Source organism: Patagioenas fasciata, chromosome 1 (assembly GCF_037038585.1).
Source record: "Patagioenas fasciata isolate bPatFas1 chromosome 1, bPatFas1.hap1, whole genome shotgun sequence".
In the NCBI taxonomy this organism is placed as follows: domain Eukaryota; kingdom Metazoa; phylum Chordata; class Aves; order Columbiformes; family Columbidae; genus Patagioenas; species Patagioenas fasciata.
The window spans coordinates 115,215,455-115,482,500 of NC_092520.1; the positions used below are offsets into that span (position 1 = coordinate 115,215,455).

The following is a 267,046-nucleotide window of genomic DNA, read 5'->3' on the forward strand; positions in this document are numbered from 1 at the left end:
ATGATGCGGGGCCCAAAACTGAATGCAATATTCAAGGTGCGACCTCATCAGTGCCGAGTCCAGTGGCACAATCAGTTCTCTAGTTCTGCTGACCACACTATTCCTGATGCAAGCCAGGATGCTGTTGGCCTTTTTGGCCACCTGGGCACAATGCTGGCTCCTATTCAGCTGGTTGAAGGGAAATGGAAAACCTCTTTTTCCCCTGAAAAAAAAGGGGTATGCGGAAACCCTTCACGTTCTGTTTTCCTTTCCAGCAACTGAAGACTGAAATTCCTTGGCCGAGAATGTCTGAAATCCAAACCACAGAATCAGGTAGGTCGGGTGAGACCAGTCACCAAGCACCTTCCTTGATTGCCATGATAACCAACCTAATCAACAATGAAAGATGGCAGCTTTCCAATGTCATCATCCAGACCACTCAGCACCTTGAGTGTCCCACTTCTGAACACATTAACCAGTATATGGCTTATGGCTTGTGATGTATGCTTTGTAATTGCTTAAGGACATCTTACGCATGTCTTACTCCACAATGGATTGTTATATTTTTATTTGTTTCTTTAAAGTCTTACATCTACATATACAGGGTGTTCCAAAGAGATAGACCCAATTCTAAAGCAGTATACAGGGTGTTTCAAAAAGATGGATCTAATTTGAAATCACTGTATCTCTGCAACCACAAACTGCCCATGAAAGGGTGGGGCATAGAATTTAAAATTATTACTGTCAGATGCCTCATTAAACCATTTTTAAAGTTTTGTAACATGTTGGCATCATGAAATATACTGGTTTGAAATTAGGTCCATCTTTCTGAAACACCCTCTACAGATATAGTTCATGTATGCATATAGGAGGAAACAAATTTCCAACTGACTGCAACTCATTTTTTTCAGTGTCATGTTTGCTGAATCAGGTACCCTTAACTCTTTTTGATTAAACAGAGAGAAGAAGATTGAACATTCTTAATAAGCGGGTATGCTAAAACATTTGATAGAAGATCATTAATCTTTGGGTTTGCTTTGTCCAACTGTGAAATGGCTATAACCAAGGTATAACAATGCAAATAACAAAGGTATACTATCCTAAAAGAAAGGCATCCAATATTAGAGAATGAGCACCTGTCATTTTATATATAGTATACCTTTGTTATTAAATCTTAATATATCAGCTACCCTTATATTCAGCAGGTTTTGAGCCTTTAAAAAAAAATACTGTTTCACACTATTAGCTTATTTATTAATGTAATAAATGTAGTAAATTAAATAAATGGAAAATGCCAAAATACATTTCAGCATAATTAAACTGATTTGTTTCTATTACTGTGTTTATTTTTGGGAAAATAACAGTGGGTTTGGTCACATTTTCAGTTTAGAAAATCAGAGGATTTAGCTGCTTATAGACAAAGTGGTTTAGACTTTCAATTATGAAATTGAAAGTAGTTCTTATTTGCTAAAAGATATTTTTATTAATTAACCATGTCCAGTAATTAACGATTAGTCTCTAAAGGGCTAACCTTCGAGAATATTCATTATTCATTTCTACCAATCTTTGCTTTCAGCTGTCTAGCTTTTGCAATCACATTCTTCAACTTTAGCTTCGCTATATATGCCTCCATATATTTCTCTATATTTTACCCTTTCTGTAGTTATGTGTAGTTAGGTGTTCCTTTTATTCAACTTTTTATGTCACCTAGCATCTATCCTTTACTTTGGTTAATTTAGGAAATGATGGCTCTATAGCTAAGTGCTGGATTATCTGGAAAACTAGTTACACTGCTGTTTCTTTCTAAATACACAGTGTAAAAAAGGTGTGAAGATTTTGTGGTTTTGTTGTTGTTGTTGTTTTTTGGGGGAGGTATTTTTTTCGGGGGGGTGAGGGGATTGGTGGTTTTTTTTGTTGTTGTTTTCTTTTTTCTTTGTTTTCCCTCAGAACTAAGCCTGTATTGGATTTTCTGGGTTTTCGTGTTTGCTTTTTTTTTTCAGAAAAAATGTTCTTTCACTGTGTCTCTAACACCAGTACCATCTCCATTTGTTTGCAGCGTGTTTTTTTAATGTTTACTAACCAGGAAATGAACCTCAAATACATTACTATGAAACTGTTTCAATTGCTTTTGAATCTATTTGTGCTTACTGTACTTTTTTTCTCTTGTCCTTGGTTATTACTCACAGATTTATTGTTTGACTGGGCTTTGAAATAATTTGCTTTGGAAGATGACATTTTACTTTTCCTTTATGTGGTTTACCACACACATGATTTATACTTCACTTGCTCTGATGATAGAAAGAAAGCCTTCATATTACCAATATTGCATTATTTTTCTTGGAAAAAGGGATGTCATGACCGCCTATCAGCACACCCCCAGGAAACAGACTAACTTTTATGCCTCTCTTAAGGTCAGCAATACCGTGGATCTGCAAGTATTATTAATAAACTGTCAATTGGCTTTAAAACTGTGAAGTGCTGTATATATCACAGATCACCATTACTGTACCCATGGGAACAGGTTGATGATCTGGAGAAAATGGCTACCCATCTCAGAAAATAATGAATGGGGAAAAAAAAAGCCTTGAAGTTGAAATTCATGAAGTTACTATTTTCTGAAACAAATTTATTTTGACTAATGTGTATTTCTTTAACAAGTGTTTATTTAAATTCTGAAAAGAACAAGCCAAGTTTTGGAGATAATGATTTGCAAATAGTATGAATTTGTTTTTCACTCTTCCAGCTATCAGATCATTTTGGGTGACTTGAACTGAAGCTGGGTGATGTACACTGATTGTGGACCAGGAAATCACTGTCTGCAAAGGACCTGAGTCGGGGACACATTTTTATTTAGAAAAACACGGGGATCCATGCTTAAGAATTTATGCTGTGCTAAACTGAAATACCTAAGAATTTGCCCAGTGTTTTCACTAATGTGTGTTCCAGTAAATTTCACTTTCCAAATGCTAATAAACTGCAGCCTCGTGGTATTGCATATTAGTTCAGGTGATAAGGTGCCTTGGTGTGAAAGACTCTATGCGGACAGATCATTAGTCTGCTCATGTTCAGGAAATAAGTATCAGCGTGCAACTCTCTAGATTCATATCTGACCATGTCTTGCATGACACAGCCTAAATATTCCATTCAACAAGAACAAAATAAGAAAAAAAGAAATTAAACAAAACAAAACAAAACAAAACAAAACAAAACCAACCACCTTCCACCCTTCAAAAAATAAGATTTAGAATTGTTGCTGATATCTAACTCTTCATACAGTGTGAAGTTATCTAAAGCAATTAGCATACTCTTTTTTCATTTCACCACCATAAAATGTTGGACAACGCTATCAACTGTTTTACAAGCTCCTAGAAGATAATTTTGTGGTTTTCTCCCATAATATATATAAAAGAATAAAGCAATTGAAATACAACCTTCCACAGTTGTATCCTGACAGAGCTGTTTTGTGAAGATCAATATGTTACTCTTCCTTGATGGTTTTGAAACAGGAGAGATTCAGACTTGAAATAAAGTGAAGATTTTTAAAAATGACAGCTATTAACCATGACAAGTATACATTGCCAGTCTTGTGTTATCAGATTTTGCGGTGCATCCTCCGTAAAATCCTCTGGTAAATTTAATGTCATGAATAAATATTTTTCTGACATATTCACACTGAAGAGAGATTTAATTCAGGGAAATCTTTTTGTCTCTGTTATATACATCGGATAGTCACACTAAACGTGGATAAATTACATATCAATAGCAAAGAAAATGCATGCAGTTTTCTCTCACAATACACTGCACATTCCATTGTCAGACTTCATGAAAGGCTTGTTCCAAGATATATACATTAAACAGAATTGGTTTTTTTTAAGGTGGTTTTCATAGAATCATAGAATGGTTTGGGTTAAAAGAGACCTTAAAGATCATCTAGTTCCAACCCTCCTGTCATGGGTAAGGACACCTACCACTTGACCAGCTTGCTCAAAGCCCTATCCAAACTGGTGTTGGACACGTCCAGGAATGGTGCATTCACAACTTCTCTGGACAACATGTTCCAGTGCCTCACAACCCTTGTGGTGAAGGATTTCTTCTTTATATCTAATCTAAATCTACCCTGGTTCTATTTAAAGCCATTACTCCTTGTCCTATCATTAGATGCCCTTGTAAAAATCCCTCTCCAGCTTTCTTTTAGGCCTCCCTGAGGTGCTAGAAGGCTGCTATAAGATCTCCCTGAAGCCTTCTTTACTCCAAGCTTAACAACTCAAACTCTCTAAGCCTGTCCTCACAGGAGAGCTTCTCCAGTCCTCTGATCATCTTTGTTGTCCTCCTCTGGACGTGCTCCAACAGGTCCATGACCCTGTTATGTTGGGGGATCACAGATCTGAATGCAGTACTCCAGGTGGTGTCTCATAAGAGCAGAATAGAGGGGGGAAGATCACCTACTTTGACTTGCTGATCACACTTCTTTTGATGCAGCCCAGGAGAAAGTTGGCTTTCTGAGCTGCAAGTACACATTGCCCGCTCACATTGAGCTTCTCCTCTACCAACATTCCCAAGTCCTTCTCATCAGGGCTGCACTCAATCCATTCTCTGTCCAGCCTGTATTTGTACTTGGAATTGTACTGACCCATGTGCAAGACCTTGCACTTTGCCTTGTTGAACTTCACGAGTCTGCATAGGCCCACCTCTCAAGCCTGTCAAGGTCCATCTGGATGGCTTCCCTTCACTCTAGCATGTCAACTGCACCACACAGTTTGTCATTGGCAAACTGTCTGAGGGTGCAACTCAGTCTCACTGTCCACATCACTGGAAAAGATACTGTACAGCTCTGCTACAAATACTGAACCCTGAGGAGTGCCATTCACCACTGGTCTCCACTTGGACATGGAACTGTTGATCGCAACACTTTGAGTGCAACCATCCATCCAATTTCTCATCTACTGAGCGGTTTATCCATCTAATCCATGTCTCTCCAATTTAGAGTCAAGGATGTCATGTGGCACAGTGCAAAATGCTCTATGCAAGTCCAGGTAGATGACATCGGTTGATCTTTACTTACCTTCCAACGCTGTAACCCTGTCATACAAGGTCACTAAGTTTGTCAGGCACAATTTGCCCATAGTGAAACCATGTTGGCTTTCATGAATTACCTCTTTATTTTCCATGTGCTTTAGCATAGTTTCCAGGAGGATCTGATCTATGACCTTGACAGGCATAGAGAGGAGACTGACTGGCCTTTATTAGCCCAGGTCTTCTTTTTTTCTTTTTTTTTTAGAAATGGGGGTTAAGTCTCCTCTTTCCCAGCCAGTTCAAACTTCAGCAGACTCCCATGACTTCTCAAATATGATGGATCGTGACTTAGCAACTTCATCCACTGGTTCCCGCAGGACCTGCAGATGCATCTCATCAGGTCTCGTGGACTTGTGCAACTTCTGTTTCCTTAGATGGTCTCAAACCTGACCTTCTCCTACAGTTCTTTGCCTCAGTTCCTGCCTTTACCTTCTGCAACTTGGATGATGCAGCTGGAGTGAAGACTAAGGAAAAAAAGTCATTGAGTACCTCAACCTTCTCCATATCCCAGGTAACCAGGTCTCCCGTTTCCTTCTAGAGAGAGCCCACATTTTCTCTAGTCTTCTTTTGATGATCGATGTACCTATAGACATACCTACAGAAGTTTTTCTTGTTGTCCTAGACAACCCTGGCTTTAATTCTATGAGGGTTTTCTTAACTTGATCCCTGGCAGCCTGGACAATTTCTCTGTATTCATCCCAGGCTACCTGTCCTTGCTTCCACCCTTTGTAGTCTTCCTTTTTTGGTTTCAGTTTTTTTCCAGGAGCTCCTTGTTCATCTATGCAGGCTTCCTGGTATTTTTGCCTTACTTCCCCTTTGTTGGAATGCATCACTCCTAGAGGGGGTAATCCTTGAATATTAATAAGCTTGCTTGAGGCCCTCTTCCCTCCCTGGCTTTATCCCATGGTACCCTATCAAGCAGACTGCTGAAAAGTGCAAAGTCTGCTCTCCTGGAGTCCAGAGTAGAGAGCTTACTGTGTGCTCTCCTCACTGCCCTAAGCAGAACGTCACCATTTCATGGTCATGGCAGCCAAGGCTGCCCTTGAGGTTCACATTCCCCATTAGCCTCTCCTTGTTAGTGAGAATAAAGTCCAGCATAGCACCTCTCCCCATTGGCTCCTCTATCTCTTGGAGGAGTTATTATCAACACATTTCAGGAACCTCCTGGGTTGCTTATGCCCTGGTGTGTTGTCCCTCCAACAGACACTGGAGTGGTCCAAGTATCCCATTGTTAGCTGCAATTATCACACTGATTTAGGCATGTCACAGAATCACAGAATGATTAAGATTGGAAGGGACCTCTGGAGATCATCTAGTCCAACCTACCTGCTAACATACATTCACCCAGAGCAGGTTGCACAGGAATGCATCCAGGAAGGTTTTTAATGTCTTCAGAGGAGACTCCACAACCTCTTTGGGCAACCTGTTCCAGTGTTCTGTCACCCTTAAATTAAAAAAGTTTCTCCTCATATTCAGATGGAACTTCCTGTGTTTCAGTCGGTGCCCATTGCTTCTCACCCTTGAGCATCACTGAAAAGAGTCTGGTCCCATCCTCTTGAGACCCACTCTTGAGATATTTGTAAGCATTGGTAAGATCTTCTTTCAGCTTTCTCTTTTCCTGAGTGAACAGACCCAGCTCATTCATCCCTTCCTCATAAGAAAGATACTCCAGTCCCTTAATCATCTTTGTAGCCTTCTGTGTTATTTGAGTCCTTGTTTTCCTCTTTTAAATGCAAGCAATCAATGATATTCACCACTTTTCAGAACTCTTCAAAGAATTAATTTTATAAGTGACCTCTGACAAAGAGGTTAAGGTAAAAACTTATTACTTGCCACAGTTCACTGGTGGATATTCTGCTGCCAATTGATAATCTAAAAATACAAAGAGAAATTATAGGGAAGGTTTTTATAAGACCTAGTGGTAGTAGCCAGCTCCCACTTGTGCATTTGAAAAAATTCTTTCAATCCATTGTCCACTTATGTCATTGATGCATCTATATTTTTATTATTTCTGATACTAAGGATAAAATTTCATGTGAGACAGATGTGTACCCTAATGGCCCTAATCACACAACCTCTCATCAGTGACTGATGTAAGGACCCATCACACTGTTGTGTCCTATTCAGACTTAGAGGCCAGAAAGGTCACAGAACAGATGAGAGGGCTTTTTTTTATGTGTTGGGCCAAAAAGTTTTGTGAATACTGCTTACGTGTTTGGGGTCTGTATAATTATCTACAAGACCTGGCTAATGAGGTGTTATCACTTGAAAGCGAAATTCAACTCTGAGCATTACGAATATATATCATAAGCTCCAATTCCAAATTCTGCTCCAATTGGTGGAAGATTTTCAGTTTATTACAGACAGCCTTGGATGAGGCCTTCTCCTGTACTGATAGTCCTACTATAGAAAGCAATGGAACTTGGAATCTTCAAAAACTCTTCTAAACTAAAATAGTTTTTGGAAGCATGGCCTGAGATCTGTTGTCACAAACTAATCTCATTTTTATTATTTTCTGTTGCCTGAGAAGGTTTCTACCTCCTTTTCCACTTATCTGTTAAATATCACCTTTGTCCTCTGAGGTTTGGGTTGTATTTCTTGTATTTCTGTTCTCTTGCCTTACACAGTAAGTTGGTCCCACTCTGTACAATATATAAAATACTAGTTAGGATACAAAATAAACAAGACATCTCTAACTGGGTGTGAGCAGAATCTGTATCTTCTTTATCTCTATGGGGAACAGTATATGAGCAGTAAGGAGACACATTTTTAATGGATTTTTTACAGGTTTTTCACAAGTACCCCAAATTCTACCAGCTTGGGTGGGCAAGACAGTTGGACATGTAAATCAAATCAAATCAAATCAAATCAAATCAAATCAAATCAAATCAAATCAATATATACTGTAGCGTGGTATGGTATGGTATGGTATGGTATGGTATGGTATGGTATGGTATGGTATGGTATGGTATGGTATGGTATTGTATGGTATGGTATGGTATGGTACAGTGTTATTTGTACAAATCCTGACTGTCACTAGACTCCAAAACTCTAAAAGCCTTTGATAGTTTGAAACAGGTCAAGGAGAAAACAAGTAAATTTGAGATGATGAGGAAAACTAAAGACCAAATGTGACACAGCTGACTGGAATTTAATCTCAGCTTGGTCCAGAACTAAGCCTGGTTCAGACAGAGTTATCCTCTAACAATATAGTTCTTGAAATATGACCAGCATAACTCTGATCTAGAATTGAAGTGTCCTATACACACAGCTAAATTTATCAACTCCAAATACTTGTGCACTGATCTAAAATCAGTACCTCAGATCGTTAAAAACTATCTACCTGCTTCTTGGAGACAATTGTACAAACCTGAGTTGATCTTCTTGGAAAATAGCCTCCAAATACCATTCTGTGAAGAATGTCTTAGATTTTCCAAGACAAAAGACCATTAAAGTGACAAGAGCAACAGAAACTGTGTGTTGTTCAGAAATACATTCATTATGGTTAGTAGAAGAAATATGTGACATATCTGACTTTTTTCAAAAGAAACTGTGAAAGCGTTTTTTAGAATAGCATGTAGTAAATTGAAAACCACTTAACAAACTGTCTAGGGCCTTTAAAACTAGTGAATATCCAACCATTGTGGTGGTTTTGGTTGATTGGTTGGTTTTTAATAGAAAGTAATAGCTAAGCTGTTTTTCTTCCTTCCCTCATATACTATGCAGCACCTAAAAAAGCTGCTGTTTATGTCAGAGGAAATAAAGAATATTGGTAACACTGGATAATGATCTCATTTAAATGACCAATGGGAAGAGGACATTAGCATTTCTGAAGTAGTCAGCAGTCATCAGTATCACAAAGTATTTCACAGAAGTGGCTGTTTAATTAATGTGTTGAATGAATATCTAGCGTGGTTACTACTTAAGCAGTGACAGTAGGGAAGAGTTACTTCCTCTCCAGTGTAATTTCTTCTCCTTACAGTGAAGACTCTTCAGTTTCTGTTGTAACATACTCTCTTCAGAAGAAAGTGACAGTCCCTAGGTTGTTCTGTAGCCAGGATATCACTACCAGCTCTTAATCTTTGTTGGAGGCTGAAGTCTACAAACCAAAGACAAGCCATGAGAAAGTTTTAATCCGAAGAAGGGTATAACAGAGATTGATTCTTTTGGTACAACAAACCATGACATCTGTTGTTAACGACTAATCTGCAGCACTTTTTGAGGAATACTGGTGATCAAAGAGAGTTTCTGAAGTTCTCTGCTTTTGGACAGTATGGGATATCAAAATTACCTTCTTTCACTGGTGTTTGCTGGAAACACTATTAATAATTTTGTTGTTTAAGGACTGCATGTCTGCTTCTTAATGATTTCTCTGCTGAGCCATTGTAAGCTTTGCACCCTATGTATGAGTACAAAGTTACTTAAAAGTCTCTGTTGATTAATAGTCATGATCTGCTTCAAGTGTTGCGTTTTACCAAAGTGAAAAATTTAACTGTAACATTTAAGTGAAAATAGGACAAGTCCCAGGTGTCATGATCATAGAACATAATCTAAAATATACTTATTTATTCTTCCTGGAATACAACAACAGCAGCAAGAGGAGAAGCTCAAATCAGAAATACACCCTAAATTTAAAAAAAAAAAAAAGATGCACCTTAACATTTTAGAGAGCAAGTATAAATACATTTCACTTGTTCAGCCATATCTTAGATTAAAGTTCCTTTTTATAAGGCATTCAAATATTGTAGTAATGTTCACTTGAATAGAACTCATGCAGACAAATCTGAACTTTTCTTGAAGTGGAAATGATTGATGATGTCTGCTGTTACATGAAAGATGGGTAAGTAGCTGTGAATGCCATTTTATTGACAGTGCTTGAACCTTGACTGATCTCAGAGGAAAAACAATGGATACATAATGTCATTTCATCACACAAAGAGCTTTCAAGACACTTCATAAAATACTTGTAACAATATTTTGCCACATGAATTTCAGATGTTACTTTACTGTTATTTATTTCTTATATTAAAATGCAGAAAAATGTAATTAAGCATTGATTAACTATTAGTTTTTACTGCTTAGAAAACTAATGTCTTTTGAGAACAAATACCGCATGGTGTCATTTTAATATGTACTTCAGAGACTGAACTTCTGACGTATGCTTTGCAGCAATGACTACTACCAAGACTACACAAAAGTCCTTTGGTATAATTCTGACAACATAAAAAATGGATTAAAGTGAAAATTACTCTAACTTCTTCTTAGATTAAGATATTGCCTCACCGGTAGTACAGATGTTACTGCCATCAAAAAGAAGACAATTGTTTTATTAAGGCAGCCATGCTGTTTTTTTCCAGTACTATTGCAGCTATTAGTCATGATTGAAAAAACTGATTAGAAAGTTACAGGAACTCTTTTTAGGTGAAAACTAGACTGTACAAAATTAAGTAGCAATTCCCACTAATTTCAGGTATCTGGTGGACTTTTTTTATTGAGTGAGAGGCTTTACTTCAATTTTAAATATATTTTTTCAGAATATTTTAATCTTTTGATGTCGCTAGGATTTAATCTGCAGACCAAAATGCTTCCATTTAATTTCATTTAACATTTGATAAAGCTGTAGATAAAGATCCCCACCTCACTCCTCCACATCTAACCTCTGACTCAGTTTTGGCTCATGCCAGTGATGTCTCTTTGGATGCTACCTGGGCATAGCTTGGAGGTTATTATGAGCCAAATGCTGTTCTTACTAGGTAGTACAGATGGCACCAACTCTTTTTTTCTCTCTTTAGGAAGTACAGTGAGAGGGAGAATGTAGTGCATTTTACGAAAACAGGTGACTCTGACTCATTTCTAGTAATGTAGATGTAACCTGTTAGAGAAATTAGAAACTTAACATTGAGGAATTTAGATAAAACATTCTTAAACTAATTTTGACCTTGAAATGAGACTGATTTTTACTGTGCATGAGAATGCAGGTTTCTTCCCTGACTGTCACTCAGCCTTTTCTAGACAAGTTTGGTCACTAGCAAAGTGATCAGGTTTTAGGAGTTTCTTTTGGTTTTGGTTTTTTCCTTCTTGTCTGACCTATGAATTCAATCTGAGTTTAGAAAACTGGTCTATTCTGTCTCCTTTTTATCTGGACTCCCATCATCTCTGATAAGGATTAGAATCAAATACAATATCAACAAAAATAAAATCTAAATGAAATGATGTAAAGTTCAATGTATTTTATAGCTGAACTAGTACTCTAGTGTTAGCTATTGTAAAAGCTTACTTTTCACAGGAAAATAGTAATGATTTACACAAAGAATAGCCAATATGTTAAATAACAAACTCCACATCATCAGCCTCTTTTCTGACTATAACGGTAGTCTTCAGCAGTCCATTCAAACCTTTCTGACAGAAAAATCACCTAACAGATTGAATTAAATAAGGCAAGAACATTCACCTCATTCTGAAAAAAATCACTTGCAGTACCATCAGCGTTCATGTTAAAGTGATAACAGAATTCTGCCTCCGATAGCATTTCACTGTATTTCGTAGTACATAAAATATCAGCGACAGGAAAGATTCTGCATGGTTCACAGATGTAGGTGTAGATGATAAACAAAAATCAACATATTCATGAACACCTGTATGAAAAGGACATAGGCGTTTCCTTTGTACTTTCCTATCCCTGCTGTAGTCCCTTGATAGTGCTAGTACCTGAGACAAAAGTAGGTGTGCAGCTATTCTCAGTGACCCAGAAAGGGTGATGAGAAAGAAATTGGATGGCTAACTAATGTACAGAAGTTTTGGGTTAAAACCCCTTTGCTATTACATGACAGGGATAGGACCTGACACAGCCTTTCCCCCCTAGAATGAATGATCCTAAAGTGACACAGTTCTGGTATCCTTGATCTATTAACCCAAATTTATACTGAAGAGAATGGAAGAAGTGCAAGACCATATAATATATTTTGAGGCAGGGTACACAGTTGTTGCAAAGGCTGGATTGTCCAACAGACAATTTCTGTACCCAAAAGACAGTGAGAATCACAGCTTCTCCGTTGTGCCCTATATTGTGTGAAAACTGTTTATTTTTCAGCTTGAATACCTGCTGAGGGTTAGCAGAATGCTTTTTAAAATTCATTGTATGCTAAGAAGTTTTCCATGCTTTCAGCTTTTTAAAACAACACAGCTTTGAAAGCAAATAATTCAGTGTCATAAGTAGTTTCATGCCTCATTTTGTGTATGCAGAGTGCTGCTGGAGTGCTCACCTGAAATACAGGTGCTTTTTTAAAGTGTCTCTTTTATAGTGTCTTATTGTGTGAGTCCTGATACATAGTACTGAAAAACTACTTTTTTTTTTGGAATGTCAACCTCAAATTAAATAAAAGGAGAAATGTTTATAATGCTGATTTTAACTGAACAGCTTTCAAGTCCCAATTTATAATCTTATAATCTGTATCCCAAGTGCAAGGGAGATTTATAAAACAAAACTTTGCATTTAGGATTTATTAACATGATTTAAAATTGTGTGGTCAAAAGTACATTTTACTGAATTATGGAGCTAAGTTTCAACTAGACTTTATGCTTAAATTATAATATCTAAATTAAATTCTGTGGGTTTTAGCACAATTTTTTTATAAATCCTAGGGAAAATATATTATTCAGATTTTCAAAAGTGTCCATTTGGAGTACAGAAGGAAAAAAATCAATAGGAAGAAAATGCAAGTGTCCATAATGTCCATGCTCCCCTTAATCTGGCCAATTTCTGGGAACTTTTTTCCATATTATTTAAAATCTTTTGTAGAAGAACTAATTAGTACTGCAAGCATTGGCCAAGTTATGACTATCTTAATCAGGGTATTTAAGGGCAATCTTACAAAAGCTGTATTTTAAAGATATCCATGCAGTGACTAGTTTTACTTCTCAGCAACCTAACTAACTAAAAAAAATGAAGAATTCTGTTTCAAAATGGTATACATTTCTATCCTAATTAAGTAATCAAGTTAACAAAGTATTCAGAAGCTGCTATCTTAATTAGTTTTCAGTTGAATTTAATTGAGAAATACAAGGATGTTACACTTCTCTTATGCTTTCTGATACCAATGACAAAGGACTGATGAAACTACATTTTCTAACAGTATGCAGCAACTTGAATTGCACATCAGGAATTCACATTTTCCAAATACATAGAGCAAAACTCCCACATATAACAAAAAACAGAATAAAGCCATGTTCTGCTGAAACCTCCCTCTATTTTAATGTATTTTCATAGGACTAATACAATTATACAGTTGTTAAATCTCAGTAGTATCGGAATGAATTTATGAAATCTATATTGTCTCTTTAAAAAAAAAAAAAAATAGTGTTGCAGTCAATTAATAGATATTCCCAGATCAAACCAGTAGTCCTTGCCTTCAGTATACTATCTAAATACCAGCCTTAAAAGAGGTTTTTGTTTTTTTTTTTTTCTGACTGTAGTACTGTGTCTAGTATATAGTTAAACCTGGGACATAGCAAAAGAGGTTTTCAACTACTTCAACATTTGTTTGTTCTGAGGATTTCCTGCCTATCTTGCACGGCTATTTTGTATCTCTACAAAGTTTTCTGAATTAGTATAAGTAAAAGGCTAACTTCTATTTATTCTAAATAGTAAGTCATATTGTCATAGAATCATAAAATGGTTTGGGTTGGAAGGGACCTTCAAAGATCATCTAGTCCAACCCCCATGCTGTGGTCAAAGGCATTTTTCACTAGATCAGGTTGTTCAAAACCCTGTCCAACATGACTTTGGACATTCTGAGGGATGGGGCATTCACAGCTTCTCTGGGCAACATGTTCCACTGTCTCATGACACTCATCATAAACAATTTATTCTTTCTATCCAGTCTAAATCTATTCTCTTTCAGTTTTAAAGCATTACCCCTTGTCCTGTCATTAGAGGCCCTGGTAAAAAAATCTCTCTCCACCTTCTCTATAAGCTACATTTAAGTTGTGAAATGGCACAATAAGGTCTCTTTGGAGCCTTCTTTTCCCCAGGCTGACAACCACAACTCTCTCAGCGTTTCTTAAGAGAAGTGTTCTATCCTTGTGATCATTTTTGTGACCCTTTGCTGGATCTGATCAGGAAATGGTCGGCTTTCTGATACACAGATGCACATTGCTGTCTTATCCAATTTCTCATCCACCAGGACAGTGGATAACAAGTCCTTCCCTGCAGGGCTGTTCTCAATACATTCATACCCCAATCTGTAATAATACTGGAGATTGCCCTGGGGCAGGACCTTGCACTTGACCTTGCTGAACATCATGAGGTTCACATGGTTTCACTCCTCAAGCCTGTCAAGGCTCCTCTGGATGGTATCCCTTCTCCATAGTGTACTGACTGTACTATTCATTTTGGTATAATCCACATTTTTGCTGAGGATGCACTCAGTCCCTCTGTCTGTGTCATTTATGAAGTATGGACCCCTGAGGGACATCACTGATTACTGGTTTCCACTTGGACATGGACTAATTGACTGCAACTCTTTTCACGTGGCCACCCAGTCAGTTCCTTATCCATCCAATAGCCCATCCACGAAACCCACATCTCTCTACTTTAACAGCAAGAATATTATGGGGCACCATGTCAAAATCCTTAAAAACATACAGGTAGATAACATCAGTTGCTCTTTCCTTGTCTACTGATGCAGTCACTTCATCATAGAAGGCCTCCAGATTAATCAAGTGTCATTTACCTTTGGTGAAGCCATGCTTCTGTCTCTAACACCCCTCTGTGGGAGATTTGAGGGATTTTCTTGAGGCTGAGTTGTGGAGGGGTTGCTGTTAGATGGAGATTTGTTACTGAACCAGCCAGGAATTTCAAGGCTGGGAACAGGACCTGCCGTGGGAGAGAAGTAACTCCGAAATAACAAGGCCCCAGTGTGGTGTAAATCAACGGACCTATTAGCAGTGTGACTAGGGCGCATGGACAACCTGTGAACATGGACGATATCCAATCAGCTAATACATGCTTGGAGCGTGGACGCGTGATCAGGAAATAACTGCATATATAAGGAGGTTTGTCTCTGTAATAAATGGCTTCGCTTGAATTCATACCGAAATATGTGGAGTCCATGAGTTTTCGCCCTTGAAGCCCTTCTTATGCTTCAACACAACTTCCATGAGGATGTGTTACACAATATTGCCAGGCATTGAGGTGAAGCTGTCTGGTCAGTACTTCTTAGGGTTCTTCTTTTTACCCTTTTCAGAAATTGATGTGATATTCCCTTTTCTGCAGTTACAGGTGATTTTGTCTGACTGCCAGGACTTTTCAAACTCCATCAGCAAATTCCCCTAGGACCCTGGGATGCACGTTATCAGGTGCCATGGACTCGTGTTGTGTTAAGGCTTCTCAGGTAGTCTTGAACCTGACCTTCTCCTAGTCCCAGAAAGGTCCCTCTATCCTTGCTGTCCATATAAGTACTTGCAGTATTCCATGCATTCAGTCATCTCTTTTTTAATTTTTTTTTTTTTCATATTTCCACTACTGGCAAAGCTGACATTAAAAAATGAAACATGGTTAATTTCTAATTGTATTTATCACATTAACTAGATCCTAAATACCAACAATGAATGAATACACACTGTGACAGAAACTGTACAAATACTCCAGTATTTTCAAAGAGGGGTCATATTGAATAGGCAGAACAGATTGAAATATGGGAGAGGTATAATACGCAAGTAGAAAATGATAGTAGCAATATTGTGATTAGGTCATTTAGTTTTGTTTCATTATTTATGGGGTGTAGAGAATTAGTTCGGAGGGGAGTAGTCGTATAGAAAGGAAAGGGAAGGAAAAGGACATTCTGGGGTAGAGGAACGTGTCAAGGAATTACACCTTTGCATGATGCAAAAATTCTGTCAGAAATACGACATTAGGAAGGCACAGGGTTGAAAGCAAAACTGGAATTCTCAAACTTCTGTGTTTCCACTAACTGGAATACCTTTTTGACACTTTTAAATCTCCTTCAAAGACTATGTGATATGAGGAGGAGAAGTTGTTATTTTTTGAGTTCTAGAGTTAAAAAAGTCTTGGTAGGGAAAGCAATACAAAAAGTAATACTAGTTTGTTTTTAAGGTCTACTGTGAATATAGACAACTCTGGCCATTTAACTAGAAAATAATATTGAATTTAATTTACTCATGTAATAATAACCAGAGATGCAATTAAAGGCAGAATTCCATTTCAGTTCCCATGTACAGTATCCATAAATATCAAGAGCAGACAAGGTGTGGTCAGTTTTATGTCACAGTGGAAAGAATAGGCGTAAAAGTGAGCCAAGAAAATTTATTTAGTTTTACTTTAGTTCCAATAGAAATACTAGAACGATAACCACTTGATTTGTAAGCATAGAAATACAACCAGTGAAAGCTGACATGGATTTATTATGATCGTTAGCAAACCTTTTTGAATAAAGGAGAAAAGTAAATCTAGAGTTCATCTGACAAAGCAGAGCTGATTCTAGGTTCCTTACCCAGTCAGTGTAGAAAATGAAGACTCCGGGGGGCAAAGTTTACATCTTAAGTGTCCAGTTCTGGGCATCAAACTTCACGAAAGCTAAAGATGGTACTGATTTGTAGTCCAGAGTACATAAGAGAGAATTATCATAGATTTATAAATGATTGCCTGTGAAAAGAAAATGAAAGACTCATGTCTCTTTAGTTTGCAGATGGACATGGAGAGAAAAAAATGAGACAACTAAGTAAACATAAAAAAAGCTGCTATCAAAGGAAGGGAATAATCAAAGGTAATGAGAACAAAGACTGAGAGATTTAAGTCACAGTCAGGGAAATTGGTTTAATTTGAGACAATCTTTCTAGTAAGAAGAACAGTTAATTATCAGAGTGGATTGCCTGAAGAAGTTATGGAAAGGATCTCATCATTTACAAAGAGGTCGTATAAACTTTTGTCATGTGTCACATGGATATGTTAGTCATGGTAAGAAGCAGAAGACCAAAGTGGATGATCTTTTGATGCCAGCCCATGTTTGTATGTTTCTCTATTACTTAATAATGAAGTCAACCATTCTGATAATATTATATATTGAATTGACTATATTCCAATACATATTGAATTAGGCATTGTGAGAGTTGGTCCAAAGATGGAGCAGTATTTGCCTGAACATCACCATCAAGAACTTAGAGAACTGTAGCCCTGACAGAAAGAACACACGGACAATGACTTGGAGAGAAGCCTGAGGAGAAGCATTGTGTTGCACTGTTTCTCCGATTCGGGGGGGCTGCTACTAACAATGGCTGCTGCGTGGACATTGCCTGCTGCTTCAGCCAAACAAGCCCCAACCTCCTGAAACCTATTGTAATGAGGGTCTCTTCAGCCTAGGGACAATAGCTGCCATCCAGAAGAATGTGTTCTCACCTGCAGCCTCAGTTACACGTGTCCCTCACCTGCTCCCCCAAACAATGGCCCACAAAAAGAACCATGCCCAGAAGCTCGTCAAGGGTCCTGAGGTCACCCAATGGACCAGAGAAAGACCCCTGAATGCTGGACATGTAAGCGCTGGCAAAAGAAAGAGTGAATCTTTTGAACCTGTGCAGTACGAGCCTGGGTTCGAAATCAAGGTAGAGACTGACCTAAAACAATGGGAGCAAGCCTGGGTTGCGAAATCAAGGTAGAGACTGACCTAAAACAATGGGAGCAAGGCGGAGTGAAGAAGCATAAAGGATGACTCCAGAATGAACACCTTTGAAGATCTTCCCACCAGAGGATCCTGAACCATGATGGAGGATCAGCTGCACTCCACGGGACCGGAGACCAGAGGCATGCTTCTGGAACCTGACTGGTGATAAACGCAACCTCATTTCTCATCTTTACTCTTATTTTTCCCCATTTCTTTTCCCTTTTCTTTTTCTTACTCTCTCTCTCTGTGCATGCCACTATGGGCAAATTAATATAGTAACACTGCTTGATTGACTTATAACCCCTTGGCATTTTGGTCACCTTAATTTTGTGCTCCGAGATCAAGGTAAAAGAACCCTCATGAGTCCATCGCCAAATGAACTGTGACAGGTATGTATGTCTACAGAATGCTTCCAGTAGTGAAACAGTGAGTTATTTACATAAAGCTAGGCAAACTGGAATGTTTACGTATATCTGAGCCAAACTGAACTTATTTATGTATATCTGAGCCAAATCTCTTATTTCCGATACTGATCTGGTTTAAAAGTCTGCATTTTTCTCTGCCCTCAAGCTCTTTTGATTCTGACTATCAGTTAAACTTTCAGGGAAGGAAAACGCTCCTGATTAAATTTATATGAGAGAAGTTTTGATTTAGACTAATCCATACTTCCTTTTAAAAAATCTTATGTTGGAAAATTCTTAGTTGTTTCTGTCTGCAGGTTAATGTAATCAGCTTCTGCTGTCTGATTTTTGTAGGAACATTATTATACACTTTACTGAGGGAAAAATACTTGAAGAGGAAAGAAAAATATCATGTCTATGATAACTGTCTATAAAACATTTTTCATCTTTAAAGACCTCTGAATTATTTAAAAAATGTGTCTCTAGTCTTGAAATTATTAATGTATTTCCTAAGCTTTATACTCTTTGTGTTTATTGAGGCTAACCATATATGTAATGCTAAAGCTGTGGAAAGATTTATGGAACTGAGATCTACCTGTACAGTTTAGTGCTAAAACACTGAAGGTTGCTTAAGATTCCTTACTTATATGACACTGTAATTTCAGTGGAGAGTTTAGATTTCTTACTATAGCTTCTTCCAGGGTTTTCTTTAAGTCTGTTTGGAGAACAAAATGTAGACTTGTAGACTACAAACAGGCATCAGACACTTCTTACCAATTTTTTTTCCTCTTACAAAGTATCCCACATAATTTAATACACGTAGTGCCAATAATGCAGATCATAATATGTTTAAGACACTGCAAATGTTAAAAAGGCAAATATTCCATCTTAAAAATGGTCAATGGAAAATTATAGTCATGTAGTCTGCATGGAGTAAGATGTTTCCATGAAGAAATGCAATGAGTGTCAGATTTCTGCCTTTAATTATCTGTAAATAAGATGCTTTTTGTTACAGCTGTGATATCTGTTCACTTAAAAAACCAAAAATAACAAACCAAACCAAACGAACAAAACCCCAAACCTTCAAGATCTCTAAGTCTGTTTGGCAAATATAAAAAATTATTTCTAATTTGTGAAAATAAACACAAATTTAAATGCATTTTGTATCAGGACTTGTTATAATTTTATAGGCAAATGCCAGTACTTGCAGTTACAAAAACAGTGTGAACCAATTATAGCTGCAACATCATTCCCCTTTGAAAACTGCTTACTAGGTCTATTCTGATATTTTCACACATTTTATACCACTGCCAAAGTAGAGTGACTAGTTGCTCTTTCCATGCAGATATTTTTAGTATGTTTTTAAAGTTTCCCTTTGCAATACATTATCTACCCAGAAGGCGATAAGAAAACAGTTTTCTCCTATCGATCTGCAAACCGAATGTTTTTAATTAAGTTACATGTTTATGAGAAAAACCCCACAACTTATACCTACCCACATAGGTCTTGGATATTGGAAGGATGAACTGTAGAACAATAAGCGTTTATAAAATTTTAAGTTTCTTAAAAACCTTTAACTTCTCAACAATGACCTAAGAAAATTTTATTACTTTAAGACAAAAGATACTAACCTTTCAAAAACCAAATAGTATTATTTTAATTTTCTCTGTAGAGAATAAGTTTAGCCATTAATAATACTTTCCTGAAAGGAAAATATTTTAACAGTGAAAAGTCTTTCGATTCTAACTGATAGGAATTAGTTTTGAAGACAAAAAATATTATTTTGTTAATAACTAAAAATCTTATTAATCAATACCAACCTCCAGGTGGAAGAATTGCAATTAATTTATATTTACAATTATAATAATTACATATGCAAATTAATTTATCATTTCAATTAACGAAGTAGGGCAGTTCACAAACTGGTATTGCATTTACATCTCATTATGTTAAAGATTACATATTATTTTAGGAAACTCAGTTTAAGCAGCAATTCTAAAATATTCAGGAGTCTAATAACTTACATAGAACCAATTTAGTTTCCTTTTTTCAACTGTAGTGGTAATTCAATAATACTTTTCTTTCAAAAAAAGCAGATGTATCTACCATTCATCATAATTTCCCCAAAACAGATAACACTTGCCACAGTGTTCACCTTGTAATTGCAGGAAGCTTGATTACTGTTCATACAAACTGAATCTTGATCATACACTTCTTAGAGGGAGTGGGGGGAAGTGAGGAGAAAGTAGTTAAATAACCTTACATCCAGCTGACACAGCACAAAGTCAGGAAGGTTTTATTCCAAACATTGCAAAAGTCATCTAGCACAATTTTAGGTGTTTGCACCTATCCATAAATACAAGACCATGGTGGAAGCAGGCCAGCCAGTAGTTTCCCCAATCAAAGATATCACATAGTATGTTCAGAAACTAAAAAGTAAAAGCCCATCTCAAAACACCCATTGACTAGAAGTGTACCTTTAACCAAAATGAATGTGGCCAGGCTTTTCACAAAATCTATCTCTCTGAAACATAGAAGTGTCTCTATTAATAACTGTATTTTAAGATTAAAAAACAGGGGCATAGAAAGTTCAAAAGACTTGTCCCAAATTACTTCACAATTCTCTGTTATATCCAGGAATTAAATCAGAACCTGCCATTAAAGTTTACTTCCATAACTGCAAATCTAATCTACTATTTTTGCTTTTAAGAAGATATTTCTCCTTTATCCTATCTCTATCTTCTACAAATCCCTTGTCAATTTTTCCATAGAGATTTTTTTTAATATATATATTTTTATATCCTATTCTTTTGTATCTAGGAGAAGACTTCTGCCATGACCCTAAGGGCCATTTTTTTATTTAGCAATCACAGGTGGAACTGGTTCTCTCACTCCTCTTGCTGGTGAATATTTTAGTTGTTGGTGAATTTTCTGTTTCTTCTCTGCTAGAAGCAGCATATCCTTATGAAGGCATCCTTGAAACAATTTTCTGTAGCTAATAAATGCATCTCTTTGGAAATAATCTAACAGCACAATAAAAATGCTTAATTTTAATGGCTACCCATCTGTAGGTATCTGATTACCCTCTGTAAAGTATATGGTAAAACAAACACACCACATGACGGTTACAAGCTCTCAGTAATTTCTGCAAATGAATTTGTTCTATTTTAAGGCTTAGGAATTTTATTAAATATGGCTTAGATAAGCCTCAGCAAATTATTTATTGGGCAATAATGCTTAAAACGAATTTACTTCTGCTGGTGGTTGACCAGCTATAGCTGTTTAACAAACCATTCATAATATAATAAGTACAGGAATAAATGCTGCATAAACATCAACCAAGCCATTTTAAATTAACGTAATCATCTGTTTATACTACTTGGTTTGATTCAGTGATTATAGCAGCCCTTTACAAGAAAAGCCAACCAGAGTTATTTTGATTTTATTTTGTATCTCTACTTCTTGTAAGTGAGGAGAAAACACTGAGATAATAATAGGTTATGCAACTGATTTGTAAGTCATGGATTAGATGGGTGAATATTTTTGCCCAAGATAGGTATATGTTACAGCTGTTATTGGCTAGTCTTCTGAAAAAGTTCTTTGCAAGGAGAACCTTTTCTTGAGTTTCAAGAGTTAGCTCATCTCCACTTTCACATGATCACTGTAGACAGTGAACCCCTGGCAACTGTGGTGATTCATTTACCTGATACAAATCTTACAAGGTAGAGTATTACTATATTGACTCTTTTTAGTTACAGACCATCAGATTATCTGCTAAATTTTCAATTTGTGTTAGAGAATGTCAGATGATGAAATGGTCTTCCACAATGCTCTTTGGAATCCTGAATTTTAATCACTTTCATGAATGTTTTCAATGTCAAACCTCTGTTTCATGTTGAAATTTTCTTTTGAAAAGTTCTGCTAGTTTGTGGATCTGTTGCTGGTGTTGTTTTCTCTACCTTGCCCTTGAATTTTGGAGCAGGGATCTGGATTTTTTCAATTGATTTTTACCTTTCAAAATTGCTATGTTTTTTCTATTAATATCTATCACAATAAAATTTTCTTCGTGCTTTCTCACATAACTAGCTTTTGTGTTCAGGAAAAAATGACTGGAATCACTGAATTCCAGATGAGAGCACAATAGAAGGGAGAAACAAAGCTTTGATATAAGGAATGTTGATCCTGACTGAAAGATGGAATTAAATTACAAGTTTTAACTTCTCCATTGTTTCATGTTCCTTCGATTTTCTTCTTACTCGTTGCGCAAGACAAGCAGGTATCATTCATTCAATTTTACAAACAGAACTAAAAGATTACAAAAGTACTTTTGATTTTAAAAACAAACTAACTAACAAAAAAAAAAAATCACGTTCTTCTAACGTGATAACTTCTGAATGAAGCTGAAGTTACGTGTTCTTTTCTGCAAAGACTACCTCACGCTTTCTCAAGGACAAGGTGCACTGGCATACAACAAATACTTTTGGTTTGAACAAGGACAAGGTCCTCTTGACATACAAGAAACACTTTAAGAATCACTAACTACATCAGTAAGGGTCTAATGGAAAATAATAGTTCAGTTAGTCTTCTACAGTATATAGAAGATATTAATTTTGTAATGGTAAGCTGCCAAAACATGTTTTTCCTCTGATCCTTTAGTTTTCTCTAAGTCTTGCCACTACATGTTCAATAAAGTTATTCTCCTATAGATACCAAAGTTCATTTAATGCATAAAATTTTAATGCAGAGACAAAAACACAGTTTAAAGTCTTCTGTCTTTCAAACTGAATAAAAGTAAATAGTAATAAGTTCTTCAGCCATTTAGATAAAAAGAAGGATGAGCACAGCATCATGAAATGAGAAAGATAATCTAGGTATAATTCCAAAATAAAACTCAGGACACAAGCACTGTGGATAATGTGAAAAAAATGCAGATTAAAAAAAAAAGATTGATGATTACAGGTGAAGTAGACTGAAAAGAATGCCATATGCTCAAATTATATTAAATGGACAACATCCTGTCAGGATTTTGAAAGAGCTGGTATTTGAATACTTAAGTTACTCTGAGCTTGATACCATGACTGACTTTAGAATGTTTTTTTTCAGAAAGAACTGCAGATATAAATGGACACATTCAAGTATTTTACTCATCCAATTACTTTACTAATGGTAAATCACATTGCTGTAACATGGTTTTCTAGATGAAGTTAACACAGAGGCATTAATCCTGAGCCTAGACTTCAGGATATAGAGGCACAGAGAATTTTCTAGTTAACCTTGAGAAAAGTAGTTGATTATGTAGTACGAATTTTTTATTCATGCATTAATTGACAAGAGGAGAAGATTCAAGAGGTTTTGATAAAGAGAGTGTTTAGAGTGATAAAGGTTTGTGATTAATCTTGTGTTGGAAAGAGGTTCCTTGAAGATCACTTTAGAGTCGATCATGTTTAATTTTTTTACCTAATACAATAGTTAGGAGCATGTTGATGAAATTTAGTAATGGCACACAACTGGTCAGGATTCTAAAGGTATTATAATCTAGATATCTGTGAAGGAAGAAGAAATCTGCATTGTGAGAGTAAACAAGTTTGGTTTCTGTAATAAAATGGCACCTGAAATAGAATATATTTGTTTACTGTTGTGACAGTGAATCAGGAAACTTTGATGGTGGAATGCATGAGTTCAGATGGGGACAGGTCAGAGCTCCACTTTATTATTGCTGATTTATAAAGATATTGGAAAGCTGGGAGCAAAAAATAGGGAATTATCAAAGAAGTTACCAGAGATTTTCCTTTTTGGTTACAGCACCATCCCTAACACTTAACCCCTTGTCTGCCGTAAAAAGTATTGCTTAGTCTTGTCTTATTTATTCTTATGAGTTATTACTCTGGAATTCACAAGAGCTTTCCAACACCTTTAGTTTTGTCTCACACACCATAGGTGATGTTAGGTCAGGCTGTGCACACTTAGAAAGGAACCGAAATCAGGGTGTATGGGCACAATTGTCAGTGGTGGCTGCTCTCCTAGCAGGCGTAGCAGCCACACCACATCTCATTACAAGATGCATTCCATTGAAACATCTTGTCTGTGCCTCCTCTTTACCTCCTAACACTCCCCATTTGAGAGTATAAGTCTCTGTAATTTCTAAATACATGGCCATTTATGAATCAGCATATATTATTAAACTGCAGGAATCACACATCTGTGGATTGATGTTACATCAGTTATAATAAGATTGCTTGCACCTTCTGGCACATGTCAGGGAATATTTCTAGTTTGGTCCTGTGATTCTGTCCCTGTCATAATAGTTGTTCCACTGGCTTCCAAAAGACATTTTTGCGACTCTTTTTACAACACGTGTTTTCAGTCTCAAAATAACCTAGTATTTTTCATTTTACAGCTTGCATTTACAGTAAATATAAACGTAAATACAGACCACAAGTTAAAAACTACATAATCACATAATTCATATTCAGAGGGATTTCTTATAATCTTTCATATATATTTCAATACTTTCTGCATCAGAATTCTTTAGGATGATTGTCCAGTAATGATTAGATCACTCTTCGGTTTCAAAAGCAATGTTTTAGGGAGTTTGGTCATCTGGGAGTTATTTAAAAAAAAATAAACATCAAGAAAAAGAAATATACTTTGAAGGCAGAAGTGGGGCACTTTATTTTGTTATTGGAGGAAGTAAAAGGTATTAGAACTTGACAAAGTTAACCTGGCATCTCTAACACGAAAATGAATGGAAACATTTTCACTTCAATACCAAGTGGCTCTTCAAAGAGGTAACTTAGGCAAAATCTTAAAAACCAAACAACATCACATTAAGTGAATTTATGCAATTTTTTGGGGGGAATAGTCAGTTCTCTCTTACAGATCTAACTTGTGGTTAAAATGACATTACTGAAGCACTGTGAGGGATCGCTGTATTCACTGCTTTCTTATGTTTATCGCAAAACTTTTTCAGTGTTTCCACACTGGTTTAAATGCTCATGATCACATTGTGTATTGTTTTTTTCCTGGAAAGCTGTCCAGAGAGAAAACATATGATTCCTCTTTGGCTTATATCTTAGGTCATCTTTTATTCCTTTAGTAAAGTGATGAAATATAGGGAGATTTTAAAATATCTGCTGTTATAAGCTTTGCAATGTTTTCTGTGCATGTGTTTATTTTAAAGCAAGTAATTATGTCTTTTTATGAGTATAATTTGACAATATACTATTAGGAAAAACCTTGGAATGTTGTAGAATTAAATATCTAAATCTTATAGCTAATTTCATATAATTAATTTATTTACATAAATTATCAGAGTTTTTAGCCAGTCTTTTAAGATTTTATCTGGGATCTTGCAGTCCTTTTCAAAGTGAGAAAAATGGCTAAAGCAAGCAGGAGATGACCAGACTCCTAGAACTGGAAAAGACTCTTGCAGTGAAGGATTCTGCATCCCATTTCATTTATTTCTACCAACAGTTTGGAAACATCTGTAAGGAAGTCAACAGAGTTTCTCTAATTTAAGTCAGAGAACAACTGGGTGTAAGTTAGTTGTTCTAGTTATGAGCACTCTGTGTCAAGTGGAGAGTACAGTATAGTGTTTTGTCTCACTGTCAGGTGAGTAGTCCATGAAGCATACAGAAATCCTGGAGTGAAGTGTGATCTCTAGCAGAGCCATCTTTAGTGCAACAATCAAGAAGACTCCCATCCATCCATTTTGACCCCATTTTCTTATTCTTATCAAACTGAACTTCTTGGCAGAGCATACTTCCCACTTACACATCTTCTGGGCCCAAGGAAGGAAAACTTTAGTTCTTTATCTTTATGATAGTCTTTGAAGTTAAAACTGAAGCTGTTGAAGTAATGTAAAATTATATTATAATGTCTTCACTTCAAAAAACCAAACCAAAACAACAACAACAACAAAAACTAAAAATGAACATGGTGAATTTGTTTTGATACTGGATTACTATAATTTATATTTATATTCTATTTATCAATTTATATTGACACTGTATGCATAAAATTTGTTTCATAATACATTTTAAGCTAAAGGAGTTGCCATGAGAATCAGTATCAAAAGACAGGATTTGAAGTTGAATTTCCTAAATTAATACTATAATTCTTCTGACACTAATGAATATGCTCTGTTACTTACATGGAATCTTCAGAAATCTTCTGGCCTGCCTACTCTGTTAATGGAAAGTTACCAAAATCTCATGCTCCTTCTAGAACTACAAGATGGGAAGATGATGCAGACATCAGAGCTGGCTCTGTGTTAGGTCTGGAAACAGAATTGGTGTATTCAAACAGCACTTGACATGACCTAATAAATACTACCTAGGGAGACTATGAAAAGGCTTATAATAAATAAGTGGAATTATGGGTATATTGTATTAGGTCAGTAAAGCTAATGGACACTTGCAAGCATGGTCCAAAGTGTGAACAATTTCTTATGTATATGTGTAAGTGCATATTCAGTACTAAACAAAACCGCATCAGATTAATGAAGTAATACTAGATGTTCGTTCAGTTTATAAAGTTATAAGAACAATCCTGCTGTCACCAGATGTAATGAATTTTTTAATTGAATCAAAGACAATCATCTTTAGAAACTTCTCACAAAAAATGCATGCAAGCTAACTTAAATGCTCAACATTAACAGACCATAAAATTTAAGAGTGTGGGGGAAGCCCAGTGGGAAAGCAGAATAAGATTAAATTTCCTGTGGTATGAAACTAGATGAATGTAAATAATTTAGAAGAAATATTGCTATTTCAAGAGGAAAAAATGAAGAAATGTCCTAAGTTTTTATAAATGTAAGTAATTTTAATGGCTTTACTCTGGATATGCTTCGAACACTAATCAGAGACTGAAGGTGTGTAAATATAGCAAAAGTCTTCCTTGACTGAATTCCAGTGGTTACCACCCAGAGGAAATATTTGATGAAATGATAAAACAGTTACACAATTGGAGTTTTACAATGTTTTATTAAATATGGATAATTCAGAGGCCTATATGTTAGTGTGCAACATTAATAATAGAATGTTAGATCAGTCTTTAGAGAAAATTACAGTGAACAATTACTGTTATGCAGATTTCTTGTAAATTCCTCACAGCAGGGAGTTATTTTCTGAAAGAATACTGAAATGGGTAATGGAGTCAAGACTGTGGAGAAAGAACTGCATTGTATAGTTTTACCGTTATGTCTTTTTACTTTGGCTTTTTTTTCCAGTAGCTAACTAAATATAGACAGGCTTAGCTTGAAACAACTTTTTCCTTACAGTGACTGCTCTCATGGATCACAATATTCCGTTTTCTTTCCTGATGACAAATTTGTCATCAGAAGCAAGAATGTTAACATGAAATGAATCTTGCTATAGAAATGTCTTTTCTACATTTCTGTTTGGCATGTAACATCCTCACTGTAGGTAACTGTGAAATCCATCCATCCTTCACTGCAGTTAGTATACCCCTCTTCTGTCCACTAAAAGTTTTCCCTGATGTTGATGGTTTCAACTTGTGTTCATTCTCCCGGTGATGAGCAAAGATAGACCTCCATTTCTGTTGTTTTCACAGCGTAATTAAACTGTCCTAATTGAAAGGAAAAATAAAAATATATTGGTCTCTTCACTATAAATTGTCCCCATGAAGTCAGAAGATCAGGAACATGTTCTTAAAATTTGAAGGAGTAGAGGGGGGGGAATAGATGGGGAGAATCCTTCAATTTACTTATGATTTACAGGCAAATCCTATTTTATCTACAGGGTCACATTCTGGAAGTTAGAAAGGGCTTAGGAAAATATACAGATATTGTTTTTTGTTTTCCTATACAAGCCATCAGCCTCTGCTACCTAATATACTGAAGAAAAGTACTAAAAACTAATTGCATCATTCCTAGTGTTTCTTCAAATCCTGTCAAAAACTCTAGGATTGTTTTTACAGTTTCTACCAGCGCTATTCACACACCCTTCAAAATTTGTGGGTTGGTATTTTATTTCCTGGAAGAGTAAGTTTTAAATAAGATTAAGAACCTCTAAGAAGAGTTTTTGAAAGCTTTTGTTATGAGGACAAAATTCTGTTCACTTGTGATCTGTGACTGTGTCACTCACATTTTGCTTTTCTGGCTACAGTTTCTCAGGAAGGTGACTATAGGTGATGTACAGACATTGGCTTCCCTCCTTCTGTATCATATAGTAATTTTGGTATGCATATAAACGTACATTAAAAAACACAAAAAAAATATTATACTAATGTACACTTCTCTATTTTCTTGCTATACACACAACTATAAAAACAAAGAAGATATAAGGTTATCCACTTTTATGACATATTTGTTTATCTTGGTTCTCTCCCATGGTTTAATTACATTATTGATTTAACATCCCAAGAGAAAATATTCCCTAGTTGCTTGACCTCAAATTTGCCTTTGCATAACATTTTAATTAAGGTTACTGTTTAAGCACATGAGATCTGCATATTTTAGAATAAAAAATACAACATTGAGCCTGTTTTGAACACTTTGCATGAGAAAAGAGGGTATGTACTTCGAGTTAATATCCACAAGGTATACAAAGTATAAGACATACTAAAATGACCCTTTTGGTCTGCATGAAAAAAACAGTTTTCTTTAAAGTGCAGTAACCACAAGCATGTCTCCAAATCTTTTAAAGATCTCTTGAAGAATACAGACATGAAGAAATTGTACTTATATTACATGTTCAAAGTTATCTTTGCTAAAGAGGCAATTGCAAATGGGTGAGGTTTTTAATTTTTAAGTTGAAGGTGTAATTTTAGCTCCTTTTATGTATTGACACAAACGGAGATAAAACCAAATAAAAATAGCGGTGGCTAACACACATAGCTTTGCACTTCCCAGCCAGGTCTGATCAAAAGAGGAATTGTGAGGGCTGTGAATTCTGCTTTTTGCAAAAAAATAGGAGTCTGGAGCTGCTTGGTAAGCTGGATGAAGAAGATGTGAAGCAGAACTGTTTAGGTGCAGAATATTCTGGACAGATAGACTCAAGAGTACAAATGGGGGAAGTGTCTGATTTTGGTAATTGTTTATCTAGGGAGACAGGGTTTATGTGTATGGTTTTTGCATGAGGTACTTTATCAGTTTCCCCATTAGAACAGTCCTACTAGACATGAAATGCGACTGATCATTAGAAACAAAGGAACAGTCATGTGCAAAGGGTAAGTTTAAAAGGGCATTGATGGTGGATGCCTTTTACTGCCCACTTTGCCATGCTTGCAGTGACATTACCCTAGTAACAATAACAAACATGATACATTTGTATTGTAATCTGCCATTAGACAGACATTAATTTCCTTATCTCTTTATGCATATAGCTTCTAGCAAAAGAGAATCCTTACAAACACTAGTAAGCACCTCTGTGAAAAGAATTACTACTGTCAGTCTGTAGTTGACCTGAACGGTTGTTCATCAATTTCATCCACAGCTTGTGTAGGTGGAGGCCACCAGCTTCTCCTGTATCCATGTGATTAAGGAATTCAAGGTTCTTCATGTATTCCGTCTTCAATACAGGTAACAGTTTGATCTTCTCAGATGTTGCTTTTGTGTATAATTCAGGAAAAAAAAAATAAAAGGAAAGTATTTAAAATGTTGTAAGTATATTTTAGATTGCATATGTTGACAAACATGCATATTTAAAGCCTCCTGAGTATGCTTAGGGGCATAGTTGGAGTTGTTCTCCTTTTGGGAGCCTTTAAAACTAAGGCTGCTGACACATTGTAAGATATTCATTCAGAGAAAATTCTTTTTATGTGTGACTGACCAAGAATATACTAGATGGCATTAATAATAAGCCCGTGTAGGAAAAGTTAAGAAAAAATAAATTGTGACTTTCTTTAAGCACAGTTTTCGTCTGAGACGTAGGTCTGATGAACCAGCTGATTTTGTTGAAGAAAATCTCTCTGTTTATTTCCTCTTTCTTCAAGGATTTTATTTATATGATTTAATATATCTCCTTGGAAAAAGCGAAACTTGTATGCTGTATCACAGACTGACAAATTCTTTGAGCAATACTTAGTAAATTACCAAATGCTTCATAATAAGTTATAAAACTCATCCAAAAATAGTTATAGAGAAAGAATTAATAACTCTCTGCTTATCTCAATTGTCAGTGAAAAAGAACAAAAAAGATTGCAAGTCACTGCAGAACGTTTAATGTGTGTGGCATTTTTAGGAAGTTTTCTGTTAGCTCCACACTATAGAAACATAAAAATGTCCATAATTTGTGGGGTGGGGGGGGAATGGAGTGAAACTGTAGAGCAAATATCCACAAAAAAACATGAGTGGTAATGAAATTTCAGAATGAGAATGAACTTTAAGAAGAATCTGACTTCTATGCAGACTTCTCTTTGGCAGCATTTACATATGAGCATTGAAGAGGAAGACAAAATCAATCTGATTCCCAAAGAAAGCCCTACATAAAAAATTATCGTTTGCTCGAAAAAGAAAAGGGAGACAGTGAAGGGAAGGGGTGAGGAGGGAAGCACTCTGCTCTTTGTATCAGTATCTCAAAAATAGGCTTTTATTTCTTGATTGTACCTCACACTGACATGGATAAAGGAAGCAAAAATCATCAAGGCAAAGATTTCAAGAAACAGTCTACATCATTCAGCCTTCCTGTGAACAGGAACATGGACAGAATATTAAAAAGAAAAAATGCTGTCATTAATAAGCTACAAGGAAGTACATGCATACAGAGTACTTCCACATTCACTCTCCGACCATGAGGATGTAAAGGCTTAAGTTACAATATCAAGGACCAAAGAATCTGCCCATAGATGTTGCTCAGGAAGCGTGACGCTGAATGGGGGGAGGGAAGAGAAGGGAGCGTTATTTCTTCTGGACCTGGGGGATAGTAATGGGGCTGATATCGAGTGTAAATTTTCAAAGCTGTTACAGCCAAATAACTCTGCTCAGTGCTTCAAAACATACCTGCTATAATAATAACGTAGTGTAATGCTCAGTTGGATTTGTGGAGTCCCTAAGCTAACTGGTATGAAAAATAATATGCATTTTGAGCCTAGAAGAATGAAGAAGTAGGGAAATGGCATAAATCATGGCACAGCAAGCCATCAAAATCATCTACCGTGATCACACTTGGCAGTTTATAAACTTGAATGTGACTTCCATTTGGTTTCTGTGTCAGACTCCAAACATTAAGGAAAAAGGGTCTTAAAAAGAAAAAAAAAAAAACCACAAACAAACAAAAACAACAACAAAAAAAGGTGAACAGCTTTTGGGCAAAGTTTGCCTGGAAGTACTTGGTTTGACAGGCTTAGTACGAGGTGACAACAGAGGAGATACCTTGTAGCCATATGAACACCTAAGTAAAGTTTAATGTAGCATGGCCCTCACAGGAAGAAAACAGAGTTGTCTTTGTTTTTCCTGATTTTTTTTTCTTTTTTGCTGCATCTAACTAAAAGAGTTAATAGGAGTAGGTTTAATATACCAATCAGTGCAGTTTTAACAACAGAGTTGTCTTGAGAAAGACCTTCTAAGATGTTTTCTGGTGAATAATCAGAAATTAGTTCTCTTTTACTTTCTGAAGAAATAACACCAGTGTTAGAGAGTCCTGAGCACTTTGCATTTTGGTGTAAAAACTACGTGAACTTAAATGTGTTCCCTCACTGTATGAAAAATTATACAACCGGGTTCTCCAGGGGAACCCCTGTTCATTCACATGCAATTGCTTTTTAACTTGTTTAATTTACAAACTTAAAATGGTCACCATAAAATCTGTATCAGTCAGGAAATCACTCTGGATTCATTGAACGGATACTAGTTATCCCACACTGCTTATAGCATTTTCATATCTGGCCAAATATATTGCAGCTGGAAAGATCAATGAATAGCACTTAGGCCAGACATAACTTAATGCCTTTTAAAGTAATAAATGGCTATTGTGTTTTCTAGCAGAGAAATTCAGGTCTGTTGTTAAAGAAAAATCTGACATATTTCTTATGTTTCTTCAATAGAGAAATTGGTCTATGTATTTCCAAGCACTGTTCCCTACCCTGTTGTGGTATGTCACTTAATTTTCTTCACACTCTCTTGCTTCTGTGTTCAATAACAAGTTCAGTAGCAGAAGAGAAAAAGCAGGAATAGAATGGAACATAATTTTCTAATAGCCTGTATAAGTGGAAGAAACATTAGCAAATATATGAGATCCCTGTAACTAGTGTCCTCAGTTCTCATAAGAGACAATTCTAAAAGAGCTAAATGAGCTGCCTTGGTATGGCTCCCTGCTGATATAGATACTTCAATAGCCTAAAAAAATGCTCTCCTCACACCACCACAGCTGGTGACAGCTCAGGGACTTGCCTTGCTTGCTGCTGCTTTCAACAGAAGTCTAAGGCTGTCTTCAACCTGTCTTTTCCATTTTGCAGTAAGAATGTGATTCACTCAATTATTTCTTTATTTATTTTGCCATGAGCATCAAGAACTTCACCTAGTGCAGAATGAATCTTTCATTTTATGTTTGTACAGGTGAATAGGAGGGGAGACAAAAGGAGCGTTCTGTGTGCAAAGAAAAATGTTTGGACTTGAAGATCTGTTTCACACTTCTCTCATGAGCACTCTTTGAATGAAGAGCAATAGAGCCACAAAACATTAACGGCCATTCTGGGGGCTTTGTCTCATCCCAGCCAATCTGGCATGGAAAGTTTTGAAGTGTAAATAACTCAGAGTTGTTATTTAGATGTATTTATTTGGCTCTCATATATAAGGGAAATTAAAGGAGACACTACAGTAGGACCTTAATGATAGTTCATATATCTGTTGACAAATACAACTCTCACGGGAAAATATTTTGTCCTCTCCCTGGTGGAAAAAAAAAAAAAAAATCATGTTTCATGGCTTCTAAAAAGGATGTTTAGATGGACCCTTTTGCATTAAAAGGAGACAAGCATTATAAAATGTTGCCTTTATATTTTTAAACTTCATTTTCTCAGTCTAAGCAAGAGTAGGAAGGCAAAAAAATGCAGTAAATAATACTTTTGTTATTCATTTACACATGTAGGGGATAATCTTTCCTTGAAACTAAGTAAGATGTAGAATATAGTAAAAACTGCATAGACCTGTTTTTTTGGTACTACCATATTGACATCCAATGTGTCTGTTTAAATAGCCAAGCTCATTGTACCTGTACATTTGCTGTAAAGAAATTCAATAATGGAATCAGGGTTTAGCATGTCTTACGAAACAAAACGTATCTTAACGCAAATTAATTCTACACTCAGCATAATGAGTTTCAAAGATATTAAGTCATTAAAATGGTCAAAGGACTTCAGTGAGATTTACTTGTCAGTTAGATTTTTCTGAATATTATTTACCATGGTATTGACCAGTTCTGGAAACAGTTCAAAAAACCCTGCCTGGATAATATTAGGTTGTTTCTGAATTTTCTTTCTATTAACAGTCTGTGATAGGAAACATAACTGTAAAATCAAACAAAATAGTCGCTTTTAGAGCATCCGTTGTCAGTAATAAATTAAGGGTCTAGCCCTGGGTTGTAGGAAAGATATGGATTTGAACAACATATTAGTCATAAAAACGTACTTTCCAGATGTTTATTCTCATCCCAGGACTATGAAATGAAGTAGCAGAGGCTCTGTAAAGGCTCGCCTTGTGCCCATTTAGATGAGGAAGCTGATGGTCTTGATTAAGAGGTGGAGTTAGTTCATTTTGATAACTATGAGCTATGTAGCAAAGTCAAATTAGTATAAACCTAGAAGGAATAAGGAAGGAAAAAAGAATGCATATCAGAGATAGGTTTTGTTATTTATATATGGAAAATATCTCCATGGACATAACTGATATTTATACTGCGATTTGTCTCTTAACTTCTGCAGATAAGAGTAGAGAGGTGACATTGAACATAAGGAATCCTCCAAAACTTTTTTTTTTCTTCAATTGTATTTAAAAATTTAATTTCAAAATCCTAGATGAGGTGTAACAGTAAGGAGTATCTTCTTTCTTCATTCTGCAAATAACAATTAAAATAGTGTGTTAAGCATGGCTTCACCATTTTAGAACCAAACATGCAAAATAAACTATTGTGTATATAAAGGTAACATTAAAAAAACTAAAGATAATTGTACTGAAAATTGTTTAAAAGAAGGAAGAACAAGTCATGAATGGTTTAATGCAGAAAGTGTGTCACTTAGACTAAAAGAAATAAAAAAGAAACTCCTGCTTCCCAAAACAACCAAACTCAAATTGACACATCTTTTATTTTGCTGTGCCTAAAATTGCTGATCAGGAGGCAGTGTGGTGACCTCTGCTCCCAGCCATGATCATGGCATTGAAAAGTGTCATTGTGAGAAATTGGGAAAACACAGAAATTCCATCAATGACTGAGTGGACACACACAATAGAGGATATGCTTGTTACAGAAAAAAATTGACGCAACAACAAGGCTGCCACCTGATGCCCTGCTTTTGTAGTTTCTTAATTTTTTTTTCTTCTTTTTCTCTTTTTTCTTTTTTCTTCTTTTCAGATGTTGTATGCTTTCTAGTCACTAAAAATTGAACAGTTTTCAACACCAAAAAGAATATATATGTATCTAAGCTGACACATAAGAGGAAGCTAGCTATATGGCCACTGCTGAAACAGTGACTTATGGGTTGCACTGGAGTCATCTAACACTGTTTTTTCATTTATTGCTGGATGGTGTGCTGTTTAAAACAACTTAATTTACCAAGAATAACACATCTGGGACAGACAGTGGTGCACAAAGATTTCATTTACAACATTAAGATACACTATAAATTGTTTGTGTATTCCAGGAAAAGGGTTGGACATATTCTTGTTTAGAATAACTTAAGAAAACCCAAGGGTTTTGAAATGGCATTTTTAAGTACACATTACGCTGACATTTGTCTTTTACTTGTGTTATACAACTGCATTTTTAGATGTTACCTAATATCCTATTCCTTTCATCATTCATGTCCTGAATATTCTCCCTCAATAAAATGATAAATATATTTGTGGTAGCGGTCTTCAATTATAATTACACAAGACGGATTTAAAGTTTTTGAAACAGGATTATAAAATATGGTTTTCTGAAGAATGGAAATGTAACACTGCCACTTCCTATTAGAAGTAATTTTCACTGCATCTCTACCTCTTATGGTCTGACACTACTTTGTTCCGTAACCTTGTCAGAAGTATAGGCTGACTTATGTTTTTATTGCTATTGCATCTGAGGCATGTAAGTACATTAAATACATGTACATCTCAGAAGAGTGCTAGATGAGCTCATTTGCCACTCATTGGTGAAACTCTTGTTCTGCAGTTTAGACCAGTGCTTAAGTAGCATTGCCATGACTCGGTAGACTGGAATTCTCAGTCACAAATCATAAAGGAGGAGGAAATACTGAGGTCTACTTTTTTTGTAGATCTATCTCAGGCCACTGTCGTTCTGGTTACTAGTTAAACCAAAGTTGTTACAGCAGAGTGAATAACAAACTCAAAGTTATTTAAAACATTTTCCAGTTCATGAAAAATGTATGAAAAGACATTTCCCAGTGTATTAAAGTCCTTAAAGAAAGCATTAGAGGTGTTGATATCATGAATAATCTTTTTCTGCCTTATTTTATAGAACTGTATTACATGGCAATACTTGGAGAGCAGCATACCACACCATGCACATGAGAGAGATTTGTGTCTTTAGTCATACTTGCAGGTCATCACAACACATGCGTGACTCATGTGTGGCATAGAAATGGCTTTGATTGACACACTGGTGTGACTACACTCACTGTGCTTGGTTTTTAGATGGAAGATTAATTGAACAAGATTTGTTATTATTTCACATGTTTAGTAGTATGAAAGAAGTAGGAAATTAATCAAGGGGACACCGTTCAGTCTATGTATTGTAACGTATCCTTTGGATTTAGAATCAGCATATCCTGTCTATAATAACTTTAAATATCAGCTTAATGTCCCTATTCAATTTACTTCTACTTTTTATTGCCCTACACATATAGAAGGGCCATGAAATTCTCTTGGTGGAGAAGATACAGTTTAAGTTGTCAGATTTCTGACACAACATTAGTTGGAGGGATATCTCCGAGGCATTATCCGATCTTGTTAACTTTGTTCTTGCAGAAATATTATTCCATCTAAGGAGAGAAAAAGGTTCCAACTGACTTGTCTTGACTGATATTTTATTTCCAAATTGTTCCATTCAAGAGAATATGATTACTAAAGATTATTTTCAGAGTAAAATATTACTCATTGTACATTACAGCAAGGGAATTTGGCCTATGTTCTTAATGTTTCTCCCAGTTGATGAGAGGGAGGGAAAGGCCATAAAAACGGCAAACCTGATCACACCACTGTGATATTTCTCATGGCAAATACTTTCTACAGATATTAATGTCTAAATGATGGATCTAAAAAAATTCATTTTTCCTTCCCAAACTTTTCAGCATTTGAGTGAGATATGATGTTATTTGTCATATTTTTGTGTATAATATGACTTATTACACTCTTAAAAAGCTACATAGTCTACCGTCAGGGCTGTATTTCACTCATATCAGGTGTTATGTCAGGTGATTCCAGAAGCAGTGAAATAAAAAGTACTAGAAAAAAGCAGAAAGCTAGTCTGTTCCTCTGTGTTTTTTATAATCATGCATTAAATCTTTTCTGTAGTCAGATATACAAGAGTTATTGCTTTCACAAAAAAACAGTGAAAGCTGAAGTACACAATGGGAGAAGTGAGTACTAGTTATCCCCTCTTATCACTCACTTGCTCTGTGACCTGAGGAACCCTCGTTCTGTACTTTTAATCTGCTGAATGAAAACCCTTTAACAGCTGATGACAGATGTTTTGTGTCTCACGCTTACACTTAAACAGTGAGAAATGCAACACTTCTGTTGTGGTTGTATCTTCTGGACACGAGTGTACTAAATAAAATAAAGAAAAAAAAAAAAAAACAAATATTTAAAAAGCCTCTGAGCGAACCAGCAAGAACTGACTATACCATAAACCTGAAGTTTTCCTGCAAATCAAATGTAACTCTACTGGGAACTTCCATCAGAAGATTAAGGCATCCCTGAAAAGATAAAACTAGAATTAATCTGGGGTTAGCTACTCAGATGCTTAGGCAGCAGCTTATTAGAATTGTCAAATGACTACAGATCAACATGTTGTCATGTCACGCTGCAAAATACAGCAGGGCATGCCGCACTGGAAGCAACAATTTATTCAAAAATTTGTTGATATTTGCCTTTAAAGAACATTGGTTTTGAAGTAACATAGCAATTTCAGAACAGTCACAAATTATCATTTCCCATACAGCTCCATATGCAAATCTGCACTGATAAATACTACCCTACATGCCAGCCCAAATGGAGGTTCATTTTTTAATAACACTGGTTTCTTGCAAATGCAAGTTTCTGGAGTGATTTCCATTGAATCTTCACAATATTGGGCACAAGAATATTCCCATTAATGAGCAAAGAAATTCTGGTATTAAAGTTTCTGGACTATTGATGTTGACACTTTTAGCATTGCCAGCGTAAACAGCTTGCTAAGCATTATCTTGTGTTACAGGTGTGTCAAATATCTGACTAACAGATGTTAGTAGCAAATGAAGTAGGAAGTTTCTAAACAGGAAAGTACAGGCATCTGAGATAGCACAGATCACCAGCATTCTTGTAAGTGTGCAACTGCAATTCTCAGCCTTTTCAAACTATGATTAGTCATCTAATTGTGCGTCCAAATTTAGTTGGTGCATTTTACATGCATAATTAATTGATTTCCTAAAGATCTCTCCTGGTTTTTAATTACTGCTGAAGCTAGCGTTAAATATGGACTGAGCCAGTCTGCACACCAATTTCCTTTAGAAACTGGATGCAGACAGCTTGTGACAAGCGTGAGTATTCATACAATACAGAAACTGGCTGCTGTCTAGGCTGGGATATGTGTACTTCACCATGGGTTCAGTTTAATTCATTTATTGTCTGACTGAAGTGAAGTCATTTGGTCTTAATTGGTTACTGAGGCATTGCTTAAATATTGGCATAGGAGGAAAACATTTTACATTTAAAGAGACTCTTCTGAATTTCTTGTCATTTACACCTGTAATTATATGAAAATGCGAAAGCATAATAAAGAGTGACAGAAACTCTTGTCTAACGTGATTTCCAGTGCTGCAATCAGCAACTGGATGACAGTGTATCTGCCTTTTTCTGGTGTATATTTCCATACTTTGTTAATCAGAGCAGCAATACCATTGACACAAACAGAAGCTTTGCCCAAGTAAGGAGTTAATGATTTGACCCACCTCTTTCCTCTAATCCATGCTGGTTTGTGAATATAAGGGATGTTTCCTTGAGGTGTACATCCCAAAGCTCCACAGTTCAGTCACCATATACTGAAAACTGTAGTAGCATTAAACTGATGCTCTTTGTGAAAGACCTGTGTATTTTGTCAAAAGGTCACAAATTTGCTGAATATGTTCCCATTAACAACACCCTATTTCATTCCCCTTTCTCCAACATCTAACAACAAATGGCTTTAATAATAACCTTGCTGCTGTGTTCTAATTTTCACCTCAATCTCTGCTCAGTCCTAGCTCCATTTTCCATTTGTTCTTTCTTGCCTTGTTAAGTTAAACTCTTGATATGTATATAAACTTGAATATGTCCCATTAGCCTTTTCCAAAGCAAGAGGGTAGCGTTGGTCACAGGAAATAATATTTTTCACTTATATGGCTTCTTCTTCCTTGAAAACCCAGAGCACGTCACAAAGTTTGACTGCCTACATTGTAGGGGATGAATGTTCAAATACCAAGGAAGTGAAAATATGGAGAAGGAATAACTGATCCCATAGTCTGCAGGAGAGCTGCAGGTAAGGTTTAATTTGTATAATTACCAAATGTTTTACATAATATTGTATGTTCCCAGGATTTTTGTACAGGGATGTATTCAAAACAGAGGTTTTGATAATACATTTTCTCACTATAATGAAGCATGCATTATATTTGGTCAACACTGTGGTGGTAGAAGTTATAGTAGGGTCATAAAGGGCCTAGAGAAATTTGCGTGCAACAGATCAATAAACGGACACCAAAAGAACCAGTTGAGGTGTCCTGTCTAGCTTTCCTAGTATAACAGGTACAGATATTGGGTGAGTACAAAGGGAACGAAACACAGGAAGTGACGAAGCTCATGTGTTCAAATAGGGTTTTCCTATTACTACTACCAGACACAAATATTTGCCCACAGAAACTGTTGAGCTAACCCAGTAAGGCATTTCCTCTATTTTTATGTAGAGTTTCTTGCTGCTGATGTATCCAGAACCAATCCTTCTGTTCTAAGTAAAAAATCTCACTTAACTATTACAAAAAATATTAACAGAATTTTCTTTCCTTCTCCTTTCATGAATGTACCACATATGCTATTCACTTGAACTTATCAAATATTCTAATTTGAATTTTGTTTTTAAAGAAAGTGTGAGACATGTTCAAATAAAAGGTTCACTAAAGGCCCACAGGTTTTGTTTTGTTGTGGGTGTTTTTTTGTTTGGTTTGGTTTATGTTTTTGTTTTGTTTTGTTTTGTTTTAAACTACATCATGTTTTGACTGAAGTAAAATCCCAAGCTTTAATCTGAAAACTGGTTCTGTTTTCATATGAATGCCTCATCACTGCTCAAAATGATTTTTTGTTCATACAGATGTGGCTAGTAAGTCTTTGCTTCCACTTATCTCTTGTGCTAATCTACATTCTTTTAACTCTGCACCTCACTTGTACACTCTCCTGTCTTTAAATAACATCATATCCATTCACAGTTAACTATATTCTTCTAAGAGAAGCCAACCATTAAAAGAAATTGAGTCCTCCTTTAAGCAATTTTTAACTTTTTCTTCAAACTATAAAATCTCCTTTGTCTTCCCATGGAGTTTCAAAATTGCAGTAACAATTATTGATTATTAGCGTACTCTTTCATAGTTCAACTCTTACTCATCTGCATATTCTTATGCCTTTCTTTTTAGTCTTTATTTTGCTGATTATTTACTGTATTTAGCTATCATATTTATGCATTGGTTTATAATTTAGCAGAAAACATGTGCAGGGTGTTATGTGTCCTCATACCTCTAGTGATGGAAAGTATACCATATAAAAAAAGCAGTATCTTGTACTGATATTCCTCAACCTTCCAGTATGATCAAGAATATTTACTGTTACTAAAACCTGCAGTGTAGGTTCTAACTGACATGAGAGTAATGCTGTTAATATATCCAGAGGATATTGCCATAGGAGAACCATCAGAAGTTCTGTTAGGTAGCTCTGTTTATTTAACAAATGCCTTCATTAACAAAAAAAGTTCAAAAAATCAGCTTTCTTGTGGCAAAAAAATACTAGTATGGCATGATTTTAGTTGGATTTTCCAAATATTGTAGTAGAAATAACTTTGGAAAAGTTAATACTCAAAGTCAGACTTTGCCTGCAAGAGTATAAGCTTTCCACATGTAAGTAGATATAGATAAACTAATTTAATAATTTGCTTTAGATATTTGACTTTAACTGTGTAAGAACAGAGACTTGTCCAGGTGCTTTATGTGACTTGTGAGGTTTTGGGCTACAGACAATAAAGTTTGTCTTGCTTCTTGTCTGACTTGTTCTCTTAAATTCCAGACAAATTCTAGTGCCATTTTTCACACAAAATACAGTTTTACGCCCAGTAGCATGTGGAATTTAAGATGATGGGTCCATCTAAGCTTCCACTCAGTGCAATTATGAGGTTCGGTATGTAGTTCTTTACAGTGACCAATGAAGGGATTCCGCATAAGAAACACCATTCTTGTGAATAACTATCTTTGCTACATTTTTCAAATACACAACCCTTGTTTTGAGTTTGCAGAGAATCTTTCTGGAATGAGATCATGTCTGACTGATGCTTCTGCTGCAATAAATACCATGCAATGTAAAAAATTATAGAAATGTGATCTTTTTTAAAGGCTTGTAGAGACTTTAGCAATGTTCTCACTTCTAGTTTTTCTTTGTCGTGTCTTCTAATTTCTGTTTCTAACATATTAATCCATTAGTGTAGCATCATAGAAATGTTACTAAACGGAAGTTTTAAAAACTAATTGCAAGATTTTCTTGATACAGAGAATTAACAATTAACTAATTAACACTTAAAGAACTAACACTTAAAGACACTTAGAGAACTAACCCTTGCCCCACATCACTAGACTTAAGGAGCCAACAGAGAGCTTTGTAATTGTATGAGAAGCAGGAGTTCGCTGATGACTTGCAAAGATAATAACCCTTGGGTGCATCCTTAGTGCATCCTTGGGTGAACTAGACAACAGAAACTTGGGCACAGGACAGGAGATATGGCAGTTTTAACCAACTCAGCAGTCTGAGTCCTAACCAACTTATCACACTGGACCAAAAGTAACCCTGCACAGAGAAGAGGACCCAGGTTCACGATCACTGTGCAGCTGCAACCAGGAGGAGCCAGAGGTGGAGGCTATGGAAATGGTCTCCCAGAACTCATTGTAATAAGAACCACCTTCTTGGGGACAGGTTACGAATATGTATAGGTGTTCCTAAAACTTTCATGAATATGTAACACTTTACTGTATTTAACCAAGCTCACAGTTACTGTAAATTTACACACGACTTGGGCGGAGCTATCCTCTGTGTGTCTGCTGCCGTAAATACATACCTTCTTTATAATCTCAAGGGCTGTAAGGTCATTTCCACACCTCATTCTTAACAGCTGCTGCTGATTACACAACTCTGATTCTGCTAAATTAGGAGAGGACTATATGTCCTGCTAATAATGTATCCCCAGCCATCACCTTCCACATAGATTGGAGCACCAGTTACCCACTGTGGTTGTGATAGGTTAAGGCATGAGGAGAGATTTATTTATATACATTCCATATTGTACAAGAATCTATAATATATTTCAAATATTTCTGAAGTCAGACTCTGAAATCCTTCTTGAAGTTTCTTAAATCAGATTACTCTTCCCCTTCAATTAAACACATCTATAAACAGAGGTCTCACGTTCTTAAGAAAAAAATACTGTATAGTGCAACTGAGATGGCACATTTTCTACCCCCTGGAATTCCTTACTAGATATAAAACATGATTTCAGAATGAAAAACCAATAGGCATAATGTGCAAAATTAGTATTCAAAATAAAAGATACTTAAGTGAACAATCGCAAACATATACCCACCGGTCAGGGTGAAAATATTAGTCTACCTCCTAGACTCTGTCTCTTCTCAGCCAATAAGCATTAATTGGATTTTTGTCTGGTTGATCTTCTACAGCTATTTCTTACATTTGAACACAAGGTAATCAAATTAAGTGCAACAGATACAACACTGTAGGAACTGATTCAGAATGGGTAGATTATCTTACATTCAAAAATTAAAAGAAAATTGGATGTGATTGTGACTTTGTGTATGTGTTCACACACACTCTTGCATATCCGCAACATGTGTATAATTGCTTTTAATTATACAAAAATATGTCACAAAGAAAACTTTAAAATAGTATTTTCATTTGAATTTTCTACCTTAATATTGCTAAAATGTTAGAACTTTCTTTGCATGAGCTAGAACAGTAAGAACAGGGACCACAAGTGTCCATAATATTATTGACACATAAGATAACATCAACAAGTATATGTGTGTATGTGAGTAAACATGCATATTTGTCTACATTTCTGCTTGTTCAGTTTGGTAATAGAACAACTTTATGGGCAGAATCTGCTTGTTCTTAACCTAGTGTGTTAAGGAACTCATTTTTGATCTGGAAGCTCCTTGTGATATTGTAATAGAACTAGGTTTAGTCTTGAATAAGGATTTTATTTTTAATATAGTGTAAATATTTTTACACATACACAATTGTATAACCATATATGATGCTGGATGATCATACACTAAGAGTGAAACATTTTATTTTTATGAAGAAATATAGTAAAACTCTCTGATAATGAGCAGGCAGAATAACTGGAATTTTATATTATCTTAGTGTTTTGCTGACATGCACAATGCTTTAATCTGGGAATGTCAGGAGTACTACATAGATCGAAACTGTCAATATCTACTCATCTAAAGAGGTCATTTGTATTTGCTTCAAGACTAGGATTAGATGATGAAATATGTTTCTTTGTTAAGTATGAACTCCAGGACCATTTAGAGAAGGACATCACAAAATTTCCCATGGGTGTATTTTGGCAATGAAAACCTGCAGTATTGGAAATGTATGTTGCATACTAGTAAAAAACATGAATCTTTCCCTATGGGGGTTCTGGTCAATGACAAGTTGAACATGAGCCAACAGTGCCCTGGCAGCCAAGAGGGCCAGCTGTGTCCTGAGGTACATCAAGTGCAGCATTGCCAGCCGGGTGAGGGAGGTGATTGTCCCGCTCTGCTCTGCACTGGTGCAGCCTCACCTGGAGCACTATGTGCAGTTCTAGGCACCACAGTATAAAAAATATATTAAGCTACTGGACAGTGTCCAGAAGAGGGCTACAAAGACGGTGAAGAGTTTGGAGAGGAAGCCGTATGAGGAGTGGCTAAAGTCACTTGGTTTGTTCAAGCTGGAGGAGACTAAGAGGAGACCTCATCATGGTCTACAGCTTCCTCAGAAGGGGAGGAGGAAGGGTAGGTGCCTAAATTATTCTCCTTAGTGACCAATGACAGAACCCGAGGGAATGGCAGGAAGATGTGCCAGGAGAGGTTTAGATTGGACACTAGGAAAAGGTTCTTCCCCCAGAGGGTAGTGGAGCACTGGAACAGGCTCCCCAGGGAGGCAGTAATGGCTCCAAGCCTGGCAGTGTTCAAGAAGAGACTGGACAACACCCTCAGACACATGGTGTGAACTGTGGGGTTGTCCTTTTCAGGAACAGGAGTTGGACTTGATGATCCTTGTGGGTCCCTTCCAGCTCAGGACATTCTATGATTCTATCATTTCCTCAGTTTTATGAGTGATGGCCAATTAGCAGATACCAATGGCCGAAATTAAAGAAATGGAAGATTAAAAACAAAAAAGGATGTTTCTATAGCACAAGTCAGTGAAAGATGGTACTTTATGATTTTTTGTGTTCAGTTCTTGAAAATCATTAGCCACAGATGAGACCTACTGAATGGATATGACCATGCTACTGTTTGTTTTTCTTTGCCAATATGACCTTATGGAATCTTCTCAGAAAGCAAAAGAGTATAGTTGATAGCTACAAGGCTAAACTGGCTTTCACGAGTAATAATTATAGAATCACTTTAGACTGGTTATGTGAATATCCTAGAGCAAAGACCTATGGGCCTGGGGACATATTTAGTTTCAGTATCACTGAATCCCTGTCATGAATATTCGTTGATCATTATTGCTTTTAATTATTATAAAGTGGGTGATTTCTGTAATAAAACTTTTATTTTATTTTATTTTATTTTATTTTATTTTATTTTATTTCATTTCATTTCATTTCATTTCATTTCATTTCATTTCATTTCATTTCATTTCATTTTATTTTATTTTATTTTTTTTCTAAAGGTATGAAAACATGTCTGGTGGAAAATATCCAGAATGAATGATAGTGTGTTATAGACACTAATTTCTATATTTTCTCTCATTTTTTTTTTCTTTGGTGTAATGAACTATTATACTTTTTGACAGTCACAACAAAAGAACGAGTGACAATATTTGAAGTGCTATAATTATTCATGACTTGGAAGGAAGAAAGCCCTCTTTCTCTCTCCATGTTAGTAGGCCCTCCAAACCACACACAGTTAAATGATCAAACATTCAAGTCATACTTAGGGAACAATTTAATGTATACTAAAGTCAATGGGAACCTTCCCACTACCCTTTGCACTAGCTTGTTAGATCATAGAATTTTCAGGATAGAGATTGTCTTTTCATTAGGCACAAACCATGCAAAGTAAATATGATCTCAGTCTTGATTACTTAGTACAGATACAATTATCATAGAAAATAGTAGTGGGTTTTCAGTTCGATGTGTCAATGTGTGGCCTATGTAAGAAAAAAATAGTAACCCTTTAAAATATTGCCCTTGTTTCTTCAGCTTTCAGTGCTAGGTGAAGTCCCAGTCTCATTTACAATGACTTTCCTTTGGCACTACCTTTGACAGTGTCAAGACTTTTCTCAAAATAACACCTTTACATATAATCCTGCATCGTTTTAGTTAACATAATTTATATTATATTATCCTTTATTCTTTGCTAATTAATTCCCATTGGCTACTTTCTAACAAATATTTGACTAAAATTCGATAAAATAAATGTTAAATATTGAAAGGTAAATGAAGTATTTTACAATACTTCAGACTTGCAAATAATTCATAGGATTCCTATAGGTTAGAACTTGTTTACCAACTAACACCAAATGTTTACCATAAGGTCTACCAATAGTGTTTGTGGGGTTTGTTTGATTGGTTGGTTGGTTTTGCTGTTGTTGTTGTTTTTCCATACTCAGAAGTATAACTTCTTTTTCCTGGAAGTCTAGATATTTTTAGGTCAATTGATTTATATCTATTGCTTACTGTGTGTTATTAGGTTAGTCATTTACTGACAAATGTTACACAGATTCTGAATAAGATTATTTTTATATCACTGTTTATAAATCTGAGTTCTCAACTGGGATTAGGGAGATCAGAAAGCACAAACCATTAAACAAAAAACAAAAAACAAAACAAAAAAAAAAAAAAAACAACAAAAAAAACCAAAAAAGAAGATGTGTTAGCTTGTGGCAAGCCAGTAAATCTGTTATCATCTTTGGTTATCTTGTCCATGTTTTGAACAGAAAAGTTGCCTATGGCTGAAATCACTCAGTAGAGACAACAAGTAGGCACACATGGCACATCCATACCATGCACAATTTTCAACATGCAAATTGGAATTTGGGCGCTAGCTGGATCCAGCTGGCCTCCAGCACAGCCTTGAGGCTCATGTCATCTGCACTGACACATAGAAATGCCCCAGGAGCTTCTCTGACAGAAAGAATCACTCAATGCCCACTGCTCAAGCCCCTTCCACCTCTGACATACCATCACAATGTCTGGAGCTGGCAAAAAGTCGATGTTTGCTTGCATCAAGATACTCCTGCCTAAAGATATCATTCAATTCCTTTACATTGCCAGACTGACACAAGATGTATGTGTGAGGGGCAAAGACTGGATTCCAAAATATTAAAAACATGTCTATAATAAGAATGTAGTACTCCAACAGCTAACAAAGTCCAAAGGGATCCATAAATGGGAGATTTTTGCCTCATTAATTCACAGCCCATTGTATAAAAGTAAACAGTTGTTATAATAAAATTTGCCACTTATAATAGTGAATGCTGGTCTCAACAGAAAAAAGTTATTATCTGAAAACTGAGCAGCAGACATTCTACTCATTCTGTTGGCCTTGCTATGATATGGCAGCACCTAACAGAGCAGCAGGACAAACATCTGTATGTTACAACCTCCTGAATAATCAGATCTTGTATGCCAGAAAACTTAGATATCACATTCTGAGTAGACCTAAGCAGCTGCTTGTATTATTCAAAAGCATTGGCTGCTATTTGAAAACTTGTTTTCTCCAAACCAAACTTGCAAGTGAGCAGACGTTCTTTTTAATTTTCTCTGACTTTATTAAGTCACACCTCACTTCATGTGACTTCAGGGCTTCAACTTGATTGGTTTTATTTATTCATCTATTTATTTATTTATTTATTTTTAACCACCACCTTCACCTCGCTCTCTCGTGAGTCCAGCGAGAGTGATCAAGGGGTACTGAAAGACAAGAATTGCATTTGATCATTGTGGATTGTTTTCACTCACCCTGCCAGCTGCACTGAATGACTGACAGCCATATGAGGAAACAGTAAGTGCTGAAAGGGGCAATGATATGTTGGGAGAAAGGAAAAGAGAGAGTCATAAATCACTCTTTTGTTAAAAATAAATTTGTAGGTTGTGTTTGTGATAGTTGCTTACCACTTTTAAAAAGTGGTTTTTATAATATTATGCAACTCCACTTTTGCTTGCTGTACCCAACTGTTGCCTCCCATGTTAAGTGCATGCAATAAGGGTTTCAGGGTAGACACTGCTTTTTTGTGTGTGTGTGTGATTGTACTAAACCCCATGAGATGAAACTGCAATAAATATAATTGTTAATGCAAATAAGATATCAATTAATATTACAATTTTATTTATTATGAGGTCAGGAAGGGCAGATGATGACCAGTTAAGCCTGTCATCAGGGATAGCATTTTTGTGCAGTCACCTTTTTTAGCAGGATAATACAATGCATCTTTTTTACAGTCCTGTAGAGCGCATTGTCTGTGTTGCTGTTTGACACAGAATTAGGAGGCTTTTTCAGATTATCTGTTCTTAGATGTATCCACCTCCTACCATTTCCCAGTCTGTCACACGTGTTGACATTTAAGACACAGAAACTGTGCACATGTAAGACAAAGAAACTACGCAAGCTTGAATTTTAATTACTTGGCATGAATTTAACAAAGCTTTTAAGTCAAAGTAAGCAGTAGAGTTGTAATACTAATGCAATGTACAGTTAAATAAGTGCATTTAGTTACATTTATTGTATGTATAGCCATATAAGTTTTAAACGTGTACTGTGATGGTGTCCAAAGACCCCTATCAAAATCAGGACCTCAGTGGAGACAGCTAAGAAAATATCTCTCCTAGAGACTTCACATTCTAAATGTCACACAAGTAGATGAAGGCTGAGAAGGATATGACCTATAAATAAATGAACATGATGATGACTGACACAGTTTTATTTATTAAATATGTTTGTAGTCGCTGCTTTTCCCTAGATAACTAATCCTGAGGAATTATCTTATAAACTTGCTGAAAATAATTATCAGAAAAAAAATCCACAGCAGATGAGGCTTTGAAAGCTTTTGATAGATCCTGTCTAGGTCAGTGGAATATTTTGCCAATGAGGACTCTGATAGCACTAATGGAAGTCCACCTGAGCCCCTGCTGATGATAATACTACCAGCAGACACACTGATAAATTATAATGGGTACAGCAGCAGCAGCAGCTACTCCAGAAACATCCTTAAAGTGAATTTCCTTTAATGGCTAGGAAGACAAATGGCTCACATTTTATCATTGGATTCCTCCTCTTTCAGAAAATTGCCAATAAACTTCTTGTCCTTAGCCGAAGACTTGGCAGTGACTTGGACACAACAAATTTAACCCATTCAATGGCTTTCATCTGTTTATTTATGTCAGTTATTTTTTCAAACTGTTCTTCTTAAGCCAACCGATCTCATGCCTTTTCATATCTGAAATTAGGATAATTTCTTTTTTAGATGGCTCATAAACTGAAACAGTATTTCTGGGGAGGTCAGACTGCTGTGTAGTTGTTATTCAGAAGTAACTGCCCATACTATAAGTACCTAAATTCACAAGGTACTTCCTATTGAGATTTGGGAGTTTCTTTGTGGTGTTCCGAGACTCACTCAGCATGAACAGCTTTTGCCTAAATCTTCCTAAACCCATCCAGAATCCCAGAGCATTAACTGTGGGCATATAAACAAATGCCGTCAAATTCATGTGGCTTAACGAGTTACCTTGCATTGGCTAAAGCTTGTGTACTCTGTTAGCACTCCAATTTTCTTTTATTTAGCAAAGAGTTGCAATTGCCGCAGCTTGAGAGTTCATTCCCCCAACCCAATTTCTTTGCTCTTGTTCTGCTGCTGAAGACCATCCTTGCAGCCAGTGTGGCAGAACTAATGTTCCTTTTCTCTTACAGGTTAGTTTAAACTCCTGTTCACTGCTCATTTATTTTAGACTGTTGCCTTATACTAAGTGGTTAACGCATATGCAAACCTTTCTTCTGCTGATTTAATTTCAGGGAATGATGATCTCTGGAAGAGATATTGTGTTAAGCTCAAGCTAGTTTCACTAGTGCTTGTCTATAAATACCTTTAGCTCTTTTAATTACAAAGTAAAAACACATTACTTGAAATCTATGTGAAGGAAATTGCCCCGCATTTGGAATGGGCTAACAACATGCTGATGAATAGATAGCTCAGCTGACAGGTAAAAATTGTCAGTGTTCTCATAGCTTGGGGATCTCACATCCAGGTCCAGTAAGCGGCTTCATACAATAGACATTTTCAAAGAAAATCTATGCATACCAAGATCTTCTTATGAAAGTCACTGTCAGAGACATTAATGCTTCCAAAATTGCCTGGTCACTGTACAATAGCTATTCTGGCTCAGACATTTAGTGAGAGAAGTTAGGAGACTTGGATTCAATATCTTAATCAGTCTGTGGACTTTCAAAAACATATTCTCAAAAGACTGCAGTGTAACAGAGGTTAGTTTAGGTGGAAAGTACTCTCTACATTCAAGTTGAAATTGTGCTTTGGGTAGCAAAGACTGCAGTGTAACAGAGGTTAGTTTAGGTGGAAAGTACTCTCTACATTCAAGTTGAAACTGTACTTTGGGTAGCAAAAGAAACAGGATTATTTTGGCCAGGAAAAGCATGAATGATATAATCCAGTGAGAAGGGCATTTAGAAATACATATCACTACCTACTACTGAGACCATCTTTTATGTAATTATTTTGCAAAGAGGAAAATAATTCCAACACTTCTGATCTTCTAATTGTCTCTCTTTGTAGTCCAAAAGCAGGAGATTTTCTAACAACTTCCAAGAATTATTTTTGCAGAAAACTAACTTACTGTTTGAAGCTTGCAGCTATAGTATTCTTTTGAAGTCCACAGGTCTGTGAGCAGTGTCTTACAGACCACCAGTTGTCAAAGGAGTTAACCTGCAAAGCTATTATGTTTGGTTTTGAACATCCAGATCCTTAACACCGTGACTGTAGATGAAAACTAAATTGCTGAAGGGAGCTAACTTGTGAATGAATGCGAGCTGTGACATCAGCATTAGGTATTTAGGGACTGCATTTCATTTATCTTTGCTTTCATTTGATGATATTTCTGCTCTCCTTCCTGTGCTATTCAAGTGCAGTTAAAGTTTAAGGTGCACATACAGACTGGTAAATTGGTTTTAGTTTCTTATATGGGGTTAAGCATATGCTTTTCTGTAATTCTTTAATTATGCTACAACAATTCTTTATAATATTAATAACTTATCAATCTGCATAGCATTTTAAAATGAAAAGGTTACACAGAGCTTGTAAGGTCTGACTCCAAGGCACTTTGCATCTGTTTCTAATGTAAAAGAGAATGGAAGTAGAGGTGGATAACTAGATTCTGGTTAGCCCAATCTTTCTTATCAATGAATGTTACAGACAACATTTGTCAAGATCAAATCAAGATTTCTATAAGTGTGTGGAGCAAATTGCACTCACAGTATTTATGTGAATCGTACATGGAATTCCTACAAAAGTATTAATCTGAATCAAAATCTAACCATATGAATCCTTAAAAATGGGCTAATCATATAACACAGGGAATAATTCAGCTTATTATTGGAGACATGGTTTTGTCTATTTGTCTGTGATAGGAGTTTTTTTAATGCTATTAATCATATTAACTACCATAGCACTCAAGGAGCCTGATTGCACTGTACCTGTAGAGTGCCTAATACAGAAGATAAAACTGTCTGTCCTCCAAAGATGCAGACCTAAATGGCAACAGGGACATAGACTGTGAGTATGCACAGGGATTGTCTTCAGTCACTATAGCTATAAATATCCCCTTAGGTCTTCTGCTTTGTTGATTAGACACTGTGGTTTCTGGGCAAACACAATGGGTAAAGCAAGTTTTCAGCTGTCCAAAAAGTATTGCAAAGAAGTATGCCGTATATCCTTTTTGCATGTTTCCAAACATGCAAAATGAAAATAACCGGTAAATTAATCTAATTATTAATTTGTGACTTAGTGATATTTTGAATATTAAATACATCATACTACAGAAATGCTGCCGTTGTAGTATTGTCAGATATTGATTAGGAGTTAGACTCTTTAATTAGGTATGGTTTCAGATAAAATGAAAAACCTCGTTTTGGATGGTCACGAACGCAAAGAGAGTGTGTACAGGAACAGGAGTCAGTTCCCAGTTTAGACAAGCACATTGCTAACTGAAGGAGAGTCTTCACACAACAAGAATTAGCTTTTTTCTATTATTATCCTGTTTTTCTTTTGGAAAAAAAAATCAGCAAAGGTTAAGCATGTAAGATCTTAGTAAGGATTTCAATGAACACATCCAATAAGTGCAGGAAAAATTTGCAAATGCTATCTGTAGTGAAAAATAACACTAACAACCAAATAGTTTTCCACAGATACTAGAAAACCTCTATGCATTGTAAATTGGTCTCTTTATAGCATGATATATGTATTAAAACTCGGAACATAGGTCACACTTACAGACAAGAGCATGCATTTTTGTAAATTGTGGAAAAAATGTTGAAATTGTGATTAGCAACCAGGAGCACGAGTTTCCAGCTCACACGGAGGCCAAGACGAAATGTGATGCTTGTATACTATAAAAAGGAAAGTTCAAAGTAAAATAGTGTATTAATATGACTCCAATAACAATTCCACACCCTATTCCAGAGTTTACAGTTTTAAAAGGATATTGATAAATGGTGAAGGCTGAGAAAAGCCTTGCAAGGATGAATCATAGCCTGAAAAGACTGCCTTGTAGTAAAAGACTAACAAAACAATCTGTCTCAATAATAAGAAAGCTAGAGGGGTGGCTGATCATGATCTGTAAAGTAAGTAAGTTGAAAAAATAAGGTAATACTAAAAAACACTTTAACATACAAAGCCAAAGTAAAGTTTGATTTTGTAAGACCGCAAGTCAGGAACAATATTTTTACAGCGAGATTAATTATATACTGGTAAAATTTACACAGATTATGTAGAATTTTCACCATGTGAATTTTTTTTTTTTTTTTTTTTTTAAGGGAAAACTAACATACTCTAGTACAACAGTAATTAGATGACTTTATTGAAAATAACCACAAACAAACAAAGTAAAGCAAAGAAAGAAAGAACATCTGGTGAAGTAGTTTAGTTAAATGATATGGAAGATCTCTGTAGATAATGATAACGTTATTTTTTAGCTTTGAATTTACACAGGTAAGTCTAGAGCCCAGCATCTGCTTCCATTCTTCCAAGACTGAAACACTGGTTCTATTAAAGTCTGTACCCTTGCCACGAACTTTAAGATTGCATCTCAGAAGTCATGTAACTACAAATTATTGTGCTCTAAAAAAGACCTAAATGGGTGATCTGTCTGTACAATGATCTATGTCTACAATATTTTGGGTTTGAACCTTTTTCAGAAGGTGAAAACAACACTAAATTTTTAGTAAAAAGTGCTAAGGAGAATGCAATTAGGATGTAATTAAAAAGGTAGGCACATATCATGACAAACACTGTATCTTTGGGAAGCTCTAATGAGTACTAGTTCTTACAATACACTACTCTGAAATGATCATACTGGCCACACAGGTGGGACTCTACAGTATATTTCTGTTTTATGTGGCATGTAACATACACAGCAGTACAGTGAGCACTTCATTTTACTATAAATCAAAAATTTTGAATTTGAAAATATGTGTGTGTTTTCTGGTTAGTATTTTTGTTAATCTTTGTAATTTTCTGTAAAAACAGTTACAGATCAACCTTTTTAATTTTTATCAGCAAACTGTAAGAAGATAAGACACATAGGAAAAAATTTCTTTCTTGAAATTTAGTAAACACAATTAAGCTACTGAAACATCCGGTTCCAACAGCACAAAGTGTATTAGGACCATACTGGCTCACCCTTGCTTAAAAAGTAATGGAAGTCCATTTGCTTTATGAATATTTGAGGGAAAAGCCCAAGCAGACAACAGGGAGGGACAAAGAGTCAATTGCTGTTTATGCAATTGTAGAAAGCCTCTCTTGTCCTGCTTCAAGTTTGTATTTTGAATAGGAATTGTTTGGAATGAATAACTAACCAAAAAAAACCCCACCAAAATTTGAGAGGTACTTCTTATTTTATTTTTTTCAAACAGTTATACTTTCTTGATATTAATTTGAGCATCAGTATGCAATACACTATATCTGAATTAGAAATGAACTTGTGGAAATTTTACAGTGATCGGACATGGGAGATCAAATCATGCCTCAGTTTGAGTGACACAAAAAAAGGTTCCATGGGGTGGAACCCAGCAGAGTTTGGCCTGTCTTCAGTCAGACTGCCATGTACTGTGATTTCTTTAGATTTCACTGTTTACAAGTAGAGTCAAGTTGGGTTAATACTAGAATACAATGCCTCCTTGTAAGAAGCAATGGTGTTACTTAGTAAGTGGCATTCTTCTCTCTGAATGATTGCTCCTGGACTCTTTCTTGCTGTCATAAATATGCAGTGGATTGCTGCAGATGCCCTCCCAAATAAGTCATAGCTTCAAATTGTACATTTAGCTTTTTGAAAGTTGTAAGATGAGAAAAGTACATTTCACTGTTCTGACCAAATGCCTTTTACTTAAATCCCTTGATCATATACTTATGTAGAGTCTGTGAAAAGTTCAACTTTATTGCTGTGTTTGAGAATATTCAGGTCATAGTTGTAAACATTAGACATGATCCATTAGTAACCTGAAATAAATTGCCTCCTGATATCACAACAGGTGGGAGATCATTATTCAGATTATTCAGATTCAGATTAACTAGTGCATACTTTAATGTCCCACAAATGTATCTTGTAAAACGCATGACACACTCATCAAAATAAAGACTGCCCTGCAAAATTTGGGACAGATGGCAGTGCAAGATGACATCTTTTCTAAATGTGTCAAAATGTTTCTCAGTCAAGCAATATGATTGGTTGCACATTCTGGGTGCATTATTAAAATAACAAAAGCAGTAAAATTCACTTGCATGAACACCTGCTGCTAAAGTCACTTAAAATAAGAAGGCGAAACATTTAATTAAGTAATATAAAAATAATGATTTCACTGACAAATAAGTTAACTGTTTAATCTATCTATTGCATTGCTTCAAACATTTAAAGTCAGTGAATTTCACCTGTGCTTAGATGTATAGCATTCAAAACCAAAGCATATCTTCATAAGAAATGCTAAAGGAAGTGTCCTTCTCACCACATAAAAAACCACTTTATAAGAACAGACAGACAGCAGGCCTACTGTTGTCTGCTAGACAGTATATTGAAATCAGAGAGTATGTATTCCTTTACCACTTGAAACAGCAGAGCATAGAAGTGGTTGATAAGCCCGATATCACAGCCAGAACTCAGATTTGAGAAGACAAAGCACTATCGGATCTCTTCTGAGGATCTGACATGAAGGTAGAAACAAGGCATCTAGAAAAGAAGAGCTTCTGTGTTTATATATTTATTTATTTATTTTTCAGTATTTGAAAATGTCAAAGACTCAGCTTGGGAAGTCTAATCTAAGTCTTGTGACAGGAAGTCTCACCAAGGCATGAATATGATTTTTGTTTCAAATTATGAAGACATCTTCAAGACCTCTTTGTTTTGTTCTCTGCTTTGTTCTCAGAGAATCTGGCCAGTACTCACCTAGTCCAGTTCAGGGTCTAGTACTCTGGGTAATATTAAGTGCTGTTATTAAACTGATCAAAGGAACGTGCTGTGGAGGGAAGCAATACCCGTTGGAGACCTGAGCACATATTTGCTACACCACTCTCAATCTGAAATTATACACAGGAAGTGAACCATAGACCCAGTGTCATAGTACTTAGCAATAACCACAGGGTCCCGTCTTCAGCCCTTAAACTTGATCGTCACAACAGTGGTTAGCTAACTAAAATATGGATATTAAATAACTGGTCTGCTTATGAAAAAAAAAAAATCTGTTTAAAATGGTTGGACATCTGGCAAATGTCTACTTTTCTATTTTTTATAGGAGAAATTTTTTACAGAGGCAAAATGCTTCAGCGGTTGGTATCCAATTATACCATTAGCTCTATGTAAATGCGTACAGGTGAATGTGGTAACAAAAGGCTGGTACTGTAGAAACTGCAGCTCTAAAGGGTTAACAAAGAACTGCACTTGCTGTAAACGAGTAGGGAGCAGGGAGAGCGACAGTCTCAGTTGTGCGATGACCCCCGACACACACACAGACACGCGCACACACGTTTGCTTCCCCGTGTGCCAATGCCCACCTGTTCAGCACCACAGGCCCCGGGCCGGGCTCTGCCACCGCCGCTGCGCTTCGCGCGGAGATGCGACGCTCCTCGCAGGAGGCTGGGGATGGAGATACGGTTTCTGTAGTGATGGGGCTGACTGCGGAGAGCTATTGGCTGCCGGCTTTGGAAATTTCATTCAGTTTGGTCCAATAGCAAGAGGAGAGAGCCTGGTACAGCCTGGACCTCTCCCCCCCCACCCCGCCTCCCCCCCGCCGCTCTCTTCCCCCCCTCTCCCTCTCTCTCCCAGCTCGCCTTGCCTTGCAGATCAGTCTCTCCCCGGCTCGGTCTCTCTGCATAGGCAATCACAGCTCCTACTCGCAGACCTAACTCTCCCTCTCGCACTGATTGCAATGAATTTTCTGCCTGAATGTAGGTCGCTGACAAACGAGAACACGAGTTTCCTTCAAATCCAGTGTTGTTGTCTTTCTTGTCGTTATTTTTAATTTCTCCCCCCCCCCCCGCCTCTTTTGTGGCCGTTGCATTCCTTTGGAGAAGCGAATCGCGTTGGATTCCCAAAAGGAGAGCAGGAACCGTGTGTGAATAACCCCGGCTGCGTGATAGCCCGAGTGGATTTCCTGAAAGAATCCGGCTGTGTAAAAAAGAGCCCTATGCTTCTGCAGCTATTCCAGTGTTAAGGTAGGAGTACTGGATTTGCCGTTTGACCGTTCATTTTTTCTGTTGCTCTCCCTTTTTTTTTTTTTTTTTGTTGTTTTTCCATGAGGGTGGGGGAGAGAGACAGAGGTGTTGCAGTTGGTACTCTGGCAAAGGGCGAGCAGTTTGCTGCAGTCGTCTGTGCTTTTACTTTTCCCATCATGATAAAGCGATACTTTCTTTCTGCCGTCTCCACCATCATACGCGATCTCATTGTCACATATGCATATTTATGCAAATTTATTTCTTTTTTATCCGCTTCGGTCTCGTCCCCTATATCCCTCTTGCACCATAATTTGTTTGGAGGCATTTTGCTGCAATCAGCTATTTGGAAAGGCTCTGGGGTTCTATGTGAGATGTTTACAAAGTAGCTCTGCCTTACAGCCAAATAAACAGAAGAGTGTGGAGGAGAGGAGGGAAAAATATCTGCAGTACAGGCAGAGAGAGAAAGAGCGAAGCCACAGTTTCCTGCAAGCGCGGAGAGGGGCAGAAGAGGTACCTCATGCTCTGTGTGCGCCTGTGGTTTTCAGGGAAACACGAAACCAACACGTAGGTTTTTGGTTAACCACTTCCCTCGCCACCACCACAACCATAAAATAGCAAAAGGGGACGGGGGTGGAGGGGAGATCAAGGGAGGCGGCTGTTCAGAGGAAATCTTGGTTCTTCTTGGATTAAGCGGTTCACCCGCTTTGGCTTTAGCTGTTCCTTGGCTGGTTTTTCTTTTTATTTTTTTTTTCTCTTTTATTTTTTTTTCTTATTTCTGTCTTGCTTTCTTTCCTTTCCTGGGCTCGGGTAAAATGCCCGCTTTTGTGATGGGCAGTGGTTTCTGCACGTGATAGAGCAGGGACTGGCACTGGGGAGAGTCATCGTGCGCGGAGCGGTAGCTGGGGGTGTGGGAAGAAGAGAAAGAAAAAAAAAAGGCACACACCACCATCACTTCCCCCCACCCCCAGCTCGACAGTAAATCGGCTTCTCTGCAAAGCTGGGGCGGGGGCGGGCGAGGCGGGGGCTGGCGGCGTGAAGAGCCACCGCGGCCGCCGCGGTTTTGCCCCTTCCCCGGGGGAAAGGCCTTTGCCAGCCCCCCACCGCCCCGGGGAGCGGGGGCGGCCCCGCTGCAGCGGTTTTGATGGACGGCCGTCAGACAGCGGCGGGGAGGGGGGGAGCGGGGACGCCGGCAGCCGCCGTTCAACCCGCCCACCCCACACACATTTCCGCGGGCGCTCAGGGTCGGGGCAGGCAGGGCGCGCCCCCGCGCAGGCGCTGCGGTGGGGTGCGGGGGCGCGGGGGTGGGTGTCCCGCCGTCGTACCTTGTGCGGGGCTAAGAATAGATGGTGGCGCGGCCGGGAAACTTGACCGGTTTGGGTGCTCTGCGGGGCGGGGGGGAGCGAAGTTTGCGGGGGACGCGGGCGCGGCAGTGTCGGGGCGCGGCCGCCAGGTGGCGGTGCGGGTCCTTCCAGCCGCGCCGCAGCGCCGAGCGCCCCGCCGCGGGGCCGTCCCGCGCCCGCCGGCGCCCGGTGATCGTGCGGAACCCGCCGACGCGAAGCGCGGCCGCGGTGGCCGCGCTGCGAGAGCCCCGAGAGCCAGCAGCGGGGTTTTAAAATGTTTATGTTTTTAATCCGGATTGGGGATGGGAGCGGGGAGGTGGGAAGAGGTGCGGGATCGGAGGTAGGGGCGCAAAACTCCCGTCAAAGGTAGGCTGGGATGCGAAGGAGCGCCTCGGTGCGTGGCTGGGTGGTGGAGTGCACCAGTCTGGACAGCAATAGCCTCGGTCATGGCCTGAGCAGAGGCGGATGATGGGTATTTAAACTGTGGCACAAGGTGCCTGTGTTCAGCTTTTTCAATCTGTAGGCTCTGTGGAGGTACTGCTTGTCATAAGGATGGCAGCAATACACATGTAAGTTTGGGTGTTTTGTATTTAAAAACAAACCACCATCACAAAAAAACCCAACCGACCAACCAACCAAAAACCCCAAACCAGCTCATTAGGCATATTTGATCATTGTTGAAAGCAAATGCCTATAAAATTCTAGACTGATTTTTGTTTTTACATTATTAATAATGTTAAGGGCATACGTGTATATGTTTAGAAGCAGGTGATCAGTAAGCAAAGCTTAGTTGGGTGAATTTACAAGCAGTTACACCAAAATGGAAATCACTGATCTTTTTCTCCTCCGAAAACAAAAATATAATTGCTAATTTACATATCTCATAAATGGAAGGGCAACAGTCCACCTCCTATGGGGCACAAATTAAGTTTATTAATTATTAGATGTATAAATCTTCTGTTACCTCTAAAGAAATAAGCAATGTTTCTGGCACTCTAAGAAGCAATTATTTCCACTAATTTTAATTCCTGGATAAGAACACAACTTGGCTTTGTAAAAGTGAGCTGATTTTATATGTCAAATGAACCCTGCATTTTATTTTCATTTTACTTACAAAAATGCATTTGATCTTAGATCTGTAAATATCACCTATGTAAGCTTCTATATAGGTAGCATCTATATAGATGTGCATTAAGGCAGGACATTGCAAATATTTTTTGCTTATACTAGTGAGTAGGTTGTGCCCATTGTCTTATGAAGCATATTCCAGTAAATCATTAAAGACTGAGAACATGAAAACATACTATGCAGTTTCTAGTTCAAACCAGCAAGATCTATGATGGCATGCAGTTCTCTAAGAATAATATAAGATTAAATTTAATTTTGACTTACTCAGTTTTATCATCTTGAAATTATTACTCCTTTGTGTTTAAACACAGCTGTTGTTCTCTGCCTCTGTTCATACATCTGTGTATCATATAGACGCAAGCATTGTTGGTATGCTGTGTGCAAAGACAACCTATTAAGTTCTACCAGGTATTAAAACAAAAATTCAACTTGGCATCCAAAACACCTTGTTTGTGAAGAGAAGCTAATTTTTTTTTTTTTTTTTTCATTGAATTTAATGGCCCTTAGGTTTGGTCTCTACTGGAAAACATTTGTATAGACAAGAAAATACATTTTCCTCCTTCTGCATTTCTGTAAGGAGTATTTACTTGCCCAGTTTTGTTTTAAAATGCTGTGCTGTATCACAAATATGTAGACTGCAAATTCAAAAATTTCTGATGTTTCTTCTTGATCAGCAAAGTGCAGTGGTCAGTGATGAAGTGTCATGTCTTTTAAAGACATCACAATTCAAGGAAACAAAATCAAGCCTTGTAGCATGAATGAAACAGGCCAGCTCGATTAAATTAGGACAAGTGAAAAAAACAGGAGGTTTACTGGAGACACTGTGCTATCCTGTATTTATTTTTTTTTATTTATTCTTACGAAGACTTTTATCTTTTTAGCTGATCCCATGTTCTTGGGTAAATCATTCACCTGACAAATTTTACATTTGATAAAAATGTCAGTCTTAATAAGCAGCCATCAGCTGAAGAGCTGTCATGTAGAAATGAAGGCAAGAGGCAGAAAGAAAAGCTGTTTAACTGAAGCTTTGTATTAAAGATACCAGATAGAAACAAGGAATTGTTTGGCTTTTTTTTTTTTTTTAATCAAAAGTGTGATTCAAGGAATATTTACTGACTGTTGCTTAGAGGTTTGCACATTTGTTTTTGACAGGTTCTCAATAGAGTCTCCTCTTGGCCTTTCAAACACTCATGCTGCTATTTGATGGCTGAATCACATAGTGTCAAGAACAGCTCCACCTGGGTAGGACAGGAATAAACATCATACTATAACCAGCATATAATTTAGTCATTCTGTCACTTGAAGACTTGTCATCGAGATTCAGGATCTCTTCTGCATGAGTAAGATTGGTTAGTAATGTGCACTGAATTATAAGGCTGTGAGTCTTCTTTTTTAAAAAAGAAATCTAATAAAACCAAAACATAAGCGTGAGCTGCAAAAATCAATATAAGACTCTCAGGTCCAACTGCAGCCATCCTCTGTCAACAGTTCAAGTCAGGTGCTCTCAAGCAATGTTTGTAAAGCATTTATGCTGTGAGCCATTTCGATCCTCACACCTCACAGGGTTATGTACTCAACTCTGTCACCTTTTAATAGTTCTCTTATTCTCATTGTGTTTGTTTTAGTAGTCCCCAGATTGGATTTGGAAAAAAAAAAAGAAGAAAGCACTGATAAAAAACCTCCAACTACCAAACAAAAAAAAAATTACCTTGATATCTAGTGAAGGAAAAACAAGTTATATCGATAATACTGTTGAAAAATTATTTGCAATGAGATAGATCACAATGCTAATCAACTTTTCACGACCCGAAGATGGTTTTAAGAGTATAGAAGAGAAAATGGAAAAATACGGTTTACAGACAGTTTGGACAGTTTGCAGTGGTTAAATCAAAAAGGTAGGAAATCGTTCTGCAGATGTTATGTGCAAGCTCATCTCTCTTTAACCGATGTAAACTAATGAGGATTGTTTTCTGAATTCTGACATTAAAAATAAGCTGTATATGAAATGGAGTAACTTCATGGTTTGCATGCACAGCTCGTATGAGTATCTGAATAGAAGCAGCCCTCACAGAACGCAAGCTTTTCCTGTGAGATCTCCGGCGGGGCTTTACCAGTGGCACAGCTAATTCAAACTGAATGCATGACCACATGCTGGAATGATCCCCAGCTAGGAATGCTCAGATTTGTGCTGTAATAATCTAAAAATAAATTGTAATCACTGATGTCACAATGTATGATTCTTTCTTTCGGTTGTCTTCTGTGCCGAGCCCACACACCACTTAGTGTTGTAGGACGTATTTCAGTAAAAGAGTGCCACTGACTAGCTTCAGTAGAGGGTTAGAATTTTCCATGCTTGTCTTTCTGCTGTTATTTATGTGCTCACTGAGATTTGCAGCTTCATGGGGAGGCTGAGACTTTCAAGAGAAGTAAGCTTTGAAAATGAATGGGACTCTTACGAGAACAAATATTTGAGACAGTATCACAGTGGACAGATTCAGTTCACCGTGAAAACTAGAGGAATACATAGCTGTCATAATTTACTGTTTTTCAAAGATTTCCCTTTAAAAGAATTCTTCTTCATTGCTTATAGAGAGACTACTTTTAAATATTGCACAGATTGAGATAGAATTATACTAAAGAAGGTTTCCTTTATTAGATGTAACAATGGAACTATATAAGAGATTTGTAGAATAAAATGTTTGGTTTTCTTCCTAGTTTAGCCAGCAGTCAATTATAGCTAATTCTGCAGTGGCTGATAGGATTTCTTATATAGAATGGATTAGCTCATTTTATTGTATATGAATTTATTTCATAATAAATAAATAATATTGAAATGTAGTTGCACAAATCATTGAGACTAAGCCAGTTCGATATTTCACCATAATAGATGACAGATGAAATAGTTGTGACATGTTTTGATGGTAGCAAACTTCCATCTAACAGTACCTTTCAGATTTGCAGCTATTGATTTCAGTAGGCAAAAATATATAGTCTACTGCTTCTCAGTGCAAATAAGCCCTGAGGTAAGACCTTTCCTTTGCTCTCCAAGTGGTGGTAATCACTGTCATTTAGGAGAGGTCTAGTACAGACAGAAATGGAAGAGGACAGTCGGGAACAGGCATTTGTGTCCCGAAATGCTGCTTGAAGTGGTCTAATGCTTTATGATTTTGAAAATGCTTATTGCTGTAGTGTCTAGGTTGGTTACAGGCCCAGTACAGACCTGGAAGGAACAGGTTTTCAAGCTTTTGGGATTGTGCGCTGTAGTGTTGCTGTCAAGTCAATGGTCTTTCCAAGTCAGGTTGACCAACCATGTTGATCAGTGCCATCATGTGGTAATCTTGTGATACTGTTGCCAGATGTCTCTGGGTTGGCAAGCAAGCTTGTGAAAAAGTGAAAAAATAACCGGTTTAATGGCAGCGACTGTTCTTTCCAAAAAATGTTCAGAAATACTACAGAGGGGGCTCAGATAAATTAGTTGTATTATCTGTAACAGGTTTGGGTTTTTTTTTGTGCTTTGGAATGCAGGTGGAAAGTAAGTAGCTGAGCTTCGATAACTCTTCTGTTTGGTGTTTTTAATTCCAGAAAGAGACTCTGCAGTAATCAGCTCCAAACACTTATTTGTTCTATTCCAATGAACAAAAGCTACCTTATATGTCATACTTTTGACTTCTGCTGTATAAAAGTTGTACTTTCTCTCCATCCAAATGTAATAAAACAGGGACAAAAGTGATAGCCTCATTTCGAAATAAAGAATTTGGGATGGAATCAGATTCTTCGTGTTTATTTCTATATCTTCATTTCATGATGACTTTTGTAGTCCTGGTATTAGTTAATTTTTAAGATTTCCATAAATCTTAAGCTTGCAAAATAGATATGCTAACTAGCTTTTCATCTGTTAAATAAAGTTGTTCGCACATAGTGTGCAGAGATCTGTTATTAAAAAGGGCAGGGAATTACTCAAAATTTATCAGTAGTATAATTATTCATTAGATTTTTTTTTTCTGAAAATAAATAAATTGTTTTTTCCTTTCTTTTTACTGCTTTACTCGACCACTTTATATTACTTATCTATGAAATACCTCTTAAGTATTTGGGCATATATAGAACATGTTGCAAATGACCTGAAATTTATATAAGGAATATACTTATGTTTTGAGATAAGATTCTACCTTTTCTGGTCTGCTGTGAAAGAGTCCAGATCTGTTTTTTTCAATTATATATTATTCATGTGAGAACATATAAGATATAAACCATATGCTGTCTAACACACAGTAAATTTTTACTCATTTTCTTATTGAAAGCAGCATAGACCATTAATATTAACAGATTTTTGGAACAGGACCAAGATTAACAGACCATTGACAGATTAGTGTCATGGGTTCATGTCTTGTTGGATTTAGTGCAAAGTTTCCTGTTAATTACAAAAGGCTTTTGGTCAGGTCCTATAAGTAAGTGGTATTGGGACAGAATTATATGGAGTATTTGCATATAATTGAAAATGTCATGCAACTTAAAAGTTTTCTGTCAACTTCACATTCAGCTCTGCTAATGAAAATGCTTTCAAATCTTTGAAAAATAAAAAAAGAAACCAGTAGACTCTGAAGAGTAATGCATCTCCATCTCTTCCTTGTTATAGGTATGGATGATAATACGTTCTAGAAAAGTATCCTAGATGCTGTAGGAGCATGTACTGTCTCAACTCATCTGTCGGTTACTGCGTTTATAGAGACAAATGGTTGCACAGACTTGTTACTATCGGTGATTTCTTCCTGAAGTTTCTTGGATTTGCTTTTCAACAGAAGCTGGGTTTAAGTTGGTAGCCAAACTGATGGAGTACACATGTCTAGTTTGTACATCTTTTACGCAGTCGTCTTGTTAGCTGTGGCTGTGCTGAAGAGACAGTTTTTACCTTATCTCCATACTAGCTTTGTAATACTGCTCCATTATGCTGTCTCCCTGTATTTTCAGTTGTACTGTTTCTGAAGCGTAGGTTTCAATATTATTTTACTGTGACAATATTATTTTATTGTGTCAAAAAGGGCAAAAATTCTCTCCTGGGTTCCAGAAGAATCATGGAAGAACTGAAACCCATGTGAATCTTTAGCACATCTGCCATTACCAAAACTCTCTGAAGTCTGTAAAGTAATAGGACTGTATCTGGATTTCATGGGATGTCTCAGGCAAGTTAAGAAGAGTATTCCAGCAACAAGAGGAAGCAGCTAGTGAGTTATTGCTGTTTGAAATGTTCTTTTCATCCAAATTTTAGAGTAGATGGTTCAATGCAGTACTTCAGGAGAACTTTAATCAGAGTGTTTCTTCTCAGTCAACTAAATAGTTGCTGATTTGTTGGTTTAAGTGTCCCAAGACAAATACATCTCTATCACTAATGTAATTATTATAATGTTTTCCTACTGCACTTTACATCATCTACATGAAAGCGAACGATAAGTTCTTAGTACACAATAGCATGAGAGGAAGTAGAACTTTCTGCAAATTATGCACAGCTGGACAGATGAGCTGTGGTGCCTGTGGCTGTGAATTCATATTAACACAGTCAGTAGTATTTCTGCTGCTTGGATTAGAAATGCTCAGTGTGTGTAGTTTCCAACATGCAGGTGGTGAATTGGACAGATGATACAGATCCACTGGTTTTGACAGATTAAATAATAGCAATTGGCGTAACTGGATATTAATCCTGGAGTTGGAGATGATCTTCTTAGGGAAGAGCTAGCATATTAGTTTTATGCTTGTGATAATATTTTGTCTTAGTTCAGGTGTACAAGTTATAGTGCAGGATAGGAGGGCTTATTGCTTCAATCTGAACAGGTTAACAGTTATTAAGAAAATACATTACCTTGTTTAATCTTGCATTTGTTATGTCTTTTTCTCAAGATCCTGTAGCTGAACAGTGTTTGAATTACGGCTTTTGAAGATAAACTCTTACTATTTGTATTGGTTTGATGTCATCTTTACGTATAGATAATGTTTCAGATACAGTGCTTTAGGACTTTGATATTGCAGGCAGCTGGCACTTATATTTAAGGAACAGAGCAAATTAGAAGGGCCAGTGAGATATTTTATACTATTGGACTGTGAAGGGCATGCTGCATTGAATTGCTTGCCCTGATCTGCTTGCCATAGAAGTGAGATGTTACTGAAATGCAGTGGGTTAATGGTGCAGTTAGCATGTACCATTATCTTGCATTGAGTTGTTATGATCATTGAGTGACATGCAAGCACAAGCAAAGAGCCCTGTAAGAGCAGGCCCATGTTCTTTGCACTATAGTGTAGCAAATAAATGCTTCTCCTTGGAATTGTCAGTCTGTATTTTCATTTCACTGTTTGCTTTGGAAAGAAGATTTCTAGTGAACAGTCCTCCAGCAGAAATCTATCTTATCTAAGAATTTTGGCTTCAGAAATTACAACATATAGTTAGAAACTTTCATTTTATTGATTTCTGCTTTTCCTGCAAGTTTGGTTTTTGTTTGTTTGTTTGTTTGTCTGTCTGTTTTTTCCTGTAGTTTTTGTCTTAACATCCAAGGTCATGTGAAGTGCTTTCTTCCATTCCCAACTTATTAAAGTTGTCATACTGGTCAATATGATGATGATGCCTTCAGTAGCTGAAGCAAAAACCCCATTATCTCTTGAGTGATTTGCATTAGCAGTTCTGTTATGCTGAATTTGAGTGCCATTTTGTGAAGAATTTCTTGTTGACAATAGGAGTTATATTAGTAATATAAAAGTTAGATTAGCAATGCTGGAGAAAGGACAGGAGATGGGAGCAGTTGTAATACTGGTAGTGTGTTGAATTCTTTTGGCTATTAGCTAGATATGAATGGAAAGCTAAATAAATCTTGCATTTTGTGTATGAGTAAATGATCACTGGACCGTAGCACTTCACAGAAACATCCTCTGTGGTAGATTTTAGTTTTTATTTGCCCCTCGAGGTTGGCCGTTTGGTTAGGCTTGATACTTCACTGTTTTCTGAAACCAGTTACAGCTGATTTATTCAAGAGAAACTGAAACCGGTGAAGTTGGAGAAGGCACTGTCTTGAGCCAGGGTTGTCAATACGGATATCAGAGAGATGGTCCAGTTCCATTTTGGAAGAAAATTAATGGGTTTCTTAACAGCAATGATAACATTTGTAACACCACTTTCACCTCTTAACACCTGAAAGCTAAGCGCTAAGCAACATTTTGTCTAAAATGAGGAGACTACATATTCCTGTTCTTAGCTTTTCTTCTGTGCAAGATGAGGATACTGCTTATATGACACAACCACCTTTCTCTAATTCACCATCCCTAACTTGGTGTGGTGTTTTCCTTCGCTTACTTCTCATCACTCCAAGGTACACACCCCAGTCAGAGACTGTAAATAGGCAATTAGTGGCAGACAGATTACCAGCTTCAAAGGAAGGTTAACATGATTAACTTTCACAGAAAAAAAAAAAAATGCAGAAGAGCAAGTGGGATGAGGTAAGAAGTCAGTTGCAGTTGGGGTAGAGTCTCAAAACAAATAAACACAGGGTGCTCACTAAAGAAACAATATGAGAATGTGAGAAAAGGATAAGAATGCAGAGATGACACACAGGGAGAGTAGACATACTAGAATATAAAGAGTAGAGTAGTAATAGGACTAACAATTAAAATCCTGGATTCTGGAGAGCTTATAATAACGGGATATGAGTCAAGGCAAACTTACAAGTGTAGGTCGTGCTTTTGGACATGAGACTTTGGTTTAGTCTGAAGGGGTGCAATATATTAGAAGTTCACTATATGGATCAGAATAAAAATAGATTTCTTAGTATCATCAGCACTCTGTAGAGATCTAGATTGAAATTGAATCTGTTTTCTTCTGAATAATCTTTTAAAATATATTTTGTCCAAATAAAACATTTATTAAAATATCACCAATGCTTTTTGAGGAAACCAAATCCAGTGGTATCATCAGTGAATATAATTTTGTTTAGGACTGATTGTTTGTTTGTTTCTTTTTATCCCATTTTCCCAAAGAATTATAGTAAGTTATCTTTCCTGTTTAGTTTCAAATACATGGGGGGTTTGAGTGGTGTTTGGTGTTGTTTGTTTGTTTGTTTGTTTGTTTGTTTTTTTCCCAGTATGACAAATTTTGCTATTAACCTGCAGTTCCTGAGAGAAATTCATCTTGCAATGAAGTACATGCAGAATGTAGAAAAATTTACCTGGGATTATATAAGGACAGGCTTAACAACTCTGTGGGTTTTGACGGTTCTGTCACTAGTATATGGGGGGGGAAAAAAAGAAAATTAGAGTAAAATGTATCTTCATCCTACTCATATACATCACTCAAAGATGATAATGTAGTAGTTGAAGAGTTTGCGCAGGGCCTCTGTAGCATTGCCTTATATCTAAATTAAATTCCATAGTTACAAACCTTTTATTTGATCACTTTTTAAAATAAAATAGAATTGATGTACCTCTGTCTAGCCCAAAATGTCATGTTTTAAAATACCAGTGAGATATAAAGCACCCAGAAGAAATGAGTTTTTTCCTCAGCATATACAGAGTACTAGCTTTCCTTTCAAGTCCTTCATAAACAAGCTTCCCCAATACACGCGAATGGACATGTTTACATCAACACTTTCAAGAGCCATTTTTCTTCACTTGCTGTGAACGATTTATTTAAAAGATTACAAGCATGACTAAGATGTCAGCAACACTGTTTTTTGCATTGGTTTATAGCATTGTCTTCAGTGGCGCTGTGCCTAATATATGAGTGTCTAGAACTATTGATTTAGTGCTTGAAAAATGATAGTCAGGTTCCAGGATTTTTCTCCTCCTCTTGCAGCTAACATCTCATCATTTAATGTATTAATTTGGCAGGAGTCTCTTCTCAGCTGAGAAGAACTTGTTCTCTAAGGAGTAAATTGTTTACCAGCTAGTCCCTTATGTTTGCCCTAGTGAACGTGAGTGAAATGGTCCATCACAAATTCATGTAACTGCATTAACCTCCTTGACACTGTGACTCTGTTAAGACGAGGATAGAGGTGAATGACAGGAGGTGGTGAAAATTAGATTCTTGAACATGAAGTACATTTTACTGTGTGTAAATAGGCTTAGTACTTAAGCGAATGATTTTTAGAGATAAAATTATCTTTTAAATTTATTTATCCTCTTTAGATGATTCTTGTTAAACAGGAGGATTTTGTCTTATCAGAATTTAAAGTCAGGTGGAAATGTTTTGAATTCCAAATCCATGTTAACGTTCAGTATGTGCTCAGATTTTCTGTTTAGATAGGTAGAAATTTCATGTACAGGAAGATTAAAAATGAAATGGAAGAGGAAAAAAATCTGTTGCACCTTACTTTATTGCCTTATACCAACTTCTTTTTCTGCTCTGACATGCACCAGGATTGATCATTTATAGTACATACTTTCTATGAATAAATAAGCACTGAATTTTATGTGAGGAGATATCTCAGCCCACAAGCAGTTTTCTAGAGAAGATTGATAAAAAGTTTGGCTGAAGAAATCAATTTTTTGTAGAAAATATTTTGTCTTTATTTGCAAAAGCATGGATATTTCCCCCTTCCCCCCCAAAAAAAAAAAAAAAAAAGAGTAAAAAAAAAGTAATAGATTAGAAAAAAGATAACTAATCTAGATTTGTCTACACTATTACGTGCTTTCCAAAGTCTTTCATATATCTTTGAGACTAAGGTAAGTTTTTTTGTTTTGTGAGGGGAGGAACAGAGAAATAATTTATTCTTTTTTTATTCTTTTCTTTTTCCCTCTTTACTCTTTATTTTTCTCTTTTTCTTTTCTTTTTATTTTTCCTTTTTTTTTTTTTTTCCTTTTCTTTCTTTTCTTGTTTGTTTAGTTTTGATTTGGCTTATATTCTGTAGGAGAAGAAGTGGTTTTCAGGTATCTAGACTGAGAAAACCCCAAACCTGCAACACCACTCAGTCCTGCTTCAGAAATGCACAAGGTGGTCATTTTGGTAAGGAGAGGAGAAGGTGAAAATATGAGCCTTGCCCAAATACAGAATCAGGATATAGCTCCAGCACTCAGACTGGGAAATGTTTCTGGGTTTTCTGATCTGGTTGTAACTAAAGTCACACCAGGAGTCACTTTGGTCTATCCACAACCATTTTGAAGGTAGTAAAGTGACTTTGGCTCTTTTCATTTTCTTTGTCCAGCAACCTAGAGACAAAGGAAAGAATTCTCATTCTAGATTTTGATAAGTATTGTCACACAAAGGGTGTTGGGACAGGCTTACATACAGTGTGTTATTAGTGTGGTCTAATGATGAAGATCACTTCAAGCAGAAAATACAAGAAAAATAGGAACCAAATGGGAGAGAAGAAAGGAAAGGGCAGACTCTCCCCATTGGCAGGCCAGGAATGGCAGTGGCACCAGTAGGAAGTCCCAGGCGAGCAGGTGAAAACAATGAAGATGATGAGGTTGATGGGGGTTTTTCTGCCGTGCTTCTCCCATCATACTGTACACTCAAGACCATGTAAAAATTCCCACTGCTTGTTTGGATTCCTTGTTTTGATGCTATTAGTGCTAATTGTAGTGCAGTAATTTTTAGGTTCAGATGTTGCGTGTTAGTTACTAGAATTTATTATTGGACAGCATTTACTAAGTATTTAAAAGGCTATAATCTATTTTGCTGTGCACTATATTTAGGTTTTCTCTATTATAAACTAAAGTCTAAAAAGGAAACAAACAAACAAACACAAAAAACCAAACCAGAACAAAACAGAAAGGGAAGGAAAGCAAGTATGGGAAGGTGGGCACTGTAGGGCTAGTTGTTGCCACAGGTGCCTACCGTAACAAAACTGTTGAGATTTACAGTTGCAAGATTCTGAGAATAACAACACAAGACCTAATCTTTTAGAATATCAAGGGAGAAAGAAAAATACTGCTATGGAGGCACTGGAAAACACTGACACTAAGGCTTCGGGGGAAGCTTACAGAGGTGCAAGTTGTAGACCCTTGGGATTACTAAGGCTGACGTGGTAGCATACTCAAGGCAAAACATGCACTAACAACACTCAGGAATCAAAAATTGTTATTAGATCACTTAAAATTAGAGATATGAAAATTAGGATCATGTAGATGTAGGTTAGGATTATGAATATTGTCTTTTTCTCAAAAATGGAAGAATAAAGAGAAATTCAAGGGTCATTTTGTTTGTTTAGCTTGCTCTAGGCAAAGGCATAGCATATAGGTGTAATACCTTTATTTTTAAAATATGTAGTGATCTTTTAAGACAAAAACATTAAATTACTTATGTTTTGCTATATTCATAGAACTAGACCCGGTTCTTGTTTGTACACTGTTTCAAAGTATGAGGTGACGTTGTATGCCCTTACAACTTCAAGTATTTCATTATGTATCCTTTGGAAAAAAGGGTGTCCTCGTTTCCTAAGGCTACATCATTTATCAAGCAATGATTGCCATGGTACATTTCGATGCACTATGACTTTGTAAATCACTACAAGACTTGCCCAATATCTACATTACCCAATGCCTCGAGGTATTCCAAAATACAAAATCTAGCCACAGGCATTAACAACACATACAGTGATTGCTGTCATATCTTGGTGCTATTCCCAGAAATGCTACATTCAGAAGACTGTGCTTTGAGGAGTGATGTTGCAGGATCAGATGGCTAAATTCATGGGAAGCTGAGGTACCACAACAGGGAGTACAGTTATCCTTGATGATTTTGGCTTTTGTAGAGGCAAACAGCGATGCCCACAGAATTTCTTGAGCTGGATACCAGCTGATTCAGTCTTCTAAACTAATGTGAACAGTGGCACATTTATTTTTATCACATCTTTAAGCCTTTCTTTTCTGAAAAAAATATGCATTGAAGGAATGCAAAAGTTTCTTAATAGTCCATAATATCAGTTGTTGAGTGTCTGGATGTCTCAGACTATCTATTCCTAGATGTTGGCTGATGTAAAATGACGAAGATGTAACTGTGTAGATTCTGGACTGTTCCAAGAACTGGAACTGATGATCGCTCGCCCAGCTTCCCACTTGCACAAGAAAACACCAAAAAACCCAAACCAACAACTCCCTACCCCACAAAAAAAACAAATGAACAAACAAACAAAACACAAAAACACCCCTTTATTTTACTGTACGCCTCATTCATTAGTGGTTGATGAAAGATCCTTACAGGGCTGCTGCATGGTTTCCCACTGTGAACTGTGTATGTGTTCATTAAGTCTGTGTTTAAAAACTTTTCTGAAATACCTATTGAATATTTTACACAAACTAGGAGAGTTAGGAAGGAATATATTTTGGTTTTAGGTCCACACGTTTTTGATAATCAATTAATTCTCAGATATGCTGAGCTGAATGACAAAAATTTAACACTGACTTCTTTTTTCTATACTTGGTTCAGTGAAGAAGATTATAAGATTATAAGAAACAGCTTATGGATTTCAGTGATTTCCCTCCTGGTGAATGAGCATCACTCTCTCAAAGATAGCTCTATCAGATCAGTAAGAGCTCTATCTGTCTGCCAGTGTCCTTGACTTCCTAGATCAGTCTTTTATGCTGACTAGTTAAGCACAGATGCCACTGAAAACCAGTACCATGGTTATGAATCTCTTTGAAATGCAGTAGGTTTTGCTTATATATAAGAAAAATTATAACTGAGCTTAACGTTTGTTACTATTCAGTCTAGATGCTACCAAATGCTGACCAGATTAACTGTCTAGTAGGATCATTAAAAATACAGGTAGATGCTTGGTAAAATTTTCTAAAGTTTTTTAAGGAAAGATCTTGCTTGAACCCCCTCTGAGGTGGTTCATCCAGCATACCATGAAGGTTTGCTTGTAGACAGTTGTGTGCAAACTAGTTATTCTAGGCTCTCATTGCAATTTCTGTGAAGAAATAAGATCTGTGGGATGTGATTTAACTTTTTTAAGGTCTTCTTTAGAATGAGGTTAAGCACTTGTGATTAATGTGATTAATAAGTAATAAATTCATTTGATCAGGTGAAAACTGGTCAATGAAAGCAAGAGTGATCTTGGTCAGGTTATGTTATTCCACAGAATGTGTGCTGTTGGCTTTCCTGTTCTAAGGCCTTGTCTGAGATACCAGTGTTATTTCTGGAGCAAAGGTCCTGTACAATTTTGATTTATTGTTATTTCTGTTATACAAAGATATGGATGTCCTTTTAAAATAAAGGACTTCTCTTTTCATGGTGATCGAGTTCTTGACATTTGACCATTTGTGTCATTTTCAAATACATTCTCCTTATGAAGGTGCAAAATTGTTAGATGTCTGATATGCTTGAGAGTCCAGGCTTCAGCCTTAATTTGAGGTTATTACTGCACATATCAGAGGCTTGAATGATCAGACTTATCCTTTTAGAACTTCTGCATGGTAGCAGGTTTTTCACCGTTTTTTGTGGGTTATTCGTGCTAAGAAACTTCATTCTTCCATCCAACGTTGTCATTCAGTAGCTTCAGTCATACGTGAAAAATAGAAGCTACTCAGTTATGATGTGTGTTGATCATTATGGGTAAAAGAAAGTATTGTTTATGTTGGTTATTTACAAGTATATTCTCAGTGATATATACTCCTGAAAAAAGTGTGAAGATGTTTCATAAGGTTTTCAATTATTCTGAATTTAAAAGGAGTGAAAAAAAATATGGTAGGATTAACATCTATTGGAAATAATTATAATGGATATGTTTTCCTGTGGCTGAGGTTTAAGGACTCAGACCACCATCACTTATTCCTTTGGGAGTTTTACTAAGCAGAAAACAGTGGATATGATGGATGAATTTTTTGGGGGTGGCAAAGTGCAATGCAGAAAACATACATTGGACTAAGCTTACAATAATGTCACTGGAAATTTCATAGGTTTGTCAGAAAGAAAATCTCTACGAGTTGCCTGCCTAAATGTATTTCATTCAAGACATAAAATTTAAACTTCCAAAAGCAACAATAAACATCACAGTTTCCATTTCTAGCTAATCATGAACATTCTAAATCGTACAGTTGTGGGTTTGTGGGGTAGGTTTTCTTTGTTTTTGTTTTTGTTTTTTTTTGTTTTTGTTTTTGTTTTTGTTTTTGTTTTTGTTTTTGTTTTTGTTTTTTGTTTTTGTTTTTGTTTTGGGGGGGGACGGGCTACGGGGATATTGTGAGTTAATTGCAAAATGAACATTTGGAAGCAAAAGACGAGCTTCATTACGTGTAACCATAGTTTAGCCTGCTATATAACTCCAATTACTAAGAAATACTTCAACTCTATTTCAAAATTTTACAAAATAGTACCAACCATGGGAAGAATTAATAGAATGGCTGTTGCAGCGCAGGTCTCTCAACTGAGCAGTAACAGTTAATATTTCTCAAATGAAAAGGGCTAAAGGATTAGACATATTTGGATTTTTTTTTTAATTGAAACTCATGTTAAAAAATATTTTTCAAATTAAAAAAAAAATCAAGTTCTAGTAAAAAATAACGTATATGCATTCTTCAGCTCATTTAAATGTTTGCTATATTTTATTACCAAATGAAAGATTGCATGTATCCACTTGATGATCTTGAATGGCTTTTATGAATTGCCTATTTTTTCAAGTGAGTGATTAAAAAAAAAAACACAAAAAAACACACAACAAACCCAAGAAACAAACAAACAAAAAAACCCGCATAACCAAATGCAAACTCAAATTCTAAAAAAAAATGACCATCTGTAGTAGTTCATTTACTGTGAACATCTGTCTCTTGAAGAGCAGCTGGGGAGGTTTGTTTTTGTGAAGGCATATATTCCAGTAGGATTCTTGAGTGAAACAGCAGCATTTCTTCGTGCATAGATAATCAGATAGTTACAATTCCTGTGTATATGTTTGGAAGTGATTACATAACAAGAATCTCTTTTCAAAGGAATTAGATCTGTGTTTTCTACAGAAGGGATTTTTTTATCGCTATCTCAAGTTCAGTTTGAACTTCTGATAATATTATTAAAAAAAAAATAAGGCCTCCTCTGACAATGCAAAGTTAAGAGCTCTATTGAAAAACAACAACAAGCTTTTGCCATAATATCCTATTCTTTACTGAGGGGGTTTAATAATTTAATAATTAACGAAAACCAACTGATGACTACAACAAAAGCATTTATCACTTGTCCATCTATGAGTCTCAATTGCATCTTAAACAGATTAACAGAAAAAAAAAAGTGAAAAAGTGCTGTAAACTGCAATGCTTTTATGTGTTTGTAAGATAGACTATGTGTTAGTGGAAGAGTAGTGTATTTGTAGAAACTTCAAATGCTTACTTGCATGCGGAACATCTTTGTTAGCGTAGTTGCCTATGGTGAAAAAAATTTTCTACAAATAGGCAATTAATTTTTGAAAAATACACATACACAGGCTTTTGAGTTTGCAGTGCCCAAGAAAGACAAGGAATTTATTGCTGCAGTGGTTTGACACCAGAGGGGACTTATGAGTTTTCCAAAGCTTTTGGAAATCAGACCACTTAGTTACCTGATGTGAGCTTACACTTTATCATTATCCTCCCTGTAAATACTGACCGCACGTGCATTTTTCTGTAATCTGTGTGTACTCAGAGTAGTACATCTACAAATATTTTCCGTCACTGTGCAATGTGTAACTCCAAGTTACTTGGAAAGCTGGACCCTACACATGGGAGCACAATGACATGGCAATCCTGTTCAGCCCTCCAGATGCTGAGTGCTTTGCACAGGCAGGAAATCCTCAGACATTCAACTTCTGAGGGCTGAATTGTTGTCATTGCACAGTGCTACAATGTATTAATAGTATGTGATATATATTGGCATGGTCAGAGTTTGCTTTTTTCTCTATAGAACTCACGGTATATCATCAGTTTCTTGAGGTAAAATTGGTCTTGTGGTTTGCAAAATAGCAACAGTTTTGCTTTTGTGCAAGAGGCTTCTAAAATATGTTTCTCTTTAGTGCTGTACTTGAGATAGTTATTGCTGTCACAAACATGCTCTTGGGTGTGATTTATAATTTTCCATTAGCAGCTACCGCTGAGTATAGTTACCTATGTCCTGTCAGAATTTCCTCCCAAAATTATGTGGTCAGTAGGCTGCAGCCAAGCATGAGACAGCACCTATTAGACATGGATACTTAGACCAACTTCTGCACTCTACTGATCTCATGAGGACTTTTATTGACTTCAAAAGGCTCTGGATCAATCTTTTAGTTTCTGCTCAAAGCAACTGTAGCCTTTCTTTGATTTTTGGAACTAAAACAGTAAAAGGCCGATATATTCGTAACTCATTCACTCCTGAATATTTCTATTCTTCCAAGTAACAGCAGGGCAGAGAAAAACAATTGGTTTCTCAACCAGATAAGTGGAAAAAGAGTAGAGATATTGGACTCATGACAATCATAAATTTGTTTTTGTTATGACCTGTAATCAACAGCATATGATACAACCTATTGCTATTGCAGGCAGGAGATCTAAAGATGACTGACAGCCTTGGGGAAGGAAGATCTGGTTGAAAATGATGTTCTAAATACTGGACAATGACTTTATATATTGCCCTACAGTGAGAGAAATCTTTTCATTTCTTGCTCTGATGGGAGAAACAAAATGATTTATTAGACTTTTGGGAAGCTTTAGAATCTCCAGCAAATATTCCAAAACACTGGAAACATTGTAGGCAATTTACTCAATTCATGTAATGGAGTTTAAATAAATTTACAAAATATTGATTTTGTGCCCTGGGGAAATTCAAGTGCTTTTATTATTACTATGTTTGGTATTAGCTTGTTCAATTAATTGTTCTATACTGTCTGATTCTAATTCTGGAGAATTCTAAATCTAATAGATTCAGTTACTACAAGGAGTGGTTAAGTATCTGAGGATTGAGATAATCCAACATCAGGGGCTCATGCTTGTCTTGTGGATGTTACAGGAATCTATCATCACTCTTAACCTTTGTCTTACATTTGCTACATGGTTCATGCAACATAATAAAATGATAATGAATTATTAAGTTATAATTAATGAATTGAACTTTCTGCATTTGACTTAATCATAGAATAGTTTGAAATGGAAGGGACCTTCAAAGGTCATCTAGTCTAACCCCCTGCAATAAGCAGGGCCATCTTCAACTAGATCAGGTCGCTCAGAGCTCCATCCAACCCCGCCTTGAATGTTTCCAGGGATGAGGCATCTACCACCTCTCTGGACCACCTGGTCAGTGTTTCACCACTCCCATTGTAAAAAATTTCTTCATCATATCTAGCCTGAATCTCTCCTCTTTTAGCCTAAACTCATTATCCCTTGTTCTATCGTAACAGGCCCTGCTAAAAAGTCTGTCCCCATCTTTCTTATGGGCCCCTTTTAAGTACTGAAAGGCTGCAGTAAGGTCTCCCCGGCGTATTCTCCAGGCTGAACAACCCTAAACCTTTCTTCTTGGGAGAGGTCTTACATCCATCTGATAATTTTTGAAGCCCACTGGACCCTCTCCATTTCTTAGTATTTCCTCTCCAAAATTCTTCGTAGAAACATTAAACCAAATGCATTTATTGTACAAATAAACTGTCAGATTTATCAAAAGGATTTAGACCCACATTCTCACGTGTTATATATGGTTTGAAGACAACCTCAAGTCATCAGGTGTGAAGAAGGCATATGGAGTTCTCTACTAAATTCTTGCTTCAGTGGCTACTCGTCTAAGGAGTTCAAGAAACTTATGATCTGTTTGCTACAATAAGAATAGATAAGTGGATATACTTTAAGTATAGATAGGGAAACACTAGATTTAAAAGAAAAAATAACATTTAAAAACAGGAGAGGGGTGAAAAGAAAGCTATTACACCATAGCACACGTTACGAAGGTTGACAATCATATAGTAAAACTTTATTTTTTTTCCTCTAGCACATCCAACAATACAGAAGATGAGGTGAGAGAGAAATAATAAAAATAATTTGCACTGTAGAAGATGTATAGCAAATTACAATAATGAGTTGAATGGTGATATGGTTTGTTATTCATGTTATATTAGTTTGTAAGTATAATTCAGATGAAAAAAATAAAACACTCAGAAGTTAAAAAGAAACTTATTTATAGCAGCTTAGGAAAATCACAAAATCTTCCAGTTTGACCATCCACAACGTTCTTCACAGAATATTGTAAGTGACAGGAAAAGAAAAGAAAACCAAAACCAATCCGATGTTAAAGTGCAATGTTCACCACACTTTCTGCAAAGCAGCTTAAAGTCAAACTTTCAAGACTGAACATGATCTGTTGCCACTTGATCTACAGGACTTCACATTGTTCAGCTGACAGGAGAGTAATCTGGTAGTGAATGGGGAGGTTGGGCTGCAGGTTCCAAATTCCATTTGTAGAGGGAACCTAATTTAGTTTTCTGTCAAAAAAACCCTATCTCATCTGCTATCCCAGTCTCATTTGCTTCTTGAGATCAGGAAATGGGGTTGGTCATCAGGTTCCCATCAAGACAGGATCCTGTCTCTTTTGGTCTCCTCATGCACTCCCAACATAATGTTATAGTAATGCTGGTAGCAGCTGCCATCATTGCTGTTATGTCACATTTTGGCTGTAAAAAAGGATACACATTTTTAAATATTTGCTTTTTATATACCATGATTTTGGTAAACTGCCAAAACATTCCTGAAAACAGATAGTGAGAGAAGGGAAAACTGATAGTTTCAAGTATAGCCCAGATAAGCCTGAATGAAATTCAATTAGAGAATGAAAGGTTTACAGCAAAAGACTTTTCTCCTCATTGAATTTGAGGGAAGAGAAATGGAAAACTTAGATGTAAATTCTCTGTAATTTTCTATGTTGCTCCTTGTTACCAAAGTAAATTCTGACTGTATTAAGATTGCAAGTTGGGGTAGGATTTGTAATAGTTGGGGCAGACTAGGCTATGGGAAGGTGGAGCCATGAACTTGAACTTCTCTGTAGTGCATTTTACTTCTCTCTTCCTGTTTACTCCTACTTGCAGTTATTCTATCTGTTGGAAGGTAAAAAATAAAGGAATTGTGATTTAGTAGGAGGCCTTGTGATGTAGACATAGGAATGAGGCCTATGGGAATGTAGTAGAGACAGAGCCACTAAGCTACAAACTTAGAAGCAGTCCCATACAGTCACGTGAAACAGAGTCTTGTGGATTTCAAATGTGTTTGTGTTTGCTCACAAGGCTGTGGTTGCCAGATAAAGACCTAAGTGCTTTTTTCTTCTTGGCAGAGAGGCTTAAAGAGATGTAAGGGTACCTGTGTCCCATTTCATGTCATGGAGTTCTTTCTGGTGCTGGAAGAAGATGGATCTGTTTCTTTCCCCTTGTTCTGACTCTGTGCCTTACCATTGATAGGCAGGTGATTCTGTATCATGAGAGAGTTAGAATATTTCTTTCCTTGTTTCTTTTTAGAATGGAACAGCTCCCAGAGATGAAGACTCTAGCAATCCCTGTTCTACTTGACTTGAATCAGGCTTTTGCTCAGTTTTGCACAAAGATATTCACTTGAGATAAGGGAAATTATAGTTCAAGCTGGTCTTCAGTTGCTAAGATCAGATGACACTGCTCCATAAGGAGAAATAATGATATGAGTAATTGATGAAGTGATTCACTGGCATGAATTAGACATAACCAAACAGTGAACATCTGCTATAACCTTTGCAACAGGAGTCTGGCTTGTTTGAGTCAGGCAAGACTCTCATTTTGATGACATATTCTGCCTTTCTCAAAAAACATACATACATTTATAGATTACAGAAGCACAGAATGACCAAGTGGTTGAGGTTGAAAGGAACTTCTGGAGGCCAACTGCTCCACCTCCCTGCTCAAGTAGTAATACCTACACCTGGTTGCCCAGGACTAAGTCCAGAAATCACTTGAATATCTACAAGGTTGGAAGGCTACAACCTTTCAGATTAACCTGTGCTAGTGTCCAGTCACCCTGACAGTAGAATGTGTTTCCTGATGTTCAGAGGGAACCTACTATGTTTCAATTTGTTCCCACTGCCTTTGGTCCTGTCACTGGGCAAAAGAGCCTGAGCTCATTGTTTTGGAAGGTGAATGGGCAAGTGATAGGGAAGGAGAAAAAACGTCAAGGTAAATGAAAGAAAATTATGTATAAAGAGTCTGAGGTTGCAGTCCAGCAATGACCACCTCTATATATTCATTGCAGTTTGAGACATTTATTTAATGAAAAATGCAGAGAGGTGGAACCAGTAACTTCATTGCCCCTTCTTTATATAATGCTTTCTACTGGGGTGAAAGCTATACTTATTTTATTAAATTTTTGATTGTTCGATTTTAAGACAAGTTCTCATGTTAAAATTTTGGTTAGGTAATCTCGAAGTTTAGCAAGGTTTGCAGAGAGTTAATATCAGTCATTTTAGCAACAAATATATTTTGAAAAAATATGAGGTTTTGGATGCAGGAGACCATCTCCTAAAGGGCTGGAACCAAAGTAGCAAAGTTTACACTGAACACTTGCTGACAAAAAAGTTTTTCCTAAGGAAATGTAGATACAACCCTTTTCACAATATACTTAATCTATCAATTAGACAATTTGAGAGGCAGCACCACTGCAACAGGTATAGTTGCCAAGTAGGTGGCTCAGTTGTGTAAAAAAAAACCCCTGAAGATAGGCTATCACAAAAAACTATGGCTTCTCTAGAGAAGAGACATAGGGACAATGGGAAGATTCATGTCTCTGTAATGTCTATCATTTTGAGTACTCATTGAAGTTAAGAAATTTAGTGCTTAGGTTTATCTTGGAGATGTTAGTTGGGTGGAGAAACAGAAATGTTTCATTAATAGAGGAATGTTACTTTCCATTCTTGACTGATTGTGTGAGCTTATTCTGCTGCGGTGTTTGGTGTGGGTTATTGTTTGCATTTGCTTGCTTTTAATCCAAATAGTTTCCATGAAAGTAGCTGGGGAAAAATTATATCACAGGCTTAGGAGATGTGGATTTTGGTGATTCTGTTATGGGTGAAATGGTGACTGCTGCAAGAAGGATGACCTTCACATTTGTCTCTCAACATGAGTCTGGTTAAAGCTGGATTTTTTTTTGCTGGATGAACGGTTCACATGCAGCTCTGCACTCGGTAAAGTGTCATGGCACCATAGGGGCTAGAAGCTTTAAGGGCTCCCCGTGGTGGGTGATGGCAGGGCCTGGTAGCCGAGCCCCATCCCACTCCCAACCAGGACCACAGAAGCTGAGGGGCACCAGGGCAGCCCCAGACCCTGGCATCGGGCACCTCCCTGGGGACGAGGATAGACCGAGGCAAGGACATGGCCCCTGCAGGACCTGCAGGCTGGGTAGGGCTGTGGGGACCTAGAGACCAGCCCTGCTGTGGTGTTGCTGGGGCAGAGGCTGGTGGTCCCAGGGGGCTGGGATGTGGTCTTGCGCAGGGTGGAGGGAGTCCCAGGGGGCTGGGCAGGGACAGTCAGGGCTAGTGATGCCCTCAGGGACATGCTGCGTTGAAAGGTTTTCTGCAGATATTTGTTTTGGAGACACAATATAGGTGGGTTGCATTCTATTATTTGGTTTACTAACATTTTAATGTCATTCTGGAGAACTGGAAAACACCATGAAGGTGAAAATGAATAAGAATTCAGTTTTCTAGAGAAGGAATTCTAAGAACTTCTGGTGATGTTGCTGTCAGTCAAGTCCCACTGCCTTGCATCCCTGGCAATTTCTCAGTTATATCAACACAACTGCAATAGCCTCCATGTGCACATCCTATCCATTGGAAAGAAGTTTGGATAGTATAGGAGGGGAAATTTACGCAGCTAGATAAGCAAAGACCTAAGTGCAGACAGAATTTAATGCACTGATGTCAGTTTGATGACTGGGATTGCAGTTCTCTCACACTGCATTTTTGGGGGGGAGAGTGTGTGAAAAACAGCTCAGTGGCTTATGTTTTGGCTGCGCATTAACCAACAATGATAGTATCTGACACCTCATTTGTGTAAAGATAAAAACTTTTTCACTCGTGAGAGGGCTTTCATGTATGAATTTTCACTGAATGAATTTTCAGTCATTCGAGTCTTTCTGACTATGAAAATTTTAAGATAATTTCTTCTTGAACTACCTAGGCTCTTAAAAAAATTATGTGGGGAAGAAGACAGATATATATATCAGAGCTTGCTTGTGCACAGAGAGGCATATATGATTTCATCAAGGGTAATTGGTTTACTAGTAATAACTTAAAAGTGATACAGATAGCCAACATTCAACATTACCTCAAGCATGCTGAGAGCGTTGTTGTAATAGCTATTTAAGTGCCTTTTGTCACATTTCTTGCTGTTAATTTCGGAAACACAGAAATAATATGAAAAGGCCCAAGGAGACTTAACTATATACTTGAAGTGAGGACTGCATAGATGATCTGAACTTTGTGCCACTAGGGATATTATTCTGTCTTCCATTCATCTGATCACCTATCTACAATCTCTGAAAGCTGTACTTTTACAGGCTTGAGGGTTATTACATGGAGCTCTTGCTGTTCCAGCTGATCTTTAATTTCAGTATATCTCAGCATGGTCTTGAAGCTTTCTTTGGATTCTGTTTCTTTGACTTTGGGTTTGACCTTAATCTTTTTTTTTTCTTCTTTTTTTTCTTTTTTTTCTGAGATTGGTCTTTTCCCCTCTCTGCTGTCTTTCTCCTTTAGCTGTATCCTGTCCTCCTTTTCCTCCTCCTCCTTAATATCAGACTTGGCCTTTCTTTTATCCCTGACTTGAAGATCAACCTTTTATTTTGACACAGTACTGGCACTCTGTTCCCTTCTCTTTGACCTTAGACTTACTTAGCCTTTCTTATGACCTTTGTTTTTACTATGTCTTATTCTACGTGCTTTCTTGGCATCGCTACTTTCTGGCCTTGAGTTGCCCTAAGGGGATTTAGCATTTCATTTATATTCAGAATTTCTTAACATGGCAAATAACTCTTTTTTACATCATCAGTATTTCTCTTGTATGTGTTGCTGTTTTGGGCTCAGGCTTCATGAGTTTAATTCTTCCTGACTTATGATAGCAGTTTGCAAATTCTTCAGAAGATTTGTTTTGTTTTGCTTTGTTTTTGTTTTGATTCAAACTGAGTCTAACATCTTTGTTTCCAGCCTGCTTGTTGTGTTTTTGGTTTGTTTTGGTTTGCTTTTCCCCGAGCATATTTTTTTTCTGGAGCTTCTCAGTTTTTTGACCTGTGGTAGTAATTATTAGGTTTCTTTGAACCTCATTGTGCTGATGTCATCCTCCTTTAATCCTTTATATTTCCATTTGTTGGTGTTGCAAAAATCTTCAAGTTTTCTAACAAAACGTGTGTTATATACTGTTCAAACATTTACCCTTATTTGTTATTCTGATGAGGAGATTTTATTTGTCTTATCTGATATCTTAATTTTGATAAGTAGTTCATGGTAATTCTGATGTACCCCACATGAGAAATAAACCTGTGTTTTGCCAGTCTTCTTAACGAATATTCATGTCTAAATAATTTTGAAGGGAAGAGGAGTTTTCAAGAAATGTTAGTACTTTTGGAAAAAAAATTAGGGATCTCTGCAAATCAGCATCACTTGTTCCTAGCTGCCATCATGTTTTATAAAGAGGTTCATTCCTCCTCCCCAACCTCCATCCTGTGGACATGGCTGGAGCCATTCTTTTCTTGTGTTACCGTTCCTCTGCTGCTGCAATTGTGCATTTGGTAGCAGTCCATTTTCTCTGAAGAGCAGTCTCTGGTTGCTGATTGTGTTGGGCTGTTCTGCCTACTTTCTCTGTTCATCTCTTGTTTCTGCTCGGGTTTTTCCTGACCTTGTAGACCTTGCCACAGATGCATACATTCCTGTTCTTTCTTGTAGTTTCTTTCTGAAGCCACCCACCTGTTCTGTGGGATATTCGAGGTGCCTGTGGCTGAGGATACAGTCCCTCACCTCTGACTTCAGAAGACTGTCAGTCTCTTTTTCCTGCTTTCTCTGAGTATACTGCCACAAGGGGATTTTTATAGGACAGGCAGGAATCAAGACCAGAGGCACAAGTAGGTTCATAGGTTTAATTACTTAAAGCAGAAAGAGATGAGCAGAGAATCAGGAGGAAACTACCATGTCAGAGGGAGAAAGAAGCAACACAGGTTACAATGCATCTATCTGATCTGCTTGAAGACAAGGAATACAATGTGGAATATTTTCATTTAGGGGAGTGTGTGCATGAGAGGCATCCTGTCTTCCTCTGGTGTGCTGCTTTTGATTAAAATTGAAAAATGGGAGATTTCTTGTTGGTGAATTTCCTCTCTATATACAACAAGAGGGTTACTACACATTTAGCAAAGAGAATGTGCATTTTACTGCCTGTGCATTGTTTGATACTCAGATATTTTTTTAAGTAAAGAAAATAAGATGCCACCACTCATTTATTAGATTTCTGTAAGTCAAATTACCTCAGTACATGTGGAGAGTAGGTTGTTTGTTTTCTTACTTAAAGCCCACACTCTTTGATTCATAGACATATATAAGTCATACCATTTGGGATGCCTATTTTTTCACACTAAATACAAAGGAAACCTAAGGTCAGATTTAGTTATTTGGCTTTCAAATACCTAAATTAAGGAAAAAGTTAGCTTCATTTGCATGTCTCTGGTACTCCTCTAGCTCTTCTGTGTCCATTTCCTGCTGTGAGGTCTAAATAACTGACTTTCCTCTTCTGAAAACATCCCTTCTCTCAAGCTTTCCAGGCAATAAACAGTTGAAATAGTGTCATCTGCTTCTCTGATATTCTGACTTTGGGGCTATTGATGCTGAGAGAATATCACAGAACTGCCCAGATTCATTTACCCATTGTTTAGTCAGTGTTTTTCTGTTTATAGTTCAAAAAATTTTTAATTTTAATTGTTATGGAATGTGTTGCTATGTATGAAATTCTTGAAATTAGCAGTGGGGAGAGCTTATTACTCAAATGTACAAAATAAAAAACTTTACATGAAACTGAATCAATGGGGAAAAGTATGTAAACACTGTAAAATGGATATGTTTAAAGATGTATTTAAAGAATGTAAGGCTGCTTTTAAAACAGTACTTTTTCTCAGAGACACTTCATGAACCTGTCTACTCAAACCAAAGTTAATTACCATAGTCCAGTCATTGTGATGGATAAGATTGAACATCAAAGAATAATCAAATATTTTTAGCATATAACTGGGTGTTGTCAAGACCTGACAGAGGTTTTTGGGATAGCTGGAGAGAGTGGGTCTTGTTCAAAATAAAACAAACCAAAATTTTATGAGACAGATTTTGTTTCTCAGGTAAAGACTAAGATAACTGTGTAAATATAATGACAGAACATCAGTCTTAGTTGATTGTTGTTGTATCATCTATGAAATCAGAGACTGTTGTGATAATTCTGATAAATGAACCAATTAAGTAAGCTTAAGCAGAGTAACAGTAAAACTAGGGTTATTATAGCACCATCAGATTTAATTTTTCTGTGAGTCTGTGGACTGGTGAGAAAACCTGGTTTAGACTTCAGGAAAATACACTTAGAAGGACTGCCAGATTCCCTTAACATTTTTATTAATATTATATAGTTATGAGGAAATCAGTTGTCACAAATATGGAGATAAAATGACACTTTAAAAAAATAAAAATATATGGAGACTACTTCTATATTTTGTTTTAGAATTTAACATGTGTCTTTTAATATGTATGTCCGTGCTTGCCCCAAAAGCATACTGATACAAAGGAAGTGCAGTATTTGCAGTTGTGTTTTTGAGAACAATTGCCTATTACAGGGTTGATGTCTAAACATGACCTGTAAATGGACAACAGCGAACAGTGTGGTTTACTAGAAAGTATAAAGTCTAAAATATAATCTAGTCATCTACAATTACAATCAATCTGGAAAGGTGAAATAGAATATCTGTCAGCCACACTGAAGGTGAAAAGGATAAATGCAGTACAAAGATAAACCTGGAAAACCTAGATCACGAGTAGCAATTCATTCATTTTTAAGCTTCAAAGCTGGAGAATATTTAGGTTGTATGGAGACACAGTAAATGCAATCCCCACATCTACCAGCAAAGCTCAGGTGAGTTTTGTTCTCTTCCTGTAGTGGGAATTGAGCTATAAAGGCTGCTAAAAGAAAGAAATGAAAGTTTAAAAGAACAGAGAAGGGAAACTATATTAGCCTCAGTAGATTTTCACTGTCCAGCCATTCCTTAAATCCTTCCTTATTTCTTATATCCTAGGTTTAATCACCTACTACTGCTGGAGAATGGGAATGGCTGTCAAAGTCCATGTGTGCAGTGAAATCTCTAGTAAAAGTGCCACTGTCATGTGGAGATATTTAAGACATTACCATAGTCTGGAATAACGATTGCCCTAAACTTCAGTATCCAATTCCTCAACGGGTTGCAGTGTTGCCAGGCTTCCCCCATAGCAAGTGTCCAGATGGACACTGTCACAGTTTAGCTGGAGTGTTTCATAGGTTGCTTATTCATAAGGAATTCTGCTTTGCATCCAGGTTCCTAAATTCCTCCCTTTCAGGTATATATTCAGATATCTGTCCACTGGTATTTATGTCCCATTGGAAAAGATAATCACCTTCTTTACATGGAATTGAGGCCTATGTTTGCAGCTGTTACAATGAATTGCACTTACAGGAAGTGGTTTGGCTGTAGTGAGTCAAAATTAGTAATGAGAAAAAGTTATTCAGTGTGATTAAAATTGTGGAACCTGGCAGTAGCAAGTGAGTGTTAAAGCCAATTTAATTTATAGCATTGGTTTTGGTCAAAAGTGAAGTCTAAAATCTGGGTTTTTTTAATTTAAATGTTGTAAGAAAAATTTCTAAAAAACAAGTTGGAAACTCAGTACCATGCTCCTTAGGATCTTTATTGCTAAAATCTAATTTATTGCTTAAAATATGGTATACATACATATCAATACATATACTTAAATATAACATGTGTGTATGCATGTGTGTGTATATAGATATATTGTCTGTGATGACTGTCCATTCTTTATCAGTTATCTGGAAGTCTTGTCTCTTTCTACTGATCAATAGCACACAGATGGACCCAGAAAGCCATTTAAGTCTGTGGAACATATTTGTGAGTTCATTGTAGAAGTTTCTGCAGTGTTAACAGGCACTATACTGCAGCCAAATGCCTTGTGTCATTTTTCAGAAATGAAGTTTGCTTGACATATTAGCAAGCTAATAGAAATACTTGATGACCTCACCCTGCTTCTGTAATTTGTTTTGAAATGGTCTTTTTCACACAAAGTGCTTCTCTGTATTGGTCAGCTTAATTAAAATAAGAATAAATGATATGAAGTGCTTTGGTACTCTAACAGAGATAGAGAAAAAGAAAAATAAGGTAGTGCATGAATTTCCCCTGCAAAACATGTGTAGTTATAAATGTCATAAAATCAACTTCACTGGCCTTTGGGGCAAAGAATTCTTGAAACATACACACATTACCTGAAATAACTTTCTTAACACTATAAAAGTATGAGTTTTAAATTGCACAGTCTTAAGATAGTCCTGACAGAAGAAACTGATGGTAAATATTGGTCTTCAAAATAGTCTATCTAAAATGGATAAACTATTTGTAAATAGTCCATTGAAATGTCATTTTAAGTAAAAGCAATAGTATGGAATTACCCATAAGAAAGATTAAATAACAGTGAAATGGCTTTCAAAAATACTTAAAATATTTTATTTTAATACATTTGAATATTCATTTTAGTATTTTATATTTGAATATTTATAACATATATTTAAAGAAAAACATATATTTAAAGAAAAATTTTATAACATATATTTAAAGAAAAATTTTGCATAAGAATAAGGTAGAACCCAAGGGGTTTGTGATGATCTTTTTTTCTTCTTTTATTTTGAAGTACTTACCTTAGATTTTTTTCAACAAATTACATATTTCTGTGGTATATAGGTATAAAGACATTTCAATTTTTGTAGCAGTGACAAATTTGCAAAGAATAAATATCGCTAATAATTTTTATGACAGAAGTCATGACACTGTGATCAATGTATTTATCCTCTGGGTATCAGTATTATGTTTTTTTTTTTTTAATCTTGAACAGCATTGCAGGTGATTTAATAAGTATTTTCTAACCATTTGTGACTCATAAACATGCATTTTTTTCTTCATTTACTGAAGAGCCCTATAATTTCTTTCTAACAGGAAAAACTTCAGCTGTAACTAAAATGACATCATGCTGCCTCCTATGGGGGAATTCTGAAGCCTTTTCAATAATCCGACATTGTGGTAAGTACTAAAAGTATATTCAGAATAATTCTATTTTCTCGAAAAATATTTAAAAGAAATGAAATCAAGTGTCTGTTGCTGGTGTTCTTAAATGTGTTTGGGATAAATATTCACCATGTGTACATCCAGTTAAAATGTTCGTTTGCCATGTGTTCATACAATGAGACATAAAATATGATCCATTCTAAACCTATGTATGCTATTTATAAAACACCTGAGACTAATCTAATTACTATTCTTTCATACTGTGCCTGACACATTGATTCATGAGAAGGGAAAGACATACACAAATGACCAGAAAAGTTTCTCTGATGCATATTTCTTCCTTCTCACTTTATATGCTCTATGAGCTTTGAAGCACATGTCACTTTTTCTGTAATCATTGCGCTAGCTGCAGTACAATGACATTTCAATTTAGTGTTATCATTGGGTCTTAAATTCAAGGAGAAGGAATAGTAATATATCTGATGTGATAATAAAGCAGTGCATAAGCAATAATTCAAAGTATGACAGATTAGTTATGAGATCCAAGGGTACCATTATATGAAGTGTAAAAACCAGACAAAGAAAATAACAGCTTTGAAAACTCCTATGATATTTGCATGACTGAACCATGTTTATTCCAATTTGTAGCAATTGAAATGCAATTGAATAAAAAAAAAATCTATGAACAGGAGCCTGTTTAATAGTTTAGCATCTATGCTGATCATAGCTGAACTCTTTCTGGTTACTATAATGAACAGTACACGTATGCATGAACACCATATGTGGGACTCAATTACTCTCCTTAAAGAACTCATGACAATTTTTTTAATTTAAATGTTGTAAGAAAAATTTCTAAAAAAACAAGTTGGAAAAAGGCAAGTTGGAAAAAACAAGGAAAAAACAAGTTGGAAAAAGGCAAGTAACTAGTATAAAGAATAGAAGGCTGATATAAAGAATACAAAGCTGAAGTCAAAGCCAAAATAATCACTTAATTTCTTCAGCAGTAACAATCTGTGGCAGGTTTACATTGTCTTGCACTAGAATTAGCCACAACCATGTTCCAGGAAGGGAGAGAAAATTTAATCTCAAAATCTGTCACAGTACACTGATGTAAACCAGCAAAGCTGGGGAGAGGAGTCTGAAGGGAAAACTGAGGGATGGTGTGATTTCAGTTTTCACTGTTTTCTCAGCATTTTGGTTGTTCTTTTTCATAATGCATAGAGAAGAAGTCAGGGAGAAGGAGGAAAAAAGGGAAGCAAACAACACTAAAATAGAAAAGAGAGAGAGAGCGCCTATTGATGTCTGTTTTTTAACTCTGACTGCAAGTTAGTGGACTTCAGAAGCCAGCTGTGCCTTTTGAAAACTTCCTCCTTCATGTGAAGTGATAATTGGGCTATGCATAAAAAGAAAAAAAAACAAACAAACAAACAAAAAAAAACCAAACAAAAAAAACCAAAAAACCAAAAAAAACCCAGGATAGTAGAAAATGAAGTTGTAAATGTGTGTCAAATTTATTTCAGCTTCTTTGCTTGTTAATTGCCTCAAGTATACGTAGCCACAAACTTATATGCTCAACTGCCATCCCCAAGGTACTCAAAACATACACAACAGAAATATGGCAATATATGTTAAGGATTTTGTTATTTTGTCTGAAAGAAAGTTAGGAGAAGCTTTTCAAGAGAGAAATTGAAATGAATCTGAAGGCTTTCACAAAAGTGTAAGACTTAAGCCAAACTATCTTTGAAGAGTTATTTATAGCAGACAATAGGGATCCATTTGGAAGAACAGAAGAACTCTGTGAGTGATGTGCATTGCTATCAGTGTTGGTTCCAAAAATAACCAGATATGGTAATCCAGGCAGATTTTAAATGTGGCTCTTGCTATATGTACTCCTACATTTAACAGAAATACAGAAAGAAATCCCCATGACTTGACCACTTTTACATTTTCCTTCCCATGATTCTCATCCAGAACTCCATCTAGAAGTCTTCAACATAAACTGATTATCAGAATTATCTCCCTCAACAAGAGAAAACTACAGTTTATGTTTAAAATATACAAAATGTGCTTCCTGACAATGAACAGATAGTAATAAAAATGAAAGCAAAAAAAATGGCCCATGCTCTGTCCTCACATTTTAGCCTCACATCACAAGTACAAGTTAGTTTAAATAGTGGGATTTCGTTCTAAAAACCCAACCTGACAGCTGAGTGTGCAGATGGAGCCCTGTGGTAGTCTGTGAGGTGCTGTGTAGTACCTCTGATGTAGCCACATACTGTCAGATTCTTGATCATGTTCTCAAACTCTGATCAAGCTTTTTGTCTTGTATTATTTGTGATAACAAAAGTGAAGAAATATAAAAAGCCTTCATATTAGAAGCCAGGAATAAATTGTTCCAGCTCTAGTCTTGGGAGTTTTAGGAAATGGATCAGCTCTTAATTCTCTGAGGAAAATCAGGGCACAATATAAATCTTATTCTTAGAGAGTCAGGTCTCCTCAACCTAATTTTCAGCTCTCAGGGTTTAGTGCCATTGATCAGAAACCTTGCCTTGCCTTCTCTTGTCAGGGTTTATGGCTGTAAATGGAAGTATGCTTAGCTAGGCAGTCTAATCTCTGGTTAAGAAGTGCCTTCAAATCTTATTTCTAGTTGGCTTTCTAGTTCTCATTGTATTTTACACTCTTAGATAGAAGAAAAACACTCCCCATATTTTTTCTCTCTTGAGGAAGTATTATCATAATTTTAGTACAGACTGAAATCCATCAATTAAGTCAGCTCCTAAGACTTGTACCATGATAAAGGAGGTTGTTCTGACATTGTCTATAGGGTACACTCTCCCACTGGTTCTCTTAATTTTGAAACAGAAAGAAGGAAATAACTCAGTTTTAAGTTGTTTCTTTTCTAAAGATAGCTGGAGTGTTTTCCATGAACATATTTGATAAGCAGGAACAACTAATGAAGTTATCAGCTGAATATCCCAGAACCAATGGTCTGGTCATGTTGATTGATTGAGGTTGATACTCAACATTTCAGTAGCTTTCCAAATTGGAAACTGCATCCTCTTCAAGAAGTTCAGATAGTGTAAATTAAGCTGATCACTTACTGTCTAACCTGTTTAACCAGGATTTCACCAGATTCTGCCTACATGTGGTTTCAGGATGTTCCACATCTTTCTATGCATCTATAAATATGTGTTCAGGGAGAGTATACTGAAATCCTAAATCCAATGTAGTTAACTGTGAATCAATAGATCTAGAAAAAAATAAATTAAGTTCAATCAACTGTTACACTCTGAGATGTTAAAGGTAAATCTGATATCTACAAATTTATTACATCACTGATATTGTGATACAATTGCCATTGAAGGTAGAGACACTCAGTGTTAGACCTTCTGTGAATACTGGAATTAAAATGTTCAGATTCTTTAATGAATACAAAGAATTCCTTACCTCCATTTGAATTTGTAGTGGAGTATCCATTCATTTTTTATTGCTACATTTAGTTATGTGTTTCAGCATGACTGACTTAAAGTACTTAAATTTGGGTAAACTCCAATGATCTCCAACAATACGTGGATTTCTGAAGAGCTCAAGTGAGAAATGGGAATATGAAGTATTTCCAATATTATTCAAATATGAAATAACAAACATCAAAACCTTCTAGGCCATTTAATTCACTTTCAGGTAGCAATGAAATTGAATAATTTTAACACTTCTACCTAAAATCATTAGCTCTACTACAAATTTTCAGGACATAGTTTAGCAGTTTTTTAGTGATTTAGGTCCACTGGAAAATAAGTGTGAGTCATGACTGCCTTAAATCTTCAAAAAGCGTAAACTAGTCTTATCTAAGTAACAATTCCATAAATACAATTTGGACATTAGATTACATAAAACATTTTGGGACAATAATGAAAACTATTAAAATTGTGTGATTTCGACATTATGCAGACTGGATGGCTAACAGGAGTTCACTGAGTCATAACATCATGAGTAAGCAAGTGAAAGTGAAACAGAAAATAATCACACAGTGTGTTTTGTATAGACAGCTCATTTGATTGATTACAGGTTTTTTTAAAATTGAGTCATCTTCAGTTCAAGGAGTTGGAGTGCAAATTTTGCTACTATCTGCAATGTTAGAACTTAAAAATGTTTTATCACTGTGACTCATGTGATTTAAATCTACTCTACTGAACAAGAAGTGGTGCTATATCAATTTCTACAGGGAACTTTTAACTCAAAAAAAGCATTCAAATACCTCAATATTGTTTCTTTCTAAGAACATTAAAGCTTTTGAACATATGGTCCCAGCATAAATGAATTACATGTAAGAAGTTGTCCTCATGCTATCAAGGTTCAAAACCCACTGCATATTCATTAACTATAAGAGAGTGACGTGTTATGTTTGTTTTGTTCGGACAACTCAGTAGTACAGCAAGGGAAGACCATTTATACCTTTTATTAAATAACTTTTCACCTTCCATTAGCTGTTGAGCTGCTACCTTCCTCAGTATTTATATAAAAGGAATAGCTCTGTGTAACAGCAAAATTTGATGCCCTTCTGGAGCCTACTTGACTTAATTTGAGTGCTGCACACTGTAGTTTAAGTTGTTTTTAGAAACAACTGACAGGAGGTGATCTCTGGGATCATCCAGTCCAGTTTCTAGAACAGGAGACAACCATAGAATGTAATTCTTTTTATGCATGTTTTAACGTAGGTTATGAAACCAAGGGCCACATTGGTTACGGGTGTAAACCCAAAATTAGTGGTGTCTCTCAAGGGTCCATGCTGAGACAATACTTTAGGATATCTTAATCAATGACATGGACAGTGGGCATGAGTAAACCCTCAGCAAGTCTGTGATTGATATCAAGATCGTGGTACAATTGATTCATTTGAGGGAAGGGATGCCATCCAGGGGGACCTTGACAGGCTTGAGAAGTGGGCCCATGAGAATCTCATGAAGTTCAGCAAGGCCAAGTGCAAGGTCCTGCACGTGCGTTGGGGCAATCCCCAGTATCAGTAGAAGCCGGAAGATTAAGGGATTGAGAGTAACCTTGCATAGAACGACTTACGGATACTGGTGGATGTAAAATTGAATATGAGCCAGCAATGTGCACTTGCAGCCCAGAAAGCAAATTGTTTCCTGGACTGTATGATGGAAGTGTGGCCAGCAGGTCGAGGGAGGTAATTTTCCCCTTCTACTTCACTCTGGTGAGACCCCACCTGGAGTACTGCATCCAGCTCTGGGGACATGGACTTGTCTGAGTGGGTCCAGAGGAGGGCTATGGACATGATCAGGGGGCTGGAGCCCCTCCCCTGTGAGGACAGGATGAGAGAGTGGGAGTTGTTCAACCTGCAGAAGAGAAGGCTCTGGATAGACCTTATTGCAGCCTTTCAGTATATAAAAGGAGCTTATAAGAAAAGTGGAGAGAGACTTTTTACCAGGGCAAGGGACAATGGTTTTAAACTGAAAAAAAAAAAGTAGATTTAAACAAGATATGAGGAAGATTATTTTTATTTTTTTTTTTACTTTGAGGGGTGGTGAGACACTGGACTAGGTTACCCAGAGAAGCTGTGGATGCCCCATCCCTGCAAACATTCGGGGCCAGTTTGGATGGCACTTTGAGCAACCTGATCTAGTGGAAAGTGTCCCTGTCCAGAGTAGGAGGGTTGGAACTAGGTGATCTTTAAGGTCCCTTCCAACCCAAATCATTCTCTGATTCTGTGATTTGTCTACCTAATATCATATAGTGATTATCTATACATGCTTATGTACATGCAAGGATATTAAAGTAAATGGCCTAGTACATTAATACAATAACTGATTAGTTTTAACACACATACAGCACTCATAGGTAACACTATAGACAGCTCAGCATGGAACTGGGATTTGGGGATAAAACAGGTGGAAAATCAGTAATGATCGCAAAGTGTTTTTGTTTGCTTGTTTGTTTTTAAGAAATTGTATAAAGCTGAGACCCTTTTGAATAATACTCTCATGGCTATTTTCAGCTAATTTAACAGATGTGTGTACTAGCCATGGCGCAACATTGGTTATCAAACAAATTCAGGATAATTAAGGTTTTTGGTTCTTTGAGAGAGATTTTGGTTCTTAAAAACAGACTTCTAGTACAGTTTTCAAAGTAAAATTTCCAGCACCACTGCAGAGGGTCCGGATGTCCTGTAGGTCCCATGTCATATCTGCTAGCTGTATGTAGAAGGGTTGCATACACAAACTCATAGACCTATATGTTCTCAGTATGTTTCTAGATTGCATTAACTAAAATTCCTAGTTCCCTATTGACCTCAGAAAGCTCTGGACCCCAGAGAGTATTACAATACAAAAGAGGGGGTATATGTGATTTTTATGTACTTTTAAGGTTAACTAGTGTATCACGTGAAGAATATCTGGATCCCATTCTGAATATAAATCTTTTGTTTGATACCCAGGATTTTTTGGATTTAACCTCTTGGGAAGCAAACGACTGAAGAGGTCTTCAGATGTCTTCTTATTCTTATAAGTGGAGTAAATGCTGAGAAAATGAGGCACTGTTTGTACCGTACTGCAAGGAATTAATTTGGGAATGTGGATATTGCAGAGAAGGCTGGAGGAGAGCAAAATAGTCTGAGTTTTGTTTTTGAGAAGCTGACTGGATACTTCATTTGATTAAGAATCTTTAAAAAAAACTAGGATTGCATAGCTTGAGGAAACAATGTAGCATAGTTCTTCAATGGTGAAAAATAACAAAGGATTTCTATTCTGTGCCAAATGCCAGTAATCCACCACAATTATGCTAATCACTGTCCTGAAAACAAATTGATACAGCTGTTGAGTGACTGGGGAAGATGATGACATATTTCTTTCTTTTTCAAAAGAAAAAAAAATAAAATGCTTTTGCCAGCAGGAAGCCAAACAGCTTGTAGAAATGTCTTAGAACTGTAAATCACTGTTTGATTCTGAAGGTAAATGTGTTTGTTTGTATATGTGAATATAAAATACATTTATCTTGAATTGCATGCCAATTTAGACCCAGATATCTGGTATTCTACATTTTACAGCAGTATTTTGTTTTTATTTTCTATTGACATTATGCACAAAATACATACATACAACATTTTTCTATTAAATCTTATAATATAGAAGGTGAAAGTATCTAAAATACTCTTTCTACAAGGTTCATTATCAAAAAAAGATATTTTATTTCAGCTCTACTGCTTTGCATTCTGTTGTTCTTTTTGAAGGAAAAAGACAAAGAAAGGGAACACAACACATATGTGGCAATTATCCACTACTTGAATAAGAGTTCAGAATTATTTGTGTGTAGGTAAAACTAGTCAGGTCAAGTAAAATTCAGATTCGGTCTGTTCTCAGGCATTATAGTCACCACTTTTCCTGCACAGGTATGAACTTACACTATTTTCTTTTCCACCTCGTTGCAGCTGCATTGATAGTGATAGAGATTTGCCCATTTGTGCACACAGCGTGAACATGGATTTAAACCTTACACAACTATTCACAGAATCCTAGCAAAACCAGCTTCAATTTTTATATTTTAATATGAATGTAGCACATAACTGACAAAATTTGGTGCTTAGTTGTAATCTTAAAAATCTGTTATTTTTTGTTAGTGTAAGAAATTAGTAATGTACAACCAAATGTCTATTCAAATTGTGTTTCAGCTTTCCATCGTGGAAACAAAGCTCTTTTATCTGGAACTAAGTAATGCATTTAATTCAAATGTAATTTGCAGTCAGTAGAGTTAATTGTCCTGAAAGATTGTGTTGCTTCTACCAGTTGAGGCTTTGTGCTTTGCTTTAGAGGTATGTAGGTGATATTTCTTACGCTGTGTCATATTACTGGCGTTACTTTTGTGGGTAGTCATATGTCATGAATTTGGTTTATAAAGATGAGACAAAAGTCTTTGTAAATTACCTATGAATAATGAGCAATCTGTTACTCTGAATTACAGCCTACTCTTTCTTAAAAATAATGTCACCAAATAGGATATTAGATTAGAAGACAAGTATTTGCACTGGTTTTTAGACAGCTTTTGAAATTAATATCTTTTGCATGTAAAGCTATGTTGCCAGAGTCCTTGCAAAGAGAAAAACTTTGTCTTGATTATAAAATATTACTGAAGTGCTTCAATAATTCTCTTATTTCATTGTAGCTATTTCTAGTTTAATATTTTTCCATAAAAATACACAAAGTTTTATGCAAAACTCTAAAAACTAACTTTTTTTGTCATGCATCCCTCTAAAAAAGATACACACATACATAGAATGGCTGGACATGTAAATCAAAGGAAACAATGGAAAGAGCTTCTGCTTATAGCACATTAGTTGGCAAATGAAGCACACCTATTTTGTAATGAGAGGTGTAACAGTAAATAACTATTACCATAGTTAATTTCCAAGTAAAGTTATCTGTTAATTTGTACTGTGTAGAAAACACTTGCACCATATTTATAGATTATTAACTCAAGTAATAAAAGAGGGCTTTTTTAAAAGCAGAAGTTATTTCCATGCCCAAATTTGCTTTTAAGAAGCCGATCTGAATGCTGTCTCAACTCATGTAATGGCATTCCTGGCCTTTATTTGGGGAAATTAAGTTATTCGTACTTATGAAATTCATGTTATACTGATCCAAGTACTGTAACCCTGTTGATTTTAGAGAAATGAAAAAAACCCAAAACCCTCAAATTCAAGACTTTTGACAGAATTATCAAGTTCTGTTAGCATAATTTTTAAAATTGGGAAACCTATAAATATAAAAAAAAAGTTCTAAATAAGGTTTTCTATTCTCAAGTGCATGCTAATTAAAATCACATCACAGCATAAACAGATAATAAAACATCTTTAATATAGCTACAATTCAGTTTTCAAAATATTTATTTCAAATGCTATATTTCTATGTCACTTTAGCTTTGAAAATGAAAGCTATATTTGGGTAATCATAATTCTTTTATTTTTCATTTGAATGATAGTTGATTGGCTTGTTTCAATGACATTTTATTGTAAGAAGTGTCTGATACTGAATTCTTGTAAGAAAATAAAAAAGACAACACATAAATTGGAAGGCTATTGTTTGTTAGCAAAAGTATTAATGTGAATATTGTTTCTAGTGATTATGATATGGCAGTTGTGAGTGAAAAATACTTCTTACTGCACATGCCCCAGTCTTTTCAATACATTTACTTTTAAATAAAATAGTAGTTTATCTGGGTGACAGTGTTACATATTGTTTTTGTTTTGTTTTGTTTTCTGTTTGTATAACAGGTGTTACTTTTGTACTATGAGGGTGACTGAACACTGACATAGGTTGCCCAGAGATGTTGTAGAGTCTCTCTTCTTGGAGATACTCACCAGGCATCTGGACATGGTCCAGGGCAACAACATTTAGACATCCTTGCTTAAGCAGAGGGGTTTGACAAGATGATCTCCAGAGATCCCTTCCAAACAAATTAAGATCCTGTGATCTTCTTTTAAGAGCAATTCAACTTTTCTTCCTATGGATTTAAAATAACAGTATGTTCCTTTCGTATTCATTACCTGGAAATATTAGAAAGGAGGGTAAACAAAGAAACAAACCAACAAAAATTTCTATTACAAGCTTGTATAATGATGAATTGAAAAGTTAAAGGATGGATGATAGAAACTGAGCATCTGTTGTTACTACAGTTCTGTTTAAAGAAGGGTGGTTGCAAGAAATACACTTTATTTGTCCAAATGAAGTGGAAGTAAATATTTTAAAGGATACTGATATAATCATTGTTTCAAATTTTTCATTAAGTATTAGTGAAACACAACTAATTGAGTAAAATGATGTGAGACTATAATACAAAGTTCAACCAATGGTAGAACTAGAATTGATTTTCAGCAAACTAGGGAGCCATCACAACTGAAAACAAAAGTATAAACAGTGAGGTAATAAGCTACATAAGGGCACAAGGAATTCAGATCTGTTATTCTCAGGATAAACTGCAAATTAATTTGAAGGTAGAATTAATTGAAGAAGGCATATCTGAAAGACAAAGCTTTGATGGTAGTGTAGAAACTAAGTAACCTGAGTTTATTAATTTACAAAGCAAGAGTTTTCAATAGATGAACTTGAGACAGAAAATGAATGTGTTAGAATTTCCCCTATGGAAATTGGAGCTGTGACAGAGCAATCACAGCCATAACACTAAAAAAATAACTGTCTTGACAGCTACATTGTCTTTTAGAGCGGTGACATTTCAGTGCTTTTAAATACTAGCACAGTATGAGAGCAACAGGGTTCTGAGCTTGTTAACTTTGAAATATTACTACAGTGTAAGTTAATTTTTAAAAATAAGTTAAAGAGTTATCATAACTTTTATGCTTGTTGTGATCATGATATTCTGGATTGAAATATTAGACTTTTTTTCTTCTCTCCAAATGACCTGTAGTTTAAAAAAAAAATGGGTTAATTTGATGCTGATTTTTTTAATTAAAAATTTTCTCATGGACAATTTGATTTAAATCTTTAGCTGTTTTTTTTCTTTTTTTTTTCTTTTTTTTTCTTTTTTTTTTTTTTTCCCCCTGTGGCTGTTTATGGTTTAGCATTTGAAATGTTTATACAGGAAATAAACAAAATCAGAAAAGAAAATTAAATAACTCAGAGTTACTGGTAGCTTAAACCTTCATGTTGAAATACAAAAAATGTCATCATTATTGCCAGAATATGATAACAGTACTTACAGTTTTTAGTACTACCAGTGTAGATCTGATGTATAGAAATACAACTATTTTGGTACAAAATTTAGCAAAGATAACTTGGATGGTTGTCTTGTGCATATAGGAAACAATATTAAACTCCAAAAAGAAAATAGTTAGCAACTTGCCAAGGTGGTGGTTCTGTCATCCCTTTTGGGGGCAGAATTCAAGGATAGTAGCAACTGTCTAAACAAAGGCAAAAAGAATATTTGATTTTCTTGTTCTAGGAATCAGTAAAAATACTGCTGATAAAACATAGGTGCACTTTCTCAACACTTTAAAAATACATAATTATATACAGCAGCAAGCAAGACCTTTAGATGATGGATCTTTCTTTATCAGGCCAAAGAAGGCATTATGAAAGGAATGATTTTGAAGAATAAAAGTATAAGTCAGATCAGACGGGAATTACTGACATAACTCCAATATGAAGTAGAATAATCTTGTCCTCTGTGAAAAGGATTTAATTGTCTGCCCTGACCTCCATCTGTTCTATTAATTGACTGCTTTACTTTGTGGTAGATACTTTTGGTTGGTTTTATGCTTTATTAGTGGGATTTCTTAAGATGATATAGTAGTAGCACACAGGAAGCTGTAACTCCTGCCATGTGACAAGGTATATTTTTTCCAATCCTGACCTAAATCAGTTGACTGAGGGCAGAAAAAAATAGATCAGTTCTTCCTAGTTAATTGAGAAGCTACACATTGTCTACTATTCTATTGTTTCTGCAATATCATCCCATATGGATATGACAAAAAACAAAACAAAACAAAACAGAAATCCTTTCCAAAAATAAATGAAATAAATTCCCTTTACAAAATTTAAATCAATTTGACACTGATTGAATTGATGGCATATATTTTATGCATATATTTTACATATATGTATAAAGAGAAAAAGAAACTTGAAACAAATGACCAGGGAGAAGAACAGATCTGCGGGAAAGAATTATGATTTGGAGAAAAGAAGAAACAAGTGATATACACTCTGTGAGAAAGATTTGAGAATTAGACGAGGGACCATCTAAAGTGCAGGCCATGTGCAAAATAGGAAAACGATGGAAGATATTTTTATAAGAGGCCAGGTTTTTAAGCAGAGGAGTACAATAAGATGGGTTTTGGAAAGGTAACGGAACATAGTGTTTTCTCATGAAATCATGTTGTTAAAAACTATTTGTCCTCATTATGAAAGGTTCTAGTGTATTTGCTTGCCTTCCTCTGTTCACTTTTTTCAACTGTGATCAGATATTTATACCATGTATGAATCTACAGTGCAGTTAGTGTGAGTACTGTTGTATGTATCTGTTAAATGGTCAAAGAAATCTGTGAAAAATCGTATGATTCATTTCTTTATCCCTTAGAAATATTGAAAGTAACCATGTAGTTTTGCAGTCCTATGAAAACAGGTGGAAAGTGCTAAATATTATGATAATGATAGTGTTACATGGGTCCTGTTAGCCATTCATAAATAGTACTTATTGCATCAAAAATGTCAGGGGAAACATGTTTTCTGTCAAGCTGAAAGACAGAAGCAATATAAACATACATTTCTAAAATTATACTGTTTTCCCACAAACCTATTGGTTCTGTCAGTACATACTGATGTTAGGTGTAGATGGTCAAAATGAATGGATAACAGTGTTCACAGAGCTGTGATTTTGCTTTGAGGAAAATACCATGCAGCCGAGTTTTCAAGATAACACAGAGATGGCTGTGCTGGTAATAACAATAATAAATAGGAGGAAGATGAAAAGAACTGAATGGTAGGTGACAAAATAGCTGGAAGTTTATTATAAAGTCTGTATAATCAATTTCTTACCAATGGATGCTGGATCATCTTTAATCAACCAACAGCAGAATTAATCAGAGAACAGACAAAAGCTATTAAAAACTCAGAGCAGTATATATTCTTCTTGATCTTAGTCATGAGAACTTGGTTTGAAACAGGAAAATGATGAGTTTTTAAACTTTGTGTATCATGGTTATAGAGTTAATTCTGTTTGTAAAAGGTGAGAGAAGGAATCATCTTCCTGTACTTCAGCTATCGGACAGTTAGATGGCTAATCTAGGCTAATGACTTGGACTCCCTAAGCATAATCTTCAGGATGTTGTCATGGTGATTGGCTTCAACTAATTTTGAATGTCAAATACCTATGTTACAGTAGGAAAAACTGCTGCCTGAAGTGTATGCTTCCAGAGTAGATAGAATATCTAACTTTTTCACACAGTTAGTGACATGAACATGAACTATAGAGTTGTGTCCAAAGTCAAGGAGGTACCTTTTTGTTGTGCTAGGCAAAGATGGAAACTTCAATAATGGGAGTGGTAGGGTGAACAGGAAGAGAAATTACAATTTCTGCATTTGTTGTTGGCTTTCCTTTCCTACTCAGATACCAGTTTTACATACTACAAAGCAAATACAATATTGTGGTGGGTTGACCCTGGTTGGATGCCATGTACCCACTGAAGCTGCTTTACCAACAAACCTGCTCCAGCTTGGGCCCCTCTCTCCACAGATCCACAAGTCCTGTCAGGAGCATTTTCTCACTCCTCTCTCCACCTGCAGTTGCACAGCACTTTTTCCCCTTCTTAATTCTGTTATCTCAGAGGTGCTACCACCATCGCTGGTGGGCTCGGCCTTAGCCAGTGGTGGGTCCATCATGCAGCTGGCTGGTATTGACTCTGTTGGACATGAGAGAAGCTTCTAGCAGCTTCTTATAGAACCCATTCCTGTCACCCCCCAGCTACCAAAACCCTGTCACACAAATCCAACAGAGATATGTTACATTAGAGTTCTGAAAAGCCTTTGATGCAAGAAAATATAATTAACTAAGTGTGAGATGACTTTGAAGTGATGTGTGTAGTAGAATGATAAGGGCTATCATGCAGACAATTTTGAGAAATTTAGTTTATTTTTCTCACCTAAGAGAAAATCATTCACTTAGTAATTCTGAGATTTCTTTTGGAGTTTTTAAAAGAGCATTAAAAATGATCTGATTTTTATCACTTGGGAAGGGTGGGGTTGGAAACAGAGGACTTTTTTAACTGAAAAGAAAATTCCCTACAAAGCACTTGATTTTTCTACATTTCTCTTTTCCCATCCGAGCCTAGCTTTCTGTTCTTTTCCTGCTGCCGTTTTGGCAACAAACAGTTAAAATTGAAAAAATAGTGATTAAAAAAAAACAACCCAAACCCCAAGTAACTGAAATCAAGACATCTTTTTCAAGCTTGAATGGGTATGGAATTATTCTTTGTATTGTATCTTCTTTCTACTTCATGTAACAATTTTAGAACTTGTATTTCCAAAAGGATGGAATTTCAGAAATCTGTTTCTTAGGCTTCTAGATTTTGTTGTTGGATTTTGTTTAATAATTATTCAGCTTTTAGTGTTGTTTTACAAATTAATCCCAATTTTGCTGTTATTCTTGTTGTGTATTTCCTCTTATATCACAGGTTTGTCAACATATCTGATGTCAGATGGCAGCCATATTACATTTATTTTCTGGGGGAATATAAACTTTATTTTATTCCCCATTTTCTATATTTAAGCAAAAAATGTACACTACATAAAAACAGGTATAGTAAACATTGGACTGCAGACATCCATTGAGGAAAGCTAGGCGTGGTTCTGACCCTGAGACTGTCTCTTAATAAATAAAATGGTTCAGTCCTGTTCTCTGCCCCTGAGACCACACAGCATGGCACAACTTTCATCTCTGTAGTGAAGATCTGGTTTACCTGAAAAAAAACGAAGGAGATCTACCTTTTCTGTACTGTCTGTTGAGAACTTCCAGCCTGTCCTTCTCCCTGATTTGCCTCTGCAATGTCTGGAAGGTGATGTAGCTACAAAGTACGAGTCCTGTGGCAGGACAATGCTAGAGCCCATGCTCTAGTCCTGTTTAGTTTACTGCTTAGACCTAGATTCCAGTGCTTACTTCACTGGTGTAAAAACAGAGATCAGGATCCATAACAGAATTTCCTTATGTTAATATTCTGCTTAGCTTTTAGGGGTCCACAGTACATGATTCACAATTCCCAGGACTTATGTCAACTAGAAAGTTAGGAATTTCACACTTCATTATTAACTGAGCATAGACAGGATATTAAGCAGAGTATATGAGACAGACCCTTTCTAGATGGGATTTTTAGCTCAACGGTTGGTAGGTAAAGCAAAAGGCAGCAGGTAACAGGAATGATTTCCTTGTTACTGTCTTCTAAAATCTATTGAGTGATTTTGGTGATCCTATTCTTTATAATGTTTTATGGAGATTTGTCTTGCTGAGATAAGTTCTCTATCTTCTTAAATATAAGGGTCTCATGACAGCATTTAGCTGGAGAAAGCCCGCTAAGATAAGAGGAAAGCAACACAGGGACAGAAGTTAGGGGATGTTCTTCCCCTCTGCTGGTGAAGTTGTACACTTTCTAGCAAAGAAAGAAAATATAAGAAGAAGAGTAAGTTGGAAAAGGTTTAATGATGTGATAGCATAATAAAGATAATTCTCAGTCCCAATTTGTATTTAATTAAATGACTGTCCTATAAACTGCATAAGGCTTGCTTGAAAGTAGAGACTACCTATCTGGGAGAGTTTTTGCTTTATGAGTCTGCAAAGTTACAGTTTTCTCACAGTCCAAGGGTGAGAATCTCAGAGCAAAAGTCTTTCAGTTTAGAAATGACAATGTGAAAGCAGTGCTCATAGCCATTCCGATCTTCGAAATTTAATGTTTGTAACCTGAAAGAGGGGAGGTGTGGGTGTAGACTTCTTCAGTTTAATGAGGGTAGTGACTCAACTCTCCCTTTTCCAGGATGAGTGCATAATTGTGACATTATCATATGAATGAAGGCACTACCAGCACCTTGGAGCTGAACTAGGTAATGCAATGAAAACATCATGCTTGTTTCTCCCATGTAATTCAGTTCTAGGAATCTGTATAATAGAGCAGCAACTGTGGTTGGTTTGTTTTTTTTTTTTTTTTACCATATAATGGGATGGGAGTGCTAAATGCCCAGTTGGTTTAAGTTGCTTTTCCCACCCTGCTTTTGGTTATGGTAACATTTGTAATGCTTCCTTCTCTTAGACTGGAAAAACAACAGGAAGATATCAAATTCTAAACATTAAAAAGCCTCAAGAGATCAAATTGCCTAACAGTCAGTCCCTCAGACAGTTTCTCAGTTGGTTCAGACAAGAGTTTTCTTCCATCACTGAGGAAGGCATACCATAGGGTTAATGGCAAAGACGGGGAAATGAGGACTGTAAATTTCCCAGTTTAATATTTAGACAGAGCCTTATAGATTCCCTTAAGAATTTCCTTTTTAGTCATTTGACCTTAATTAATTAAAAGAAGTTAAGTCCATTCCATGTTAGAAAGGTTTATTTTATATGTGTTGCAGCAGTGATGAGTAAGAAGCTTTGATATTTTTTAAGGTTTATTCACATTATAAAGGTCTACTGTACAAACCTAAAATAATATCTATAAAATAGTGATTTTTATATGTATGTTTTGATTTTTATATATCCATAAATTATTTTTTTACTCCAGACATAACAAATTTTGCTCTACAGGAACTCAAGGCTGAACATCTTCTTTGAGATCATAATTTTTGCTTTTGGAGTAACATATCTGAATTTAAGAAAACAGAGGTGCAGAAAAGAAAAAAGAGAGACCCAAAGAGTGTTACATTTCTTTTACAAGGTCATATCAGAAGTAAAAGCTGGAAATTAAATCAGCAGTTTTACTAGACTGTACTGAAGAAAATTTTTTGTACATTTCCCTAAAATATGTACTTGGAAGAGTAGTGTTTTCTTAAGACTTTGGAGTCACAATTAGACAATGACTATCAAATAAATAAATGTATCTTCTGATCACTGTCCATGGTCATATTTTAGGCATTGGACTCTTTCTGAACAAGAAAGACTTAGTACCTTCTCAGACCACTTTGCAATCAAAGTTAATTGCTACCTTATTATTTGAGAGTGTGTCATGAACTCGCTTGAACTCAAACTAAAGACATTTGAATGGCTGTGGTGTCCATTCAGCCATAAGAATCTAAAATTCATACCATGAATGGTCAAATTTTGTTCTGAGTAGAGCACACTTCTAATTTGGGGATAGTTAGTAATTTAAAGTTTATTTTTTAAACAGTTTATGCCAAGTTTCTTACTTCCTAATATTCATAGCTCATGTTTATTTGCAATCTTCATCAATTTATATCAAGAAGTAGAAAGTATAATGAAAACTATCTTACCACTGAAAGTTGTCCATGCTTCTTATGTACAATGCCAATTGAAATAAGTGTTCAAAAGTCAGTGAGATAAGTGCAACCATCTTAACTGAGCATTTCCAGTAAGTCTTGGGTCCTCCTCGCCATAATGTGGTGTGGGGGTTTTTTGGATGGTTGGTTTTCTTTGTTTGTTTGTTTATCATACAGGAAAAAAAAACAGGGAAACTGTATCTATGATTGTTCAATAACAGCTTTTTATAATTAGATGTAAACACCTGTTTTTTTTACAGAATGCTTAAGGAGTGAGGTGTTCGTTTGATCATCACATGTTTTCTTTCACTCCACTTGCTTTTCAAATTGTTTTCATTATTGAGAGAGCTGCAGCTTTGAAAAACAACTTAGGGACAACACAGGCTTTTCTTACGATCCCATTGTCATTTTTGATAGTGTATGGGAACTGATAAATTCATAATAACAGAGGTAGCTGGAGCCAAGAAGCAATGATAATGTGTGTAAATGTGTGTCCATTTCCTGAGAAGTAGATGGTGATTGTATTTTCTAACCTGAGAGTTTTACTGACCTTGTCCAAAGAGAGACTTATTAGAGAAATTCATAGGAGGATAAACGCAACATATTGTTAAAAAAAAAAAAAAAAAAAAAAAAAGTTAATTTAACATTTGTATATTATTTGTATTGTTTTTCAGGATTTATTTCCATCATTTACAAAAATAATATAAATGATTCACCTTTGTCTTCAGTTATTTCTAAACATAAACATTGGACGAGCTTCAAGGTTCATAATGATGTTTTTAAAGTTGACATTTGTTTTCATTTTAAGAAAGGACACATCATAGTTCATAAATTTGTATTACTGATATTTTAGTTTCTTTTCATTTCTAATTTTTAAATCTTCAAGAGTTAATTAATAAGAGATACGTTAGAATGTGGTGTAAAAGACAAATGACGGTATTCTGATTCACTAAAAGTCCCTCTTACCTGCTGAATTGCTGTGACTGAACAGCAAGGTACTACCGCAGAAATCATACTGCCATGTAACTTGGTTAACCTATTAATAATGTTAATATGTGGTTCAGATACTCATCCCTACTGAAGTTTACAATGTTAAATTAGGGTTATTATGAGTCCATTTTTAAAATAATGATTTAATAATATGCTGTTGAAATTATTCTTTATGGTAAAACGCTTACAACAAACCCCAACAAAATAAACATATAACTTCAATTAGGAAAGATAATTTTTCACTAGATTCTGCTTCATGTTATTTGTTATTTTTGTTCTGATGACTAGTTAATGTGTTAATGCACTTATCACTATCTACTATTTCTGTCTTTGCACTGGTTGGCAAAGACTGCAGGTCTGTTATAGGTCAGACAGCGGGGCTGAAAGAGCTAGCAGTATTCTGGGTGTTAGCCAAGAGGATGTTTCTTTATAGATCCAAGATTCTTAAAATCTAAATGGCTATGTGTGCATGAGTCAGAAATGCAAACTTTGTATATGATCCTGATAAGGCAGGGAAATTAAAGCAGATTTTCTGAGTAGATATAATACCCACAAAGCTAACTTTTGTTGGTCTTATTTCCTAGATAAGGAATCAGATAGCAAATTCAGTTCCAGGTCAATAATGAATGTTTCCCTTTTGCTGTCCTTTCACACCATTCAAAATGATGGCATATAACTAGATATTTGATCCAAAGACACCCTGTAATTAGTATGGATAAATATTATTTACTAAATCACATTTTTGACAGTTATATATTATCTCTAGTATGTTTATCAACTGAGGATTTCCACGTTTCTTCATGCTGCCATTTTTTATTCTCTCCATGTTGGTAATGTCTTGACTCTTGTCTGTCATTCCTCTTTTCTTTCTTGTTTTGTCTCCTCTTTTCCTTTTGTGTTTGCCCACACATTTTTTTTTTCTTTCTTTATCCATTTTTCATCATCTAGATCACTGTCCTTCCTTCAATTTTGTCATTTTTCTCAGTGCTTGATTCCACATTTCCTTTTCCTGTAATGTTATTACAAACTTCTGCAGTGTGGGTGCCAAGACATTAGGATCTGCTGCTCCTCCCTGAGCACAGATTAAATCCTCAGTCTGGTACAACTGGAAAATCTGCTTTGTTTTGCATGGTCAGAAATGTATACCAAAGCCAGGATGGGAGAGAGCATGACAAAACACTACTCAAAATCAATTGTCTGCTACTGACTTCTGTTGTTAAAGGAGTTAGCAGTAATCAGAAGGGAAGGTGATGCTTGAGGAGGAATTTTGCTTGACTGATATCTGGCTGACCACTTTGAGTGTCAGGGAGCAGCTGGAGTGGGGCTGCCCACAGTGTAGGACAGGACATCCTCCTAAAACACCCTGTCGAGGTGGGGCTGGGGACAGGGACAGGACCCTGCCACTGACCAATGTTCATCAGGCCAGTCAGGGTGAGGACTCAGGTCTGAGTTTGACTGGACCAAGATCTGGACTGGACCTGGGTCTGAGCATAGGACTCCCTGGAGCATAGCTTGGGCAGAGACCAGTGACCCTGATCTGGATTGAAATTGGGTCCTTTGGCCCTGAGCAGGGTGGGAAGAGGTCCCAGATAGGACTTGGCAGGGCCTGCGAGAGCTGGTGGTGCCTTCAGGGACATGGCACTTAGAGCTGTTACTGATTTGTCCTACAGAAATTATGCTTAAGTTGCAAGTATTTTGGAGGCAGCATCTGAGCCTCTTATTTACCAGTGAAAATGTCAATAGAGATTTGGTTCACCATAAATGAAATGTATCTGGCCTCTGGTGTTCAGCTCTTTCAAAAATTTTGCAGTATGAGTGCTAAAATAAAGTCATTGAAGAATTTCAGGAGTTTTCTATCTTTATTTCAGATTCTTTTCCTTGCCTAAAAGAATCAGCATAGATGTCTCCTGTGATTATTTTTGGGTTGTCTGTGGTTGTTGTTATTTGTTTGTTTGTTTTTATTTGGAATCACCATCAATAGCTACTTACCTTGTATTTTTTCTGCTCTTGAAAACTGATTCTATATCTTCACAATACAGAGTCCTGACTGAAAACAAGACCTGGTAGACCACTTGTATATGTTTTATATATAAATGTGTGTTCATCCTATCAAATGTAAAGTATCAGTATCAGTTTCCTATAATAAGGATTTTTTAGTTGTGGAATTACTTTCTGATTTTTGTTTAGGTAGAAGAATGTAAGTATTAACAAGTGCTGTGTGTTTGTTTTTACTGCTTGCACTGGTTAGCATATATAAATATATAAGTGACTTGTATTTCATTACAAATTAACAGAATTGTTATATGACTTCTCTTCTGTCTAAAAATTAAAAGTAGAAGCATACAAGAAGATAGCATTACATAGTTGTAACACTACGTAGGCCAAATCTGAATTTTGAGAGATTGTATCACATTTTTTTTTCTTTTCAGTTTCCATTGTTCCTTTTTGTCACACATAGAAGAAAGAAAACAGATATGAAAACCAGTAACTTTATATTGAATTTTGGCTGTTCTCATACTTGCTTTGAACTAATGTAGTGCTAATACATTAGCTGGAATTTCTGAATTAGATGGAGGTAAATTAAACTGTCATAAAGAAGAGTATAGCTGTGAAAAATATTTTTATATATAATTCATATCATAACAAAGAGAAATTGTCCAATACAGCAAAACATTTAATGGGTGTTTTCTGTGGGAGTGCAAATATATTTAAAAGGGAGATGCTGTTTATTTAGAGCAGAAAATACCCTGGAGATAACTCTTAAATGTGATACCCTTCCTGAAAGCAGCAATGTTTGGGCTGTGGTTTGGTTTGGAAGCATTCACAGGAGCAGAAATGTTTGGCTTGCAGTATAAACTCTGACAAGTCTGTGGCTTCAATTTTCAGTTTTCTTATCTTACATATCTTTGGAAACACATAGTTAACCATGGTGCCTAAAGTTCATAAAACATTTGTGGGCCCTGGCATGGAAGTAGTGTGTGCATTTAATTGTTTTGTTTGGGTTTTCTTTTTAGATTTATGACAATATTAATGTGTCCATTGATTTGAATTTCTTGTTTTTTCTTGGCCGCAGGCTGACTGAGTGGTCTGAACTTCACTGGAAGGAACCATTTCACTGGGGAAGTGGAAGAACTGTGGATATCTCACTGCGCTACTTGCTGTAAAGTGCCATGTGTTGCCAGGATTAAGCCATTGCTGAAGTCTGGGATGGACCTTATGGGCAAACACTCCCTTGTTTCTTCTGGCATCGGGATTCGTCTATGACCAGGCAGCTGTGGTGCCTACCACACATCGGGTTTGGTTTTTTGCTTCCTTAAAAAGGTTACGACTTCCATCACTTCATCTCCTTTGACTACATTTTATTGTATTAGTTTTCATTTTCCTTGACTGATTAATTTTCTCCTGGCTGTGGAAAAAGGAGCCCTGCTGATGTTGATTTAAATAATGTCGAAACCAATGGGACTCCTATGGCTGCCTTTGATCTTCACTCCAGTGTGTGTCATGTTGAATTCTAACTTCCTCCTGTGGATAACTGCACTGGCTATAAGATTTACTCTCATCGATGGCCAAGCACAATATCCAGTGGTTACCACAAATTATGGCAAAATACGTGGTTTAAGAACACCTTTGCCCAATGAAATCCTTGGTCCAGTGGAGCAGTACCTGGGTGTTCCTTATGCCTCTCCTCCAACTGGGGAAAGGCGATTTCAACCCCCAGAGCCACCATCATCTTGGACAGGTGTCCGCAACGCCACACAGTTTGCCGCTGTCTGCCCTCAGTACCTGGATGAGAGGTCACTACTCAACGACATGCTGCCGGTCTGGTTTACAGCCAATCTGGATACTGTGGTGACATATGTTCAAGATCAAAATGAAGACTGCCTGTATTTGAACATCTATGTGCCCACAGAGGATGGTAAGTACACTTAAGGACCACTGTGCAGCGCACTCACCAGTTCTGCACCTGAACAGTAGCCAGGTCTTTAAAGCATCTTGCTAAGTTTCCTCCATGTTTTATCTGTGGAAACGGATCATGCCTCTGAACATTCATTATAAGTAATACTTTGTAGATTGAACATGCTTGCATGAATTCTCTTCCATGTTTCAGTGTAACACCAAACTGCAGTTTCATTTGGAAACAGTGGCTAGGGAGCATAAACCAGCCTTAAGTTTACATCTGAACTACAGCTGAGCATCATTCAGAAGAGAGGAAAGGGGAAATAAACATTAGTAACATATTTATTTTCCCATGTATGAATGGTGGAAATACTGCCACATACTCATTTTTAAAGAGGAATTTCCCTAATCTTATTTTCTTTAGAATAGAAAGTTGTTATAGTAGTTTAGTGTGCAGTTTTTTTCCAGGTTTTTTACCAATGTTTCAGTCCAACTGTTTTCTTCTTCATTCACTAAATTTAAAATGAATTAAACATAATTTTATTACTCAGAGCTGAACTGATGACATTAAATTTTCATGTTTTCTGCAATCTTCTCTCAAGAGGGCTGCTTTAAACTGCCTTACGTAGACAAAAAGGATGAACACAATTGGTAACACACAACTCTTTGAATGTTTTCATGATCTCGATCTTAAACATTCTAGCTTTATGGCATACTGAATATGGCTTTTATGGTTCTGAAAGATTTTGCTTCCTACAGACAAGAAGACCTATTTTCATCACGTCCTGCATGACTAAAGTTTATTCTATATCACAAGCAAATAAAAAAATATACTGGCAATTATATTCAATATTGTGCTAAAAGCCAGTTCTTTCAGCCACCTAGAATGTAGTTACCAATGCATAATGTGACAGATTTCTTGCAGATATGCAAATCCCTTCATGTTAGCTGGGGGTTTGATTTGCATAACCAAGGCATTATTGTTTGTCAGTAACCATACTCTAAATATGCAAATTTTGTACTTTGATTATTATAATCCTTCTGCCTTGATTGGCTTCTTTACTGAGAATTTCTAAGCTGTTTGCCAGTAATAAGCAAACCACCTTCTCTTCCTGTTCTCATCAGCTGAAGCAAAAACCTGAAAGCTAAAAATAAAGGAGAAGGTTTGGGAGTACTGGGAGCTCTGGAAACATAAATACTGCCAAGCTGCTTAAATGAAAAGTGCTCTGAAAGAAAAGCTGTATGTATGTGGCTCTGTGTGTGCATGTGTGAGTGTGTGGGGACAAAGGAGCAGATCTTTCCACTGAGTTCTTCTCCTCTTCCAGTCTCGCTGCACTGCGTCTCACTCCTTGGATAATAACACAGATAATTCTTTCCCAAATTTCCTTGTGGTCTGGATTTTATCCTGCAGCTTTTAATTAGTCAATAGGACAAGTCTGCCCTAAAAAGCATTTCATGTTAAGATCTGATTTGTTCTCATGGAAGGAATATCAGATCTGCTAACTCAGTTTTATTTTAAAGTCCACTGTTAATAAATTAATATATTTCTCCAATTTAGTAAGAAGAAGTTCCATCCATTAATTATGGAAGAGAGGAAATTAGACATGGAAAAATACATACAAATGTCTAGGAAAAGTATATTTGATATTAAATGGAGAATAATAAAGTACTGTGTGCTGAATGACTAACAACCTATAAAATTCCTCATCTTGCTTGTAATAGCTAATGATATTTGCTTTTAGATTAAAAATAGAAAGGACTGATAAATTTAATTTTACCTATTGTAGACCTTTTTTTCCACTTAATTCCACAAAAGAAGTGTGTGTTTTACTCTTCCTCCTGGTTTTAGATTTTTTTTTTTTTTACACTAAATAGAATATAAATTGAGCCTATTTTCTTTTATATATCCTCTTCAAAAAATAAACCCATGCATTACAAAGTATATAGCTGAATAATGAGAGACAAGATTTTGTGTTACTGATGAGGTTAAAGCAAAATTGTTCCAGTACAATATGACAAACATTTTTAGCAGGTTCCAATGGGGAACAAGAAACTTAAAAATGAATAGACGGAATACATGATGTTTTAATTGTATGCTGTATATCTTATCACTAGTTAAATATAACTTAATGTGGCTCTTTTGGTGAGGAAAATATGCAAGCTTCTGCTCATAAGGATGATTAAGAACTGACCTACAAATCACATCTCCTAAGTTAGTGTGTCTCCAAATCATGCTAAATATAAATGGCCTTAAATTGTAGTCTGTACAATCTGATTAAACACATTATACTTCATTATATGAGTCTTAGTTGGCAAAAATAAGCTACGTTGTTATGGAGACAGACCGTGAAATTAGGTTTTGAAGCAAGATCTCAAAGTGAGTGACTTTGAGTTAAATTCACATTTTAAATTATTTCACAATTAGAGATGTATTTAAAAGAGCTTTGAAACTCTTTTGTGTCTGGAAGAAAAGGTGGGTAGAATCATCCAAACCTAATTAATGTTCTGACTATAAAACTTAATCTGAATCATTTTGTGCTTTTTTTAAAGAAAACTTTGGTGAAAAGAAATGATGAACAACCCTAATGAATTAACTGGGTTCATAGGCAGTGCTGAATTCAAACTAATTCTGGTGATAACTTCTTAAAATGCAGCTGAGTGTTGGTGTTTTGTTTTGTTTTGTTTTGTTATCTATATAGCATGACCTGTTTGTTATTACTTGTTTGGTTTGATCAAAGAGAACCAAATTTTGACCATATACTTTGAATAAAGAATTGAAGAATAAATGCACACATGCATTTATCTGATTTCAGTATTGCTTCACTGGAATTCTGCCAGTATAAACTAATGGAAATAAGAGATGAATACAGTTGCTTTAACTAGGTAGATAAAATTAGTTTTTTATAATAAAATAGTTTGAAATGTTGCTGCTTCTGGCTGAAGAAGTACACTGAAATTAAATGACATAAAATTTTATAGTTTCTTAACCTAGTTGGCATCTCTGGGTAAATAAATTAAACAACTCTGTTACACAGTTTATATGCGTATTAATCAAAACCTTTCTTTTGACTCATAAGATTCTGGATTTGAAATGTGAAACAGTAGCAGAATCCTGTCAAATGTTAAATTGTTCCTGTGAAGCAGAAGATATCTTTGTTTAAGGAGCTTTTTTTAAAATTTAGGTGAAAATATTATTAATAATAGAAACCAAAACATTTACCTTCAACTCTGTGTATGTGGATTTTTATTATTTTGCTGTTGTTCATTAACAAATGGTTTATATTGAGAGTTTCCTTAGAGTAACACTTATATTTCAGAGAATCTAGAGTCCCAAGAGAATTTCAGTGTTTGTTTCCTTTGGCTTTGGAAGGGAAAAAATTGCAACCACTATAATCTATCAAGACCTTTTTTTTTTTTGGTCATAATAAGTATAAATAATGATGTAGTTATTTTAAAGATACACAATGCAAGCAATAAAGATAAAACTTAGCAAACTGCTTTCATTTTATGTGTCAAATTTACAATAAATTACTCAAGAAATGAAGCAAATAAAATATTTATAGAACAATTACTATTTTATCCTAATTGCTTTCTAAACATTTGGCTTGATCTTCAGAATCATTAGTGTGCCTATATGCTGTCTTGTCAGCTTTTCCAGTTACTGTGAACTGTAATTTTCCCCAAGAATACTTGAATGTCTGTTTTGAGGAGGTCATCTAGGGAAATGATATTGAGGACAGTCTGTTTATGATAACGTTAGTCTGAATATGGGTTTATCTACAGTGGAAATGCTAGATTGAAGAGGACACAGACTGTTAATCGGCTGTGCTTAATCCCTGGCCTTTATCATTTGAATCTGTGGATGCTGAAGGAGATTGCTAACTCTTATCATAACTGGGGAAAAAAATATAACTAAAAACAAACAGAAAAGACCTTAAATTTTAATTTCTTCTATAATAAAATTTGAAACTGTGTTAAAAGGAGGGCAAAGTAAAAATAAAACAAAACAAAACAAAAACTTATGAAACCCAAAAACCATGAAAATCTTTTTGTTTCTTTGTTTAAAACCTGCTCTGTTCAGATCTAAATAGAAAATAAAATGAAAAGGCGACTTTTCATTGTCTTTGCATGGTCAATAGTTAGCATATATACTTTACTTACTTTGGTATAGAAATAGAGGGTACATTCTACATGAGTGAGTAGCTATCCAACCACTATATATCTGTTAGGGATTAACTAATGAAGTATTTAGCATCTTTGGAGGTTTGCTTACTAAAAATGCACTGTAAGCTCTTGTCTCATTTGCATCACAATAAATACAGCTGAAGTGACAACAAAAGGTGGTAGGCCATGATGCTTATTAAGGTAGAATGAGTTGGTCATGATTTTTTCATTAGATTAGGGAAACTGAGAGCATTGTCCAGGATTAGTATTATATTTAACTGTGGGCTACCAGGAAGAAAAAAAAGTCTTGAGCAAGAACAAAGAGATCAACAGTGTTCCTTCTCTGAGCAGTGATGTGAAGGAAAGGTCCATGCAACTTTAGATTCTATGTCTATTTGACTAAGAAATAAAGAAATTAACCATTTGACCAAAACTGATAAAGAAGGTGTGCATTAGGTTATTTGCATAGCTTGCATACTCTGACACCTTTTCCTATTAGTCAATTGTCTGTTTAGTATATAACTGTTTGCAGCCTTCTCCTTGTCGGTGCTGTTGAACTGCAGTGTCTAACTTGGAAAGAGTCTTTTAATCAAAATTATACTGATAAAACCTGATTGACAAAAAAAATAACTTTTTGGCTTTTTTTAATTGGGGTGAAGGAGAAAAAAGTAGTAGAAAGATGAGTCCTATGTTTACAATTATTTGATGACAGGGAATAAAGAAATCTAAACTATTAAATGGCTTCTTTATTAACATGAAGAGTAAGGGTCCATATGTAAAGATAGTAACACAGCATACAAGATAGGTACAATATTGTACAACATTTTTGTTGAATTATTAGCAGGTGATAGTAGTAATACTAACTCCTATTTTACAAATAAACCTGAATTTCTATAGAGTAGTTTCTCCTAAACTGTATATAATTGCAAGTTTCAGTAGATGCATACCTGTCATTTATCAAGTAATATCAAAATTGCAATTGTTCTATTATTTTTTCACTACTTTTGTAAATTTAAGTAGCTACTTAACAAGTCAAATTCATGATTTATGCATATACCTTCAAGAAATTAAGAATCCAATATCTCTTGTTTACAGGTTTACAGTTTTGATTCTTCTTCAATGTCTTTATTATCTGTTTTAAAATTAGTTATAATTTGGTATAGGTATGCAGAGTCTTACTTTTGTTTTCTGAAGTATTTTTAAAAGCAAATTCATTAAATAGTTATATTTAAAAATATTTTAAATCTGTTTTAAAACATATTTAGGATTTTTTTTTAATAGATTACGATGTTTGAATAGCTACGTATTACAAATAATGTTTCTTCTGAGATAGAATATAACAAGTTTGTTCTCAGTTTCAAGATTGTCACAGTTTTTGTCAATAACTGGTCTACTTTTAACATCCACCCTTTCAGTCAATTCTTTGTCTTCTTCAGAAAAATGCAAATTCCTTACTGAAATTCTCTTGTTATTTAAGTGCATTTCAGCTTATACTGTTCAAAAAATATACACAATAAGACATATCATTTTATAAAATGCTTGTATCACTTTGCAAAGTGAGAGGGATTAATAATAGATAACAGTTACAATATGAAACGATAAGGTTGGAATTACTGTGTATAATCCCAGTTGAACATAAACTTTTTCATGACGGAGAGAAAATTGCTCTCCCTTGTGAAAGATAAACTCCCCATTGTGTCAGAGAGCCTCAAGCCAATTCTTTCACAGTTAGGGTCCAATATATCCCCTTCTCCTAATCCAGAAATATTGCAGCATCTGTGAGAAAGAAGAAGGCATATGTCTGACTATCCTCTGCCTAGCAGGATAAAGCTGTGGGTAATCCAGGCCCTTATTTTACATTCTTGGTTTTGACAGTCACAAATACCTTCTGACACCAAAGAACAGAACTCTAATCTAGATGAAATAAAGTTCTTAAATCCTTAGAGCTAAACTCAGATTTAGTTGCTGATTTCAAAATGCTGCCCTTCCCTCCAGGAGTTGCCCATTCCACAGGCACTTTACAGGATTGCATCCAAATGGCCTTTTCAGGAACTGAGATGCAGAGAAGACTAGTGAGAAGATTCAGCATTCAGTATCACATTATCTAATCTGAACAGGATTTTTGGCACAGTTTCCTAGAGTCTCATCATTGCCTCATAATGAAAAACCTGCTAAAATGGGGCAAATGTTCTTTAAAACACAATGACTTAATGTTTCTTCTGCAAAGACAAATTAATGTTATCATTCTCTTAGTCAAAGAATTGTAGAGATGTAGATGCTGTGCCATTTGTGACGCAAAAGAAACAGTCTTTAGTTGTGTGGGTCATGAGACAGATCAGACAGGCAATTCTATTTCATTCTGCCCTTTGGCTCCTACTTATCTCTGCAGGGTGTTTTAGGGTTTCTTTTGGTAGTGTTTGTTGTTGTTTTCTTTGTTGTTGTTGTTGTTTTGTTTGTTTGTTTTGTTTTTAATGTAGTTTTTCCCTATGTGTCTTCTTGCTTTTTGACAAAATGCAAATCAACACAATGCCTACGAGCAGCGAGGCTGTGCCTCTGTCCTAGGGCAGTACAGTGGATGCTCAGCAGACTTCTGAGTAGTGAATAGTGTGGAATATGTGTGGGTCTTAGCAGTGTCATGGCTACACCATCTGTGTTTGTTTTAATTTCCTATTAAGACTTTATAAGCTCATTGATCTTCCGTTGGATGTTTTTTGCATAGGTCAGAAAGTTTTGAAAGTTATTTATTGTGCGGTCTTTTTAAATTTTATTTTATTTTTTTATTCCATTAAAATTAAGTTCAGTTTGCCTTACTTAGCATATTAGTTACAGCTTCAGACAAAACCGATACCTTCTGAGTAGTTCAACTTCCTCGTAAGACTCAAAAATCAATTCACATCTGTGAAAATACTTAAAGGAAATGTTCCCACATCAAAGTGATAGTCATAGGTAGCATGGAATCAGGCATATTTGCAATTCTGTTCCAGAAATGTTTAAGTATTTACAAAATAAATTAATGCAAAACCAAAATAAAGCAAATGCTCATCATTTGCTCCTCCAAATTCCTGAAAAAACTGGTGACAACTGAAATAAAGACAAAAAATTTCTCCAGAACATAATGGCTTTTTGCATAGTAGTTTGGTTTGTCATACTTTTTAAAATTAAATAATATCTCCAGCATTCAGTTCTATACATTGGTGCTTCTTGCTTATGACTCCACATAAAATTCTCAGAATTGCATATAATCAATTACATATGCTGAAATATTGTGATAGTACTGGTTGAATGTATTGGTTGTTATCCAAATAGAAAAAAAAGGAAAAAAAAATAATTTTAAAGATAGCGTATTTCATTTGTGCTTGAGATATTATCATCATCTGAGGGAATATGAATGGATTTCTATTCTTATGGTTTAGGGCTTTTTTAATCTGGACGTTGCTCCTGGTACCCAATGTGACAAACAATAAGAAATAATTACTATAAAACCATGAAAATGAACTAATGCTTGCAGCAATCTGGTGCTGATGTGTTAAAAATCCATTACAGAAATGTTATAATAAAAGAAAAATTTGTCTTTTACAGTTCTTGCTGTAGGCAAACTTCTAGCAAATAATAAATTTACTTGCAATGCTAAGTCAAATTCCTGTGCTACATATAGGGAATTTTAGTCACAAATAGAATTCCTGGTGCCTTGTTCCAACATGCTTATTATTCCTGGGTTGGTGTTAAATGGATTTTTAATTGACAGGGTGTGACATATTTAATCTAATGGAGAGAAATTACTTTGTGCTGACTCAAATTACTATCCGATTAATCACTGGTAATGTTTACAAGCCATCATAGCTGGAAATCATGGATACATTGTCTGATTAAGTAAATATGCAGTAGGGTAAATGAAAACCCAATCCAAATATGTACATTTCCTCTTCTTACAAATAAATTAGAATGAAATTATCTTTTATGTGGTATTTTTAGTGTGGCTAGGAAATTTGAAACAATTCTGCATTTGTAATATTACCCCAATAGTTACGCTTTTCCTTGCTCTTCATGTTTTATTCAGTCAGCAGAGGGAGCACAAGTTACCAGCAAACTCATTTTTTCTATCTGTTGACATCACTGAGAGTGCCAAAAATGTTGCTGGTGAACACACCAGTAAAACATGCTAATTTTTAGATGCTGGTTTATGCCCTTGAAGCAGATAGGAAGATATCCCATCCCTTTCCCAAGCTGAAAATTAATTAAGTTGCTAGTGTTCGTCCTGTTTTTGTGGACTGAGTAATTTATATACGGAATAAAGTCTATTCAAGGAAAACATGCACTCGTACTGACAAACTTGCACAAAATTAATTTATTCTTAAATAATAGAAGTTTAGATGAGAAGCAAACTAAGAATACACCAGTTTGCAACTGAATAACAAATGATAATACTTGCTTTGAAATTCTTACAAGGCATTTGATGGCAGAATTGATTCCAAAATACAAAATTTGATCTATTCAGTTATGGTGAGTTAGTAGAGACATTCCTACACAAAAAGGAATAATTCTGTCCTTCCAATTTATAAAATTAACTTACACAGAGGCAGACCTTTTTCTCAATGATGCCATTGACTCTCCATCTTCTGTATTATAGTTATACAGCTGAATCGTGCAAAGTGGCAGATGCATTTTACATCCTCTTATGTCACCGAGACAAAAATGCTTATCATGCCGAAGTTTCATCTTCACTGACAGTACACCGTGTTTAAGATTTTGTTATTGTGGTATTTGAATTAACAGTATAAATAGGCCATATAAAGTCAGAGTACCAAATTACGCAAATTATTGAGGGCTTCCACGTGTAATGTATCTGATTCAAAGGACTGGTATGTTTATGTTTTGCTCATTTGAAATGCTTTTATCATCAGGACTCTCTCTACCTAAACAATAGATCTTGTGCTGTCTCCAGGGAATAGATGCATTAGGCTGAGTTGCAACTGATGACTAGGGTGTGCCCTTGGGAGTTGGATCAAATCAGATGTTTACTGTGACGATGTATAAAAACGTCCATAACAAACCATTGCTATGGTTTGTTACTAAAAATTACCTTAAAGTGTGCTTTAGTCTAAGAAAATAGCACAAATATTGTACAGAAGAGAGCAGCTTAGTATGACAGTCTCGCGGCGGGAATATTTTAATGAAAACAGATTGAAGAAAGAACAAAATATAAATAAATGCAGTAATGTAAACTTAAAAATGAGAAAAATTTCTAAAAATCATGCAGCATGGTCTATTCTTTATTTTCATTTATCATAATATTTTGTCTTATTGTCAGAACCAAACGATGTAGACAGATTGAATAGGTAAACTTTTATTCCTAATTGTAGCCATTTTCACAAAAAGGTACTGAGGGATGTTCAAGCCATATTTTTTTTCTCTTTATTCAGTTTCACTATTCCTCGCAAACACTTGTTGTTACCGACTTTTGCCGTTTTCTCTTTGCTCATGTTATAAGTGAATAACTCTGCTCACTTTAAAAGTTAATACCATAAAATAGACAAACCATAGGATCACAGAATGGTTTGGGTTTGAAGGGACCTTAAAGATCAGTTAGTACCAACTCCACTGCCATGGGCATGGACAACTTCTACTAGGTCAGGTTGATCAAAGGCCCATCCAACCTGGCCTTGAACACTTCCACGGATGAGGTATCCATAGCTTTTCTGGGTAATCTGGTCCAGTGTCTCACCACCCTCATGGTGAAGAATTTCTTTCTTATATCTAATCTAAGTCTACCCTCTTTCAATTTAAAGACATTAACCCTTGCCCTGCCACTGCATGCCCTTGTAAGGAGTCCACCTCCAGGTTTCTTGTAGATCCCCTGTAGGTACTGGAAGGCTGCTATAAGGTGTCCCCAAGAGCCTTTTCCAGGCTGAACAACCCAGACTCTCTCATCCTGTCTTCATAGGATATGTGCTCCATCTTTGTGGCCCTCCTCTGGACTCACTCCAACAGGTCTATGTTCCTTTCACGTTGCAGGCCCCAGAGCTGAATGCAGTGCTGCAGGTGGGGTCTCATGATAGCAAAGTAGAGGGGGAGAGTCACCTCCCTCAACCTACTGACCATGCTAGATGTAGTCTCAGTTTCCATTTCCACAAATGGTGTTCTGCAGATATTCTTAATTATCTTTTTTTTTTTTTTTTTCCCCAAAGTTACACACAAGAAGCAACAAAAGGTGAGGAAACATCATCTACAGTTCTTAAATAAGTTTTGGAAGGGAGGCAGCTATCAAATAGGTGTACCACAAAATTAGCCATGCAGTGGGTGTGAATGGATCAGGTGGAGAAAGCCTGATTCTCTCTCACACCTTAGTCCTTGTGTACCGGATTAATTCAGTGGGTCACTCAGCTATGCTTGGCAAGCTGCATTTGGGCTGTGGGGTAGTTCATGAAGAACCTAATATACCCTGTGGTGGTACATTAGGGTTTTCATTAATGTAGTTGTTATTGTTTGTTGTTGTTTTCATAATTCATTTTTAGCTGAACAGTTCTTGTTTGTATTTGCTTGTCATCATGAAATTCTCATCCCACACCCCCTTGTGAAAATATGGCCAGCAAGTATTTGGGATAATGCAAGACTCAAGAGTGGGATAATGTTTAGATACTGAAAGTGTCAGTTTTCTAAATGGGTACAGTGACCTATAAAAATTCCTGAGCATCTAAGAAGCCAGTGAAAGACCTTCACTGTATAACATCTGTCTTGCTTTAGTTCAACCATTCATTTTCAGCTTTTAGCACCATTGAAAATGTGGCCTGTAATACTTAAGATCATTTGAGGTTATTTCTAAATAACTGAAGAATTTATTAAGTAATTATAAGTTTAGAAAATAACAGCCTGTATCAGATTTTAAAAATATTATATTAATATTTTATGCCATTTGTAAGTGGTGTTTCCAAATGTGTTATGACTTAATATAGTATCAAATTTCTAAATGCATGCTATTTAACATGCTTGTTTTGCATATCTAATACAGTAAATCAGGATGCCTTAGTGTTGGGATTACCGACTTATTTCAAAATCCAAATAAATAGCTTTTAGGTTTGCTCATCTAGATAATTTTTTTCCTTTTGTGATCTTTTTCCTGCTTTACCTCAACAGAAATGATAAGGTAGTTGCCATTAGTGCCTGAAAACAGATGATAAAATATTTTTTTCTGCATTAAAACTGGAGGTAGTTTAAAGTGTGTTTTTTTCAAGAGGTACTTAATGAATGTGTCAGTATACTACAAGTAACTTTTCTGTTGGTGGTGGTTTGCAACTTTTCTATTTCTTTAGTAAGCATTAATTGCAACCATAAACACCTACTAATTTATCTTCCAATTTCTCCATTTCTTGTACAGATTTATTACAGATTTCTTGTTTAATACAGAGATGTGAGGCAAAATTGCCTATTTTTCTTTTTTTTTTTTTTTTAATCTACCTAAAGAATTGTATAGCTAAGGTACATTGGGACTGAGGTGGTCTGAGGGTATTTCTGACAGAGAGAGATATAAAACAGACTATCTACTGCCTTTGTGTCTTAGTTGTCCATTTAGATAACCAAGATCATGCTGGTTTCCTCTGATTAGGGTTAGAAACAACTGCAAGAAGGAAACACCTGTACATCAGTTACTTCCTATATATTGACAACTTATAAGACAACATTCTTACTTTTATTCATGTGTGTAGTTTTTTTCTAGGCTCTACGGTATTCCTCTCTGAACCCATTTACTGGCAGCACTTTGCATATCATTGCATTATATTGTAACCTCTAAGCAAAACTCTGAAAGTTCCAAAGGGCAATAGATTTGGGAGCCATTGTACCATGACAATTGTATAGAATTCAGTAAAGAGGTTTAAAACTTGGGCATCTAAAAAGTGATTTGACTCATTTACTGACAGAAGAGTGAAACCTTACTATCAAAGTTTACATTTAATTTACTTTAATTTAATTTAGTTTACTTACTTTCAGTCTTCACAAAGTAGAGTCAGAAATGAGTTGGCATATAATTTTTTTTCCAAGAGATAAAAGACATCTAGACAATAAGAGTTATGCCAGAAGAGTTATACCATTTGAATATTGAAAAACGGGAAAAACTTTGTGGTTGGATAAGGCATATAAGCTGCCAGTGTAATCTATTTAAACTCAGAATGGATCAGATAAATTACTGGCGAATGAAAAAAAAACCCACTCTTACTAATTTGTGATGTGTAGTTACTAAGTTTCCCTCATAAGGCTTACCAGAAACATGAGGTCACTAATGGATCCTGGAAGAAAGTATGCTGTTTGCAGATGCAACATAATGGTTTGGAATGTTTCTGTGAGTCCTTTAATTTTCTTCATTATCTCTTGACTAATAAAGAAATTACTCCTGAGTACAATATGAAGTGCTTGCTCTAGTAGCTCTGCCAGCTGGCCTAGTTGGCATATCCCTTGTAGATCATTCTGAAATGAATAACTCGCATGACCTATAAACACCCTCCTGGGACTGACTGGACCTAGTGGGATATGTACTTGTACACTGGGTCTGGCACTTTGGGACCATCAGATACCTTCTTTATGGATGGAAATTGTTTAATGCCCTTTTCAGTCAGCTTAGACTGTCTAAACAAACACCCTAATCTGTGCTGTTTTCGCTTTCTTGTGGCTGTTAAACAACCCTTACAGGGAGAAACTGACTACCTTTGTTTTCAGAGCTTAATTCTTCGAAGACACATTATTCTTTTTGCATGCAGCACATTTACTTTGTGTAGAACTAGAAAATGTTGTTTTCTACATAACCCAAGAGGTGGTTATTACTAGAAAATATCACATATTTCCCGGATTCCCATGTACAGTACAGTATTTGGTTGGGTATTCCCCAGTTTGTTTTCTCTGATCAGTTAGCTGTAACCTTGTGTGCAAGCTTGATTTGATTTCAAAGTCTAAATGGTTCCTTGGAGGCCGTGTCCTCTCTCTACCAGCAGATGCATCACTCTGTCTTCACCACAACTAAGAATGACTGAAAAAAATTCAGACACAATTTGTCTGTTGCAGTAAAAGAGGTAGCTACATGAGCTGAGTATGTGCACATTCTTAGTCTGTTATAAATGCCCTGACATGTAACCTAGATGTAAAAGTGTTAATGGAGGATGCTTAAGCTAATGCATTTTTATCCTGTGTTTATTGTGAGTTTAAAGTACACAAACTGTGAAAAGCCACAGCTAATCTAATGTATTGTAATGGTAATGATTCATGCCCTGAGAATTTAAGCAAGTGTCAGTTTCAGTAATCAGTATCTGATGGTAAAGTGAACTTCAGCTGAAACAGAATAAAGTAGCAAGAGCTAGCACCTTGTATATTCATCAGCATAAAACAAGGGTGATTCCTCCAACCCCCACATGACATATTGATCAAGAGAATTAGCAAAGTTTTCTGTTTTCTTTGCAATATAAATTTGGTAATTTGGAAATCACAGATAGATAATACCTGTGATTTTCTGTGTTCTTTGTGGAAATTCTGAGACCAACATTAATTGGAACTGTTTTTAGCAGCACAGAGAGTGACATAATGCTGGAGGCTTGGTGCTGCTCATATACAGCCTACAATACTTCCTGGAGATTATGAAGAAGTAGTTTTAAGAGCCTTATGTATTGTTTTCCAAATATATGTTGGCTTGCCTGTAGCCTTGACAGTACATAGAATCTTGTGAATTTTTCATGAACAATTAAAAAGCACTAATCTACTATATTTGTCTGAAAATTACTTTGAAAATTACTTTCATATTTGATTGATATTTCCTGCAAAGTTACCTATATACTCTGATAGTTTGCATTACACTTTGGTACTCTTTACTGTGTGATACAGTAGCATAGATAAGCTCTCAGGAAGAACAGCTAAAGACAAACTTTACCCTTTTGCTGAAAAGTTACATTTCATAGGAAAAGTCGCTGGCCACAGAAATGAGAAAAGAAAAATAGTGTTCTTTCATTCTCTGAAGAGGGCTGTCAGTGCTGTAGCTTGGAGGAAATTAATTTAAGGAAGCTGGTAGACCTCTCAATTATCCCCTGAAATAAAAACTTATGTTAATTACAGGCCTTATGATTTTAGGGGGGCAGTTGTATGCTTTCTTAGATAAAGTATAGGCACTGTATTTGTTTTCCAAAGTTCAGCAGATGGTAGGTTGGATCTTGCCCAGTCTGCTGTCAGGACACCCATTAAAGGAGGATCTGATAGCAGCCAAGTCACTCACCATGCCCAGGTTGAATACTTGGGCTTAACGATGGAGAAAACTGAGTACCTTTGGGGAACAATCCAAAGCTCTACCAAACTGGGGAACTTTTAACAACTCATGGCCATGACAATATATATCTCTAATTTGGACCTCACCAAGCAGGACTGACTTATTGGACAAGGTTGCTGAAGGAGGAAGAAGCAGTGACTGCCAAAAAAGTCAGTAATTTCTATAGTCACTGGGAAGGCCTGACCCAAATTCCTACCAGCCCAAAAGGTGTGCATAGCCCACCCTTCATCCTCTCTGGTGACACTGGCCCATGGCAAAGTAGATCTAAGCTGGTAAAGAAAACATTATTCCAGAAGTAGCAGTACAGATACCAAAAGATAAATAGTTTAAAAAAAAATAAAATTATAGGATTCAGACATTCCATTATGAACTTTTCTGCCTTTCTTTTCTTTTCTCTTTTCTTTTCTTTTCTTTTCTTTTCTTTTCTTTTCTTTTCTTTTCTTTTCTTTTCTTTTCTTTTCTTTTCTTTTCTTTTCTTTTCTTTTCTTTTCTTTTCTTTTCTTTTCTTTTCTTTTCTTTTCTTTTCTTTTCTCTTTTCTTTTCTCTTTTCTTTTCTTCTCTTTTTTTTCTCTTTTCTTCTCTTTTCTCTTTTCTTCTCTTTTCTTCTCTTTTCTTCTCTTTTCTTCTCTTTTCTTCCCTTTTCTTCCCTTCCCTTCCCTTCCCTTCCCTTCCCTTTTCCCTTCCCTTCCCTTCCCTTCCCTTCCCTTCCCTTCCCTTCCCTTCCCTTCCCTTCCCTTCCCTTCCCTTTTCTCTTCTTTTCCCTGGATAGCACAGCATCTTCACTATTCCTTAGTTATGCTCCCTTTAGTACATCTGTCTTACGCCTTCTTTGCAAATAAGGTACTTTTCTATATTAATCTGTAGCTATTAATTTTCTACTTTTGGACTTTTATTCACAGGTATGTATAGACATATTTGGTAGTTCTTTTCTTCTTTGTTTAGTGTAGGCCAAAACCAGTCCTATGTTTTAATGCATTTCTATTTTCTAGAAAAGCCCTAAACCATACTATGATTATGTTGAGATCTCTTCTCAGGGTTTTACCTGCATAGAGACTAGTTTGGAGTAAGCTGTATGATAGGACAACATCAACTTGTAAATAATTTACATCTTACTTATAAAGTTCAGATATACTGATTTCAAAGTTATTTCGTTTTTTTTGTCTACTCCATGCTTTACCACTTGGTGATGTAATCTATCAGGTCATGTTTTCTTTAAGTTATAGGCTGAAGATTAGAAACTGTGTTTACAGGAGAATTGTAGATGCAGGTTTTAGAACTAAACTGCTTAGTGAGGTTTCAAAAATCCTGCCTATGACTGGTAGCATACATTATTTCCTGAAGAGGCTTCCTCCCTCTAGTGTCTGCTAAGGTTCATTTTTTTTTCCTTTTTTTAGTCACCTAATTGACTAAGTCAAAATTTTTACAACCTCTAGGTATATGTGGGTAACTAGAGTATAGTTCTCTTATCCCTAGTTCTCTTTTCTAGTATTGCACAGTAAGTATTTACTTCCGTGAGTAATTACATTGATTTCAAGTTATTCCTAATAATTTAACACGTAGTATATGGAAAGAGAGCAGAAATTTAAGTTTAATTAGGGATTAAACCATATTCACAAAGACAGGGCAATTGATGTGTGTAGGAAAGAGTCAAGGATGTGAAATCTAGAGCCTGGACTTGCAGCTACTCCTAGTTGTCACATTTGTTACATTAACTATAAACTGGAGAAAGCAAACATAACTTCCTTAACTAAGGACTGATGTGTCACAGGATCTACAAGGTCTAACAATATGCAGTTTACTTTTTCTGAGTAAATTTAAACCTTATTTCTGGATTTTGATCAGAAACTGTATAGCTGTTCAGGATACTTTGAAAAAAAATAATGTCAGGCATGCTCTGATTGTTATTTTAATTGGTGTATTTCTTTTCTTTACTGATATTCTTAATTTTTTTCTCAAGAAATTAATGTTTTTCAGGTTTCCAGTTCATTCGAATGAGTAGTTTATGTACCTCTGTGTGGGTTTCTGATTTTTGCTGCTCTCTGACTCCTTCTGATGCCTTTGGACTTAATATAAAGCATGAAAATATTCCGCTATGACCATTTGTTCTAAAGTTCACTTGAATGATTACTTTTATTGTTCCTCTAGTGTTTCTGATAAGTTATTGGTTTCCTGTTCAATCCCTGCCCCTCAGGCAATACAACTACTTTATGACATTGGATGTAGCCAGATTATTCAATCATATGTGCCATGTATCAACTTAAAATTGTCCTGGATTTTCAAAAGTAAATTTGACAGCAGCTTTTGGCCCATAGTGGTCACACTGTTTCTAAAGTGAATTTCCAAGGGAACAGAATGGAAGCTGGTGTCTTGTACTGTGGTCTGAGGCAACTGGGCAATAAAGGAAGGCAGTCAAGAAGAACAAGCATTTTCTTCTTTGTACACCACATCAGGGAGCAATAAAGATCCCATCAGAGGTTTCACATAAACACAGTCCATTTTTTTATTACCCAAACTGTAACTGCACTCCTGTTGGTAGGACTTGCTATCTTTCCACACATTCTCTTCCAGTCATATATAGCAACTTTGGACAGGGACTTTAATGATGGAACTGTTAAGGGTAATTTATATGAGCAATAGGGTGTAGCTTGTCACAGATATTTGGGAACATGTTCTGCTGTTAAAACAGCTTCTTCATAATTCAGTCCTTAGAAAACAATGTCTTTTTATCTATAGATATCGCATTTATTTGGATGGACTACCAGAAGTAATGAGTTAGCAGCACAAGATGTGCAGTTTCTTCTTGTAGAAACTTAATATTTTCATTTCTCTTTTAAATTGCAGGTGGACTTGAGATTATAGTTCTCTCTTACACTCTTGCCTCCATTTGTACCCCTTCCAGGTTTCCATTTGCAATAAGCAATGGAACAAGCAGTACTTGGGTGTACACTTATGCTTTGTCATTCTAACAATATTGTTAGAATAAATGTGGCAGTCACCTTAACAGGCCGTATTGCAAAGCTCACATTATGCTTGGCTGTAATGAATGTAAAGCAAGGACAAAAAATTAAGCTCTTTGCCTCTCTGCTACCTGTTGACCCTTTTAGGGCTTTTAGAAGCCAGAAGCACACACTCATGTGCACATACAATAGAATCCATTTCAGGAAAGAGAAAATGCTAAATTTAATGAAGGCAGAGGAAGCAGGTTTTTAATGTACTAACTTTGCTCTTTTCTAGTTCATTTTTCTTAAGCTGCTGAAGGCCTACTTTTTCCCTTCTGTTGTCTCATTACAGAAAATGAATACCATAAAATAGTCTTCATCTTACTCCATCTACACAGAATAATGTTATTTTCTGTGGAAGCAGTCATATTGTTTCATGATGTCAATGAATGGAACCTGTGCCTACCCTAAAGTCAATAGTTGTTTTTGCCTATTATATAAAGATGCATTTTTACAAGTGCAATAAACAGTAAGACTGTCATGTTTAAAATGGGGATTAGGACTTCAGTATTGCAGCAATGAAAACACTGACAATGTAATGATTTAAGATTAAAAAAAAAAATCAGTGTTCTATTCAGAGTGTATGAGGTGAAGAGAGGATACTTACTGCATTCAAGATAGTAAATTGTTAAATCAGTAATTTTTGGTGGGATCAAAACCCCACTAGAGTGGAACTTTTAAAGGCATTATTAGGTTTCACACGGCCCTACTGTATCTCAACTAGCAATGTACTTCAGTTTAAATTTCAAAGAAATTTGACATTGTGGTTAGTTTGTAAACATGTGAATGCAACTATAAACAAATATCTGTGAGGCTGTACATCTTTACAAAAAAGAACACACTTCTCTACTCAACTGATTTTTGTACAAGAGGGTGCATTTTTGCCACTTTGGCATCATACAGTCTACTATCAGACTGCATATTCCACCTGTTTTTTCCATTGTAAATCTGTAATAGGATGCCACAAACTTTATAAGCCAATGACTTCTTTTGTGGGTGACAAACTGCTGAAGTTTTCATTCTGTTAGACCCTACTTCTTCCTCATTAGCAGAAGTCTGATTATTATAACACAGCTTGTCAAGTCATGAATCCTTGCTGCTTGGCTGCAGGCAGGATGTAACACTTTTCACTAAGGTGGTAGAAGATTCCAGAGTAAATCGTCCAACTAATTATAAGGAAATGTAGATGTTTTAGTGTAAGCCTTAGAACAAGATCATCCATAAACCCAAATTTTTCCTTTAAAGACTTTACATAATATACAATGGAAGACTTTTCAGCTTACTTACTGCTTATGGGATTCTGACTTGATTCATAGTTTAACATTTTTGTTTTAGAAAAGAATCAGTCTTTGCTGGAGTCAATGATATGAATAATTACTTATGGCTAGATTATGCCTTTAGGCAAAGCCTTGAGTGAAAGCCGACAGGAGCTTTAGAAGGTGTAGTGCCATAAGGACAACCTTCAAGCTCTGTCCCCTTTTTGTTCCCTTCTTGCTTCAGGGTTTCAGCTGAGTTAAAAACTGATTGCCGCTCAAACACAGCACTGAAAGATTCTACATGTAAACCTACCCATATTAATACAATTACTCTGCCTAAATCACTGTATTTACATTACTTTTTTTTTTTTTTTCCCTTTAGAATGGATCATTTAACATGTAACACTGTACTCTTATTCTGCTTTCAGGAAAACTGACTCAAAAATTAACCTGATTTCAGAGGGGCTATATGCCTGATATACATATAGATTTTCCTGAAGTATCAGAATCAAGACCCAATTCCGGAAGTGTTTTTGTCTCTGTTTTGTGAACCATAGTCACTTTGATTGTGTTGTGATTCAATTCCAGGCATTTCATTAGCATTTTTTTAAGACAGGGGTATTTGATTTATGTATAACATGCCTTGTCATTAAATGAGAAGGACTAGGAAGAATATGAACAGAAATCAGATGAAATACTTCTTTTGCAAATTGGAGCCACATATTTTTTGAGAATCAGCTGTACTGAGTGTCTTGAGGGTTGTCATTCATTGGTATCTACTCTTTTATCAATTGTAGCTCTGGCTTCCTGTTGACATAATACCATTCTGCTTCCATCTGTATTCTTAGAGACTGAATTAGTGTTTAACTCTCTCCAGCAAATTCTTAATCCTTTCTTCTCTGCTAAAGACTTCTCACCTGCTTAAATATTTCAGAGAAGTGGATACATGTCTTTCCTACTGCAGCTGTAACAGCAAAGTCACTGCTTTTCACCCTCCAAGATAAAAATTCCTGCCTCTGCTAGTGAAGCTACTGAGATGACTGTCTCCTAACCCATTTCAGTCAGAGTATTTTAGCTTAATCAGTTTAAAGAGTCGTTCTTTGCTAACATGACACATTTTTGTCTGAGACAAGCTCTAGAGAAGTCACATGTGCAGCTGAATTAGCTTCTAGCAAGAAGACAGTTATAAGCAGATGACAGAAGGAGGAGGAAGGGTAGTATTTAGTCATGAAATGGTAAATGCTTTCATGATTATAACTTCCAATGGAAGAGAATGCATATTCACATCTAAATTGAAGAGTAACCTTAAAAAATGTTCTGTTTACAATCAGTTCTTGAAGAGAAAGTGATATTATCTGTTTGTAAGTGTGCATTCGTGCAAGCTATGAACAAAGTGTGCAAGATAGAAAGCAGAGCAGAAAATCAGCAAGACTCTATACACCTCTGTATATACTTCTTGCAAAGACAGGCAAACTGGGAGAAAAATTAACTCAACATAAACAAAAACAACAGTGAAAATTCAGTGTGTTCAGTAGGTTAGATACAATTTATGGTCAAATTGAGCAGCAGAAAAAGCAAGAACATACTGGCACACAATGTCAGACTCTCCTTGGCAGTTTTTTTGCATCCTGTGCTGATGCCTTTTCTCCATCTAAACCTAAACCTGAGTATTAATGAGTATGGGATTAATGAAAAAGTTAATGGTTTTGTGAATATGTTGTTCATCTCTCCTATGTTTAAACATTTAGAAAAAAGAGTGCTTCCCAAGGCATAGTATGAAAACAAAAAAAAAATAAAAAGGGAAATAGCAAACTTACTGTTGTCTATGACAGGGAAAACCTACAACCATGCATTCAAATATCTATCATATTTTCAGATAGAAGCTATCTGGAAAAATTGCCCATAGCCAAATCCAAATGCTTCTACTCAAGCACTAGGGACTGGCATCAAGGCTAGACTAAGAAAAGAAAAGAAGAGGCAAGGTGAGAAAAAGATTAGGCTTTTTTTTTTTTTTTTTCTGTTTAGTCTTATCAATCAGAAAAATTATTATTCTTGCTGTGCAATATTTGGCTCTACTCACAGTTGCTTCTGCTGCCCCAGCTATTTGAATACCCCACTGGACATCAGTTCCACCATCAACCACAGTTTAGCTGCTACAGACTCCGGCATGTGCATTGGGGGCGCTGGCAATGGGGCTGCTTTAATGCCTTCAGCAGTCTGCTGTTCCATGGAAATAATTTCTTCACCCAGAGCTGAAGCCTGGTTTGGTAGTATAAGAGCATTACATCCATGACATATAGGAAGAGCTTACCGTAAAACTTTATCTTAAAGTCCATTTGGGTGGCTTTTCATATCACCGTCAGACCAATCCTATCTGTGTGTTCTATACATTTGTTTTATATATTTAGAATATATTTTAGTTCTATTCTCTTTTTCTTAAAACAAGCAAATTTATGCTCATGAACAACCAGAAATACCATAGAAATACAATAATTTTAATTAACAGAACCAAACCTCTCTTGGCCACGGTGATCATGTGTAAAGTGCTGACTGAATGCGATGTGTGCATTGCATTGCGACGGGTTACATCACTAGTCGTAACATGATGTAACCCAACGCAGCATGATGTAAGCGTCGTGTTACAATGGAGATTTAAAGAAACATCAGCATTCGCCTGTGTCCCTCTGCCCCTTTCCAGGAATGTTCTGTCATTCTTTGTCTAGTAATTAATTCATTCACATTGCAAGTTCGTGAATGCTCGTCTTACTCTTGTTCTTACTTTATACTTGTAGTCTCCCTTCTGATTATGGGCAATGCAGTCTCAGTCCTTGAAATACAGATGTTTATTTTTTCTATGTACATGTAGGTATAGTTGCTGTCAGTTATTATAGATTTCTGATGTTTAAATTTTTTTTCATGGATTTGAAGGATACAGAATATTTATTCCAATTTTTTAATTGTGTATCTAAATCCAGAGTTTAAATACATTTGATTTGCATTTCCAGTTGCATGTGGAAAGGAGTGCCAGGCTCACAGTATTTCGTTTTTTAATTACATCTTGATGCTTCTTTTATAACACCATGGCAGCTCTGAATCAGTTCAGCCAGTCTTCTGCATGGATGTTAAGGGTGATTTGCCTTGTGCTACTTCTTGCCATTGCTTCTTTTGGGACAGATCTTGATGTATTCCTTTTATGGCTGTGTTCATGCTCAAAGTAAGTTAGCAGGCACATACTTACATTGCAAATTTGAATTAACTTTAGAAACTAAGATGCACTTCTTTTGTGTACTTATGTACAAGTAGTTGCGCGCTTGCCTTTTATGTTTTGAGAAAGTCCATTTTAAGATAACTGTGAAGCACATGTAAATTTCTGAAGATGAATGCAGGTTCATATTCATCCTGTAATAAAATGGTATTTCCTTTCTGATGCTAAAGTTGGAAGAGAATATAGTCAGAGTACAGTAAGTTTTTAAGGCAGAATAAAACCCAAACAACAACAACAAAAATCAGAAAACTTTATCATTCTATGATTCCAAGCAAGGACTAGGGACAGTAATGAGTCCTGTCTCCGATCTAATATCACTCCAGCACTTGCTTTTAATTTCACTGCTGTCACATCATGAATAACTACATTGTTATAAAAGTCTATTTACCCCATGACACTGTTAAAGCTGAAGTTGAAATTTTTGTATGAGACCACACCAAAAATCCTTTTCCTTTCTCTCAAATTTGCAGCTCTCTCCTGCATCAGGGTGAGGAATCCTGGTGGTGCAAGAGACTCTGCCTCCACTAAACTTCACTGAAATTTTCTTCCCAGATAGTTTGATGGCCTACCTATACTGTGAAACACACAATTCATGTTCTCTGCCCCATAAATTTAATTTTGAGCATAGAGCAGTCTCACTTATCTCAATAAAATTAGACATAACTCTATGTTTTGTCTTTGGTTGAGTTTTTGGTGTCAGTTACATGGTGTAACATGCTTAAAAATTAATACAAAATGCTAATGATTGTTTGGTATTTCTGTGCATTATGACTTCATTTTTTTAAGTACCTACCATTGTTCTTGAGCAGTTGAAGATTAATATCTTTTAAACATATTCAGTTATTTAGAGGAATTCAACACTCCTTGTATTCACAGGGAAGTTAGGTCTCACTTCAAGCGTGCTATAAATGAACAATACAATAATGATATCCCTTATATTCTTCTGTTCTCTAAATGTAATTGAGGTTTCTAATTGAATCTCTTTTAATACAACACCATTTTTGTCTTCTGGCATTATAGAGTGCTGATGGAAGACCTTCTATTTTTGCTATATTCTGTATGAAAATGTATGTGAATCTATCATTCCTGATGAGACCTGTCAGACCTGGTTATTATACATTAATGTCCAAAATTACTGTATTTTCAGAATTACTTCATGTTATGTTTTGACATTCTGAGTGTTGTGTTTGGCTATTTTTTAAGATTCTCACTGCTATGACTGGAATAATGTCCAAGCCTTTTTCTTTGGAAATTATGGCTAATTGGGAATCTAAAAATTGTGTATATCTGGCTCAAGTTATTGTTTCCCTTGTGCATGACTATTCGTTTTTAAACATACTACTGTATAGGAACCTCTGTCTCTGTGCTAAACTTACTTATTATTTGGAGAGAAAAAAGCACACCTTGTTTGCAATTCATCTTAACCTGGGGCAGACATTCTTCCTCTCCATTGACTGCAGAGTGAACAGGTCATATTTCACAGGCATTTAAATGTATGTTTGACTTCAGTTCAAAAAGTAGCACCTTAAGTGTCATCCATCATTTATCTAGCTTTATAAATTCTCTTTTCAGATATTCACATTCTCTCTGGCCTTGGCTCATGTAGTTTCTGTTACTGGAAAACTGTATGCTATCATAATTCATCCCTTTTTCCGGATCATTAACAGAATGTTAAATAACATCAGATTAATATAGAGAATATTTCACTACATCATTAATCTTTTGCTATGTTGAAAATTGACCCTTGGTTACAACTTAACATTCTCTGTGTAGCTTGTTTTTAATATATGACATCAATTCACCTCTTTCTCTGTGAATAATTGTGTTCTTAACATCTTCTTTCAGAGAAGGGTTTATCAAAGACTTTTTGAAAAGCCAAATAAATTTTATCGACAAGCTTCTTTTCTCAACTATTCTAGGGAGAGACCTAAAGATTTCTAGCAGATCAAAGAGTGATTGCTTTTTCTTTAAAAACAGCTGTGGGTTATTTTCCATCAATGTATCTAAATGCTTCATGATGCTTCTAATTACTCTTTCTGTTTGGCTATAGTAACATTATTTTTCTTTATTTTAATATGCACATTATCTATTCCTACTAATCTTCTATTACAGTAGCTTATTTTTAATTAGACACAAGTATTTCACTGGCAGATCAATGATTTTAACCTCAAATGCTTTTTGAGAATAAAATACTAGTTTATCCTTAGAGCATCTAAGGATATAGGTTCTAGTGTTTACTCCTCTGACTCTTCAGTTTATCAAAATATGTCTTGTAACTCTCTTTAATGTATCTTTGATTCCTGGGTACTCTAAGAGAAATGCATATTATCTTGTTGCTTCTTGTAAAACTAGATACCCAGAGAAGAAAAAGAGAGTAAATGTAGAACAAAGTAAGATTACAAACATGAAATCAGAGAAACTGAAACGGCACTCACTTATTACTGGATGCTGAAGATGGGCAATAACTGAAGGCAACATGGGATTGAATTAATTTTGATAGTTTAGGGTGGTAGACTATGCATTATGGGTAGCTAAGCATGACCCTAGTGTAAAGTTAACTGAAAAAATAGAACATCCTGAATTGTAAGTATGAGGAAAGAGAAGGATCGAAGTCTTGTAAAGAAGCAATTAGAGTATCATTTTAGAAAACTGACCAGTGTGAAGAAAAAGTTGGTGGCTAGAGGATGCAATAACATGTAAAGGAATGAAGAGTTTGAAAAAAAAAAAAACAAAACACAAACTTGTCAGATGATGTTATTTTCTTGGTGTGGAAATCTGTGAGCTACTCTTGAAAGAGGGAACATTAGCAATTATTTTAATGATCTGTTTTGTACCAAACTGCTGATATTAATGGATTTGGATCCTATTTTCAAAAGCAAGAGTCTGAATCACAAATTAAGGGTTGTTACTGGAATTGCTGCTTTTTACAACAGAAATACATAATAAAGGGAAGAGGGAAGCTATATAGAGAGCTGTGAAATGAGATACTAAAATGAAATGTGGTAAAGTCAAAGTTGGACAGAGAAGGGCAATGTACTTTGATCACTAGGAAAATTATATCATCAGAGTTAAAATATGGGTGACTTCAATGGTTTATTTAAATGCTAAAATGTGGAAAGGTGTTTGCACTGAACTCTAGATGCAAATTCTCCAGAATGTTCCATCATATTTTTGTTGCAGAGATTATTAATCATATGCCAAAACTAATTGATCATAGATTTTAGAAAATGTGCCAAAGAAAAACACACCCCTCAGCAATGGTGGCCACACCTCTTTTTGCGCAGCCAAGGGTCTGATTTGCCTTCTTGGCTGCAAGCGCGTATTGCTGGATTATGTCCAGCTTTTCATCTACCAATATCCCCAAGTCCTTCTCTGCAGGGCTGCTCTCAGTCACTTCATCCCTCAGCCTGTATTGATACTGGGGATTGCCTCAGCCCAGGTGCAGGACCTTACACTTGGCCTTGTTGAACTTCATGAGTTTCACATGGTCTCACTCCTCAAGCCTGTCAAGGTCCCTCTGCATGGCATCCCTTCCCAAAAGTGTATCAACTGCACCACTCAACTTGGTGTCGTCTCCAAAGCTGCTGAGCATACACTCAATTCCACTGTATCACTGATGAAGATGTTAAATAGTACTGGACCCCTGAGGGACACCACTGGTTACTGGTTTTCACTTGGACATTGAGTCATTGACTGTAACCCTTTAGATAGTAGCCATGCAGCCAATTCCATATCCATCTAGTAGTTCATCCATCAAATGCCTGTCTCTCTAATTTAACAGCAAGAATGTTGTGGGGACTCATACCAAAGACCTTACAGAATTCTAGGTAGATGACATCCATAGCTTTTCTCTTGTTCAATGATGAAGTTACTCCATCACAGAAGGACACTGGATTAGCCAGGCATGATTTTCCTCATTAGATATTCTTTCTTTTCATTCCTCCACTTTTTCTTGGCAATTTTATCAGAGGTTGCTGGTACAAAGTATGAAATCATCTTCTGTGATGCCTGAAAAGCAAACCACAATGCAATGGACCTACTCAGCATTTTCCTGTGTTAAGAGGCCCAGGCATGCAATGGAGAACACGAGAAATGTCACACAGACATGCAGGCACAACCACAAACAGTGCCTTGTGACAGTTTCCCAGCAGAGCAGCAACTACTAAAAAAATCATCTTTTGAATGATGCTTTTTTTCGTTTCAGATTTTGCCTTGGGTGAAAAGCGGTTGGCAGAAATTGAGTGTGTTTTACGGTGGAGGGGGGAGTTCGAGGGCACAGAGTAAGTTCATTCTGCTGCACCAGGTAGTCTTTGTCAGAGGGCTTTAAGGCTCGACAGGAGGTTTTGCTGATGCCAGAAGAAAACAGAAGTAATAACCTTGAGAGATATGATCACAGCAATCTTTTTTTCTGTGTCTTTAAGTCTGATACCTTCTTATTGTTGCTGTTAGTGGTAGGTAGGTTGGCTGAGGTGCCAGTATTTTTGTTTTGTTCCTGTAAGTGTATTTCAGTACTGATATGACTGACAGGGTAACAATAACATACAGGCAGGTATAATTTGAACTGATGCCGTGATGATTTTACCTTCAGACACCCTCGCTAATTCACTTTGTCAGTGACCTTCAACACACTTAAACTTGGCTTATTTTCATGAGCAAAACTGTCAATTATATTTAATTTCCTCAGATAGATAGTAGGTGTTTTAAATTGTAAATTGCACTGATTGAGACAAGGAAACATTTAGATCGCTTTTACAGCTGAATGCAAATGCAGTACCAAGTTATATTTATCTTTTTCCTGTAGGAAGCATAGTACATATGACAACAGATAACACTAGTACATATACGATAATTTTACTTAAATAAACACAGGGAAGAAAAGGTTGATCTGTTCCTTTCCACAAGAACTATTCATTTATATTTAGCTGAAGAAACCTGAGATTTGTTTTTTCAGTAGTAGTTGCATACACAAGCTATAGAATTTCAGATATAATTCTAAATAATTTATATATGATTCCCTTTAAATGCAAAATTCAACTTTTCTTCAGGTGGAATAGTAAAATCATATTATACTATATTGATGTTATATCATTGTATAATAGCATATGATACCAAATGCTGCATGCCACGTAGTAACTGTACTATATAGAACTTTTTATTATTTGTTTCTAATTATCTACTTTTGTCACATAACGATAATTTACAAGCTACTGTGGTTCCTTTCTAAATTCTAAGTGAATTGTGAAGCACTAACTCAAACATTCAAAATACTAAGCTTAAATTATCCTTGGAACATTGCAAAATGGAAAGCTCAAACGAGACATAAATTCTCATTAACTTGAGTTGATAGAGAAAAGATTATTCCACAAGAACAGATATATAATCCACAAACATAGTATGCATCAAAACCAACTAACTGATATTATCAAGTAAGGGAGAACAGATGCATCAGACACTAGTAAGATCAGTGGTGTGGTGTTGAAGTTTGAAAGTTTGAATCATGATTCTGATCAACTAGTTTGATGGTAGCTTAATATAATTAACAATTACAGGGTGTGTATTAATAAAAACAATCTTCATTCAGCTTTCACATTTGTGGATGAAATCTCACAACTTCATAATGTGCTCAAAGCTTATACTTTGCAGAATGTAAATAATATGGCAAATATGGAATGATGCAATTTTGGTCTCTACTTTCCCCCTCCTCATCTCTCTTCCCTAATGCTTTTCTGTGAAAACATCCAAAAATCTCACTGAGCTGACGACAGAAAAGTATTGCCAGAAAAACTGTGTTTTCAAGATCCAACTTACACAGACTGAATGTATTTTTTAAAGTTACTACTAGTACAGATTCACAAAAATCAAAATCCTATGATGATTTCATGCATGAAGTCCTACACCTGCTTCACTCTTATTAAAACTTAATGTGGTAACTTTGCATGCTGCAAGCTGAAACCTCACAAACAGTAATATCAACATTAAAAAAACTCTGCTCTCTTTCTAGACTTTTTTTTTTTGTTTAAGTTTAGATCAACTCTAGTTAATTTCGAGGATCTTAGTGAAAGTGGGAGGTGGTTTGCTCATGAACTCCTTGCTTATTACTCTCTAAAACAGCCTCCTGACATTTGGATAGTGTTGCATCTTTTCTAAGTGGTCCAATCCTAATATCTTGCATTCTTCAACTGTCCTTCTGTGGAAATATTGAAAAAGTAGAATACAAGATTTTCTTCTTTAAAGGTATGGTTTCTGTGTGTTTTATTTAGAAGTCCTGACAATCAGCATTTCCTGTGGTATTTTCCCATGGCATAAGTTCTTTGGGACAAGGACACTAAATTTTGTTTGGCAAAGTCATATATATTTTCAGTAATGAGTAATAGTGAATAAAATCTTTAAATGAACTTTTCAGCTTCTATCTTATTTCCTAGGCATCTGCTATTCAGTCCTAGCGAAGATCTTCTTGTGCACGTACTATTTTTTGAAAGTATTAGAATAATTAAATATCCATAGTTCAGATTATAAAGCTCTTAATCATATCCACTTTAGAACTGTTTTTCTCTGAAACAGTTACATCATGTTCTATCACTTTTAAAATTATCATTTTAAAATCCTTGTATTAACATTTTGTGTCATAGTCTAATTGTTGTGTTGGTTTGACATTTCCGATTACAGTAGAAACTAATACTTTGTTGTCTGTAGTTGAAGATGTGATTGAAATCTATTAAAAAAAAAAAAAAAGCAAAACACTGGATTATATGCTAAAAACAAACAAACAAAAGCTTCATGAAGTTTTGCCTGTGTCTCCTTTGGATATCTTATACAGACCTCCTATTTACCTGTAACTAACACTTGCATGATTCCCAAATAAAACCTAACATGCTAGAGATCCAGTAAACATCAAAGATAAAACTGAATATGCTGCTAAACTATTTTATTATCTATTACAATTGAATAAAATTACATTCTCTCAGGATCCACTGAAATAACAAACACCATTATTTCCCACATTCTCCAAAGGCATCTGCAAATTGAGCTTGTGTTCAAAATGAACAATCAAAATAGATGCATCAAATAATTAGAGGTATTCTTAAGAGTTGCTTATTCAGGTCACAGCTTCCAGTGGTGCCTATAAATACCCAAAGGAATTCGTACAAACAACTTCTTCAGCAATTATTAAATGCTTGTGTTGTTCAGCTGTCTGCAGAGATGGGGTGACAGTTACCTATAGTTATTAAAACTGGCTGTTAATTTTTTTTTTTACACAACCACTTACATTCATTTTAAATGAAACATAGGTACTTATCTCTCTTAACTTTATTTGAAAGTACTCAGATAGTCATAGGTAGTGTTAGGTCAACATTACTCAACTTTCTGGAGAGTCCAGCTACCCAGATTACCTTGAGTGTAATTACTTCTAGGCTTGGGAATTTTGATTAATAAGAAATGGTGATTTGTGCCTTTCAATTTAGAATTGCTATGCACCCTTCTAAACCTAACTATAGTATGATCATCATGCTAACAACACCCCTGCAGCTAATAATACTCAGACCATATTATACACCCTCTGACTTGCCAGTGCAGTATACTACATGCACTTCTGGACAATCTTTGCAGTAGGATTTGTATATCCTGCAGGGGATATACTGGATATTTACTGTAGTGTTTGCTGTAGACTTATCAATGTTCTCAGTCCTCAGACAAGACTGAAGCCAGCTTTGCCACAGTGCTGAAGCGTACTCATACTGGTGTTCTCTTTGGAGTCAACAGGGCTGCCCCTATGCTTAAAACTATGCATGTGCCTAAAAGCTTTGTGAGCATAGAGGAAGCATGTGTAACACAAAGGGAGAGAGTGCATTTTTAAACATCTCAGTATATCAAACTGATTGTTAGATTTTGGATGTCGTAATTCAAGAAAGTAGCATGTAGCTATCTGTTCTAATTTCAGAATGGCTTCACTGATGAGGAAGGTGAGATGGGTTAAAGCACATGCAGTGCTGCTACACAGGCGTATTGTGCACTCAGATATGTTAACATTTTTGCATTCACACCTCATCAAGTGCACCAATTTAGCAGAGAAATGTAAGCTATTTGAGGTCACTGCCACACTTTCTTACTGACAGCATTCCTCCTCATTCTTGTACAGAAAAAAATGTGCTTCTGTCTGAATGAATTTAAGTAGCTATATGGTAGATTTATGCTTTTTAATGAGTGTTTCATTACTCAATCAGAAAGCATTGCAGGCTCAGTTTAATCCTCCATCAAATAGAGCAGATTCAGCTACACTGAAAGTGCAAAAAACACTCCTCTTATCTGTTCGAGGTCACTGAAAGGATAGGCTGTACAATGCCTCCTTTCTTTTGAGCCACTATACACAGTTTTGTCAAAGTGATGTGCTGCATTTAGAAGACTTTAAGTTCCAGATCTGGAGTAACTTGCATAAAAAATCCTTATCAAAAATATTACTGAATTTATGTAGCTACCTCATTTCTGTATTAGTTATTAATCTTCTAAAATAATAATGATTCCTATGTTTGTAATTATCAATAAAAGCAACCTGTTAAACTTTAATAGTTTTTAAAATTATTATTTTTGGTAATTTTTATTCTAAGCAATTTTTCTTGGTTAAGAATGTACCAAAATGGATTAACACAGAATGAAAGAGAAAACTTTTTTTTTTTATTTTTTTTTACAGGATGAGTAAATGTAATCTAAATAAATATAAACATTTTCAGAATAACAAATAGCTTTGAGGTGTGTTTCTTTTAGTAACTATGACGAGTATCCAGTGTAAATACCAGTGTTTATGTTCATCATATACCTATATTTAACAATCTTCTTAAAACTAGTGACTCACTTTCCTAAAATGAAATGTATAGTAAGTTTTGAGACTTTGACAGAAGGGAAGGTATGCCCCATTTCCCCAAAGTTATGGAAGTTAAGGTTTCATCTTTTGAATCTTATTTAGAATAAGAGTCAATATGAATTAGCCACTGAATGCAGAAAAATAGAATGTAGACAGGCCAAAACTTCAGGCAACAACACAATTCCTAGATGATAAAGGTTTTTGCTATTTTTCTAAACTCTTTTTGGTCCCAACCAGTAATCAGGATGACATATAATCTCTGCAGTTAGGGTGAAGATTTCCCTTACCTTAGAATCTGTGTGAGTATTATATTTTCTTCAATGAGATGAATGCATATCAACATACTGGTGTGGAATAAACTTGTCAGAAAAAGAATTCCCATATCAATCACAGAACTAGTATTATTAAAAAGTAGTAAATAATTATTTCTACAACATTCCTGCTTTCAAAAAGTACTTGCATATTTCTGTGGAACTATATGGGACAACACAATCACTCTGTGACACTTGCTTTGTGTTAACTCGTTGGAAGATCTAACCTCATTTAAAGCATATGAAAGTGAGTGAGGGACTGATTTAATGTACTTATTGTTGTCCAGGGAAACAGCTTGTTGGAAGCATACAACTCAAGGCACAAAGTAGTCATTATTTCTGTCTTTATTTGGGAGGAACAGTATACAGAGTACTGCACCTGTAAAATATTAAGTATTTCATCCAACTCTGTAAGTGAAACAGCTAATGCATGGGGAGATGCAACCAATTTTTTCTGAAAACAAATGTATATGTAAACAGGTAATTAAAAAATATAGACAACATAAAGAGCTGAGGTAATATTAGATTTTTTTTTTTTATGCAATCTTTTTTCAACCTTAGAATTTCTCTTTTTCAATAGAAGTGTCTACGTAGATTTTTAATGGATTTCTTAAACTATTTGAATGAAGCCTGTGAAACAACATTTTTGTTTGTTTCTTTTAATCCTCACTAATGCATGAAACACAAAACTGTAGGGATTTTTGCTGCATTTTCTCTCAGTCCATCCAATTTCAAATATGAGACAAAACTGTCATTTAATTCCCTTTTCTTGAAAAGAAATATTTCCTGACTATATAGCAGCATCTATAAATTTGCTGATGTCTGGAATTCTAGCAATTTTGTGTGTGTGCACCTTGCAGCTGGAGTAATTTAGAACACAAATTCAATTACGTTACATGTTCTTTATTTAAATGGTGCTGCTAGACAGAGCAAGCACTTGCAACTCAAATAGTTCTGTTGATGTTGTTGTTAATGGTATCAGAATAATGGCCACTGTAATCTTGTGTCTTCCAGTATTAATTGGTAATATATCCATTAAAAGAAAGCCAGATCTAATTCAGACAAATTTAAGTAACATTCTGATCTCTCTTTGGCTTCCATATGAAAAACTATATAGAGTAGTAGGCATTTTAAGTCTTCATATTATTTAGGAAAAAGATAGAAGGCATCTAATTTATATCTAAGGACTGCTTTGAAATTATTGAATGTGGCGGATTGTTGGAGTTCTGCATACTGTTGACAGATTGTAATTTCATTTGAACGCCATTACAGGGAGTGCTAGTGAACAAACCTGTTTTCTTTCTGGAAGATTATTAATCACATAGAGCGTTTTCATGTGTATATATATATATATTTGCACATATATACACCCACACAATTATACACATGTTGCCAGTATTCAGTTAATAATTAAAAAAATAATGGTTTTTCAAATCTAGACAATGTGCATCTATTTCTTCAATTAAAATCAACAAGCTTCTAAAAATACAGGTAGAAAGATAGATGTGTTGCCTTTCCTTAAGATGTCTCCTGGTGTAGGTGAACTGCAGTCAGCTTCTAAGGCATTTTGAAATGCAGTAATTCTCTATAGTATTTTTCCTCCACTTCTATCTGAAATGTCTATATCCTCTTCTTTGGCTGCCACATAAGAACTTCTTCATACAGCTATAAATATAGCTGGAGAGCCTTGGCCATAGACGTTAGTCAAGAACAGTGTTATGACAGCCAAACTCCACCTGTGCCTGACCCCTCTCTTTGGACATGAAATAACTTCAGGTTTGGGCACTAAGTGAGACTCAAAGTAAAGTTACAACCCGCCAGTCTCAGGAGAAATGCAGAAAGAAAGGTGCAGTTCTGTTTTCCTGTTGATCCCTTGAGACTGTAATGAACTGTTGACTTGAGCTGATTGTAAAATTGTAATGGTTCCCATGGGATGGGAAACCAAGAGCTTTAGAGATCTGTTGAAATGGCTGTATAAATAAGACATATCACCAAGAGAATGACTGTTAAATCCTGTATTAATCTGTTTTGAGCTGGAAGTTTCCAGAAGGCTGAGCATGCTCTATGTGAAACAGGGAGGTCATACAACTAATAATGTGCTGTGTGATTTCGGAAAACTGAGCGCTTTCCCAAAATTAAATGGGGTCAAAAGGTACACTGTGTGGCAGATGGGGCAATTAGATATAAAATGCAAAGAAATGGCATCAGCTTAAGCACTAGTTAAGAATTTTTTGCTGCTCTTAGAGGCTTCAGAATGGATACCTAAACTGCAAGCACTGATAAACTGCATGCATGGGACCTGACTACGTTATATATCTATACGATATATATTATCTAATTGGACGAAGATATAGCATAAATTGCGAATACATCTGGGGGGACTTGCAATCTGTTTCTGAATGAGATTTTTATTCATTATTGAAGCAAATGCGAGCCAGAAGGTGGACTTACAGCAGGGTGATTTCTTCATTTGTGATAGATGAATGCATGACATTGAGAATGAACCTGGGAATACAAGCGGAATTTAAACCCATACATAAATTAAATCAAGTATTTTTTAAAAGTTAATTAGCAGATACATCAGTGTTTTGGGCTGAAGAACTTTTAAAGAGCGGTTCTTACTGAATTCAGTTTACAACTTCATTGCACATAAAGCTTCTTAAAGAGGAAAAAGAGTAGCTCGCAGGAAACTCTGCTTTGTGATGAATATGTTGACTGACACTAGTTTAGAACTGGCTTATATATGCCTAAATTATTCTGCATTTGTACTATTACATCTTATGGCAAGCAAAAATGTGTTACAGAAGAAGTCTGAAACAGTTTGGTAAAGAATTACACTATGCCTTTTCCCCTCAGTAATGAATAGAATTGTAGGACAAATGAAAAGAGGTCACCTGGCATTTAATAAAAATGTTATGAAAGCACATCTTTTTCTAGTTGTCATTAACAATAAGGCCTCTTAGAACTTTTAAAAAAATGAACTTTAATACAAATGTAGTGTTCAGTAGACCTACAATATCTACAGCATATTTAATACATGTAATTCAATAGTTCTTGGCCTTGACAATTAGTAAAAGAATTTCTCATCCTATAAACCTTTCGAAATATTTTTCTTTGGCACATTTCATCAGCATGAAAAGTGAAACACAAACCTTGCAAACCAACAGCTCCAGTCAAAAGTTAGGTTGGTCAACAGAGATACTTCTGGAATTCAGTCTTTATTGCACTAGATCACTACTGCTATCTGCACTGCTCCCTGCTCTACTTTTGTTTCCAGGATTGCTGTCAATATTTACCATCTATATTTCATGTGGGATGGATGATAAAACACTTCTTAGCCTGCAGAAGGGCCAATCCTATAACACAGAAATACTGTTTTCTTGGTGTACAGGAGTCCAAGACTAAAATTGGTGTTCCCGTGTTTTTCACATATATGGAGAAGAAAAATGCTCCAACTCTGAACACCCCTAAAAGAAGCCTCAAAGTGAAGGGAAGTGTTGGTATGTAGGACAGGCAACTGGTGCAGACAGAGAGTTCTCCTGAGCCATAGGAGGTTTTAGTCGCATTCCTATTCTGTGTCCTTGAGACAGAACTTGCACTTGAGGTGCAACTTCGAATCAATCTTAGAGGAATTATAGTATTTTTTTTTTTTCTTATGACAGGGAATGCCATATTCTTGTAGAAGTTTCAGGAAAAAATGAAGACTATTTTTAACAATAAAGAGACAACGTGATTGGAAAATTCCATTTTTTCCTCTCTGCATGAGATAATATGTTTCTAGAAGATTATATTTTCAAAAGATCAGTATAATTTTTCTGAAAAATGCTCCTGAGTATCTTATGTGGTTTTGGCAGTACTGAAATAATTCCAACAGTAACAATTCTGTTCTCCCCAAACAGTTCTGTACCAGCTTTAATACTGACATGGCTTGTATCAGAAATCATGTGACCAGCAGGACTAGAGAAGTGATGTTCCCCCTGTACTCAGAACTAGTGAGGTCACACCTCAAATCTTGTGTTCAGTTTTGGGCCCCTCAACACAAGAAAGATGTTGCGGTGCTGGAGAGAGTTCCGGAAAGGGCAACAAAGCTGGTGAAGGGTCTGGACCACAAGTCTGATGAGACCGAGGGAACTGGAGCTGTTTAGCCTGGAGAAAAGGAGGTTGAGGAGAGACCTTATCACTGTCTACAACTACTTGAAAGGAGGTTGTAGCATGGAGGGGGTTGGTCTCTTCTCCCAAGTAGCAAACAATAGGACCGGAGGAAATGGCCTGAAGTTGTGCCAGGGTAGGTTTAGATTGGATATTAGGAAATATGTCTTTATTGAAAGGGATGTCAGGCATTGGAATAGGCTGCCCAGGGAAGCTGCTGAATCACCATCCCTGGAGGCATTTAAAAGATGTGTAGATGTGGTGCTTAGGGATATGGTTTAGTGATGGACTTGGCAGCGTTACGTTCAACTCAATGACCTTAATGGTCTTTTCCAACTTAAATGATTCCGTGATTCTATAACTAGTATGCACAGTATGAAAGCAATCCAACGTGGCAGGAACACAGAAAACGAGTTTGAAAACTTATTGATGTAATCCATTTTATCAGATCTCAAAATTTATTTAAAAGCATATCAAACCCCAAAAAACTTAGTTATAAAAATATATTTCAGTTACCAACAGACAAATGAAAGATTGTTCCACAACAGGTTGGAGAAACATCATTCCTACTCACATTGAAATTCAATACATTTTAGAATTATATTTTGTTCTGAAAATTGGTTGCTCCAGGATTTCTTCAAGCTGTGAAGAATGAAAAACAGAAATTAAGAAAGTTTCAAATATTGCAGATAACCTTATGTCACCTGTGTTATGTGATATTTGTGTCTCATCACATCTAGTAGAATGGTGTGTTGACATTTTCTAAATTCTCATTACGTTTGTGTTGTTCTTTCTGAAATACACTGAACCAGAGTGACTTCAGGAAGTACATAAGACAGAAAATCCTTGCAACATGTTACTGATGCATTGATTTTTGGTGGGACAGCAGCTAAAGTAAAACATGTTGGGACATATCTGCTTTTTTCACTCAAAGGACTTTAAATATGGATTACAGTCTAAATAATTGCACATACAGTTTTTTTTTTTCTACAGGTACTATATGTATAGGGTCTTGTTGATTTTGTTATTTTTTAATTCATAGGAATTATATGTCGTAGTTGATTTTATATTTGGCATATGATGATCATATTTCTTTTTAATCAAACAGTCTGGAGACTACCTCACTGGGGAAAATGAGATAAAAATTTCTTCTGTTACTTTCATACTGTTGCTTTCGAACTTGTATATAGGTGGATTTATTCTCTATGAATAATTCTCATTAATTTTTTACATTGATCAAAAACATTTTAAGGGCACTTTATAGGTTGAGTACTAGGTTTATCTAAATACAAAATTGATTTCATTTGGGTAGCTCTTAGGGAAGCATTCAACATTCATTGGGCTAAAACTAATTTGGAAAGTATTATTAAAAAGGGCAAAACTTGGATGGTGACTGAGATTAGAGCCTGTATCTGACATTTCTCAAAGAATCTGATAGAGAACATCTACATTTCCTTGACAACTGTATTTTACCTAGTTAACTATGTACTGAATACATATAATGGAATGCACTTGCATAATACACACACAATAACTAAAGTACAACTGCACTGAAGATACGAGTTAGTGTGGAGATGCAGTCTCAGTCACTGCTTTTCACAGTTTGACTTGCTAATCACCATCATTACCTACAGAACAGCAGCGTTTCCAGAAAATTTATGTAGAAAATCTGTATTCTGTTTCTATCAAGAAGATACAAGCGAACCCATGCACAGAACCCAAAACTGTATATATTAACTAAAATTAACCACATTCTGTGTTGCTTACTTATAATCATGGACTTAGATTTACACAAAACCTTGAATTTTGAGGGATATAAAGACAGTTTAAATAATAGAATAAAAAGTAACAAAATTATTTTAGCTAAATATGATCTCTCTGTGACAGAGGCAGACTTCATACACAAAATCATACATAAAGAAGTTAATCAAGTATACTGCTCTTTTGAAACACATATCCAAATAAAGAAAATTCAGGGGAAAAAAAAAAGTTAAAGTAATGACTTAGACCATTTCATTTATTTACTAGGCATATTTCATCTTTAAATTAAATTAGAAAGTAAGATTCTTATTCATCTTTCACTGCTTATCAATTAACCTGTTATAATGGGCTACTTGCTACAGCAGTAAGCTCGGTACAATGAAACATTGGGTGCAAAGATAGCTTTTTAGTCAAAAATCAGAAGTATTGCCCAAGGAGAGGTGGGGGTGGGGAACTATGTTAACTTACTCTTGCTCCAATAAACATGTACTATGGCGTGTGTGGATGTGTGTGTATGTCTCTGCATGTGCATGTATACATCTGAAAAGTATTTTGAGAAAACATATTGAATAGAAATTAAAATATGTTATTTATGAAATCTTTAATAGATAAGTGCAAGTTCTTTATCATGGTAAGTAAATGTTTTCATTTAATTTCTAGGTTTTTCTAAAGAGCTTGAAATGTGGTATAATATGAACCAAAGCTACTTTTGGACAAATTCCATGTCTGGGATTGACCCAACTCTGTTTCACCTTTGTTTGCAATGTGTTGCTTTAAATATCTTTTTGTTCATATGGGGAGCAAAAATAAATTTTAAGGAGGCCTATGTGGTTTGTCTTGGTCCATCCAAGTTGTTTTAAGACTCAGTGATAATTTTATTTGCATTGATTCCATCTAAGATTCAGCTTGTGGATAATTCTTAATAAATCTTAATGAGGATGAATAAAATGTTATTGAAGATGGTGACTGAAGGCATTATTTCTTCAAAATTATCAAACAAAATGAAATTAATTGCATTTCTTATGTAGAAACCATAATTTGATAATTTTTAATATCTTTTTTGTTTTATATTATTCTTTTTAATAGCACATTAATTTTGTTTTTGAGGAAATCACTTTTAACTGAAGTAACTGCATTGTCACAGAATATGATACCTTTTTTTTCAAATCTTTTAAATTTGTTCTTCTTGACATTTTATGTTTATGTGCAATTTGCATCTTTTTTGTTTTTCTATTTCAAATGTAACAGTTTTTTACATTTTTGTTACATTTTTCTTTTTTTTTTTTTTGGTACTAGTTTTTTTATTATTTTTGAGAACCTGCTGTTTTTGAATTCTCTTTTTTCCTTTTATTCTCCTCCTCACTATGATCCCAGGAGCCAACACAAAGAAAAGCGCAGATGATATAACCAGTAATGATCGTGGTGAAGATGAAGGTATTTTTTGTTTTTTTCAAAGCTCAACCCTGATGCATGAACATAAACTTTTAAATTTTTATTATAATTATTATTATTATTGTTGTTGTTATTGGTGTTATTTCAACATGATTTTTAGTCCCTTATTTGAAGAAGCACACTTCAATGTGCTTCTTTATTTTCTTTAGAAATTATTTCCATTGTTTTTCTTTTTAGAATCAAATTAGCATATAAATGACTGCAATTCCCCTGTGACATAGTTGTAAAATTGATTCCTAAATATGTGTGAAGTGAGTAACATAAATATTATTTGAAGCCATATACATTTCCCTCCCAATTCTTTCTTAGGTTGAGAAAATCGAATTTAAAAACATGCATGTGCTCTTTTCCCTCCTACACTTTTTGTAAATTCACCTGTTTGAAATTCATGAAAGAACACACATATATCCTTCCTCTCACTTCCGCTGTTTCCCCAGTGCACATGCTGTACATTCGTGCAGTTGAGTTTTGCTTTTTCTTTTTAATTACTTATATATATATTTTTTTTTTCTCACAGGATGTGGTTTATTTCAGGATACAAAAATGAAGGAAGCTGTTGATGTTGCTTTATTGTTTCTTCCTGTAATAGCTAGCCTCTGAGATACATTCGTTCTGACTCTGACCACATTCCCACTGAAATCAATGACAATAATTTTCATTCACTTCTTTCAGAGTTGGATCGGATTCCATGAAAGGAAATGTTAAAGTTCACAATGAAGTATCCCAAAAAAAAGTAGTACAAGGAAATACTTTTTTCTTGCCTTGGCACAACAAAGCTATTTAAGATGCACTGAAATAGAAAAACAGTCATTAAATCTTCCTCTATTCTCACCCTTCCTTTTCATTAAAGTTACAGTGGCATTTTATTTTACATATTTACCAAATAAGTAAATTCAAACTAATTGAGATGATAACAGCCTTGGGTAGATTATTGTTTTGATATTGTAGCAATGTGTTTCTTAATCCTCTCATGCTTGACCAATCTGAATTGTGATTGCATATAGTTTTTCCTGGGGTTTTTTTTGGTTTTGCTTTCTATCTAACATCAGTTCAAATAACTTCAAAACATTTGTCCTCTCTGTTCCCCTTAGTATCATGCATACTGCATTGAGGACATCACCTCCTCTTCTGCTGGGAGTTCAGCTCAGTTGTAGCTACTCTATCCATACATAAAATACCATATTAAAAATCTCTTGTCTTTGATTCACACTGGTTGCCATCTACTGTATCGCCTTCATTGCTGAATTACGCTATTCTTATAGCACAAAAATGCTGTGCAGAATACTCCAAAATTCCTGTTATTTTCTGAATATCACCTTATTTCTGTGCAACAGGTTTTTAAAAATTATGGTATCATCATTTGCTATACCAAATTCTGTAGTTAATTTAAAAGCAAAAGATAAGTAACAAGCAAAACTTAAATTGCTTTAAAAACTTAAAATAGATATTTGATTATGAATACATTACTATTCAGACTTCTTAAAAAAACCATTAGGGTTTCATGATTAACATGAGGATCCACTTTCGATCTAAGCACATAAAGCATGGAGCCCATTTCCTTTATGTTGAAGCTAATCATGTTCCCACTGAAGGGGAAGAGGAAACCTCCCATTGACTTCAGCAGTGAAAGATTCAAACCCGAGGTAGAACTATGTAATAAGGAAAGATTAAATACAACAAATCATGCCATGAGACTTCAGAGAGAGAAGGGAAAGGTAATTCAGCAACACAAATAATTGTGTTATATAATTATTCCTTTCATTTTTCGAGGGCTTAGCTGAGCCTTCAGAGAAAAAACACTTTCATGTGCTTTGCTGAAAATGCTGAGAATAAAAAAAAAAAATACATTCACTAGAATGTACCTCATTGCTTCATATGATCTGTTAAAGGTCTATTACTTTCACAGTCCCAATATTTAAAAAGATCTTATCACAAAACTTTTTGTTCTGCTGCTCAGGTACAACACATAAAATATAACATGTGAAGTATGCACCCTTTTATGTAAAGAAAGCAGATTCTATGAGAAGCCTTAAATTCTGACAACTGGACACATGTATATGGGAGCCTGAACATCTGTTCCTTGCAATCAGCTGACAATTTTTGATATTTAGTATAGTATATACACATAGGTAAAGTGGGCCATAGGAATATGACTAGGCATAACTTACCTTTAAATATGCACAAATTAGTTGCAAATATACAAAATATTGTATATATGGTGCCTCATTGCTGATGACATTTTGGTATGTTAGAGTTTTTCCTAAGAAATCTGAGGAGAGGGAAGAATTTTGGAAGGATTTTGAACTGAGGTCCTGTACCTCTAGGTATTTAGCTTAGCTTTTTTTCCTCCACTTCCCTTTTCCACTGTCCAATATATGCTTACCCTACTCAAAACATAGCACAGACTACTACTACTACTACTACTACTACTACTACTACTACTACTACTACTACTATTTCTTCTTTCTTCTTTCTTCTTTCTTCTTTCTTCTTTCTTCTTTCTTCTTTCTTCTTTCTTTTCTCTACTTTCTATTCTTCTTCTTATTATTTTTCTTATTATTACTATTATTATTCTTATTATTACTATTATTTAGCTGATTGTATAGTCAGAAACTCTGCTTTACCTTGTATGTGGTACTATGTGATGGAAAAGTGCTGCTATTCCACATGCAGATACACTGAATTATTCTTAAAAGTTGTATACATCTAACCACAGCTCGATGAATTACCTTCTGCTTTTTAAACAAGGTCAGCCCCTGTTCTCCCTATTTCTGTAAAGAACATAAGTTCCTAATTTAGTCCTAAATATACTCTAAATCAAGATTAGTGCATCTTTACAACTCACTCTGAAGTATGAAAATATTGCTCTCAATTTCTTTTAGCTTTCTCATAGAAATAAAGACCTAGCTGTTTACCTGTTTGAAACTACTCAAGAGCTTTTCTGCATATACAAAAGACCAGCCATACCATTAAGGAACATTAATTCAAGGCTGTTCTTTAAGGATTAGCTACCATGGCACGGAAAAGTACAACATAAAAGACATCATTTGCTTTAAATACAAAAAAATCTGTGCCATGAATTTGCATAAATTCTCTCTATTAAATTCTAGGCTATTTGAAAGAAGTAAGAGTTTTCTATATTTATTTCCATCTGAAAATTTTTTGTAATATTATGTCTTACTGAACTATTGGAAATATAATTTCAATAAGTATGTCTCAGTGAAGAATGGGAAAGTATGGATCATTATTTTAATTTAATTACAAATGTACAGATCTTTCTGAATTGGCACATACTTCAATCAGAATATCCTAAAAAAAAAAAAAAAGACAAGATTATTGCATAATTTGATTTTTCTCCTTAGGCTTTTAGATGTTTTTATTCAGATTAAATTCCTTCTAATAGTGAAGGCATTTCAAGTGTTCTGAGAACATTTCACAGGAAATAGCATTTGAAGTAACAAGAGAGATATTTAAATTATAAATGTTAGGCTTGTAGGATGATCCTGAACTGTGTAAGCCAGCTAGACTAAAGTAGTGGTGATGATATTTAAAACATAAGAAACAAGTAAGAATTTTTGTAGCACTGGTATGAATTGCTAATGCTGTATTTCTTTATTTTTTATTACTTTATTATGTTTTCCTTACTTGAATCTTTTCAGACATTCATGATCAGAACAGCAAGAAACCAGTTATGGTCTACATCCACGGTGGATCTTACATGGAGGGTACTGGCAATATGATTGATGGCAGCATTCTTGCAAGTTATGGAAATGTCATTGTCATCACTCTCAATTACAGGCTGGGGGTTTTAGGTAAGTGACTCTTCTTCATCACCAACTGCATAGAAATATTTTATTGATTAATATATCTACTGATCAATCACAGATGCTTGAGCCAGTTTGTTTTTTAAAACAGAATATTGTTGCTGTTGGATAGTTTGTATTATATTCATTTTGAATTTTGTTCAATATTTTATAGAAACTGGGCTAAGCTACATGTCACCTTATTTTTGACAGCTGCCTTCCTTTAGACAAAAATGACTGGATATTTATAATGATATTAGTGTTGGTTTATGTTATATTTGTCATTATATCGTATTTCCTTCTGGCTCAGTGAATTAACAAGTTTTAAGAACTTGTATCTTTTTCTCATTAAAATCTTCTTGATTCAACGTTAAAAACAAAACAAAACAAAAACAAAAAGCAAAACAAAACAAAACAAAACAAAGCCAACAGTGAAAAATGAGGACTCTTCAGTTTCAAAATGGTCGGTAATGGCAGCAAGAGGGAAAATGTTACTCTTTATCTGGTTTCATTATTTTAGTGTGCAAATTGATTTTTTAAGGCAGAAGATGTAGAAGTAATACAGACAAAACAGGGTATATACATTGATGGAATTTATGATGTGAGTAATCTGGAGTAAAGGAGCTTCAAAGAGCTGTGTAATAATATCTTCCTAAATATAAGTAAAGTCCATAATCATGAATTATGTTATTGAGAGAAATTTATACTTCTATCTTCCAAGCAGAACAAGAACTGCATTTTCTTGACATTATAAATATCGTTCTGACAGCATTAGATTTAATAACAAAATAACCTTAGGACCATGACAACAGGCCAAAAATCTTTTGTGTTTTTTCTGTGATTCCAATTTCTGGATGCTTGCATGTACCAGGTTTTTCTCCAAATGAAGGTTTATTTATTGCAGTTCTACTTTTCCACAGAAAATTAAGCTAAAAATTTGTTTAGAATAGCAGGCATTAGAAATATTTTGTATCTTAATGAAAATTATACAATCTACATAGAACAGTATATAGACTGCTAGAATGATCATATTTCCAGCATTTTAGGTAACCAAGGTAAACTACAGTAATTTTTGATGTGGTTATTTTTATTTGTTTCTTGTTTTGGGTTTTGTTTGTTTGTTTTTATTTAGAGTGGCTTTTACAAAGATCTTAAATCTTGTTTTTCTTGATAGCAAACCTGATCTATATTTTTGGCACGTACTATTTTGGAATGCAGGAAACTTCTTTTGCTGAGTTATCTCTTAATGTGGTTTATGTGTGTCAACAATGTTGACATTGCTCATCAGAGTACTGAGAATCTTTTTCTTGTCTGGGATTTTGACTCTTATTTAAACATAAAAACCCCACATTCTTGCTATATTAGAGTCAGATTTAAACCTAAAGACAAAATATAAAAATATATTTCAGTGTATTTTGCATGCAATCTTGGTACTTAGAAACATCCCTCCCACCCCCCCCCAAAAAAAAAAAAAAAGTAAAAAAACTCTTAAATAAAATACAGAGGGATTGTTGTTGCTTTCAAATGAAGTGTATACCCAGGAACTTGATAATAGTTATTTATCTGTAAAAAGGATTATATAATGGATCTCCTAAAGGGTTTTTTTCTTGGTTTCTTAAAATGAAAATTGTTGAAAGATACAGACGATTCTAAGTAGTTTAAAATGTTGCATTGTCCAGCTGCCTTGCATTAATCTAAAGGAAAAAAATGCAATATTTGCACAGATGAACTATTTTATGTATTTATATTTAAAACAAACAAAAAAGACAGAATGCTATACTTTTTTATTGTGGCATTTAGGAAACAAAGCACAATACAGAGGCATTCATATAAGAAACTGAAAAGTAATAACTGTGAGGATTTAAAATGGATTAGGAAAAATACAGTGTTATATTTGGCATTAAATACTTCTCAACAGTGGAAAATGTAACTTTTGAGACACAATAGAATTTATTATTTGTTATAGAAAGTCTGTGTTTGAATTAGAAAACCAGAAGATATTCAGAATGTGCATTTAGCACTGAAAAAATCAGAGGAATTCTGCTTTATGAGGATATTTGTGTTTTTTTCTTCCTGGGTGAAATATATAAAATAATAAAAGTGATCCTTGAGAATGCATTAAGTTCTGCTTAGACATTGGAAGATATTAGGAGAATTTCACTTATTTTTGGCTTGCTTAATAAGTAAAAAAGTGAAAGAGGAAACACAAATTTCTTCAGGTAAAAAAGCATATGGAAAATAAACATGATTATTCATGAAAATTTAAAAAGTCACATAATCATTATGACATAAATTTTAAATTGACAATATTCACAGCCATTTTTTCAGTCTGAATTATCTTATTTTTGAAAGATATACTTATTTCTGTAAATCTGGTCTGTTTCAGTTGCATTTGATTTGTACAAAAGATGACACATATAAACCTGATTTTAATGACAGAAATATGTATTTCTATCACTATTATCACATCCTGTGATGGAGGAATATGCATTGAATTAATCTCAATGATGAGTTACTGAAGACACCTTATATATTTTTTTTTCCTTCTTCTTGAAAATTATCACTTGAATGGACTTGAATACTGGATGTTATTTTACTAACCACAAATGTTAGTTCTGTTATTTTCCTTTCAGTCTATATTGTGTCATTAACTGCAGTGGATGGAAAATATATTAGGACTATATTGATAATCACTCATTGATACTAGCCAGACAAATCATAGAATCATAGAATTGTTTGGGTTTGAAGGGGCCTGCAAAGATAATCTGATCCAACTCACCTGCCATGGGCAGGGATGTCTTTCACTAGATCAGGTTGCTCAAAGCTCCATCCAACCTTACCTTGGACACTTCCAAGGATGGGGCATCCACAACTACTCCCAGAAACCTGTTCCAGTGTCTCACCACCCTCATAACAAACAATGTCTTCCTTCTATCCAACCTAAATCTGTCCTCTTTCAGCTTAAAACCACTTCCCCTTGTCTTGTCACTGCAGGCCTTGGCAAAAAGTCCCTCTCCATCTCTTTTATATGCCCCCTTTGTATATTGGAAGGCCACAATAAGGTCTCCCAGGAGCTTTCTTTTCTCCAGGCTGAACAACCCCAATTCAGCCTTTCATCATAATAGAGGTTTCCCAGCATTCTGACCATTTTTGTGTCTATCCTCTGGACCTCCTCAAACAAGTCCCTGTCTTTCTTGTACTGAGGACCCCAGAACTGGATGCAGTAGTTCAGGTGGGGTCTCACGAGGGTGGAGTAGAAGGGAAGAATTATCTCTCTCAACTTGCTGGACATGCTTCATCTGATGCAGCCCAGTGTATGACTGACTTTCTGGGCTGCAAGTGTACACTGCCGGTTCATATCCAACTCTTTCAACTAGCACTATTCCCCATTCCTTGTCTGTAGAGCTGCTATCATTCCTTTCATCCCTCAGTCTATACTGATACTGGGGATTACCCTGACTCAAAGAGAGAAAAGTAGAATAAGGCAGAAAGGCCCAGAGGCCTCTGCAAAATGGCAGGATGACAAAAAGGCCAAGTTAAACATCCCAGACAGAACTCCTCCGGCTCTGACAAAAAGAGTGAGGAAAATGATGAAGCAAGAGAGAGCGACTGGAAGATCCTGATTCTCCTTAAATATTAAGCATGATGCTAATGGGATGGAATACTTTTATTGATCAGTCTGGATGTCAGTTAAGTTCTGCCCCACATATTCCCTCCCTTCCTTGATGCCTCACATCTGTGGGCAGACCGCTCAGAATGTCCTTGGCTCTTAGACCAGAGCAATTAAAAACATTAATTCTGTCCCAGGGTGTTATCTCTTGTTCTCAAACTAAGTCCAAATAATGACGGTTCTAGCTATGAAAAAAGAAATGTTTCTAACCACAAGAGGAAAATTAACTCATTTTCAGTGATACCAGCACAACCCCTCAAGGCTGCCAGGGTCCTTCTGGATGGCATCTTTTCCCTCTAGCACATCAACTGCACCACTTAAACTGTGTTGTCAACAGACTTTGCTGAGGGTGCACTCAATCCCACTGTCTATGTCACTGATTAAGATATTAAATAGGTTTGGTTCCAGTATGGACACTAGAGGGACACCACTTGTTACGGGTTTGTACTTAGACATCAAACCATTGACTGTAACTCTTTAGGATGTGGCCATCTAGCCAGTTCCATATCTGTCTAACAGTCCATCCATCAGAACCCTGTCTCCCCAATTTAGCAGCAAAAATGTTGTGGGGCATGACATATCAAGGGCCTTACAGAATTTCAGGTAGATGACATCAGTTGCTCTTCCCTTGTCCATAGATACAGCCACTTCATTGCAGAAGGCTACTAGATTAGTCAGGCATGATTTGCCCTCAGTGAAGCCGTGTTGGCTGTCCCTAATCCTCTTCCTGTCTTTCATATGTTTTGACATGCCCTCCAGGAGGATTTGTTCCGTGATATTACTGTACATGGAGGTGAGGCTGACTGGTCAGTAGTTCCTAGAGTTCTCCTTATTACTGTTTTTAAAAATGAGCATGATATTCCCTTTTCTTGAGTCACTGGAGACTTACTTTGACTGACATGACTTCTCACAGGTGATGGAAAGTGGCTTAGTGACTGCATCTGCCAATTCCTTCAGGACCTTGTCATGCATCTTGTTGGGTCCCATAGATTTGTGTATGTTCAGGTTCCTCATGTTGTCTCAAACCTGATCTTCTCTTACAATGAGAGGGACTTCATTCCTTCAGTCTCTGCCTTGACATTCAGGGACTTGAGAGATGTGTGAAGAGTGATTACCAGTGAAAACGGGAAAAAAATGTTGAGATCCTCAGCCTTCTCCATGCTAGTTTTCATTAGTTCTCCTTTGTTTTTTATTGGGGGGGTACATTTTCCTTTTCTGAGCAATGTAACTGTAGAAGCTCATCTTATCATTCTTCCCATTCCTTGCCAAATTCAGCTCCAGCTATGTGTTAGCTTTCCTGATCCCATGCCTACACACTCAGGTAGCATCCCTATGCTCTTCCCAGGATACATGTTGCTGTTTTCATTGCCTGTGCCTTTTCTTCTTATACTTTAGTTTGACCAGGAGATCCCTACTGAGACAAACTGGTCTCCTGGCTTCTTTGTTCAATTTCTTATAAGTGGGAATTGAGAGCTCTTGTGCTCTGAAACAAATAAAGCTTAACAAGCTGTCAGCTCTTTTCTGCTCCTTTATCCTTGAGGGCAGTTTCTCAGGAAGTCTCATCTACTAATTACTTAAATAACTGAAAGTTTGATCTCCTAAAATTCAGGGTCCTGACCCTACTCTTCACTTGGCCCATATCCCTCAAAATTATGAATTCTACCAGGGTATGGTCACTGCAGCCCAGGCTGGCACCAGTCTTGACCTCTTTTATTAGTTCATCTGTGGTGTTAAGCAACAACTTCTCCTGCTTCTCCTCTGGTTGGGCTGTCTGTCACTTGGATTAAGAAATTACCCTTGATGAACCCCACAAGTCTCCTGAACTGCTTACAGCTTGCTGTGCTGCTCTCCCAGCAGATGTCAGGGTGATTGAAGCTCCCCAGCAGGATCAGAGCCTGGGAACATGATGCTTCCTGCAGCTGAAGAAGACTCCATTGACATCCTCCCTTTGGTCAGGCAGCCTGCCATAAACACCAGCCACAAGGTTTCCTTTGTTGGTTTGGCCTTTAATTTTCACCCATAAGCTCTCACCCAGTTCATCACTGTTTTTCAAAGACAGCTTTATGTAGTCCATCATTTTTTTTATATAGAGGGTAACCTCTCTAACCCACCAGTTTATAGCCATAGATTGCAGTACTTCCGTTATGTGATTCATCCCACCACATTTCAGTGACAGCAAATAGATCATAGCTTTCTAGCTGCACAGTAGCATCCAGCTCCTTTTATTTGTTATCATGCTGCATGCATTGGTATAAAGACATTTCAGTTGAGTTATCGACTGTGTTACCTTTTTAGAGGAAAATGCCCTAATTCCTCTGGGGCATTTCATAGGTCTTTTCCTGTTGGTTCTTAACATATTAGCAGACTCTGGCTCTTCTCTGTTACCCAAAACTCCATTCCTTTCCCCTGCTAAATCTGGTTTAAAGCTCGATTTTTAAGTCTGATCAGCTTGTTGGTGAAGAAGCTCTTGCCTCACTTGCTCGCATGAATCCCATCAGCTCCAAAGAGACATGGCTTCTCGAAGGTGGATCCATGATCATAGAAGCCAAAACTTTGAGTACGGTACCAGCTAAACTGCCAGGCAAACACCTGTTCAATTTGCTTGTCCTTTCCTGCAGCCATTCCTGTGACTGGGAGGACAGAAGAGAATACCACCTGTCCTCCTGATCTTTTTAATATTGTTCTGAGGGGTAAATAGGCTAAGTTGCCGTGTTGCAATATCAATAGACCCTTCATGGAACAGTAGAAATACACAATACTCTTTAGGGTTCATCAGACTTGGAAACCTTTCAGAGGTGTCACTAATGCAAGCTCCTGATAGGCAGTAAACTTATATAGAAATATTATCTGGATGGCAAATGGATGTTTTGGCTCTCAGTAGCAAATCTCGAGTTCCTAATACCTTATGTGCTTTGCTGGTAGCAGTCTAATACAGGTGGGTGGCTGGATTGAATTTACATGGTTAACTTTTCCTGGATCCTGTCTGTTACTCACGTATTCTTCATTCTACAACCACAAAACATCATGTGTGTTATGTAGAAGCATTTAAGGGGTTGGGAAATGTTCTTTTTCCACCCTCGGCAGAGACAAGGGTCCAGTCTTCATCATCATCTGAGTTAGTTGTATCAAACAGCTCAAGCTTGGATTCAGGCTTATCTTTCCCTTGCACAGCCTCAAGGCAGGGCTATTGCTCAGGCTTGGACAGTGCAAAAAATACCTTGTATCGATCTTGTGCTCACGTTCCTCGATACTGTGTTGCCTGTTGAGCTCCTTGGTAATAGCTAGTTGGTTGACATCTACCACGGCTTTCAGCTGCTAGGGGGATTTCCAGATGCTGGAACTCCATGCAGCCTCAGGTGTTTGACAACTCTTTCAGTCCTTGGGAGCTGCAGCCTGTGAGTGAGCCAAGCAAGCAGCAGCCTGATCACTGGGAGAGCTGGCAGCTCTTCGTGTGTGGCCTGCCACATGAACTGCCACACAGGCTGGTGACTCCGTTCCCAAACGACTCTGTCCCTGTTTGTGCAGCCTGTTAGCAGTGCTCCCTGTGGCTGGTGTTCCCCAGGGGCTGGTTATATGCGAGTTCCTGTGGTTTGAACAGATCATGGGGACAGTTGGAACCATTCTACTCTTGACCATCCTTCTCATAAGATCTATCTCCTGCTGGCTGGTATCGACCACCAGCAGCCTGAGAGTGCTGGGGGCCCAGAAACTCCCTTAGACAACTGCCGGGGACCTTGCAAGCCTTGCGCTACTCTCAGCAGGAGGCAACTACTGCTGCTGTTAGCATAAGCTCCCTGAGGTTTCAACTGCAGGATCAAATCCCTTTTTGAGATCCTGGGAACAAATTGATAACAATTATTACATAAGTTTAAGAAAGCCTGGATTTTGGAAATGCATCTTCATAGATAAGGGAAAATTGAAATTTTTAGGGACCACTTAATTTACCTGACTATCCTTCACTGAGTTTAGCTCCAAGAAACATCTGTACAGCCATGGAATATTTGACAAGGTAACAGAATACAGACTAAATGGATTTCTTTTACTACCTTCTGATATAATATAAATTTAGTTATATTTAATGGAATTTGTGATCATCCTATAACTTAGTAAAAGTCTTATGATTTGAAAAGACCTGGTTTTAACATGCAACACTGTACCCTTTAAATTTTAAAACCAGGTTTTAGCAGTTGCTGTAAAGACAAGGTTTCTCCGTATTTTATAGAAGGAAGTCTAGTTGCCTGTTGGCTATAATGGAGATACTGAAACTTCTAGAACCAAGTTAACCAGAAAGCAGGCATCCCAGACAGAAAAAAAGGTTTTACTTGTGGTAGATGTAACATGATGACGTTCACGGCTATAAAAGAGCTTATCTGAATGATAAAATCAAATGTCTTCATCTCTATCTTTTCGTCTTGCATTTAGCTAAAATATAAGCCTTTATATTTTGCACTAAACAATATTTATCTGTAACTCCAGAAAACAAAAGAACCACATTTCCTGTGTCTCAGAGGACTGCAGAGCTGCTCGGGAACAACTCCTTCATCTCTCTCTGTGTTCAAGTAGCACTATGGCAAAACAACAGACAGTTGGGTCCAAAACTTTCCAACTTTTTAATTATCCCTTTCTATCCTTTGAATAAAAATACTTCTGGAAATATTTTTCCTGAGTTTGCTAGACTATCAAGTATACATGCAGCAATAACAGGGGTTGTTGATGTTATTTAGAAGGCCATATTTTGTCTTTGAGTATAAGTTTACATTTATCAAAGTATATTACCTGGGCAGGGTCTTTTTGAGACAATAAAATAGAAAGAATTAGCTTCTCCTTTTACTTACTGTAGTGGGCTCTATTCAGAGTGGAGTTCTGTGGTGCTGTGTTTAATTTCTTGTGCACTTTATGGCTTGAGAGGATCCTGCCTCTGCCCAGCTCAGCAGTTTTGATACTTACCCATATCCCACCACAGTGATGACTGGAGACACTGCTGAAGCTGGAGGAAATTGCTAACGTGTCCCAGTGCAAGGCAGTGCTCCTGTATCTTCATAAATTCAATGCTATAACACACAGAAGTACCAAATCCTGCTGTCTCCCACCTCCACCCCATGCTTTGGCACTGTGCAGGATGATAAGTTTAAATTATTCAACAGTTGAGTTGAATTTTCAAAATTCCCAAACTCGTTAGTGAATTATTTAACTGAAATAATGGAAATTTAGCTGAGTGGGGGAGTAGGCAAAATAGATATCCTAATTCAAAGAATGTTCTGTTATTACAGAAAATAGGATGGTAGGAACAACCTGATTTACTCCATCTAGATACTACTTAATTCCTCTTCCTTATCTACATTCTTAGACTTCGTGGATATGCTTTAAGAAGTAACATCTTTCCAACCTAGCTATAAACACTATTTTAGTGCCTTTTTTGAGTTTAAATTGGCAGGAAAAAAACCAGAAGAGGAATTTATGATTATGATTTTTTTTTCAGTGGCACAACCTGAATTGGTGAGACTTCAATATGCTGAATCCCTCTTTAGCTTGTGTAACAGTAAAAATTAAATCTGAAAAATCACCCCCTGCAAAAATGCCAAACTAAACCAAAACAAACCAAAACCAACACCACAAAACAAACAAAGAAACAAAAAACCAAAGCAAAACATAAGAAAAAAACACAACAGAAAAAACATGCAGAAGCCAAAAGCACGATTTTTTGATGTGGTTAAATTCAGTCATGGTGTTATACAATTTGAAGAAAAAAAATCTTAACCAAGCTTAAAAAACTTTATCATATTCAGATCTAAACTTGGTATTCTTCTGTGAGGCATTAAAGGCAAAACCCGATGAAGTCTAGAAATATAAATCAGGTATTTTGGAAGCCAGAGTTAAATGAAACATCTACTGCAGTAAATGAGACACACTCAGAGTTCAAAATTGACTTAATGTTTCCAAGACCACTTTTCTTCCTCTTAGAATTCCGAATCATGCAGATAAGTATAGTCTATCTCTTATCTATCTCCCTTTTTGTTAATAAGCATCCATTTTAAGTACTCTATCTGAAAAGGTAGGACTTCATTTTATTAGAAATTATATCCACATGCAATTACAGCTCTCTGTAAGCTATCATATTAAGCAGTATAATATAAATCAGAGTTCAGTTTACAAGGAGGCTCAGGACTTCTGCAAGTTACTGAGAGCCTTAATTTACTTCACTGAGTGCTTGATTTGCGAGTTAAAACATCAATGCAGTGATGTTTTGACTGACCGCTTTAGATGCCTTTCAACTGAACTATATTCTCTCCTCTCCTACCCCACAGAATTCGTGAGCCAGATTCTTTCATATTGGCAGTGTGCAATAGTCTACAGTGCATCAAGTTTTATCTTCACTGGTGTAATTGCTGTACAGAATTACTATTTTAAATTCAGACATGGAGATATCTGTTCCCTTTGTGCTTCCAGTGCGTGTGATTCCACTAGTACAGAAAATTTAAAGATGATCTCTTGGTAGAAAAGGTCAGAGGTAGATTAGTACACATGGGAATGACCCAGAAGCTTGAGTGCTCTAAGTGAACCACAGTTTCATGCTTACACAAGAAAGAAGGTTTATTTAAGCTTAATTTAGCTCATAGAGACTGTTTGCATTGCTGGAGCCAAGGCAAACTTCATTACATTGCCTCACCTATATCTCTAAGCTTCTGCTTCAGTGGAACTCCTAAATTCCCAGCAAAGATACAGAAGTATTATTTCCATTGCTATCAACACATTTTTGTAGACATGAGGTTTATGATATTTGTTAATGATGTTTTTGTAAATCTTATCTTCTTCTCTTATTTTAGATCTGTTAAGTCACAGAAACTGTATTTGTGCAAGTGCAGCTGATAAACTCCATCCATATCCCATTGTTTTTGAACTGTCATCTCACCACAATTTCTGTTTCAAATATCAGAAGCAATAAGTATATAAGTTACAGTGTCCTCAGAAGCTATGTGTACATTCTTAGCATTTTAAACATTAGATATGTTCCTTTCATAGAGTGAGCACACAATACCACTGTGACTGTGTCTTACAATCACAAATGCACTTAACAGTTTGTTCTGCTTTCGTATGGCTTACTTCCATAGCATGTGAACTCCTAACAAGCTTAGATAACTTCTATATTCTCTAGTCAGGGCCAACTATGGACATTCCAAAAACAAAAAGCTACAAGACAATGTAAGAGAAATGAAAAAGATACAATTTTAGATAATTCACTGAGTTTTCGTAATTCACTGAGCAATCGGATGCTTGTTCATCATTCTGAGCATCATTACTTTCTTTAAGAACATTTCCTATTAATGAAGATTTATATGATACTATTTTAAAAAGTTTATCCCTACCGTGTGTTAAAGAATTGGAGATTTGTTTTTTAAATTATATACTAATCCTGGTGTTTGGGAAGTGCAAGAAGAGTGACCTGATCTGAAAAACATCTTCAGAAATTATGAGGAATGTTTGGGTATTCTGCCTCTTTTTGAGACAATATTTTGTGTGTGTGTACAAATATGGAAAGAGTACCTGAAATTTAGATGGACAACAGTGAGGACTTCTGCATCTTTATAGTAAATATTTGAAAGAAAGCCAATCAAATGTTGAGACTTCAAAAAAACTGTCCAATCCCATACATTAACTACTTACAAAGGAAGAATGAAATGCACAAAATGCTACATGTATCGATAAAAGCGTGTTTTAAGTTTTCAAAATGGGATAAAGTCGTGTAGAGTCTTACAAACTACAGAGCTACGTTTAAAACAGTCTATGAAGTTGCCTGTGTAAATAAACTACAGTGAATATATTAAATATGTTTGTATAGTAAATATAAGTTGTTCAAATATTTATAATTAATTTGAAACTCAGAAACATTTAGGCACATTTTTGTGAGGTATATTTTTATGTAATTGAAAGCTTATTTATAAGATTTCTGAACAGGATAATATATATATAAGTGAAATTTTGTCACATTGACTGATGGTCAAGATTCTGTTTTCATGAATTATGTTAGTATTAAGGTGGAATTTTTTATATAATCCATATAAATTTTGTGGATATTCCATAGTTAATCAGTTTATACAAAAGACTTGTGTTTGTAAAATGTAAAGGGACACTTTTTCTGAATCTTACATAAAGAAATGTTTAACCTGTATTGCCTATTTTTTCCTTTGATATTTTGAATTCCTAACATCATTATTGATACTCTAAAATAATTATATTTATCAGTGACCTACTGGCACTAAATGTTAATATCCTATGACGTTCTAGTCTACTTAGTTTACATTTTCTAGTATTGCATACATGTGGAACCACCACAATCATCACTTGAACATTTCCGGCAACATGAATATAAGTGCGTCTATATCTAGATTAATTTAAAACAGTATTATGAATTGAAATGTGACTATGAAAATATGACCATTTTTTCATAGTATATATTAATTTAGCTATTAACTCAGTATTTCCTTTTTTTTTTCTCTGTAATAACAATGACAAGTAAGAATTTCCTGAAGTGTCATTTATTTTTTACATATGCTTTTAGATTATTAATCTATATTTTGCTGTGAATTCCTAATTCCTTGAAACTGAGTGATTCTGTCCTTATTTAGGTATTAGTCATTCCAAACTAGTAATATGCCACTTAAAAAGATTTTAAGAAAAAAAAAACAGGAATCAGTATTTCAGAATATGCAAACATACAATAGTGAAAATTTATACTTTAAAAGTAGCAAGTAGTGACCATATTAGTAATTTGGTTTTTTTTCTTTTTAATTGGACTGGAACTGCATTTAACTGTCTTTTTGATTCACTAGTACTAAGTGAAGATCAAAGTTAGGGTCAAATTCCATCCTCACATATACATATAAAGCAGGCCAAGTGCATTAAAAGCTTGAAGTATAGCCTGGCACCTGTTGTTCATTTTTTGCATTTAACTCGTGGATTTCATAGTATTGTTATAAATTTCAGAAATTAACTGAATGACAGTGGTAACCTGGAATGAACCTGGAAGTATTACATTACTGTCTTTTTCTTTATTGTTGATAAAAGGAGTGTAACAAGCTCTATTGAAATAACCTGAAATTAAGCAACTGCCACTATAAGATGATAGTTGGCTAAAAAAAAAAAAAGGCTATTTTAAAGTTCAAGTGGAGTTCAAATTTCTTTCAACAAGGTATATAGTGTGTACTGATTCAGGAAAAAAAAACCCACAACTCTTACTATAAAAGCTTACATTTGATCTTTGTTATTGCCAAATCTAAGCCTGGAGTTACAGTTGTTCTTCTCACAACTACAGAATTTCAATATAAATTCTAAGGAAAGAAAATGCAGGTTACTGGTTGCGCATGCTTCCAAGGATGTGCTGGCCTGCTCTGCAATTTCTCTCAAAAATTAATGACTGAATAAATGATCCAGTTTGGTTTTGTTTTGTTTTGTTTTGTTTTGTTTTGTTTTTTCTTTTATACCTATCTAAGCTCATGATGGCCAGTAGGCAGTTGTGCAAGACAATTTCTGGCAAGTGCTTAGAATTTACTGACCACACTGTTCTTTTTCATTCCTATGCAGCTAATATTCCTTTTTGAAGGAGTTAATCTAATTAAAGTTTGCAGTTTGGGAACTCTAAAAGAGGTTGGAAGCCACAAAACAGCACAGGTTGGAGGGCATATCATAAGGCGTGTAGAGCTGAGCTTGTATTTGGAAGCAACAAGTTACTCATAGCAACTTGCATGAAATCACATTTCCAGCTACATTTTGTAAAGCTTACTGGTAGCTGTCAAGTTTCTTCATAAGGCTTTTACAGAAATCAGATACTGCTTAGGTTTTCTTGGTATTTTCACTTGCCTATACCTTGTGAACAGTGATAAAAACTCTTGACTTCTTATTTTATAAGAAGCCACCAACATGATAGTCTTTTTTTAACAGTTTTGCATAGTTTCCTCAAAAGCATACATGCATGCTTTTAATACTACTACAAAGATTCTCACCAGCTAAAAGAAATACGTGTTAAATCTTAAATTTTGTATGAAATCCTACATAATTGCAGGAACTTGCAATATTTTATGCAAAAATTAGAAAGAAAAAAATGTAAAGTGTAACTCAGTTTAACCATCCTTTGGAAATGAGCCTGATAACAAAAGCAGAATGGCAAAAGTGTGTGTGAGGTAGCTGGTAACATCAATATGCTGCTCATGAGGATGTATGGGAGTACTGTGCAATGGTTTGTAAAATTAAAGTTGTGTGATTGCACCAAACAATTAGATATACTCTTGGAAGGATAGCACAAAACAAATGAACTTTTCTCTGAATTATTTCAGACCTCGCTGTCATTCCTTGCAGTCACAGACTGACTGACAATGAAGGATCAGAATATGTTTACTGCTTTACAACAGCCTGTCTCAAGGCTTAGGTGTGTTGTACTAGCTGCTATATGATTAAACAGTATATAGAGCTAAAAAAATGCTCCCTGTATTATCTTGGGGCTTCCATTTCAGAACAGACAATGAATTTTTTTCTTTAATAACTCCAAACGCCTGTATAAGGTTTCTGAGAATATTGAATGAATAAAGCTTTTCCTGGTGATGGAAGTTAAGTGAGTTCTTCAATAGATATGTGCAGGTAAAGTTTAGCAGCTGAGACAGGCCATCAATTTTCATCTTTTCAATTCTGCTTTCTAATTGAAAATTATGACTTCCATTTAGGAAATCAAAATAATGTGTTCTTTTGGCATTCATAACTGCCAGGTCTCCTGCAATAGCACTGCTTCGTTTAGAGCTTATTTTGATTAGGAGAATGTATAGCAAGGCAAGACATAATAAAATTACTGTTGGAAAAGAGGGAAGGCTTATAACATGGTCTCAGAATTTTCCATTTTTCTTTTTTTTCTCCATTTCCCACACCATCTACAGATTTTATTCTATATTTTGCCTAAAACTAAGTACCCTCTGGCATCTGGGAAAGGGTATAATAAATGCTTATACTTTAGCAGAATTTATGAGAAGTGAATAAAACCAGAAGGAACATAGGTTTCTTCACTGATATAATATTAATTTGCAGAAAATCAGATCTTGGATATCTAAAGAAAATCAAAATTAATTTTTCTAAGTATGCTGCATAATTCTTTGTTTTCATTTCTGCTAGAAATGTTAAACCATTGTTTAACATTTATTCAAGTATGTGACTCTGTTTTTGAAACAATATAAGTATGATTTTTCATATTTAATTTGTGTTCCTTGTCTAACAAATATTGTCTGATTGTAAATGTTTGTGCTCTGTGAAAATATTTTTACATTTGAATAAGCAGTAGCTGCCTAACTCCCTCTTGTCTCTGTTGTAATCTCATCCATTTCTATCAAAATGTATTTTGTATCAGTTGAAAGGTACCAAATAATACATTGATTTACACAGAAGATTGTCAAGCTCACAACCAATACCAGATTGAGACTAATTAATCATGACAAAAATTTCATGCCCCTATGATTGCAGTGGAAATGTGTTTGTCCTGGAAACAAATAATCAATGAAACTTTAGTTCTGTTGAGAATCTTTTAGGGAGAAATATGGCTAAAGCTTTATGCCTTTGTTATAGATGACTTAGTTACTGTAAACTTTTATGAGATTTGATTATGAAATTTCTAATCTGCTGTATGATTTTTCTTTTACCAAATAAATACCATCAAAATTACTGTTTCTTGGATAGAGAGGAAAAATCCCCAAACCAACCAAACAACCAAAAACCCCCACACTCTCTACTTATTTTTATTTTACTGTGGGAAATAGAAAAAATCAAACACGCATTCTGCCATAGACTCTCAATTGTTTTTTCTCATGGACTTGGATTAGTCCTTGATAAAAATATGAAGAAGTCACATTCTGAATATCCTTGAATAGATGGTAGCTTACAGATGTTATCCTCCCAAAATAGAAGAGAGAACAAGCTATGACTCATAAGGTCCTAATTTCATATCTGCTTTTCCCTTGCTCTTGGGAGGAATTACATTGCTTCATTTGATGACTTCTCAAAGAAGCAAAATATTTCTCTTTTCTTGTAACCTGGATTACAGGTTGATAAGTGGGGCAAACCTGTTTGTTCGCAGTAGAAGAGTGATGGGAGGATAATTGCTTTTCTCCATAAAACCATAACCGGGATCTGTGAATGTGATTATCCGATTTACATCATGAAGTCTCTGTGGAAGGAACCATCTTTCTGATGGTGGGTTTGTTCAACACAACAACTGTTCTTTCTGTGACTGCAGCTCCCAGCTGTTAAAGACACAGAAATTATTAAAGTACAAAGAAAAAAGGACTTCTGTGGTGTTGTGTATGAGACTAAGAGCTATCAGAGCATCATCAGTCAGATTTGTACCATCAGATCCAGGGGCTTCTGAATGGTGTGGTTCTCACACCTCATAATGAAGGTACAATACAGCTTCCAGTTTACCATCTGCCTGCTCAGAGGTCATGACTGTTTGTATCTTGTGTAGATGTACATGGTGTCTATGATGCCAGGCTCACAATTTTTTTCTTTCATTTGCAAAAGGTAAAAAGGAAAGCTATTTTAATCATGTTGCTTGTCAGAAGTGCGGAGTTTAAATTCCTTGATTGTCCTATCAGGAAAGAAAAACTGGACCTTTGTGAATAATATATGGACTCTCATCTGATGGGATAGGATAGGATAGGATAGGATAGGATAGGATAGGATAGGATAGGATAGGATAAATTTGGTTGGAAGGGACCTACGATGACCATCCAGTCCAACTGCCTGACCAATTTGAGGCTGACCAAAGGTTAAAACATGTTGTTAAGGGCATTGTCTAAATACCTTTTAAACACAGGCTTGAGGCATCAACCACCTCTCAATAAGTAGATTCTTCCTAGAAAATCTCTTGGTGCAACTTTGTGCCATTCCCACATGTTCTACCACTAGATCCCAGGGACAAGAGCTCAGCACCTCCCTCTCCATTTCCCCTCCTCAGGAAGCTGCAGAGCCATGAGATCACCCCTCAGCCTCCTTTTCTCCAAACAAGACAAATCCAAAGTTCTCAGCTGATCCTCACAGGACATTCCTTCCAGCCCTTTCACCAGCTTTTTTGCCCTCCCCTGAATGCATTTGAGGACTTTCACGTCCTTCTAAAATGTTGAGGCCCAGAACTGCTCACAGTGCTCAAGGTGAGGCTGCACCAATGCTAAAAACAGTGGGATGATCACCTCTTTTGACCAGCTGGTTAGGGTGTGTTTGATGCACCCCAGGACACAATTTGTCCTCCTGGCTGCCAGAGCACACTGCTGACTCCCACTGAGCTACTGTCAACCAGCACTCCCAGATCCAACCACTCCTCTCACAGTTTATTATTGTGATTTTTTCCTGTGATTTTAGTCAAGGTTTAATTGAAATGCAAGCTAATTTTACTGACATCTTTATAGTGCTTGCTGAAGCCAGCTAGCCATGCCTGTGCCTGATGAAAACCAAACCTAGCAAGCCTTCTACTTTTCTATGAGTGTTCCTGATTTCTTTTATGTCTTAGTCCTCTTTATGAAGTTATTTAATAAAAACCTATCTTAATAAGGAATATTCTTTTTAGAACTTAATAGTTTCTCACCCCTTATGACCTTCATAGAGGTACATACATGGACAACATTTATGAGAAAATATTCTAGAGATTTACTTCAAATACAGTCTTCTGAAAGAGAGCATTTATAGAGAAGAAAAAAAATCCATTGTACATGCCTACTAAAATAATACAGAGCTTGAATTAGTATTTCTTTTTCATAACTGCATTCAATATATTCAGTAACCTGTGGGATAATTTTTTCTCACATTCATGATGAAATCCTCCTGCTGTTTAAATCAACAGGACCTTTCCTTTAAGTTATTTAGTTTTCACCTTCAGATTGCGTTCTTAAAGGCAACGTCTTCTCTTGCTTCAGAGAAGGTCTTCCTTTCATTTTTAATAATTTAACTGTCGTTTGCGAAAATATGAAGAAGCAAATCACTCAGACAAAGAAGTATCTCAGTCTAGTAATCAATTACCTATATATTAGTAGCTATTAGTAGCTGGCTCATCAAGGGCAAATGGCCTGCATCTTGGTATCTGTCAAAAGATTGTACCTAAAATAATATATTATAATTCCCGTATCTGGAAGTATCTTCTATTTTATCCCCATGAGTAAAATTTACATCTAGAAATATAAAACCACAAATTACTACAGAAGTTCCAAATTTGTGGTTTCACCCTATCTACCTTTCTTCCTTCTTTTTTTTTTTTTTCCCCTTAAGGCAGTACTCAGTGTGCATGACTTTGATATATCCTGCCTAAGGGAAATTAAGTTGATGTCTTAGGGAAATAGTATATATAGAGATAGTGCATTAGAAATTCTAACAAATCATCTATGCAATTTTTTGCGTATAAGAGGAAGTGAGTAGAAGACAGGATCAGAAAAATAATAATGTTGGACAGATATTAGCATAGTTAATATGTACACGATATAATATATTTTACTTAGGAAACAACTGAGCATCTTCCCTTTATTGGTAAAATGAAACACGCTTACTGTTGTTTACAGGAAAAGCAAGACTGCATAAAAAATTTCTGACCAGGGTCTTTGGTCAGTCTCACTGGTCACTACCACATGGTTCGTCTACTCAAGAATATAATAACAGAAGTTAGACTCTATTTAGCTTGCTGGTAAGCAGGTGTGATTTCTTTTGTTTAATTTGTAAGGACAACTGCAGGATCAGCTTGAACCATACCATTATTCAAAGAACTATATCCAATTAAGTGTTCTCTAAGTTTCTACTCTAAATAACTGTTGTCCATGTTTCATGTTTTATTTTTTCCTTGATGCTTCCCAGAAATGGAATAATGAATCAAAAGTAGTTGACAATGATGACATCCTACAAGTGGCAAGACTGACCTGAAGATGTTAAACAAATTTGGTTAAGTTGCCTGTAAGCAACTACTCGTAATTTAGCAATCGGAACATTTTAAAAAATCTTACAAAATATTCAGAACTATATTGGTTTAAGGCGGGGGGGGGGGGTTGTCTGTGTAACTTGAATCCCTTTATGTCTAGACATGCAAGACAATAATCTAGAATATTTGCAAAATATATGGCAGATGTACCGGAAGGACTATCAGAACTTTGTCTTGAAAAAAATTACTTTTTAGTTTTCTTGAATGCCTTATGAGCTACCATTTAAGGGATAACCAAGAATTCTGAACATTAGGTACTCCGGAAGATGTCAGATATTTACTTCTATTGCTTTACAGTGATTGTGAGGTGGAAATTTATTAAATAGCTTCCAATATAATTTACTCCTAAGGTCCAAAAAAAAAATCATTTAAACAAGTTTGTTTAAGCCAAACTGTGAACTTTGTACATCAGTCAGGAGATTAGGAATCAGGGCACATCATCTTAGATAAAAGCATTCATTCACTGAGCTTCCTCACAGAAAAAAATACATATAGAAAAATATACATACATATATATGTTCCGGAAGTAAGCAGAAGTAGTGAGAACATAGCAGAAGGCAATAACTTCATAGGGACATTCAGAGGATCTATGGTGAATTCAAGAATACAAGTCTAATTCTTTGAATCCTAGGCTAGTACATTCTGTAATAAGAAATTGCTGTTTTGAAACAGCTACCACTGAAAACTTCAATATCGTCAACACATCAGGTATGGACAGAGTTAATTCGATGAAAAAAAAAAAAACAAACGGTATTTCAGTATGTTTATTTTACTTTTACTAAAAGGATGCTTAGGTGACCTTTCTGCCATATGGGAATATTTAATTCAACAGGAAACTATTTCAAGAGGATTTTATTTTTTGTTAAGAAAAGAAAATAAACTTTTTATCTGCCTTCCTTCCTGTTCAGTCATTGAATAAAAAATGAAGTATTTGCTTGAACCTACCCAGTTTATTTTTCAAAGTGTTATACAAAATTAATAAAAACCATGTAATTATTGCCATACTTTGAAAGAATAAGTCTTAATGACTTTAAACAATCATACATTTTTAAATTAAGAAAATCCACAGTTTTGGAAAAAATACAGGTGTGACTGTTACATAGTTTCTTAATAAATATCCTCTAATATATAAAGAGAACATTGCTTCTGGAAAATATGGCCTGCTTAAGAAAACCCAGCATTTGTCATATCTTTTCTGGGCCCAAGTTGTAACATCTTTTACAATTTTACCTGGCAGAGTAGGATAATGTTGCCAAGCACAGTGCATCATTTGCAGAATCAGTGATTATTAAAATACTGGCCTTTTAAAATATGATGATGTTAACAGCCAGGCTAACAAAGTAGTGAAGAACCTATTGACTGGAGTGTTAGTTTATTCCTATGCTTCTTTTACACTTTTTTTTTTTTTTTATTCCCAGTTTTACACAGTTCGCTAATTTTGGCTACAGTCAAAATAAGGTCAAACATTTCTAATAGGAGCTGTTACAAGAAATTTCTTCTTACATAGACATTTCCCTCAGGCACTGACTCTTTCTGTGTCCTATAAAATAGATTTCCTTATTAAAGTAATTATTAAAATACTGAAGCATCTGGCACTAGTACTGAAGGTAATGATTTGTTACATTGTAAGGCCAAGAAACTACGGAATGCCCACAAGTAGCCCCTATTTGGAATCAACCAAAAAATATGAGTACTCAAGGAACATCTTTAACACTATTTACTGTTTAGCTTAGGGAAAAAAAAAAAAAAAAATCTGGTTCCCCCACCCTGAAGTATAAGAGTGAGATCTTGTGTAAAGTCATGACTCCTGATTATTGATTCTTCCAACATACAGTAATTGCTCTGTTATTTTGTATTTTATTTTTTGTTATATTAAGCTTTAATTAAAATTTGTAGCTTGGTCGTGGTTTTGTCTGAGAATTTCAGACCATACAAAGTGTTTGCCGATTTTTAAACCCCTGTAACAGTCTTTGAACACTGTATTTTTCCTGCTTCCATTTCTCTTTTAGTGATAGATTGGGACACTGGATGGTTATCTGCGAAGATTTGCTTCTAAGTGTATAAATGAGTAAATCAAAGGCAAAGTTCCTTCCTTTAACCTGTTTTAGCAAAAATGCCACCGTGAGCTGAGAGAAAGTATTTCATGGATCTGATTTAAACCCATTTCCGCAAATGGTATTTGTAGATTTGAGCAAACTCGACCATTCTACCTATGGTCACATAAGCATTAGAGCTGGAATAAGCAAGAGGACAGGAATATGAACTGGTGTATTGCAGCCTGAAGTTTAAAACAAGCATGGAAGTAATCAATCAGAGTTCCATTCTCAGTTGTTTTCAATACCATAAATATAAATTCACAATATCTCTAAAAATAGTGATAGCTGGATCAGAAACTGTGCAACCCGGGTTTGTGAAATGGTAGCCCTTTGATGCAGAACTGGGCTGAAATGTCTTCATCAGACTCTTTTATCATCTGCTCTTCTATCTCTGCTTTAACTGCTTTAACTTAATACTTTAACTTTATACTGCTTTAACTTTACCAGACTCCTTATAGTGCTCCCTGTCTTCTCATGGTGATAAGTAGGTTGTACATAACATCTCTGAAAATATGATTACTCAAATGCAATCAGTGATTATGAGTATAAAGCTTGTAAAAATGAAAAGGCTGTAGACTTGACCATGCTTTGGTCTATTTTTTGATGTGTGTAATGTTTTCTGAGTAGTACTCAGACCCCGTATTGTAAAATTATGGATATACCAGTTGCAATGAAAAAAAAGAGAAAATTAAATTTAAAAAGCCTTTCTCGTTCAGGCCACTGATATTTTTATCCTTTAAGTCTACTCTGTGTATTCTAACACAGGGATCTTTGACCCATTGATGCAGGAACATAAAACATCATATTTTCTTAAGCTGACTGCTTTCATGTGTTCCTCCTATTTATACTGTGTATCTTTGTTCGTCCTGGTAACCTAGGAATCACATTCAAATCCTCTTAGAGCTGACTCTTTTTCATATATATGAGCATCAGACATTTCTTCCACGCTGCCTAAGGATAATAGGGCTGAAGGTTACCTTTGACATGATTTCAAGGTCTGATTGCACATTGTGCCATAATAGTTTTCTGAAGCATGCTCTGTATTTTGCATATGGACTGCCTGGACAGTTATGTTCAAGGGGATGACTGGCTTCTAAAAAAAGAAAAATTAAAAATCAAGAGGGAAAGGGCAAATCTGGATGCCAAGAACAGAAAAAAATACTCAGATGCCAGGTAAAAGACAGATACAATCAAATTAGAACTAGATAATTATCCTGTTGAATTCAGGCTAGATTTGGTGATGAAGCTTAAGACAAAAGGACCCCTGATTCTTAGAGTAGTTATTAAGTACTTACATGTTTTTAAACTCATTGTTTTAACATCATACCCTTTTAGTTACTGTGCAGATTGCCTCCCGCTGCATTTTTTGTAACTAATTGTCTAGAGCTTCAATGCTTTTATATGGCAGAGGCCGAGCAGCAAGAATCACCGAGTGAATGCCGTAAGTGTACACTGAATGGAAGGCTTATCATCTGTGGCTATCACTAAGCTGGATGTGAACTTGCCTAGCAAAAGCCCTGGTGGTGTGATTGACAGGCTCATGTATTTAGCAAATAGTCTGATCTGGAAAATCTGACTTGAGCCAAGAGCAAAGAACTAATTAAAAAGACATAAATAATATTTACTTTCAAAACATCTTTGTTAAGGGAAGACATAAATACATAACACATTATGCATGCATCTATTTCCATCTGTATTCATCTGTCATGCCTGTACAAGTGTTCAATTATGTTTAAGAACTTTGCTTACTTTTCATATTCTAATTACAATGTGTTATAAATTGTAATTATCTTTTTCTTTAAATGAACTGTTTTGAAGTCCTCTGAAAATTTCCTAGATAAAGATACCCAAACTTCATTTGTGATAGTGGAAATCTAGGTTTAATGTAAGTAAGTTCTAGACTTTGCATGAATGTTGAAAATTGAAAAGGTGTAGAATTTTTATGTATAATTCTCAGAAGTGATATTTTGTTTTCTCAAGTGATTCTAATTCTCATCTACCCAATATTGGGCTCAAATTTCATTTATATCTCTGCCGATCTTCTGCCAAGAGGCAGGCATATAACTATTTACAAATGCCATGATCACGATTGTGGAATAGGTTGAAACAACATACATTTATTTCTCATGGAGAGAAAAAACTTATCAAAAACCTTGACAGAAATAGAAGAAAAACAATTACTTGTTTCTGAAAAACAGTATCTAGTGCAGTGGGAATCACGACATTCCCCATAGATACTAGCAAGCAACCTTTTTGATGAAAAACATTTCTATATAGCAGTCCTTGCATGGTGTGGAAAAGATCAGTGCACTAACATATTGTAATAATTCTAAAATGCATTCTTATTACACTCTGGGGTGTTTTTTTGTTTGTTTTTTCTTTTGTTATGGTTGATTGGTTGGTTGGTTGTTTTTTTCCATAAACTGCTTTCTCTCCTAATTTTTTTTTCCCTACTTAAATGTTAACACAAAGTTGAAGGATCAAATTCAGCAATTTGAGTTTTCCCATGTAAGATTGTCAATGAAGAAGTAGGGATTTCAGAGGTAGCTTTAGAAGGCAGAACTTTTTTATGGTCATGAACAAACAAACAAAAACCACAGCAGCCATGTCTATACCAAGCTCTGACTATTTGAAGTAGTGACTCCTTATGCATGAATAAGAACCCAAATACATTTGTTTGTTCATGAATGTCTTTGTGGTGAAATTAAAGTGAATTGTATCTGAATACCTTGAAGAAATGCCCTTTTCACAATCAATAGATAGTTAATTGATGTTTTGAATTGTCTTATTAAATTATCTAATGCTTATTGATCATTACTTACTTACTGGAGATTATGTCCTAAGATCTAATTGCAGCTTTCAAATAAAGCATGAAAGACTACACTAAATAATTACCAGTGAGAACACATGCTGTATAAACACAAAGGAAAAGTTTTTTATTTGAGTCCTCTTCAGTGCTCTGGATACCAACTGTGTTTATTAGTCATTTAGAACTTACTAACAAAAAGTGATATAACATACTTATTTCTTATAATTTTAATTCATTTCATTAGAAAAAAATAATTTATCCTTTTATCTTGCCCTGAAGAATGTACATGTTTGTGATTATGAGATTATGTGTTCACATAGATAACAACATGAGCTGATCTGCATACTACCCAAAAATGGGGAAGGACTACTTATATACTAGGTAAAACTAAGCACAGAGGAGTAATCTAACTGAATCTAAGGAGAACTATGGGTGTGAATGAAGTATGGCTGAGGCCTGAGGCTCTGGGTGAAGAACCTTTTCCTAATGTCCAACCTAAACCTTCCCTGGCACATCTTCCTACCACTCCTCGGGTTCCGTAATTGGTCACTAAAGAGAAGAGTTTAACACCTGCCCTTCCTCCTCCCCTTGGGAGGAAGGTATAGACCGTGATGAGGTCTCCTCTGAGTCTTGTCTTCTCCAGGCTGAACAAACCAAGTGACTGTAGCTGCTACTTATAAGGTTTCCTCAGCAAACCATTCACCAACTTTGTAGCCCTCTTCTGGACACTCTCTAGTAGTTTAATATGTTTTTAATACTGCTGCACCCAGAACTGCACACAGTGCTCCAGGTGAGGCCGCACCAGTGCAGAGCTGGACAATCACCTCCCTTGGCCAGCTGGCAATGCTGTGCTTGATGCACCCCACGACACTGTTGGGCTTCTTGGCTGCCAGGACACACTGTTGGCTCATGTTCAATTTGCCATTGTTGAGAACCCCCAGATCCCCTTCTACTGAGCTTTCCACCATCTCATTCCCTAGTCTGTATGTACAGCCAGGGTTGCCATGTCCCACGTGCAAAATCCAGCACTTCTATTGTTGGACTTCATGCTGTTACTGAGTAGTTGGTGAGCAGTGAGAGATACTGACATTTCTATATTTCTCTTGCAGCTACAGTGGGCACAAACCACAAGAAAAAGAGAATAGAGAAAACAGGGAGAATATACTGAGATGATTACAGAATAATATTGTAAGTTAGTAACTGAAAGGATGAAGCTTGATTACTGTGCAACAGCTCAACATGTCTTGGTAAACAGGACATTTCTGGAAAGAACATGTCTTTTTTGTGTTGTCTGAAATCACTGTCTGGTTTTACTTAATTTACTTCTTGTCTTCAGAAGACACAAAATTTTAATACCAAAGCATGAGAATGGGATGGAAAATAAATCCTCAAAGTCTTTTAATCCTAACAGATGATGTGGTCTTTTATAGTGTCATACATGATTCTCAAAATGATAAAATTCAAAACTTATTTTCCTAAGTGTTCTTATTTAGAAATACTTCTTTAGTTGAATGTCTAATGGTGCTAACTGTATCTACAAGCTTAGAACTACTGAGGTAGAATACTTTCTTTATGATTCAACAATATCACCTCTTGAGGACTTAGGAGGCCAAGTGGGATTGGGAGCTCAGCTCATTAAGTAGACTGAGAACATCTGCAATTTGGATATCTATATGTGATGTATCCTCTCTACATAGTAGAGGTAGGCAGAGTTAATATGATTAATTTTGGGCAATAAATTAGGAAGTAAATAAAGTCTTAGAAATGCCTCATTCTCTGAACTTACTGCAGAGAATATTTTGGTAACTCTGGTAGATATAAAAGTCTATATTTTTAGGTGAATCCTACCTTATATTTGCAAATAATATTCCACTGAGATATTGTGACATTCTTCCAAATAAAAGTTTTTTCCTTCTATTTCGCAATAAAAAGGTGTTATAGTATCAGGAAAATTTGAAGTCTTCTGTTGATGGTAGGAACTGTTCACAAAATGTTTTGCATAGTCTAATCTAGTGTCTAATTGCAAGAGTTGTGGTGTTTTGAAGTTACTTTCACTTTTTTTCATGCATGCTTCTTAATAATTGAAACTTTAATAATAATAGTGTACCACAAATTTGTTTATTCCTACACAAATTAATTCAAAAATATAATTATTTAAATTGCTCTAGTACTGTCAAATACATTCTATAAAACAGTTTGATGTTCTATTTTATGTATATTATTGTAATGAGACTTGTAAGAATAGATAGCTTACATGAAATCAGCAGTAAGTGGTGTGCATAACATCATAAAATTTGTAGTGAGAGAGATATGTGTTTACTCGTGGTTGTGAAAAAATGCTTAGAATGCTTTAGAACTAATGAAACTTCTAAAATAATGTGCTCTACACTCCTGCCACATGTCCAAATGTCTTCTTAGAGTAACTCTACCATCTTCACAGTACAAGAGAAAAAAAAAAGACAAACAAAAAAGTCCTTAAATTTTCTGCCTATCTTTTTGATTGGAGATGGTGATATAAAGATGACCTTTCACAATCAGGTAATAGCTTAAGGGGAAAAAAACCAAAACAAATCAACAACAACAACAAAAACCCAAACCAAAAAACAACACCAACCAACCAACCAAAACAAAACAAAACCAAAACCAAAACAACAACAAGAAAAATAACATTTGGAACGTGTCTGTCATTAATTCAAAACATCATCTCAGCTCTAATGAATTGTTTCCTGTAGGGCTTTAAAAATTAATAGGAATTAAAATAATCCATTTATTTAAAAAAAAAAAAAATACCATGACCCTTTCAATCGGAAGGGATTAAAAGCATTTAAAATTATATCAACTGACTTTTAAGAAGAATAAAGTTTTTACAGAAACTTATTAAGAAATTGATAATTACAGGAGATAAATCTGGTTATATTAAGAAAGTCTATTAAAAATAAAAAAAAAAAAAGAGAATATTTTTCATGTGCTAATTGGAAAACAAAAATAGTTACAAGCTTGCAAGCTACAGCTGTTGAGAGTAAAAAAATCCCACTTCCGGTACTGTCGCTTTCAAGTAAAGGCAAACAACAATTTGACTCAGCTTTCAAGTAATGGTAACAACTGTTTGCACTGTGTTTTCCTATGCTTACCAGTCTAGTAAGCACTAATTAAATGAGATTCCCAAGGATGTGGAATTTCATTATACAAATTATGCAATATTGTTAGCCAGCCTTCTCAACTTTGTATTCTTCCCTGAGATAACTGAAGGTACAATGTTAACAAGATGTGTAGACTTTGGAGAAAAAATTACATTATATGTGTGAAACGCCAAATACAAGTGCCGTAGTGATACACACACTGGTGTCACTTACAATGCAAGACATGTTGAATGAAAGGAATCCTGACACCATTCCCAGAGGGGACAATGTACACAATATGCAATGGAAACACTGCACCTCAGCTTAGAAACATGGGGAAGACCTGACGGTACTAACAACTTTGACAACAGAAGATGTAGCTCCAATGTATGGCATCTGGCCTTGAAGAAAAAAAATCTGTCTCCCTAGCTATTAAATGCAAAGAATAAAAATGATTTGTCAGAGTGGGGTGACTGAGTCACCATTTCCTTCACCACAACTAAATTCAGGACAGAACAGGACACAAATATGTGCATATACTGGGTTTTCATTATTTTTTCCCAAAGTTGGTGATTTACAATATTACATGCCAAATAAACATTACACCAGAGGAACAGAATATTGAAAAGTATTGTAAAACTTCATATACTTTGAAAACAAGAAATTGAAATGAGTTTTTTACATGACCCCACTAGGAGCTATGGCTCATTCACATAATGGTCTTGTAGACAGTGGTACTTGTGGCAATGAAACAAATGAATAAAAGAGCTCTTTATGTGGCAGAGGATAATATCTTCATTGTCATCAAAGGATATTGAAAAAATATCTAAGGGCAATATGAAAAATTAATAAAAGTACATAGATAAAACATCATTTTCCTATTTTGTCATGAATAGGTAGCAATTTCCAGTTTGTAACTGAGACATTACATGCATGACTTTTGGGTGACATTAGATATTCTAGTGTAAGCCACCTCAAAAATGTTTTTTTGTGTTATAAGTAGTTCAACTATTATATTCAATTGTTGTATAAGATGTTGGAGCAACTTGAGAAAGGCAAAAGGAACAGAGAGTCAAAGTGGAAAATTAACCATAGACTAAAAAGAAAAAGGAATATTTATTTCTCTATCCCATGACTTGTTCAACAACCTTCATTCTATATACAGCAGGTTATACTTGCTGCTGTTTTTTCATTCATATGATGAATAAATATACTCCCTAGAGAAACAAAGTCTTCTACCTTGTCACTTGCTTGGTCGTCATCACGTGAAGTTACTTTGACGACCTAAGTCCAGTTTTTAATTACTGAATTTACTAAAACTGATTTATCTTCTAATGGCCCAGTGATTTACTTGTGAAAATAACAACTTACAGTCATGAAAAGGAGACCTCATTTTGCCTTCCCTTTTGTTCTTCAAATGCAAGGCAATATTTCAAATAAATGAAAATAAAATCTATAGGATATAACAGTACTAAAATAATCTGAGATTTCTCTAAGAGACATGATTTTAGTTTCCACAGGAATTTTTGATTGGACAGGAGTTGGACTCAGTGATCCTTATGGGTCACTTCTAACTCAAGAAATTCTATCATAAGAAATGTCCTATACTGGTGTTAGCTTGGACTAGGGAAAATAATACATATTGTTTGCAAATATTTATACTCTTATCTCTCTGCAATCTCCTTATCACCTTGTTTTACCTACCTACAGTGGGCGCACGCAGCTGGCTTTCACACAGGATAAACAAAATCAGGAGATAGTCCTGCTGTGGGCTCAAGACCAGCATACATTGTGTAGGGCTACCTATGTTCTTCTCCCTAAGCAGTAGCTCAGCAGTAATCCTGGAGGGTCAGATCTTGAAGACTAAAAAATTTTTAATGAAAATTCTTTTAATTTCAGGCACAAGCCACTTTGAGTTGCTTTGGGAATTCTGGCTATGTGTTGTCTCTTTATATGTAACCACTGTTTATATAGCAGAATATCCAAAGAAATACATGCTATGTTTCTGTATGTAACTATTACTTGATAGGGGTACCTTCACAATATTGGTAGAGTGCACAGGGTTTACTATGTATGTTTTCAAGATAGTTTAGTTAGGCAGTTTTTGAAACTTTGATCTGTGTTTAAAAATAAAGATAAAAGGTTGTAAGGTGAAAGGTGTCATTTATCTTCTGAGGTGGATAATATAAAACTTTATAGTAATGTAATAAGGAAAGGGCAGCATGAAATAGTTATGAACTGTGTTTTCTACTTTTTCCTTTACATATTATCAGTGAAAATAGCCTAATGTTTCAAATTTCCCTTTGAAATTTATATTCAAATTAGAAAGGAAAGGAGGAGTCTGAAAGAAAAGAGAACAAAAATATGATACAACATCTTCATGTCTTGGCTGAGATTTTGTTTTAGTCAATGATGTATACAACTTTTTAAGCTGAATTATTTTACCATCTTTGAATCAATTTATATTTCACACAGAGTGAAACTTCTTTTACATGAACTAATTGCATTAAAAATATAAAAGCATTGAATAGTCTTTAATTCAGAAAAAGTAAAAAAACATTGTAACAGGCAACCTAGTGTTACCAGGAGAAGGGGGAGTTCAGGGCTCGATTCAAATAATGAAATTTAGATGTCTTCACTCTAGGTTTTTGAATACGAGTCAGGTTCAATCAGTGAAGTCAAGGGAGCCATTCAGCTCTCACAAAAGTAGGTGCCTATGTTTGACCAACCCACTGATAGACTCAATTCCACTGACCACATTGTTTAGAGCTCTATTCCTTACAATGGGAGAGAAGACACCTATCTTAGATGTTATCCTCAACCTTTACGCAACTGAATTTAGATTATTTTATATTAAACGGATAAAGTACCGAACATGTGAATACTTGATGGTATTACTGGAGTGCACAATGTCATATGGTTATTATTTGTATCCAGGGATAGAATACTGACCATTCTAAAGATAGCATCAACTTAAATAACTGATTTGGTCCTTGCAATAACAGAGTAAAATAAATAGAAAGAGAATGACTGTGTGGTAAAGAAACTTGGTGCCGAGCCTTTTTCTTACTCTCTGACCAGATCATTATTTTCCTGCCAAAATGTACAAATGCAGTCAAGACAGCAAAAATATTCAGCTATAATAAAGTTTCAGATAGGTTTCATAAACATTACAGATTGGCAGGATCTTCAATAATATTTGATTTCAGCATCATGTAGCACTAAGTTTCGAAAACTGTCAAAATTGACCTCTGCTGCTAGTAGTGAGGATGACGTTTCTATTTTGGTTTTGACCCTATGTGATTACTTTATTAGGAATAGTTTTGAGGCTTCTATTGATTGGTCTGTATAGAGTCCAAATTTTATTTATGAGAAAACATAGCAGTCATGTGAACAAATCTGTCTGTTTCGTAGCTCAAAAAAGATTCATGACTGGGTTTAAAGTACTATAATTCCTAGATAGAAATATAATGCAATGGATTAGACACCTGAGCTCCTTAGAATATTTTCTGTTTATTTCCTTCTCTGGCTCTAGTGAGTCTTCTCTGCTACCTCATGCCTCTTGAATTCCTGTTTGTTCAGCTTGTTGTCAGAAGGAAAACAAATTCTGTAGGAAGGATTTTGTCTAGAATACTCTTCGTCTTAATGTTTGGAACGCTCTTCTGGAGTGTAGGAAATGTTATTTCAGTTCCTGTATGGTTGAGCAGAACCAAGAATCAGAGAGAGAGGTACTGTCTTAATTTTGTGACATCCATCTCAGCTTCCATTGATACTATAAAGATGACTAATGAGATTCATCCAGTGGATTACAGAGGACAGATTAGAAGGATGGAATTTGGTCTGTTTTGTAGAGGAGCTGCTAAATTTTACATGACTTGTGCCAGAAAGACAATCTAGTTACATGACTGGCATTTTCTTGGAAATATCAGGAAAATACAGAAATCCAATCCTTATAATACAGTAAGTTTTTTATAATGTATATTTGTATTTATATCTACCTGGTTTTTGTTTGGTTGGTTTGGTTTTATTGTTGTTGTTTTGGTTAGTTTGGTTTTATTTTTTGTTGTTGGTTTTGTTTATGTTTGTTTGGTTTGTTTCAAAATATCATTTTTAACTCCACACATGTGAATATAGAGATCTCATTACGTTGTTTCACAATCCTGTGACTCAACTATTGCCACCATGCTCTACCCGAATTGACCCCTACACATTAGCTTTTGTACTGCATTACGTTGGCACCAGTATGATGGGTTTACCTTTGGATTTTGTCTTATGATATAGCAAAAATAGTGAGAGAGAGCAGAGAGAGCAACCTTTTCTGCCAATGTAAAATAAAACAACTACACTCATGTAGCTGAAGTGTTGCCTATTTATATCTTTTTGGCCAAAATTTTAGCCATTTGTATCAGAATATTTATTCAGGAATGCAAGGTTTTTTCCTCTTTTACTTTATCAGAATGCTGAAAGAAAGCCCCAATATACTTAGTAATTACACTAGTCACTAATTTACCTACACAGAATGTTGGTCTGATCCCTTGGATCCATGAAGAATACCTGCTGACAATACTCAGCAAAATGATGTTTCCTAATAGAGGTATTTCCCATGAGAATAGTTTCACACTGCTGCTATTCCTCATTATATACAGTCAGCTACTATATTGCAACCATGTTTCACATAAAAGGAAAGGTTGTGTGTTTCTCCTCCTCAGAGACAGCACTGTATGTCAACAAAGTCTTTATGCCTTCTATAAATTCTTTATGAACATGTGAACAATTGCTAAGGATTTCTATTTTATTAAAAAAAAAAACTAGGAATTTTCTTATATAAAATACTATGTAATATATCTGTTGAAATAAGTCAGTGCTTGGACTTCAAACTCCCCTTAAAGTGGATGTATATTCAGTTGTAGAGAAAATGTTTGTTCTTCCTAAAAATAAAGGCATTAAGTGCTATGAAGAAGAAAGGTTCAATTTACACCTCACTTTCACACTTGTGTTCCATTTTTATTGCACAATATTGTTGAACTTTCAGGGGTGGCTTCAGAGTTTGACTCATGAGTATTTATTATTCTGCTCAGCTTTTGGACAACGTACCTACACACAACAGTTTTGAATATTTTACTTCTGTGATTAATTGAGGAGAAGAAATGACACAATATGAAAATTAACTATTTCGATCTAAAGGACTTCCTGCTCTGTGACACGAAAAGAATTACAGGATTAGAGTTACATCTAAACTGATACTTCATTTTATTTATTTATTTATGTATTTGTCTCACTTCTCAAAGATTTCACGTAAACAGATCTTCTTTTGAGTGTTCTACTGCATGAAATGCCTTCTTAATGTTATAAAAATATTCTGAGTGTCTAAGTCAAATAATTTGTGTGCATTTTGTATTAACATTGTGGATGAATTCCTGATCTAACAGTAAACAGTGAAAGAATGTTTTCCTCAAATACATCAAACTTGCTTAGAATCTGTTGGAGTTTGCTATTGCTACTACTACTAATACTATTTGCATTGTTCATCATGCAATATTTTGATGCTAGGTACACAGATTTCCATTGATAAACTGCAAAAATTGAGCCTGGTTTCTTAGGGGTGCAAGATACACACGATACATTCTAGCTATAGGCAGGAATACATACTGCTGTTTCTCACGTACACTAAACATCGCAAAGCTCTGCCCTTGTTGTAAATGCCATGTTTATTTATTTTTTTATAAAATTTGCAAGGGAAATTCTGTCCTTTATTTTTCCTTATAAACTGGATGAAATTTTCTGTATGTATTTATTTCCCTAATAAACCTGTGAGAGATTCATCATTTAAATTATTTATTTTCCTAAGACAAAACCTGCTATTTTCTTGTTCTGCTTCGTGTTTGTAGCCTTCTGTATAAGCCTGTGACCCACAATATTCTTAGGGATCACTGTTGATATCATGTTTCTTAGCTATTACAAAATTGATTTAGGAATCTTTTGAAAAAATGGAGGGAGACTGATTTTTCCCTCTTCAACTTTTGGTTGGCGGGTTTTTTGTAATCCTACTATGTAGGCTGAATATATGCTATGAAATATGAATAATCTTTGCTGATGCCAGAGGAGATATTTTTGCTCTCTTTAGGCAGCATTTGCCCTTAGGATTGAACATGTTCTTTTCATTTGGGACTCACAAGAATGATAACTGTCCCTGTTAAAGAATCAACAGGCACAGAGCAGTAGGCAGCCTCCTATAATCTTCTTTTATACAAGCAGTCACAGGCTAATGAAAGGAGGAGAAGAGGCTCATAGAGAATATCATGGTGGGAGAAGTAATGGATGATAATTTATTTGAAGATAAGATATTCTTAGGAGGATAATCTGATGGAAATAAATAGGAAATAGGCAGAGAGGAGGGATGGTAAGCTGAGGTGAACATGTAAAGAAAGGACAGCTAAGAAAAATGAAAATGGGGTAGAAGTTTTAGAAAAATGTAGACAAAGAAATCTTTAAAAACCACTAATTGTTTACATGCCCAAATTTGGCTTCTACATAGCTGCTTCTAGTCACCTGATTTCTTTGTTGACTTGTCTTTGCTGATTTCTACCAAGCATAGGACTGAGGAAAAATGTGCCATTTAATGTCATTACATCCATGAAGATCTTCCTCTAGTAACTTGCATCCAAAGAATGTAAAACAGGAGGGAAGACTCTAGGCAGTGCAGCCTTTGGTTTGGTTGCTTGTGCTCCTAGAATTTTCAGATAGTTCTTGTCTGCAGTCTTTTTCTGTCTGCTTTGCCTTATTTGTTGACCTACTCAATGGTTATCGTTCCTAAATAGCAAAAGAATGTAATGGAATAAAGTAACATGAAAAGATGAGTCAGGTCTTGAATGCTACCAAAACAAAGAAAAAAGTTATTTTCCATTTTGATTCAAATGGTTTATCAATTTATTTTCAATGTCATAATAAATCTTTGCTATTTAGTTGTTTCCAAAAGATTGCTTGCAGTAAAACTGACTAAGTGCAGCTTGCACATAACAGTTCTTGAAAAAGTAACAAAGGACAAAGAGGTACTGTTTTGAAAACACGCTGAAAAAAGAACCCACCAAGAGGTAAAGAAAGATAAATCAGATGACAAAGATGACAAAGGGAAAGAAACAATTTGCTTATCTGTGCTTACAACAGTAAGAGCTGTACTTTTTTCACTTATGAATGATTTAATCACATTTAAGTTTTTCTCATTGTGTAATTTTTCTTCTCTGTTGAAAAGATACTCTTTATTTCCTTGTAGACTTACAAGTAATTCATTTTTGACAAGTCCACAGTAAAAGAGGTTAAAAGACTTAGCTATTTCTCTTATTTGAAAACATTTATTCAGACATTCATAAATTCTATACTGCACAGAACTAAAGCTGAAAGGAAAGCCATAAGGAAAGTACATATTGTTTTATGCAACGAAGTATGTAAAAGTTGGATCTCAAGAACTGATAGAACTGATTTTCTGACCAAAATCTCTCTCACTAACAAGTCTGATGATACTATTTTCTTATTCACTTATAATTCAATTGTTACCTGTATGAAGGTTGGTTCCTAGAAAGAATACAAATAAGACAAATAGGTTATATCAAAATGAACATGTTACTTAGTCTAATCTCTTCTTATAGCAAAATGGTCTCATTCTGTCAAGTGAGGTCTTTCATAACCTACCATCAAAGAGCATACTGAATTTTAGCCTTGACTGATTACACATCTTTTAATTCATCCTTTCCTGCCAGAACACTGTGTTGAGAGAACTGATTTGATCTCTTACTGTTCTTACCTCTGTTGAAAAAAATGATGTTCCTTTTTATGGAAATAATAAAAATAGAAATGTTGTCATCATTTGTAATAAGCAATTTTTTTTTTTTTTAATTGTAAGTTAACATTTTCCTTCAGTGTTTGGGTTTCAGCCACTGATGAAACTTAACACATCCATTGACGAGGCTTAAGTGTCAGGACTGATTTACCAAAGCAGGTTTTCATGATGTTTCTGGAAATTTGGAAAAGTTATTGAGCAACAGGAGACAAAGCCTATAGTTTATAGGACACTTTTAATAGTCTCCTGTGGAAAGAATGTTTTAGAAAGGTGATGTAAGAATAAAACAATATCTCTTCCACCGCATTTTACATGTATTTAATAATTGAAATAGCCTAGGCTTGCATAACAGCTTCACTGTGAATGCCACAATACTGAGATGTATCAGAGGGTATTGGTATTGCTTTCTTTTCTGTGAAATAGTAAGTGAAATATAGAAATAGACTGACCATGAGTCCTTATGAAGAATTAGGTAGCAAATAAATTAGGAACTGACATAAGCATTTTTACCAAAGAAAGTTGAGCAAGAACAAAATGACTTCTGAGCTTAAAGACCAACAATAGTGGAAAGAGACTAGACATCCAAATACGTTATTATTGTTAAGCATATATATTATTCTTCTGTAGTGTCAGTTTAGACTTGAACTAGAAATGTGGCTGATAATGATCTGTGTACATAGTATAAATATTGGCCTAGCCTTGAGCATAGCAGATTTATTGGCAATACCACAAAATTTTATTTTTCTAGAAGTAAAATTTATTTCCAGGTTTAAAAGGTATGAACTGTTTTTTGACAAGTTTATATTCCCAACTTTATAAATGAGACAGCTTGTGTTGATTTGAGAAAAGTAAATTTAAAGTGAAGGAAAAAAATCTCACAACTGGGAAGAAATATCCACAGAGGGAGCTATTTTGAAAGAGATACTGCATAAGTAGTAACCAGTTGATCTTTGTGTAGGGATACTTGGGTTCTTGTTTCTTAGCTATTTAGATGATACAAGGAACCTCAGTTGTTCTCAATGTTTGGTTTTGTTTTGTTTTGTTTTTTTCCTTGGGCTTGCATTTGTTCTTTTCTCCTTTTTCCAGACATCACAGGGACACTGGAATTCCTGGCTACACAGTCATGGTGATAACAATGTATCTTTTCATTTTGTAGCACTGATTATACGGCATGCCACTGACTTTGCTTGGGTGGTAGGACAAGAATATGAAAGGGTACATCTTTCAAACCGTATTTATATCAGTTACAAATGCCAATTATTTGGCTGTAGTGTCCAGTGCAGGATTATGTGAGAGCTCTGAAGAGCCTGTGCAAAACCTGTTGTATAAATTCTGTATGTATAACTGTGTAGAAGCTCATACAGCATTTGTCTGTATGTATCTGTGGTATAATTTTGCATAAAATAAGTGACTATATTTTACTTAACCATACATTTCAGAAATTCTGAGAGTCTGATAGTAATCTCTTACTATTAACTACAGCCCAGAATCACTAAAACAAAGTCTCATGACAATTAACCTACATAAAAAATGGGCAGAGCTTCCATTAGGCAGTTTCCATTGACTGACTAATCAAAGTATCTAGATGAAAAGATCAGCAAGGTCCTTAACCATCCTAACCTAAAGTTAGATGAAGACAATTTCCAGTCTCAACAGATTCCTTGACGTCTCTAGGTTTGCTAAGCTTCTTTAATACCTTAATACCATCAACTGAGTGTAGGTAGACTAGCCATTTTCATCACTACCTAAGTGAGTATTTTGCAGCCCACTGTAGAGAAGAAAATTCAGCTCTGTATTCTCTTTGCTCTCTGCTGTGTATGTGTTCAGACTGTATGCATAAGAAAAGTCTCATGAGCAGAGCAGGATGAGAAAAATCTGAAAGAAAGACAACAGTCTAAGACATAAAAATTCCAGTTTGATTTTCATATGCTATGTTAAAAAATATTTAAATTAAAAGAAAAAAATACTTCCCCAAATGACTGAGAACACATCAAAAATGTACTGAAAGTTTGAACTAAGCCATGTTTTTCAGTATTCAAGGCAAAAAAAAATGGCTTTTCTACTGCTAATGGGGCTTCAGACTGACACTGACATTTTAATGTATAAAGTTTAGCTTTTTTCACTCCTGTGGCTTCTGTTGATGGCTGAACAGACATTTAACATATATAATGCTCTAGATAATGCCAGAGAACAGAGTCTGTTAAAGCTCTAACTTCATATTTTCAAAGAATACTGTTCTGCCAATTCTATGGTAACTCTTTATAGATAGATAAATCTCGTAGTCCCTGCACATAGTTCAGATTATTAGTACTTATGGTCCTTAATATCTTTATTCAGAGTTTTAAAGACTCTTTTATTGATTTTAAGAAATTTTACCCTGAATGAAAATTGCAGCATCTGTTATTATGGCTTTTTATTCAAATCTTCTTGAGTCAATGGGTATCTTCCTATGGACTTGCCAGGATTTAGGATTTATGCTGTTGAAAATGAAGGGTGCCCTTCCAGTTAAGCTTGAGAGAATGAGGCTCACTTACAAAGATTTGCAGGCTTCATGTCTGATCTTGGATTTATTCTCAAAAGAATATAAGCACCCAACATTCTGTTTTGTTCTGTTACAATATTCTGTCTCATTGACCATTCTGAAAGAGGGATGATTATGCTTTCACCAATTGTTCAAATTATCTCTTTGAAGCCTAGGGATGCAATTTAAAGCATGTAAGTACTGAATATCAATGGCTAACTGATATTTTCAAAATCTGTATTGAGATACTACCTAATCCTTTAAGAAGTAAGATCTCTTTAAGTTCTCAATCAAGTTAATCACAGAAAGGGTTTCCTATGTCTTCTTCGTCATATTCAGAAACTTTTTCTCCTTTTTTTCCCCTTTCATTCCTTTTTCTCAACTCAAGACAGGATTGTGGCATAAAATATTATTTGACATCATTAATTTAGTCTGCTTATTGTAAAATGTATGATTATTGAAATAACAAGCCCTTTTTTTAATAACAACTATGAAGCTAACTTCATGCTGACCATATAATAGTAAATAAATATTTTTAAAATAGCTGTGGTCTGATTCTCATCTCTATCACAATGCATTATAGTGTCAGAACTAGCAAAACATTGTTTTGAACGATGAGTAAAGCACACAAACATAGATATGGAACCTGTTTTGAATGTGAAGAGATTTAAACATGAGTTGTAATTATTCAAAGCCCTCAGGTATACATAAACACATAAACTGCAGTATTTCAATCTGTTGTAAATGCTACCATTTTAAAGCAATAACATGAAATTCTTGAGGTGATGATCATAAATCCATCTGTATCTGATCACATGCTAGGAAGATCCATAACAGATCTTCATGAGTGCCTAGCTTAACCGTATACCAGAAATCAACTTATGTTTTGGGCTGTTATGCCATTCATTTTCTGAATGACTTATTTCACTGGAAGAAGCAAAAATTTTTGTATGCTATCAGAATATGAAGACAAAATGCAAAGGTGTAGATGAGGTGAGCGGGAAAGAAAAAAAAAGCAGAATTTAATATACCATGAATATTTCTTCTTAGCTTGTTTCCTGATTTTCAAATAGCCATTTTTATCCTGTTGGAAAGTTCTGGTCTGTCAAAAGCAAATGTTTTCACTAAAATCCATTTATTTACAATACAGTTCACTAGCAGATCAAGAGTCTTTGAGAGGGACTCACTCAACAGTGTGGCTAAAACATTCATACCAAGGTATAATTTTTTCTAGGGGACAGAAGAAGGGGTAAGATTACATAAGGGAGCCAGTTTGAAATCCCTGATAAGAGTAATTGGGAGAAGATAGATAAACTTGGGACTATCCTTTTCCAGATGAACACCCCTGTCAGTCCTAATATAAAAAGACATGAGGGAAATCCTGTGTGCATGGACTAAATTGTATTCAAAAGTGTCTAGGGAAGCATTGGAACACCAATGGTCATTCTAGCATGAAGTGAAAACGGTTTGTCCATTTATTGTATGGTTTCCTTAACAGAAGTAGGCAGCACTGTTTACATTGAAGTTTATGAGGACAGAGGGACAGGACTCTCCCTGATATTTTTTCTTACTTTGTCACTGCTGACAATTGGAAAAGTATATATTTTTCAATTATCATCTAGTTCTTACTAATCACCAGGCTTTCATAAAATAGAATCATATAATTGTTTTGGTTGAAAAAGACGTTTAAGATCATGGACTTCAACTGTCAACCTAGCACTGTCAAGTCCACCTCTAAACCACGTCCCTAACACCACATCTACAGATCTTTTAAACACCTCTAGGGATGGTGAGTCAACCACTTCCCTGGGCAGCTTTTTCCAATGCTTGACAACCAGTTCAGTGAAGAAGTTTTTCCCACTATCCAATCTAAACCTCCCCTAGTGCAACTTGAGGCCATTTTCTCTTGTCCAGTCACTTGCTACTTGGGGAAAGAGACTGACTCTGAAGAGCCTTCCTAACCTCAAGTAGATCAAAATTCCCACCCAATTTGGTGTCATCTGCAAACTTACTAAGGGTGTGCTGAATTCCCTTGTCCAAATCACTGATAAAGAGATTAAACAGAACTGGCCCCAATAATGGGCCCTGGGGAACACCACCTGTGACCAACTGCCAAGTGAATTTGACTCCATTCACTGCAATGCTTTGGACCCGACGCTCCAGCCAGTTCTTTATCCATCGAAAAGTACACCGATCCAGGCCATGAGCAGCCATTATTCATGGGAATAACTAGGAGGAAAGAGAGATCTCAAAAAGGACACATGAAACGCCACTAAAAGCTGTCCAGTTCTTATTGCCTTAAAGCTCAGTATGTTGTATTCCACCTATTCTTTCTTTCTCCATTGTTTTGAAAACAGCGACAGGAACTAAAATGAAATCGTAATACTTAAAATTACTAATTATGTGTACTAGGGAAAGTTATGTTTTACCAGTGCTGTTGGTAAGAGGAAGTTCTTACAGGCTCTTCCCTGTGTCCATGACTCTTTAGATATGAAATGTTAATAATTTATTGCTGTTTCACGTTCATATGTAGTAGCTTTGTGATTTTTTTTTCCTTGGAATTCTGAGGGGTATAGTCTTTATCTGTAATGGGACCTGTACAAATCCCTCAATGTATTGTAATAATATTTCTGCATTATTTATTTATACTATTATTTCTCTGTCTCAGAGTTCTCTTCCAAATTGTTGCTTTTATATTAACCTTTCCCATTGACTCTCCTCAGTCTAGGCCTGAGCATGGCTGCTTCCTTCATGTTATTGCAATTTAATGATATCACAAATATTTTATATGAAATGTAAAATACATTTTATATAAGGGATAATACTATATATGTATCTCACTGTATATGGTGTCATTATGATTCCAATATTTCTTTGGAATTTTTGTCTAATATGAACATATTCTTTTTCATTCTTCAGTTCCTATGATCTCATGTACCTGTGAAAATGTTTATACTGGCAAACTTTACTGAGGAAGGGATATTGTTCTGTGGTACTTCTCATGAGGTCTCATAGGTTTGGTTACTGCTGGAGGAGCCATACTATTTAACTCTGCCTTTTGGCTTGACAAACAGGCTGCCGTTGGAATAGTTGTTCCTGTAATATGGATGTGGTTGCAACTGGAGAAAACAGTTTAGTATACTTTAGTTTTAGACTAATCAGGGTAATAAGTAATCGAAATATCTCTTCTCCATTCAAAACTGCATCGCAGTCTGATGTTTTTAGATAAAGCCTAGTTTCCTGACAGATGGTAAACATTAAATTTACAGGTACTGGATTTTGCATTTGGGAAACGGTTCCTACAAGGCTTGCAGTCTGATTTTGCAAACAATTAAGGCTGTGAGTGGGTCCATTGATTTCAGCAGACCTAAGTATGTGTGCAAAGCTATCCTTGTCCATACATATTTGTACAATTGAGATTTAAGCAAGTTCTCTGCCTCTAAATAAATAAATAAATAAATAAATAAATAATCAATCATTAAAACCCGACAGAACAAACAAACAAACAAAAAGCCAAAGCAAAGCCACATTATCATAGCTGTGTTAAGATCAAAAGGTTCCGGTAGTTCTTCGTTTTAGCATTTTATTTTTCTTCACGCAGGAGGCCTATTAAATCTTTGGTTTGGTTTTGGCTCTGTTTTAACTTAATCCCTTTGCATTCTCATAGGTATGTTCTTTTTACAAACCTTGTGAGGGATTTAATAATTAGGCAAGTGCATGTAAGTTCCACTATGAACTGTTCAACTTAAAAGATGCAATAGGTGAGTCTGTGCTGTTGTCTTAGTATTAAATAACCAGGTACTGAAAATGCTGGTCACAAATTCATTCTTTTATCTTGCTTGTTCATTCCATGACATTTCTCCACATCCCTTGGTTTCTTGTAAAAGATTAGTTAAAATCCAGTTTAAGATGCAGAACTGAACCATATGTTTAGTGATTTACACATGCGGTCTCACCAGTTACTGTCTTAATAATTGTGTCTTATAATGTAATGACTTTTTTTATTATTTCACTTCTCTTTCTCAAATAATCTTTTAGAAAAGGGCTAATTTGTGTGTAAAATCTATTTTTGTTGTTGTTGTTTACTTCAGTGACAGGAAGAATATATAGATGTGAATATTCATGGCATAGTGACAATGTAATTATATTGTTTTATATTCATGGATAGTAGTAAGATAGAATGTGTTACATTGTTTCTATTATAAAAAAATATTACTTTTGAGGGAATATGGTCTTCTCTAACAGCAATCAATTCAAACTCTGATTTCCCCTCCTGAAATATGTTGCAAACTTAGTCTATGATTTTTTCTCTTGGTTTCCCAGAACATTGATTCATTTGATATAAAAATCGACTCATCATTACAAAAAAAAAAAAATCCTCAGTTACCATTTTAATAAGTAACACAGAATCCATATAAAAAATGCCAGGAAAACTAGGTTAGCTGTAGCATGCATTCAGAGGAAATCATATGCAAATCTAATATGCCCTTGTTATGAAACTTAACACTTTTTGTTTTGAATGCAAATACCAGTTTGTGTTGCTGTGATGAAAAGGCAACATCTCTCAGAGATTCTAAGAGAAGCACAATTCTGACAGAACTGTTGATTTAATACTATGATGGAAACCTCTGAGCCGCTATCCTAAATGAACTGTACAGGACAACATGAAAGGACAAATTGCTCCCTGATTGTTGTACAGGTGACCAAAAGTTACCACATGAAAACCACTCTTGTCACAGAGTAACAGCAATATACATTCACAGCATTGTGATCACTTGCACGATAAGGACATCAAATTCAGGAAGCTGAACTGAACACATCTCAGTCCCTGGTCTCCAGTATAATTAACAGTGTTAGGGAAGAAAAATTTGGTCAAGAAAAAACCTAGCTATGAAATTGTCATGGTCCATTCGGTGATGGACTTGTGATGATTCTTTTACCTTGATCTCAAAGCGCAAAATTAAGGCAACCAAAATGCCAAGAGGTTATAATTCAATCAAACAGTGTTACTTTATTATTTTGCCCATAAAGAAGCATCCAATAGTGAGAGAAAGTAAGAAAAAGGAAAAGGGAAGAGAAACAGGGAAAGAAAAAGAAAAAAGTGGGAATGAAGATTGCTTTACCACCAGACGAGTTCCAGAGTCATCCCTCTGGTCTGTGGTTCCATAGAGTCCTGCTGGTCCTCCATCATGGATCAGGATCCTCTAGTGGGGAGATCTCAACAGTGTCCATTCAGGAGTCATCTCTCACGCTTCTTCACCCCCCCTCACTCCCATTGTTTGAGGCCAGTCTCTGCCTTGGTTTTGCAACCCAGGCTTAAACTGCCCAGACTCGAAAGATCCATGTTTCTTTTGCCAGCACTTACATGGCCTGCATTCTCTCTGGTCCATTGGGTGGCCTCAGGACCCTTGGTGAGCTTCTGGGCATGTTCTTTTTTGTTGGCCAGTGTTTGAGGAAGCAGGTGTGGGACAGGTGTGACTGAGGTTGCAGGTGAGAACACATCTTCTGGACAGCAGCTACTGTCCCTGGGTCGAAGAGACCCTCATAACAATCCCTCTTAGGAGCCGGGGGCTGGTTTGGCTGAAGCAGCAGGCGAAGTCCATACAGCAACCATTCTAACCAGCAACCCCCCTGAACTGGAGAAACTAGTGCAACACAATGCTTTTCCTCGGGCCTCTCTCCAAGTCATTGTCCATGCGTTCTTTTTGTCAGGGCCTCAGTTTTCTCAGTTCCTGATGGTGATGGTCAGGCCAATACTGCTCCATCTTGAGACTGACTCTTACAGAAATAAAATAAAATAACTGCATATTAATAGAAAAACTGCATGGAAATAAGAACTGTTCATTCCTTGTGAGAAAAGGAGCTTCCACCAATCTATAAAATTGAAATACTTAATCAAAGGTTCAAATCTGATGAGTGACTTCTTATTCTAGGACTTCGCTTAGCATCACCAGTGTAATGCTAACTCTGTAAGGACACTGTATTCCCCAGTAACTACTACCTGCAAGTTCATATCTAGCTATACAGAATCACAGAATCAAAGAGTGGTTGGGGTTGGAAAGGAGATCATCTAGTTGTCGAGGTTTTGATTGTGGGATGACAATAAAACCGTGGCAGAAGTATTGTTAACCTCCTCCTCCCCACCACCTTCCCCTTTCAGCCCCTCCCTCTCCCCCCTTCCCACTAAGAACAGGTGATCAGGAGGGAAAGGACAGAGAGAAGAGAGTTGGAAAAATTAAAAAATGTTTTACTAATGCTACTAATAAGAATAGAGAAAATAATACAAAAATATACAAAACCAATCTTGAAAGTCCCAGCAACCGCAGAGCCGGCACCCAAAGTCCTGAATTGGACTCTGCAGCCAACTGGAGCTGGATTCAGTCTCTCACTAGGCCTCAGTTCGCAGGGACAGCTAGCAAGGTCCTCTCCTAATGTCAGCCATGAGGAAAACGGATGAAATCCTTGTGATCTCCCATTTTTATAGGAAGTATTCACATGAATGGGATGTTATACTCAGTTGGTCAGTTTCTTGATCCCCAATTTCTCAATCCCCAGTTTCTCATCCAACACACCTGCCAAAGCAGGTTCATCTAGAGCAAATTGCAGAGGGTTGTGTCCAGTTGGGTTTTGAATGTCCCCAGAAAAGGAGACTCCACAGCCTTTCTGGGCAGTCTGTTCCAGTGCTCTAGCACCCTCAGAGTAAAGTTTCTCCTTGTATTCAGATGGAACTTCCTATGTTTCAGTCTGTGATACCATTCAGTTGTACATAGGAGCTTATGTCTCATTTTTAATGGATATGCAGAGATTTAAAATGAGTCATCCATTGGTCCTAGATATAAACTTCAGTTCCCTTCTTTATCGGCAGACTGGAAGATAATCTGGGTCCATTGAAATTGTGACAATATAGCCCCACAGCATCTTCAAAGTTGCATTTCAGTAGCCAAAGGTGTATTTGATGAAATAAAATAATTCCTCACTTAAATTTTAAGCTACTAAATATACTTTTTAGTGGTGTTGCGTCAACATCATGTACTAATCATTAGATTAAAGTGTTGTTGTTACTTGCTCTTAAAAAAAATAAAAATGCATGATTTACATCTCATTTGAATGTGTCCCACTTTAGCTTTTAGTATTTTTGTTGCTTTTATGACTATTTTTTGCTAAATAAGTGAATTTTTGTGATCAGAAGGCTATTTTTACATTGTGATAAAGTCATGTCTCAATTTTCTTTTCACAAAACCTCAGCAGACTTGCACTCCAATTCTAAAACAGGAGTGTCAAACTCATTTTCATTTTTAAATGTAACTACTCCTACATTTATACAGTCCTAAAATGACATTCGGCCTTTTGAAGGTAACCACAAGGCTGATGTCGCCCTCAGTGAAAATGGGCTTGACACCCCTGGTCTCAAGAATAGGGTTACTTTTATTAAATGTGTATGCCTAAAACATAGTAGATATTTATTATCATTGATTTTAAAGGGACTCCTAGAGGACTAATTCAGCTCTCTACACCGGCAACATTTGAAAATTGAAGAGATGAATCCAATTGTTTTTTTCTCTGTCATTTTCCTGAGTTGCTACATTTTTTGCTTATCCCTCATTCACACTCATAATCTTTTAAAATAGAAAACCTCAGGATAGATTGCAGTGTTCTTAGTAAGGATGAAGTCATCCCCTTTTTCTTACAAACTGCTTCCTCTTTCTGTATCCAAAGATAACATCACTCTATCACACTGGAGTCTTCAGTTGCACTAAAAAAAAAAAAAAAAAAAAACCACAAAAAAAAAAACAACAAACAAAAAACAACCAAAACCCAAAACAGACCCCTGGGGCATTTTCAGTCATTGATTTGTAGGGTACTACCCATTGCTTCTCTCACAGTAACATACATTCTAAAGCTATGGTTTCCATTCCTTGTTCCAGTATAAATCTGTGTTTTGCTTTAGATAAAGAGTTTTTGTTTGAAGAAAGAAGAACAGAATACTAAGTGGATTTGTATCATGCTGCCCGGGTATTTTATCCTCATTGGATCAGTCATCTGTTAAATTTATTATCAGCGTTTTTCTATTTACTTTTAGATCATTGATGAAAACATTTGCTTTACAACATGCTGAGTTTAGGGCTGGGAGCCACGTACTTCTTTATTCTATTATTAATTTTAAAAGTGGTTTTCTCTGTGTCTTGGGCTTTCAGTTTCTCTGTTCCAGTTTCTTCAATTGTTAAATGAGGATAATTCTACACTCTAACACTCAAGGACATGGTGCCAGTAAAGTACAATGACCTGGCACAGGAGAAAAAAAAAAAAAAGCCATTGGAAAGAGAGAGGAGGTGAAGAGAAGTCAGGAAGAAGGGAGTGAGATAAAATGAATCCTACCACAGAAATTAAGATGTAGGCCTATACCAAATAGAGGGTAGTTATGGCGTGACTGAAGAACATTTATACAGGCTCATACATCTCTCCTATAGCCACCTTTTCTACCAGTCCATTTTTCAGAATAGCAAAGCAGTGACGACTCATACACTTACTGTACTTATTGCAATGTCAATTATCTGGGCGATACTAGAACAAACAGTGACACAGTCTTGTAGTAATAAGTTCCTTGGTATTAAACTGTCAGAAGAGGTATATATATATATGTATTTTATTTTTTTTTCACCAAAATTTACACCATTTATTTAACCCGAATTGAAAAGAGTATTAGGTTCTTCAAAGTTTAATGCAAACAGGATTTTTTTAAAATTCAAGTTATGAAGTGAGGGTGTTGGGAACCTGGAACCACAAGAGAACTTGAAACCTGACACTTTCAGATTTTCAGCTCTATGTATAGCTGAAAATTTCTGACAAATGACATGGTTATGACCTAAAGCTTAAGACCCCAGAAACAATAGATGTGGTGCACTAACAAGGAACTAAAAATTCTGAAACCAGCCTATGAAAATTAAAATTCTTATATCCATCTGTCTTCTTATTATGTGTTTTTAGATTTATGCTTTTTTTTTTTTTCCTTTTAATGTATGTGTGTGTGTATGCTAAATATTTTAGATCAAACAAACTTATTAAAAATACTCTGAGCTTCTGTTTGGGAGGTTAGGTATTTTCTTATTCTGATTTTCATTCTCAGGCACAGTATTAGACAATACGGATAAATATATCCATGCACTGATGTTACATGCCTGCAGCTCTTTCAAAGGAGGGTACTAATGTGATGAAAAATCTTGGATAAAAACAGGAAAAAAAAAAAGAAAAAAACATGAATGGGCTTGATGACCTACTTACAAAAATATTTGGGGACCTGCCATGAAATAGTCAGGGAATGAAAAGAGCACCATAAAAATTCTGCATCCTATTGGGAGTTCTGATATCTCAGTAAGAATATTGGTACAAAGATTTGTTGTCACAAACTGACAAATAGTTCTTGTGAGTCATTGCTTTGATCTCAAAGTAGAATGGAAACAAAATTCTCCTTTTACATAATGTAACGAATTCAGCAAATGATGACAACAACTCACCAGTTCACATAAAAGAACACTCACTATATTCAGGCTGCTTTAAAAGTTCCACTAATTGTTAGGCAAATACCAATTACCACTAGCTGTTTTACCACTATTCAAGTATTCCGTACACATTTGAAATGCAAAAGAAAGCACTCTTTATCTTACAGATAAAAAGCACTCAACAAGTACTTTTTGTATATCTATATCTGTATACGTGTGTATATATATATCCTACAGTAAGCAGTGTTAGAAATTATTTCTGGAGAGATTATTTTATTTGTTCGTAGTGATGTCAAGATGTTTATTTGACAGCCCTGCCTTTGAGTTACTTGTACGTGATTAGATGCTCAACTCAGACACTATCTCCACGGACCTTTCAGTTGCCTGACTCCACAGTTAGGATCTATTCTACAAAAATAAACTGTTTAAGTCAGCAGTGGAATCAATGAAGACAGCAGCTCTAAAGACCTTAGGAAAAACTGGCTTTTTCTAAAATAGGTTTCTGCTAAGTTAAGACAAAGTAACCATCCTATAGAAAGGAGACACCACCAGGAGCCTTCCCCTTAGGCACCAGTTTGACTTACAGGCAGTGTATAGAAAGAGCTATTTCTCATCTTACTCTGAAAGTATTCACCCAACATGTGGAAAACCTAGTTCATAGACTTACTCTGCCCCAAAGGAAATATTGCAAGTGGCAATAGATTCTAGTCTTTCTGCTAAACTGGGTAGCTAATCAGAAAAGCTAGAAAAGTCATGGGGCCATAAGACAAAGAGGCAAAAGGAAGCTATGTACATGAATGATTTACATTTCAAGAGAAAAGAAAATAGTGGGATCTGATTTATTTATTATTTTTTGTTATTATTATTATTTTCCACATTTCATTTCCATTACTGTTTTACTTCCCATGGGGGGAAAAAAAAAAAAAAACACAACAACAACAAGCAAACCAAAACAAAACATCCACAGTCCAGAATGTATGTTCCACAGCGTTCTCCCAGTTTAGCAATTTGTTGTCATTAAATTTCCTATTTCTAGCAATAATACCACTGAAAGGGTTGAAACATTTGATAAAAGACAAGTTGTTTGGGTTTTTTATTTTGATTGTTACTAAACATTGCATGCATATATATATATTCTAAACACATGCATATATATATGTATCTAAAAATTTCACTGGAAACCATTATGTACAGAAAACATACATAGGGCAAAAAGGTACAGTTTGAATTAAAAACATAAAAGAGAATTACGATTTCTGCATAACAGCAGTAAGAAGGTATGCAGTTCTGCAAGCATATATTTGAAATAATGTGTTCTTCTATTATTTTTTATTTTATGATGAACATTTTGAATAAGAAATACAAAACCCGTATTCTTTTAATAACGTCCCATAACGTAAGTTGGAAAATAAAATTTAATCTAATGTTGCGTGTTTTTCAAGAATGACACTTTGCATCACCTTTACATCCAAATAAAACTAGAGCAGGTACATAAAGCTAGGAATTTTGAACATCATAGCTTATTCTCCTCTTTATGCCAGCAATCTAGTGAATGAACACAATAATCCATTTACAAAATTAACTGGTGAAATGCTTTGAATGTGAAAGACCATAAAATCCTGCTAGAGTTGTAAGTATCTTCAGTAAGAATGCTGTTGTCACAACATATAAAGCAATGGCAGCAAAAAAAAAGGGCAAAGAAAAGTAAGGGAAATAATAGAATAAAGAATAAGTAATTTTCATCTGTGATTGCTTTGTTTGTTCATGTGTATTAGTTATATAAAGTACCCTTCTGTTCTGTATCTAGGCAACACAAAATTGTTCCATTTTAATAAAAAAGTATGAGACTTATTTTAATAGGCACATGCTGCAAAAGAAATAAATGACATGTTTATCCTTCTGTTAAGGGTAAAAAGAAGCAAAAAGTATATTTTTGAATAAAAGGTCAACAATTAGATTTGCAAAATATTCAACAAAGTACAAGCATAAATATGAAAATACCTTTTAATTTTGTCTCTAATAACACAGCATGAAAACAATTTTGTACAAAGCTACTGTCACTTTCCACTTCTCTTCACTGGGAAGAATAATTTCATTCCTATCAGTGCTATATGTAGGCAGATCAGAAAGAGCTATTTCTGGGGATCCAAATATGAAAACAAATTCACAACTCTTTTTTCTTCCCAGGATTATTTAATATGTAACACTTTATTGCCAGTATTCTTTATGAGCAGCATAGACTGGGGGGAAAAAAAATAATATTCTGTCTGGTCATTCCAAGACATTCTTCCTTCTGCTGACCAATAATCTAGGGACAGATAACATGCAGTGAAAGTGCTTTTAGTGTGATTGATGGTAAGTTTTTTTGTTAACTTTCAGAGGACTAGAATCTCTTGATTTTGGGATTATGTTCTTCAATACATGAGAGTAGAGAGAAATATGAAGTTGATTTAATTTTGTGCAAGCACTTTTCCTCTCTTTTCTTCAAGCTTCTGTATTCCTGGAATCAAAGGATAGGAACAACCAATAATCTCTGGCTTTCTGTAGAAACCAGCACAAAATGCTTAGCTAAAACTGCAGAATTTGAATTCTTAGTCTTTAGAACTGGTTTCTAAAGAAACAATTATTTTTGTTACATTGTTTGATTGAAAGTAACAAATAGAAAATGATCATTTTTACAATACTATTTTGAAATATTCAAAGCACAAATACTGAACAGCTTCTAACCCTTTTTTTCCTCTCCAAAATAACTTCTTTTTCATAATCAGAAGAGTTCAGGATGGAAACAACAAAAATCCATGTATTCAACATTTAAATTTCATAAAATAGGATCTATAAGTGCAAATTCAGAAGCAAGTTAAACTTTTCTGTATATTTAAAACATCTTTTAGGACTTTCTTTCTTAATCATTTACAATCTCAAAGAATATGAAGTCATCAGAATGGTTCCAGAAAACAAATATTTTTGGCTTTATACTCAAATTTAATCAAAGCTTCTCAAGCTTCTCAGATACATTTTCTGCTACGGGAAATCATTTCAGAATATCTGACTGTATGACACCTGAGTAATCTACGTAGAGTCTGGAAATGGTCACATTACCTTTTATAAAATACTTCCATATTTTCTTTTGCTGCAGATATATTTTTTCTTCATCATTTATGCCTGGTACTTTTGGGTGATAATTATAATATTTTACAACTATTTTGCTAGATGTTGAACCCCCACAGCCTCTTAGAGAGGATCTGAGTTAAGTTCTATATTTTGAGGATCATTTGAAGTAGAAATTAGTAAAGAGTCTCTTCTTTTACTAGTGATGCGGCACATGTGGGCGTATTGAGCATTTGCTGCTTTAGCACATGCCAGTTAATGCTAGAAGGAAAGATGGACTGATTCTGGAGGAATAAGAGACATGTGGGAGACTTTGATAGCATGTTTCATTTTTTGTAAAAGAAGTGATAGTGCAAATTAGGATGTGAAATACCATAGATTTGAGAAGCATGTTAACTGCTGTCACAACCTTGCCTAGCCCTGACAGACAGCAGCAGTCTTTCCAGCCATCCCTCAGACCTTTGCTGCTACCCAAGAGAATTCTCTGTAATTTCCATCTTCCTCCTATTTTTTTTAGAGAGCAGTTGGCGATCACCTCCTTCCCTGCTCTTTCAACACCACTTTGCTGGATTGGAAGATGAGTCCCATCTGATACGCTTCTGTGGATGCTTCTGTTACTTGCCTCTGGTGGTACATATCAGGAGGTGTTGAGGCTGCTCTTGCTGTGCCCTTGGGGATTAGTCCCATTAAGGTCCTCTTGTCAGTGTGAAGAGTGATTCCTTCAGTGGCAATTCAGAGCAGTAGTGCAATTCAGTGCTTTAATTTGCTCTCTAGAAAAGGTGGGGTTTTTTATACTCTCTTCCCTCAATAACTATAGAAGATTTTATGAAGATTCATATTCCTTTGGAAAAATTCTCCCCTGTGAGTAGGATACTCCTACTATTTGTATCTCTGTCTGAGAAGCTAAATTCTCAATATCATTGTGAGTACTTTCTAGAAATAGATCAAGGATTTTTATTTTTTTTTTTAATGTGTTGCTTTGAGTATAACAACAGTGTGCGCTGGGGAGAGGAAAGGTATCCCCCAAAATAACCTGTGAGAGTAGGGGTTTGTTACTGCATTGCTTACAGTAGTTTCTCAGAAATCAGCAAAAATTATTCCATCCTGAAACAAAAACGAAGAGCTAGAGCATAATTTGGAGATATTTAGGAACCCCAAAATATATTCTAAAGCCAATTCTAGTTAAATTCCTTTATTTCAGTATGTCTAGCTGTCTCACATGGTATAAAAATCACGACATGGCTACATAAACAGTGTGATAACTAAAACCATTGGGCTAAGAAAAAAAAAATAAGATTTTCCTGAGATTCATAAAAAAAGATTTTTAAAACTAGAGAAGAAGAATTTATTATTCTTAGCCTTTATAATGATTTTGTGCTATAAAACATATATTATTAATTAGAGAAGCAAGCACAGAAAAAAAGTACCAAAACCCCAAACCAAATGCAAATATACTAGTGGGGAAAATGCCACATTACCTGGAAGATTAAATTAAACTAATCTAATTGTTGTTTCTTTTTCTAAATTATGAATGTAATTATTGAAAATCTAATTCCTCCCAAAGGCCCAGAGTAATTCTGTTAGGAAACCACTTAAGAGAAGGAAGTTTATGTGATGCCTATGAAATGATGGCTGTTGTAGCGTGAACTTGGCTACCAACAGGTGACTCATATATTTCTTCCATGTTATTTTTAATGGTAAGCTTTACCTCACCTGCTGTTATAACTTAAATAAGGATTCAAATCAAAACAAACAAAAAAACCTCGAAGAAAAGCACCAAATACATGAATAATTAGATACAAAGACAAAAATACTGCCAAATAATTAAAAAGTAAACAATGAATAAGACGGTGTCCCATCAGGAGCACATGTTATAGAATAATTGATTCACAAGTCCTGCCCCCCTAATTTATTTTTATGATTATATTTTTATTTATGTATTATGATGATACTTGTAATTTATCCTTATATGTGGTATCATTGAGAATAAGTCTAAGTGACTGCCCTGTAAAATTTTCGAAGTGATAAATAATTTAGAACTAAGAATTGTAAAGTTGAATTAGGAGTATATATATCTTCTAAATCGCCAGATATTGGTAAAGAGTGGTAGAAAATAACAATAATATTTCACTTGTTATGATAACACGATAAGGCAAAACTGATCACAACCTTCCAAATTTATTCAAAGCTTTGCAGAAAACTTATGATATAATGTGTTGAAACAAAAACAAAACAGTAAGTCCTTGTTTTCATTGATTTGAGCATAACATGTTATTATATTCAAATTTTTTTCTTTTTTTTTTTTCAAGTTATAGAAATGACTCGCATTACCAATAAAGCCCACCTAAATAATGACTCTATTTTATGAAAGTTGTTATGCAAACATCATAGTTATAGATATTTAGCTGGATGTTTCTTCAGAAATGTTCTAAATTAGAGTTGTCAAAGTATACTTTAAAATATTTAGGATGTCTGTGTGTAAATGATTGCATTACTGAGGCTATGGAAGTTATAAGAAAGGGATTATATTTGGATTTTTTTGTTGTTGCTTTTAAGATGAGTAATTGTGGCACATAATAGTTCTACTGTCATGGTAAACTCCTCCTTATAAACACTAATTCAGAATATTCCATGTGCTTGAATGTGCAGCAGAAGTGATTTGGTTAGCTTTGTTAGAACTGTGAATGCTGAGACACATTATTTAAATCCATTACTTTCTCACGGGGGATTCAGGATGTGCAAAACCAATCTGAGACAATCTATTTCAATATATTCTGTGGACTTCAGTGTCAAAGACCTAGAAAAGATAGTTCTGTCAAAAACTTTTTTAAAAAAAATGTAAATTTGCATATAGGACATTTTCTTTTCAGCAGAAGTCACAAAAAAACCCCACAACTCAAACCTGAAAAACATGAATATATTACTAGAAGTTCTATAATTCTGTTCATGTAATTCCTGAAATCTTTCCTTAGCTTATTCAAGTCTTCTAAAGCTCAATTTTGAATACTAGATGTGGACAGAAGTGCAAAACACTTTTATCTTTCTAAAAATTTCATTTTAACTATTTCTGAAGCTGCTTAGTAGACCACTCAGCACAGGCAATATGTACAAGACATGTGAGGCATGTGAGATGCAGTGTCAATGTTCCTCTCATCTGTGTCTTCTGGCATTGAGCTGGTTCCTGAGGACCCTATATATCAGGGAAAGAATGAAGTTTAAGCTTTATCACAGCCTAGTTAACTCCTCCTGTACCTACAGGGTTATAGAGTCTGACTTTGGGATACAGACACCTAAGACATGTTGACCAGACTCGTGGTGAAAAAGATTAAGTGCACACACTTGTGAACCTCCTAAACACTGTCATTTTGGTAAACTCAGTGACAGAATTCACAACCTTTGCAATCTTCTTTAACAGTTAGTTTGGATTAAACAAAAAGTAAGTTTAACCATTTATCCAGCATGTTAAGAAGGAACAAAAGCTAAAACACCAGAAGATATTTATTTTTCTTCAAACCTTTCTTAAAAACTGATGCCAAAGGAAATTCAATTTTTACATATGCCCATACCCTCTATTATATTTGAAAAAAAAAAACAATGTTCTATGTAATCTACTGCTTTAATACATCATGGGGTTTTTTAAGTGAAATACTTTGCATCCACTGACAGGGTTCTTCAGCGGGCATTTTAGATATTGATTAGGAAAATGCATTTTAAGGGAGCATTTAGTAAAAAAAAAAAACCCTTAGTAGATCAAGATAAAGAATTATGGATCATTTACTCTGGTTTAAAACTATTTGTGTTATGCCTTTTTCAAAGGGGTCTGTATAGTATAATTGTTAATAATTTTTAGAAGATTAATATAGTATATGTAGTATAAAAAGACTTTTAATAATAGTCTCACTTTTCAACTTTCTTTTTGACTCTCAGGAATTTTATTAAAGGTTTTGTGAGTGATTAGTCACAATCATACTTCTTAGTGGTGTGTACCACAAATAAATAAAACAAGAGTATTATCAGATTTTTTTCAATAAGAAATGAGAATGTAATTACCTTCTCAGAACAACCATTTGTTAAGAATGAAATAATGGAACATTCCTCATAATTTTTAATAATTCACTATTAACTTAAAATATATACTCATGGTTTGATGATTTAAAAATCCACCACACTTCACATCATGAAAATTCAACTCTCATGTGAGCCTAAACATGGCATTATTTATGATGCAAAACAAACGTTTCAATTAGTAGTAGAATTCTTTCTGAAATTAAAATCAGAATGGAAGGTAGATAAATAGTGCAAATGTTTTATTTGTGCAGAGTCAATTTAGTTTTTCTCTCAGTACCATATGTACTTGTTTTCTGTGGTTATCAACAACCAGCATTTTTCTTCACCACTGTTCAAAATACGGTTTTGAAGAAAACATCTAGAATTGATCCATAACCAATCAATGGCTCCCACACATGGCACTGATGAGTGTCCAGGCTTCAAGCCAGCCGAATATTACCAACACAAAATCTCTTTCCTGAAAGAAGGGTCAACTGGGATGCTTTTTTCATCATAGATTAACTGGCACTGATGCAGTAGCTTCTGGCTTTCAAATGCTGCTGAGTGAATAATCACTGTTGCATTGGGCCAGGTACAGTTGTTGTGTTCCAGTTCTGTGCTTGTAAGCATGCTCTTCCTCTGTAAGCTTAAGAAAGGAAACAGCAGAAACCACAAGTAACAGAACTGAAATTTGTGGACATATAATGAGGTGCTCTGTTTGTGACCGATGTTTTTCTCTCAAATAAAAGGTTATTTGCCATTGTAGATGACAATATGGTTATTCTTCATTAAAACCCTAAACTCTGAAACAAAACATTATGAAAAAAAAAAAAACAAAATTCTAACTGGAAAATGAGGCGTTTGTACTTTTCATCTGCTTATAGTTATTTCCTTTTTACCTGAAAGAGGATAACTTTAATTCTGAAGCTAGTATTCTGTATTCTAGGTGTAGAATATTTTACTGTCTTTTAATATTTCTAGCTAAAAAAAAAAAAAAAAGAGAGAGAAAAAATACACTTCATTTTCAGTTTTATAGTCTAAGCTCTCTAAATGTTATGCATCATATCCGTGTTTTGGGAAATGGACATTATACCTGAGAATGGGAAGCAACACAACCCAATGAAGTGTCATTATATCATCTTCTTGCAACCAAGAATGGTGCTTAAGAGGATAAGAGAGTCATCCATGGAGCAGAAAAAAAGTGATACCATTGCTAATGATCGCTTGTTAACCATCACCCTCTTCTAAGTGGTCAGTCCTCATAAGAAGTCTGCCATTTGAAATCACTTAGCCTTTTATAATACATTAATGATGTCAGGCTACCTATTAGGAAAATATTTTTTATTAGATACTGCACTATCTGCCTTACATTGTCCTACTTTTTGCATATAAAAGTGCTTACCTTTGCAAGTAGTCCTGTTAAACTAAATACATTTAAATATTTATATATATTCGTTATTCAATATGTGTTACTCCTCTGCTTTCTGATATTTTGCTGCATTCATTCTTCCAATTATACATGACGTCTTAAGCTCACAATGAGACACACAAGAAAAATGTGGACAGAGGCACAAAAATTCAGCTTCCGTTTGAAGGATATGCATTGCAGTTTGGGGACAAAATCATAACTGACTTTAGTTTTCCTGTTGATAGTGAGGCCACTCTCCCATCAGATCAGCTCAGTGGAAGTCACTTTGTGCCAGCTACCTGCATGTCACTGAAACATTATTGAGGGTTTTGATCATTGAAGATTTTTCCCAGATCATCTGTCCTGTATGTTTCAAGAAGGATGAATGGTGCTGATCTGTGAATCCCTAGACAGTGCTAAGGGTGTTACAGACACACCTGCAAGGGTCCATAATTAACCAGAAACTAGAGTGACCCTTGACACATGTGTTTGTTCTGCCAATCCAGAGAATTAGCGTTATCCTACTTCTATTTCTTCACCATTCATTGAATCTCAGCTGATCTCCCTGCAAGGAGTTCTACAAGCTGGATGTTACCTGTAGGGTATCTGTTGCATCAATATGCATCTGCCTTGACTGCACTGCATTCACAGAATCAAAGTTGCTCCACTGTTTTTATTAGATAACAAAACAGTGCTATTTTAGTTAGTTATTTTATTTACAGAAATACACAGTTCCAAGTGTGTTTCCAGTGGATGTAGCGAGCAGGTAGTTAATTAAAGTTTCAGGTAAAACACATTGGGTGAAAAGATGACAACAGTAAGATGTGCCAGGGGAGGTTTAGTTTGGACATCAGGAAAAGGTTCTTCACCCAGAGGGTGGTGGAGCACTGGAACAGGCTCCCCAGTAGGGTAGTCACAGCCCCAAGCCTGTCAATATTCAAGAACAGACTGGACAACGCCCTCAGACACACGGTGTGAACTGTGGGGTTGTCATATGCAGGGACAGGAGTTGGACTCAATGATCGTTGTGGGTCCTTTCCAATTCAGGACATTCCATGATATATGATTCATTCTAGGATGAGATTAATCAGCATAGGCTACACCAGGTATTTTTCAGTCTCTTCTGTGAAACACACATGTTTTTTTTGTTTTTGTTTGGTGGTGGTGTACTTGTCATTTTGTTGTTTGTTTGTTTGTTTTTGTGGTTTTTGGGTTTTTTTGTTTGGTTGGTTGGTTTTGGTTGGGTTTTTTGTGGTTGGTCGGTTGGTTGTTTTGGTGGGCTTTTTTGTTGGTTGGTTTGTTTGTTTTTACCTGGCAATGACATTCTTACAACCATTGCTTGATTTTATCTTGATTTGTTTTGGTTTTAATCTGGCTGTTTATAATGCATTTAACAAGTCTTTTTATTGGACACACAGTTTTATTGATTGTATTTTGTCTAATGGTAGGTTTAACTTGTGAATGTGTGGGTAAATAGTAAGTAAGAAGACAACAGGTCAATGAATGTGTTCTGCAGTGTTTGTTGCTGACACCTGTATTTCCTATTTAAAAAAAGTCTACATTCGTAACAATTGGCAAAAGCTTCTTCAGTGACACTTCATATAGAGTGATATGCTTCTCATAATAAATAATGATGGTAGAACTGAATGTTGAAAATGTCTTCAATCTCTAAAGACTTAGATGACATTCATTGCCCCAACCTCATTGCACAATAACTTCACAGCATTTTACAATGAACAAGGCAAATATAAAAGCAGTTAAGGTGTCATGTACAAATTTCAATTAGCTTCATTAAAACTATTTCATTGTAGAAATATCCTAATGGCTTAACCAAAGGAAACATGTTGTTCTCCCTAGTGCTCTGATAAATTTGTGCTCTCTAGGAAGCTTTTCACTGTTTAGAGATGTGTATAAAAACAGGTTTTAAGTCTTGTTAAAGTGCATCCTATTGTCTTTTCTCATTCTCTTCCCCCTGTGGTCTTATGAGCATATGCTATCCAGGATATTTTCTAAAGGCTTTTATGTATTTAAGACTAGATATTCTTCTGAATTGCAAAGAATTCACTTTTGTTCTCTGTATTGAAGCAATATAGAAACAAATAATAATAATAGTCTTACTTCACCCTCTCTCTGACCTATTCTTTTGTACTACATGCAGTAATGAGATGTTCTTCCTTGACAAGAAGATACAGTTGTTTTTTTTTTCTTCACAATAGAAGTAATTTGAAAGAATCCATCAAGGTAGAATTGTAAGAGACTGTTTTCTCGCTTAAACCTGAGTGAGAAAATTGGATTAAAGACATCACTATCCTTTATGTTTTAACATAATCTATTAACTCATATGAAAACCATAAGATGAGTTGTCTTCACTACGTTTTTCTCTTCACGTATCATATCTTGTGTTAAAATTTAAATGAGTGTTATCTGGATCTGGGCATGGTAAGTAGACTTGGCATGCAGAAATTTCTGTGATCACTAGTTAAGAATAGCAGGGCATAGTTCTGCTTGAGTTGCTGCATATTAAAAAAATTTATTTGACAGTAGCACCTGGAAATTTCAAACCATTTTGCAGCTGAAAGAAAAGCATTATTTATTTGTTTTCAAGATGAAGAACTATCTGTGTAATATTATTTCTGCACAGACCCATACATAGCCACTCCACAGTTCTCCCTTTTGTCTTAGTCACTAGATGTCTGTCTCAGAGACTGTCTGCACAGAGTGAATACATACAGCAGTGATGCTTACTCAGTTTTGTGTGGGCTATTCATACTACAGAAAAAAAAAAATCAGCAATGTTTTTCTTTCTGCTAAATGTGTGCCAAGGACACCGTTACTCCATCTTGCATCCCACCATATTTGCAGTGAAGTTTAAATGATAAAGTTACACATAGTCAAAAGGAAAAGGAATTTATAGTTACACTGATTACAACCAAAACAACATCCAGCCAAGCATCCTGTCCCCAAACACTGCTGGGGATGTTTGGGGATGGTTAGGGAAGGGTAAATATAGGACAAACTTATATAATAATTCCCTCTAATACTCCTCTGTCCTCCAACTATTTATATCTCAGGGACTTCCTGAACCAACTCTGGTCTCCATGTACTCAATAATCCCCAGTGGATTTCATTTCACATTTGAACACTTTTAACATTTGAGTTCAGCAGATACACTTTTACAGTGGTAAATGTGATCTCTACAGACAAAAGCTGGTAGAAAATGTGAAGACTGCTATTTGCTTGCTGTTTGCAATTCACAATGCTGTTGGCATTTCACAAATTAAAACAAAAATGACATGACTATGTTTTGAAGCATAGACTCTTGTATCTTGTTCATATTGTTTATGGCATACTTCTGATCAGATGTGGTACAAATCAATTTTATTTGTGAAAATTTTGCCTTACAAACAAATTGTAGTAGGCTATACAGGTCTGGGCAGCAATCATGAAGAGGCGTAAGGATGAAAGAAATGTGAAGCCAGATGATACAGCAGAGGCTTTAAAAGGAAGAGACAAATAAATCAAACTGCACTTGTTTGTTGATTTTGTACAGATTTCCTGATAATTAATTTCTTGTGATATCTTGGCTGTACAATATGTTTTATTAAGTTTGGTATTAGTTTTTACATAAGAGCGGGGTCTCACAAATTAAACACTTCGTTTTTAAGAAAAACTGCAGGACAGAAGAAGAAGAGAAAGTACTTCATTTGCAGTGAAGAGTGCACCTCATTTTAAGAAGTACTTTTAAAATTGATTGTAGTAGCTACTAAAACGAATGATAGAATGAGGTTTAATCTTTCATTATTTATATTTTTCCCCTTAAATGGGAAAAGATAATAAAATATAACCAGTTAGCTTTCTGCTTTGTGGTTTTATTTAAATCTTAAAATCAGTGCAATTTATCAGTACCAAACTGTATCTGCAAATTTTGATACTATTTTGAACCAGTAAGCAAATACTGGCTTTCACACACCATATCAACCTTGTCAGTTTCAATTGGAAGATTTTATACTGTCTACTGCAGCATAAATTTAGGAAACACAAAACCAAAACAAAAAACCTGTCCTAAGAGCTACTAGAGTAGTACTAGAGTAGTGCAAAATATTCTTCCTTGAGCAAAGCAAGTTGTTTGGTTTTTTTTATTTGTTTGTTTATTATTTTTGACAAAAGTTACTGAAGTACCTCACCTGCAAAAAAATCACGACAGGAGAATGTTTTGCATTTGTAGTTTTTCTAGCTTTCCCTTGAGTTTCTAATAACTTACAGTCTGTTGCAGCCTGGCATGGACTACAGAGAACAATGTTTGCACCCATGTAACTATGCATATCAAATGGAAAATTTTAAGATTAGTGTTACATTAGCACATATCGGATCATATTTAAACTGAGAAAGTAGAAGAAACAAAGTAAATATTTTTCAAAAATATAACGTAGTACAAGTGTTTTTGATTGTTGTTACCACTGTTCCACTCTTCACATAGAACAGGCAATTTAGTTCCATCACACATGCCTTGTTATACAAGCTTCTCTTTACATCTGGTGGTGATATACGAATTCAGATGTCACTGCTAGCCAATTGGAAGGGATAAGTAAGGACACAGTGGAAAAAAAAGTGTAGCTCACTGTCTAGTATCCTGCTTCCACTGCATTGGGAACAAACAAACAAGAAGGAAGGGAGGAAGGAAGGGAGGAAGGGAGGAAGGAAGGGAGGAAGGGAGGAAGGGAGGAAGGGAGGAAGGGAGGAAGGGAGGGAGGAAGGGAGAGGAAGGAAGGAAGGAAGGAAGGAAGGAAGGAAGGAAGGAAGGAAGGAAGGAAGGAAGGAAGGAAGGAAGGAAGGAAGGAAGGAAGGAAGGAAGGAAGGAAGGAAGGAAGGAAGGAAGGAAGGAAGGAAGGAAGGAAGGAAGGAAGAAGGAAGGAAGGAAGGAAGGAGGGAAGCTGTCACAGTATTTTATATTTTTAGTAATTTGAAAAGAACGAGAAATCAGTGCATAGGAATAAAATAAATACAAATTGCTAAAAAATTGCGGTTATTTTGGTGACTGTATTTATCTCAAAGGCTGAAGCCTTAGTACTCAGGTCATGATTTACTGTATTTAACTTCTTTTTTTTTTGTTTGTTCGGTTGTTGGTTGTTTTTTTTCTTTATTTTTTCTTTTTTTCTTTATTTTTTCCTTTTTTCATAAGTACATGTGTTTAAATTATTTTTTTCTGTTCTTTTAAAATGAATTTAGTATTCATGACAATGGCCGGGTAATTCCTGAAAGATAAAACTCCCCTTTTCTACAGAGCTACTTCAGAGCAAAAAAGAGCAATGAAACATGTCCGCAAATAAAAACAAATTCCTCTTCATCTTCTAATGGCTAAATCCAGGAAAGCTGGAGTGAAGTTAGTGGAGTCACTCCATTATTTTTCATCTCAATAGCAGACAGAGCAGGGTCTGTCCTGACAGTCCATCTGTCCTGAACAACAGGAGCCATCAGTACTAGAGATAACTTTATTTTCCACGTATGGACTGATTCCACCTAAACTTGCCTAAAAGGTAGATGTCAGGTCTAAGATGGTCCTCTACATTTGTCTGTTTTCTACAAGAAAACCACAAACAAATAACAACAACAACAACCAAAAAAAAAAAAAAAAACCAAAAAAAAAAAAAAAACCACCAAAAAGCTTTAATGGGAAATCAACCAATCCAAAGCTAGATGTGTAAAAAGCTGAAGCTACTTTTGAGGGGTTTTTTGGGGTTTTTGGGGGGTTTTTTGTGTTTTTTTTTTTTTGTTTGCTTGTTTTGGTTTTTTTTTTGTCTCTCCACAGTAGTTATCAGGTTAGTACAAAAAAATACTAGCTGAGATGCAGAGTTTTTATGTGGCTGAAGTTAACAGTGATCCATACATCCTTCTGTATCTCCTCTGATCTGGAGCTCTACGTGACACAAAGATTTCAGTTATGATGGATGTTACTTCTTGACAAGTTCATGCTATTCTCTTTAAACTATCTATTCAATACCTTTTGTCAAAATAGTAGTATAGAGTATATTCCAACATCATATTTGGTATAAGTGAAATGAGTTCTAGTTAAGCGGCCTACTGAGTTATTTGCATATCTAAACAGGGTCCATAGCTGAAATGCTACTACACCTGAGCCTACTCCTTGCAAATTGAAATTCTGTGGTTGGATCAAGAGTGCATTTCCACAGAAAACTTCAGCGTTGTCACAATTCCCTTGCAAATTGTTTCACATTGCAGAGAGGTTCTGTAAAGCTTGGCCTGGCCTCCTCTACATGAACCTCAGCTGGAAGGTGTGTTTCACCTTATGCACAATGTCTACCAGTGGTCATTCATTCAGCCCATGGGACTAGACAAGAGTTAGGTCCTAGTAAAAAACAGTATGTGAAATGTGAACAGTGTGGACATGAGGTCCAACTATTCTGTTCTGAACTCACCGTTGCAGGTCTGCATCGTATGCTAATGTAGGGAAGGCCTCCAGCCACAAGACAAGGCTGGAGGTGGACAGAATGAAACTGCCTGGTTGGATTTTAGGTATTGGCCCCTGCAATTTTTCACTGTGTGTTCCCACGTAACATTTTAGTAGTAAAGGGGTAATATTACCACTGTTTTGTTAAGATTTTTTCAGTCTCTCGGTAAGATTGCCATGGCATAGTGAGAAAAAGAACTGTAAAGAAAGACCTAAGGATTTCCTCATGAGTTCTGTTTGTAGCTTAGTCTTCACTGCATTATCAAAACAGTGCAAGTGATAGCATGTAGCTTATGAGTCCATTCATTTTTAAAGGCTGTGGAAAAAGAAAATTCCCAGTAATTTCCATTTGTAGTCTTCTTGCTTCTCGACTGAGGCTAATCTAGTACATTAAAACTAAAGCATTCATCTAGAATGGTTCCCTTAATAGAATCAGAGAAAAATAAATAAAACTATTACTTTAGAAAACTCAATTTAAAGAAACATTACTTTTCTCTACATGAAATAACATAGAAAAAATGAGATGCAAGATTAATGACAAGTAATACAGTAAAACAAATTGAGAATGCTTTGGATATCTTTTTATAAAAGTAGGCATTTTTATGTATTTGTAAAGAATAAATCATCATAGGGAAAAGCTGCTCAATTCTTGTGTTTTAAATCAAATCAGTATCAAAGGAGTTTATTAATTTATTAATGACGTATAACTAACCAGCAGTTAGTGAGCTATACTTTCAGGATCTGTATCAGCAATACAAAAGAGAAACTACAATATCAGACACTTAAAACATGTTGGTAAACAGTTACAAATTTCTAAACATCCTTCTATAACTAATCCCAAAATTTTCTAATCACACACAAAAACACACAGAGTGAGGTGTGCACTAAGCCACCCTCAGGCTGCATGGGTCACCAGCAACCCCACTGGGAGGAGTGAAAGTTCTCCCATTCTCCATTTGGGACATATGGTTGTTCCAGCATCAGGCAAGCTCCTGCCACTCTCGACCATCCGCCAGCCCACAGAGGGAGAAAAACACCCCACAAGGCCCCCACACACACAAAGAGGCTCCCTGTGTGCCAGCCCACATGGACAGCCCTTGGGTGGGTGCAGGCACCCCACAGAAGGGTGCTCTGTCCAGGCTGGAGGGAGTTTGCCACTTCAGTGGCCACATCTTGCAATGTCAAACCATGTCCAGATGCTGCCCTCTTCCCATCTCCCTCTCTCTGCTTTTACAGATTGTTATGTTTCTTTTGCCTTTTTTGCAAGGTGACCTTTGCTTCAGATGACTCTGATTCCCTTGTTACTATTCAGTTTAGCTGGTGGTCATCTTTCCCTCTGGCACAATAGGTTTGGAGCAAATATCCCCTAAAGCAATTTAGGGTATTTCACTCAACACAGATGGGATACACTCACATTCCTCTTTTTCAGCTGTTGCTGTTTATGGCATTTTGCAGTGGAAGAGCCATGTGGTCACCTTTTCAAATCATTATTTGAGGGAGGACAGATTTGTAAAGTCAAGCACTGAATATTACTGTTAATACCTTTCTGTATCATTACGTAGAAAAGAAAAAAAAAATCTCTTTGTTTTCCATATTCAAGTATTGCCATTCCTTCTTGTGTTGCATTAGGTTAATGAGAATTTCTAGGTTCTATCAAAACCCCAACATAAGGATTTTCAGATCACAGAATGTGGTTCTAATTATGTCAAGCCATAACATAGGAAATATTCTTAGCTTCACTTAAAAACATCTACATAAAAGACGCAGAGTATAAATCCCTATCTCAGTAAAAAACTGCATTCCCGCTCGCTAAGGATTTTCAAGTGACACATGAAGATACCATTCTGAAATCTTCCCTGTGGTCACAGAAAAAAAAAAAGTAAATCTCTTAATGTTGTGTATTTCTGGACAAAGAGTTACTCCTTGCCTGAATTTCTTGAAATATCTTTGAACAAATATTTTGATCTGGTATTCAGAGCATGAAAAAAATACATCCTCATCAAGAAAAGACAGATGAATGAATTCATTTGAGTCATGTGGGGCTGACACTTTGCCATGATGATTAGTTTTTAAATTAAGGAAGTTTGTTCTTAAAATTAAAGAGAATCAGAGAGAACCGTGGAAACAAAAAAATCTTCATTTGTCTAACATCAGAAACTCACTGAATGCAGTTTTACTCAGTCACCTTTTAGTACATTTGGAAACAATTCAAAATCACAAATATCAACCAGCTTTAGCTTAATGCTGCTGGAACAGATAAAATTTGTTTAGGCTCTGAATATTAATTACTATACTACATTAAAGGTTACAACAGTCACTTTCTCCCAAAGAGGTCATAGTTCTGATTTAACAAAGTCTTAATTATTGAATATTATAGAACATTGCAGTGAGCTGCAGCAACAAAACCCGCAAGTAGGTTATTCTTTCTTTGACATGCCTCAAAAGATAATAAAGGCATGTGCAAAAGAGAAAAAACACATCTGTTAAAAACATTGAGGCAATTATGGATTAATAGTTTGTTTTTTTGTTTTTCTCATTGGTATAGAAACTAAAAAATAAGATGTTACTTTTATTTTAACTACTGTTCTTGCCATTATTAAAGACTTTTTAATGAGAAAGCCGTATCAAATGCTATTTAGCAATAAGGATATGATTCATATTACTACGATTGAAGCAACTGTATTATGAAAAATACAGGGACTCATCAGACACTTGCTGACATTAAATTCATATTAAAAATTAATAAATAAATTTGAGAACGATTCATTTGGGTGCAAGGTAATACATTCTATTCCATCATGCTTAACCTTGCATGCAGAAATATATGCCACCATAATGTAGGCCATACAGCATTCCATATTTAGAGTTCATTCTTTATATGATCTTGTTTTTAAACCTTGAGATTTAATTTTGCATCTCATTGTAGGAATTTTACCATAGAAAAGACTATGTAAATACAGGTGAATGTCTGACACATCCGATTTCTTCTCTTGCCTTTCCTTCTCCTCCACTTCCTCTATATTGTGAATCCCTTCCATCTTGTAAATTTTCATTCTTCTTCTCACTGACAAAATGTAATTAGAGAGTGCAAAGAGAGCTGTTCCTCTTTTCCAAAGCAGGTGAAATGTGCTGCTAGGCCTTTTTTAACCCTAGAGACCCCAGGCTTTCCTTGCAGTCCTTCATAGGAGCATGAAGATCTTGTCACAGCAAGCTAAGGTGGCTCAAAATTCCAGACTGTCTCATCTCAAACTGCTCCAGGATGCCAAATCTCCTGAGTCCTGGGGCTCTCTTCTGTCAGATTTGTCTTAACTGATAATTAGCTTGGAAATACCAGCCAAGTGATTTCCTTGTTTTGTCTTGATAAGCAGCTGTCAGCGGTGCCTAAATCAGTGATGTCCATCTGAAAACCTTCATATGCTGTGAAGTATTTCTATTAGACTCCTGACTTCCAGTTCTCTGACAGGAAAAGGTCTGTGGGAGTTAAAAGTAAGAGTGTGAGTACGTCTTGATGTGGTAACTTGGATGTAGCAGGTCTTAACTGTGAATAATAGGTAGCACAGATAACTGCAGTGTTTCAGCTTAGCTGGTTTCAGAAAAATGAAAATAATCTCGGTCCTAGTCTTTTGGTCACTTTGTTCTCAGTTGCAAGACAAGCAGCAAACGTGTCGTGCTTTGTTTGTAAAATCTGATAACCACAGTACAGGAACAAAAAATAGCAATGTGGCTTTCCCTGCAATTTCTAAGGAAAGAGGCAAAACCTGATTTGTTCAGATAAAATCTCCCAAGCAAAGGCTGAATTGCTGAGAATTTATCTGCTATCTTCCTAATGAATATCCTCTGTGAAACTGCAGTGTAATTTTTCCGTAGGACTTTTTCCTGTTACTTTTACTATTTTCTTCATCCTTCTTTTCCTGTTTCTGAGTATGTCTATACACATCATGAGTACAATAATTTAAAGAGCTATGTAGTTCAACAATTTTGATTCATTGCAAGAAACTTTTAAATTAATGTGTTAGCCTTGTTCTCAGAGGAAGACTTGGTATCTCACTTTTTTGAACACAGATTATTTCCTAAATTTTTGTACCTCACTCACATAGGGTTATCAAATATTTAAAATTTTCAGTCTGTATTGTTGTATTGATAAAGAATTATTTCAAAAAAAGGAAATAATGATTTTTCACAAATGTGACCTCTTCAGTAGAGGAAAATAAAGCAAAATCAAACAGCCTACGGAATGATTTCCACTGCCTGCACTGGAGACATTTAACTAGGACTACGACCTTTAAAGAAGATGAAAAGATGGGAAGATACGTTTTGAGTATGTGGATACCCTATAGCTAATTCTTTATCCGGTGAACTAAAATGATCTTTTTTTTTTTTTTTTTTTTTGCCTTATAGGTTTTTTAAGCACTGGGGACCAAGCTGCAAAAGGCAATTATGGATTGCTTGACCAAATCCAAGCTTTACGTTGGATTGAAGAAAATATTGGATCTTTTGGAGGAGACCCAAAAAGAGTTACTATTTTTGGATCTGGGGCAGGAGCTTCCTGTGTCAGTCTCCTGACACTCTCTCACTATTCAGAAGGTAACAATCTTCTGAGAAAAGCTTTTTTTTTTTTTTTAATACAATATAATGTAACAAAAATGGCCATAAGAGATAGGCTGGATTAGAATTACATGAGGTCTGTAATTTTTGTAAAATACCTACTATCTACTCCTCTAGATTTGTATTAGACAATATAAATATTTTTAATGAAAAATTAAATGTCATTAGAGGAGAAATTTCATGCAACAAATGCCATGGGCAGTACACTTTTTTTAGCTTTATTAACAGTTTCCATTGGCTCTTCTATCAAATAATTTGTTCGAATTAAAATGGAAAAAGGCAGTGACCTTTTTCATTTTTTACACACTCTTCTCTGCACTTCCAGCTTGTATTTAGATGCTTTCCTTACTTAATAATAACATAACCTTATTTAAAAATATATTTAACTCCCTACAAATACCGTGTGATGCCACATAGAGTTATTAAGATTTTGGTGTTTGACTTGTGGGATTCGTATACTCAACACCTCACTGTTTCAAAAAAAGAAAAAAAAAGACAGATGAGAATGTACAGCACCAGTATTGAATAATAATTATTAGTGATGATAAGACCAAATTTACAAAGAATTTATAGAAGAAGACAGAACAAAATTTGTATAGTATTTATAAGTCCATCCTGCTTCTTTCACATCAAAACAGGTAGAAATCTATGGCAGAAGGCTGAGCCTTAGCAAACAATTGCCCAAGAACTGCTTGTAAACACAAAGAGTTTCCTCAGACTTGATCTTTCATCTCTATTTATATTAGTGCATATAAAACAACCAGAAAGAACTAATGAATTGCATCTTACTCTCTTCCAGAATACGTAAAATATTTTAATTTAACATATAGACAGTACTAACATGCACACACACACAATTTATTTAAGAAGGTAAACAAAAATGGTGTAAGAGTAGAAGACTCAAGCCTATTAAGCTGATTTTAGCAGAGCAGATTTTTTCAAGTTATATGATACATTGCTTCTGTGAAGGAAATGAGAGTGTGTAATTTTCATTTGACCTTTAAAATACTGAAGAGCATATTTATGAGAGTCATTTACATGGTGAAGAGGATATGATTGCTTGTAGCTGCAACTCCCTCAAAGAAATTTTTAGAGGAATATCACTGTGCTGAAACCAGGGGACTTCCATTAAAGATGCAAGAAAAATGCAGTACAAGCAGGAGTTTTGTTCTTGAAACTGTAACCTGAAACCTTTGTGTGTGTGAACATCAAGAACAAGAGAGATTTTAATTAGTAGCTTATGAGAGATACTATAAAAAGGGAGCAGTCAGTAGAATATATGGAAATTGACTTGCAATTTAGGTATATGCATCCCTTAGTTTTTTTTATAATCAAAGTTTTCTTTATTTAGTGAAAGCTGCTTTTATTTTTTTTAAATATATTTTTAAATATATAATTGGATTTTCATTTTAACCATTTGCACCTGCAGGTTTGTTCCAAAAGGCAATCATACAGAGTGGAACAGCCCTGTCCAGCTGGGCAGTGAACTACCAGCCTGCCAAGTACACTCGGATATTGGCAGATAAAGTGGGCTGCGACATGCTGGATACCACTGATTTGGTTGAATGTCTTCGGAATAAGAATTACAAAGAACTCATTCAACAGACCATCACTCCAGCCACGTACCACATTGCCTTTGGGCCTGTGATAGATGGAGATGTGATTCCAGATGACCCTCAGATTCTTATGGAGCAAGGGGAATTCCTTAACTATGATATAATGCTGGGCGTGAATCAAGGGGAAGGTTTAAAATTTGTGGACGGCATTGTAGACAACGAAGATGGTGTTTCCCCCAATGATTTTGACTTTTCCGTCTCCAATTTTGTGGACAATCTATATGGTTATCCAGAAGGGAAAGATACACTGCGAGAGACCATTAAATTCATGTACACCGACTGGGCAGACAAAGAAAACCCTGAAACCCGACGGAAGACCCTGGTTGCTCTTTTTACAGACCACCAGTGGGTTGCTCCGGCTGTAGCTACTGCTGACCTGCATGCTCAGTATGGATCTCCAACATATTTCTATGCGTTTTATCACCATTGCCAAAGTGAAATGAAACCCAGCTGGGCTGATTCAGCTCATGGTGATGAAGTCCCCTATGTGTTTGGGATTCCTATGATTGGCCCCACAGAACTGTTCAACTGCAACTTTTCCAAGAATGATGTCATGCTCAGCGCAGTGGTTATGACGTACTGGACAAACTTTGCCAAAACTGGGTAAGTTTGACTTCCAGCATTCCTTCTTGTGAATAACAAACTTCTAAAATAGGTTCCCACAGCAGTGGCTTCAAACCCTGATCTTGCAGTAGTGTTATAGCGTTATTTACGTAAGAGAGAAGGTAACTGGGGCTTATTCATATTTAATAGATCTTTAATTAGTGTGTTCCCTCAAACTATTTTCTTTCAGTAGCTCAGCGAGAATAATAATGCACTGTATTTTTGATTCAAAAAATAGGGCAATTATTAAGACAAAGCATGTCTCAGGCAAAAAGCGGCTCACTGAGATACTGAAAAATCAGAGGCAAAATGTCTGCTACTCGAAGAAGGATCTGTCAGGCAGATAGCACTTATCTCCTACAAAAGAAAGGAAGTTTTGTTTTTAGCGACCTTCACAGGGATGGGGACTCAGGGAGGCATTGGAACGGATAGACAGACACTGGAAAGATTTTTCCCTCTGAGGGCTATAATGGCAATAATAAGTACTTGACTGGAATGAAGAAGTGACTCAGATATAAATTTTGATTTGAGAAGGTTAAAAATTTAAATTAATTCTGCTTATGAAACAATATAGAGACATCAATGTTTTGCTGAAATAGAACTGTAAACATGAAGGAAAGAACTCTCAAAGCATGTTAATCTGTGAATGCTATTAATAAATTCTGTCTTCTTCCTATAGCATTCATTTAAAGAGGATTGCAATGTTTTTCTTGAGTAGCAAGGGCTTTTTTTTTTAACCTTGAGTTTTCCGTACTGAATTGAAACAAAGATACTTGTGGCACAAAGGGGCTGTAAATCTTTCCAATGAATGTTTAATGGCACGATTGGGCTTTAGAAACTGCAGCTTTACGGCACTGCAGTGAATGGTGTGCAGCTATATAAGAAGAAATCAGAAATGCCTAGTGTGAAACACTCAGAGGCTTCAAGCAGCTCTTGCAGCATTAAATGAATCCAAATGATGTTTGGGGGAAGAGAGATCTTGCAGTCTTAACAAATATCTCAAACATGAATTGAGTTACAAACAAATGCTTCAGGTGAATTTGCAAGGCAAAAAGAAAGCTTTTGTTGCATTGCATTTTAGACAATCAGATACTTTTGCATGCAGAAATCCCACAGTACTGCAACAATAGCAAATGGACTGTGGAATATTTAGATGTATTTGGCAACAAGAAGTCATCAGTACTGGGATGGACAAACTTCAGGTTGAAAGCTTGGTTTTTGGACAGAGAATGCCGTATGCTGGCTGTACCACTCAGAAAGATATTATAGCATCGGTCTGTCTTTATTTTTATAGATGAAGTGCCGCATATACATAGAGGACTTCAGATCCTCACAAATATACATCATTGGAGTTATTATGGACATACAAGAACTCCGCAGTCTCACTATTATTTACAATTACTTTATGGCTGGTCCCTGTAGTCATATTCAAGCAATTTTTTGAGGCTGACAGGAGCTTCTCAGAGCCCCAGCTGCCACCATTACTCGTTACTGCAAACACTTTCCAGCTGTTGCTACTTGAAAGCTAATTTCACCAGGCTATGCATGCCATCACCCAGTTCTCTGGTAATTGATTCACCTAAAGGCACAATAGCTGCTTTGGGAGAGCTATTAGTCCTTTCTGAAACTTTGCCATTGTTGATGAGACAGGAATGGGGTATATCTTCTTACAAACTTGGCCCTTTAGAGACAGTCTGAAATATGTGTCATTAAAAATGACCTTTAGCTGTAAAATTTCAGCTTTTACAAGGAAAGGAAAAGAGCAATGCAAGAAGCACTACCTTCTCGTTTCGGGGAGGGGGGGCAGACTTATTTGTTTGATTTGTTTTTTTCTTCCTTTATAGGAACAATGATTACCTATTCTGGATAGTACAAGAGAATACTTGGAGAAAAATACTATTTTAAGATTATATTTGCTCTGCACCTCTGGTGCTTCCAACGAAACAGGGAAGGTTGTAGCACTTCACGCTTAGATAAACAGGCACATATCTGGGTTAACCGTTCTCCTCTCCACCTTTCCACATGGAAATGAAACATCTGCCCACTCTGGTCCTCCAGCTCTCAAAAAGATTGATATGGTTCAAGGCTCTGTTGTTGGGTTTTTTTTTCCCACCCTTTCTTTTAATTGATTTTTCTCCATCCTTATTCAGTTAGAACTTTGCTTTTTTAGTGTTTGTACCTATGGTAACACATATGAAAAATCTGTTAACTGCAAGATTTTATTATTCCACCTTTCCCTGTAGGTGAGCTTTGAACATTAAAACTGCAGATTTATTTATCTAATTTTAATGTCTCTGAGACTTTTCCAGCCTTGATGACTCTCCCACAGAGGCTTCATCCAGGTACTTATTGTACAATTATGGCTCAGGTGGAGCATCATTCTGATGGACTGTGCTGGGCTTTTAACTGACATGCCACCCATTGATAAAAACCACACATTTTTTAATGGGTCTACAGTCAAGGCTGGGTAGGTCAATCCTGTAAAATCACTAGGTGTCAAAGACACAGCACAAGGCATGGTGTTTTTATTGTGTTTTACTTTGGAGTCAGTTACTGAAGCCAGCAAATAGGAGGTGACAAGTAAAGTGACTGTTTAACGGCAAATGGAAATGCTTGAAATGAATACCTGGAAGCTGCATTTTGCTAATCCTCCCATTTTCTACTGTGCTATGACTTTTTTTCCTTAACACTAATTTTAGCCATTTCAAAACTATGTTTTTTACATGCCTCAGAAATAGGAAACCAATTTGTTACAGAATAGGTATGACAAACTACATTTGGGATGAAAAAACAACATGAAAATATGGCTTTGGGTTCCACCGCGCGCAAAATTATATGTGAGAGCTTCGTTAAGAGGTATGCTTTAAGCTTCAGTCTGCTGCCAGTAGTACAATCCTAACTGTAATGGTAATTTTAGATGCTCAAATGTTCTGTTAGTTAGGGCCAGGAAACAACCTTTGCCGATAGATCAGCAGGAAGAGAGCGAAGGACATGAGGGGTTATGTGCCAGTCCTTCACAGATACTCTGCCAGCTACACTCTTGTGAAAAGGATTTGAAGTTTCATAAAGCAGATACAAAGCCACATTCTCATTAGAGGCTTCTGTCACGTTTCTGAAAACTACTCTCTTTTGAGGAGTTACAGTACTTTGTTTTGGCTCCCATTCATCTAGTTCTACCTAGGCTGTTGATGGGAAAGATAAAGGCCTAAAGGGAGAACCCTTGTTTTCTTTGTACTTCAGATAAATACTCTGGAATTATTTTACTACCATTGATTCAGAAGCCAAAACCTATCTTATTTAGGATGTCTGCATTTTAAGACACACTTAAACTTACAATTACTTAAGTGCATTTTCAGATCAATTGCTTGTGAACTCCTTTATGAGGCTGTTGCATTTCTTTTTGATGTTTTTGTCTGAAAAAAATAACTGTTTCCAATGGCCAATCTGCATTAGTCAAACAAAACACCGGACTTATGGTTTGCTTTCTTTAGTAGTAATAATAGGTGACCAGAAGCGTGGCAACAGTGGGACATGATGGTGCTAAGTGAGGAAAAGAAGTAAGGGAAAATACACTTGTGTACCAGTGCTTCAGACAGGAATGGTTGTACCATTATTAATACTGTGACAACATGAAAAGTTAGTGGAAACATGAAGAAATGCCACACAGGTTTTTTTTGGTTGGTTGGTTGGTTTTTGTTTTTTTTTTTTTTTGATATGGAAAAAAGAGGACTACTCAAAGAAAATAAATGATTAAAGGGCCTTTCAGTGTCTTGGAGACAGACTCAGTATGTAACTGTTACGATATTTTGCTCTCCAATAAAGTTAGAGAAAGACACAGAATAAAACACTTTAGGTGCATTAACGTTAACGGTTCCACTGTCCTGACTGATAGTTACTGCTATTGCAGAAGTAGTTAAAAGATGAATGGTATTTCAACATGTTATATGGAATTGAGGATAAGAGAAAGCTTCCCCATCATTCTTCCTGTGCCACTATTACCAGATATGAAATACTGAGTTCCCTCATTTGGCCTCACATCAGCTACTAATTCACCTTGTGAACAAGAACGTGTGTTGCTCTGCAGTCAGCATCCATTGCAGACACATTTATTTTCTATCACCTGAGGGAAAAAAAAAATCTATAAACAGCAACATGTTAAATTTAGTAAAATCAGCGCAGATTGAAAGTGGGGAGAAAAAAGTGATAGCTGAAATCAGATGATTCTGCACATTAATAATGAAACACTTTAGATAAGACAAGAAAGACCATCATATGGTCTTCCGTCATCAATTTTGTTCTAGCAATAAGATGAAGAAAAAAAAAAAAAACCCTGACAACTAGGGGGGATTGGGAAACAAGGTATCTGGTCCCCATGACAGCCATTACTGGAAGAAGTACAGAACTGAAAATATTGAGATTATATTTTTATCACCGTGATTGCAGTAGATTTTTAAAGGAAGGTTTCCTAGCAGTCTTTTGTTCTGTAGCTTCACACTTGAGCCTCAAGAATGTCCAGAAACACAAAGGTGATGTGAGAGGCTAAAAAAACCAATGGAAATTTGAACTTAAAGTAACAGATCAAAATTGTTGTCAAACATCTGATTCAACAGGACAAATGATTGTATGCATGTTATATCTCTATTTTATGCCTATTTATAATACTGGGAAAATGTTCATAATATATAAACTACCCAGCTTCCTAAGAAGAAGACTTAGCATGTCACAAATTGTAACTTTATGATTTTAAGAATTGCCTCCAGTGTACACAAGAGAAGGGCCTAGGAAAGTAAAAAATCTTATTTATACTAACTCAATATTTGTGGTAAATCTGTCATTAATCTGTAAAACCAAGATGCATGCATTGTTAGATCCTCTATTTAGCCTAGACTTAGGTATTGCATTTTCTTGTGAAAAAAACAAAAGTAAAACCAAAACCAAACCAGATATTTATCACAGTATCACAGTATGTTTGGGATTGGAAGGGACCTCAAAAGATCATCTAGTCCAATCCCCCTGCTGGAGCAGGAACACCTAGGTGAGGTCGCACAGGAAGGTGTCCAGGCGGGCTTTGAATGTCTCCAGGGAAGGAGACTCCACAACCTCCCTGGGTAGCCTGTTCCAGTGCTCTGTTACCCTCACTGAGAAGAAGTTCTTTCTCAAATTTAAGTGGAACCTCTTGTGTTCCAGCTTGATCCCGTTGCCTCTTGTCCTATCATTGCTTGCCACTGAGAAGAGCCTGACTCCATCCTCGTGGCACTCACCCTTTATATATTTATAAACATTAATAAGGTCACCCCTCAGTCTCCTCTTCTCCAAACTAAAGAGCCCCAGCTCCCTCAGCCTTTCTTCATAAGGGAGATGCTCCACTCCCTTAATCATCTTTGTTGCCCTACGCTGGACCCTCTCCAGCAGTTCCCTGTCCTTCTTGAACTGAGGGGCCCAGAACTGGACACAATATTCCAGATGGGGTCTCACCAGGGCGGAGTAGAGGGGAAGGAGGACCTCTCTCGATCCACTGACCACCCCCCTTGTAATACACCCAAGGATGCCATTAGCCTTCCTGGCCACAAGGGCACAGTGCTGGCTCATGGTCATCCTGTTGTCCACCAGGACCCCCAGGTCCCTTTCCCCTACACCGCTCTCTAATAGGTCATTCCCCAACCTATACTGGAACTTGGGATTGTTCCTGCCCAGATGCAGGACTCTACACTTTCCCTTGTTAAATTCCATCAGGTTGTCCCCCGCCCAACTCTCCAGTGGTAGAATTATAATCCAGTGGTAGAATTCTGACAGCCACAGTAAAAAAAAATGACTTGTTTTTAGGGCTGGCTGATTTTTTTTTCTGTTTCTTGTTTCAAAAAACAGCTTCATGCCCACATACCCGTGTAAACAAATCTTGAAATACAAGACTAGCCTCATGTGATGTAATTTTCTCTCTTGCTTTTGGAGGAGTTGACAAAATAATTGGCTATTCCTAATAAATATTGTTAAAAAGGAGAGATTAAGATAGAGAATGGAAGAGAGGGAAATGAAAGGGAGGTTTATATTTACTTGTTTTATAGCTTGTTTGTAAGGAAAGGGAATGCTAATTTTTTATACAGATATATCAAAAAAATAAAAATCAAAGAAGTGCATATCCAGCTTGGCTCATTAAAATGAATGTTCATTTTCATCTTCTGTATTGTGTGTCAATTGCAACTAGTTTATGTGAGCAAACTTAATTTCTACATCTTCTGTAGGAACTTTCCCGGAGTCTTTTGTGCTGTGAAAGAGAACAAGTGAGGAGAACACAAGATGGATTTTGTGCTGTCACTCTTGCAGGATTTTGAGTTTCTGACAAGACAAATGTTTTGCTTTTGAATTTGTGTCTTGAACCCCAAAGTACTGTAGTACCAGATATACTGAATTGGGCCAATATCTTCTTTATATTTGCCAAGTCTTTCAGTCTGTTCTTAAAGTACAAAATAAATACTTTTATTTCCTTCTTGAATGCATGTTACAGTCCCTCAACATAGCAGCATACACCTGTCACTGTACTACTTTGAAGTCAGCATTACTTCTTTAGCTTCAGCTAGGATAAATAATTACTAAACAATTATCTTTTTGTTTAGAATTAACACAATTTGGCTAGCTATTACTACATAAAATGAAAAATTGATGATAGATAGATAGATAGATAGATAGATAGATAGATAGATAGATAGATGATAGATAGATGAGATAGCCACGGTTTTGAAACCTGTAGTTTATATCTTACCAAGACGTGAAATATTTGATACAGTAAAAAAGAAATATATATATATATATACATGTATAAACCAAACAAAACAACAACAAACACCTAAAACTATAAGAGTAAGTAAACCAAAGTACAAAAATTACATAGAAAAAAAATCTTTCACTCAAAAAAAGGTAAAATATTTTTTTTCAGATAAATAGATGAATACAGGAATCATGGTATTATTTAGGTCAAATTACCAGTCTGGCTTAAGAACTATGGAATAGCTCTTTATGAGCAGCAAAGAAATGCTAAAGTAGGCAATCATGTCCATGAGCTTTTGAAAATGGAAAAAAGAAAAAAACGTGCTTTAAAATCAGTAGCAGTGGGTCTTGGTATTCCCATAACATATATAACAGTATATTGGAAGAAAAGGAAAATACTGGAATCATTTTCATGGGAAATAAAGTAATGCATATGGGAATGGAAAGGAGAACAGGAAGTTCTTAGAGTAATGCACAGAAAATGAATCATGTACTTTTGGTATCATGTATCACAAAGGCTCAGAAAATATGTTTTGATGCAAAAGAGGATTCAAACTCATACACAACAGAATGTTGAACTCAGTATTAGTAGTTTTAAATTTCTGTATATTTTCATGCAAAGATGAAGTCACATTTACACAAGGTTTACTGAAATTGTAAAGATACATAATGTTGACCACATTTAAATGACTTTTGTGCCATTGGTTGGTCTTTAATCTGAACCTATAAGAGGAAATAAAAAAGATAGAAAAGCATCATTTCAGTTAAATATTAGGTTACCAATTTTTAAATTATCTCTCAGTAATGTATTACTCTCATCTCTACTACTACTTAGCTACTGTAAAACTTGTTGATCTCAGCTAATATATTTCTCATCCCTAAACACTGGGACAGAATGAAGGATCACCATTCTACAGCCATTAAACGTAGTTATTTAGTAGCAATGAGCACACGGAACTTTGAAGTAGTATTTTCATAATGCAAATGATGTAAAGGTTTGTGACATATATACTTCAAAAGCTTTTCTTTAAAGTAGATATTTGAATGAAGGGGGAACAATAGCTCAGTAAAAGAACACAAAGAGAAATAGTCCCCAGTTACATGTATTAGCCCTGCTACTTTATGTTTTAAAGTTTTTTATGTAATATACACAGCTAATATAAATTCTTATGATCACATAGAAATTCAACATACCCACAGGTATTAGATGTCCATATTTATTACTTGCAGCAGTGGGAGTAGTGATGTCTTAAATGAGAAAGTTTATGTCAAACCTTGAGAAGAGCTGAACCTGCACTTTTACTACAGGGAAAGTTATTAATACCTCTCTAAGACAGGTTTGGAGTGTGATACTGAGTCACAGAACCTCACATGAGATTTTGGAAACTGCAACACAATTCTTTCTTCATTTTCATGTTAAAAAGTTTTATAGTGTCTGAGATGCACTGTCCAGTAAGTAATTTTTCCTTTGTTTATTAACGTCTGTTGATTTATGCACAGTGAGATGGATCATGAACTGGATGGCAGTTAGATGGCAGAGGTCAGAGGGTTATGGTCAACGGTGCAGAGGCTGGTTGGAGGCCTGTAGTTAGTGGGGTTCCCCAGGGGTCAGTGTTAGGTCCAGTCCTGTTCAACCTGTTCATCAATGACCTGGATTAAGAGACTGAGTGCACTGTCAGCAAGTTTGCTGATGATACCAGACTGAGTGGAAGGGCTGACACACCAGAAGGCTGTGCTTCCTTTCACTGAGACCTGGACAAGCTGAAGGACTGGGCAGAGAAGAACCATGTGGCCAAGAAGGCCAATGGTATCCTGGGGTGTATTAGGAAGATTATGACCAGCAGGTCGAGGGAGGTTCTCCTCCCCCTCTACTCTGCCCTGGTGAGACTGCATCTGGAGAGAAGACTGAGAGGCAATCTCATCAATGTTTACGAATATCTCAAGGGTGGGTGTCAAGAGGACAGGACCAGACTCCTTTCAGTGGTGCCCAGTGACAGGATGAGGGGCAATGGGCACAGGCTGAAGCATAGGAGGCTCCATCGAATATGAGGAGAAACTACTTTGAGGGTGCTTAGAGCACTGGAACAGGCTGCCCAGAGAGGTTGTGGAGTCTCCCTCTCTGGAAACATTCAAGACTTGTCTGGACACATTCCTGTGCGATCTACTCTAGGTGAACCTGCTTTAACAGGTGGGTTGGACTAGATAATCTCCAGAGGTCCCTTCCAACCCTAATCATTCTATGGTTCTGTGATCTGTTATTAAGCTTGAGAGGGTTTTCTTGGCTTCTGGTTTTAGGTTACATTAGTTACTGGATATACCATTAACTAAAGGACTAAGGGGTTTTTTGCTTTTTGCTTTTGTTTTTGTTTTTAAATGACTATAATATTGCCTGTTTTTATTTTTTAGAGATCCAAACCAGCCTGTTCCACAGGATACAAAGTTCATCCACACAAAACCCAACCGCTTTGAAGAAGTAGCCTGGTCCAAATACAATCCTAAAGACCAGCTTTATCTGCATATTGGCCTGAAACCGCGAGTTCGTGATCACTACCGAGCAACAAAAGTTGCTTTCTGGTTGGAGCTTGTACCTCACCTTCACAACTTGAATGAAATATTTCAGTATGTTTCCACAACAACAAAAGTCCCCCCTCCTGACATGACATCATTTCCTTATGTGACACGACGTTCTCCTGGTAAATTGTGGCCAGCCACAAAACGCCCAGCAATGACACCTGCCAACAACCCCAAACATTCGAAAGACACCCATAAAACAGCTCCAGAGGATACAACAGTTCTGATAGAAAACAAACGAGATTACTCCACGGAGCTGAGCGTCACCATTGCTGTGGGGGCATCCTTGCTTTTCCTTAATATTTTAGCTTTTGCTGCGTTATATTACAAGAAGGACAAGCGGCGTCACGAGACTCACAGGCGCCCCAGCCCCCAGAGGAACACAACCAATGATATTGCACACATACAAAATGAAGAGATTATGTCGTTGCAGATGAAACAGCTAGAACATGACCATGAGTGTGAATCGCTGCAGGCCCATGACACACTGAGATTAACCTGTCCTCCTGACTACACGCTTACTTTGAGAAGGTCCCCAGATGACATCCCACTAATGACACCCAACACCATAACCATGATTCCAAATACATTGACAGGAATGCAGCCTTTGCATACTTTCAACACCTTCAGTGGAGGACAAAACAGTACAAATTTGCCCCATGGACATTCGACCACCAGGGTATAGCTCAGCCCTTCTCCCTCAACCCTCACAAGCCGCTTGGAAGAAAGAAAAAACAAAAACAAACAAACAAAAATTTAAAAAGAAAAAAAAAGAAAAAAGAAAAAAAAAAGAAGACGAAAAAGTTATTATATGATCCATTGAACACCTTGTCAAAATCTAACGTAAAAAGTAAAAGAGAAGGACAGTCATTATTTTCTTACTGATCCTTTCCACAGAAACTCGCTGATGTTAAAGATCGACTACAAACCCTGTGAAATGTGAAAAGTGCACATTGCTGTTACGATACTGCTTTAAGATATCAGCCACTTTGATTGAAAGTTGAGGCCAGGAGTCGTCACTTAAAATGGTGTTTTGAGTGTAACAAGAAAAGCAGAGTCTTCTGGAACACAGAGCCAGTGACTGTACAGGTGTTTTGTTTTGTTTTTTTAATAAATAAAATAATTAAAAAATTCTTTATGTGCCATACCATGAATGGCCCTTGTTAAAACAGAGACATCACCATGGGCTTTTATCCAGCATATGAAGCTGTAATCCAGATGGGGGAAATAGAATTTTATTATTAAAAACAAAAATGAAAAAAAAAAAAAAAAGAGAAGGACTGACTATGCAGTAAAATACGTATAGTTCTGTGCAAAGAGATGACTTGCCAGCCTGAACTATATTTAAAGAAACTTTGTAAAAATGTACATAGCTGTGAGTTTAAAAACAAACAAACAAAAGAAAAAAAGAAGCTTTTATTGATGTTTTCAGTTTGAAAAGAGCTTTTAGAAAGATTGTGCATTCGGTTGTGACCTATGTGTATATACATTAGTCATATCACCTCTGTTTCCTCCAAGCCCAAAGGAGGAATTTCTTCTTAATTACTAGTGGTAAGCGAAAAACCATGCGTTTTTTCTAACATATTTCATTTATATGAGGCCATGGTGTTATGCAGAGGATACAGTTGTCTGTGTGACCTGCATATTTTCTCTCCCAGGTTACACTAGTGCATGTTAAAGTATTCATAGGAGATTGTTGTTCTTTTCTGAAACTTTTCTTTTCTATAATTTAATTTTGTGTTAGCCTTTGTTAAATTGCAACACAGCTATGGATTGGAAAATAGAGAAAAAAATACACAAAAGAGAATAATAACTGTTTTAAGCTTATTGAACTGAATCAAGAAACATCCAATAATACATATTCAGAGTCCAGTTTGTAGTACTTGATTGTTGTGATACATTAGGAAGAGTTTTGTGCCCTGACAAAAGCAAACAAAGCCTGTGTTTTGATCAGCCTTATCTGGGGAAAACTAGCTCCATATTCACCAGCAGCTACAGTGGAATCTCAGCTCAACTACAGCGGAATCTCAGCTAAGAAAGCACCTTCTTAGCTTTGCTAAACAAAATAAAACTGCAGTTTGAAAGTGGGGAAAAGGTGGGTTGATTGGCTGGCTCTTTTTTAAAGTATTCAGAAATGGTTGGTGTGTGAAGAACTTCTCTGCCCAGTATCCTGGTTTGTGCTTGAGTGTACCCGTCAGAAAATACTTCTTTTTGCTGGTTACACAGCAGTCCCATAGCCGGTAAACATTATGGAGAGAGAAGCAGAAATGTCATCAGCCATTCTGCATCTGAATAAAACTGGAAATCCCAGAGACCATCACTCTCAGGAAGGGCAAAATTCTTAACTAGTTATTCCCTTCTGCCCTTCCTTCCCTAGGAAACCAGGGGTCAAGCAGAGCTATTGAGCAGAGAAACTTAGCAGTTTGATTCAAACAACTGATTTGAGTGTGAAAAGCCAGAAATAAGTGATCACAGATGAAGATTGCTTTATATTTTATCTTCGAAATTTACTCCATCATCAAGAGACAGTAACCAAAGATATTTGAACAAATTGGTCTGCACTTGAACATGATCATCCCAGATGTATTTTCTGTTATTAATTCACAACTAAGCTGCATCAGTATCGTGTATCCCATAAGTATCTAACACAAGATGCCTTGTACATCATCTTGTTTTCTATGCTTTTTGTTTTGTAACAACATGTCCTGGATTAGTCACCCCGACAAAATCAAAGAGAAGGTGATTCACTGAGATCTATTCATCTGCACAACTCCTTGTTGTAGAAGGCAGTAAAACAGATTCCAAAGGAAATAAATGTGCTATAAACCTGACCTGGATGCTCAGGCTGGAAAGTGATGCAACAACCCCAAAATAGAACTAGTAGCAAATGGAAAACTATTTTTTTGGTTTAGTTTGTTTTTTTTTACTGATCCATCACATAATGTTATTAATGCTACTCTGTATACCAGGCCATTTCCACCACCTATGTAATGCCTCAGCTGAGATGCAGCAGTTCATAACTCTTAAAAAAAAAAAAATAAAAAAAAAAAAAAGGTAAAAAAGAAAAAAGTAAAAAAAGGTAATGATGCTTGGCATCATAATCAGTTGGTTATGTTTGTAATGTGAATTACAGTATTTGTTTAGTACTTCCAATTGTCTTCTGCTAGCAATATGTACAGTACTGTGTCAGGCTTGTGACATTTGGTAAAAAAAGTTCCTGTAAGTGAATGATTTTAGCTTTTAAAAGTAATTACAATCAAGTTGATTTAATAATTTAATACATCTGGACTGATGTATGATTTATAGAGGGAAGAGATTTATAGGATCTTCATAGAATTCTATTACAATGATATCAAAATATACTTTGCAAACTGTAAAAGAACAAAAGTACTTTCCCAGGCTTATATTCTTGACCTTAAAAGGCACGCAGGGTTTAATGGTTTCTTCAGTTATTGTTTTGCAATTTTTTTGGTTTTTGCCTTAAGTAATGATAGAAGATATATATGGCTGGACACATATGTATAAACTTTTCAGCAGCATTTTTAATAATAAAATATCACAGTATTTTCTAATGCTTTGTGCAAAGAACTACGTGTTCATCCTTTTGTGTAGAAAGTCTTTCAGAGGTGTGTTTTCTGCCTCATTTCCATTTCATTATCTAATGTAAACAATGCCTTGATACACAGTACAAAAATATTAAAGTAACAGAGGTTGCACTTTTAAGTTAGCATTGAGTTTTCATGGCTTTTGTAGTTCCATGAACTGACCAATAAGAGGAAAGAAATTCAGAAAATGAAGATACGAGAGAATAAACTCCATATATTTATTACCTGTATGCACTGCAACTCCCATTGAAGCAATGGTTTAATTGTTCTGTTAGTATTTTGTGTAGCAGCTTCCCAATGAGTGTACAGCTTAGCAGCTGAGAAATGTATCTTCCAAATTAGAGATCAAAATAATTCAGATAAGTCTAATACATCCAGCCTCCACAAGTAAATATACTTTAGTTTTATTTTTAAAATTATATAGACAATGAGCTTTGTTAGATAAATACGTAGGAGAAGCAATAGAAGTTACTCAAGAGATTTACATATAATGCAGGTATGTTAATATCATTCTTTCATCAAAAGTTGAGCAAGTAAATATAGTTTCTTCTTTTATGGTTAAATTCTGTTTATCAAATGTTTCCTTTCACTGGAAAGGTACATAGACATCTTAGTAATTTGGGCTGGGTATTGTTTGCTTTCTGTAACAATTCTGCTGAGTAGAGGTACTAACAATATTTGATGAATTTTAAGCATATTATTAAGGAGTATTTGCAAAAAGCAAATTCTGAATGATTCCTATCAGATTTTTGATATGAAGAATCAAGCTTCTGAGATAGAAAGATATCATGTGCCTACTGACCTAATCAAGCAGCTTGAGTTTTGAATATTCAATTTGTATATAAAGCTTTTGCAAATAAACTGCAGATTTAGAATTGTTCAGCAGATCTGTTTAATTACAGGTATACTTCGAAATTCCACAGCTTGTTCTAAGAAAATTCATGCACAAAAAAAGGGGTTGCAATTATGTCACTTCTGTGAATTGTTCACCTTAAATTTCAGGGTGAACTCAATAAATTACCTTCTTTTCAGTTAATCAATTTCACATTAAAAAAGGGAAAAGCTTCAGAAATCTGTTCATACTAATTAAATATTGTGTTATTTCTTTACTGTCTGAAATATAAATGTGCAGATGAGTATGTTCCTATTTAGACTTTGCTAAGAGTATGACCAATTAATGGTATTTAATATCACATAAAAGTCCTATGAAATAATACCATGACAATTATGTGCTTGTCTCAGATTTGTAGTTTTACATCTGTATTATTTAATTACTGGCAACTGTTTCTCATATTTTCATCTACAGCTGTTTGACATCACAAACCTCATCAGCCTGAATCTCTCCAGAGACCATTAGCAGCTGGTAAAAACTGGGATTTTCATCCCACTAGAAATTATGATATTATGTATTTAATATCATAATATGTTAAAATGCTTCTCATCACCTCAAACTAGCCTGAAAACAAGATATTAACCTTTTATTAATGAAAATTAAAAATAAAGAAGGGGTTTGGAATTGTCTAAACATCTTGTTTGAGCTGTAGCATAATAAATAACATTTCACTTCGGGATGAAGTTTTGATTCAAACCATTTTGTTTGGTGTTCCATTGTGGTCAGGAAGGTCATCACTGTGTCTTCTGAAAATTATATTTTAAGGACATTATGTTTTCTCTGTCTTTTATAGCCCAGCCAGACTATTTTATCCAAATTTTGCTGTGGTAAAGAAACCTGAATCACTTAGGGATGACATAGACACAATCCAGTCATAAAGTCCAGACTAGAGAAGGAATTTTGTCATAAAAAAAAGTAAACTACAGCTCCCCTGAGACACAGTGGTAATTAAGGAGAATATTCATTAATATTCCAATGATTCAAATGTAAAAATAACATAACAAATTAGGTACATTTCATTTTTTCAATGGAAAGTTGATGGATTTTTCCAATATCTACATTTTCTCAACCTCATTTTCTACCCTTTCTGCATGAAGAATGGCAAAACATTTTCAGCCAGTTCTAGTTACTTCTGGAATATCCACTTATTTAAATAAGAAATTAAATAGATGGTACCTTTTTGTTTTCCCTCCTACATGAAGACCCTCAAGTGCTGAAAGCATAAAAAGAACTTCCTCTACTGCATTTTATCAGGAATTATAGGTTATCCAGATGCTTCAAGGTAGTCCCAAGAAACCAGGTTTAAATAAAAGGTTTTAAATAAAAGCCAGACAGAAAACTGGCATATATTGACTTTAACTTAGAATGGACAGCAGAGTTATGTTTTTCTCCAACAGCCAAAGATATGGTACAAAAATATAGTAAACTTTATCAATCTTTTATTTTTAAAATATTGCACTTCTAGAGACTTTTTTTTCTTTCAGCTTTTGATATCCGATGTTGTGCTTTTTGCTGTACCTCTCACAGCCCTCACTCATTTCAAATCATCTCACATCTTTTATCACTATTTCATCAGATACTACCTCGAGAGGTACCAGATACATTTCCGTGCACGTTTATTGCTGTTGCAACACTTAAATTTTCCCCCAGATTTGTTCCATTCTGTGCTGAATGACTATGACAGAGCATTTCTCATTGCTGTTTTTAGTGTTAAAAAAGTTCCACTGAGGAAGTATTTCGGTAACAATTTTCATCATCTTTGAAATGTATCAGTCTCCATGGCTATCTGCACTTTGTGCCAGCCCAACAGCTTAGATTTGACATAGTGTTTGTCTTAGTGGGAAGTGTTGGCTTGGATCCAGACTCTCCTGTTACTCTGCAGTTTATATTACGCTTATTATTCATTGTTGACTCTTGTTTCTTTTCTATGTTGATCTTTAATCAAGTATGAATTAAATTAGCCTGACATGCCATTCCACAGCAACATTTCTCAAACCCTAGAAGGTCATTGTTCTTAATTCTTGTTTAGATACAGCTTATTACACTACCATCAAAACATAAAAACCTTTTAAAGCGATTCATATTTCCTGATTCTCCATCACAGCGAACTAATAGGGGACTGGCACAGTTAGCCTTGTATGAGAAGAACTCATGGCATACTGCCTTCCACTTGGTGGGGACTTGTTTCACATATCTGGGGATATAAATACAATTGCCATTTTCATGCATTAAAATTTCACTACAGCATGTCAAAGGTAAATAAGACCTGAGGTAAAATTCATAGAAGCTGCAGATACTGAAGATGACACTACTGTCTTACACTGGCGATAATTTTATGAAGGCAGCGATGTGCAGGTTGATAGAAAGCAGCTGCATGAGTACTTAGTACACTTGAGTCACTGGATGTCTCACTCCGGAACATAGAGTGGGATTTGTGGATTTAAGGAAATGAAGATGATATTGCAAAAGTATTTTTTATGGTATTTGTGCCTTCAAGAATGCCTGTGAAGAGCAGCAAAGAAGCTGCAGGAAGAATGGTTGAAAATAAGTAGGAATAAAATGCAAATTGTTTCTAAATGAATTTGACAGGAAGAAATATATGATATGACCTTAAAATAATGTGATGGATTTCTTCTGTGTGAAGGGTCAGCAGAAAAAAATAATAAGTATCTCAAAGGATACATTTTTACAGGGAGTAGTCAAATGAAATCACTACAGATAATGACATTATAATGGGACTTTGAACAGAGACTTTGTGTCATAATGCTATGCCATATGGATTTAGATATGTCGAACATAATCTACGGTGCTCGTTTGGGTATTGAGAAGTATAAAATTAGATCCCAAGATGCCCTACTTTAGCCAGACAACAGTGCTGCCATGGCAGATAATACAGCAAAGTAAAATGTGCACTTGTGTCTGGGAATGACAAAAGAAACATTCAACTCTTTATTCCAAGAAAGACGAAGTGTCAAACTAATAAATAGGGAATAATGACAATACAAGCCAAGCACAGGTCCTGCCCGGAGAACCACCTTATATGTAGAGGCCAATAGGGATTATGCTACAAATCTGCTTTTTACATCACTTTCCTGGTGGGGGCGGGGAACATTGAGAGGGAAGGTCCCTGGATTAGGCAGTGTTCCAGTAACCACTGACTCTCTCAGGGAGAGCCAGCCAAGCTCCTTACTCAGTTTTCAATAGGGCTACCAGCTACCAGCTGCAAAAAAAGGAGATGTAGACACTCAAGAGCAATGGTCAGTGAGGGAGTTGCTGAAGATGGGACAGCAGTTACTTGCTGAATTGATTTGTGAGGCTTTAATGCCACTCTCTCCCCCATTATAATGAGCTTATTAAAAAATTTCTGTGCTGCTCCCGAGACTGTAGATTCTGCACCATTAATTTAGCAGAAAGTCAGTAAGAATGTGATTAAAAATTAATCAAATAAAAATTTAATTACCAAAAATTAAAGCTCCAGCATGTGTAAGAGAAGAATTACTCAATGTTGCCTGAATCTTATGATCTAACTGCAAGTGTGTCATTATATTTCCAAATCGGGCATGTACAGTAAAAGGGTTTTGATGGAGGCAGTAGGATAAATCATCAGGTGTATATGCACATAGGTAGGATGTGGTGCTTTGTTTACACCAGCTCTATAAAGTGCTTCTTCAGCAAATAATAAGTTTGAAGTTACTTACCTTTTTTTGCTGAGTCTGTGGGATGTGAAGTAATATATGCCAGGGATGCGTAAACAACAACCAGCAGCTCTCAGACCTGCAACACAGCTAAAGAATAACTAAGACATTAATTGAGGGGACTTTGGATAGCTGAGACCGATATTAGGAACTCGGTCTTCAGGTCCCGCTGTTAACACACCTTCCACATCTTATGTGTAATGAATTTTCCTGTTGAGAACTCTTTCTTCCTCCAAAAGGCTGTCATGTAACTAGGATCTAGCATGGATTGAAAACAAGAAATATCTCCTCGGAGAGGTGGTAATATCCCAGTAACGGCACTGGCTTCTGCAGAGAAGGTTTACAAACTTCCTTGGCACTCGGCAGTTTACTAATAGATGAACAATAAGAAACTAAAAAGTCTATTTAATAAGTACCATGTAAGAGACAATGCCAACCACAAAACAGAAATGCAGATGATTTCTATTAATAAAATCACTGTGGTTTAGAAGCACTTCAGTAATTTCAAAACATTCTTATGTATCTGGCAAATCACAATAATCTGGAGACTGTGGATAATCCTGGAAGGGCAGGTAAGCACTAAAATGCACAAATGTTTGCACTAAACTGACATAATTCTCCATTTTGAGTGGAAGATCTGATCCCATCTGTATTTGTTACTTGGAATTGTTTGGGTTTATGCTTTTTGCATAGTTAGGTAGTTTACACATTCTGAACTTGTGCGGTTTTACTGTCATTTTTTATTTCTTAAAAGTAATTAACAAGGGGAAAATTAACACATTTTAGTCATCCCAATGATTGCCTGAAGGAGACAATAAAGCTGTTTGATAGACAACGTGTTTGCACATGCAGCTTTTTACAACTGTTGAATCCTTACTGATCTATGTCACAGTAAATTCTTTCACATTTTCCAAATGATCCTTTATGAGTAGGTAGGATGGCACTGTCCATTTTAATTTCACCAGAACAGTTGCTTTAGGTCTGACGCAGATGACTAATTATTACTTTCTGTATTGTTTTCTTTTCCAGCTGTTAAAGAACCAAAGTTAACGTATAATAGTATTTTCCTACATCTTGATGAGGTGTAATGTTTTTCTTCAGGAAGAATTTAGAAGCTTATAGAACAAATGAAAACTTATTCAAATAGATAAATAAGAACATTTATCTTTATTTTAAATAAAGTATAAAATTATACTTTAGAAAAACAACAACAACAAAAAAATCCTGTATTGCTTTTACTTCTGTGATTATTATACACCTTCACAACTTTAGCAATTGGTTTCAGAGCAGTTTCTGCATTGCAAGTTTTGAAATGTGAAAATATGTAAACAGTATAATTTTATAGGATGTTTAATTTGGGAAATAAGGTTTTTGGCAGGTATACCGTTATTTTAATATGCAATATGATGATTTATGTGCAAATGCAGAATCTTCTTAGGGAGTCTTGCTAAATGACCTTTTTGGATGTAGAAATATACATATTTAGCTATCTGAGATGTAATCCTACATCTACCTATATGTGTAGATATAACTATGATATATCTATATATGGTTATTATCTGCTTCTTCAATGCCAGTTTTCAGTGTCAGAGTAAAAGGTATTTTCATTTAGGTATTAGGTATGAGTCACAAAATAAAAAAAAATAGCAATGCATTTTGGTATTTAGAAACTGGTGCTTTTAAACATTTTTGTTTTGGTTGGTTTGTTTTTTGTTTTTGTTTTGTTTTTGGTTTTGTTTGTTTGTTTTTCCAAGAAATATACACAAGCTTTTACTCAGAAGATGCACACACAAATGTAACTGAGGGAAAAGTGAGAAGATAACTTATCTGTTTTATTTTCACTCACTTGGTGAAAATAACTCCTCAGCTGCAACAGCTCTGTTGCAGAATCTAGTCCTCAGTTGTTCATCAGAGAAAAAGAATGAACCCCATTCATCTGTGATAAATTAGGTTACAGAAATGAGGGTAAAAGCAACTGATGCAGAATGAACAAAGCCGTGTCAGGAGGATGGCAGGAGCTACAGAAGAAACGTGACTGTTAACCAAGGACAGATGAGGAGGACCTGGGAAGTGATCTAAGCTTGGATCAACTGAACTCAGAAGAAATTCAGAAGAAGAAAAGTATAAAGCAGAAACCAGGAAAAGAACTAGAAGAAGGTAATGCTGAGAATAAAAATTCAGAAAATAGTGCACAAGACAAAGAAGTATTGCTGGACTGCCAACGTGTGTTTGCATTAGTATTTTTTTTTTTTTTAATCAGGAATATACTATTAAAAGAAATCTTCCAATCCCCATTTATCAAACTTTCCTCACAAACTAGACTTTGGTGTGCGTTACAAGAGATCTCAGAGCAAGTGAGCTGGATTCCATTTGCATGAAGGTGTATACTGAAAGATATTATCCAGAAGTGCACTCCATGCCTCCAGGCAAACTACTGAAATTTGTGGATGTAAACACTTCCCCACAGCCATGGCACCAGTCCTTGTCCTTCTCGTACTTACCAGTCTAGCAATTTAGCAATATGAGCTGTAGGTATTTAAAGATAGACTTTTTCCATCACATCAAGGCGAATTCATCCTGCTAAGTGCAGTTCATGGTGCAATGTCTTTGATTTCAGTCACTAAATGCATCCAAAACTTCCAAGTTCTAAAACCATTTACAAACCACTAATTTTTCAATTCTGTTCAAGACTATGAATAGGGAGAGGGCAGGTCCCACCATTGACTTTGCACAGCAGATTATACTGACAAAAGGATATTTTTTTTCCTGTTTTCCTTTAAGTAAATCAGGCACACATTTAATACTATATCTAGTCTTGCTGGTGGTGGTTTAAGGACTCAGCAGCACAGTGAAATTTTGTTGTTGTCTACTTTAGAACCTGAAATGTTTTGTTAAATATTTTAGTGGGAATATGCACCCTTTGTAGTATGGTATATGTTCCTAAAACTGACTTAAAATACCAGCCACCTGCAGATGTTGGGAGTAGACATATACAACAAAATTAAAAAAAACCAAAAGCTTCACAACTTCAAAGGGTTTTTATTTTTTGAATGCCTCATTTTATTTTAACCTTTTTGCTTTATTAAATCTAGGCACTGCCTAACATAATTTTTTATAAGCATTACTTTGCTCCAGTAATTATTTTCATTACAAGATATGGAGGAAATGAATTATGAATTTCAGTGTTAGATTACATTGCTCTTCCCTGCTTACATCTTCTAAGTTAATATCACAGACGTGGAAAACATATTTATCACTCCACTCTCCAAAAGTAACAGATTATTATGTTTTCTGGTTTGTTTTCCGTTTGGTTTTTTTTTTGGTTGGTTGGTTGGTTGCTTTTGGTTTTTTTTTGTACCAGATGTAGTGAGGATTTTTGTGTCAAAGCTGGACTTTTTATTATTTTAGTCTTGGATTTTCCAGCTACAGACACCTGTGCTGACTAAGAAAGGGACACAGAACACATGATTTCCATACTTCCATGACATTAGATCAAATGAGATAACTCCTAGGATATCTCATCATGTACTGCAAAGCCTAAATTTTGAGATTTTCTCAGTTTAAAGAAATGTAGGTAACATGCCTCTTTTGATCCATAAGTTAACATAAGTTAACAACCTCCTTTTTCTTTTTCTTTTTTTTTTTGGTAAAAAACAAAACAAAACAAAACACACCAAACAAACAAACAACACAGCCAAAAATATTTACATAGTAATGAAAGACAAAACTATAGGAGGCATCCTACTCTTGAAGAAAACAAAATTTGCACCTACTGTTGAATCTGATCCACATAATGTGGTAGCCGCTAATCTAAAGGCAGGTCTTCTATGGTCTTCAGAAATACAAATTAACAGAACAATTTTAAAAATCGATTCTCCATGTTGAGTAAGATAGAGACTAAGTTTGATTAAATCCCAGGTTTTTAAAGATGGTACATTTAATCTCATTTAATTTCTCTTTTTCTCTATTTTTGTTTTTTATCTACAGAATAATCATTAGCTTAAACTGTTAAAGGATCTCAAATATACATGTGAAATCTTTAGAAAGAATTTATATAAAATCACCCATTAGTCTAAAGGATCAAAGTAGCTGCTTATATAGAGTTATCATGTTTTATACTCTTGGTGAAATTGAATGAATTAAAAAAAAAAAAAAAAAAAACATTTGAAATTTAGTAGAAAAGGGAATTTTAACCTGAAGTAATACAACTGCATTGAATTTTAGGATTAGAGGGATTATACATGCAATTTGCATGAAGTAATTTCAAATCAAGCAACAAAATTGAACAGGGATATCCTCAAACTGGAGGAAAACATTCTCTTTATTGAACAGTTGAATTATGTCATCATGATCATTATTTGTTTCTGAATATCTGAATCTCCCAATTGCTTATTGTACTGTTTTAATCAGAATAATTTTCTCAAAATGGATTTTGAGGTATATTGGATAAAATAATTAGAAAAGGTAATAAACATCTGCTTTTCATAACCCAATGCCCTTTAGCAGTAAGATAATCGGAGATGATTTAAGCTCCTTATCTTTTAATCATTATAAAGGGGGACCTGATATTATTGTTTTAAAGAAGGCACTAAACAGTCCTTGTAAATGCGAAGTCGAGTTTGTAAACACAAAATAGAAAAGTATTCTCAGCATATGTTCAGAAATATATGTTTGCATTAAGAAAATGCATTTATTGCTGTTGTAGTATTTGGAAAAGAGAGATATTACTGAATTTTCTATTAGTAGCTTTTTCCATGGCAATTATTATAGTATCAACAAATCTAGTGATTTGCACATTTCAATAGCTGATACCTAAACACTACAAAACAAACTGATTTTAAGATTTAGGAAATATAGATGTAAATATGACAGTTTTAGTGGTTTAGGAACTTGCCTCTTATTGACTGCTTCCTTGTTTATAAATGAACAAGATTATTACACCAGCCAAGTGGCATTCCTTCTTCCTGTTCAGCTGCTCAGGCTGGGAATAAGAAGGAAGGCTAGAAAGCATTCAACAGCTCAGGACTCTTCCATCCTGGTTCCACTGTAATCATCCTTCAAGCTATCCACACCTGTGCATGAAGAAATAGTTTTCTGATTTTTGCTCTATGTTCCCTACTAATACCTAGCCTAATAATAAAGAGTAATGCGGTGGGGAGTGGAGAGTGTCACTGCAGTTCTCTCACTCTGCAGTCATTCAGCTATCAGGAACAAAAGGAAAACCAGAAAGATGTAAGAGAAAAGTGAATCCCAGGGAGAAGATGCACCTATAGAGGAGGTAGGAGCACAACAGGTAGGACACACTGTGCTTGGAGAAATAGATGCTGGAGCAGAAAAGAGCCAGACATAAAACTGATGGAGAAATTGAGATGGCGATTGACTTTGATGTCTAGGTAAAACATTAATATTCAATAATTAAAATAAAATTGCTAAAGTAGATTTCCTTTTTTTTTTTTTTTTTCAGACTATGGTAACCACAAAAATTTATGTACTTGCAGAAGGTTAAAAAAAATCTTATTTATGCTGAGCTCTGGAACAGTGAGTTGCATCATTAAAAGCTTGGAGGCTTTAAGACATCTGGATTGTTTTCTGACATCACAGCTGTAGTCATTTTCCCTGGCATTGAGCAAAAAAGAGTGATCCAGCAGCACACAGAATTCATCCAGCAGACAAATATGAGTGTGCATGGTCTCCAGCAGAGCAGGCTAGGCAGGTCAGTAACCATACTATATGAATTTCATACTCAGTGTACCAGCTTTCTAGTGGCCCATTCCACCAACAGTAATTGAAATGACCACAAGGACGTTTGGGAGAGGAATTTAAAATGGAAGCTACAGTCATGGACTGCCTGTATCAAGTACCTCTGAAGCAGTGTTCTGTGAGCTCAGTGTGTGTGGCCAGCAGGCCTAGGGAAGTGACTGTCCCTCTGTATTCAGTGCTGGTGATGCCACATCTCAAATCCTGTGTTGAGTTTTGGGCCACTCACTACATGAAAGACATTGAGGTGCTGGAGAGAGTTTAGAGAAGGGCAACTAAGCCGATGAAGGGTCTGCAGAGCAAGTCTTACGAGAAACAGCTGACGGAGCTGGGGCAGTTTAGCCTGGAGAAAAGGAGGCTGAGGGGAGACCTTATCACTGTCTGCAACTACCTGAAAGGAAGGTAATTGGGAGGGTGTCAGTCTCTTCTCCCAAGTAACAAGTGATAGGATGAAATGGCCTCAGGTTGCTCCAGGGGAGGTTTAGATTTGATATTAGGAAAAATTTATTCACAGAAAGGGTTGTCAGGCATTGGAACAGGCTGCCCAGGGAAATGGTGGTGTAACCATCCCTAGAGGTGTTTAAAAGACACATAGATGAGGTTCTTAAGGACATGGTTTAGTAGTGGACTTCGCAGTGCTAGGTTAATGATTGGGCTTCATGATCTTAAGGTCTTTTCCAACCAAAATGCTTCTATGATCCTATAATTCTATGATTCTACAATTTACAGGGACGCTGTAATGTCCATACATAACAAAGCAGAAGGATTAAATATAGTGTATGAGAGAGATTGGGAGGGAGATAACTATTAGAAAATATTATACACATCTAAGACAAGAACGGAAGACTATACATAAATAAAATAGCAACAGATAAACAATGGGCCTAAAATAAGTTCTTTCATTCTTTCTTTCATGCTTAGGTACCTGTTGGAGAAATATTATGCAGCAGTGTGCAATCTTTGTGTTAGAAATCTCTATAAAGTGTACAAAATAGGTATAGTAATAATAGGCAGAAGAGGCTGGTGAAATGTAGATGTTGTAAGAAAGTGCAAATGTAATAATACTGTGCAAAATATAGGTGTTCCTACATTATAAATGACATAGTCATGACAGTTCTGTGATTTTCTATAACATACAGACTGTTTCGATTCTTTCTTCTTATCTTTTCTGGTATGTGACATACGGGTAAGGTTGGTGAGTCCACAACTGCACAGTGTGAGTTTTCCATGGAAAAGCTGACTGACTGCAATCAGAAGATGAAAAATAATTTTTGAGCATTCTAGAAAACAAGGTACTGTGTTCTGTTCAGGGTTTTTCTTCTAAACATACAGAACAATACCTTAATGTATCGTCATCATCACAATTCATTCCCACTCTTTTCTCAAACTGTAGAACATCATAATATCTTTTACATTATCCACTTACTTCCAGCACAAACTTTGTGAAAAAGAATATCAGTATTCACGGTCAAATGTATGTTTTTCCCTTTCTAATACTTGATATGGAATGTTTAGGTAGAAGAGGAAACACCTGTTTCCTTCTTCTTGTACTGTATTTCATTTTGTAACTCTGCTGAGAACAAAAACCAAACCAAACCAAACCAAAACCAAAAACAACAACAAAAAAAACCAACCCAGGATACAAGATTCCTATCTTAAAAAGTGCTTCAACCACTAGACTATGCTATATAACTGGTATTTAACTGTACTGCCCTTCTTACTCTTCGTCTGTGCACACACATAAAGGTATGCATTTTAGCCTTGAGCCTGGGTGGAGCCAGACAGAGCATGCATATAGACTAAGGAATACATCCAGAGACAGTTTGGTCGTAATGTATGTGACTTGTTTTGTCCTCACTTGCTCACTGTCTTCCCACTACTACCACAAAGGAGCTACTAGGTGAGTCCTCTGGTTCTCCTTGCCTCAGTGCCAGGCTATGACCTGTGAGGAAGCAAAGCAACCCTTTCCTCTCTTGACTGTTTCTGGGAGAAAAAATCATTGCCTTGTACATCTGCAATTACAGCTCTCAAAGCAGTAGGTCTAGCAGATGGTAGAATAGCAGAACACTATACCAGAGATAAAAGACTGAATGAAGAATAACAGCCTCAAGTATGAAGAGGCACCTTATGCTATGAAAACATGCCAATAAGCCTGTGGTGGTCTGTCAAGGGTTCTCCTGGACACAGTTTATAGTTGACAAAAGTACCCTTAGCTCCCCAAGAGGCTGAAAGCTATAATTCCTTGAATTTGACTATTCTGAAAATACTCCTGCCTTCTTTTTGTATTGCATTTCAATATGTACTTCAAAATTAATTGACTCTTGAAGACAATTAAGTATTGTGGAATGCAATTCCCTTAGTTCATTCAGCTATCATGACAAATTTTCTCATACATGGTCAAATGAGCAAATAACATTTAGACATAAACCCTGCAATTGTTAGGTACTCATTTGTCACATTGGAAAGCACTATGTGTTCTTCTGTAAAGCTTTAATTCCACTAGTTCTTTGCCACAGATGTGCGTATTGGTCTAAATCTCTTCCCTCTAAAAACAACAGCAATATTACCACGGAATTCAAGCGTGCTGAACCAAGAAAAATACTCACACTTTCTTAAAAATAAGAAAAATGCTTAGCCATTGTTTTGTTGTTTGTAAACTGAAGTATTTGTCTGTTTGTTTTTCCTCTCTGTTAGAAACTGAAAAGATCACAAGAAAGTTACAGTTAATACAGTATTTCTTGTGTATTTGCAGAATTTTGTTGCGTCTAAAAAACACTTGGCAGTCAATTTTTTTATTAAAAATATCACTGCAACTGGTATTCACATACTAAGTCACGTGATAGTTTGAGTCATAATTTGTCACTGAAGACTGGGAACAATGTTGATTATTACAAAAAACCACACAGTTTTATGAGCACCTTGCTCGATAAAGTACTATAGAAATACTACATTCAGAAACAAAATGAAGCCTAGGGAAAAATTTTCTTTCTCAAAGACTTGTTCAGGTTACTTCACTGATATAAAAGAATAATTTATTCTAGTGTTAACAATTTTTTTTTTTTTCCTAATTCAACAAATATTTCATTTTTATATAGCGACGATTTTCGATTTATTCAGGAAATCTCTTTGCTGGATATATATTCTGAATTCTGACTTTTTCTAATTCATAGTAAAATGGGGAAACTCACATGTGAGAGAAACAGCAAATACCACAGTATGAGACAAAATACTAATTATACTAATTAAATGTTCACTTTAGATTTTAGTATATGCCTGTTTCTGTCAGTGTGTACATTTCATCATTTAGGTTCAATTCACGTAAGTAATATATAATTGCTTGTAAGAATTTCCTACTCAACCAAAAAAAAAAAAGGGGGGGAAAAAAAAAGGAGTGAAAGATAAAGTGATCGATTTTTTATTATACTAGAAATTTTTCGCTGCACTGTATTCTTATTGAAATTTTCAGTATATTTTTCCAGAAATAAAACAATAAAACTTGGTTATCTTTGAAAAATATGAAATCAGAGTGACTTCGATTTTTTATACTCTGTAAAATAGTTTTCTATTTTTAAAACTTCATAACACATAAAGAAGACCAATAGAAGTGAACTAGCAATTTATTCAGTTTACCCTGTGGATTGTACACTATCAGTAAATCAGGCTCATTTGGCCCAAAGAATTGAGCAACATAAATAAAAGGGGAAATGTTGTACCAAAGACACACAACCATACTCATGATATGACATTAACAAACCCACATTGTACCATGACTTACACACAAACACATTCTTAAAAGATTCAGTATAATTCACAAAAGAACAAAGGCAAAAAGACATGCAGTAGTTGGAGAATCTCATCAAACTGTAGTTGAAAAATAAATTAAGCCTCGAAATGGACAAAAGAATAAAAATCACATATGACATTATATTAATCTCACATGTATGTTTGCTTCAAAGTATAATAAATAAATAAAAAGATATAAATAAATAAAAAGATATAAATAAATACAAAACTGTCAGCAAAACAAGAATTTGAGTGTTTCCTATGTGACACAGGTGGTATGTCTAAAAATAATTGTCCTCATTAGCTGGAGTACATTTTCATTTTACGTTTCTTATTTCACAGGAGAGGTTGAAAGTTGAGTTTGATTTGATTTGATATAGGCAACTTGCGCATATGAAACTACAAAAGTAATGTGAAACTCAGTTGTCAACTTGCAATCGACAAGTCTTTTTTTAATAGTACAAATTCAGCCTGACCAGACATATAAAGGCTATGTTTGCCACATATTTTTCTCTCTAATTTAGGAGCAGTGCTCATATAATTTGGTAATTCTGCTTTTTCTTACCTTTTCAATCTTACATTGCTATTCCTTTATGCTGTAATTGGCATCATGTATGACATAGTACTGTTCTGTGAGGGGTTTTGTTTGTTTGTTTGTTATTTGCCTTTTTTTTTTTTTTTTATGGGAGTTATTTCCCATTTTGTTATTTGAGTGCTATTTCAGCAGGTTTTCAGTGAATTTTTAGTCTTTAAAGTCAGCTTCTGTCAGAAGGGAAACACATCATCTCTTCCCTGAGCTCTCCAGTTGCCTTAGTGTTTGGCTTCAAAATAAGTTACCAGCAAAAGATAAAATCAGCACAGGAAACAAACAAATTATCATGACTTTTATTATATCAAGCTATAGGAAAAAGAGGGAAACACTGCCAAATATTTACCCATTCTCCAGACAACCTGGTTTGAAGGTGGAAAGAGATTAAATACTTGTATCTAAATGGAAGTAATTACTCTGCTTGCTCACCAGTGCTTTTCTATATCTTCATTTCAGGTCTTGAACCTGCTCTTATTGACAATCCTCAAAGAAGAAAACTGTTCCTTAATAAAATACTCATACTGTACTCTTTGCTACAGAGTATTACAGTGGACTTCACAGAATCACAAGATCATAGACTGGTTGAGGTTAACTTGACTTGCTTAGCCTGGCACCTCTCCTTTTTTTTATAGAAACCAAAACTTTGTGGAAATGTTTCTCCTTTCATGTCTCTATTGAGAAGTTTTTCTTTAGAGGCAAAACAGAATTAATCCCCATATGAGACCTACAAAGTGTTTTGAAAATGTCAGTTCTCCTAAATTTCTTGATACCTTGGAAAGGAGAAAGAAGACTGTCTGGCTTGCCTTCAGGAGGAGAAAGTGTGCATGAACAGCAGGTAGAAAAATTTGTTTGTTTGCATATAAATCCCGTTTGATTTTTTTCACCCAGACTTCTACTTCATCTTCCCCAGAGGCGAAGAGACCAAACTACTTCCTACTGCTAAATAACTGTCTTTCTACACTGTACTTTGATACAGACACTACCCTATGGCTGAGCAAAAGGAACAGCAAAAAGATTGAAAATGGAACATAAGGAAGAACATGACTTTCCCTGTATCATGCTTGATTTGTATCCATCACCTTTCTCAGTAGTGTACCACAGGATTCTTCAGGATTTAGTCCATTACTTATAAACGATCTATCCTTTTCCTCTTCAGAGCTTTTCTTCAGTCTCTGAAGAAAACTGAAAATCTTTCTTTCTCTCAAAGAGCTTTTCAAGAACCTGAACAAACAAAGTCTGTACTAGGTTACACTTCGTTAATTTTCAGTAAGGCCAGGCTCATTAGCAGATGGAATTTGGTAAAGCAATGCCTTAACCCATAGTTCTCAAATTTTGTCCTGTGCTTTTTCCTTAAGAATTTTTGGTAGCTTCTTTTTGTGTTACTACTAAAGTGTACTACAACTCAGAGATCTATTAGCTCTGCTTCCTAGCAGGGAATGGAGTTTTTTTCTGACCATGAAAACTTATAACTTAAGATAGGGCCATGAATCAAGCAAAACCATGAAATCTAACCTGATAATCATGATATTGAACTGTATAATTTTATAATCACAGAAAAAAAAAAGACCAAACCCCAAAAAACCCAAACCACAACATTGTTAGTTGTTCTTATTAAAGGACAAACAAAAAATGATGATAAGTTGGAAAGACACAAATAAATGAATTACTCTATGTATTGCATCCTTTTTCTTTTCACCCAAATAATTCAAATTAGCATTACCCTCATTTACATGCTTCTGGCCTCACATGCCATGTTATATTAATGACATTTGCTAAATTGATGCAATACCCTGACAATAACAGCTTGGCAAATCAGTTGTGATTATAACAATAAGAACAGCAACAACACTTTCCTGCCTTCAACTGACTGATGTTATTAATCCTCTGACTCATCATTCTTCATATTTGAACAGACCAAAAAATCTTTACAACCTTGAAATCATCTTTTACCCATAGATGGAAAACTGTCATTAAAATGGGAAACTGTTATTTTCTTTTACCTAACCATCAACATGTCTCTCACCTCCCTAATTTTCTGTAAAGATGTTAAGTCAAACTTTTAATATCAGACTTCGTGTCTACAGGTGATGTTGGTTTACTTCAATGAAAATAATTACCGAAAAGCCTCGAATAGATGTCTGAAGTAATCTCTCTATCTAAAATATGTCACCCTTTTGGAAGTATATTGTTGTTACTGAAACATTTAATTAGTTTTACAGGTATTGTAAACTTCATCTTTTTTTTTCTTGGTATTTGTTGTTCTCCTAAACAATGCCGAAAGTTAAAACAAAAGGTTTTCATGATTTGAAATTGCAAACTGTAATTTTTTTTTTCCAGTAATACAAGACATTCAATATAACCTGAAATGAGATTTTGAATTTAAATAGGTTGGACATGAACCTTTCTTCTGTGGAACCAGATAGTGATGGCTTTAGTATTCTAATATACATTCACAGAATATCCTTCAAAGATACAGCCATACAAGATACTATCAAGAAACAGAGCAATTGGAAGGATTTTCTGCTTTTGCTGTTTATTGTAACCTTCCCATCAAAAGAAGCAAGCAATCTCAATGTTTCAGCTTTTACAGAAAGTCAATATATTATTTTTTTTTCTCCCTCTGATTTTATCTGTTTTAAAGATCTGATAGACAAAAGTAACAGAAAGATAAGGAAAATTCTTAATAATGTTGCTAAACTTACCATTTATGTTTCTGGCTTGTGCATGAGGAAGAACCATTTTAAAAGGAGAAGAACTGTCGTAGAATGCAAGGAGAAAATGTTGTCTCTTTATTCTACTAGCTAAGTAGTTTATAATAAGTGTCTCATATGCAAAGCATCAAAGTATTAAAGAGAAAATAAAACCAAAATTCATTTTACTAGGTCCTATAAGGAATCCATCCTGTATTTTTTCAGATATAATATTTACTAGCATATTGTAAAATTGAACATCATGTGGCTTGATCAATGGGACTTTGCTCCTTTCGCTTCAGAACTCAAAGATTAACAATAGATCTTATCAGTAGGATGTCTTTCTTCATCATTTCCCTTGGACATAATTACATTTCATAATTTTACTTGTCACTGCTGTTTCTCATAATTTATCCTTATTCAGTGATGAATACCTCTCTGTGGATGTCTGTGTTAAAGTATTTCATATGATTTTGCAAAAGTAATGCAAAACTGCATTGCGTTTCTGCTGCTGAACTGCGCCACTTTACATTGTAAGGCTCCAGTGTTATATAATATAAGCTCCACTACTGTTGCTTGGGATAAAGAAATCAGAAGAAACTTTACTGAAACAAGTCAAGTAGATGCCTTCTACTGAGAAAAGGTACAAATCATTCAACCTATTGCTGCCTATGAGAAGTTTTCTTTGGGACTGAGTCTGTAATAATTAAAATTTTTAAAGTGTTCTGAATTAAATGGGTAATTACCTTCCCCCTCATCTCATTCCAGATTGACTGAATTTTTTCCTGAGTGTTGGAATGGAAAGATAAAAAATAGAAACTAACAGTTTCAAAGTATAGGATTTCCTTTTTTTGAAATATTTTGCTATTTTAAATCCAACATGTAGCAATTGTTAACATAATGTATTTCTGATTAAAAATGCCCTTCCAAATAAAATACAGTGGCTTATAACTTACAGTATTTCTGCTTCAGAAAAAGCATTCAGTAGGGCTTTATTGCCATTCCTGGGTAAATCAAAAGTATTTTAATATATTTTTGTTCATCAGAAGAACTAAAAAATATAAAGTGCTAATGCAGCATTGATCCAGTGCTATATATAATACTTACATAACACGTCAACATCATATTTTTTAATTTGCTTTCCTTTTTTTTTTTCTCTTTGGAGGGGTGGTTGGTCCTATTAAATATATACTTTCCTAGCAAATTTCCTGACACAGCAGCTTGGCTTTTGTTTAATATTTAATCATGCTATATATCCTCCTTGCTACTAATCTTTGTGCAAAGAAAATATTGCTAGGATATTAACTGCCTGCTGAAAACCTGCAACTTCTCCTAATGAAGTACTACTCTCAAATTGTATTTACCTAGCACTCATTTTTTTCTTATTTTTATCTTTCAGACTGTCATGTATGTTAGGGATCAGTCTGTCACATATCCCCAGAATATGTCCAAAATCATGTCTCCTATTTTGTCATGATTAATGCTTCCTGTTTTTTCATGATGTAAAGAGGATCAGGGATTGGATGAGCAATACAAGGAATAAAAATTCTGAACAACATACAGAAAATTGCTCTGTACGGATGAGATAACCATCCAGATATACAGCAGGCAAGAATAATAACAAGCTGTTTTAAAACACTTTTTTTTAAATTCAGGGAATGGAACCCTTGGATGGAGCTGTGACTTTTTGAATGTAGTTTTGCCTGAAACTGAAACTGTTTGAAAACAGACATTTTCCTGGCAAGATTTTCCTTGTGCTTGTCTTACAGTTATTGTTTCTCCTTCATCTTCCTGTTCCCACAAAAAGGTTCCCCTTTAAATTATTTAAGTTTTTCACACAGAAACCAGCCTAAGCTTCCATATTTCTTTGTGACTATTGCAGGCCATGCACCTACAGATGCAACAGGGACAAAATGCAAAAAAAAAAATCGTCTATGAGGGAAGAAAAATTGATTTTAGTATGGTTTGGAAGAGAAAATGGAAACAGAGTTAGCTGGACGGGTTAAACGTGGAAGGGATAGATAGGAGTCAAAGATGATGAAAATCGTGGCCAAACCACAGTAGAATGTACTCCTTCCTGATTCCAGTGAAAAGTCCTAGAAAGCTGAGTTAGGTGATCCTCTGGGGACAGCAAACAGCCTTGTCTCTTTTTTTTTTCCACTAAAAGGGGTTTCAGCAAAAAGCCGGTGTGTTTTCCAACCATGTGAGCTGTTTTCCATTCTGGAAGTGTGAAAATTTCCCATATATATTTTATTCTGCATGCCAGTCTCATGGATACAGAGATATATTAAGCATCAAAAGACATTAAAGCAAGAATGTTCAGGAAATATAATCCAATCATCTGTTTCTGTGACCTGCAACATCAAGGCTACTGTTATTGGTATTGTATGTTCTTCTGCACACGTCTATTGAGATTAAGACATAAACAGGAGAGATATTATATTTCAGATTCAGACACTGAACTGTAGGTGCTTCTAATGTTGGGGTCTACAGTACACTCTAGATTGTCCATCTACAATATTGTCTATTTCATAGTCAGCTAAATTTACAGAACTAGTGTATTCATTCTGAAGTAGAAATTTACAGGTCAGCTGAGGACCTTTTTAGTTTTTAGGCATAGTATTGCCTAGAGCTTTGATTATAACAACACTTTACAGAGGTGCCTTACCTGTAGATTTAGGTTCCAACAGTCTGTCTCTGAATCTCATCCGTGGTGTCCATGATGATGCAGAGCCACACACCTAGCAACTCAGAACATCCCAAATATTTCCAACATTTATAGTGAATAGGAAGCCATAGTGCTATCTCACCAACATACCTTAAAATAAGTGAGATCTTTTATTCTGCGGTATCATGAGGGCAATTAATTTATATGTTGCTATTTTTTCTCTATTTCATTTTTTTCAATTCCCAAATAAAATATTTATTTATTCTTGTTTAATCCCTATTTCATATTGCTTCTCTTTTTAGTTCTGTTTCTTCATCTAATTAACATTTTACATCTCTTGATTTCTTTCCTGGATTTGAGCAATTTAGTCTTACTAGCACTTACAAAATCAGAGTTAAAACTTTGAACAGATTGCTTACTTATATGAGTAGTTAATTTGGCATTACGTAGAAATTCATACATAATAAGCCATCTTTAACCTTTTAAAATTTAATATGAACACTACAATATGAAAGAAATATTTTTTATTAATTGTTCTTACACTGTTTTGAAACAACTTATAAGAAGGATTTAGATAATGTATTTTAGTACTTGTTTTTATCACCACTTTGTGTGAAACTAGCAATATTCCACAGGTCCCTTAACACTGTATCTCTTCATCTAATATATTCTGAAATCATAGCTATCTATCAGAGTCTTAGCTTGAAGAGACAATCACTATAAGTATGTTCCAAGTTGACTCATAAACTTGGCAGTATCTTTTTTATATCCTCTGGGAAAAGTCTTGTCAAATGTCTAACCTAAATCTGTATAACAAATTACAGATAATGTTTTGTCTTCGTCTTTTTGAGTTTTTACTTAGTAGTCCACTGATTTTAATTTTACAAGGAGATTGTGATAAGGTCCTAGGCATCCAGATGCAAGCATCCTTCAAAGGAGTAATATCTGAATGCAGTTACCGAGCAAAAAGTGGTAGAGGTGACTTTAAGTCATAAAAAGCTTGAATCCTGTAGATTAACACATCCAGTCTGGTGAGGAGTTGCAAGCCCTGATTTTTTCCTACACAAGAAACTCCGAGAGGGAGCAGGAGAGTGAGACCATTCTAAGCTAGAACAAAATACTTAGCTCAACTAGAGCCCAGAATTTTTAAGGTATTTATATCGTAGTGCTATTTAGATTTATGTTGTCTGAAGACCAGACTGTGGATGGATGTAGGTACATCCCACAGTACATCAATAGAAATAATTCATTAAATATCTTTTAAATGCCTTTCTAATGGCTCCAACTCACAAAAATAGTGCAGTTCAAAATCCAGCCAGAGCACAAACCAATGTGTCTTCAGTTTATCCTCTCTTCTACTTTTTTTTTTTTCTACCTCTTGTTTGCTGTACAGTCTGTTCAGTTTTGTCTGAGACAGATCCTGAATGAGGACAGTTTACAGCCTAATGTATTAAGACAAAATCTGTAGATGCTCTTTTTCAAAAAGGCAGCATGATTCAATAACATCTTCAGAAGTCGACTGTCTGGTAAGTGTAGGAATCTCTGAGGGAAGGGACCACACTGGAAGAAGGACAAACCCCTTCCTCAGAGCAAGTCGTCTCCACTAAGGCAACAAAACTGTACATCCCAACTTGATAAAATAATCTAGTATGAAGAGTTTAGGTAATATACTCTTCTATAAATTATTTACTTTAAAAAGATGAAATCTGGAGAGACAAAATATTTGTGAAAATCTTCAGTGAAAAAAATGTATCTTATGTTAATTGAAGGTTTCATATCAACACTTTCAAAGTGATTTTTTTTTTTAAAAAAACCATCTTTATCCATTTGGAAACTTTTAAAAATAATAAAATAATAGTGTTTTCCTTTCCCCATACACAAGGAGAATTTTATCTAGGGCAAAGGCAAGGTTTTGTTTAACATTTGATTGCTCTATGAAGATGAACACAGATATTTTTCTAATCATCACAACTTTTTCTCTTTTAAACCTAGTTAAAAAATGCAGTGCCACAACCAAAGACTCATTTTCTTGTACAGATCTGCTTAGGATTCTGAGTCCCCTTGAGTTTCAATGAGTCTTTGTGTTTGATACTGTCCCAGTGAAATCAATGAGTGCAGGATGAATCCCTTTATCCCCCATGCACTTTATAAATGCATGAGTCACACACCATGCAGCGAGGGAAGTGAGGCTATCAGCCAGAATTATCAGGACTGAAGCCAACACTGCTTTGTTGATCTGCTCGTAGGAAGAAACACAGAAGAATGTAAATTAGTCCTTGCACTTTGCTGAAATGAAGTGCACTACTTAATGTTTCTAGATGCCCCAGTTCCAGCCAAACATCCCCAAAATGCTGCTACATTCTAATTTCCCAGACTGTTTTATAATGACTGTAAAACCACTTTGGTGGGAGTTCTGCTTATTTTTGTTAGCATCTTTGGCAATTAAAAACCCCATATTTCCCATTCTCTATATATGGCAGCTTTGACATATAGATTTATGTGACACCTTCATTGGTTCCTCACTGTTTTAGAGATAACATTTAGTAATTCTAGATAAATAACAGATACACACACAAAAATCACCTATCAGTGTATTAGTTTTGAAATTTACGATAGTGCTTGACAGAACCTAATTATACTGAGAGTTAGTATTACAATGCTTTTCAAAATATTACTGAAAACAAGTGTAATCATGTCTTAGCTACTTATCTATGTCAAGATATTAATTCTCTCCTTGTGCAGAAAGAATACATAGAGAACCTATGGAAAAAAAAAAATTGACTGTAAATATTAGAGTCCAGCGGATAGTCCTATTGTAGATGTATTTATCAATTAAAAAGAAGCAATAAAAAAATATGAGATTAAACTTGTGTAATCAAAAAGAATAATTTAACAAGAACATGACCTGTTTGTATGAGCTTCAGTTTCCATGTACCACGTTTCAACAAGCTAACAAGGGAGGAACATCTCCTTATAATGAGCATCTCCATTGCCATGGAGCATTTTCCTTGATTATGTTGGATCAAAAAAGAACCTTTTAGCAACAGAGGAGTATTATGTTCAATGTTTAGAATTAATCCAGCTCTGAGTTGGATTAACTGGTCCACAGATTCTTTGGGCAGACCACCAGAGCACAGAGAACAATGTATATAATGGAACTTTCTGAAATTATTTCCGGTCCAGATATATTCTCTTGTCTCTTCACACTTATGAAATACAAAAGGGAGGGCTTTAAGCCTGCTGGCAAGTTAACAAGTTCTTTGCCAAAAGTCATTAGTGCCAAATAATGATGAAGTTACATGGGCATCTTGCTTTTGCTTTCAGAATTACCTGTTTCTCAAAGCTAATTATTTATCCCTTCCAGCTCTATAAAACTGGCAGATCACAAACTCCGGTAACCAAATACTTCAGTAATCCCTTAAAGCCAATTAAAGACAGGAAATTAAATGAAAAGTAAATAAAGAGGTTGGAGGAAATTCCTTTTTTCCCACATTTTCAGTCCAATCATACTTTCGATAGTTGCTCATACTAGAACATGTCATCAGGATTTTACAGGTAGAAGAGAGGTTGATGCAATCAGTATCTTACCTTCTTAGCACCAGCCTTCCGCTCTGCCTTCACAGAATAAGGAAATAAGGAATAAATGAATTCTGGCTTGCAAACTGGCAAAAACAGCACTTCATTCTTTACCATCCTCTTCTTTTAGACACACTGAATTCCCCCAGGGGCTGAGAGGAGGATCACCATACCTGACACTATTGAGACATCTAAAGACACTGCATGACAACCGTCCCTTGGGGTGGGTAAATTAAGATTGTCAGTGCTTATTTACAATCATTTTGCCCTGCTATTTGAAAACTTCTTTTTGAGTAAGAAACATGTTGAAAAATAGTTTTAAAGATGCTTCTGACAGCCCGGTTCCTACTAGAGAGATACTGAGAGAAACAAGAGTCATATGCAGGACCTGAAATAGTGCAGCTACATTTTGTCATGAACCCCTGTGGCAGAGTGGGTGATTCTTTGCATGAGGACATTTTGACATCTGGTGGTGTAGTGACAAAATTAGAGGTTCTGTATGTTGGTATAGAAGTTAGCTGGAAAAAAAAAAATTCTTTAAAAATATCATTATTTTATTACTTAATAAAAACCCACACCACTGCTATGTGCTAGTTTTGGCACAGAGCTCTAGCTTGCTAGTGGTTTGGCCTCTGTGGAATATAGGAATAAAGGAAAAAAATATTTTTCTCTTATTGACTGTTTCGGGCTTCATGCAAGTATGATTAAGACCTGTAAAATAATGCACCTAAAATGGTTCAAAATGAGTTAACTGAGGAAAATCAACACTTCCTAAATTGTAACAACATTTTCTAGTTGGCAAATTGGTTGTTGGAGAAAGTTCTATTAAATCTAATAGAAGCTGTCTGATAGAAAGAAGAAATAATGGAAAACATCCCTAGCCAGTCTGATTTCTTTAGTATTTCTTGGCACCAGAGTAATAAATGGCTCTGTTTAAACAGAGCGAAGTTATATGCATTGTCTTGTCTCCACTCCAAATTCACATGCACAGATTTTTTTTTCTACTCTTCTTTCATTAGGATTTCCTGACAACAGAGAAAAACAAATCTTGAACTAGAAGCTGAGTTATGTGAGTACCTAAATTGTTTGTTTGCAGCAACACAATGTGAATTATTTATTCTGACCACTTAGATTGCTTGTGCAGTTTAGTCCAGTGTAATTTTAAGACTGTAAGTAAAACCATGTCAGTCAGGTTTTTTCAAGTCGATATTAAACAGAACTCCTCTGAGAAAAGAAACAAGAAAAGAATCAAAACCTTAAATGATTAGCATCAGGTTTTTGATTTCCAGCTGTATCAAAAACCACAAGTGAAGACACTATTAAATACTGGTTTGTTTCTGAGCTACAATTAATTACACTAAATGCAAATATTACTTGACAGACCAGTGCAATAGAAAAGTTGTTTCTCAATCTTCCAATGAAATCTGTTGTTTTGTTTTGGTTTTAATAAGTCTTCTTCAGGTTTAGAGAACAAACATATAATATATCAGATCTACCTGTTTATCAAATTAAATATCTATTTAAAACCAAAATAAAGGTATTATATTCAAGCTACATCTTCTGAATAAGAAGTGGGTCTGTAGGAGGAAGGAACACTAAAAAAAGATTTCTAATGCTTTCATTATCAAAAGTTCTAATGCATTTCTGAGATAAGAGTTTAGCTTGAGAGCTTCATATAGTTCTGATCATTAAATATTATGCAGAAGGAAGCTATTTGCATGATAACAACTCGATGAACCTTCCTGCTTTTGAGGAACAGAATATTAAAAGTTGTTCTCCTGTAATTAAATTCAACCAAAAATTTAAAGGCTAAGTATAAACTGACCTAAATTGAAAACATGCTACATTATGTCCTTGTTGCATCAATTGCCCAGATTCAGGCCTGTTTGACAGGCACTTTGTAATCTTCCTAGTTACATGCACAAATTCCATAAATACCCAGAAACCAGGTGGTAAAGGATATGTAGAGACCAGGAGGGTGGAGGTGGCAGTGGTATTTACCTGGAGTTACAGCCCTTATACCTAGTATTCCTGTGAAACTTAAAACAAACCAATAAAAACCAACAAAATCTATTCCAATTCACCCTGTACAAAAAGGAAATAACTAAGTCACTAAACAGGAAGAAATGAAATAAAAACATAAACATTTAAAATAATATAAGAAATATTTGAGAACTGAAATCGAACTTGTGACACATTTTAAGCATATGTTTTTGAGACAATTAGATTAATTTTAGGCTACTATACAAGGTATACCACAAGAACCATCAGAAGAGAAAACGAAGATTAAACTGCATAACAGATTTGTAACATGCATAGATATAAAACAGAAGAAATAGAGGAGGAAAACAAATAGACAAACAAACACAACAACAATAAAAAAGCCCTCCAAATTTTAGAAAGAAATCTTAACGGATTTAGCACTTGTGGAATGTAATTTAACAAGCCTCTATCATAAAAGGGTAAAGCACTATGGATATAAAATCAGTAAACAGTGTAATGCATTTGTTACTATATGAAGATGGGAATACTTTTCCTTCCCCCCTTCCCCTCTTCCTTCTCTTTGTCTGTCTCTCTTTGTTCTGCGTGAGTTTCTACATATTTTTCTTATTACTTGTAATTACTTAATTATTAATAATGATAACTTATAATTACTTATTAATAATATTTCAGTGGATTGTGTATGTTAAGAGAGGAAAAAAAAACCTGAAACTTCTAAATTCATCATTCACTGCATGTAAATACCATAATCATGTTGTCCATAGACAAAAAAAAAAAAAAAAAAAAAGTATATATGTGTGCAACTTCTGTTTAGTTTGTGTTTTGGGACTCAAGTACAACTACAAGTCTGTATATTCATGTTTTTAAATAAAAGAACTAAAGGGTATCAGCTCTGAGGCCAAGTGGCACTACCAAATTCATGCTGACACTTCATTGATCTTTTACTTTCAGTATCAGACTTGTTTTGGATAAACGAAGTTTCACAGCAAAGCTGAGGAGTACCCTAACAATTGAGAAACATGGTCACCTTGGACCTTTGATCCTTGTATATCACAGCACACATGTACCTACTGTACTGCTAGTAAAAGGGCTGGGCATCACTTGAGGAGCACCTGAGGACAGGTCTGAGGACATGAGTGAAGCACAGTCTTTCATGTAGGTGAATGAATTGATCACTGTGGATAAAATCCTGTCAATATCAAGGAAAGTGACTTGTATTAATCAAAAGGATAACAGAATCCTTAATAATGAGAAAGCACTCTTCTAAGAAGAAAGCTATTATTTAGCAGAAACGATTGGCATGAGGCTGTTTAATGGTGAGTGCACAATATGTTTTCTTCACTTATTTTTTGCAGCTGGGAACCAGAAAACAAATAGCAAGACAATTTAGTTGATTATTATCCACATGATTGCTATTAAACCATAGTATCTCTTAATAAACTCATTATTTACATGTAAGTAGTATAACAAAAATTGTCATTAATGTTTAAGAACTTATCTGATACACTAATCAATCTGTATTATTTTAAACAGATTGAAAGGGCATCCTCTTTTCTAGAAGTACTTAAGCAATTTGTGATGGTATGCAATTGTGCTCCCTCTCAGTGTTGCAGTTCTGACGAACTGAATGGGTGAATTAGTGCTCCAAGGGCAAAAGCACATAAGAAGCCCCTTTGAAACAAATTGAGAAAAACTGAATAAATTCTAGTTTTAGTTATGTTAATGAGACTTTGAAGGGATAGTACAACTACGAATCACAAAGATCTTACAACAATGCTGGCTTGCGGTAGCTAGTCGGAAATGCCTTTCATAACTCAAAGGCATGGTATCATTTTCTTATGATCAACAGACTGCCAAGACCTATTATTTTGTTTCAAAGGCAAAGTATTTTTTTGCCTCGTGCTGACAAAGGGCATGACTTTATCATGGACAGAAAAATGACAAACCAAAACAAAGCAAACAACAACAAAAAAAATCAAGCAGTTAGTCATTCTCTAACATAGTTATCTTGAATCTTGAGTCTTATTCTAGTCATGTGGCAAAACAAAACATTCTGTCATGGAAGTCTATTGCCTCTGTATTAGCCTGTCTGCATAAGTCAAGCTCATAAGATATGATTTCTCCTATGAAAGCCTGTTCATTTGCCATTTTCTCCAGTAACTCTTCTGTTTGCTTATTCAGTTTCAGTTTTTATTTTCTTTAATATGTCAGCTTGGAGTTGTGCACAGAACAGTACTAACAGATGAAGCCCTGACAGTACGAATTACATTTAAACCACAATTACATGATACATCCTGAGTCTCATCAGATTTCCCCACCCTTCCCCACCCCAGTGTGGCATTGTACAGGGTATTCAGTAATCTGCAGTTGTGTCTTCTTTCCCATCTTGTCTTGTATTTTGGGACTACTTTCACCATGACACCTACCACCATTAGGTGAATGAAAGCACCACAGTTAGGACCTGGAGGAGCACAAAAAGTGAGAACATAACACCAGGAAAAGAGGTAGAAATTAAGCATGTGTATAACAATGCTAACTGCATTATTATTTTGTCTAATTTTTTTTTTTTATAACTATTAGATATAGACTATTAATATAATGATACTTGAATTCAACTGTTTCAATTGTTCTTGGCTTTACATAGATACGGGATGTGTTTCTTTGCCCGTAACAAGATTTTGAACTCAGCCTACACATCTTTTGAGATCTCAACTATGAATTGTGCTGCAATAAAACATGTGGTTGCAAGAGTTTGTGATGGATCTAACTTGGTTATTCTTGCATACTTCTTCAAACTATGGTACAGGGATTTCCTGGCTGTCCTAAATTACAAAGGTTAGGTGTCTTCTGTGAAAACGAAGAAACAAATAAAATACAACCCAACGACCCACACAAACCCCAAACACACACACACACACACATCATCTTTATTCATCCCAAGAGAAAAACTCTTGTTTCCAAAAATCTGGTGGCTATCTGATCCCTCATATCTAGAATACTGATGGAGATCTAATTCCATTTTGATTCATGCCAAGCTACTGCCTGAATGACATCTGAAACCAAGCAGAGTTCTGCAAACTCTTTCTGGAATAGACAAAAAGTATGCCCTTTCCCCATTTTGAAGTGTACTGCCATCTCAAATGTATTAGATATTCTTTATTTAAGACTGTGTAGGTAGAACTGCCCAAGTTCTTTTTAACGTTTGTCTTTATAAACTTGATTATTTTGCAGTTCCTTTAGTTCCTACTCAGAGAAAAGTTCTAACCATATAGCTGGTTTTGTCACAAAATTTTCACTTCCTCTCAAAGAAGCCCATGTTATAGCACTTTGCATTCTCATACAGTTTGATCTGTATGAATACAAATTTGACTGTATAATTCTTTTTCTGGAGTATGTGATAGCTTTAGCACCATTTCATTCCACTTTACATTCAACTACTTTAAAAAGATGTATCCTTAGTGTAGATTATACTTGGTAAAGCCAGTTACTAGTATCTTACTGTTATATGATTCATCATGTATCAGAAATAGATTTTCTAGCAAGATGTCATAATTTACTAGACATTCTAGTAGTAGTAACAATTTTTACTCACACTGCTCCCATAGTCTCACAGGTTTTCAATAGCAAAGGATAAAAGTGGCACAACTGGGACACTACTTATTTTATTGGTGTTTGCTTTTATTTTGGTGTTCTCTGTTATTATAATGATGTCTAAAATGTTAATATTTGGATGTCTCCCTAGGACTGCATAATTCACTAATGCATATTCAGATTTTACCTCTAAGATCTCAGTTCATTCCTTATCCAGTTTAACTGTCCCATTCTTTAAAAGACATTTCAAGTGCTAAAACTGTAAAACTAATTTCAATAGGCATATTCTTCTCTGCATCCAAGATTTTTATATATATATATTGACATCACCTTTTTATGGGAAAAGATAAAAAAATATTCAGAGAAAAGCTAATGATAATTACTAATAACAAAATTAAAAGCCCAAATGCTATTTTTCAAAGAGTTAGAACCCTTGAGAAATGTAGAGCAAGACCAAAAAACCCTCACACAAATAGCTATCTAAAAACTGCAGAACTCAACCATTTTGTAAACATTTTCTACTCCATATAAAGCATGCAAACATTTTGTACTCTACATATCTGACAACATTTATGAACACAAAAATCTTCTCTGGTGTCAAAACTCTCAAAATCAGAATACTTAAAGACCACCAATCACTCTTATAAACACAAACACACTGCTTCCCAGTACAGAATGAATAATTATAGCCTGGAAAGAGTACAGTTGCAGGCTTCTTTGATGGTGGTGTGTTTTAGTGGTTTTTCATAGGTAAGTTATCCCTAGAGTTCCTATTTTGCTGTTTTACCTGAGAGACTGTTGTGCCATGTGTAGCCATGAAGTACAAATGAGAAAATTCAAGTAGCTTGGAAGGAAGAAATTGTTGGTTTAGGTTATTACTGGTGTCTCAGAGATCTTTAAAACAGATAGTTGTGATATGTCAGAAATGAAAGAGAAAAGAGTGTGAAAGGCTGGTAACAGTTAAAATAAATGTTAGTTTCTAGTTCAGCCTGATGAAAGATATTACTAATTCCTCTGTAGCAGCTTGAGAATAGCTATGGATAAAAGCTTAATTAGAACAAGTTATACAGCTTAGCTTAAAATGGATTGGAAAGAAGAATATTAGCTCAGTTTAAGATGAATTTGGGATACAAGTTCTTAATGAAATTATGTAGAATCTCACTAACAAGATCAAATTCATTAAATATAATTATATGTAGCAGTATAAATACAGCAAAGGCAGAAAATAAAAAAGTACAAAAATTTAAACAATTTATAAAGCTGGAGATCTTAGAATTTATAAAGCTTGACATAATGTCCGTTTGTGAAGACATAATGGGAAAATGAAATAATTCGATTACATTAAACAAGAATGTAATACTATTCTTAAAAAATGAAAGTGGTGTAAAAGAACAGTAGTACTGATTTTAGATGAGGCAAAATTCCCCTTAGCATTGATACAGAAGACATCCAACCAGAAAGCTACCTCTCGGATTTCTCAGCAGTGTCTCCATGACCTTACCCTCTGCTTCTTTCCTGTGGCTTTTCAGTCCTATTACCTTTGCCAGACCTGACCCTCTTTTCTAATTCTCTTCTTCTAGATCAAATATATAGTTCCCTTTTTTGTCTCTCACTCCTAGTCTTAGTTTCTATATTAGTGCCCTGGCTCATGCAGAGATCCTTAATCTCTTAATGATTAATATAAAAAGGGTTCTTATAGTCCTAGAATAGATTTTGTTTGAGACAGAGCCTCAGGGCATTTTTTTTTTGGTTGAAGTTCAGCGGGTTTCTGCTGAGACATTTTTGGAAGCATATCATCTAGCCAGATTTTTCTATTTTCATTGCAACAGACCTTCCATACATCTTTGCTGAATTTCATGCCGCTACATTGAGGAAATCGAAAAACTTCAGATCATAATGTTCCTTATTTGTGCTGCTACTAATCCTGCAAATCCAGATCTGGACTCAATACCATACATCCTGAATATTATGGAATGTAAGAAAATATGTACTTCCTTCCTAAGATCTTCTGTGAGAAATAAAACCTTGCACAAACACGCTAACTATTATCTTCTAGTGAGAAGTTCTTCTACAGAAGGCATTTTTGTTTTGTCAGATAATTTGTACTGATTGAGTTGAAAGATTTCACAGACATGCAACAGTTTTAATTAAATATCACTGGAGCTTCAGAAGTGGGAATGTTGCCTTAAGAAGAAAAGCCAAACACGTTTTCTTTTTCTTTTGTGTCAGGGTCTCCTGATTTCTCTCCAAGATAAAGCATGGGGGTAGAGAAGGAGCAAATAAGAAGTCTCAGGACACATAAAAAAGGATATTATAAATGTTTAACAGAAAAAAAATTAATGGAATTGGGCTAGTATCACAGAGGAGACATTTGGGTCTGGTACGAACAAGAAAAGTGGGCAGCTGACTCCTACAAGTACTTTGAAGATATCAGTTTCAGTTCTTTGCTCCTGTTGAGACATGGGGCAATATCATGTAAACACTACCTGTTTCACCCCTTGGAAGTGTTGAATTGAATTTTATTTTCAGAATGTGCAATTACTTTAGTAAGTCTTTATAGTACATCATGTTCAACACTCAAGAACTGTGTTTGAACTAAGGTATATACTTAAAAATATACATATATTTAATATTCGGTGATGATTAGTCCAGTGATGGAGAACTTGCACATTCTTCATGATCTGTTCTAATATTTAGCTACATTTATGGTTAAAAATCAATGTGAATTTGTACCACAAATTACTTTAATTCTAACCAATGGTTTTAGTTAGTTGTTGTGTGATAGACTGAGAAAACGAAGATATTTTTCTTGTTGTGAAGCTGTGATCAAATTACACTATTACTGTATATTAATAAATTGGATAGAACAAATTAAGAATTCCATGTTTCAGCATGATTTACTAACCTTTTAGTCTTACAGGTACTCATGTCTAAATCCTTTAGTTCCTGTTTTCAAAACACTTCATGTCTTGTGCATAGCAATGGCTTGATCAGTGGCTTGATAAGGGACTGACGCATCCTATGAGGAAAGGCTGAGAGAACTGAGATTGTTCAGCTCAGAAAGAAAAGAAGCTTAGAGAGAGGATTTTAAAAATCTATAGAAAAACCTGGAGGGAGGGTACAAAGTGTACAGACCCAGGCTTTTTTCAGCAGTACCCAATGACAGGACCAGAGGCAATGGGCACAAACTGAAACAAAGGAGGTTCCTTATGAAAATCTGGAAGCATTTTTCTGCTGTGAGGATGACTGAGAGTGACCTCCTTGGAGGTGTTAAAAAGCCATCTGGATACTCTCCTGTGTAATTGTCTAAGTGGCATTGCTTGAGCAGGAGGGTTGGATTACATGTGCTCCAGAGGTCCCTTCAACCTTAATCATTCTGTGATTCAGTGATTTAACTGCCTACAAATAGGTCCCCAGTGCAGGCTAAGGTCCCCTAGAATATTCCACTGCAGTGATTTGAAAACAAAAATTAAGATTGCTGTGAATTATTTATGAATTACCATGTGTATGTAGAAGTCCGCGTATCTATAGTGAAGCACTAGAAGAAACAACGAAAGAAGGACCAGAAGCTATAAGTTAGCATCATATGTGTTATTTCATTCAAATGAAGAGGAGGAGCAAGCTGACATAAAAATGAGGTATCAAGATGAAGTGGTAAAAAGATAGAATCAGCTACAGAATGAGGATTATACTAGACGATCTTTAAAGGTCTCTTCTGACCCAAACCAATCTCTGATTCCATGATTTTATAAGAGCATTAAGAGTTGTGAAATTCAGAAATTTTGCATGAAACCTAGGAAGAATAAAACAAAATAATGATGCAAATGATCCCAAGCAGCACTCATTCAAACAAGATTGAAGAGGAAGTTGAAAATCAGTTTTTTGTCATGAATGAAGAAGAATTCCAGAGATTTAGTGAGGTCTTAATAGATAGCTTGCCTCATCCTGTTTTACATACAAGCAAGAGGGTGCACACACCATTCTCTCTTATGGCCTTGGTCAGACCACATTCACACATGTACTTTGATGCTTATTGTATCTGTGTGTGAGAACATGAATAGGTAGAATTAATTTAGAGATTAAAAAAATAAAAAACAAACCAAACATTTCCTCCCATGAGGTGTCTCATTATTTTATTTTTTTTTTAATACTACTTTCCAAATAGAGCCAAAAGGATAATTAAAGGAGTGGAACATCTCCTTTATGAGGAAAGGCTGAGAGAGCTGGGTCTCTTTAGCTTGGAGAAGAGGAGACTGAGGGGTGACCTCATTAATGTTTACAAATATATAAGGGGTGAGTGTCACAAGGATGGAGCCAGGCTCTTCTCAGTGACAACCAATGTCAAGACAAGGGGCAACGGGCATAAACTGGAACACAGGAGGTTCCATTTAAATTTGAGAAAAAACTTCTTCACAGTGAGGGTGACAGAACAATGGAATAGGCTGCCCAGGGAGGTTGTGGAGTCTTCTTCTCTGGAGACATTCAAAACCCGCCTGGAGGCCATCCTGCGTAACCTCATCTAGATAGGTGTTCCTGCTCTGGTAGGGGGATTGGACTACATGATCTTTTGAGGTCCCTTCTAATCTGTAACATTCTGTGATTCTGTGATTCTGTGAAATGCCACCCCTAATTCAGAACTGGATTTCTCTTGTGTGGGGTGTCTTCAGAACCCAACCTTTGTGAAATGGCCTGGATAACGACGGCTGCTAATAGGAATCTGAGTGCAACCACTGTGTGATTGAAATACACAAAATTATCAGAGAGTACGTTTGTCTTATAATTTAAAAATATTTTGAAATAATCAACTTGCAAAAAATATTTTTTTTAAATGTGAACATTTGTAACAGGAAGACAGACGTTGGAGCAGGAAGAGGGCAGCAGCCAAACAGGGTTTGACACTGTAGGAAATTCAGCCTAGACATAGCCTCCCTCCATGGGGCACCTGCATCCGTCCAGGGGCCACTTGCATTGGGCAGCATGTGGAACCTTTTAATGGTATGTGGGACCTTGCAGGGTGTTTTGCTTCTATGCAGGTCACTGAGCAGTCATGAGTGGTGGGGGTTCATCTGGTACTGGAGTAGCCACCTCTACCACAGAGACCATTAGGAAACCCCTGCAGGGAGGGTGATGGAGACCTACACAGCCTGTTGAGGGGGTTACATACTTACTTCTGTGTGTGTGTGAATGTCTGTATGTGATTGGAGCTTCTTGAAATTAATTAGAGAAGAGTGTGTAGAAATTTGTACATGTTTCTGAGTTATTAGTTTAGTAAAAAAGAGGTTGTGTGGCTTTAAAGACTTCTGGTGCTCGACCAAAAGGATGGTGGGGACAGGAAGGAATTGAATGCCTCTGGCTCCTGAAATATCTTTGTGGTGCTCAGCTGGTCCAAACTACGGAAAGAATTGGCTTTAAAAATCCATAGTCCTCTTCCTTGGGATGAAGATCAGATAGGTCAGACTGTGGAAGACATCTTTTAAAATAAGAGAGGAAAACAGATGATCAGTATATTAATTTGTCTTGCCTGTTAATGACTGCTGTTCAAGAAGGGATTTAATCAGGAGGCTGATCTTCAGAAGCTGAAACGATGTTTAGATCAGGGGTGTCAAACACATTTTCACCGGGGCCCACATCAGGCAACAGTGAGAGTGATG

The 267,046-nt window shown here is 35.7% G+C and overlaps 1 protein-coding gene and 1 long non-coding RNA gene across 4 annotated transcripts; one reads left to right on the top strand and one right to left on the bottom strand.

The window, feature by feature from the left end:
• Nucleotides 1-27,125: 27,125 nt before the first annotated feature.
• On the bottom strand, nucleotides 27,126-55,480 carry LOC139828780 (uncharacterized). Its single transcript, XR_011740724.1, has 3 exons — nucleotides 55,281-55,480; nucleotides 33,714-33,882; nucleotides 27,126-29,696 (listed from the first exon to the last, which is right to left on the bottom strand). It is a non-coding gene; the product is annotated as an uncharacterized lncRNA (long non-coding RNA).
• A 56-nt stretch (nucleotides 55,481-55,536) lies between these two features.
• On the top strand, nucleotides 55,537-233,033 carry NLGN4X (neuroligin 4 X-linked). 3 transcript variants are annotated; one of them, XM_065856030.2, is made up of 9 exons: nucleotides 55,537-55,940; nucleotides 86,579-86,662; nucleotides 102,189-102,255; nucleotides 107,699-108,541; nucleotides 146,953-147,012; nucleotides 150,690-150,842; nucleotides 216,790-216,975; nucleotides 218,426-219,215; nucleotides 228,384-233,033. In XM_065856030.2, the coding sequence occupies exons 4-9, from the start codon at nucleotides 108,070-108,072 to the stop codon at nucleotides 229,231-229,233; spliced, it is 2,511 nt and encodes an 836-aa protein (XP_065712102.1). In that variant the 5' UTR covers nucleotides 55,537-55,940; nucleotides 86,579-86,662; nucleotides 102,189-102,255; nucleotides 107,699-108,069; the 3' UTR covers nucleotides 229,234-233,033. The 3 variants fall into 3 exon arrangements, with proteins under 3 accessions (XP_065712102.1, XP_065712094.1, XP_065712107.1); XM_065856022.2 differs by lacking the exon at nucleotides 102,189-102,255; XM_065856035.2 differs by lacking the exons at nucleotides 102,189-102,255; nucleotides 146,953-147,012 and having other exon boundaries at nucleotides 55,538-55,940.
• The last annotated feature ends 34,013 nt before the right edge of the window (nucleotides 233,034-267,046 follow it).

Excerpts from the sequence above, each read along its gene's own strand:
- NLGN4X (XM_065856030.2), top strand. The coding sequence starts at position 108,070 with ATGTCGAAACCAATGGGACTCCTATGGCTGCCTTTGATCTTCACTCCA. Across the intron at positions 150,843-216,789 it reads TTACAGGCTGGGGGTTTTAG|GTTTTTTAAGCACTGGGGAC; the intron begins GTAAGTGACTCT and ends TTTGCCTTATAG. Across the intron at positions 219,216-228,383 it reads ACAAACTTTGCCAAAACTGG|AGATCCAAACCAGCCTGTTC; the intron begins GTAAGTTTGACT and ends TTTATTTTTTAG.